Source organism: Toxotes jaculatrix, chromosome 14 (genome assembly GCF_017976425.1).
Source record: "Toxotes jaculatrix isolate fToxJac2 chromosome 14, fToxJac2.pri, whole genome shotgun sequence".
NCBI lineage: Eukaryota > Metazoa > Chordata > Actinopteri > Toxotidae > Toxotes > Toxotes jaculatrix.
In genome coordinates, this window is record NC_054407.1 from 18,660,969 (window position 1) to 18,866,137 (window position 205,169).

General features: G+C 41.6%; 14 protein-coding genes and 3 non-coding genes across 18 annotated transcripts; 6 read left to right on the forward strand and 11 right to left on the reverse strand.

Annotated features, from left to right (window-relative positions):
• Window positions 1-29,681: 29,681 nt before the first annotated feature.
• Window positions 29,682-35,696, reverse strand: and2 (actinodin2). Its single transcript, XM_041055665.1, has 6 exons — window positions 35,591-35,696; window positions 34,921-35,012; window positions 33,948-33,989; window positions 32,192-32,355; window positions 30,725-31,621; window positions 29,682-30,495 (listed from the first exon to the last, which is right to left on the reverse strand). The coding sequence occupies exons 2-6, from the start codon at window positions 34,991-34,993 to the stop codon at window positions 30,079-30,081; spliced, it is 1,593 nt and encodes a 530-aa protein (XP_040911599.1). The 5' UTR covers window positions 34,994-35,012; window positions 35,591-35,696; the 3' UTR covers window positions 29,682-30,078.
• A 4,491-nt stretch (window positions 35,697-40,187) lies between these two features.
• Window positions 40,188-45,863, reverse strand: LOC121193174 (COP9 signalosome complex subunit 9). The gene is made up of 3 exons (XM_041055365.1): window positions 45,650-45,863; window positions 44,628-44,700; window positions 40,188-40,830 (listed from the first exon to the last, which is right to left on the reverse strand). The coding sequence occupies exons 1-3, from the start codon at window positions 45,743-45,745 to the stop codon at window positions 40,793-40,795; spliced, it is 207 nt and encodes a 68-aa protein (XP_040911299.1). The 5' UTR covers window positions 45,746-45,863; the 3' UTR covers window positions 40,188-40,792.
• Window positions 45,864-46,242: 379 nt separating this feature from the next.
• On the reverse strand, window positions 46,243-48,766 carry apoda.1 (apolipoprotein Da, duplicate 1). Its single transcript, XM_041055532.1, has 5 exons — window positions 48,690-48,766; window positions 48,238-48,375; window positions 47,219-47,340; window positions 47,021-47,106; window positions 46,243-46,886 (listed from the first exon to the last, which is right to left on the reverse strand). The coding sequence occupies exons 2-5, from the start codon at window positions 48,352-48,354 to the stop codon at window positions 46,651-46,653; spliced, it is 561 nt and encodes a 186-aa protein (XP_040911466.1). The 5' UTR covers window positions 48,355-48,375; window positions 48,690-48,766; the 3' UTR covers window positions 46,243-46,650.
• Window positions 48,767-55,762: 6,996 nt separating this feature from the next.
• apoda.2 (apolipoprotein Da, duplicate 2) lies at window positions 55,763-57,146 on the forward strand. Its single transcript, XM_041055611.1, has 5 exons — window positions 55,763-55,787; window positions 55,949-56,082; window positions 56,223-56,344; window positions 56,695-56,783; window positions 56,905-57,146. Exons 2-5 carry the CDS (start codon window positions 55,963-55,965, stop codon window positions 57,144-57,146), a joined length of 573 nt encoding a protein of 190 aa, XP_040911545.1. The 5' UTR covers window positions 55,763-55,787; window positions 55,949-55,962.
• Window positions 57,147-58,493: 1,347 nt separating this feature from the next.
• LOC121193542 (apolipoprotein D-like) lies at window positions 58,494-71,476 on the reverse strand. The gene is made up of 6 exons (XM_041055895.1): window positions 71,050-71,476; window positions 60,158-69,448; window positions 59,879-60,012; window positions 59,543-59,664; window positions 59,270-59,358; window positions 58,494-59,099 (listed from the first exon to the last, which is right to left on the reverse strand). The coding sequence occupies exons 3-6, from the start codon at window positions 59,996-59,998 to the stop codon at window positions 58,858-58,860; spliced, it is 573 nt and encodes a 190-aa protein (XP_040911829.1). The 5' UTR covers window positions 59,999-60,012; window positions 60,158-69,448; window positions 71,050-71,476; the 3' UTR covers window positions 58,494-58,857.
• Window positions 69,352-72,661, forward strand: samd7 (sterile alpha motif domain containing 7). Its single transcript, XM_041055896.1, has 8 exons — window positions 69,352-69,454; window positions 69,776-69,899; window positions 70,477-70,601; window positions 70,689-70,770; window positions 70,962-71,638; window positions 71,730-71,845; window positions 71,930-72,040; window positions 72,425-72,661. Exons 1-8 carry the CDS (start codon window positions 69,352-69,354, stop codon window positions 72,659-72,661), a joined length of 1,575 nt encoding a protein of 524 aa, XP_040911830.1.
• Window positions 72,662-74,100: 1,439 nt separating this feature from the next.
• Window positions 74,101-83,999, forward strand: sec62 (SEC62 homolog, preprotein translocation factor). The gene is made up of 8 exons (XM_041055892.1): window positions 74,101-74,196; window positions 77,560-77,668; window positions 78,354-78,459; window positions 78,880-79,093; window positions 80,077-80,172; window positions 80,268-80,328; window positions 80,432-80,551; window positions 81,359-83,999. Exons 1-8 carry the CDS (start codon window positions 74,161-74,163, stop codon window positions 81,880-81,882), a joined length of 1,266 nt encoding a protein of 421 aa, XP_040911826.1. The 5' UTR covers window positions 74,101-74,160; the 3' UTR covers window positions 81,883-83,999.
• An 820-nt stretch (window positions 84,000-84,819) lies between these two features.
• On the reverse strand, window positions 84,820-95,458 carry nadkb (NAD kinase b). Its single transcript, XM_041055891.1, has 12 exons — window positions 95,233-95,458; window positions 93,778-94,071; window positions 93,588-93,671; window positions 92,753-92,882; window positions 91,797-91,905; window positions 90,946-91,031; window positions 90,319-90,421; window positions 90,034-90,212; window positions 87,282-87,381; window positions 86,956-87,113; window positions 86,526-86,608; window positions 84,820-86,416 (listed from the first exon to the last, which is right to left on the reverse strand). The coding sequence occupies exons 2-12, from the start codon at window positions 94,068-94,070 to the stop codon at window positions 86,257-86,259; spliced, it is 1,485 nt and encodes a 494-aa protein (XP_040911825.1). The 5' UTR covers window position 94,071; window positions 95,233-95,458; the 3' UTR covers window positions 84,820-86,256.
• A 625-nt stretch (window positions 95,459-96,083) lies between these two features.
• gpr160 (G protein-coupled receptor 160) lies at window positions 96,084-98,788 on the forward strand. The gene is made up of 2 exons (XM_041055893.1): window positions 96,084-96,350; window positions 97,452-98,788. The coding sequence occupies exon 2, from the start codon at window positions 97,556-97,558 to the stop codon at window positions 98,450-98,452; it is 897 nt and encodes a 298-aa protein (XP_040911827.1). The 5' UTR covers window positions 96,084-96,350; window positions 97,452-97,555; the 3' UTR covers window positions 98,453-98,788.
• Window positions 98,789-101,776: 2,988 nt separating this feature from the next.
• skila (SKI-like proto-oncogene a) lies at window positions 101,777-133,152 on the reverse strand. Of its 2 annotated transcripts, none has more exons than XM_041054700.1 (7): window positions 131,870-133,152; window positions 113,237-113,329; window positions 112,442-112,530; window positions 110,494-110,636; window positions 107,246-107,607; window positions 106,308-106,538; window positions 101,777-104,894 (listed from the first exon to the last, which is right to left on the reverse strand). In XM_041054700.1, the coding sequence occupies exons 1-7, from the start codon at window positions 132,989-132,991 to the stop codon at window positions 104,634-104,636; spliced, it is 2,301 nt and encodes a 766-aa protein (XP_040910634.1). In that variant the 5' UTR covers window positions 132,992-133,152; the 3' UTR covers window positions 101,777-104,633. The 2 variants fall into 2 exon arrangements, with proteins under 2 accessions (XP_040910634.1, XP_040910633.1); XM_041054699.1 differs by having other exon boundaries at window positions 113,237-113,332.
• Window positions 133,153-141,602: 8,450 nt separating this feature from the next.
• Window positions 141,603-167,721, reverse strand: prkci (protein kinase C, iota). Its single transcript, XM_041055207.1, has 18 exons — window positions 167,397-167,721; window positions 159,685-159,806; window positions 157,129-157,218; window positions 155,311-155,361; window positions 154,710-154,795; window positions 154,363-154,500; window positions 154,165-154,219; window positions 153,236-153,291; window positions 152,044-152,220; window positions 150,558-150,655; window positions 149,407-149,493; window positions 149,183-149,318; window positions 148,959-149,046; window positions 147,768-147,893; window positions 147,207-147,286; window positions 146,754-146,843; window positions 143,577-143,692; window positions 141,603-143,495 (listed from the first exon to the last, which is right to left on the reverse strand). The coding sequence occupies exons 1-18, from the start codon at window positions 167,477-167,479 to the stop codon at window positions 143,408-143,410; spliced, it is 1,767 nt and encodes a 588-aa protein (XP_040911141.1). The 5' UTR covers window positions 167,480-167,721; the 3' UTR covers window positions 141,603-143,407.
• Window positions 167,722-169,439: 1,718 nt separating this feature from the next.
• phc3 (polyhomeotic homolog 3 (Drosophila)) lies at window positions 169,440-178,916 on the forward strand. Its single transcript, XM_041055587.1, is given in 16 exon segments — window positions 169,440-169,483; window positions 171,056-171,069; window positions 171,072-171,262; window positions 172,055-172,210; window positions 172,325-172,402; window positions 172,499-172,657; window positions 172,758-172,847; window positions 173,099-173,312; window positions 173,555-174,204; window positions 174,289-174,412; window positions 174,555-174,836; window positions 175,615-175,782; window positions 175,868-175,985; window positions 177,377-177,506; window positions 177,754-178,021; window positions 178,762-178,916. Coding segments are annotated over 16 exon segments (2,841 nt in total).
• Window positions 178,917-180,363: 1,447 nt separating this feature from the next.
• Window positions 180,364-187,617, reverse strand: dapk3 (death-associated protein kinase 3). Its single transcript, XM_041055886.1, has 9 exons — window positions 187,546-187,617; window positions 186,613-186,704; window positions 185,126-185,486; window positions 183,485-183,614; window positions 183,261-183,309; window positions 183,140-183,166; window positions 182,881-183,033; window positions 182,720-182,765; window positions 180,364-182,405 (listed from the first exon to the last, which is right to left on the reverse strand). Exons 2-9 carry the CDS (start codon window positions 186,672-186,674, stop codon window positions 181,869-181,871), a joined length of 1,365 nt encoding a protein of 454 aa, XP_040911820.1. The 5' UTR covers window positions 186,675-186,704; window positions 187,546-187,617; the 3' UTR covers window positions 180,364-181,868.
• A 1,199-nt stretch (window positions 187,618-188,816) lies between these two features.
• trnae-cuc lies at window positions 188,817-188,888 on the reverse strand. Its single transcript has one exon. It is a non-coding gene; the product is annotated as a tRNA-Glu (tRNA).
• A 212-nt stretch (window positions 188,889-189,100) lies between these two features.
• Window positions 189,101-189,172, reverse strand: trnae-cuc. Its single transcript has one exon. It is a non-coding gene; the product is annotated as a tRNA-Glu (tRNA).
• A 517-nt stretch (window positions 189,173-189,689) lies between these two features.
• Window positions 189,690-189,761, reverse strand: trnae-cuc. The gene has a single exon. It is a non-coding gene; the product is annotated as a tRNA-Glu (tRNA).
• A 648-nt stretch (window positions 189,762-190,409) lies between these two features.
• Window positions 190,410-202,012, forward strand: sppl2 (signal peptide peptidase-like 2). The gene is made up of 15 exons (XM_041055885.1): window positions 190,410-190,538; window positions 191,388-191,504; window positions 192,020-192,202; window positions 192,339-192,428; window positions 193,178-193,317; window positions 194,348-194,490; window positions 195,749-195,845; window positions 196,147-196,263; window positions 196,475-196,556; window positions 196,715-196,789; window positions 196,885-196,947; window positions 197,116-197,215; window positions 197,652-197,729; window positions 198,526-198,686; window positions 199,971-202,012. The coding sequence occupies exons 1-15, from the start codon at window positions 190,491-190,493 to the stop codon at window positions 200,151-200,153; spliced, it is 1,677 nt and encodes a 558-aa protein (XP_040911819.1). The 5' UTR covers window positions 190,410-190,490; the 3' UTR covers window positions 200,154-202,012.
• The last annotated feature ends 3,157 nt before the right edge of the window (window positions 202,013-205,169 follow it).

Sequence of the window (205,169 nt, forward strand, 5' to 3'; positions counted from 1 at the left end):
CATCCTACCTCTTCTTTACTTCCATCCTTTGCCTCCACCCACACATAATCCATCTAAATCTCCTCTGCTCTTCTTTCAAAAGAAAAAAAAAAATCTCCTCTTGCACATCAAAGAATGGAAGATAATTTAACACTGCTGCGAGTCCCATAATGTGGCAAAGCCATCATCGAGTTTTCAGGAGTTGATTAACTTAATTATCAACAGAGCGGGGGACTAAAAAGCCACCAGTCAGGCCAATCAAATCGCATCCGACTCACTCCGTTTCTCTAACTCTGAACGGCCTCACAGCGCCAGCACCTAACCCAGCCCACTAAGTGACTGATGGATGTGAAGTGCATTAAATGGCCTCTTTAAGGCAAGTGTACAGAGGTGAGGCCATTAGATGGTTGATTAAGCAAGCAAGAGCATATTTTTAAACAGATTTAATGAGAGAAAATGCGAGTTCGCAAATTTAAGCCCATGCTGAGTTGGGATATTGTGCCAAATGAAAGCTTTGGCCTTTGCTAATTAAGTACGACCTGAAATGTTAGAATGGAAGGTGTGTGGCTATAAAGTCAGCAATAATCAGGAAGAAGTTAACTAAAGAAAGTGAGGAAGTGTAGCCCATACGTATAGTAGAACCACTTGTTTCCTGTATGGGATTTTAAAGAGCAAGAGTGTGGGTGTAAAAGAAATAACAAATGCTCAAAAGAGGCACTCAGCTGGTTACTAAACCGAGCCTGTGTTTATCAAACTTCTAAGAACTACACTTAGGAGCACAAAGAGCTGAGAGTTTTTTTAAAAAAAGTTCGTCTGTGAAAATGAAGAAAAGGACACATTTATCAAGAAACTCACTTGTGTACCTTTAAGTGTAATTCTCAAGTGATCGCATGAACAGCCAATCAGAGGCAATAATTAACTCATTTACATTTACTGTGCTGCAGTGACCTAGGATTTACTCCAAACCAACTTCATCAACTAAAAGAGCAATTCTATGTCACACAAAATTTGAATTACCTTTACTCTTATACTCATGGGTAAATAAAAATGAAGATATCTTTCTAGCCACACTAACAGCTCCTAGCTCCAGGGTTGACAGTGTTGGCTTGTCGATTCTTTCACCACTTGGGTCTAAACTGAAATATCTCAACAACCACTGGGTCAACAACCACTGGAACTTTTTTCCTCTAGTGACACCATGAGGTTAACATTTCTGGTTTGAATGAAACGTCTCAACATCTATCAGATGGATTGCCATGACATTTGGTTTAGACAGTCATGTCCCCCTCAAGATGGAGGTCTTGCTCGCTGAAGTCCAGAATTCGATAAATACAGACTCTGACTCATCGTGGTCTTTAAGAGTTAGAGCAAAACAAAACTTTCTTGATTTAAACAACCTTCTCCAAACCCTGAAGACACAGTATCATAACAAACAAAGCAGCTATGGACCAGAAATGAACAGAAAATTGCTTCTTAAGTGTTTGTGTGTCTGTTTTTGAATTTTAAGCCCGATGCAAACGTGTTCACGGACACAAGACATTTACTCGACTAATGGTTTGTAGTTTCCTACTAAATCTGTAAACTTGTCAAACTTCTATCAGCAGCTGGCAGCATCAAATGGTCACTGAGCAACCACTGAACTCTAAATAACTGCAGCAGGTACAAAAATACAACTACAGGCAATCCACAGCCCGTTAAGGGGAGACAGTTGTGAGTTTTCAGTTTCTCTTTCTCCAAACGCAAAACCTTATATTATCACCCCAGAGATGCTCAAGCATCATTTTGTCAATTGCCCTCAATGACATGTTTTTAATGACAATGATCACAGGGAAAAGAGTTTTACATTATTCCTCTAGCTCATTCAAAATGGAAAAAAGACACTTCAAAGACGATTCTCTTACAATATTCATGAGCCTCTAAGATCCTCAAAGCCTTTTAAGACGAAGCATGTGATATAACTGCTGGCAAACGCCAGTGGAAACATCCCAGGCCAGAAAACACACTCACACTGAATCCGAAGCAGCCTGATCATCAAAACGGGAAGAGAGTGAGGGGTCTGGATTTAACATGGCACACTTGACGTCAGTGAAGCTGTGAACTCATCCCAACTCATCACTGGCATGTTTTTCCAGGCAAAGACTTTTTGTTTGTCTCCAAAAAGTCTTTCCTACAACAGAGTAGTGAGTTCTTGACAGTGATGTTTTTTCTTCGGGGCTTCTACAGCATCCTCCCGTGTTGAAGAGGTTCCAAGTGTAAGTATTTCATAGATCCTCTTTGGTCCTTTCACACCGACTGTCAGGGGCTTCAGAGTCTGAATTCTCTGGAGATAAAGAAGCGAGGAACTGGTGAAAGTAATCATTTTAGCACTTCCTCTCCCCCTGATCTCTCCTCACTGACTCGTGCTCCTGTCTGAGTAGAAAAGATGAAAACTCCTCATCCGATCTGACAAACACATATGGGATGTGAAGGATGCATTCAGGCCACACTCTCTGCTGCTTGAATGTTGCATTGCAGCATTTTATCTTTAGCGGGTTGACAGTGTACAACCGAAAGCGACTACGCTCAACTGTCATCAACAGGGGAAAATAAGGCTGAGTTTAATTTGGAGACGTCTTCATAGCCTGCCTGCAGACTCAGGAGACAGACATTTTTTTTAAACCAAGTCTCAACTTTTTTTCCCCTGGAAAAAATGTGTCTGTGTAACAGAAGGAAATATGGGTCTATAATAAGGCTTTTTTTTTTTTGCCTCATTCTTTTGAATGACAACCAAACGCATTACAAGGGAATAAATGTGGACTGAAATCTAATTACATTTTTACACAGTCTAAATTTACGAACTACACTGCACTGCAGGTATGGGTTATTTTTCCTCTTTCTGCTGGTATGTGAGAACATATGCAGCATAAAATGTGAGGAAAATACTCCTGTGGATAGTATAAAAGCTGGCCACAGTGCTAAAATACAGTCAGTGACAGAGCCACTGGGAGATTTTATGTCAAGGATAATGATTGTAAGTGACATGGCCGTTTCTAATTGTCAGTTGGAGACAAAGAAACATCACTGCAAATGTAGAACTTCCACAAAGAGAAAAATATTATACACATATATAAAAAATGGAGACTCAAATGGCATTATGGCTTAATGATATTAAATCACAGAACATAATGAATTAATGGTGAAATGGTGAAAATATGATACAGATTTTGGAAAGTTTCCATAAAGGTGGTTGTGTAATAATTTGCTTTTGTTGTCCCAGTGTTTTACAGCCAGGATACTGTTAGCTTTACTAATCATACTGGAAACAGTAGCTCTGTCCAAAAGTAAAACATCCACCTACCACCACCTCTAAAGCTCAATGATCGACGCCTTATATCCCCTTCCTTTAATGAAAAACCAAAGTGTTTATTGTATTATAATCTTCATAAGAAGCAAGTTTCTTTTGAATGACAACCAAACACAATACAAGGGAGTAACTACACACTGAAATCTAATTACACAAAAAACTACACTGCAATGCAGTGCACCGCAATGTATGGAATATTTTCCCTCTTAAAGCTGTGAGCATTTATCAAAATGCTGCTGAAAATAGTGCTCGCAATCAGTCAGTGACAGACTTCCACAAAGACAAAATACTATGCTGAATCAAAAAATATTCAATTAAAACTGCATGCCAAGTGGAGAGTCAGATTGCATTACGCCTAATGATATTTAATCATGGGACATAATGAATTTAACTCAGACAAATGGTGAAAATCAGTCATAAAGAAAAAGCACAGTACAGATTTTGGAGAGTTAACACAAGGTGGCTGTGTAATAACAACGCTGTGCGGGCACCAGCGTCCTTTTTAATAACACTTTCTCGCCCTCATTCATTTTTTCCCTGATCCCTCGCAGCCATAAATTACTCAGCTAATGTCCCAACAGCAGCAGCTATTGCTGAATCATTCAAAGACCTCAATTAGCAATTAAAGGCTTAATGAATAGAGGTCCTTGCTGGGCCATTTTGCTCCAGGCCCAGAGGAGCCCAGTGGAATCTAATCTCTCCTGCAGGACTTGTACAGTAAATACTGGCTAACGGTGCAGAGAAGATAGAGAATAGCTTGTTATTGCCCACATGTAATGAGCAACTTGCCTTGCAGTTTTGAGCCCTGTTTACAATGTACCTGGAATTTCTTTGAAACAGTTTTGCTGTGGAGCTTAACAAGGAAGGATGACTGTCAAGCACTATTCTTATTTTTTCTTCCGTTCCTACACCCCATTACCTCCTGCATAATACCTGTCTTGAGTTTGAATTGTAGAGGGAGAGGGGAAAAATGGCAACAAAAGCAGAGAGAGATATAGAAGCAGAGAGCGGGAAATAAAAGGAGGTGAGATGGAAGGAGAGAATGAGAGATGTTCAAAAAAAAGAAGGGGGAAAAGGCATTTGCAATGCCAATCATCTTCAAGGAGCTTAGAACTGGGCCTCGGACCAGAACATCTAAGATTGAAAATGTAGGCATACATCATGCGGTAGGTAGGTTGTGCTAGCTTATAAATTATGACTGTGACTCTATCCCTTTTATATTACCACTCTATCTGCCTTTTATCATTTACATATTTTTCATACCTTTAATGAACTGACTTTTTGAACTGTAAGGATACGCTTCGCCGTGTGAGAGCCCACAGCTATAGGACTACACAGAGCCCCTGTAAAGAAAATATATTCCAATTTCCATCAGCTTTATCTCCTCTTCCTCCTCTACGTGAATTTATGGAGGCTCTCTGAAGCATGAAAACTGAGGGCAGACGACCGTGCCCCTAAAATGAGTTGTACCATAATCTGATTTGAGCAACCTATAGCCTCGACCAGCGATGACAGCAGCGAGATAAAAGCTCAATGTGACCTATACTGTGAGATGGGATGAAGCCATATCTCTGGAAGAGATTTTATCATGCATCTTGTAATAATAACAGGGCTGATTATCTCTGAAATCAGGGCATTTGTGTGTGCTTTTATTACATATCACAACCCTGATCTTTGAGGTCAGTGTGTATCATCTGGAGAACTTCAGGCTGTTTGCAGTGTTAGCTTTTGTAAATAGCTTTGAAAGTGATACACAGAGAAAGTTTCGGATGACTTTGATGGCAAAAAGCTCCTTAGATGTTGCATCACTGATTCCACAGGGACTTAACTGTTTTAAGGGAATATTTTTTTTAACCCTTTTAACCCCATGTTTTGCTTTACCAGCAGCCTTTGCTACCTATTTTGCTTCAGAAAAAGTTTAAAAGTTTTTTTTTTTTTTTTTTGGAGGCTTCCCCAGTCTCACATTCAAAACGAAGGATTACTCCTACATGACTCCACCTGCTGTTGCAGCGGGGGAATCCACAGCCCTGCTCGAGGGCATGTTAACATATGCCATGCCTTCCCATATCTCTTTCACAGACATATTTCACCATTTCCTTAATTCTCCTCTTGTGTGACTGCCAAATATAGCTTCCGCTCCACCAGGCTAAAGTAACTGGGTCACTAGAGCTGTGAGTAATTAGCTGATAACAAAATATGTTTCCACTTTTTGGCTCCAGAAGCAGACCGAGACTGAGGTGCAAACGTCATTTTGAGGTAATGGCGTGGGGCAGGAGTCAACGGTGAGGGTGAAAGGTCAAAGGTGAAAGTGGGCATAGAAGCCACAAATGTGTGGAGGAGCATACGCGCAATCTGCAGGTTTAATCAAATGAATCAAAAATATGCATGAGGCCGGGGTGGACGCGTATGACATCGAGTTTCCACTCTGTGAATACTAAAAACAACATGACTAAGAGCTAATTATAATTTCATTTCAGGAACAATTTGCAATTTAAATGGAAAAATGGGCCCTTCTTTGGTATTATACAATACAAGCTGTTAATGTTTTCAGCTTATGCTACAGTGAATTTTTCAGGAACACTGACAGTAGGGTGAATACACGCTACATCAAAAGCATTAAACAATAAATATTACTCATTTGAATGTATATAAACATCCTCTGTGATGGGTCCAGGAAAGATACAGAAGAAAAAAGAAGAAAAACACAAAACAGGCACCAGTTTCCTCTCTTTGGCTTCCTAGTTTCTATATTTGTTCAAAAACACTTCATGATATAATAAACCGACACTGTATAATGCAATTCGGTACAATATTTGTGCAACAGATGCTACATTTTTTTCAGCTCATTGAATTGAATTTTTCTTGGGGCTATGTAAGACGCATGTTCCTGCAACCCTTTGATAAATTTAGGACCGAATGTTTGTTCATTGCTGATAAAAACTTAGATACCTGCTGTATATCTCACAATATAAAGCAATTGCAGTTTTGGTTTGAAGAGCGATAAAAGATAAGCATGAGAAATTCTAGGTTTTTGTTCTTGTCAAATAAATCTCATTAAAAGACCAACACTTTGGGACTTCCCCAGCCTACATATCTGTGGACCTGAGCCCTAACGGCTCCTTCCTCTTTCTGTAGCCATAAGTCTTTAATAACAGGTCACAACTTATAGTTTTATTTTTTAAAACAGGCTTAATAAAATTCCTTTAAAAACTGGGCTTTGTAGTTTTCAGCAAATATTACTCAAACAGGAGGAAATGGTACATTTGTTTGGAACTACTTTCAGTGACGGATTGATACACAGTTGGTTCTCTCATGAGTATTTACAGCAGCAGAACTGTGCATGTGGCATCAACTCCAAATGAACTACAGTGCCTATGTTCACTGTAATAAAGGATCATGTCATCCAGTGCAACAGTGTGGCTCATTTACAGTGTGTGTTGTTAACAGACTTTGGACAATGGAGCTCTGTGACAGTGGTTTCCAACCTTTGTGCTCTGATACACCCCCCACAGACTCACGCTTCACTTCATCAGCATCATCATGTTCCAAATATGATCTTCTGAATGGATTTTTAAACTGGGTGTCATTTAACACTATTAATTATATTATATGTACAGTATTTTATTTCATACAAGACATAATGGCCCGGGAACTATTGATGCTTAGGTTTAGTCAAGTTCATACTACTACACTGTAGCACTTAAAATAGCAAAAGCCATTTCAATGATCAATACATCACTTTTTGAGCTATCCAATGCGACCTCTCTGCTCGTTTGTTAGCCAACTGTCATGACCTCAGTCGCAGCAGGCACAGTTCAGGTGTTACAACTGGCTCACATTAGTGGGAAACTGAGGCGTGCTCTGTGCAGCTGGCCTGTTGCAGCTGACTTTTTTTTCGTTTGTTTGTTTTCAAATTAGAATTTCATTTTTTTCAAATTACCTGAGTTTCTCCACAAACTTTCCACATACCACCTCGGGTAAAAGCACTCCTGCTCTAAGGAACAGAAGAATGAGTTATATCACTCTTTGCATTCACAGGCAATACTTGTAGTGGGATCAATGCATGGTTGGTTTTAGTCTTTTAAAGAGATTAGTTAAAGAATGTCATTGTTTTGTTTCTAAGGTGAAACCTCCACTTTGGCTTTTGAAAGAGGGAACGTCATAACAGGAGCACCTGACAATATAACGCAGTACAATACAATATCCATGCAATAAATGCTACATTTGTAAGCTCATAAAGTTTAATTTTGCTGAGGCAATGTCTGAGAGGTGCAACTTCAACCCTGTGGTAAATTTAGGGCCACAATTTGCTGTGATGGTGCACTGGTACTGACAAAAAAAAAAAAAAGAACAAATGTATGTCCTAAATATGCATCCTTAAAATATAAGCCATTTTCCAGTTTTGGTTTGAAAAAGATTAAAGATTAATTTAAATTTTTTTTTGTTTTCAGTATTTCTAAAGCATTAAGGAACCTATTCTGCAAAAGTGTTATCATTTGTGTTTCTTATCTGGGGCGAAACCTCTCTTTTAGCCTTTTGAACATGGGGTGCAGAGCTTGAAATAGCTCAGAATGAGACGTGTGCGGTGGAGAGGGCAGGGGTTAGTGAGTAGAGACACTCCAGACTTCCAGGCAGGAATCAGCTCGCTCCAGCTGCCAGAGTAATAAAGAGTTGGCAGTTCTCCATGGTGCTGAAATCAACCGCTATCTCTTTGAATGGAGAATAAAAGGAGCTGGCCGTGGTGCTGAGTTACTGATGCTGCTAGGCTAATGGCACGTCTCGCAAAACACAACCGAGCATCAGGTGCATGCGTATACAGTGGCTGCTGTTCATTCAAGCGGCTGCTTTCCAGTGGCTGAAAAGACATACTCTGTCCTAAAAAAAAATGTGTTGAATGTGACTGATGCAGGTGTCGAACATAGTATACAGGTCCATGAATAGGAGATCTAATGGGTAGCAGTGGGTATTGCCGCATGCATAATGTAACACAGAACTATTCTTTGTGGAGAGGATGTCATACGTGTGTGTGCTTGAAATTTTTAAAGAGCAACACACTTTTCCACAGACCAGGCCATCATCCTTCTTTCTGTTCGTCTGACTCCCTCATCTGTTCTTTCTCTTTAGTTCTTGTTCACATGCAGGGGTATAGAAGGAGACAGGGAGAAGCAGCTCCCCTAATCTGTTCTTTGACCTATACTCTGAAAGATGGAGCAGCTCTAAAATGTTTTTCATCCGTATGGTGCAGAAGATGGACTCTGTGGTGCGTGGCTTTGAGGCATGCCCACGTCGTACACCTGCTAAGGGTCAATGATCATCCCAGCCCACGGGTGCAGTAACCGCTGGACACAGACAGATTACTGACTGGTCCAGAAATGCCTGACTAAACTTTATTCCTTCCCTCTCCTCTCTGGGCTCATAGTGATTCTGTGCATGCGTGTATGGGCTGGCTATTCCAGAGCCATCCTCCCACCTCATCCCTAGTGAGAGATAAGTATTGTTTGTGTAGCAGCACATTTCATGCTCGGCTTCCCCCACCTGTTCCCTGACCTGCAGAGTCTGAAGACTAGAATAACTGTCAAACGCTTTCACCCATATCTTTCAAGGATGATTGAAAGGAGGTTTTGTCTTGAGCTGTGAAAGTTTTGAAAGCTCGTCTTTTAGACGGAGCATAAAAACAAACTTTAGTCAAGGATTTTGAAAAGGTGATCTCAGTGGTCATTTTAAAGGGCAACACCGCATTTTTCCTGTCTGTTAATTGCAGGAGTTTAGCATGTTTTTGAATATGTCGCCTGCAGGTTTGTGGCTGCACGTCAAGGTCACACTATTAATCATATCTATCAGCCTGATTTGCATAATGAACCCCCACCCCACCCCCACAACCCGCATCATTGTCTCACTGAGCCAATTTAAGTTTCCAGCCTTCCCTGTGTGATGTCTGACCGTGTCCGCCACTTATCAGTCTCAAACGCAATGAGGTTTGCGTGTGCAGCGAGAGAACCAGGGCGGAGGAGCACAGCTGTGTCTGGTTCAGTTGGCAGGAGTCTGTTTTATTTTGCACTGCACTGATTTGCAATCATACACTTGTTTGAAATGTTCCAAATTGCGATCACCGGGAGGCAAAAGGGCAAAAAAAAAAATCCTGCATTCTGTGACATTTTCATCACTTTTCATTAGTCCCCTCAAAAGAAAGAGGATCTAAGGTAGAAATATCTAATTGTGGCATGCTGTTTGATGTGTTTCTTTTGAGTTTTGAAGGCAAATTTACTTTCGAAAGATCTGAAACTATTTGACACCTCGATACGAATCCAGCTCTGTCCGAGATATTTAGTGGAAAAAAAAAAACTAGAATTAAGGAAAAAAGTTATAATTTCCTCTTTACGGCTGTGTAAAAGAAGCACAAAGAAAATTCAAAGACAAACTCCAGCAAAGTTAAATTTCTCACCTATAAGAAAAGCAAAATCCTCAAGGATGAAAATCAAAACAGTTATTTTTGCGCGCTCGGGGACGGACTGCCTCCAACACCACAGAAACACTGCAAGATCAGAGAAAAGCACCAAAACCAAAATCACACCAAAACAAGCCATGATAAAGAAAAAAAAAGAAAAAGAAAAAGAAAAAAAAAGAGAAACAGCCAGAAAATAAGCAAAAGGTTGGGATTATAACAAGTGAGCTCGCAAAGAAGCTGCTCCGGGAAGAGAAGAGGAAGAGAGAGAGGAGGTTTAAAAAAAAAAAAAAAAAAAAAATTATCAAGAGCGTCCGCAAGCACGTAGGGCTATTTCTCAGTGGATGTCGCCGGAGCACCAACACTCAGCATCCAAGATTTAAATCATTGCATGCAGAAAACGAGAAAACATTTTCCCCCGTGTCGGAACACCAAGACAAGGAAGGAAGAAAAAAAATGCTTAAGAAAAATGGCAGTGGAAAATGTACTCACCGAGCGGGAGTAAAAGGTTTCAGTTTAAAAAGAAATTGGGCGTATAGCGGTGGTGGGTTGGTGGTGTGCAGGATTGTGTACACCGAGCCTCTGCGTCCCTTTTGCGCTCTCTATCGCTGCCGGTTGTTGAGTCACGTGACTCGGGATTGGCCAGAGTTTTTGAATCAGTCCGAGCTTTTCTCTGGTAGCTACACACGAAGGGATTCAGTGCTGTGAAGGATAGGAGCTTTTCGTGTAATGTCATTAATTTCTCTTCCTGGCGCCATTCGAGTTTCTCAAAATAGGATCTGGGCACTAGCAGGGGTCACTGGCTGTGTCCCTGGAGGGTCCATATGGGAAAGGGAAGCTAATTTCTGCCAGTTACTCCAGTGAATAAAGGAATATAAGCAGTTTCTAATGCATTTCCCCATTTCCTCTCCACATAGCTGTTTTCCCTCCAGGTAGACATAGAAAATTATATAACTGAATAAAAATATAACAGCAAACATCTCCTCAGATGACTCCCGCCTCTGTATGTATTCTTATTAAAGGAGATATATGATGTGTTAAACCTGAACTGGCCCAAGGAATAGATGCAAATAAGCTGTCAATTGTAGTGTAAAGGCTCTGCAGGTATGAAGACATTTAACAGTGAGTCCCAACCTGGAGAAGAAGACATTGTGTCTGAAGTCACCATGAACTTGACCAAATGCTATGAGTGCCCAAACATAACAACAAATTTTAACAATGCTGCAGTCACTAAAAGTAGATATTGTACTGAAATATCAGATACTTTGTGTGAACATTTTACTGCTGTGTTCAGGATCTACATATTTGCAACTTTCCAAATACATGAATTAACAAGATATCTCCACTGTGTCAACAGAAAACATAACTCTGATGCAGCTGTGCTTCCTGAAAAACATATTTGCTGTTGCAGATCAGTTGTCTATAAATGCAATTTCTTGGAGACAGGCTTGCACAGGAAGACTATGTGCACACCACTACAAAAAGCACAGCAGGTCAAAGCTTTTTCTTTTCTCTTACAAATAACTTTGGCTAACGTAGTGGTTTGTTTAAAACCCTGTCTGACTGCTACAGATTCTTCCCATCTGATACACCAGTCACATATTTCAGCAATTCATTTGCTGAGTAAAATGGAATGAAAACAATGGCCAGAAATTCAACCAAATTAACATGTATAATAAATTGGAATTATCTTTTAAATCACCACATCTGTAACATAAAAGGAAATGTATCGCCACGGCAACATCAGTCATTTTTCATTGCATTAACTTTTTGCAGCCTGTTATTTTATTTACAAAGATTTGGTTCCCCATTTCTAATTATCATCTTTGCTGAAGGCTGTTATCACGCACTGAATGGCTAAAAAAGGTTTCCACATATCATCAGTTTAACAACTCCAACCTCTTGGTGCTCTCTCATTAAAAACTACTTAAAGGATTAATCAACTGAGTTTCTATTGAGCCCATGAGAATATTGATCATCAGCGAGGACGTCAACACTCTGGTAAGTTCTCTAACAGGGTTTAAAGCTCAGTTAACATGAGGCAATGAGTTCACCTGCAGCCCGCAGGTGAGAGGCAACACTGACTGAGCAGCTTCCAAAACATTAAGGTCACTCCAGGACATAAAAGGTGCAGTGTATTTCGGGTTTGGAAAGCTTAGACTGCAGCCTGGCTTCTCATCATGTCTTATTTGATCCCGCTCTGTAAGGTTGACAGCTCCAGGGTTCCTACCCCTTCTTGACGGAAACATGAGCGGTCATGCTGTCAAGGAGGAACAGAAGTCTTGTTGCTGCAGCATCTACTGGCAAATGAGCAAAGGGTCTGTATGGATCAATGACTTCTCATGGGACTGATAGGCAGAGACGGACAGATGCAAGGGCAGCACGCTTCCTCCCAGGGCCTCTTTGTTTTCTTTTACAAGGATGGATTGCATGATAGATTTTGGCAAACATCACAGGAGCAGCATTTATCAGACATGTTTCTGAGGTCTTGTGTTATGAGGTGTGATTTAGGAAGGTGTAAAAATTTCATAATGTGTTAAAATGCTGTTGTAAAAGTAAAAGGAGCAAAACCCCACTGTGGAAATTGAAAACAAAAGAAAAGATGCTGAAGCAGATTTCAGCATTGCATAGTGGCATCATTAGCTCTGTAATGGGAATGGGTTTTGTTGAAATGAAGTCCCAGAGCATTCAGATGTGTTGCTGTAGGAAAACCAGCAACATACAGTATTCTTCAGTATGGCACTCAAACCTCAGAGCAGATACCACGCCAGCACATTGTAACCAAGGACTTCTGTATCTATTCATCTCAAGCCACCTTCTTCCACCCCAATACACATGGTAATTCTCTGGCTGGGATCCCGAGTTCCGTGTGGACAGTCCAACCGTATCTGGCATGAAACTCGTCTTCAGCCGATAGTCCCAGCTCCGAGTCATGTGTCTGCAAGAGACGGAGGCAATCGCAGACCAGGTGTGGGTTCTGTGTGTAGGCCAAGTCTGTTCCTCATAACACCTGATATGCTGGATTTATTCTGAGCATCAGGTCGAGTCATGAGTCTGCACTCTGGCAGAGCAAGAGCTGTAATTATTGTGGATAACAGGACATGCGATGCAACGTTAATGGCAAAGGGACTGATGCTTCGCCCACAACGTCCCCCTTTTCAAACACGAATAGTGCATTAGCAGCAGGGATTCACTATCCCCACACTGATTGGGGCTATTAAATACAATTTAGGATATGTGGAAAGGGAAGTGAAAGCTGGTGGCTGAGTGGTGTATATATGTAGGCCAAATAAGCTTTGTCCTGGTATAATGCTGCCAGTATTATTCAAGGTCCTTTGAAGAAAAGAAAAAATAGAAAAAGGAAAAAAAATACTGCATTTTAATGGTGTCTAAATTACAGCTCTGAGGAAATTTTGAGTGCTTGTCCTCTCCTGCCTATTTTTTCCCTCTGCTGCTAATCTGCTGTTCTGCAAGATTCATGAAAACATCATTTGTGTTGCTTACTCAAAGATAACGATTAGACAAAAGGTCATTTACAGATTTTGTGTTCATTTTAATTTTTTATTTATTTATTTTTTTGCTTGCATGTCTGAGCATGAGAGTCTGTGCATGTGCCGATCGTGAGTTTATCCATGCACCTGCCAGCATGCACGTGACTGATCAAGCATAACCTTTTAATGTGTTTACACACTGACATTTCCCAAGATCTGTCGTGTTCCTCTGTGAAATAAAAAACCCTTGACATTCTTTAAGCTCACATTTCCCTGAGCTGCTGGCTGTGTCAGCTCTCATACCGTGCAAAGCCAGCATCAACAACATAATTACATCAGCCTCACCATCTCATCTGCCCCCTGTCATAAATGAATTCAAGTTAATGTTTTTGCTTTAAAACAAAGTGTTCCACCCGCTGTCTGGGTGCGATGCAATTTGGACATCTCATGATCTTGGTCCGTGGGTGGACTATTTGATATCCCGGTCATGACTTTGTAAAGACACACTTTCCAAAGCACTATAAATTTCACAATTTACAAAACTGTGTATATTTGAAGGCACATCTTTCCAAACAAACCCGATGATTCACTCTTCTGTGTCCATCAAACTTCACTTGACTGAATGTCACTAAAATTATAAAGCAACAGTGACTTTTTAAAAAAAATTAAAACACCTAGCCTATGATACAGACTCTTAAATGAGCCCTGACACCAAAATGACAATGTGGGTTTTAGTCCATCTGCTCATTTGGCTTCTCAGTATGCCCACCCATATGTTGTGGGTCTCTGTATCATAGTGTGAATTAACCTGGCAAACTCACCGATTTGGCCTCTAATATTTTTGCCTGTCTGAAAATAAGCAAAGTGCTCCTCCTTACATGCACACTAAGCCTGTACAGATTTTGAACTTCGATGTTTCACTAATCAATGTTTTTTATCGTAACAGTGGATCAAACCTCTAGACATAATGTTAGAGGTGTTGGTTGTAGTGATGAGCGTACTGAAATTCAAATCCCTAAGCAGTGTTTTTGTTTTAAAGCCTGTAACATATGGTATTGATTCACTCTCACTGCTCCCATCAGTATCATTTCCAGTAGCAGCAGGAAGACGTGCTCAGCTAAAGAGATTGAAAAACCAACTATGCTACCTGCCCATCACCAAAAGGCAGACAGAAAAAGTTAGTGTCACAACTGGAGCAAGCAGGGAAATGGGAACACAGGGAACAGGACCCAAATGTAGATGCAGAGTAAGGGATTACAAAGTTCAGGGAGTTATTAAACAAGTGGAACAAAGGCTTACCAGATGGTGAGGCAGGTGAGGGTCAAAACCAGAGAAGCAGTCCAAATAGAGCACGCAAGTCCAGCAAAGCACAGGCAGGAATCCAATATCCAATTAACAGGCAAAAGATCAAAACACAGGTAAAGCTGGCAGATCCAGGGAACCAAGACATGGAGCACACGGTAACACAACATACTGCTCTGGCAACTGAAAACGGGAAAGAGGAAAGACAAGGCTATATATACACACCCGGAAGACTCATTAACTAATGAGACACAGGTGACGCCGAAATCTGGCGGGAAAAACACAAAGAAAGGAAGTAAAGTAACAAAAGACACACGAGGTAAGTAATTTCAAAATAAAACAGGAAGTTATTCCACAGAGCTCGAGCAGGAAGACACACAGAGGGCAGATCGTGACAGCAGCTAAAGAGCCAGATAAAAGGGGAGTTACATGCAGGAGGTTGCCTGACATGTACAAATGATTAATAATGTTTTGTACTTGCTCAATGTTTAAATAGGAAGTATATAGGGAAAATGTTAGCTATAAATTACTGCAAAAAAGGTGATAAAATGTTTGTGTTATGTTTACCACTTGGTGTGCTGCTTTTAAGTGCCTCTTGTGCATTCCAAACCTTTTTAATTGCTTTAAATATGTGTTCACTGTTGTTGTACATCTCCAAACTTAAACATGCATACAGTGAGTGCCCATCTTTACTGACCACACAATCAGGGTCAGTAGAATTTGTTTTTGTTAACTGACCTGAGTTCACACCATCAACATCATAATTTCACCACATAATGAAAGATCAAAACATTTTTATTTTCAAAGAGCAATATAACGGTTACAGGCTTGCCACAAGCCTTTTGACACAATAGTGGCTTCTGTTTTATCTACATAAACACACCTTAAATTATCCTTAAAGCATGAAAACATGCTTTGTTCAAAGTGACCACTGCCTGTAAATGAATGAGGCAAAAGTAGCCAAGTCAGCCTTCTTCACTGGCATTCAATCCAAGCATCAGTGTTTACCTTCCCAGCTGTCTGTGTGAGGAGCGAAGTGTCCCTTGTGTTTCCAATATGGAAAACATGCTTACTTTCATTTGAACCCAAATGCTCTTGTCAATGTAAATCAGGTAGGACTCTCTGGCCAATCGATACAGACGTGAGAAAGGATTCACTCTGGACACCCCAGGGACTCATCAATGACAGGAGTCTATTACTCTAAAGAGTGAACAAACGCGTGGGGGGGATCTGCTATGAATTGCAAATGTGAAACTCCTGATTTGCCTGCTATGCAAACTCCATGATGTATTATAGCACACTTGGGAATGTGTGCCTATTGCACAAAGCAAGGTGTTACTGCACAATGAGTACTTGTTCCCAGAAAATGCCAATTCAGTAAGAACAGACTCAAAACATTGAATCTGCTCTAAAAACAGAGACATGAAGTGCAGACGCTGAGGATTCGTCATGACTCTCATTGTAGTGGAAATCTGTATTTGCACCTTTAACCCTGTTGGGAATTTGTCTCTGTGTATCCCACCATGACTTCAGCCTGAACTTTCATTCTGCTATGTAATGAGTACGCAGTATTATTTTTGTCCCCCTCTCTCCTTGTCTTTCTCGAGTGTTTAAAGTTCAATTAGGGACACACTGTGCTTCGACTCGGAGTCATTAGACGTGATGCTAGCCTGCGCTCTGAAGAGTACTCTCAGACTCCTGATTAATTCAGCCAGTGGAGAAGTTTGATGCTCTTGCTCATTTTCCTCCTCTCTTCATTTAAGCTCAAGGGGTGATTATTAAGCTTCCTGTGGGGATTTAAAATGTTCAGAAGTTTGTCAAGACCTTTCAGTGCATCCTCGTGCTCACTCATAGTAACTGTTGCCAGTAAAGGGTTTGACTTCATGTGTTAAGAGAATTTCCTCAGCTGTAGTTTGGGTATGATGCTTGCTTACGTTAAGTCATCTATGTAAATGCAACAACAGCAAACAGCAGTTGAATTAGAGGGATGGTACAACATTTTGGGAAATAAGGCTAATCATTTAATACACTGAAAACAGTCTCACATCTGTACAGTAGATATGAAACTGCAGTCTGCAGCCGGTTACCTTTGCTTAGCTTAAAGACTGGAATCAGGAGTGAACCACTAGACCCTGTCTGAAGGTAACAAAATATTCCTACCATCACCTCTAAAGTTCATTAATTAACACTATATATCTCACTTGTTTACCGAAGGGTAAAAAAGAACAATTTACCCCTTTACAGGTGGTTATGTGCTGGACTACAGGGTTGCAAAAGTGGGTGGTGCTATTTTGCACACCCCTGGCTCCGGCAGTGAAAGTCCCACTCACGTTTTCCAAAGACAGTGTTAGGTGACTCACAGTTGGAGCATTTCTCTGCCTTGGATCAGCATGAAAATCTCCTGGCCAGTGAATGGCCAGTCCACTAGATTATCATGTGTGTTAGAAGATATTTGGCTCTTTGATAAAAAGCCAAAGGTACATTGGCACATGTACATTAAAATTTCCATGCAAAATGACAACTCACATGGAGCATTTCTTTAATAATCATCCAAACATCAAGCTTAACATTTGTCACATGCATTGCTAAGAATAAGTGAGAGGCTTTGCGTTTTGTTTACAACGGTGACAACAAAGCGTGTTGAGTTCACTGCAACTCTAACTGCTCTGCCTCTGACTGGCTTCTTTTCCATGGTAACAGAGGCCGAAGCTCATGGGCATTACAGTATTTAGCCCTGTCCGCTGTGCCAAGATGACAGAGAAAACATGACTTCTCTGAAATGAAGCTGAAATAATTAAAAACGCTGGTCATAACATAAACCTACTGTCTGTGATGGTTTACATCATCTGTTTCCATGCTCTGTAACATTATAACAGAGAGAAAAATCTAAATGGGAACACATAATGTCAAACATTTCCTTTAAATTATGAAGTCCCACCACATTTAATTTATCCCTCTCTCTGTTCATGTCAGGTCATTTAGGTTCATTACCCGTTGGCAGCTGATGATGAGCTGTGAGTGCCTGGCTGGAGTTTAGTGTCATGTGCTTCCTCATTGTGTGTGACATGTGGGTCCCAGCCCTCCAGTCCAGTGCTTTAATTATTGAACAGGTTCTGTTGGACTGACCTGACGGTGACCTGGAGCAGCGGAGCAGTGTGAGAGGTGGACAGAGCGTGACTGCGGTTCATAAGATACAGGGCATGATTGGGGGATATTAGTGAGAACATATTAATAAATCATCAGTTACAACTAGTAGCAGAGCAGGGTTGGCTGAGGATAAGAATTGAGAGTGATTGCACACATTGTGCACTCAAGAGGCACACGTTTCTATGGTGCTTGTTTCCCATTCTGATTGTTGCTGCAGCTGATTATCAAATAGCAAAAGAGCAAAGCAATCCCCTGTGTGAGTGGCGTGTTCAGCAAGCATCAGGTGGGTAATTTTGCAGTATCATGCCCACTCATGCTTCTTTGCAACAAAGACACAGCCTTGTCAATTCTCAGAGAGTTGGCTTGTATCTGTGCAAGGATCAATGTCAAGCAACTCACAGGAAAATAATAAATATATAAAAACTAAAATAAGTCGACCTACACAAAGACATGAGGTGGGAACGTGAACAGAAATGCGAGGCCACAGCCCACTCTTTGCCAAATGAGCTCTAAAGACCACTTTGTGCATGTAAGGATAGCTGAGAAGTCATGGGAGTCCTAATGGGATTTTTCTGCTGAGGAGTTGTTACTGTCACAGATGAAAAAGTAGCTGAAGCCTTCACGGTGCCATAAATCTGAAAATGTCACTCACAGCAACTTTGCAAAGAGACAATTTACACCAGACACATTTTGTTTCCATGTGATTACACAGAATATTGATCAGTCTCCTTTTAATTTACCTCTTTTTTTTTTAAATAAAAGTTACAAATATCAGTAAATATGTTCAGTGTGCATCAAACTTTTGGAGCAAAAACACCAGGGAGAGAACAACATTCCTAAAATAAGTCCACATGATTTCCTTGTAGCACTGACAGCTTTAGACAAGAGATCTACCTTTTCTTCATTCCCTGTTGGTGCTTCTCTCCCACATGTTGCCTGTTAAAAGATGAGCGCTGGCCTTTTATATGTTTCAAAAGGCAGCAGGGCTCCGTCTTGAGTTGAATGTTTTAAATGATCATCATGGATGGTAGCTGCCTTCAGTCTGAACTAGATAGAGAGAGAGAGAGAGAGAGAGAGAGAGAGAGAGAGAGAGAGAGAGAGAGAGAGAGAGAGAGAGAGAGAGGGAGAGAGGGAGAGAGAGAGCAGTGAGTGTCATCTCAATTCATGATTCTTTGTACTCTGTCACCGTTCCCTTGAGACCAGGGTTTTTCTTTTCTCATCTGACGTCAAAACCCGAAGAAAAATGTAGGAATTTGATTGCAAACACATACACAGAAAGGCCCAGAGTGCCGTACACCTTCTTAGGCATGTTCACATTCTCAAAATCAGCTCAAAAAACACATATACCCTGCTTCACACACATACACGGCAGTTTTTCACTTCCTTCCACCATGAGGCATGCTCTCAACAGCCTGTTAAACAGAAAGTGAATTCCTCCAAGCACATTTTAACCTTGACATCTGCCAAGCATCTGTTTCATTACGTCTGTCTCCGAGCTGCAGGCTGGTCAGCTCCATGCTTCAGAGACGGCCCAAATTAAAAGCATGTGAACTCCAAGATTACACAAAAACAAAAACTCCACTATAGTGATAATGATCAGTTCTGCAATTTTCCAGGGTTTTTCACATCGCTGTATACCCCAAGACGCTACAGTGAATCGATTTTTTTTAAAGTAAATAATAAGCAACCTGGAAAGAGATAAAAATGAGTGTGCAAGAGAAAAAGTGTACAACCATCAGCACAGAGAGTACATTAAGAAAGCTGTCAAGGTGTTTCTGTGCATGGAGAATAAAAGTATAGTTGTGGGGCTGTTCCCAGTGGATTGTTAAAGGAATCGTTTGACATTTTAGGAAATTTTCTTTCTCTTTCTCACCCAAAGTTAGATGAAAAGATCAATATCACTCTATTTATTTGCTCAGTATGAGGCTACAGCCAGCAGCCAGTTAGCTTAGCTTAGCATGAAGACTGTAAATTTGGGAGGGGGGGGGGGGGGGGGGGGGCAGCTAGCCTGGCTCTGTCAGAAGGTAATAAAATCAGCCTGCCATCACCTGAGAAAATTTCATTTTCCCTACTTCAATAATTCTTTATTTAATAAAACAGTGTGCAATCATGAGAACAAAAAGTGAGAGGGGCAGAAAACAGCCCTGTACAGATAAATTGGAAAGAATCTTGGAAAGCTGTTGTGGCTATCATGTTAGCAGTTCACACTTGGTTTTGTGTTGAACAAGCAGCTTTTCCCAAAATGTTGAACTATTCCTTTAAGACCCAGACACACTCACGGTCAGCTAAAAGTAATTGTGTAGTTTTGTCGTCCTTCTTGCATCTGAAATAGATCTGATCAGTCCCATGTGAAGGGAAAAAAAGCTAATCCTGCAGTTGTGCAGTTTGTGATACTGAAGACAATATTGGTGTGATACTGAAACCTTTCATCAGAAGAACAAAAGGCAAGATACATAATGCATATGCACCTCAGGGGCATTGAATATCATCCTGCTGTGAGTGAACAGAAAAAAATACACTGGGAGTCTATTTTTCCGAGCTTGCTGCCATAGAATTGAAGATGACAAAACAAGATGGCTTTGCCAGTTATCCTTGCCTCACAAAGACGATAGTGAGTTGCTTGCACAGACAAAGGATATGTCATCTTGTCTCTGCTCTCCTTTCTCTTCTACACTGCAGCAGAAAGCTACTGACCTTCAGTAAATGTGTTGTGAACTTCAAAAGGCAGGAGAGAAGGACATTGGACCACAGTACATGAGTTATCTACTTTCTGCTTGTACTGACTGTAATCCTTCAGTGAAAACACATTTTATTCCCTGCCGACTCTTTTCACTTTTTTTTTTTTTTGGTTTTGTTTTGTTTTCTTATATAAGAGCAAATCCCAAGGCAAATGCTCCTACAGCATGTTTTGTTCCTCACATAGAATAATCTATGTCTGAGACTATGAGAGGTTTGTTGCTACCAGATGAAGTCTTGAAAGCCCTGAAGATGGTTTCACAACACAAGTTTGTGTTCAGCATAAACGTGCAATGTGTCTGACAGCAATCTAAGAGTATTTGGGTCAAAGAGATGTAAAGAGTCTGACCTGTGAAGTCTGCTTCCATCCAACATCAAGAGCACAAGAATTAAAGATGTGAAATTCAAAGTGAGAGGAATATTCTGGGCAGCAGATGCTTCAAAGCATATGCTCAGTAGTGTGTGCGAGTGTGTGTGCTTTTCCATCTGTAATATGGTCAATACCACTGAACTCCACAGGGCACTGAGTCTACAGGGGTCCTCGCGTGCTTTTAAAATACTTTAAGCACAAAAAGGAAATGGGAGAAATTGCCTTAAAACAAGCTTTAAAAGGCAGAAAAACACCTTCACCCTTAAATATGTGGTGCAATAAAGTTGTTAAATTGCAGATTATTTCCTGCACTCCACTTCAAATTATGTTTTTATCAAAAGTCAGTAGCCTCTATGAGTTTGTTAGGTATGAGAATTCTGAAAAGTAGCATTAAAATGGTTTTGGTGAGGCCCAGTCCCATTCCTTTATAAAATAGTAGAAAAATTTTAAATTAAATATAAACCCCGAGGCAGAGAGGCACTTTGACAGCATCACTGCCTTTGAACACAAAAAATATTTGTATCAAAAGGATGGGGGAAAAAAATGTAGTCTACACAAAGAAGTGTGCCATATTTCCATTAAATGTTTTAAAGATGCCATCCGATTTACTTTGTTTCAAATTTTAAAGGACTGGTTTCATGTCTTTGTGCTGCTAAGGGAATATTTCCTACAGAGCCTCCTAAAAACAGCTCTCCGGAGGCTAGAAACATTTCTGAATAGCTCTTTATTGTACTTTCAATTGTGTAAATTTAGTTGCATACAATAAGAGCAACTTTGTGTGTTTACAAGCTGCAATAAATCTACTTTTTCCCAATACAACATTGACAGAAACCAAGCTCTCTGTTGTTGACTGTGGCCCGCTCAACAAGCAAATGCAACAGTAATACATAGCAAAGACGGTGTTTGCTGTCTTTGGTGAACGTCTTATGGTCTATATTTGCAGATATTATCAATTGGGATCCTCATCCAAACTGTGTAAAATATAGCTAGTTCCCTAAGTTACATAGAGTGAATATCTGAAAACTTAACTTTGAAAAAGCAGTTCTTGTACTGAAGCTTTTCATTTTAAACTTTTGATGAAACAGACTGCAGACGGCCTCCGTGTACTGAATCCAAAATGCGCCATACACACTCGGGCAGTGCAACAGTGTGGCACTGCTGTGACGAGAGTGTAATGAATGTACAGAGGAGCTAATTTCTGTTAGCTTATTCACCAGCTGTTTTTTTTTCCCCTCATTGCCATTCATAGATTGCAGGTTTGATTGGAGGTAATGATATTCCCCTGCTCTCTGGAGGTGCGGGGGGCTGAGGCCTCTCTGAGCTACAGTCAGCACAAACCTAGGCCGTGCTGACTCAAGCAGCAGAGAAAACTCCCACAGCGTATGGGTCTCCCTCGTAGCCTCCAAGGCCAAGACTTAGCGAGGAGCTGTGTTTGTAGCAAGTCAGCTAAAAATGTTGTCAACGAGATAAGAAGTGCCAGCTGAATAACAATAATGGAGTTCAGTGTTTTTTTGATTATTGCTATTCACCAACACCCCAGGGCTGCCACTGACTTCTTCACCCCCCACTCCCACTGTTTGTTTGTCTGTACATCTGTCAATTTCCTTCCCTCATTTTCTCTTTCACTCCCCGTCAGTCTCTTTCTAAGTCTCCATCTGTCCATGTGTGTTTGTCTGTCTCTGTCTCTCCATCTCTGGCCTCCTCTCCCTCTGCCCACTGTATCTTTGTGTAAATATCCAACATAAACCACAGCTTTCCCTCGTCTCCGTCTCCTTCGCCATCCTCATCCTCGTTCATCTTGGTGTGAGTCAGCGCTGACGAACGGCAGGCGTCTCCAGGTTTACCCATGGGTCTGATCTCTGCTGGCAGAGCCGCCGAGCTGCGACAGATCGATGACAAAGCCTGTCAGGGCAGATCACTGTTATTCAAGGCTAGATTGCATCTGAAAGACCATGCGCCATGCAGTTAATGAATTAAAGCAGTGGCCAGCCAACATTGATCAGATCAGCTGACAACCATCAATATCTTCCTTTTTTTATGGGGGTTTATGCGAGGAAAGACTGATTGTTGAGAGATGTAACCAATTCCTGTTTTGTAATTCTGCTGGTCTGGCAACTCCAGAGCTGAAACATGGAAAACAAATGCAAAGAGAGACTATATACCATTGGAGACTGGAGATTCATTCTTGACCTTTGAAACAGCAGCTTGACAAAAAAAAAAATTCAAAAAAAAAAAAATCATTTAACCGCATCTCAAGCCTTCCAAAATGCTCCTCAAAAGCCCAGCCACACCAGGTTTTACCTTAACTTTTGACTATGTAACTAATTTTAATTGATGCGTTCACAAAGGTGAAGTCAAAGGTGACCTGCAAACTGTCTTGATAGGGTTGACCTTTGAGAGCTGGAGAATCAAAAAGAAAAAGACCCTATCACATCATCTATGCACCATCCTATTTAACATATCCCTGCTTTGCCAAAGTATGAACTGTTTCACAAATGAGGAATGGTGGTGCAGTTGTGATACAGGAATCTATGGGAAAAAAAGATCTCTTGAAGAAACTGTGTTCACATATTGTCTGTTAAGTGATCAAGCTAGACAGCTGGCCAACTAGCAGCTAGCCACGTGTTTTGGGTTATGAAAATCCACAGTCACATTAGTAGCATCACTGGGTTGCCTTTTAATACATGCAAGGTCGGATGTTTTTGATCCCTGACTGGTTCTGAGGAGCACATGGAAATGCTTGTTGCAAGCAGGCTGGATTATTGCAATTCTTCATGGGCTTCAGTAACAGCCAACTATCTAGTCCAGCAGGCTATTGTGACTAGCTAGCATTAGTAATTAGTAATGTTTCCAGCTCTTCACTTTCTCTTATTTTTTTTCAGAGCTGAGTGGCAATTTCATTGGATTGCAGAGGCTACTGAAGCAAAGGCAGGCCTTGAAATTATGACTTTTGTTCTGTATGGTCTCCCTGCAACTCTCCGAACTGGATTCTGACCAATCAGATTTCAAAGTTACTCAAAAATCTGTCCAAATGTGGTACAGTACAGCTGCCAACAGTGTCAGTCTTGTCCTTACCTCACTGAGAGCTCTCCCTCTGGTTCCCCAAATATGGCAAAACAGTAGCAACTTCATAATAAACTTTAATTTATCTGATTAAAAAAAAATTACCTCTGTTTTATAATTCAGAAATAAAACAGGCTCATACAGCCTTGGCAGGGGAAGAAATAGCTCCTAAAATGTTTTTGGTGCAATTACTCCCCTACGAAGCTGCAGGCTTTTTTTTTCAGTGAAAAAAATATAGAAGGCTAGATTTATTAGAGGGAATGTTTATGCAGGAAAATAGATTTTGGGAACAGAAGCAGTACTGTTCAACAGCTAACAGTCTCTGTGGGGTTTCTCTTCATGTTTGTGGTCTTGCTGTGGCCTACTGCTGACTTGAAATACAATGAATGTTGATAGGAGGAGGTGATAACAGAGGTGCTGTTATGGTTCACACTTGTTCATTAACAGCACTGCAGCAAAAGACCAGCATTAATGCCAAATAAAATTATAAATTGAGAACATAATCAGCTTAATTTTACCAAAATAAATTGGGAATTACATGAATAAAGCAAACTAGGCCGTTTCTCTCCAACAAGCAACACCAGCACAAACTAAATAACTCTTAAGTAACCTCTGCTTTGAATCACAGCAGAAAACACATCTATATGCAAAAAGTTCATTAGATTATTTAATTCAAAATGCACTGAGAGCTTATACAGTGCTGACCTTTCAAATGACTCACTCTGTCTGTCACACTCACTTTCACACACAACTTTTAGTCTCCCACACATTGAATCATTTGCATTTTCCATCATCTTTCTGAAATAGCAAAATAATGCAGAGAGCAGAGAGCAGTCTACAAAACATAATTATCATCTGTAGCACAAGTGCAGAGGTCCCCTCAGATTGCTACGATACAAGCCCCTGTCAATTTATGGCTATAGTGTACCTTTTCACTTTATTGCCTCGCTCATATAAAAAGCAATACAGAGGACAAGGCAAAGAAATTGAAATCCTATTCTTCATATTGCTACTTTAGACGCTGTCAGTCCACTGGTGGAGAGAGAAGAAGGCCACCAACCTCGGCCAGCTGGCAGGACAGCAAACCACGCTCATCTCTAGCTCAGAGATCCATTTCTGTACCACTTCAATTCTATTCAGCTGAAAAATGTATTTCCCAGTGAGTTACTAATACATGTTGCGTGCATTAGTTTTGTCAGTTTGCCTCTATATAAAGGAGAGACTCAGGCTGTAAATGGTTGCTGGGGCAGAGCTGTGACTGAGGACAAACCACATACTTGTTTATGACAAGAAAACCTCAACTAGAGATTTTTTTTTCTCCAACTGAAGTCCCCCCAAAGCAGAACCTGACCATGGACTCTTCATGCATAATGTATGCATGTAGGTCTGTTGCACACGGATATAAATGTTCTGATGTGAATAATTCAGGAAAAATTGCCAAGGGAATATAGACACATTTGGTTTCAGCAATACAGGAATATTTGCTTGAAGTGGTAAAAACAAAACTAGGAAAAAAACTATCTATCCATCTATATATTTATCTGTCTGTCTGCCTATCTATCTTCATGAGTCTATCTCTATGAGCTTTTAAAATCACATTAGTAACATCACAAATGTGACCAACTCTCTGAGAAATATTGCTAATTTGTCACTCAGCTATAAATCCAGATGTTTGATCCTGGAATGGCAGCTGTCAAAACTGCTCCAAAGTGCTCCATTAAAAACACTGAAGGCTTTGTGTGACCTGCTGAGTCACAAAATCTATAAAAACAGCATTAGTTTCCATTTCAGTTACACAACAGCAACCGTGAGCGAAGCAGGAAAGCAGTTGTTTTGTATCTGTGATATTTTGCAGGTGAACACACCTCCGCAGTGTTGCTGTTGGTTTGGCATTTTGTTTGTTGTTCCTATCCAGATCTCCCTGCTATAAGGTCAGGACAGCCATGAGTGACAGTCTCACATTAATAACACCTGCTCCTCAGTACAAAGATGACAGAGACACAGACAGTGATGAACAGTAAAAAAAAAAACAGCGTCAGAATGAGCCGTCTGTAACGCGCTGATGTCGCCGTGGAGTTGACTCACGTGGGGGTGAAAACAGCGGTCAAAAACAGTAAAAGTGGTAAATTCTCTCGGTAGATAGAAGAGACGCCATTTCAGCAGTAAAAACTCCACATGTGGCGAGCAATGCTTATGAACAGTCCGTATGTCTCCACACCACAAGTTGTTAATAAACACACGAACACCCCCTTTGGCCTTACCTGAGGCTGCAGTCCGGTCTCCTCGGTGTACGGATTGAGTCTGTAGCAGAACGGCTAGTTCTGGGACTTTGTCTGAAAGCCGGGTCTCTGTGAAAATTAGAGCGCAGCACTCTCTTATTTCCCGTTGTGTTGTGATCCTGGCTCTTAGCTCGTCCAGTTTGTTTTCCTGGGACCGCGCGTTAGCTAGCAAGAGGTTGGGCTGCGGTGGTCTGCTAGCGCGAGCTGTTAGCCTAGCATGGAGAACTCCCCTCTTGTCCCGCTTGCATCTACATTCGCGACGCGCTCTCCTGGGGTCAGCTTGCTCACTCACGGTCGGGGCCGTGTGGGTTGGCGATATCCAGCAGTGTCTGTATGTTGTATGTTAGTAGTGCGTGGCATTTATGCACTGCAGAAAGAGCAAAAAGCACACAAAAAAGAAGAAAAAGCCGGCATTCGAGAGCGGACCAAGCAACACTGCCGCCACGAAGGGCGACATGTTGCCATAACACATTCTGAATCACAACACTTGCATTAAGGTCACAGTGGACCTTTGACCTCTGACCTCCACAATCTAATCAGTTCACCCTTGAGTCAACATTTGTGCAAAGTTTGAAGACCATCCAGACATAAAATGAACATAAGGTCACAGCGACCTTGATCTTTGACCTCTGACCTCCAAAATCTACTCAAGTTCATCCTTGAGGCACAGTTGACATTTATGCAAAGTTTGAAAGCCATCCCTCAGACGGTTCTTACGACATCTATGTAACAGCAAAACTATGTAACAGCTGATCTGGGACTTGCACCTACACTGCAGGCAACCTTAAGACATGTATTTAGTTTAGCACACTCATAAGATAATGGGATGTATTTGTATATTTGTGTATTATTGTTTGTATGGATTCATTTTTGCATCTGATGTTTTTAGTGATTTTCCTTCATTTTTGTTTCTGTATGCTTCTCTTTTTCATTATAAGCTTGGACTGTCTATCTATCTGTCTATCCACTGTATCTATGTCACACACAGAAGCAAGAGAGAAATAGTTTTTTTACGCCAGATAAACTTATCAGTTATTTAGTAATTAACACAAAACAGGCAGCCGTGATAAACCAGTAGACTAAATGTGTTCCGGTGTGACAAGCTGAAAGGCGCTTATCTTAATATCATAATGTTTAAAATCCACAGCAATTATTCTTCACAGAGGCGTGAAATTGATTCCAAACATTTTCTTTTTCTCCTCCTCACACTGTTTGATCTCTGCTCCCCCGAGACGACCTTTGATGAAATTCAATTTTCAACAACGACACTTTATGCAGCTTTTACATATCTCACCTACGGATATCTAATTTTCATCTTTGATAAATCGTTCTGTATAGTTTTGATTAAGACATGTTTTTAATTGTATGAGAGAGGAGGTAGTCTAACTGAAACAATCAACATATGATAGATTGCTTAATTAAGAGACAGACCTCTATTGACTATGAACAGTGTGGTGTTTTACATGCTAAAATGTTTTCTCTAAAATTAACTCTTCTGTTAGCTGTCTTGCCAGACTTTGACTTTATTAAAGCAGCTGTGACAGTCAGGCTGTGATGGAGATAGAGATTCACGTAGTCAGACAGTTATGACAGCAGGTGTATACAGATGGCAGACCTGCACTGACTGATGCCGTGACAGCCTCACAATTTTCGAGCGCCACCTGCTGGGTGCTGCATGTCAACATGAAGTCTCGCTCCAAAATAAAGTGGAATCAGCTCTGCAGTGATGTACTATATCTTATCTCCAATGCAGTTTTACTTGGTTAAAGAGATTTTCAAGAAATTAATTTACTGAATTGAGGCAGAGAGAGAGAGAAACCAATATAAATGTATAGATATGTTTCAGTTGTAACACTGATAACGCATTACCACTTTAGAAACGATCCTTTTTACTAATTCTCAAAACATTAAAAGAAATCACCATATAAATTTATACTGTGCAGTACAACACTTCATTTGAGACTAAGCGTCCCTTCATAAATCAGGACAGTTAAATGTCTGAGGAACTGTGTCACAAATGACCCTCATAATTTGCATTTCTTATTGTAATTTTTCAGAGACTTCCAACACCTCAGTAGCCATCACTCAACACTCCTGTCTATCAGGTCACTGCAGTTTTTTAACTATAACAATATGTAATGAATTGTGCTAAAATGTGAGGACTAAACAGAGAGAGTCTGAGAACACCAGAACCGTCAGTATAAAATGCACTGAAGCACTCTCCTGACTTTGTGTTGCTTCAGACAGTTTTAATTCCAGCACAGCAGGAGAATGAAACACAAGTCCAAACTTTACAGGACAACAGCTACAATTAGGAACATACTTCCGTGGGGCTTTCTTGTGTGCATGTTGTGTTCAGGTGGTCATTACTGGGCCTGACTGTGTGTTATCTGCCTTTAAAACTGTCAGTAGCAGCAACAGCAGCAGCGTTCGTCTCTTTGAGGTGACGGCTGTGTGCTGGAGCTGTTGAAAAGTTCATTTTGAAAAGCAGACCTGCAGTCCTTGCAGCCCATGGCTGCAGTTAATTTGACGTTTTGGCTTTGGAAGAGAAAATAGCACAGTTTGACATTCTGTAATTCTTAAATAAAGATACTCTACACTGTAAAAATTCTTTCATTCATCAACCAAACTGTGATTCAGGCTTAGCAAGGAAGTGAACTGCACTTGCTCAGTAGGTATCTGCTACACTGAATACATAACACACAAATGTTAATTGTTCTGCTCATACAGCAACGCACACACCACCCAGTTCTCCAGTTTTAGCGGAGTTTTCCAAATATAGTCTGAAATTAAGTTCCATCTACCTCTGTTGTACTAGAGCAAGCAATGAGCTCAAAACCAAATTTGTCTGCCTATGCAAAAATATTGGGCAGAGCAATATTGGTGGCAATATAACTGCACCGTACCAAGTTCTTCTCCAGCAAGGGACCCATGTTACATGTTGTTCTCCTCTCTCCTTGCAGTTCCTGTTTGTGTATTGTTATGTATTTTGGTTTTACCCTAAAAAACTTAATGCATCTCTAATTCATCAGGGGTTTAGCAGTGTGATGTACTATCACGCAAAGCACATATTTTTGGTGATTATGTATGAATATATAATGTGCCAATATAGCAACAACAAGCTATTCTCTTAATGGCGGAGCATAAATTGGTGCAACATGCCAGCTGGTGCACTGAAACTTAAATACATGCTGCATGTTAACTGCACCAGCTGGGGATTAATGTGCTGAAATACTGTGTGCATTTAAATAATAGGCTTCCTCTAATATGGTTAACAACATTCAAAACATTTGTTGTATACTTCAGAGTTAAGTAGTGGTGTTTTGCCGCTACTATCACTTTAGCTACTAAGCAGATGTGTCTGTGGCCTCAGTGTGTGGATTGTTAAACCTTTAGAAAGAACCATCATTTGCTAGGTTTTCAGATTTTTTTTTTTTATTCAGAACTTCATAAAAACTAAACAGGTGAGGCCTTATGAGGTTTGGAGTAACAGAAAACTGTGAAAAGCAACATTAAATACGCTCAGGATAACTCAAATGGAAACAGAGAATGTACAACAGAGAGAAATTCTTGCCTGCTGACAAATGATCAAACTACCCCTACTCTATCACACATCTATACAAATGACTCTTTTCTACAAACATACAAACACAAGGTATTTAGTCCACAAGTTTCACATAATGTTCTATGTTGCTTGGCCCTTTTTAATTGTCCCCCCTTTATAAAAACAGACCAAAACTAGGAAAACCTTCAGATTAAAAAAGCTGCAATATTTTCTGAGTGATTGGATAAGTTTGTAATGAACTGGTGACTTGTAGAAGGTTGTGGTCCATGAAGTCCATCAAACTTAGGGACTTCTGTTAGGCCCATTTTCCATTATTATCTAGATGAAGCTGTTAATTCTGTTATCATGTTACATCTGAAATCTACTTGTACTGGCTCATAACGCCCCTGAGGAAATCTTCAAAGCGAGGAACTGGAGACTGTGGGGCGGCGGCGTCCTTTGCAGGCTCATCAGCGGCTTTCTCCTCAGCCGCGACGGGATCATCAGCAGCAGCAGCGGGCTCAGCACGACGCAGGCGGCAGTTGTAGTCGTACTCTGGGTCGCAGTCGGGGTCAGGCAGGATAATGCCATCCTTGCTGGGTTTTGGGGCCTCAACAGCGGATGGTGAGACAATTTTGCCGCAGTTGGGGTCAAATGGATGGCAGAGGGGCTTGGATGGAGCCTTGATGTCAGCCTTGGCTTCAGAGCCAGGCTTCACCGGGGTGCAGTCTTTGTCATAGTGCACATAGCAGTCGTGGCCCTCCTTGGTCTTGCCACGGACGCCGAGCTTGTAGCGGACCTGGTTGATTGAGCGATTGATTCGTGTTTTCGGTTCAAAACAGATAAAAAGCAGATCGAAGATAGCAAATGAAAGTATTATGAAACACCCATTTCATTTCACTATATCATTTAATAAACCAAATGTAAAGAAGGAGACAGTTAATAGAATCACTAAGCAAGCAAGATTACGCTAGGTTAGTCAAAACATTGAACTATTCAATCCTAGTAGCAGGACTTCAAATTCAGACCTGGTGCTCGGGGATCTGTGGGGGGGGCTTGCGTAGGGCAGCGGCGGCTGCCAGTATGCAGAAGGGATCAGAGCGGGGGTCGCAGGACAGAGGAGCAGCAGGAGGTGCAGGCTCATCCCTGGGGGCGTACTCCAGGACGGGCTTGGTGAGGCCGGACAGCTTGGTGGCAGTCAGGGGGTTGCAGCCGGCATCAAACAGAGGGTTGCAGTGTTGCTCTTTAGGAGCCTCCTCAGCAGAGAGGGGAGCAGGAGCAGCGACGCTGGCCACACACAGAGGATCAACTGCTGGGTCACAGTTGGGGTAGAGCAGGTGGTAGAAGCCGGTGGGGGCCTTCTGGACCAGGATGGGCTTACAGTAGGGGTCCTTGGGGTCACATTTGAGGGCAGCATAGGATGGGGCTGGGCCAGGAGCTGGGCGGTAGCCATATGCTGCCCTCAGGTGGTACTGCAGACACTCCACATCTTCATGGTTGCAGATCCTCAGCAGCTCAGCCTTCTGCTCGGCACTCAGGAAGGGCTCCAGGACAGGGGCATAGTAGTAGAAGCCAGTGGGGCTCTTCAGAGGCATGGGCAGCAGGGGGGTGAGGATGGGAGCTGGTACCTTGGCTGGAGCTGGCTCAGGCTCTGGGGCTGCGGCCTTGGGTAAGAGGGGGAAGAGGCAGTAGGGGTCAATGTAAGGGTTGCACAGCATGGCGGCAGCGGACTTGATGGGGGCAGGCATCACCACTGCAGCCTTTGGCTTGCTGGTGGACTCTGCAATGCACTCTGGATCATCGGAATCGGCACAGGTTTTGTAGATTTCACTGAGGTGCTTGAGGTAGTGGTTGAAGGTTGGCCCCTCCTCTGACCTGTGCTTGTTCTGCAGGTAGGCCATGTACAGACGATCCAGATCCTCAACCTGAAGAGCAGGATGAAGAGGAGACAAAGTGAACAAATCTTCTCTGATGTAAAAATGATTCACATGCCACAGAGAATAAAACTAAAAGAATTCAAATGAAGCCGTTGATAGATGAACACTTTCAGACAAATCCTCTGTGAAGGAATACATGTACTTTTTCAGCTCACTGCCTTATTACTCAAACCATACAGCCTGACTCTTAAACCACAGAGCTCTGACTGGTGTTACAAATACATGCTGGAACATGAGCTGCATTAGAAAGTATCTATCTCTTTAGCATTTTAAGAGGGTAATGGCACATTAATATGTTTATATTCACATGGTCTCAGCAATAAAGAATTATTGCTATGAAAAATAAGGAGCCTGGTAAATCTATATCAAAACGCTATTTAAATCTTTTCCCAGCATGAAATGTTGAGTCCATCTATGATCTCTGAAACCTTCAGAGAGTAACTCCATAAATGCAAACTATAGTGACGCAAATTGTTGCCTCAGTTTTAAAAGAAGAAACTGTTTCATAATCCTGACTGGGAGAAAATGAATAATTAATGTGAAACAAACTCCACTCACTCCCTCCTGGTTGTGGGTGTCCATGAAGTATTTGTACCATCCCCAGAAGTCCGGCAGGCGTTTGAGCTGGGGCACAGCAAAGATGGGGACATTCCTCCTGTTACGCACGAGTCTCTTCAAGTTGGCCATGGCCTCGGCTTTCACATCATGAGACACTGCAGTCACTGATGGGAAAAAACAGGGAGAAAGTGAACTAAATTAAGCGTGCTGGTGCCAGAATTCATACTCTTATGAATGAGTATAGAAAACAGGGATTCTAGTTATAGGCACAGACCAGAGAGTGTTATTGACTTCCTTGCCAGTTGATAGCATTCTCATATCTGGAAAGTAAATATGTAGCCGGAGCCAGCAGTGGGTCAGCTTAATTTAGCATAAGGACTGGAAATGGAGGGGGAGCTAGCCTGGCTCTGTCCAGAGGTAATAAAGTCTGCCTACCAGGACCTCCAGAGCTCACTAATTATATGTGTTTTGTTTAATCTGTACAAAAAATAAAGTGTAAAAAGGTTAATCTGCTGTTTTATGGGAGGTTATGCTGTAATAGCTTGTAGCTGTTTCCCCCTATTTCAAAGTCTCTGAGTTTAGCTAAGCTAACCGGCTGCTGGCTTCATATTTACCATGCAGCCAGAAGTGCAGTATCAGTCTTAACATCAAAAACGAATATGTTTATTTCTGTTTTGTTTGTATGTGTGTTTAAAATGAGTTTCTAGCAGTTTTTGTTCTGTTCCCCGAATGAGTTTTTTTGTGGATAAGATGTGCAAGATGCTATTTGGTATTTGATTGAAATAGATGGACTTCATGTTGTTTGGTGCTCCTGTTATTTTATCTCCCCAGGAACAACCTAGAATTCATACAAAGCAGCCCAATACAACATCATCACAAAGCATGGCCTCAAAAATTTCAATAGAGCTGAACTTCTCTGAGACACTTCCAACAAAAGCTGAAAATTATAACATTCACAAAGTTATTTCTGGCAGGTTTATTGGGCTGCAAAAAACAGTCCTCCAACTCAGACTGTTTAGGTTGTTTGTCTCTACCCTCTGATACATGATCATTATGAGTGTCTACTGAAATAATCCGTGCCTTCATCATCATAGTTGCAATAATAAATATGCAGTTACAGTTACAGTAACAACGCTGACTTTTGGTTTTGCATATAAACATCCTGAGTCAGAGTCCTGTGTTTTGGACTTTGTCACTCTTTATACTATGTCACCTGACTTCCTCCTTCTTTCCCTTTGTAAGTACTATGGCCACTAGTGTTCACCTAACAATAAAATGTAACTTTCTATACTTTCTTCAGTTTGGTCTATTAGATAACAGTATAAAGTAAATCGTAAAAATGTCCAACACGAGCTCACAGATGACAAAGATGACTTGATGGTTTAGCATCAAGTAAAAACAATGTAGGAAATCTTCACATTTGAGAGATTAGAACCACTAAATTTTATGGATTTTTTTCCAAGTAAAATTACTTGTACAGTGAGGTTAATCAATTAAATAGTTTTCAGTTAATTATCTGCAATGTATTGTTTCAGCTCTAGACTGGATTTCAGCAGATTTCAGCAGATTGTATGGGTGTGTAATTGTGACCACCACCTGTGAGCATTAATCTCACCGAATGAATTAATCTTGTGCTTACTGCCTGAACAGAAGAAAGTTGGATGATGCAGATTTGCAGCATATATCTTTTTTTATGTCTGTGATTTAAATGACTAAAAAGCATATGTGTCCTACATGCCATGTCATTGGTGCTCACCTTCCTCCTTGTGCTGCTCCACTGGAACCGCCCCCAGAAACTCTGTAAAACACAAGCGGCAGCCACATTAGCAGCAGCAGGAACATTAGTTGACTAGGACCAGATGTTGAGCTTTCCCTCAACATCAGGGAAAACGCTGACTTGCTAATAAGCCCCTGGATGAAACACGGCAGGTGCTGGGGGTTCTGGCGCCCCAGCACAGGCTGCAAACTGCAGATTAAACACCCCCACCCGACTCCTCCTCCTCGCCCAAACCCCCACCCAGCCCCATACATGCTCAGTTAAGCTTTGAAAACCAGACTGGCTGAGTTTATGCAGCTAATGGGGGGCCTCCTTAAAGTTAACCTGTAAAACTACAAAGAGTGGGCCCTCACACAAACCAATTACCAATACACTGTAAAAGTAGAAGATGGGAAGGAGGGGACATGTCTGTGTGCATCCCCGTTTCCACATGTGGAGTATCTTTTGCTCCACCAGGGGGTTACTTCAGACGTTTATGGGCTATAACAAGGAGTTTAGAAATACTGAGGTCATTAAAACAAATTCCTCTCATCTATCCCCATCCCTCATGGTATTTTCTTTTTTAACCAAAAACCAGGGGAGGAAGAAGTTCATAGCTCTTCTATTTCAGTAAAAGCAGCAATACAGTGATGTAAAAATAAAATTATTATCATCCAAATTTACTTAAAGTATCAAAAGTATTTCTTATGCGGACAAAGAGCCCATGTTTGTGAAAGGAGCAATTTATAGTTGTACATGGTCATAGTGAAGATTATTTAACTACATTGACTCCATATACTGCTTTAATCTGAGTAGGAGTAGAAAGTCACATGATATGGAAGCACTCAAGTGAAGTAAAAGTAACTCAAAAATGTCTCCTCTCCATCTTTCTGCAAACTATCTAGACGCAACAAAGATCACATAAAATCAAAGATACATTTTAAATAGATTAAATTTGCAATTAAAGTCTTACCTGGTAATAGAACAACCGCTAACAGGAATCCTGTGTGGATCAGGGAAAGCGAGGGTCGTCCAACACGTGCCATCTTCTGTTTTTTGTGCTTCCTGGGGGAAAAGGCAGAAACAGTATCCAGTGATAATGTTGTAACAAAACTGTGGTTGCAGGATGAACTTCTGGCATTATACTGAAATATGAAAATGCAACTAGACTTTGATTGACACCTGCGACTTTTTGGTTTTCTGTGTGAGTTTTTTCAGCAAACTGTTAGATACAGAGGAGAGGACAATGCACTTGGCACAAAAAGTCAGATTTTATTTAAGTGGCTGATGCCAAGACAATGGAGAGGATTGGGGACATGCTGTAATAGAGCTTTTCAAGGATTAGTGAGAAAATCTAGACTTCAGTTCTGAATAACAGAAATATCAAATAGGCTGGAGAACGATTGAACTGAACAATCAAACAGGCAAAAGCTTGAAATGTACTTCTCTATTACCACATGGGTGGATGTTGAATTACACCAGCTGTGCTCAAGAAGAAAAACTGTCTTCCATAGTTTCAATCAGGCTTATAAAGCTGAGCAATTTCTCCCTTTTAATCCAAAAAAGTTGCAGACAGTCGCTGGGGCTATATTAACTGACAATATATAAACTTTAGCACAAGTAGCACTCACATCTGTCCTTACCTGCAAAGGTGATGAAGTTGTGGCCTCCTGAGATCACCTCTGGATCCAGCGGCTCTCTGGAACAAGCTTCTTGAAGGGGGGGCTGGGCTTGCTGCACTGTGGTCTACACTGTCTAAACCCTCTACCTCTCTGCTCCCCTGTATGGGACAGACAGGCAGAGAAACATTTTTAAGGAGCCCCCTTGATCATTAAAAACAAAAAGGCATGTCATAGGGCTCTGGCGTGCTGTTAGGCACTCCAGGATTGGCTCCTGCACTGCCGTCTGTCCAACCAATAGGGGTCCTGTAATTAGGAGAGGTGAGCAGCACGACTGCTCTCAGTGGAGAAGCAATAACAAGGTGCCATTTAACACGGGGTTTCTTTCCTCACAAGTTTGGAATTTGGGATCATCGTGCGAGATGACACTATGTCTAAGCCACTAGTTGATTTTCAGATTTGAAATTTACACAAATTGCTCAGTGGGTGTGAACTTAAAAACTGTAACATATCAAATCCACACAGCTGGAGGCCTATGTTACAGGAGCACAGATTTATAATGAAGCGCTTGCGGCTATCGCAGAGGTGGCGCTGATAAAACATTCAGTGGAAACAGTAGAGTAAGAGCTAGTCCTGATATTCATGGTGCTTTCCTTCTGCTAAACAAGAAAAAGCATACATAAACACAATCTAGTGAGAAATAAGTACAACTAAATAACAATGTCCTCTTCTACTGTAAAGGAATCAGTCTTTTGTGTTTTATGCTGGTGCTGCTTCATCTCTATAAGAAATAAGTCATTAAACTGACTGCAAAGAATAAAAACTACTTCTGAAATAATAATTGTGTTGCAACCGTGTAATGACAAATGTGAGAGTGATATGGTCTAGGATGACAGGAGTGTTACTCATTTCACTGCAATGATGCAACACTACATCCAAGCAGCAGTTGCTCCAGCCTGTTTAACAATGCTCCTGAACTTGGTGCCAGTCGTAATGTCAGAAGTCTGTGGAGGTAGCCAGCTGCTCTTTTGACTGTTGCTCAGTTGTTTGGACACTGAGAGTTTGACTTATTCAGATTATTCAAATCTTTCAGACCAATACATTTATTGAAAACGTTTGAAAAACACACAAGTACGAAAATAAACAATCCTAAAAATAAAGTTTACACATGCATGTTTTTTATTCAACAACATGGAGCCATTAGGAGAACCAGGCCTCATACAGCGGGGCCACTAATGAAGCAAACTGCTGCTGCTGTAGAAGCCAGAGCCATTAGGACCTGCATGCCAACACCACTGTTTGTTTGGTACAACATCCTGATGCCTGGATTGTGCCACGTAGCCTGCACAGCCTGCAGCCTGTGTCAGTGGAATATACAGCACATGTCTATGTAAGAGCTGTGGAAACCACAAACAACTGTATGTATTTACATAAAGATGAAGCCTGCCATCCTTTTATATATATATAAACTGGAAGTTATTTACACTACTTATTGTAAACAATAGTTTTTCATACAACTGAACTGTCAGTGTTTAGGTTTGTTTGGTGAAGTTTGTTTTTGTACTATGAGCAGCAAAAACTGAATGTATCAACCAGCTAAATTAAAAACTAAACTAAATCTAGTTATTCTGCCTTAAGCATCATCTCAGTTTCTAAATGCTGCTTTTCTGTGCTCATACAGTTTGTCTCCCAGGACTGTGTCTCCCTTGCATGACTGATAATGACTCAGCCTTAGCTATCATTCCTGCAATTTACTCATTTAAGAATAACAGTCACAGAAGGAGACAAAAGGTTGTCTTCTTCAGTTTGAAGCAGAACATCCATCAGGGGAGATGTCCGTATCTTTCATCGCATGGAAAATTCACGGCAACAAAACAGAAATCTGGGCTAAGAAAAATCCATTATGCCTCTCATGGTACTTGTGAAAGAAAAGCTCATTAAAAACAAAGACCCTTGTTAAGCGACGAAGCCTGTCAAATGCTTGTGGTTCAAGTTGGATGTCACACACAAATAAATCAACAGCAACTCACTCTGTGATTATTAATGATTAAAAGTTGTTTTGTCAAGTTAGAGAAGGAGGAAAAGTTTGATTGAGCTAAGAAAGAGAGAACTTCTGAACATAATTTATTTGTACTTACAAAGAAAGAAAGGCAAAACAATGGATGCTATGAGAGTAGCTCAGATATTCAGCTTTAAGTGTATTTTCGAGCTCAGAGCTATCAGCGTTAACATCAAATAAAGTTAACGTAATGTCTAATGACGTTTAGTGTTTGTAATGTTTGTAATGTAATGTAATGTAATGTAATGTAGTGTGTAATGTTTATGTTGCAATCAGTTTCTGCAGAGAACTGTCAGAATAACAGATCATGTTATCTTCACTTATTCTAGCAGCATTGATCTATGGAATCTCAACAACTGGAGGAAAGGTTGCCATGAAATTTTTGTACATTCATGGTCCCCAGATGATTAACCCTACTCCTTTAAGGTGATCCCCTGACTTTTCAGCCCCATCATCAGATCAAGATTTGTCGGGTACTTTGGTTCATAACCAAACCCCTGCAAAAATGACACCCTCATCATCCTCAAGCTCAACTTCTTGCTTAGCGCTAATTAGCAAAAGTTAGCATGCTAACAGTACACAAAGATGGTGAACAGGGTCAACATTATACCTGCTAAACATCTGCATATTAGCATTGTGAACATGCAAAGTTAGCATCTCACTCAAAGCATAGTCCTGCACATCCAGAATTGGTGAGTCTTACTAAATTATTTACATAAAGCATGTTGGGATTTCGTTCTCCTGAGTTATTTCTGTTCTTTCAGAGATTACAAGTCATTTTGTTCCTTGTCTGGACAGGCTAATCATGACTTTCTAAAAACCTAATAAAGCTGATTATTTCCTGCTATTTCAGCCACCTCTGTTAATCATCCCTGAATCTTGAGCCTGTGCTTCTCATTGCAAACCCCGGTCAGACAGGACTTTGTGGGTACTGCTGGTTAATGCACTATCAAGAGTTTTTTAGTGTAATTAATACCATTGTCTTGTACATAACTTTTGGACATTTCTGTGCTGACAGCACAGCTCTCTGTTTTGCTGAATCTGCACAGTGGGCGTTTAAAAACCTGCAGTTTGCATTTTGTGTTCTTCAGAAGCCTCTTATCAGTCTCCAACTTGTGCTGAATAGTAATAAAACCCCAATATGCTCTCGCCCAAAACTGGAAATATTACTGACCTTCAGATCAGCACTCTTGTTGGGGCTGATATTGAAGGACTCTCTCATCGCACAGCAAATACTTATGTTTGGGATTTGATTAAAACTACCTTACTGACAAACTGAGAAGGAAAAATACTACGTATTGCAAAGCAAAAGCTAGGCTGCTCTCACACGTGTTCTGTAGACAACATTTTTGAAGCAGTCTTTTTAGACAGTGGTGATTTAATCTCCAGACACACAGCAGTCTGTGTGCTGTTTACATATAGGCTGATAGCTGCGAATGGCACCTGCATTTATTGCAAACTGCTGGCTTTCTCATATACGAGGTAAGTATTGGTTTCTCTTTAAAATGGTCTCCTCTGAAAGTTACCATATCTTATTTTGTGTATTGGCTGCAGTTTATCACACTCAGGCTGAGTGTTGCCTGATGCTGTAGGTTTCTCAGATTAGCTTTCACCTTCTGTACTTCATCTTCCTGGAATAAACTGTGAGACATCCTGCAGTCTTGAGATTTGGCTGTGATGTACCAACGCAATAGTCTTATAATTAACCTTATTATCAGCTCTGTAAAGGGCTGCACGGTATGGACGAAATAAAAAAAACAGTTATTGCAAAATATAAATAATTTTCTGAGTTTAAACGCTCGTTCTTCGACCAACACTTTTCAGGAACTTTTGATTAAGGACATAACTATCCAGTTTTATGTTTTAAAATGTCTTTCTTTGTCCAAACAACAGTCTACAACCCAAGAATTTTCAGCTTCCATTCCCTTAAGACAAAGAAAAGCAACAAATGTTTTTTGTTTTTTTTTAAGAGTCCAGAACTACATCATTTTTGGCATTTTTGCATAGAAAATTACAAATTATTTATTGATTATTAAAATAGTTGCAAATGAGTTTACTGTTCAAGCTGCACATGATCTTCCTCACAAGATGGAGTCTGCACAGTTGTCATGAATGTTCAAATTTCCAATTTTTTTTCTGAGCACCTTAAGGACTCCTGAAAAAAAGAACATTTGTCATCATAGCCATCATGTCATGTGACTCAAACGATAAAACCAGAACAGCTACTGTAAATGGACCCACACAACATGATCAAACTGGTCTTCAGAGCAAAAAACTGTGAAGCACTAAATAACATAAATAATAAATAATTGAGATTTAACAGATAGTGTTATCTCCCATTTTTCCCTGAATTAAGTTTGTACAATTTGCTTTCAAAGCATTAAATATAATAATAATAAAAACATGTATATGAAAACATCATAGCAATATTCACAGCGGCAACTTCTATCTTCATCTTATTATTTGTGTAAAGCACTTTTGAGAATCTAGAAAAGCACCCTAAAAATAAGATTATTAAAATTATTATAAAGTGAATTAAGAAAATCCACACACACTTAAAGCTCCATATATACAAAGTGCTTTTTTTACTGAATTTCAACCAGTTACATATAGACTACCATCACAAAAATACAAGTGTGGTTGCATAACTACTGTACATATATGTACAAATTTAAGATGTAACAGGAGACGCGGTTATAAAAAACAAACACAGAACGTATGTGACTATCATACACTGTCGTGCAAATAATTCAAGCAATTTTAGCAGACCATCATTTATCATATACCATCTGCAGCATGTTTAAGGGCGACAGCATATGGAGCCTCTGCCCATCAAAAGTATAATTACGTACCTAACAGGTGTTCTCCAGCACACTGAAACCTGCAATCCAGTTTAGAAGCAGTCAAAGACATGAGCACGATACAAGCTCATAATTTCAACATACCATATATGAAGGAATCCTTGGGATCTTAAGAATTTCACAACATCTGGAGCCGGTGACAACTTTTTAAGGATGTTTTAAAAAGCCTGAAACTAGAACAACTATGAAAGGAAATTGTATATCATTAGACTGTAAATGGCTGGTTTGCTTTCCACAAAAAAAAAAAAAAGTGGTGTGGAGTTGTGTGAATATCATCCATCATTCCTCTGAAGACAGGTTAGTCTCTCACTGGATGTCGTCGTCATCAAACAGATCTTCAAAGTCTGTGGAAGGAAAACAAAAACATAAGTATTACACTACAGTTATGTAACAGCTGCACAACAAAACTATAGCTGTATTTCAGAAGTTTCTGCAAGCCAGGCATTTTCCCATAAAGAGGTCTTATAGGTTGGTGGGTCGAAGGGGTGAAGGGTGATAAAAGTAAAAGGATCTGGGAACGCACTTGGTGAGGAGTCTGCAGAGTGGCCTTCCTGTGGTTCTGGCAGTTTGTGAGGTCAGAGGTCAGCAGGAGAACTGTACGAACATGCATGATAATATGTGCCACATCGCCTGTTGCAGGTAAGCTACATTTAACGCTCACTAAATCAAGGTTAAAGGAAAATTCGCTTTTGTTAGTGACGTTTATACCATTCAGTAGATCCTGCATCTCCTACTCACCCGATCCCTGTCATGTGCCATGTACGCCTGTTTGCTGAAACTACTGCTCTTTTCAGTGACAGTGCTTTTTAAGATATGGCTCTTTTTATACTCTGCGTGTTTTCATGAGCTGCATCAATTAGTTATTTGACTCAAAATTGTCATCACTTTGATAATCTTTTCTTCAGCATATATGATAGTAAGCCGAATATCTTTGGGTTTTAAACTGCTGGTCAAATAAAACAAGTAATTTGAAGACATCACCCTGGGTGGACATTTTTCACTATGGAACTATTGAGCTGAAAAATGAATTAATAAATTACTTATCTGAGAATTAATGGAGACAGATTAATGAAAATCATCATCAGTTTGCAGCCCTGGTGTTTTCCTGGTAAAATAAAAACTAGGGCTACAACTAACAATTATTTACACTAATTAATCTGGATTTTTTTTTTCATCAATTAACCCACTGATCTATGAAATGTCAAAGGATACTGAAAAATACCCATCATAAATCTCTAAAGCCCACAGTAATCTCTTCAAATGTTTTCTCTGACCCGCTGTCCTAAACCCACAAGGAACAAATTTGTGTAAGTGGACTGCTGCTAAAGGCTCAAAAATTTAATGAGTGATCGTCCTAAACTTCTATGTAAACTTCAAATGGTGTTCTGTTGTGCAGTATAAATAAAGTTTACCACTTGCTATTGAACAGTCTGGTTTCAGTCTACATACTATGTGTGCCGCCTGCATGCAGGAATTTGACTGTGTCCTAACTGTGCACAAGGTGCTGTTTTCAAACATGTCATCAAAAATACAAAACACAGAAATCTTAGACACAGACAACACAAACAACGCATGATGGAAAACAATATTTTGAGCCTAATTAGAGCCCATTCACACAAAAACAAAACACAGTACATACAAAGAAAAACAGGTACTTTCAGGTGACACAACTCCTTATGCCATGTTGCAACTGCTGGGACAGTGTTTTTCTTCTAAGAGTCGTATGTCAAGACCTTTGGAAGTTCAGGGCAATGTTACAAATCTAGGAGCAGGACTGCTTCGGGGCGCCATTTGTCAAAAGATTTTCCAGAAAATTATTCAATCATGATGTATATCAATATCACAAAATAAAATTACATATAATGTGAGAGAGGATTTTATCAGTATCACCTACACCTACAGGAAACCATGCAGGAAATATGAATGAATGTGAGCCGGGACTGAACACACCGAATGAATGATTCCAACCAACCTGATACCACATAACATTTCTTACACAACATTTCCAAAAGGCAAAGCTTATGATTTACTTATAGACCCACCTTAGTGACACTGCAATTTGAAATCAGTCTAGCAGGTAAAGGCTTTGTAAAATGTCATTTAAAATTAAGACTAAACATTGTAAAGTCACTTTCCCACTGAACAGCTGAAGCCTGAATATTTCTCAGCAGTGCAGATTAACACAAATTAGCAAAAAAAATAAAAAAAAACCCTGCCACAGCAGTTTTACTTTTGTGACAGTGAAAGAATTAAGCAAGTGTGACACTGATTGTTTAAATGAATGAACGAACGTTTAAAATCCCTTTACAAATGTAGGCCAGCGGATTGGGAGCTGCTTTCAATGAGCCTAGAGACAGTTAGGTGGTACACATCTCTATCAGAGGGGGAATAAAGGCTGCCACCCTAAATGAGCCTCATACAAAGCACATCCACAGGGCTCCTGCTGAGAAGTCTGCGTGGAATCTGTGTCGCATATGGAAAGAAGTCGTGGCTGTTTGATGTAGCAGCGCCTCGGGACAGAGATCACACTACATTATAAAACGCAGTTTGTAAAAGGGGGGCGGGATACAAGGAATGTTTTGGGGCCCAGTAAAGATGTTTCCTGCTGTGGAAACAGCAGCACACTGACGCCCAGGGGTGAAAAAACATAATGTGCTAATAGATTCAATCTGCCTTGACTGACAAAGTTCTATTTGAAGATGGCAGACTCCTTAGTTAACTTTAAACAACCTGGCAGACAAAAATAACTTGCACTGATACTTTTATTTGTAAAATGCTTTAAGTGGATCGTTACAGATCAGAGTGCTGAAAGGCTCTGTCTAGGGGTATAAGACTTAATCGACCATTAAAAAAAAAAAAAAAAAAATCAATACTGAAGTCAGAGATACAGCCTCTATATGTTGATTCAAATTCTACAAGAATAACATAAAAAAAATCTACACAGCTTCCAGGACCTGAACTCGAAGAAAATTTAAAGTAACTAACTAGTGCCTGTGCCCAAAGTTTGGAAGTTCAAAAATAAGTGAACCCTTGCACTTTGGGAATTATGTGTTAAAAGGTCTGTATCTCGCACACAGTTCTTTCAATATTGATGTAAACCTACTCAAATTAAAGCAGAGAATTGGCACTGTAATGTGGTATCCTTTATTTTAGTTCACACTGATTGAGCTGAAGCACAGGGCCTTACAAACAAAAAATGTCTCACTGTGGGGGCTTGTGCATTTTTGTGTGACACACCTCTGCCAACTCCCTCCAATCACATACCTACTTCAAGACATCTACTTACTGAAAAAAAAAATAGGATTTCAGACCCGGCCAGTTTAGAAGTGTTTGGATTTTTTAAAAAAAAACAACACAGGAAAACAAATGCTGTGTCCAAAATGTGTCAGATAGTTGAAAATGGTGATCTGTATGGTATTAAAAGAGAAGAACAGAGTGGTGTTCTTGTTACCAGCAGGAGCAGTCAAAACAAGGCAAGTAACAGTAACACCAGCTTTAGCAACACTAATCCCAAACTCCTCCTGGTGGAAGGTAATGACTGAAGCAGTAAACTAATATATATTTGCGAGAACGTCCGCTCATATAGTCTTGTTGAAACCCTGGATTTTGACAGACGAAGCTGATGCAGTCGGCAGCATTTTGATTAAAATTTATCTTAAACATGCCACATAAGAAAAATGTTGCTCTGTAAATCACTGCTTTATTGCTGTTGGCGTGGCGGTAAACATCCTTTTATTGGCATTTGGCTCCCAATATTCAATATAAATGTTGCTTTAAGAAACTAAAATGTTTTTCATTTTGCTATCAGTGGCTATTCAACTGAAATTATGTATTAAAAAAAATATAATCCCAGTAAATATAAGATGAATGTTGATTATATCACAGTGTATCATTTCAAGTGAATGATTACAAATCTATATACATTTTTGCATCAGACTGTGAATTCAAAAATGGGTATATTATCCCTTTAAACACAGATACATGGGTAAGTGCAATGTGAGCAACATTTGCACATAATCCTGACTTAACATTGTCTTAACTCAGCATTTTAATGCGTGGTTCAAACCAGTTCAGTCACTTTTGAGAATCTCAGTTTGCCAGGTGTGAAGGTAGCACATAACGTATGTGAAGAACTCCTTACCATTGAAGAAGTCTGCATGAACTGCCTTTTCATTGGCAGCCAGGTCCATCAGCAGTCCTGTGCTTCCCCCAGCCTGCCGGAGAACAAACATGCAGCTCAGAGGCACATATTTAACCCAAGAAAGTCAGCCCACAGCTCACTAGATGGAAAACTACAGAAACCTACACAGAGTCTGTTTTGATAAATTACTTATAATACTTTTGCTGTGGCCAAACAAAAATCTGCAAAGATCCTATTTTCAAATCCCTACCTTTTATTTTTGATGCTACAACTCCCTGTTTTCAGCCCAACCAGCAAACAGCCTGAATTGTAGTTGTTGGAGTATTTTTAACATAACATACATTTTACTCGTACCTGAGTCGTTTTTTTTTAGGAAAAACCAATACCTTTACTCCATTACATCTGGATGCATTCATCATCCTATTTTTTTGTATTTATTATTCCTGTGGTTTGCTGATCCCAGGTCTGCTGTTATCCTACCACTGTGCTCATGGAAAAATAATGTCTGAAGCTGCAGCGGGGGAGTCAGATTAAATAAAACATCATTGGCCTCACTTTTTCCCTTTTCCCAATGTCAGAGTACAGCTTTCAGACAGTGCTAGCAGCAAATATTAACAGACCACAGACTCCAGCGAGCTTCGGCTTTAAGAATGTGTCTGCTATGTGAGTGTTTATAGGTTTAATACTGTTTACACACAGTATTTCATGCTTCAAAATTACTCCTCCCCCTGCTTTCTATCATAATGTATATATTGGAGATGATGGAGAATATCTGCATTAACCATTTATCAAGTCATTCATGCACCCTGATGAAGAGAGACCAAAGCAAATGATAATGCACTATGTCATAAAGCAAAAGTTGCCTCAAACTAACCGTAACTTCCAGCCAAGCTAACATTAAATAGCTAATGAACAATGAAAGTGTCAGGCTGTAAAAAGGGTTAGAACAAAGGCAGAAAGGTGGTTGTTACAGCTACCGAGTTCATTGCTGATCACATGAATTAGCTAGTGAGCTAACAGACCTCATCCAGATCCACGTACGGTCCGGCGCCTTCAGGAAACATCTCGTCCACTGCTGGTTTCATGGCGGTTGAGTTTGACTGATCCTTTAGTGGCATAGGTGAACAGAAACGCGATGTATTTATTTAAAAAAAATTTGTTTAATTTTTTGACAGATTTTGATCCCGTTCTCTCAGCTATAAAAGCTGCAGCAGGAGCCACACGGATAATCTGGTGTGAAAATAAATCCGATGTGAAACTCACGTCAAGAGACAAAGGTTCCGCCGCTGTCATGGATCAAATAGTTTCATCATTCATATAAAACAAGGGGTGGAAAGTAACTACATTTTCTAAAGAACAGTATTTTAGTGCAGATTCGAGGTTCTTGTACTTGTACTTAATACAATTTTAACTACAAACCTCTACTTAATAACTCATTGTAGCTTGAATCCCAGTGTCTGTAGAAAGTTTGAGTGATAAAAGATTGCACAAAGGAATCACGGAAGATCACGAGGTAAGTTTAACTGACTTTTATTTACTCTAATTAGATGTTTTGTGTTTCCAATTTATGCTATAAACATCAGATTTACTCAGTATTACTGGATTCCATGACGTTATACTGCAAATGAAAGAACAAACATTTTTTCATTGTGACAAAATGAACATGCTGAACTGACAAATCTGTGCAGAACATTACTCTCAACTCATTATATCACAAACAGTGCTGATGTGTTAAATAAAAAGGTGGGTAAACTATGACTTAGTATTCAGTTACTGTTAAACTTAACCTCACATCAAACTACTTACTAAAATATACAGTATAGGCATGCAGTTATTTTGTTCTGCAAACATTTATATTGTCTTAAAAGGACGCTTTATGTTCCACACATAAACAAACTGAGTAACAGAGTTGAGTCGACCCTCCTGGTCACAACTTCCACAAAATACTAATCAAAGTTGGACTCGTCTTCTCCCTCCTTGTCACTAACAGCGCCATCTTGTGTTGCATTTCCACTGATGCTGCTCAGAGAGTTTTGTCACAGCCCTGCTGCCTGCTGGCAATCATCCTGCTCACGTCAATGTTGTTGTTGGCGAAGGTCTCCTTGGCTTTCTCGATGGTGGAGTCCGGCAGGGTTCGTGTTCGGCCCAAGATCCAGGCGAAGTCGACATGGAAGAGCCTCAGGACATCCGTGCAGGAGTACACAAGGGCTGAGTTCACATAGTCAGTGGACAGGATCCAGTAAGGGGAGTAGGGCAGGACTGTGGGGAAGGCATAGGCATTAAGGAGCACAAAACAAGATCAAAAGAAGATCCACTGGAATGTTTTCTCCTTGAGAAGAAGACACAGCATCAGCAGTTATTTTCAGAACTATAGCAAATGTGATCACACTCACCATAGGAATAACTTATTCCCAGCTTGGCTGGATTCTTCATATCCTCTATGACTCCAGTCCCTTCGATTTTCCTCAGCTCTCCTTTGCTGTTTTATTCCAGACAGTCAAATTTCATGTTGGATTAAAGGCAAATACACACCATGTAAATATTACCTCCTAACTCCACATTTGCACAAAGCAATTGCAGATAGGACTCACAGTATTTCAGAGCTGACCACTCGAATGGAGTTGTCTGTCCTCAAAGTGAAATTGGTTTCAATGCATCGGCCCTTCTCAAACTGTGCCGGCAGTTTGGCGATTTCAAACCATCTTCCCATAAACTGTGAGGGCAAAAACACACAGGCGTTCAAAGGCAATTTAGATCACTCAGTGGAGAGTATGAATAAATCTACATGCTTTAGTGAATTCAGTAAAACATATGGTGGGTGTCTTATCAAACCTATTCTTTACCGGTGGCGGAGTAATTATATTCACTCAAGTACTGTTGTTTTGAGGTCACATTATTCTACTGCTCCACCACATTTCATTTAGTTAACAGCTTTAGTTTCTAGTTACTTTGCAGGTTTGGATTTAACATAAAAAATGTCATTATGTTATAAGACATGATGTGTCCTTAAATTCTCACCAGTATGTAAAACAGTTTATATTATGTCCATGGTGACAAACTACAATAGTAAAATTTACTTTCAGCTCATAGTATTTCTGTATTTTTACTTAAAGCAACACTGTGCAACTTTGCTGAACAGCGGCAACAGCGACCTCTGCAGCCACAAGTGGTAATCTACAGGATGATGGTGCATTAAACAGCGTACAACTAAAAGCTAACAGCTCATGTACAGAAAACACTGCCCATCAATCCCTCAGGCAACAAACACAAAACCATCATCTCAATACAAACCAGTGATCATTCTGTCCAGTCATGTTAAGCATCTGGCTAATCTGATGAACTGAAAACATCTGAACTCATAGCAGTTGTGTCCTAAAATGTAGATGCGAGGAGTTTGTCCAGTGGTGTACTGGGGAAGAAATTCAGCCCCAGCAACTTCCTCCACTATTGGTCTTCAAGACTGTCACTAAACAATGTTAAGATGACTTGCTATTTTTCTGCTGCTATAAAATGGCCACCTCTTATTGACTAAAAATCAAATACAACAGTATTGACATATGTTATCCACACCCTAAACTATTTTCTGTACAAAGAGGTTTTCTGTTTGTACCTGTTTGAGGTTGAACCCAGGTTGAACAGCTGGTTCTGGACACGGTCCCCAGTGGGGCACCTGAGCCCTGATGAGCGGGACAACAAATGCAAAAACCAGAGCCAAAGATAGCTTCATAGTGAGACAGGCCTTTGTTACCTGCAAAAAAGCATAAATAGGTCACAAAATGAAAGTTGCAGAGTGAAAACATCAAATCTATGTGTAAATGAGGCATAAAAAGTCAAGACAGAAGAAGGGTAATCACTGACAATCAGAGCTATACATTCACAATATTATCAAAAGTAAAAAGTCATTAAATATATCAGTTTACCTAAAATCTTCAAGTACAAAAGAACACAACCTCAGTTCAGGCAAACAAACATTATTTGTCCCTGTCACAATGTGCTAATGATCCACAGTGATCTGTTTTATTGTTTTATTATATATATACATCACTAAACGACTTGTCTTACCTCTGTGGCCTGGTGGTTCAGATACGTGTTCTCTCCCTTGGACAAATCCTGGTGTTTGAATTGGAGATGTTGCTCTCTGCGAGGTTTTGCAGTAATGCGACTCTATGTCATCAATGGGTGTCTTTGTGTGGAGTCAACCTTATTTCAGACATGAAGTAAACTATTAGCTAATTGGAGTCATGGGTGACATGTCAGTAGAAATGTTATAAAACAATCTGGATGCTCTCCTGCCTCAGATGGGAAGGAATGTGGATTTTTTTTTTTAACCTTTCCATTTAATAATTGAGGATTTCTTGAAGAAGTTTGCTGATTGCAAAGCTGGACAATGTTTTTTTTTTTTTTAAGACACAACAGCTTCTAAGTAAATAAAATCCATTTTAAAGTTGAGGAAAGCAAGTGATCCAGTCTATTTTCAAACCTAAGAAATAACATGTCCTACTTGGTTATACAAAGGAATTAACTAAATGAATTAGATTTGATCTAATTCAATAATATATTGTCATGTTCAGATCACGTTAGCTTACTGCCCCATTTGATAGATCAGGACTGTAACTCTTATCCCTGATAGCTGTGTGGTTCTAGAGGTGGCAATGTTGATTGCTCCTCCACTTTGGTCCAGACTGCAATTCCCAGGCTTTTCTGTTCAGGAGGAACTATAAAAGCTTTGGTGATCCTCTGACTTTGAGTCTGACAAGCGCCACCAACAGGTTATTTGTGGTTCAGGGTGATATATCTCTTCTGCCTCTACCCCTGCAGATATTTTTGGTGATCTCCTGACTTTCCATCTGTTTAGGGGCCACTCGGGGTCAGACTGTGGTTGCACTGGATGGCTTCCAAGTGTGAATGTGTGTAACTGTGTGAGTGTGATGAAGGTAAAAAAAAAATTGCTCTCTGTGAAATTACCCAAATTTGACCAGTACTGGTTTATCTATCAGTGTTTAATATTTTTACACAGAGCATCATGTCCTCACCGAGCCACATCTTTCGTAATTACACACATCAAGTAGCATTGGTCACTTATGACTCAGAGACATCCAGGGCTCCTGATTCCTCATATTTCAACCCTTTTCTGACGTCTCAGAACAGAGTCACTGCTCTGTGCAGTTCACCCACACCTACAGCTGTAGACAGTCACTTTAATATAACAGGCACACAGAAAGGGTTGTACGGGCCAATTATTGCTGCTGTTGGTCTATTAAAATGATATACTACATACTGGTTAAAGTAAGGTAAATTGGCACAGTAATCCTTTAAGCGTTGACCCAGTGCCAACCTAATCAATTTATTAAAAAAAAAATCATTACTATCCATTTTAAAATTGGGCAGTGCTTCTGGTCACGACCCTAATGCTGCAAAATACACACAGACAAAGAAAACCAAAAGAAATGTTTAAAAGTGCAAGTCTGCTCAAGCTGTTTCCACACTCAAAACAGTTTAAACCAAACAGTGTCAATTAAATCCAAATACCATTAAATCCTGTCTGCTTCCAGACAAAGCCCCGTGGCTACAAACAAGGTTAAATTAAAGAAGAAAAAGATCAGAAGGTTCAATTTCCAGCTAATACACTTCAGAGAGGAATGACTTCTCAGCTGCACCCGCATACATCAAAGCCTAGTTAAAGCACAGGCACTGTTTCCTTTTTTTTCCATGGATGGAGGCTGCGAGCTCCACTGGTCAGTGGATGATCAAGGAAAGAACCAACCACACTGGCATATTTTTACTTGGAAAAAGAAAAAATATCAAAAGGGTAAGGAATATTAAAGAAGGGGAATGTATAGAGAGTTAGAGTGGAGCATTTTAGCAAAAAAATAAAAAATAAAAAAAATAAAAAATTGGACCATATACTTGTTTTGTAATAGTTTTTGTTTCCATATTTTATCACATGGAGACTTTTTTCTATTTTGGGCTCTACGTGAGGTGCTTCACTTCATTTCCCACAGTTGTTTAGTGCTGAGATGTTTTTGTTATTTGATATATGGTCATAAAGTTTGAGTTTCAGTAGATGGCGCTCATTACTGGTGTTAACTACCCAGCCTTAAACTTAACCAGCCAATCCAAGCCATGCTGTCGGAAAGCCCTCCTCCCCACATAACTCTTTGTGTGGACACACCCATTCTCTTCTGAGGAAACACCCAGCTCCACCTCCATATTTCATTGATCAACAAACCCAAACCTGATTTTTTTTCTACAAGAATAAAAGCCAAACTCACTGGGCTGCTAGCCATCCTAGCAGCCTGTATAAACCTGCATCAGTTGAGTATTTGACCACTTTGGGGCCCTGGCTGCCTTAAAACTGAGCCCTTGTTAATGTTATCAGTAACATCTGTACTTTTCTTCTTGTAAGTCTAAATGTATGCTGAGCTGTTAAACTGTACAGATTTTGACCTAAAAATGAAAATAATCCATCGCTAAAATCAGGCTTCTCATGTTTGTCAAATGTTTACAACTGATCAAAAAAGTCATATAGTCTCTTTAAATGAAAAACAAACAAACATCATATTTGGAAACATAGATTAACACACTTGACTGAAGCATTACGTGACAGCCGCAGTATGGACTCACATGCCGCTACACATGGAGTCACGCAGGGGGCTCCTGACACCTGTGTACACACACACGCTCTGTAGGTTAAAGTGAAAATGTCTTCACATGTGCTGCAACACACATACAGAGCTTGAGAATATTTCCTGCTGCTGAGGGACAACAGAGGTCACAACATCATCTGTGGCCTTTCACCTCAATTGAAAGGACTGACAGCTTTTCAGATAACTGGTGCAGTATCATAGTATTTTTTTTTAAGAGTTGTCAAAAAAAATAAAGGGAAAATCAAAGGAACTACTTTGTCAGTGAAAAAAAGTAATTTGATTAACTATTAAACAAGTTACAAGGAAATTTGAGCAGAAATCTGATTTGAGACGAAATCTGTCAAGTAAAAATATTAACGTTCAATTTGTTTGCTGCGCTCACATGTTCATGTGGACAAAAACATGGCGTGGGTGTTTTGTGTGGACTGTGATAGGCCACATCTAGGATTTTGGACAACATCCAAACTGACTGAGGATTAAAATGAGCTGACTTAGTTTGTCCAATAGACAAAAAATATATACAGAGATAGTCACATTCGGTACACACAGAACTGATGTATGTCTTCAGTAAAATTTGGAGAGTTGTATCAAGGTTAATATTTAACAATTGGCGTAAATATGGTATATTACATCATGCTTTTGTGCAGAAGTTGTGGAAAGTAGAGACTGGGTGGTTGTGCTTTCAGAAATGCTTGACAGCTTCCAATACTACAGAACAAAACAAGACCACAAATAATATTCACAAGAACCGTTCTGACAGTTATAACTAACATGTATTTTATGTTTTAAAGGAAGGTCATCAGGACATATTTATTGTTGCGCTAAATTAATGACTTTTTAAAAAAAAAAAAAAGATCTTACATTTGTTTGCCCTCTTTGCATTCATGAAACAAGGAATAAGTGATTGATGGTGTAAGCTGGTTGGTGTTATCACCAGATGACTGAGGTGAACCTTTGGTTAAGCTGATACAGTATGTAGTTATCCTTTAACAAAGATAAGACGCCCATTGCTTTATTTTTATGGTTTTGGTCAAACATGCCTGAGAATGGGTCACATTGGAAGGTCAGGGGTCACATAGCAGGTGAAATTCCACTTTGTCATGGCTAGAACTTGAATCTGTGACATTCCATTCATGCACTATAATACAATTCAATTGTTGTAAATTAGGCTGAATGGAAGTGGTTTTGATTAAAATCAAACGAATGAAGGTGAACTGGGAAATTAAAATTAAGCTTTGATTTTGATATGTTTTCAGCCACTCTAGTGTTGTGCACCCAAGGGGGCAGGATAACCCCCAGAGGGTTTATCCTTTCTGACTCGACACAGACATGTCAATAAACTGTTTGCAGAATGGCTGCAAATGCACCACTGCATGTAACATCAAAATACAACACAACAATGACACTAATACAATCAATTCAGTTCATTTTTGGGGAACTACACATTGTTTGTACCTGGTAACAAATACAAAGCACTGTTTATCTGGTGCGACTTCAAGGTTAGTACTAGAGCTAACCACCTTTGAATAATGCGTGAACACTCTCAGGTCGCAATAAGGGATGTTTTTCCTGTTCAAGTCTGACAACACTGCATGAATGCAGCATCAGTACAGCCTCACAGAGCAGATAGTACGGCTGTGGACTCTCAGTCTTGTTATATAACAAGTGGAGATAAACTAAAAAAAAAAAACATTTGCTAGAATAACAAAAAATAAATGCCCTAGAATTTGATCTTTTCATCTCTGACAAACTAAAACATTGGCTTTGAATCAAAGAACATCTCTGCCTCTGAATGTTCTGGAGTAAGCTTTGAAAAACAATTTCAAAGCTTACTTAAAGGAGGTAAACACATTTTTTGCTGTATGAAAACAGTTTTATTCTCTTACACATTACTAGACCAACCGTTACCAAACTGAGAATGCAGATAACACACCAAACAGCAATAATTAATGGATAAATATTCAAGGTTAGAAACAGTTGTGTACACTACCATTTCGCTTTTAATGATTCTTGTACTGCTTATGATGATGTTTTTAATGAGCGTTTTGTGTCCTGAAGGTCTTTGTCTCTGTTGGTAAACAGAGGAGCAGTTCAGCCACTTCACTGTCAGCCTATTTCCAGTACAAGTGCTTTTCGAGAGCCTTAAAGCTCTCTGTAAAAGCAAGGCAGAGATTAAAAGTGAGACCAGAGGCAGAGAGAGTTGCAGTGGTGTGGGAGCAGTGCATCAGGAAAAGTCACAAGCACCTGTGCTCAATTAATCTTTTTTTTTTTTTTTTTTACACCTGTGTGCTCTCCTAAACACTGAGAGGACAACCTGAGATCTGTAAAAGCAGAGAGGAGCAGTAAGTGTTCCCCTGAGACTGCACTTATGTCTGAAGATGGAAAGACTGATGCTGGCAGCAGTGGAGCCGATTTTGTATTTTGTTTGTTGTGGTAAATAATAACATAAATGCCCTCTCTCGGTACATTTACTGCTCTCGTACATCAACTCTGGTTCTTTGAAAATAGCTTCTTTAGAGCAATAGCTGATTATTATCATTGTTATTTATATTTTCAACGTAGCTCCTTACAAAATTCCCAAGAAAAATATTCTTCCACTGTAGTGAAAGTGGGTGGCTAATTCACATATTCGATTTCTTGGCAAGGTTTTGTTGAGAAGATCAATAAAACTTTTGTTTTTAAATTAAACTACGATTAGCAGCTAACTAGCTAACTAGCTAGCTAACTAGCTCGGCACATAGTAGGCAAATGTCTACCCCAAAGACTGTATAAGACATGGACGTAGCACCCGTGACGTCCCCACTGGTTTCGGGGAGTCGGTTTTATCACCAAACTATGGGCATTTGAGCTGCGCCATTTTGGATTTTAGTGAGAGTGTACTGTCCATATTTGGCGGAGAGGCGGTTACTCTACGGTCAGCCGGGGTTAGCCGGCGGAGAACCCGGCCACTTAGCTCGGAGCAATAGTTAACATTTACCGGCTTTCACCGCTGCCTCCATCCACTATCCGCTTACAGTTACAGCAGCACACAAACAACAGCAGCGGCTTACTGACAGAGCTACTCTGTCCATGCAATGTCGGACTTTTTAAACAGAAAAATGAGACGAAATAAAATTGTAGCCAAGTATTCCCGCTCTGAGAGCACGGAACACACCGCAACAAAGTTCCTAACATTAGCTGCTCCGGTCCTCTATCTGTATCAGCAGCGATCATAAATCGGCAATTAAGTCATAAGCCAGCGGCAAAATATGCTAACACATGCTAATTAGTGCAAACATCCAGGTAAAATTGTGAGAAATTGACTTACCGAAAAAACTGCGAGACAGACTCCTTCGACGGTCGGTTAGTCCAGTCAACAAGCCCTACATGTCACAAAAACCTATCCGAACATTGGCAAACAAACACGGACACTGCAGCCCATGTCAACCGCCGGAGCTAGCCGCCTAGCCCAGCCGATGATTTAGCAAAGGGCTAACTGCCAGTGCCTGTCTGTGGAGCTGTCAGTCAACCTAACTACGTCCTAATTTATGTAAGAATTTTAATCCTAAATAACACTAAAACGGTTGTGGTACAAAAAAAATTCACCCGCCCCACAGTGTTCACGGAGGTGGAAATTATCAATAGAGACCAAAAACAAAAAATGTACCAGGCTGTAAATATGTTTATTTTTAGGCTGTAAAGTTGGCTATTTAAACATGGGGGTCAATGGAGAATTGCTCACTTCTGGAGCCTGCCCCCAGCGGCGGCCGAGGAACTGCAGCTTTTTGAACGCGGAAGTGATCCTCACTGCTGAAACCTACAACTCCCCCCGTGGTCTACCCTGGCTCTGACCAAAGATAAAATCTGTCTACCTACGACTCTAAAGCTCTTTAATTAACATTTTTCATATTGTTTGTTTGATATATTCAAAACCAAATGTGTAAAAACGGCAATTTTAAGGGAAAAGATTAAAATATTTAAGCTATGCAAACAAGCAGTTGCTAATTTTAAAATCAAGCAGACCTAAGGAGGGGAAAGGCTGCCTCTGAAGTCAACAAAATTTTAAATTCACAGAATATCAGTTTGCCAGCATGACTGCTGCTTTGATGCTACTGTCTATTAGAATATTGATTTTTGTTTTTTAATCTTTTATGTAACTTTAGATCTTTCTTGTGTTTATTATATACTGTATCTTGGCTGTAATTTTGACATATTTATCTTTTGGCTGAAATTCCTTTGGAAAAATAATATCAGTGAAATGAATGGACGGTGGTTCATGAACGAAATGCATTCATTACTACAAAGACCTGATAACATCACTGACCTGTCGTTGGAGTGAGGCCTGTTTGAACAGTGACTTCATTTGAACAGGTGCCAGCTCTCACACTCACTCATCACCACAGCCTTTCATGAAAACACAGAGGAGGGGCCAAAAAATGCGATCAATGATGAAGCTACGGGTTCTTAGATCTATAAAAGACCCACACAAACTCAAAGTCCTGCACACAGGTAGTAGCTGATTACATACAGGTGAGCAGGCTGCAGCCATCACTCTGCCCCTTCGTACATCAGTTTCTATGCATGTCCCCCGTTCTTTCCTTTTGTAGCAGATTTTCAAAAATGTGTGTTTTGTTCACTGAGCTCTGGAGCAGCAGATTGCCTCAGTAAATGTGCTGTCTGTTTTATTCTCTGCAGGTCGTGCTGGTAAGATGAAGGCCATGCAGGTGATTTCCTTGACTCTGCTGTCTGTTCTAGCAGCCAGCGCTCAGATCTTGAAGTTCGGCAAATGTCCCAAGCCTGCTGTTCAGGCTAACTTTGATGCAACCAGGGTGAATACTAATCTCTTTGTTTATTCTTCATCTTTCCTGCTCTACAGCATGTGACGTGCAGCCCACACTTTCAGACATCTGTGCTATGTATATTTGGTAGAGGTTTGTGCAGTGTGTGAAATCTTATACTTTCTCTGCAGTACATTGGTAAGTGGTATGAGATCCAGAAGCTCCCAACAACCTTCCAGAAAGGTGAGTGCGGCACTGCCACCTACAGCCCGAAGAGTCCTGGAGTCATCGGGGTCCTCAACAGGGAGCTGCTGTGAGTACATGTTGTCTAAACGCATACACTTAAGATTTTTTACAGATACAATTACTGGTCTTTGTCTCACAGCATTTGAAGTCTTTTTTATCCACTCTATTGCTATTGCCGTTCCAGAGCCACACTGTACATTTTTTTTTACCTTTCTGCATCAGGTGTATTGACTATTCCTTTCTCATGAACACACAGGATCACAGACTGATCTGTTGTACTTTGTCTAATCTATGAAATGAGAAAATGCAGTGAAAAGGGGGGGATATACAATCAATTTCAACTTTCATTTTCAATGTTTTCAAAACATGGAAATTCTTGACTCGAATGTCTTTCATGTTTTATTTACATTTCTTCAGGGACGATGGAACCACTAATTCTATCGTCGGCTCTGCCAAGGCTAAGAACCCTGCTGAGCCTGCCAAGCTGGAGGTCTCCTTCTTTGAAAGTAAAGATGTCTAATTCATTAGAAATATATTTTAACCTTCAAGTTCAGTCAGTTATCATAAGTAATTACTTGTGTACTGAATGTTCCAGCAGTTGTGAAAGTTTTAACTTGTTTCCTGTAGCATCTCCCCCTGGTCCCTACTGGGTGCTCTCCACTGATTATGAGGGTCACTCTCTGGTCTACGGCTGCACTGACTTCGGCCTGTTCCGCATGGAGCTGTCCTGGATCCTGAGCAGGGAGCCCACCCTGTCTGAGGAGACCATCGAGGAGCTGCACGGCATCCTGTCCTCCATCGGCGTCAATGTGGACAAGATGGTCCCCACCAACCAGGATGCAGATTACTGCAGCGCCATGACCCAGTAAACAGAGATACTCCTGTTTCAGCCTACAGGACTGTGAGATACAGGACGACATGGACTTATGGCATGACTCACCATAAGTAGTGTGTGGTATGCCTCGCCCTGTCGACGTCATGCAAAGTCATTGCAATAAACCTGTAGAAGAGATATGCATGCGTGTGTGTTTTGTCTTGAGACCTTGAACTCATTCTGAACAACAAAAACATCTAGTAGGATTTAAAGTACCAGAATGTCAGTACTACAATTCACATTTCAGAAAACTTTAAAAAATCATTATGCAATACCCCAATCCTAACCCAAATACACAAACCCTCCTTGTCCAGTTGTTGAGTCCAAAAAACTGTGATTTCAACCCCTTAAGGACTTACAACACTGAAATGATTCCATTGAAATTTCTATGACTATATTAGAAAAATTTTGATCCCAAACTGACTCTTTATCAGGTACAGATGAATGTTTTTTTCTAATGTAAATTTGAACTTAACAGTGTTGTGAGTTGAATTGAAATGCTAAATAATACATGCCCAACCATGTTATAGTCTAACTGTAAAGCAGCAATGCTTTATTCTCACATATCTCCTCATAAGCTTTGCTGAGCTTCTTTATTAAAAATGTAGATTTTCTTTTTGGTTTCATTTCAGAATTTTAATATAACAGTAATATTAGGTTTGTAATTCATATTTCAATGGTCACGTGAAGGCATCAACATTTGCGTTTTTAACAACGGGTCTCATATATAAAAAATACAGTAGTTTCCTATTTTTACAGATAATTTTGTGGCATTTTTGCATTTTTACCTTTTCATTTGATGATAACTGTATAAATGCAGAAAAACATGTATGACATATTAATCACTTGGCCACCAGGATTCTCCAGCAAGAAAATTTGAATGTAATGTGAAGCTACATGGACACTGAAGTCTTTGATAGTGTGACACATTTTTCTACTTTCTATTTTTAAGGTTGGTGACAATGTGGGAGGTTAATGAATGACTTGACAGCCAAAAAATATTTTTTCACCAATGACAAAAAAAAACCAAACAGGCCACTAAAAGTACCATTTAGTATTTGTTTACAACTGTAATTGGACAATTAAAAGTAATAGTTTACTGCTCAATAAAGGAGGGAAATAATTGCTACTATTGTACAGTCCAATTAAAACTGGTTGTTAAAAACCAGTTTTAATTGTACCAGTAGCATGTACTACTGAGAACCAGTAGTACATACTTCTGGTTCTCAGCCTTTTAGGCTTGTGACCCTACGTCTTCTTGGTACCCCTTGTGATCAGCTCATCCAAAGAGTGATTATTCATACACTTTATTTGACATCAGAAGATGCAGTATTATCCAGTAAGTAATAAATAAATGAAAAATTATAAGAAAAAAAAAAAAAACAATTTTGCGCACCAGAAATGTTTTTTTTTTGCCACTTTACTATTCTTTTAACCATGTTGTGACCCTATCAAGCAGCCATTTGGGTTCCACACCCCCAAGTTGGGAACAACTGATTTAAACAAGTCATTTCACGAGACCACCACAGAGGTCCACAGAACAGGCACCAAAACCTGCACCTTTGTTTAAATAAGTTTATTGCATTGACTTTGCATGAGACAGACAAATGTCCCCCAGTGAGAGAACATTCCTAAGTACCATAATGCACAACAAACAGCGGTATGTAGGTCTGCAGGATGAATCAGGATTATCTCTCTCAGTCTGTTTACTGCTGCATGGAGCTGCAGTAAGCTGCATCCTGGTTGGTGGTGAGGAGTTTGTCCACACTGACTCCGATGGAGGACAGGGTGCTGTGCAGTTCCTCAATGGTCTCCTCAGGCAAGGTGGGCTCCCTGCTCATGATCCAGGCAAACTCCACATGGAGCACGCCCAGATCAGTGCAGCTGTAGACCAGAGAGTAGTTGTCATAGTCGGTGGACAGAACCCAGTAAGGAGCAGGAGGAGAGTCTGGTGGTGTAAAGGGAGCACAGTCAAGTACACAATTATCTCTGAAAATTGCAAGTTTTCAAACCCAACCCAATATCCTACATCTGCACAGACGTCTTTAAAGACAACCTTCTCTGGAATAATCTGTCACTTGTCCCAGAGAAGGTTTGTAATAACTTAGGGATCCTCACTCTCAAAGAAGGAGACAAGCAGCTTGGCAGGCTCAGAGGGGTTCTTGGCCATGGCAGAGCCACTGATGGAGTCAATGGTCCCATCAGCACTAAAAGAGACGAACATTAAAATGTCAAAAGGTATTTCCGTTACGCTGACATAAACAGTAGAAACAACTTAATGTCTTAGTTACAGCTCCAAAAGGCATAGCAGAGTCTTTATAAAGTCTTCCTATACTACTACTTCTTCCACCACTTCCAGCAATCCATTAAAGATGTAGACACAGAACTCACAGCAGCTCCCTGTTGAGAACACCAACCACTCCAGGGCTTTTCAGGCTGTAGGTGGCAGTGCTGCACTCACCCTTCTGGAAGGTATGTGGCAGTCTCTGGATTTCATACCATGTACCAAGATACTGCACAGGGAATACAACAGCATTACATCAAGCTTGACAAGTTCATTACTAAGGAGGAGAGACGTATCTTTAGATATCAAGAGCCAAATTTTTATCCAGTGCCAAAATTTCACCCTGAGAGGCCCATTTTGTTCAATTATGGAATTTAAAGACAAGAAAAGGCAGAAAAATTCAGGCTTGCATATAGTGAAGTGTAAATTGGTTTGGTATTCACCCTGGCAGCATCAAAGTTCTCCTGAACAGCAGGCTTGGGGCATCTTCCTGGCATGATGACCTGAGCATTGGCTGCCAGGACGGACAGCAGAGTGAGGGAAATCACCTGGATGGCATTCATTTTTTCTCCACAGCCTGTAGAGAGCAAAACAAAAAAACAAAAACAGGCAGTTCAGTTATTCAGTTTTTAGAATAAAAAATACAAAGCATTTTTGTAAAGTATTCACAAGAACAGACACCAGTAGACAGTATGAGAGAATCATAGCTGCAACTTGCTTACCTGTATTACCGGGTAGCAGTGATTGTCTGGGTTTTGATGGGTTTTTATAGCTGAGGGACCTTCATCTTCTGCAGCCCCTCCTTAATATTTACATGTGAGGCGACACTGAGAAAGTTGTGGAGTGTGTGTGGAAACTGGCACCTGTTCACATAAGTATTTTGTGTTTAAACTGGCCTCTGGCAGAAAAAGAGATGATTGACAGATTAGTGTAAAAGTCACATTAGCGTAGTACACAGACCTTGACTTCTGTTAATAATAGCTTCCTAGAATTTAAGCAAATAATTAGTTAGTTAGGTAATGTATAGTGATGTTGCGTAACATCATGAAGAACTGGTCTGCAGTAGGTTATTAAAGTCTCGATTAAAGTTGGCCGGTCCATCACTTTAGTTCAGATCGAAATAACTATCAGTTGGATTGGCATCAAAATTTTGTGCAGACATTAATGTCCTAATCCTAATGACTTTGGTCATTACGATTAGTATCATTGAAACTGGCATTCGTGGTTCTGAGTGAAATTTCTCAACACTTTGACAGTACAAAGTACATTGACAGTAGCCATACAGAACCACTAACATGACTGTAGACTCTTTCTCTTGTTACCAACAAAGAAACATTTGGCAAAAATAACTTAAACCTACTGATGTTTTCATGATCACCTGTCTTCAATTAGAAGCACAATAATGTATTTTTAGCATTTACTGGTTATGATAAAATGCATAAAAACATCATATTTGCACAGAATTTGTCCTCGTACAAAATGGTCACTGTGTCAGTAGGTATTTTCTGAATGTACTATAAAAAGGATCCAAGGCTTTTCCCGTTATTTCAGGGATTCTTGATCCTACGGAATCCTACGGTAATCAAGACCTAAACAAGATCTCAATCAGGCGCAAAAGACGTAATGCTTCCACCTTAGAGGGATTACAGCTTAAGTACAGTTGTCATTTGGTGGGAAAGAATACAGGAAATGGAGGCAATCCGGACACCAGGCGGTTACTGTAATTAGAAGATGTATGGTGTCCACGTCCACACTGACCCAGTGAATTTATAGCTGAGCCTGTTTCTCTCGAGGTTAAACCTGCTCTGATCCTTTCGCCTCACTGTGACTCTGTAATGCTGGGTGCAAACAAGATGGACAGAAAATCCCTTATAAAAAGCTTACACCTAGGAGATTCCTAAATTAGCGGTTTACATGTCCTAATGCTCTGTTCACTTAATTCTTAAGTCCTTTATTAGTGTTTCTTTCTCTTTTCAGTAAAATTATCAGCCTCACTTGTCGCCTGGACAGCTGCAGAAACATACAATGTTCTTCTCCTGTCTACGTCTAATTACTACTAATTACATTTGCTGTTATTCTGTATTCTGTCTGAAATATCGGCATGGTGGCATGGATGCTAATTTTAGATAGTGAACCTGGTAAGTATACCTGTTAAATATCAGCATGTTGACCTTGTGAGCACGTTAGCATTTAACCAACAGCTGTCCCCACGGCTCAGAATGGCACCTCTCTACACACAACTCACGCATGCTAAAGGGATGAGGCTATTGTGGATACTTGATCAACACACCTGGATCACAGAAGAGCAAAGAAACACCACCCTGTCCAACACATTTCTGGATCTGCACATCTTTTGTAATATGCTGAGAGTAGAGTCTAAATGCCCCGTGTCAAAGGCACATTGATGGTGCAATGTGTAATGTAATGTGCTATAATGGTGTAGTTAGTGATTTCCTGGCACACATCAAGCCCCTTAGTACCAAATGAGTCTCATTTGAGTGTCACAGTGCACCAGTGAGCATTGCTGATGACCAGGTGCACATCCTCTTGTCAGAGGGATAGCTTCAGCAGGATAATGAGCCACAAAGTATCTGAAAACTGTCCCTGCGGCAGCCTGGACCATCTCCAGGGGAAAACCCAGCACGGCTCCTTTTTGTATGAGGGGTAGTAGACTTGTAGCTGAATAATTGATGGAAAAATAATAGATAAAAAGTCGACTATCAGCATGACATAGGACAAGTCAGGCGAACCCAAAAATGCAATATTGAGAACAAACTAGAAAATGTGTCAAATTCTATCATTCAAAAAGAATGAAGAACGGTGCTATTTCAAGAGACGCTCCTGTGGTTCATATTACAGGGTAGGAACACACAACTTATGTGTAAGCTACAAGGCTAAAAAAAAGCTTGAGTAAATGATGAAATATTTTTGGAAGTCGGGAAGTCAATATATTGTTGCATAATATTCCCAAAGATAGCTATATTGGAGACCAGTGGCTAAAGTGTTTCTTTTCTGAAGGTCTGTGCGGCTCTTTTCTGTGCTGACTGACCATCACCATTTGTATTTACTGGTGAGTTTTACCAAGCCAGAGTTATAGGTTCCAGTACATTACCTATGGTTGGTCTGGTCATGTGTCACTCAGAAAACAGCCAGCCAATCTGAAGCAAGGCTCAGAGTCCAACACAAAATGCCTTGTTCTCTATGAAGAACAGGAGAGAAAGGAGGTGTGAAACTATATTGAGACAGTTTTTGGTAATTAAAACCAAATATCTTCTTATGTATATCAAAACTTCAAAGAAAAGACTAGAAAAGTGTAAAACATGGGGCCTTTAACACTTTGATGTGATGGCACCAGAGAAAGGGATTTTCATGAAAATCAATGAAATAGCTTTCCAGACATTTAACTCAAAACCAAAACAGTCATTCTGCTTTTATTTTAGAGGTTTAGATGAAAAGTCAGACTATCACCAAAGTCATTAGTATTCATCTTCTATGAAACAGTGGATGTCTGCACAAAATGTCATGGTAATCCACCTAAAAGCTGTTGAATCTTTTTCAGTCTGGACTGACCAACCAGATCAATGCCACCTCTCCACAATCTTTAATCAGCCATCGTTGCCAAGTGATAATATAATAATCATTATCATAAAGTTTATTTATAAAGAGCTCATCAAAACCAGAGATACTGTACCAACAGCGAAGTCCAGTTGCCGTTGATTCCACTCTTCATGGATAACCATGACCCAGATGACTGAGAATCTTCACCGACATGGACCATTTGCATTTTTTCCTGGGAATCTGGAAGATTTAGAAACCTGATGTGAGCTTCCAAATTGCACATGATTGATATTTCATAGACTGATACTAGTATTTTTAGGTGAAATATATTTAATTCTAACTCAGGGGGCCAAAAACGAAGTAAAATAAGAAATAAACTTCCACCTGATTCAACATGAATTTTATTCCCTAGCAGTATGAAGAACAGTCTTCATGAAGGGAGGAATTATTGCAGGACTGTCATATTAAACTGCATTAGTTTTATCTGGGTTCACCTAATAAACTGCCATCTGAGAGTATATGTACATGTATAAGGTAAACAACACAGCAGTGTCCTGATCATAGACTGTGTATAAAATCACCACCCAGTCCACCAGTTGTGTACACCTAGCTGCCACCAGGCATAATTCAAAGAAGAAGTGCAGGTCCATGCTGTAAGCGGCTGGTGAGCACAAACTGTCAGATTAAGAGGTCTGAGAGGATGATCCTGCCAACATTTAGCCGGATTTCTACCAAATTACCACCAAGCATGTTTGGGTCAACCATTTGGCACCCTGAGGAGCACAATACTTCTGACACCCAAACTAGACGTGAAGAAAAACAAAAACAAGACTGATCTCTACGGTTTATAAAGTCTACAAGCCGCATCACGTAGCTTCTCTGCATGTGGTCGTGGGGCAGTTGACGAGGGGTTGGTCATTTTGCCACTGGAAAAGGAAGCCGAGCATTTAGGTGTCTTAACTATGGCCTAAAGTGCTAACAAGGGATTAGTGAGGTAAATGTTGAAAGAGGTTTAGCACTCCATGCTTAGGACCAGTGCTGCTTCAGTAATTACACATCAGTTGCAAGGTGCGGCAAGCAGTTGGATGGGAGATCACAGTGATGTCAGGACAGGGAGGGCTTACCACAGGAGATAAGGCCAGCTAATGGAGATGAAATGAATTGGTATTTAAAAGGTCTTTTTTAGTTAAGGCAGCTAGCTGGCAGACTGCACCGTGACCAGTTGGCTGGTTAGTGGGAGGCCATTAAGTTGTCAGTGAAAGAGGGACAGTAGAGAGGCAAGTTCTGTGAGCTCTCCAAAGGCTTTTCATTTAAATTTCTGACTTATTTCTTTATTGGAATTGGGACAAAACCAGTTCCAAGATCTGCTTACTGGCGTGAACTTAAAGGTAAGTCAATTAAAACTTACTCTTTCACTACTTCCCACTCTCCTCTTCAATATTTCTTACGTTTCTTTTTGTGACTAATTTGGTTTTGGTTTGAATTTACATTTTTTAAGTAACATTTACTCTGCAGTTATTCTTGTAAAAGCACAAAATCGACATATTCTATTTTGTAGAGTATACAATATAATATTAATATGTGATCAGAAATTACAGGAACAAACCTAACATTCATGCACATAGATAAAATTTTACATCACGCAATGCAAATTTTTTTCACATTGTCATGCAAATGTAGGCAGTAAACAGTGTAAAACGCTACTGATCCCCCAGTAAGTAATTAATCTAAAGGCCAATGCGATTAGAGGAACAACCTTGAAATCTGTATAATTAACCTAATAATTAGCCCAGATTCTGTAAATAACACTTGAAAATAATGAAAAAAATGCTAAAATATATGGTGAATCGGCCTCTTGTTTTTAATCAGCTGCATTGACATGTGCCTACATTCTATATTTCTATATATTCATTTTTATTTAATTTTATCCTTTCAACCACCATCTTTTTTCATGTGATCTTATGAAACCAAAAGTAATTAAAACCAATAAGAAAAACCTGCCACTCACCACTTACTGTACAAGTCTCATAACATCTCACCTGCTTTGTGCAACTGAATATGCATGGTTTTAGAGTGTGTGTGTGTGTGTGTGTGTTGTGTGTGAAGGGATTAGGGAGGACTAGACAATACTTCTGTCTTGTCTGATATGACCTCCTCAGGGCTCCATCTAAGTCGTCAGCAATTTTTCCCTTTAATTCATTCTTGTAATGAGATTAACCAGGCAACAGCAAATCCAAGGAGTCCAATCCCCGGATTTGGCAGCTGCGGTGTGGCCTCTGCTTGTTAAGGAAATATGACAAAAGTTTGTCAAGCTCACCTTTGACAAACAGTTTCACTCACAAAATGCTGATGCCACTTAAAGTTTACCTGTGAGGTTCTGTCACCAACAAAGAAGATGGAGCAAGGTCAGGTTTGAACATGTGTTACAGCAGTATACTTCAAGTCTCAGGTTACAACTTCACTTAAGAGACTTAAAACCCAATCAACGTGTTAGCTATGATCGATCAGGCCTTGTAAAGGATTCCTCCAAATGGCTCAAGTTCACACAAGCTTAGCACCCGTTTGTGCACTGCATGTATTACTATTACATTCGAGTCACAGAGCTATTTTCCTCAAAAAAAATAATTACTCTGCAATCTTTGAAAAACCCATAATTTTGTTTCTTAATGATTACTGTTATACTGTAGGGATTTCCAGAGTCCTCAGAGAGTCTTTTAACTGTTCAGAAGAAAAAAATGTGCTGTCTGCTGCACAGTAAATAGGATGTTTACCCTGTTTCCTAAGTTGCAATACAAACAAAGATGGTAGCAGGAGATGACATATGATTTGCATTTTAAATGTGAACCACAATTAAAAATGTTTACATCTGTTACATTATCAGCAAATCTCACACTTTAAAGTATATTGTTTTGAGCTAATCTCTTATGGTTCATACTTTTATTATGTTCTTATGTATATGATGGTTTTATTTTGAGTATGTTGTGTTAAATATTGTCCCATTTGTCCTCTTGCACTGTAGGTTTATCACAGTGGTGGAAAGTAACAAAGTACATTTACTCAAGTATATTTTTAAGGTAAAGTTACTGCATTGTAAGCCTGTTACTAGTTAAAGATTAAGATGTTACATGTAAACATATGATCAGTTCTCTACATTACAGTACATATATATGTTAAAATGTAGTGTCACTTTGACAAAATTAAAATTATGCTTGTACATCAACAAATCAGTAATAATATTTCAATAGTATATAAGACAACTGCTCTAAATGGTGCTATTTTGCATAATGAGCACTTTTACTTGTTACATCTATTTTGCTGAAAGTACTTTCACGTAAGCAAAATGTTCAATGTTCAACTTTATGATTTAGTATTTTCATACTGTGGTACCTCAACTTACACTTAGGTAAAAGATCTTAATACTTCTTCCGAATTGAAGAAGCAATGTAATGTAAGAAGAAGTAATGTAAGTTTTCTTGCAGAGTTAACTCTCACAAAATGCTGCATGGAAATTTTAAGAGCAAGGACATCATTTTGGGCTACCTGGATAGAAAAAAAAATTCACAACAACTCACAAGAAACAGTTTTAAAGTATTTGTTATTCTGAAACAGACAGAATAGTTTTTCCATCCAGATGGTTAGAAGAATCTTTGAGGATTCAGCATACACCTTCAGAGGTGCCTTTCAAAAATCACTAAGTATTTATTTTTTGGGAAACTGGAGGTTTATGTAATGGTAAAACATGAAAAGCACAAAGTGGGACTAACGCAGGCCCCTAATTTTCCGAGGCAATAGCCTGTCACAGTTTGTGGTACTATTTCATCTGAACACAGGTTTATTTGATGCGTCAGGGATCAAATTTCTATTCCTTAGTTTACATTTTGATTGTTTTATTTTCAAGATGTAATCAAATGTGTGAGCTGCTCAACCGCACAAACTTCAAGACTAAACAAGCCTAATTATCTTGAAATATGTGCAGTTGTCTACAGTATCTCAGTATCATCAATTCCCAGTGGCGAGTATGTAAAGGCGATAATACATTACATGAGGCCCTGAGGCTCAGAGCTTAGTTCCCACTTGGGAATTACAGACATAAACGTAGAATATATTTCTCCTCATTTGCTGATGCTAGCTGTTGTGACATTGGCAGAGGAGGAGGAGGAGGCAGGGTGCATGTGTTCGCACCACATAGCTCCACATAAACCGATTGCATCCCCAGATTTATCCCCAAGGTGTTTTTAGGACATCCTGGGAGCTAATGGAGGCTAATAGGCTTAGCACTTAGGGTGTATTGTCCGGGATGCTTACAGGCAAGGTTTGCTGAGGGTAAAACTCTAAACGTGCGGATTACCTCCAACACATCCCTTTAAAGTGCTGTATAGCCAGGACTTAGCTAATAGGATCCTGGGGGTAGCAGGGGCCTGGGAAGGTGGGGATGGGGGGGTGGACAGCCAGCAGGGCGGGCTGCAGGCAGGTCAGCAGATGTAGCTAGCAGACTGTTGCAGGACTAACAAGGGGATTACAGCCCTCAGATTAGATGGACTTCAGAGGGAACTTGAGGGACTGTGGATAATGCACAAGTCCGCAGGGCAAATCTTATGGCATCATTTGTCTGGGGGAGGGGACAGCAGAAATAATATGGCTAAATCCACGTGCACAGTTTACACATGTCCCATATACAGGTGAACAATTTAGTAAAATGCAATGATAATCAGCGTAACCTGACATCATCTACAGAGGTGGTTGGTTGGTGAAGTTTTGTGTGACAGATTCATTTTTATCTATCCAGAAACATATTGCACACTGGCCTGCTGGATTAGCAGAACTGGATTATTGTGCTGTCGTTTACAGTATCATATTTTGTAATGGGATTTCTGCAGTGTAGAAGGCTAATTGGAGGTGTCTAAGTCGATTGTGCTTGTGTGCACAAGCTGCTGCCTCAGCCAAGAACAATGTGGCCATTTGGGGTGAGTGTGTATGTGTGTATCCTTTTATTACTATACTTAAGAGAACCAACTGCACCAAGGATGGTAAAATAAGAAAAGAAATCCTCCAGTAAGGGATTGTTTTTGCTGGTCTTCACACCTTTAAGCGGTAAGGTAAGGATTTGGATTTAGGGATTAAACTTAAATTTAGAATTAGGTTTACGTTACAGTGAGTGTTAACGTTGGTTTAAGATTAATACTTAATGCTAGGGCTGAGGTAAGACGTGAGAGGAAGGGTCAAAGGTTAGGGAATGAACTTGGCCAGTGTTTGCGTGTGTGAGTGATTCCCATACTCATTCTACAGTTTTAGAAAGTCCCTGTTTTGTTCATTTATTTATTCATGTAGCATTTATTTGTATAGGGACAAGTCTATAGTATGAACCAATGCAAAATATAACACCATTAATATAGCTAGCTAAGCTAGTTTGCAAAGCTCATCCATAGATGGGCCTTTAAAATCCATAAAGCTCCACAATACCTAGATACACACAAAACACAACAACAAAACAATGATACCATACTATAAACTGACCAGCACAAGATCATTCATGACTACATGACTGATCCCTCTTTAAAATTGTTTTCAATTAGAGCCTAAAATGATGCCAGTCATGATCCAGTTTGACTTCAGTGGGTGAAAAGCTCCTCATGTTGATTCTCTGAATAGAAAATAGGTCTAAATGAGGATGTGCAAAAGGGCATCTTCCCTTTTCCCAATGGACAGCCCGTAGGTGACTGAGGCAGAAAACATTATTTATATTACAATTATGTATGAGTTTAAGGTTAGAAAATTTAATGAAATGATCAAATCTTAACAGAATATTTTCCTTAAGTATTTTGAACTGAACTATTTTGAATTGGTCCGATAACCTGGCACATGACATTTTCTGCAACAACAAGAAGAAATTTGCTTTGCTGCTGAAATAAACTTTGCTTAGCAGAATGAAAAAATGTATGATATCACTCATGTTTACATTTGTACATTAAATGACAATAGTGGACGATAAGAATTACCAGATCTGGCAACATTTCAGTCAACATTGTCATTCATGACCAGCAGTTATCTTAAATGAAGTGGATAACTGCTGCACTCTAGTGGTAGTGACAGAAAATTACCAAAAAAATACAGCACTGACCCAGATGGTGAAGCATTTAACTGTTCAGTAAATTACTTTAATTTAATGTACTTATAAAATATGCAACTCTTAATTCATATCCTATTACACACAATGTTATAGGACTCCTTTGTCAGATTGGTTCTCACATGTTCTAATTTATAGGAATGCAACTGACTGACCTTGAGTTGACCTTCTTCTTTTTTTTTTTTTTTACTTGAACTTCAGCAGTATTCACGAGGAGGTCAAACATTGTGTGTCATGACCCCACGGGAGCAGCTGAGGAAGATGACAGCGCTGGGAGAGCAGGGGGCTTTGGATGAGAAGCACTGGTACCGTCTGGTCAACGGGATGTCAGCTGGAGGTGAGAAAGGAAAACAGAGGAGACTAAACAACATCTTGGCAAAAAATGTGACAAAAGTCCAAGAAAACTTGAAAAACAAAATTAAGTAGTACAGCTACAAATAGATTCAGAAGATATTTTAATTTACAAATTTTCTTGACTCCATCTCAACTGGCAGAATTTGGTGCAAACTTGCGGCTCCAAACAGGTTAACCAACTTTGTGACCTTATCTGCTAAGTATTCATTTTAGTGGATTGTTAGCGGCAGTATCCAGCTTTCACAGTCAGAGCATGTGATGATGATTTGTGGCTAAATCTGTGGTGCTTTCTCTTTTCTTGCAGAGCTGAGGCAGCGGCAGGAGTTGATAATGAGGAACCAGATGGCCATGGCTCCACAGATCCTCGCCCAGGGGCAGCAGAGGTTGCAAGGGGTCCCAGCACAGTTTGAACCTCACTTCATGGAGAGGTCTGCACCTGAACTCGCTCTTAAATCTCAAATAGTAGTTCTATGGAAAGGGGCACCTCTGAGAGCTGAGAGTTCCAGGTGTATGAGGGAATAAGAAATGGCTACTTGGCAAGCCTGAATTACCAAAAAGCCCTCTGCTTTGGGTCTGCACAATTTAATTAATCACACATTTGTTAGAAATTTGAAACTACATTGGGCCCAACTATTTGAATTGAAGAAGATGGGCCATTTCCAAAATTACTTCAAACACTTAATCAGTGATTAAAATTGTTTTCAAATAATTTTCTGTCAATCATCATTTAATAATTAGTGGGTTTCTGGGTGCTTGCCAAATAATGAAACTAACATGTTCAGTGGGGGAGCCAAACAACAAATTTCCCCCAACCCTCTTAAGAAGTTAATCCAGCCATACTACATGAGAAAAAAATCTGATGCACTTTTCTATCTTTTCTGTAAAAAAACAAAAAGTATACTTTAGTCAATAACAGCAGTTATTAATCAAGCAAACAGCAGCTTATCTCTCTATATATGTTTAGTCCTTTAATATCGTGTTAAATGACAGATTTTCTCTCATCAGGGAGTTGGTTCCCCCAACAGAGATGGTAGCTTCTGAGGCCAGACAGATCCATATGGGTCCTCACCTAGGTCCACCTCTGCCCCCACATGCCAATGTCCTACCTGGGAGAGCTTTCCCCGGAGCAGGTGAGTATGGATGGGCAATCACACATTTGTGTGGTTTACAGGAATGTGAACAAGTATTAACAGCCAGTCTCCCTTTCTTTCTCTCAGCCGGCTATGGCTTCTTGCCCTCAGAGCCGATGGAAACAGTTGCCCGGCGACAGGAGCTCATTCACAAGCAAAATATAGCCAGGTAATGTGTGCAGAATATCATCATCATCTCACAAAACATTCCACCTACACAGCAGTCTGCACCACATTTTGCTGGATAAAACAGACATTTTGTGCATTCGCAGACTTCATTCAGTGCCTTCTGACAAAGTGTGATAATGTGTTTCCATCATTACTGCTGCATAAATATGTCTAAAATGTGCTCTCATTCAGAATGGAGATGAACGCCATCCTGCATCAGAAGGAGCTGGAAAATGCACACCAGAAGGGACTGATGGGAATCGACAATCCCATGCCTTACCCTTCCAACCCCATGGCCTTTAGAGGTCGTCAGCGCATGCCAGACGGCCACGACGTCTTCATTCACCGTCCCACCCTGGACGAACTTCACTCTAACAGCATTCTCATGTCAGCCAGCCCTTACCCACCAATCAGCACGCTGCACAGAGAGAGGGGACGCAGGGCTGGCAGGAGACCGACCGCTCACAAGAGCGCAGAAAGCAACGTGGCTAACCTGAAGGGCCAAACTGAAGATAAAAGTGTAGAGCAGAGCCCAGGAGCCACATCAGGGGAGGAGAAAGAGGTGGAGGCAAAGGGGGACATGGGAGAGGAGTGTGCTGCCAGCAAAACACATCATCAAGCAAAAATAGACTCTGAGCTTGCCACAGTAAGCAGGAAGAACTACAAAGAGGGAGAGACAGCTTTGCGTAAAGCCTGTGTGAACAGTCAAGACAGTTGTTCTGAAGTGGCCAACAGCGGTGCAAATGACAAGGATATATCCAGCCAATGTTCAGCTTTCCAGGAGAAATTCATGTATCCCACAGCAGGTGGAGCTCTCACTGGGATGCCTTACATGTTCCCTGTTCCTGGAAATGGTTTTCTTCCACCTGGTGAGTTTGGGAAATAAATATAAATGCCTAAAATTGTGAAATGATTCTTTTAGCAATGATTTAACTTGTATGTACTCTTTTTTTTTTCCAGGTCCACCGAATCTCTTTCTTAATGGTGCTGAGGTATCTGAGGACATCAGCAAGTGGACAGTGAATGATGTTTACAACTTTATCAACAGTATACCCACATGTTCTGAATACGCTCAGGTTGGTACTTCTCTTTAATTAACTAGTCCATACTCTTTCTGTTGTGTCTTTGTTGTGCTAATGCATGGTGATTGCACTCTGCAGACATTCAAGGACCACATGATTGATGGGGAGACACTGCCCCTTCTCTCAGAGGAGCATCTACTAGACACACTGGGGCTCAAGCTGGGACCGGCTCTTAAGATTCGTTCACAGGTAAAGAAACACAAACTCTGACTGAACCCTGGAAATTCACAATCAAGTCATAAAAGAAAGGCCCTGATAACTGAAATATGGGCATGTGTGGCAGCTTTTTTCATAAAGCGTGTCATGACCACTCTTTATTGAGATGTTTACGTATGTGAGCCTGTAATCGAATCAGAGCCACAATGGCTCTGTTTTGTTGAAGTGCCCCCATAAGCGTGTACAATACCAGCTGAAGAAACTCAATGGAGTTCAGCCATCATTCATTTTTATAATTTACACCTGTGCTCTGCAATGCATAATTCCTTTAGAGACTGACATATAGACATGCAGCAATAAGAAATTAATTTAGCACTGTGGATCTAATATATGTCACCTCTCTTTATTCCTTCACAGGTGTCCAAGCGCCTGGGCAGCATGTTGTACATGATGAACCTGCCGCTGCCCACCACCACCCTGCACGCCACTCCTGAGAAGCCCGGGGACCGCTCCTCAGAGATCGGCTCCCCTGTTAACTGCAACAGTGAGGAGATGATGGCGAGTCCAAGAGACCCTGATGTCCTCAAAGCCACAGAGCACCTTCACGAAACAGAAAATAATTCCCCTCCATCTGCCAGTAGTGAGACAGCCTGATCAGAACTGATATGTGGACAGATATGAACCGAACCAGGCCCAGTCTGTACCTACAGCAAGGCTCTGCCTGATGAACTGCTGCTGTCACAGCGGTGGTTTTGTTTACATGATGATTAACTGGATTGAAGATGCTTTTTTACTATTTGCTACCAGGGCTTTTGATACACAGGTCCATACTAGGCCCAGGTGTATGCTAAATCTTTATATTTTACATACACATCTACATATATTTCTAACAACAACAGTGTTTGATTTTGAGTTATGAGACGCTAAGAAGTTCCTAACTTTCTTTTCTTTTCTTTATCTTCATTACAGGCCTTAGTCTCTAAATGTCTGATTGTAGCTTCAAACTTCTGTCTTTTTTTCAGCTGCTACATGTCATTTCTCCAGTAGGCTGGCATTAAGACCATAGAAATCATATGGGAATGGTTTTGTAATCAAACAATGAAATATCAAAGGATTTTGGATTTGGATGTTTGATACCTTTTGTGTTTGTTGGATTGTGAATAAAGTGTTTTTCTACATGGATTTGCAGTAGTGTCCACCAGGCAGACTTAAGGAATATGATTTTGTTTAGTAATGAAAAGTCACTGGTAAAAAAGTCTTTAAGCCAGGAAGCAAACTTCAGGGATAACTCAGAGTGTCCGCATGGAGGGGGGAGAAAAATATAAAAACATAAAGTTGGAGGGAGTTCAGGACTCTTACATACCTCAAAACAGTCACTGGTAGATCCACAGAAGTGCCAGGAACAGGGAAGCAACCAGGTACAAACACAGAGATGTCCACAGGTATGGAGCTCAGGCAAAATCAACATTAATAAACTGAGCCAAGAACAGACACAACCCTGGGCAGAACAACAGGAGCAGATTGGCAGAAACACAGACTAGGGCTAACAAAGGGCTGGGGGAGCATCAAGGCTTATATACACAGAGGTAATAGACAACAGGTGAAAAACATAAGGGCGGGGCAGACAATCAATAAAGGTGGGAAATGAGACAAAGACAGATAACAATGACCAGGGCTCCAACAAAACAACAAATACCGATCAAAACATTCAAGAACCAAAGCAAGAGAAACATGTTTTCAATATAAACCAGGAATTACTGAACAAACCTGGAACTGGTATCTATTAAACAGGATTTCACACTAAACAGGAAATACAGAACATACTCAAGAAACAGTCCTAAAACAGGCCGTTAAGATTTAACAACAATGCAAAAAGAACTCCAAAACTCACCCAGAGGCTGATCATGATGATAGGTCCAAATACAGTCCATTAAATTTCAAGGATTAAATGGAACACACAAAGAATAAACACAGGAACACAGAAAAGACTAATACAAAAAACAATAACATTATCCGTTTAACGTTTAACCTATGCTTTCAACTTATGAACGAAATTACCTTTTTCCTCCAACTAATCGGGTAGTCTCGCGAGACTAGACAGTCAATGCGCGTGCGCCGCCTCACGCACGTCGGAGGAGCTGAGTTGGAGGATCATGGCGGAACGCAGGAGACACAAGAAACGGATCCAGGTAACATCACTCAATTCATAAAAATTACTGTCCATGCCAAGTGAAGGGCAACAAATAAAAACCAGGCGCAGATCTACGACCTGTTGCGGGACGATCGATAACGGCAGCATCCCCGTGGGACGCCGTTAACAGGCGGCAGAGGAAGCCAAATGATGGCTAAATGTAGCTAGCATTAGCTGGCTAGCGAAAACAAATAGTATTTCTGTTTGGAAGAGACATTTCCGAGCTAGTTACTGCCTTCAGTACTAGTGGCTTTCACAGGCTGATTTACCCAGTATAACAACGTTATTATACGATAATGAACTGCCGAGAGACAACAGTTTTCATTGTGACTGAACTGGCTATAAAGGTTTCCTGGCTAAGCTGCGTCAGCTTTAACCAGACGTGTTTACATAACGTGGGGCGAATGTGTGCGAATTTTAATTATGTAAATATATAGAATGAGATATAATGAGCCAACACAATGCATCACAATGTAACTTAACTTGCACGGAGCAGCAAGGAAGTGTAACGACCACATGACTGATTTCAGTTAAGGCAACAGTTTATAGAGTGGTTACAAGTTCATTCAACTTGAACATCACTCGTATACATGTAGAGTAAAAACAATACACATTTTCTGATCTGTTTGTACCATCATAGCCAGACACTGGTGGTCAAAAGTTCACAGTAAGTCACCTGGAAAGTACAGTTGAAGAAGACATGATCAGACGACGCTGATTACCTTCTCATTCAGCATTCAGTCATGGGAAACTTAAACGACCCTTTAAAAAATATTAAAAGTGAATGCACATATTGTTGTGCAGTGGTGTTAAAGCCCACTCACAGATCAGTAAAACCTTTCTTTAATTTATGAAAGGAAAAAAAAAATCATTCAGACAGTATCGGTAGATGAGATTTTACTTAAAAAGTAAAAGACTGTTTATAACACAGTTTTAGATTTTGTGAAACCTTTGTTCTATTTGTGAAAACACAAAAAGGGGCAGTTTCACTGCTTTTCCCCCACTAGACCATGTCAGACCAGGTGCAGATCAGAAACCACTACATTAGTCAAATCTGAACTAGATTAACCCAGAGAAGCAAAAGACTGTTTATAACACAGTTTTAGATTTGTGAAACCTTTAGTCTGTTTGTCAGAATTTCACTGCCTTTTCCCGATCCAGACCATATACCAAGCCTAGATCAAAGGCCACTATACTTTTGCCAAAGTATAGTATAGTGACTTGCCAAATCTGGATTTTTAAAAAGAATATAAAATATGGCAGATATGGGGTCAGTCTATATGATCAGTTACTCTAGCTCTGAGCATACATGTCATCAATCATGTGATCCCTTAAAAGTTAGGCTTACGCTCTGCTGTAAGTAGAAGTAAGTCCCTTGATAAACGTGTCTTGGTACACGCTTACTCTCACTTTAGAGGCTTCTTAAGTGTAATTCTCTAGAGCCAGCACAGTTTCTGAATTGTAGCTTCACTTATGCCCAACGGCGCAAGGTTAGTTCTGCAGTAAATCCTGCCTCCATGATGATTATAGTTTTCAGTTTTTTCAGAGAGGCAATTTCATAGCCTGTAGTTTGTGATTCTGTTAAACTGTACTGTGTTATATTATATATAAATTCTGTACTGTAAATAGTGTCTCTAATATTGTGTCATCCCATTTCAGTGATAGTAGACTTCATAGTCTGCTGTCACTGTTCCCTCCGTGTGTTTCAGTTATAGAAAATTGAATATGTTAAATTTTCCTATTGTGGGCAGAGTATCGGGTCGACATTATAATATACCTCTCCTGCTGGTCGAGTTCAGCTGCATTACACACCTACCGTTATCTCATTTATGAGCGTACTGCAACTAAAAGAGGCTTGTTCATTATCAACATCATCACCCTGCATTACACAACAGTTATCTCCTGTTTTGACACAATTCCTCTTTATTTTTCAAATGCTGTTCAATTGTGCTTTACATCAAAACATTCAAGAATTGAAATGGGTTTGAATCCACAGTTATTATGTGGATGTATACTTGGCTGCCAGCTATTTGATACATGTAGATAACAAGTGCTCTAATTCAACAGGAAAACATGCAAAAAAGAAATACCTCCATGAAAGATTATAATGTTCAGATTTTGAAACAGTTTTAAGATGTTTGTACACTAAAATTAAACCAATAAATGGCTGACTAGATTACATTAGTTTTAGGTGTTTCTGATATACCACGCAACCAAGTGTAGGTCTCAGTGTTCAAGTTCAGTTGCATAACAACACATACTGTTATCTCCTTTATGAGTAGACCACAACTAAAGAAGATTCCCAAGATCACCACCAATCTACATTACTCAACAGTTACCTCCCCCTTTTAACATAATTTACTCTTGATTTTTTATATTCCATTTATCATCTTACTTCACAGCATCCAGCGGTCGAAATGGCCTACATCTCTAGCAAAAACTGTAACTTGGAAATAGATTTTAAAAGACCAGAACTCTGGTTTTGGTGTGGAGCGTTAGCAGTCAGTCTTCAGCATACTGTGACCAAGACCTGAGAGCTGCTAGCTTTGTGGGAATACGGTTAGAAGAGACCAGCTAATCCCATGCAATCAAGCCAGGTAGATCATACAGATGGTGACGAGGGCTTTCCGTGTAGGGGTCTCGTGTAACTGAGCTGTGTGACTGATACCTGCTCCTTTAAACAAAGGCTTGTTTGATGGCCTCGTCTTCCATGTGTTGCGGGACGGAGCCAGCTGGACTGGATATAGCAGCTCTGCATCTCATTCTGCTGATGCTCTCGTTCCCCTCAGTGTTGGCATGTGGCTCAGTGCTGCTGGGAGAATAACAGACAGTGCAGATGTTGTTAGAAAGGAGGAGGTGGCCGCTCGAAAATTAGTCTGTCAGAAACAAAAATCGACATATCTAACTGTATGTGTGTACCTGCCCAACCTAGATCACTTACTTTTACAGGTATTCTCACTTAATAAATAAATATGTTTCTTTCTCTTGTTATAAACTTCCAAATGTTACAAAAACTCAAGTTCTCTGTTTTATACACAGCCCCTCTAAAGTTTCAGGTTCAACTTTCAGTTGTTTTTTGAGTATACAGTTTCACAGAGCCCAAGTTGTCACTTCAGATCGATTATCAAAATAACTACTGGCTCTTTTTCTTTCAGTTGACTAATCGATTAATCAACTAATTTCAGAGTTTCAACTCTGTATTCCACTCTAGGTGTAGCTGTAAGATTCAGTTCAGTTCCAGAATGAGAAGGCAGCATCATTTTACCTGATGGGAGGACTAATTACAGCCGTGCTTTTGTTTCTGTATGTGTGTGTTTGTATATCTGTGTGTTAATCGGTGTGTGTTTTTCTGGCCCTGCAGGAGGTGAGCGAGCCCACCAAGGAGGAGAAGGCGGTGGCCAAGTACCTCCGATTCAACTGCCCCACCAAGTCCACAAACATGATGGGCCACCGAGTCGATTACTTCATTGGTTAGTGCTTGTTTGTGAACTGTGAGACAACAGGCAAAGATGGCAACACACAGCCTCAGCAGAGGCTGTTGGCAAACACACAGACTGATGTCTTTACTCAACAGAGTCAGTTGCATTTAACTTTGTCACAGTAAATGACGCTGTGCCGCGTGTTACGTTCATATTTTTTTTGGTCAAAGTCCATACCACGTTGCAAGAGTTGTCAAATTCTTAAACAAATGTTTCCGCTGCAGTTTCCTCCCCTTTCCGTGGTACGTAAGAATCCCATCAGTCAGTTTTGGGAAATACTGTTTGCTCTGGGGTTGTGGGTGGAATAAGGTGTGACTGCTGAGGCCAGTTACTCCGGTCATCATCATCATCATCATCACATGACCTCTGCAGTGCTTACCTTAGCTGAGGGCTGCTCTGTTTCTACAGCTGTCTGCAGCCTGTAACCACTACTCTAGTTTCATTTGTTACCCCTGTTGTCAAATAAAGGGACGAGTAGACATTCTTAAAGCTGCTAGAATCTATGTTTTTATAATAACAATGAAATAAAAGACAATGTGAAAAGGGTCGTATGTTCAGCCACTGTTGAAATGCTACTAACATTTAGAAGATAATCACCACATGATATTTTCAGGCCTAGTATGACCTTTTTTTTTTTCTTTTTTTAAATGTCCATATTTAATGTCTTTACATTTAGCCTCGAAGGCAGTGGATTGTCTGCTGGACTCCAAGTGGGCCAAGGCTAAGAAGGGAGAGGAGGCGCTGTTCACCACCAGGGAGTCTGTGTTGGAGTACTGCAACAGGTTGGCTGTACACACACTGCTATGCTTCTGACATTAATGAATAATAATTTGTTTAAGCCTTTGTTACACTTGCAGTATGGTTTCAGGCATGTACTTTTCAATTAATGGTCATTATCATTATCGATTGATTTACTTACTATTTTCTTGATTTCTCGATTGTTTGGTATAAAATCCAGAAAATAGTAAAAACTGTCCATCACAATTTCCCAAAATGCAAGGTGATACCTTCAGAAGATGAGGAAACCAGCAAATATTCACATGTGAGAAGCTGGAACCCATAATTTTGCTTTGCTTGAAACAGTAACTTAACTAAAACTATCAAACGATTATCAAAAAATGAAATCCCTTTGAACAGCACTGCTCTAAAATAAATACGTTTTTAGCCTGTAATAATCAGATGTTCTGTCCCTTCCTCTGTAGACTTCTAAAGAAACAGTTCTTCCACCGGGCTCTCAAAGTGATGAAGAAAAAACCTGAGAAAGACGCCAAGAAAGAGAAGGAGAAAGAGAAGGCCAAGGGCGACAGCAGCAAAGAGGAGGAGAAAAAAGGGAAGAAGGAGAAAGAGAAGGAGAAAGAGAAGGAGAAAGAGAAGAAGAAAGAGTCTGAGGCTGCTGAAACCAAAAAAGAGAAGAGCGTACGTGATCCAGCCCTCTTACCTTCTGTTAAAAGACAAACCACTGACTTTATCTTTCCTAACGAGATAGTTTTACAACTGCTGGAAACTTTTATGTTCAGGCTTGACAAACAAATCTTAGAAATCAGTTATATGGCAAAATAAGAAATGCGACAAATACAGTTGGTTCAAATTTAGTGGATGATCACAGCATACCAGTTTGCTTGAAAATGTTTTAGCTTTACCATCAAACACCAGTGACGTTTGATGGATCATTTTTACTGCTTCGACAGTGGGATCCATTTGACGCAGGGGTATCGGTGCTGCACGGTGCACAGACTTTCCCCAGACTGATCTCACTTTTGTATGTTTGCTTTATGGCTGGTCACCGTTGCCTTGACACAGCCCATCTGATCGGCCTCCTAACCTGACAGTAAATGGGTGGATGTTGACTTTGCTGTACAGGTTTAAAGTACAGAGGGTGACAGATCTTTTTCTGTGGGTCAGTGAAAAGAGAAATTAACACTGAGTGGGAAATTTAACAGGTTCGATTTCTGTGCCAGATGGCTGTTTGCAGTTTTTGATTGTGTGATCAGCTTCTGGCCCAACATTTGAAATGCTGCTTTTAAAACAGACTTTCTTCTAACTGCTACACTTACTGTAAAACTCTACAGCAAGCATTAGCTATATCAATGTTAATCATGTGAATACAGAAAAGGTTAAAGACGACAAAGTTATTTATGTCTTCTTAACTTTGCTTCCTTCCAAACCCTGACCCTCGCTGGGCTGCCTTGGGTTGCCATTTGGGAACATCTCTGTTTGTCCTGTACACACTGAAATACCAAGCCAGTGTTTTCAGTTTTTCACACTTGATGCCTTCAAACCTTTAAACACATTAATCTGTTACCCAAACTAGACTTCCTGGATCATATTTCACTGTCTCACCATCACCTGAAACATTGGACTAGAATTCATATTTATAACGTGCTCATTTGAATTAACAGGATGACAGTCCTGGAACACCCAAGAAGAAGAAAGAAGTGAAGAAGAAGTTTAAACTGGAGCCTCATGAGGATCAGCTGTTCCTGGATGGAAATGAGGTGAGTGCACAGAGGATAAAGAAATGTAGAGGAAGACCATGAATTATCAAAACCTCTGTGTCAATGAAAACACAAAACGCATCTCTTTACTTCAGGTTTACGTGTGGATTTACGATCCTGTCCATTTCAAGACATTTGCCATGGGACTGATCCTGGGTGAGTCACTGGGTGGAAATCCTAAACGTTCCTCTGAATTTGTGTTTCTGACTGCAGCTGGTTTTACTCACACCCCTCTGTCTGTGTGTGTTCTGTGTTTCAGTAATTGCAGTGATCGCGGCGACGCTGTTCCCACTGTGGCCAGCAGAAATGCGTGTAGGAGTTTACTATCTAAGTGTAGCAGCAGGCTGCTTCGTGGCCAGTATATTACTTCTAGCTGTTGGTAAGTACATATGTACAAAGTAAAATCGTTGTATACTGGGCCCCTTAAAATTCTCTAAGACTACTGCAAGACCTCTACTGCCATTTGCCTAAACCAATCGACAGTTTTATTTTTTTTTCTAGTTTTCAGTTTTCTGCATAGCAACTATTCTAATCCTTATTTTACGAGGTGAGCAAATGTGAGTAAGATTCAGCAAACAATAGGTTTATTTACTCACTGTCTAGAGCAGTGGTTCCCAGGTTTTTTTTTCTTGCAACCCCTAATTTTACTTATTTATCCTTTTATATATCATTGTATAATTTAATGGAATAATTTCTAAAGACATAAAGAACTTAAATCATGCTGAAATTGTAGCTAAAAGATTTTTTTTCTGTTCTCTTACTATCTTGTAATGCCTCAGATTTATCTTGTAGCATGCTGTGGGGCCCCCGGCCCCCCGATTGGGAACCACTAGCAATAATAATAATTACAACTAAAACTGGGCAGTAAAATTAGACATTTAAAATAAAATAAAAGTGAATAGAAATACAAGTCATTTGGTTGGCACAGTCAGTATTTAGCTTTGAAGTGACTCACACAGTGAACAGACGTCAGCAGGAAAAAACTATGAAAGATCCACATTTACACAACCATCCATTCCATTAGCTGCACTACAGCTTGTAAGTATCCTAATACTAATCAATCACAGACACAGAGGTTTTGATTTACAGTTGAATTCCACTGAAGGTAAAGAGAGACATCTGACTGACAAATTTAAATTGCTGTAGTTTAAAATTGAATCTCACCGATCGTTCCCTCTCTCCTCAGCCCGCTGCATCCTCTTCCTGATCATCTGGCTGGTGACCGGTGGGCGCCATCACTTCTGGTTCCTCCCCAACCTGACGGCAGACGTCGGTTTCATCGACTCGTTCAGGCCGCTCTACACTCACGAGTACAAAGGACCACGAGCCAACAACAAGAAGGGCTCAGACAAGGCCGACGAGAAGGACAGCGCCGCCTCCACCAAGGCTCAGAAATCGGACAGCGACGAGAAGTCAGACAGCGAAAAGAAGGACGGCTATGATGAAGAGGAAGAGGAAGAGGAGGAGAGCAAAGAGGCGGGGCAAGATGAAAGTAAAGAAGCAGAGGAGGAAGGAACCGGGGCGGACCGCCACTCAGACACAGACAGCGACCGGCGTGAGGACGAAGGCTCACAGCACAGCAATGGAAACGACTTTGAGATGATAACCAGAGAAGAGCTGGAGCAGCACACGGAGGAGGACGAGGAGGAGGAGGAAGACGAGGAGACACAAGAAAGGAAAGAAGAGGGTGGGAGTGAGACTAAACCCTAGACTTCTGAAACATAAACTTCTTACAGTCCCATCACTCTTTACTTTTCTCTCTCTGTCCTTCCCTTCCTCCTTCCTGTGATCCAGGACCTGATAGTCCGGTCTCTCTGAGGCCACGGAGAGCCTCCATCTCTTCTTGTTGAGATCTTCCACTTAAGAATACCGATAGACCAGAACCAGGATAGACGCAACACTGAAAAGTTAACGGCTATGACAATGTGAAAAAAAAAGAAGCCTTATGGTGGATCTGATTCCTCCCACCCAAATGTTATTTATGTTAATATGAAAACTGCCACCGGACATGTTTGCCTGAGGAAGTTGTCAACAGAAACCCATCAGACCAACAACAGCTATTTTTTTTTTCCTCTTCTTTCTTGGTTTCTCATGTCATGAAGTTGCTTTTTACTTTGTGTCATTTCAACTCAGAGTGTTTTATTTATGTCCTATCTTTGGTTTCATTTGGATGTTTTGTAAGCAAGGTCAAATCCAGATCGAAGCGCTGTCACGTGAAACTGACCAGTAACAGAAGACATGCTAGTTTATCTGCCCGTTTTTTTTTTTGTTTTGCTTTCATTGTCGTCTTTCAGCTCCATGTCGTCGGCACAATCACGGTAGCTCTGGAGATAGCCAGACAGCCCCTTTTCTTTTGTTTTTTTTTTTGGTGATCATAGTATTGCAGGAGCACGCTTTACATCCTGTTGAACGCCAGCGAGTCTGATAGCTTTCTCAGGCAGCACTTAAAGCAAACTGACCAGTGTGTCTGCTTTGAATCTAAGCCGGATGGACCAAATCCTGTAGTTTACTACAAAGAAAAGAAAATTGACCATATTGTGGCTGGATAGAGTATTTGGAGAGCAGAGTAGTGGGGCTCTTTGAGGTACTTGCCAGTATCATTAAGAAACTTTATTTTTGTTTTTTTTTTGTTTTAAATAAATGGCTGATAATAATAGTGCAATCCTCTCAGTCTGAAATACTTCTAGTTTATGGTTAATAACGTGGGACTCATCTTTAAGAGTAAATGTGAGCAACTGGGACACAGCTGGCGCACTTAATTTTCTTTTTTAAAAAAAGATTGCAGCATTTGTTGTACAACTAAAGCTAGAATAATATACAACGTTGACTGATTTATTTGCAAACAGAAACTAGTGCCAAACACAACTCATCATGATGTTATGCATGCTGATTTAATATGTGAGTGGGAGAGCAAGTGGTACACTTTGCTAAATTGGTGCGTTTTGTAACTGCGGTGTCAAACTCCTCAAACCTTTCACACCTTTGACAAAATAAAGAGGACAAAAAAAAGCACAGCCCAAGGTTGTTAGTGTGTAGCTAAACAAAGATTTTTGGTCTCAATGAAACCATTTAAAGACGTTCGCACTAGACTCATATCCAAACTAATCCTGTCTAGTCTTGCACAAGCCATCATGCGTGATAATAGTGGGCGTTCTTCGTGAATCCAGCTCCACCGACTGGTACGAGCTCAACAGTTTCGTTCCCAGTCAGAGTCCAGTGCCAGGCGGCCGTGGTCCAAACTGTTCCTTCACATTATCTTCTGGCTAGAAAATGTCTTAGATGCTCCTTTTAGTCATAGTGAGGATTATATTTAAGTATAAAAAAAATAGAAATGTATCATTTATATATGGATTCTATTGAGATATCAAATATATACATACTATACTTAGTCTAAGAAACTATAAATCAGCTTTTTTCCCTCCTTTTATTTTGTATCGGGAATAATAATTATACCTCTTAAGTGTTTATAATGCTCATTTTTTGTTTTTGTATGATCATCATGAGTGTACTCGTTATTTAAAGGTAACATCTGGAATTAGAAAACCATGGGAATTTATTAGATATCGGCGTCTCTGTTTATTTTGTTTTTTTTTTACACTTGCCACAGTAACATTGAATGTGCGATCTGGCTGGTTTGTTGTGCGCTGCCACATCTGTATTTCTCTCACTAACAATGGTCAGTCATTAACCCGAGGTTATAAAACCAGAGGCTTGTGTAACACAGAGAGCGACCTGCCATTTCCCACATGATCTGACGTGGCAAAAACAATATTTTAATATATTCCAGACACTTTCTGTACAGTTGTCCTTTTGTTCTGCCTGAAAATGAACTCACCTCGACTGTATTTAGTAGTTTGTTCTCCTGTCTCCTGTAATCCCACTGAGGTTTGTAGCTCTTTCACTTTCCAACTCGCACACCATGTTGTTGCTCGTTTGTTTTCTATTATCTTTACTATCGTCTTTTTTTTTTCCCCTTCTCCAAATGGGCAAAGTGCATCTCTGTGTCCTCTGAGTTGCCAGTCGCTCAACATTGGCAAAACCATTTCACAAAAGAGAGAAAATAAATAATTCTCCCAATTGCTCTTGACTGTTGCACAGTATCGGTCTGTTGTATATTGTAGTATTATTACTCTCTATGCTGCTGCTTCTCATCGCACATTTTTGGGGGAAATAAAAGTGAAATTGTAAAACATCAATGTTTTATCTCTGGTCAAAAAAATGTGTCTTTTGATCACCTAATTGTCCACATCTGGATCAATGCCATTCTGAAGACTGTCTCATGCAATATTGGATTATAATTTAATAAAAACTGGATGTCTGGAAATATATCTGTATCTTATCATTGCAATAAAAATATAGAAAGCACATGAGTATTGTGATATTTTCTCTACGATAAAAACACCACAACCAGTTTCCCCCTCAGTGCAACACTGTACCTTTCCTGTCCTGCCGTCTGTCCCAGTCAGTCAACTCGTCTGTAGTTAGAAACCAGGATGTCCACAGGTCCTGAAAGAATCTTAACGTTTGTGACTGAAGATTCAGATTTTAAAGTTTCATATGAGACATTTTTTCAGTTCAATTTTAGAACTCCATAGTTACTGGAAAAAAAAAACACATTGGCCCACTCATGCAGATTTTATTCTGGCTTTTTTATTTTTATATTGTCAAGTGAGAATTTGTTAGTTGATTCATCTACTAGTCAATCAGAAGAAACCAACTATTTTGATAATTTATTAATCATTTCAGTCATTTTTAAAACAAATTCCCTAAAGAATTTTATCGTTCCAGCTTCTCACATTTTAGGATTTTCTATTTTTCTCTGTCTTACCATATAATTAAGCGAATATTTTTGGGCTTTTGACTTTTGGTCAGACACAACAAGACATTTAATGATATAACCTCGTACTGTAGAATATAGTGAGGGGCATTTATCAATATTTGCTGACATTTTATAGACCAAAAAAAAATGAATCAAGAAAATATTCCGCAAATGAATCAAAGATAGTAATTTTTGGCTGCAGCCCTCCACTGAATGACTGCATGGAGGGATCACTCAGAAGGTTTGGGTTCATGCGGAGACCAGACTAAACAAAAAAAGCTGGAAAGTTTTTAGCGTTTTATTGTCACATTACTGTCCTCTGCTCCAGACTCTGACAATCTGACTGTTTAACAATCGTGAAAAAAATGATGACTGGTTTATGATTCTCCGACTCATTCCGTGTTGTGTCACCACCTTTTTGTAGAATTTAAAATGGGGCCCAAAAGTTGTTTCAAAACAACTAAAAAATGTGTTTAACAACAGGACACCAAGAGAGTAGATTCAGAACGATGGAAAAGACTGTACAATATGATTGCACAGTGGACAACAATAACATACTGTAGTCTTTGGTTGATTCAGTATTAGAAATAAATTTCCAGTGAGTTAACCTTTACAATCTCCCATCTTGAAAATATATAAATATCACATAAATATGACATTAAATAAATTCATCCTAGAATCCTGTATGTACAAATTTACATTAAAGTTCAGAAGAAACTGTCCTTTTGCTTAATTTTAGTGTTAACCGTCTATTTCTACCTATAATCGCTCAAAGTCGTGCCAGTAACATCCACAACTTAAACACTGATCAATCCATCAGATCAGTCCAAAGAAAACAGCTCTCAGAATATTCATGAAGAGGTTCAGATGATCTTCATCGTTCACATCACAGAATTATTTGTCATTTATGTAACTGGTTTTTTTTCATTTCTAAATGAGAAACATGCTTTCTCCCTGTAAGCTACAGATAAAACCGCAGTGTTTATGTACTGGAATGTAAGGGGGCGATGACTTGACGTATGAAATACTGTATGCACAGTATGCTTATTGTACATGATATTCATAGGATTAATGTAACACTGCTTTGGCTGTAGACACGAGTACTCTCACTGTCACAGTCCAGTGTTTCTGTCATAAAAATGTTTGCACAGTGACCTTGTGGTCGTCTCACAACAAACTTGATCGCCTCATTCTCACTCACTCAGCTGCTGTGGAGAGCGTCGGCTGAAAGTCTTTAACTCAGGCCGGTAAAAGCCCCCGCTGACTCAGTTTTCGGTGTCTGATGAGTCGGACACGTCTGCCAGTCGCGCCTGCCTCTTGCGTACGTTCCAGTGCAAACACTGAGCCAGGCTTTCGAACCAGTCGTACACCAGGTCATGACAACAGATAGACGGCACCGGGTAACAAGATGTGGTGATCTTGATGCTGTTGGGAGAGAAACAGACAGCGAATGAATCCTAAATTGAGGATCATCTGTATAATCATCGTCTGTATAATGATATGCTAACAGATAATGACGGTGAATGAACTTTACCAGTCTCCATGCTGGATCTCCTGTCTCTTCCTGCCATCAAACGACACCCAGGCAGTGTTTCTGGCATCTGGAGACAAAGTGATCTGTTTTAGGAGAGAAGAGAACAAACTGTCAGTTTCCACGATGCTCGCGTCTCTGTGAGGCCCTGCTTTGGCACAGTGGTGTTTTGAGCTAAATGCAAACTTCAGAATGTTAATATGGTCACAGTGGCAACACTAACATGCTATTGTTTAGCAAGTGTCATGGTTACCATGTTTACCGTGGGGCCTTGAATGCTATTGTACCTCTGAAGAATAACCACGTATGGCACCGATGAACAACGTGCTTGATAACTAACCTTTTTAGATTTTTTATTAGTGAACAAGTCAACAAAAAAAACTGTTAGCTTATGCCTGGTTTGTGTGAAGGGACTGTTAAAGTGAGATATTACCATGAGCTCCACCCCGGCAGGGACAACAATAGGCCTGAAGGACAGCGAGTGTGGGCAGATGGGGGTGACCATGATGGCGGGTACATTGGGGTGGATCATTGAGGCTCCTGCTGCAGCTGCATATGCTGTGCTGCCTGTAGGCGTGGACACAATCACACCTGGGGGACAGAGACAGGGAGGCAGTTTACCATATCAGTTTAACATATATATTCATATACTGTGAGCCCATTCTTTAAGAAAGTACAAGCAGAAAAAAATGTGCTTTAACAAGTAAAGGCAAAAGTGTGACATCAAATAGTGGGGGACAAGTGTGTGTCTGTCTTTACCGTCTCCCTGCACTGAGGTGATGAGTCGTCCATCGAGGTACAAGTCGACGTTGGACAGGTAAGAAGATGGGCCTCGATCCACCACCACCTCATTCAACACCTGTATAGCACGCAAGACCACACAAAGACCACGATGGACTAAAGTCTTCCAAAGTGATGTTTCAATAGCTTTTAATCTGGATCAAAATCAAAATGGTGGATATATGATTATGTTGATTTTGGAGGAAACCTAAATCCTGTTGAATTTTAAGAGAAGAGATTTTGTTGAATCAAAATCAAATTCATGTTCACTGATTTATGACCACATAAATCAAATATGTTACTGCAGTGCCATCTATAGGCCAAATGTCAGAAATGTCTTGATGTGTTTTTTTGTATATGTACAGTATAATGTGAGCAATAAATGTACATTTAGACTCCTTAATACTACGTACATAAAAAATAAACAAATGGCTTTTGTTCAGGGTTCATAAAATATGTTTTGTGCCAAATATGACAAAGGCTGGATGAAAAGTATGGAAGGAGTGCTACGAGAGTTAAGAATGGTGAACAATCTTGTCATCTAAAAAATAAGTAGTGTAATACTGATCTTGAAATCAGTATAAGCCCGAAAAACAAATTTAAAAAATGTAAAGCTTATAGCCAGTGTAAAGTGTTTGATAAATACCCACATGGTGGTGCAATCTACATCAAAATCAATCAGTTTGTGGCCTAAATTTGCTCCAAAATTTTAAGGAAATCTCTTAAGTACTTTTTGAGACATCTAGCTAACAAACAAACAAACAAGAAACATTATTGAAAACAAAACCTGTGCGGTGGGAGGTTATTAGACAAAATAAGTTTACTGACTTTAATGTGTAATGTGAAATAAGCCTGCATAACTCTACAGCCACCGAACACCGCAAATAACTAGACTCTGATGCATATCCCCATATTCTCTGGAGTACAAAAGGGGCAATCGTCAATATGTAATTTCCTTTCACAGACAGTAAATATTGGAGTAAACTGAATCGATGCAATTCAATAAAAACAATAAGTCAGCCAGCAGCAGACAGACAGAGTTACAGGCCAATACAAAATCCCACATTACACCAGGGAAACTACAAGCAGAGAAAAATGCTGGTGTGCAGACAGGCAGCACACAGATCGTGTTCCACACTTCAGTCAGTCACATAAACTACTGCAGCGCTGAGCACTGATGTCTGGCAGATGTACTGACGTCAGCCGAGCACAACGCAAACATCCTGCTGGACACAGCAGACATGATGTAATGTGAGGTCAAACTCTGGCTCAGAGACCACAGCAATACATCACTGTCTTTTATCGATCGATTATCGAGACAAAAAAAAACCCAGGGAGAGAGGAAAGAGGAGAGAGCTGCACTGAAAATGACAAACTACAGCACTCTGTGTGTGTGTGTGTGTGTGTGTGTGTGTGTGTGTGTGTGTGTGTGTGTGTGTGTGTGTGTGTGTGTGTGTGACTGCAGCAGTGTGGCATGTTGTTTAGTTACAGAGTGTGTCAGACTGAGAACTCATTAAATATTGACTGCACTGTTGACGCCATGGTCTCCATGGCAACTGGTTCAACAGAACTTCACAACATCCGACTCTCTCTCGCATATCAGCTTTATTATGACTGTCGCCATGGCAACACAGCTGATGCTTGCTCTGGCTGAGCTGCACACATGTACGCACACACAAACACACCCGGGATGAAAATAAAAAAAAGATGCGCACACACTCACTCACTCACGCACACACAGTCAGCCTCCATCATCTTTCATCATCATTTGAAGGACGTGATGAATCGGGATTTAACACAGAGGACAAAATGCAGAGACACCAGCCCTCTTTGGCCAAACCAGAGGACCTAAACTAAAGGGAACTAAAATTTCCCTTTAACATTCCCGTTTGTGTTTCCACCGCCTCTGCAGAACAGTCAGGCAAATCAGTCCGATAAATAATTAAAGAACGAGACGCAGTTTTCACACATTGCTGTTGTTTATGTTTACTGTTGTGTGGCGCCGATGTCTGAGTGGATGCAATGAATGAATGTAGAGGAAACATGCAGAGTTAGAAAAGTAGACTGTCTGATATGAAGTGGACGATCTGCTGAGGGACTTCATCTCCTTTAGTACATAACAGTTATAACTTTTCAACTACTAGCATTTTTTGCTTTTTAAATGAATTTTCAGCTACTGTCACTACTTCCCCAGCTCCTGACATTTTGACTGCTTCCATTTCTTTGTCTTCAACTAACATTTGAACTAATTTCAGAGCTTAAACGTCAACTGACACTTCAAACTCTTTCAGATCTCAGGTCTTCACCTCTGAACAACCAAAAAAAAAAAAGTTTTCCAGCTCTTCTAACTTTCACTGTTCATACACACTTTAAACAATTGCTTTCATTCAACACTTTAACTGACATAATATTTCAGTTTACATCTTAGACCTCTTTTAGGGCTTCCACTTCAACTGATCTTTCAACTCAATTTATCACCTGCTCCTGCAGTGGAAACAGATTGAAATTTGCATCTTTAGTCTGCGTTGTGGATTTTTTAGCTTAAGAAACACCCGAATTATCAGCAAATGACCGTTAGTACACTTCAACAACATAGAAGTGAACTCTCAAGGACTTTTTAATGGAAACATCGACACCGCCAAGCTCATCTGATGTAAGTAATCAGTCCAGTAGCTCACTGGCTCACTGATCTCTTCAATAAACTTGTCCCCGTGGATATCTTCGTCCTCACCTGTAGCTGCAGGGTGACCTTGCCGGCCTCACTGTTAGTGTGTCCGTGAAGAAGGAGTCCATTGTGCTCCTGTTGCTGCTGCGGTGGCTCTCGGTTGTACGGCTGCTGGCCTGTTCTCTGAAGCATGTCCTTCACTACCTTCACCTTCAGACGACTGCGCAGAGTGATGGCTGCGTTGCCTGAAAACCCACATGCAGAAATACAAGGATTTAGTATTTACATTTACATACGAATGACTACAATAGTTAACATTAGACCAGTAAGTGATTTAAAACCGCACTCGACCTTCAAATACTTTGGCCACTTCAGTCTTGTACGACTCAAACTTGAAAGGCGTCAGGAAACCCAGAGAACCAAGATGAAATGCCATAACCGGAGGAACGCTGCCCTACAGAAAAGAAAAACCACAGTCTGACCTGCTCTGCTGGATTCATCCTTCTCACCCCCGTCAGGACAAACTAAATACAGTACATGACACTGTCCATATATATTTGCTGTTACTGAAAGACCGTATTTTCAGCAGGTTTCACAGAAATTTCACAGAAATACCTCCACCTGAGACCAGGGTTTTTGTTAAATTAAGAATAGGAAAGTAAGAAATACAATTTAGTTTTTAAAAAAGAAAAAAGGAAAAATCAAGAACATAAACCTAGAGAAGGGATAAAACAAAGTAAAGATAAAATATAATTATACCACATCAAAATCACATATTTATAGATTGGACAGTATTAAATCCAAAGAAGGCTGAAAAGGTTTTGATTTAAGAAGGCAATTTTCTTTCAACTGGTAAAGGAATAAATACAGAGACATAATGTGGTCTCCCTTTAAATTAATTTTATCTAGTATAAAATGTTTTCAAAAAAATCTGCGATCAGCTGGGACACAGAGATGAGCGAATAAAAGTGTGACTACCTGGAAGAGAGAGGAGGCGTAGAGCAGAGTCCCATCTCCCCCCAGACAGATGATCAGGTCTATACAGTCGGAGATATCGTCATAACCTGCAGGTGGACGAGAGCACAGCTATTACAACACTTACAAAATAAAAAGATATATATCTTAATCCGAACTGTAGCAGTAAAATAGTCACAGTTTTCCGGTTTCAGGAGGCTAAAAGGGAGGAAATGTCCTAAAAGCTCTCCATGGGAGCACATGATGACTTGGCCAACTTTGAAGATTTTTTAGAAACCATCCACCATATGTGCCCAGTAATTCATCCAAAAAGATCACATTTACCAGGACACAGAAAAACAGTTTTAGAAGAAACTTGTTCTCTCTCCAGGAGCATCTTTCTGTTCCATCCTTCCAGCTATTATTTGAAAACAACTTCAAATACAGTTTTCTTACACAGAAATGGATATAAGACAACAAAGGACCACCACCATATTTTCTGTAGTGTTAATGTCATCTAAGCTGAACATTGGCTGCAGAAATGAAAAATAATTAAGTACATTTATCTCAAGACAAGCACAAGACTGTACTGGTATCTTTCTTAATCATTTCCTTTTTGTGAGACTTTAATTCCAATTCATTTTTTGTGGAGACTGAACTTTACTGAACTTCTCGTGACACTACATTCCCCCTACAGTTTTTCTCGCTGGTTATTTGGCAAATTAAGAGTATACAGGTAAAACTATAAGATCATTAAGTACAGCAGAGTGTTGCTGTTGTTTGCTGACAAATCACCATATCGATTTATAAAATGATATGTCACTGTTACTGTGTCTTTAGTGTGTGAGAGGTGGTAGGACACACAAGAGTCTCACCCTCCCTGAAGGTGCAGAGTTGATTGCGTATGGAGCCGAAGGCCTCGTCCTGTGACAGCGTAGCATCATCTGCGACCCTGCGCTCCACATACACCATCATCTGCTTCTCCTGATACACAAAGACATGCCTTAGTGACAACAGCCAAAACACCCACAAACATTTCTCAAAAGAGTGCTTTCCAAAATAAAGTTGAGCATATGCCAAACATGTGCAGTTTAATATGACAGTGTCTTTATGGAATGTAAATATATGAGTTCACTGGCCAACTCTGAGTCTCGTAACACAGACCACAGCTTGTTTCGGAAACATTGGGCCACGTGTGGCTGTTATAACTTCATGCAACCAGAATGTAACTTTGACCTAAATGTCTGGACCATTTCCTGTATTCTACCACAAAGTGTAGAGTGTACACTCTGTTCTTTGACACTAAATAAGGTGTATTATGAAAGGTACGAACTGTTTACCAACTGTTACCCTGATAAAATGAAACACCAAAATTGCAGCCTGGTATTGCTCCCAAATTGACTGAGAGGTATTAACACAGAAGACTACCACAGGAAAACCACAAAATCTAAAGCTGTAATGTTTTCTGATGCTGTAAAAATGTATGTGACAACACCTCATATTTATAGTGTCAGAAATCAGATTTAGATCAGACTTGGCCTTTAAGTGGAAAACTGTAAGTGATGTTTCATTAGACTGAACTGAAAAGTCTGCACTGCATGGCCTAGTGCAGACATTTCATCAACAAGTTTCCTGTGCCATAACAACCAACGGGAGCAGGAAAATGCCCTAAAAATTTCACAATAACAGCTCAGATCCACAATTAGGCTGACCTGCTGACCACCTTAATGTCTGTAAATCTGGGTTGGCTAACATCATGTTTATAGTAATTAAAATGCAGAACAACTACAAATTTGATGATATCAACCATATAGTAAATCAAAGACTGTACCTCCACTAGGAATCTGCAGAGCTCTTTGAAAGGCTCAACCAAGCTCTCATCTCTGATTTTCCTAATGACGAGCACATTGACCGGGGGTTTATTCCAGGTGAGCCGCTGGCTGGCCGGGTCCTGGATGTGCCTGGAAGACAGAAAGAGATACGGACACAAACACAAGTAAGTAAACACATATACCATCACTGTCTGAAAAAGACATGTTATATACACAGAAATACAGATACAGAAAACAGAATAGGTCAAAAATTTGAAATAGACATTATGAAGAATATAGAGAGAACTTACATTACCACAATGTCTCGAGACTTTGGTTTAGTTTGTTGAATCCTGACAGTGACCAAATAAAGTCAAATGCCACCATGATACCGTGTCTTCTCAATTCAGTGAAGCTTACTGTACACTGGACTAACATTTAAAGTCATTAATTAGCTGTTATGACACTTTCATGTAACATCTGTATAGAGTGAGGTCCAAATTCGAAACATCAGAATAGAAAAAAAAAACCCAAAACTTTTTCTGTCTGTACTTTACCATTTGAATCTCTCCTCCTTCGCGTAGTGGATGACAGGCATTTTGCAAATAGTTTTGTCTGTGTGTGTGTTTTCAGATCAAGTTCAAGGAAAAACTCTGAGATTAGCTGACATCTGTGGTCTGTTCAGCGAGTCATCCCATTGCATGTAACATCCAATCACAGCATTCATATTTTATCTTATCTCAAGCAGTTACACAAGCTTATTCTGTGTCAATGTCCCCAACAAGCAGAGTATACTCTCATCAGTTTGTACACACAAAGTTCGACTCATTCAGCACCCTCATGCCTCATGCTTACATGACTGAAGTTGGGTTGGGAAGAATACAGGCTTTGGGTCCGAAGTGAGTGGCTGGATATGGTCCATGTAGAAAGTGGGCTCTCCTGTGAGGAGGGAAAAAAAGAGGAGTCAAGAGACTATCACCTCATGTCCCAGGCAGCAGAGTTGTGGCAGTGGCACGACAGACCAGCTGGCAACCTGCGTACAAACCTCTTAGGTGAGCTTTCCGCTGTGTCGCTCGCTGACCCGGAGGGCTCCAAGTGCTCGTGTTGGCCTGGCAACTTCCGTCGCTCGATCTCCCAGAGCAGCTGGTCATGACCATCCCCCCGTCGCTGTGACCTCTTCCCGTCCCGCCGTCTCCTTGGTGATTTGGATGGGTGCTCCCTGTGCTTGGAGTGCCTGGCTGACTCTGACAGCTGACCAGGGGGGCCTGGGGGTCGTGCCATACCTCTGTCCGGCGCTGCTGGTGGCCCCGAAGATGGACTGGTCTCTGAATTCTCCATTCTGCAAGGAAACAACGCAGAAACATCTAGTAAAGAGTGTTTAAGGAAAAGAAACAATATAAAGGATGATTTTATGAATAACAAAAAATGTCAGTCGATTATTTCAGTAGTCGATTGTCAAAAAATTGAGTACCAACTATTATACTTAATATATATCATAATAATCAATTAAATACCAAATATTCTCTGGTTCCAGAATCACAAATATGAGGATTAGCAGCTGATAAATGACATAATAAAGTAGAAATAAAGAAAACTGGCCTTTATCTATTTCAAACAAATATAAACCAATGTGATTCAGGCTCGTCGTTAGAAAGTTTAAAACACTGCTAAAGGTTTAGGATGGGGTGTATATTTGTCATCTTTGTGTTTAATACATTAAATATTCAACCTAGAAAAATAATTAATTTATTAGTCACTAAAGTCAAGTTGTCAGAATATTCCATTTACTATCGCAGAGAATTAAAGAAACCAGAAATGATTAAAACCAGAGAATCTTTCAAATCAAAATTTTCACAGAATATGATAAACTATCTCAATAGTGGCTGATTAACTTTCTGTCCATCAACTAATCATTGCAGCTGGTCACTGTTATGTTATAATGTTCAGTTTTAATGAAGCTGAGTTAAAGTTAATTGTTAGACTTTATGGTCAAGTTGGAGGATGCACTTTGTGGTGCTGTTAAATTGCACGTTTCTGTTATTTAGCCAACCCTCACTGATTTGAATGTGGTGGGAAATAAAAAAACATATAAACACCGGTTAGTGTAACACAATGCAATTGAACAGAATCCAAAAAAAATCCAAAAAGACCATTAAGTTATAACCTTCTCAAAAGCAGGATTGATTGCAGGGTTAGGGTTAGTATTATATTGCTTTACATTTACAGCAGTGGGCTAAAAACTTACAAAATTAATGTCAAATTGATTGTTTCTTCATTCTAATGTTTATCAGTGACCTTGAAACAGATGACAGTCTTTGTATAACACATTACTCAGAGATAACAAGCAGCTATTTGACAAACAGAAGTCAGAAAGTGAGTTTATCTGTCAGTCGAGATCTCAGCTGTGAAAACCGTTTGTTGACAGCTAACGTTACCTAGCAATAGCTAAGCAGCTAACCGCTCTGAATTCTCTGTGAAACTGAACGAAACGAAGCCTTACTGTGTCACAGAGACTCAAGCAAGCTCGTGTCAATACCAGACGGTGTCAAACATGTATTTAAAGACACACGCAACCGTCAAAGTCTGAAAGCTGAACTATTACAAAACCGTACATGACCGGGTGAGGCGATGTTTCCGCTGAGACGCTTCAGGGACGTCACCGTGAGCGCATCTCTGCGCAGGATTGGTGGGCAGATAAAGGCACAGCGCCACGTTTGACCCCGGTGGCCAGACACGGAATTACATCAGGTGTGCCCAGCAGGGTCGAGAGACATGAAAGCAGAGCAACACTTTAGTTTTCCTCTATGAATAAGGTGCTGAAGAAATACTAACCAAGACTCTGGTTACCTAAGGCCTGTTCACAAAAACATTTACCTAGAGTGTAAAACAAAAAGTGTATTTTGGTCCATCTTGGTGTGATAGCATCACATAGTTGCTGCACATTCATCGCCATTTCAGTAAAGTGAACTCACTGTCATGTTCAAGAAACCAGTTTGAGACGTTATGCTGCTGGAAGCAGCCATCAGAAGTGGTCATAAAGGGATGGACATGGTCAGCAACAATGATCTTCTATTGTCCAATTATGGTGAGCGAATCATAGTCTCAGTTTCCTCTTAGCTGACTGGACTGGCACCTGATGTGGTCTTCTGCTGCTGTAGCCCAGCTGCTCAGGGTTTGACGTTTTAGCTGTGTGCACCTAATAAACTGCCAACTGAGTCTATGCTTCAACTACAATTGCTGCATTCTGATGGGCTTCAAGATACATTTGCATTTAAGCTAAATATCAAGAATGTAAACTAACCTGAACAAAATTGTGTTAGTTTTTTCCATAGCCATACCTTGAAACTGCAGCTCATTTGTGTGATTTATCTCATGCAAACAAACTCCAGGCTGAAATCAAATAAATCCTGATCAAGCAAATCTCAACTTCCTTGTTTCAGAGCTAACACGTGTTACTTTACAGGCTTCCCTGCGTTCAAACCACGCCTTTTAAGCTTTTTTATAGTATGTGTTGACTGAAGCAGGATCCCGGATATTTGTTAACCTCCAACGGGAAACAGATAGAGACACTGCATTTAATATCAGATGACTGCATTCACATGGATAATAAATCCAAAGGTAACTGTGTCGTTGCATGTGTTTTCTTAACACAGCCTGTCTTGACTTGCTGAGTGTTGCAAAGGTCTTTGGTCAATGAATCTTCTGGTGTTTCTGAGCAGCACTGAAACATATTCTTAATTAATCTTCTTTATAAGTAACTGTATAGGAAAATATAGGAAAAATGCAATGCACCTCTGCTTAAAGAATACTTGCATTTTAATGTTTTGCTCAGTTCTCTCTGTGATGACTCCACTTTGACCGTTTGAAATCTGAAACTTGGTGTTCTTGTGTTAATATTTGGTGAGTGTCGACTTCCTGTTAAGCTATAACTGCCTCTGTCACTTCAGCAGCAGCAGAGGCAGAAGTATAGCGCAGAACGGCTGTAGCATTAATCCAGAAGCAGGTACCAAATAGGACTATAAAAAAAGTGTAACTTTTCAATTACAAACTGCACTTCAAAGCTCAGTTTACCAAGAATAAAATACTAAGGACATGAACTACATGTCCTGACAGCCCCAAGACCGCATCTTGTACAAGTAGAAGCAAACTCCCCACCACTGTAAAATGCATTTAACATCCCCTGTGGATACAATGAGTTCATAGTAACTGTTTATTTCCCTGTGTATCACTATCACTGCACTGACCTGCGAATCATTGAACTAAGGCGAGCCAAAACATTGTGGAGGTTTGAGCTGCCTGGACCGAAGGCGCTCCCAAATACTCAGCTCACCTTTTGGTTCAGTTTGGTTGTTTCAGCTGCCTTGACCTTTTCTGTTTCCAGCATTGTCTAGAAAAAGGATTTTTTTTTTTTTTTTTTAAAGGAAAAGAAGAGCCTGGTTACTATGGGATACTGTCTCCATGCAGGCACAAGAAATGTTTAAATAAGGTTGAGCAGAAGAAAAAAAAAGTGGTTTTTATTTTAGGTCAATTCCACTGTGAGTTTTTGTTTGTAATTATTTTCATACAGTTTCAGCTGTGGAAACCTGATTGCATTGAAACTCACTGAGGCAGAAGGGTTTAGACTATTGATCATTTCACATGAGAAGATTATTTTCTTTATCTCTGTTTTCTCACTAGTTTGAAGCAGACAGGGCTCATTTGTTTCTCATTTGTTTTTAGGTGGCTATAAAACTTGGTTCCCCGCAGCAGCAGCAGCAGGGTCTCCATAATGGTCCACAGTGGTTTGTGCCCTTCTGGTTAAAAACTCCTCCAGAAAACCCACCATGAACATCTCCATCCCATCTATCCTGCTCAGTCTGGGAGGGAAATGTCTGCTCAACTGGGCTCTGGTGTTTCTGCAGAGGAAGCACATCTGGAGAAGCTTTGTGGGGGTTTTCAGTGTGTCCCTGGCTATCGTGGACACAGCCCTGACCCTTATCTTCACCACCATTCACTTCCACATTGGCGGACACTTGTTCCTCTTGGACTTGCAGCTGACCAGATACCATATATGTTTGGTGGTTCAAATCCTTGGACAAGTCTACAGTGCTCTGCAGTGGCCTGTGGTGGTCATAGCTAGTTTCGACTATTTCTACACCATTTTTCTGCAGCCTGCTGCCTCCAAGGCAAAATGGATTGGCCGCTCATTTGTAACGATTCTGCTGTGGTGCCTCGCCTCTTTCTACATTTTCCTGCTGTCTGAATTCGTCCCCGTCTTGGAGGATGTGTCTCACCACCAGATACACCAGTGCTGGGTCTTCCACACCACTCAGATCTTGCAGGTTGTCACACTGCTCTCCTTGACTCTGAGCTGTGCAGCATTGCATGCTGTTTGCACCACACCATCAATACAAAATCCTCAGCTGAAGGACCAAATTACAGACCAAAGCAAAACTCACTCCAGAAGAAGCGTTGTTTGCCAAGTCCTGCATATATTTCTGAACACTTGGGCCCTGCTCCTGATTTTTCTGGCTGTGCTCCTCCTGCTACCCGTGGGAATACCCTCATACCTGGGTCTGAATGTTGCCTGGCTCTGCTTCCTCAACAGCTTTGTGATAGCAGTGGTTTTATGTGTAGTCTGTCCAACCTTGCAGTTAGCGCAGGGCTTGGCAGCAGTTCCTCCTGACAGCTTCTGTGAGTGGAAGTTTAAATTTAACTTGGCTGCAGAGGACAGAACATGACTGCACGAAGCAATTTAATGTAGGGCACACGTTAGAAGAAATTAAATTAGATGATTAAACCTGAATGTCTTGTAGTGAGAGAACAATTTGTACTTCTGGAACAGTAGTCATGATAGCAGTGTGGCTGCTTGGATGGCAGTGTGGGTCCGTCAGTCCACCACTTGTGCCAAGAGTGAAATAAATTTTGGGCAAAATTTGTGATACTAACAGAATGAACCCCTCTGACTCTGGTGATCTCCTGATGTTTCATAAGGCTGACATTTGTGGTTTTGAGTCAAATGTACCAATGGCTACTGAATGGATTAATTGAAGAGTTAATTGTAATAAATATGGTGATCAATTAAGTTGTCTCCATCATCAGGTTTTTCAGTTTCAGATTCATTTTTGACTCAAGGCCAGAGTACAAACAAAACATACAATATAATCACGACTGAATGATGGAATTCAGCAGAAATGACCCTCACCATAAATTACTTTAGGTAATTCTTGGTAAAACACACAACAGGAAGGCACATGGGAAACAGCTTGTCTCTCTCAGGTCGGTTTCCCCTAAAAAACAACTGACCAGCGATGTCTGAAAACCCAGAAGGTCGTTTAAAACACTTTCTGCTGTTTTCGCAGTATTTTAAAAATCACGAGAGACTCTTCAAATCATCTGAAACTGGAGATATAATACTGCCATAGACTCAGTGAATTAAGGGCCACAAATTGATCGCCGCTTTATTTAGCATATATTTGTTTACATTTTGGAAAGGTAAGTACGCCGAATTTGCTATTAACACTTCCTCTTTGCTATGCAACACTGGATGTCCTAAAACTATCACTGGATTTATTTGATACTGAAGTAAAGATAAAAACGTGATGATTTTCAGGCAGGTTCTGCAATTATAGAGTTTTAACCCCGACTTTTGACTTAAAGTGAAGCAATCTGGCGCTACAAGCGTGAAGGTAGCTTACCGTACCGGCCTCCATGAGCTGTGTCATTGTCGTTGCTGCAACTGCAACTGTCGACGTGTTGATCAACGAGTCAAACAACAACAACTTATTTCCTGTTGTTTTTAGGATACCTGCATACGCCTGTCCCTTTCACCACACAGTAGCTACCTTTTCCTCTACGCTCCAGGTGAACCTCTCTTTCAGGTTCAGATGGAGTCGTTTTGGTGCCAGGTGTGCTGACGGACTTAGTTTAACGTTGCACACTGAGGTGCAGCTTGGTACATGTTAAATGTGAACTAAAAAAAAGAAAGACACATTTTATGCAAGGATTTTGTAGCCTTCCCAGAGGATTAACAGAAAACATTGGTGGAGGGAAAAAAAATGTATTTTGAAGAGTAGATACATTTGAAAGACGGAGGGTTTTATATAGACGCATGTGTATGGCTGCAACTAACGATCATTCTTATTGTCGTTATTGATTAATCTTTTGGTCTGCAGCATGTCAGAAATTGTTAAAAAATGGCTGACACAAGTTCCCAGATAACTTCAAAAAATCTTTGTTTTGTGAAGACAATTAAAAACCCAGAAATATTCAGTTGACCACTATGTAAGATAGAGAAATATTGGGCATTTTCCCTTGAAAATTTTATAGTTTTATAATCAAAATTATTGCTGATTAATTTGTCAATCAACGAATCGTCTCAGTTCTACACATATTCATGCTGCTCAAGTGACCTGGCTCTCCAGGTGTTGTTTTTACCCCTGTCCCTGTAACGTCTGTGATTTCATGTCACTTATCTCAGCCATAGGACACCACTGCTGCTTCCTCTTGAAAAACTCGTCCAAACGTGTGAAGAAGGATTTTATAAGAACAATATTAGCATCACAAGCAGATGATAAAGGCAAGAGACAGCACTGGTTTGACACTACAGAACTTTACTTGAATTTGATCCAAGTTCATTGTCTATACAGGGCATATTTACAAGATCTGAAATCAGGGAAGGGCAAAAACAGAAAAAAACAAACACTAGAACTGAGGTATTAGCTAAAAGCATTTACAGGTATGTCATTTACTAGTAAATATCAATGATGATAAACAGTTAGAGATGCAGTGTCTTCTGCTTAAAAAACATCTTTTTATATCACAACATGAGGTAGGAGAACAGTGTCTCGATTCATGCAAGAAGAAAAGTCTCATCACACTGTAGTATTGGCAACGTAGTATGCAATGGTCATACACAGACACTGCGTTTCATGTTCCAGAACAGCATCGAGGGAGAAGAGGGGTTCTTTTTCAGCAAAGCCATAAATATTTTTTTCATCTCTAACAGGATGTGTAGAAATCAAAACATTATATTCTTAATAACCAGTGTGATCAATCACCGTCGCAGTCCTACTTCTGACTTCTCCCACACTGGCATAGAATAATTACTGGCTGGAAATCATACACCCAACTACAAAGCAAACCACCTGCAACAGTTCAAAGGTCACCTTGGATTTGTTTACTAGTTTTCTTCACGCATGGCTGAATCCTGTGTTGAAATGCGTTTGTGGGGTAAAGCCCGGCTCCTTTCACCTTGTTTTACTTGGTTGGTCAAACTCCACACCTGTAAAAATTCTGCACAAAGCATATCCAAGTTCTCATAACACTGCAAAATGCAAAAAGGCCCAGCACGCCATGTTACAAAGGATTTTCTCTCTCCTATCATCGAGTCCTTTTTTTTCATTATTGGAACACAATAAAAGAAGCTGAACATCGCCCCCTTGTGTATAAAATGCAAATTACACAGAAAGTAGAATTACATATTTTCATTGGGTATCGGCTAAGGTGATGAGTTAAAATGATGGTTTAATTTTTTTTTTGTTCTGCTGAAGAGGTAATTAAGTCAATAAAAACTAATACTGATTATGTTTGATTGATGTTAACACATCCAGACGAGGATATATGCTCTCAAATCAGAAAAAAAAACATAACTACACATCCAGAGCTACATGAGCAGGTTTTTCTCTTTCCCTTTTTCAAAGCTGCTGTGCTTCAGTCAGACGTAGGAGGTCAACACACTCTCTCTGTCTCGCTCACGCTCAAACACACACACACACACACACACACACACACACACACACACACACACACACACACACGCTCACGCCCACATTATTTCCAAATCAAATTAGGCTACATTTAATGTTCTTCAGAATCTGACTCTGACTTTATATTTAGCCTCTGAACCAATAATGACATAAAACTTGCACATGTTCAATGTTCATGCATATGAGCCATCTCAATAGTTTGTGTGTTACATGGGGGGAAACTTTTTTTTTCTCTTCACAATAAACTGATTGGTAGAGTGGCCCGGTGACACTAAACGTAAGGGGCAGCAAACATGCAAAAAAATCGTATTTTCTTTCCTTTTTTTTTTTTTTGTTTTCTTTTTTTTCCAAAATGCATTTTCTTAAACAAAGGTTTTCAATTTAGCTCAGGGGAGGGGGTTTAACAAAGAGGAAAAAAGCTCATTACATTACAAGTTAAACAGTCCGTCAAGATGAAATCCACAAAAAACAAATGCATCAGTTCAGAAAGGGGGGAAAGTGTGTAACCAAGTATCATTTTTCCTATTTTGCCTTTGTCCTGCATCATGTCTCAGTAAACCATGCATTTCACTCCCCCACATCCATTCCACAAAAGTCAAGTTCTGATATCTGCAAAGATCACTTTTAAAAGAAAGCAAAAACATTTAGGCCATCTGAAGCCTTAGTTCTGGTCCAATTTATATAACCTTTTGAAGATTATTAATATAAGAACAGTTAATATATTAATGACTACTGTATTTACAAAGTGAATATAAATCTTTAGTTAATACGTTAAATATTTTCTTTCATAATTTCAATAAAGGTTTAAATGGAACAACAGTAGAGTGTACATTTGCGGCATGGGTTTGATTTAACTGGCTTGCAACCTCACCTGCTTTTATGACCATCAACAAACCACAACTGTACCCTGCCCTGTCTTTAAGGTCTGTTATTGTAAAGGGAAGCTGTGTAAGAAAATCTGCATTGAACAGGATGGAGCACAGTGGAATGTCTATCAATTTGCATTTAGAGCAGATGCATAAAAAAAGCTCAGAGTTTAGCCGAGGCCGATCCCCTTCTCTTTTTAAACAATTATTTACACACATACACTCGCTTACAGGGATCTCCTTAGTGGCAATAAAAAGCGCTTTTGCCTGGCAACTGACACAATAAAAGTCCTCTCTTCCTCTGGCTGGACGTCTGCTCGCTCTCCTGGGCATCTACAAAACACTGCACACCCCCAGCTGATCTGGCACTGGAGATGGATGGACGGGTATGTGAGAGTGAGTGAGTGACGGCGGTTCTGTGGGAGAGGAGGGAGGTTCTGTGTTGAGAGCTGGGGGGATCCTGTACAGTCTCACCCGAGGGCGGGCAGAGGCCCCCAGACAACAACAGCTGCCCCCATTCTGATGGTGCAAAACAAAAAGGGCTCCCTCTGTACCCCCGGAGCCCGGGCCACCCAGCCTGCCGAGGGGGAGAGTGCACCAGTCCCCTGAACGCTCCCCTCAATCCTCCCTTCTCTTCCTCTCCCTGCCCGGTGCTGTTTGTTCAGCCAGGCAGAATAACGTGAAGCAGGGCCCAAAACACCCTGGACTAACTGCTTTCACCTGCGACCCACATTCTTAGACGACGCTCTGACAAACAGGGTGGGGATAAAACCATCTGCTAACAATAAAGTCAAATGATACAAAAAGAAGAAGCTGCCCAGAAAACAGGGACAGACTGGAGCTTTGATCATCTGCTGGGAACGCTGGGGCCATTGTTCTGCCTGAATGCCTGCACTGCACCGACACACTCGAGTATGTGCGGGCATGTGAGGATGTCGTATGTATTATGGTAATACAGCACAGCTACTGCACATGTGAGACTCTGCCTTTCTTCTTTCTTAGAGGAGCTACACCGGCTCAACCGGCCCCCGTGTCCAGACACATTCCTTTCCCAGGAGATTCTGGGGGAGGAGAGCACATTAAGTGCATAACACTGCTCGTGAGCTTCTTCATGCCAAGCCTGAAAAGAGCACAGTGTTTCCTGTCTAGCCCAAAGTGGGTGAAAACCACAGTGTTAAGGAGTTTCCCAGCAGAGGGAAATGGCCCGTACAGCAATGGTAGGTGTAAGGTCTCCAGTGGGTGGTGGTTGGGGGTGGGAGGGGGAGGGGGGGGGCACGAGACACTGGGCAGCTGGTGGATCAACCGACAGACTGTTTGGTCTACAACAGGAGAGTCCAGGTGCTGCCCAGCCGAGTAAAGAGGAAGTTAGTCTGTGTCAGGAGCAGCTGGGGTCCAGGCCAGACAGTTTGATAGCTAGCTACCTTGTGGGGGTCACACTCAAAACACTCATTTCAAGTTCAGCGTCACTATTGGCATATTTTCGTGAGGTTTTACGACATCTGCTAAATGTCTTTTTTTTTTGTACAGTAAAGGTTTTTCTCCTCCATATAGACTTGATGTTTTAACACATTATATTTTTCTTTCTCTGTATTTTCATAAGGAGCAAAAAAAACTGTTTTGAAATGTCCATGCAGTTTCCTGCATTCGCTGGTACTTGAGCATCTGGGTTGTAGGTACAGAAAGACGGAGAGGAGGCACACAACCAGGCGCCATAACGTGTCCGTGGGCTCCGGCAGCTGTGCCAGGTAGTAGCATGAAGTGACGTCCGTGAGGAGCTAAGACAAGCGTCTATGTGTCTGAGCTGAAGTCTGAAATCTCAAAGTCATTGGCTCCAGAATCCAGAGGGAGCAAGAAGGGAAGGGAGAGGAGGGTGACAATTGTGAGGAAGGGGGAAAAAAAAAACATAGTGATGGGTTAAGTTGGTCTCTACTTGACCAAACTCCTGTCTGTGAAGCAGCTGTTTGTTCAGTAAAAACTATAAATTAAATCATACATGCCCCAAAAAAAATCTTTAAATACTGTTTAAAGAGAGGAGAAGGAGCAAAAGAAAGAATAAAAATAAAAAACATACCATAAAACTTTTCTTTTAAGTGATGTTAAATTACAAAAACAAAAGTCAGTCCTACACTGAAATAAGGGAGGAGGGTGAGATGCACAACTTAAAAACAGCCTGAGGAGACGTGAAGCTCCTTTCTGCCTCAGGCTGATTTGTTTGTGTCTGTAGAGTTGGCGGGTGATGGGGAGAGGAATAAGGGAGGGTGGGAGGGAGGCGCCTGGAGGGGTGGCAGTTACTTTTGGCCAGCCGCTGGGGCCTCTGAGATGGAGGAAGAGCAGGAGGAGGGCGGGGAGTGGGCGTTAGGGGGTCCGGTGGAAGGGGTAGGAGGAGGAGAGGGGCTGCCTCCCACCGTGCCAGACTGGGACATCTGCTGCTTGAGTTGGGTGATTGTGCGCTCCAGCTTCTCCCGCGCCTCCCGCTCCCTGCGCAGCTCCTCCTGCAGCTCCTGTCGGTCCGCCTCCGCCCGCTCAAGCCTCTGACGGAGCTCTGACAACTGGGAGAGACAGAGACAGACGTTAAGCTGAGTTGAGACTATAGCACATCAGAAGACATTTAGTCTGACACATTATCACATATAACAACAAGTAAGTCATGGTGTTTGTTTTCACACATTAAATACACATAAGATTCAGTCAAGACCGGGGCCAGGAAATTTCAACGATCTTCAGTTTATGATCACATAAGACAACGAAAAGCTGCAAATCCTCACGTTTAAAAAGCTGCAAACACCAACTGTCAGAGGTTGTAGCTGAAAAGTAGTTTGTAGTTAGCCACCAAGCTATCAAAACAGACTGTGCAAAGTACAGCAGATAAGCTAATCTACTTGTTTTGCACTCTGTGACTGTCAAAATGCAGGAAGAACCTGGCTGAAAAGACCCTGTCTCTCATTGCTTGCTGCTCTTTTAGTAACAAGTGGTCACTTTTTGATGCTCAGACATGGACAGCGTACCATCACAGCCACTATGTGGGTGCTAAACAAGTTATTGGCCATTACAGTAAAGATTTATAAATTAATGGTCAATTATAAACCTTTTAAGGCAAGACTATAAAATCCCCTTGATAATAACCTGGTGTGAATTTCACAACAACAAAGACAAAACAAAACAAAACAGTAAAGTCATCTGTGATTCTAACACAAACAGGGTGCCATGAATTTACTACCCGTTACAAAAACATGCAAAAAAATTGCAAAATTACTTCAGACAATGTTTAGTGTAAAGCGAGCATTAGTCTCATAACCACACAAACACATGCACAGCCCCTCACATAACTGGCAGACAGCCCAAATTCGATGCCAAGGGGAGCGGGGCAGGAGGAGCCGGAGCTTCGATAACAGACAGGAGGGGGATACTGCAGCCCTGAGCCCCGGCCAACATAACACAATCTATCTCAAGATTAAGTCTAGTGGAAACCCAAACAAAGGGCCCGAATGTTCGTGTGTGTGTGTTTTCTCGCTCTTCAGCAGTATAGTGACTCACACGGGACACGAATGCGCACAAAATTCAGACAGGAAACTCTCAGAGGAACTGCCTGTCCACGTCTCTGGTCTCGAGGTTTTGGTGGAACATGTGGGTGACGACTCTGTGATCTTACAATGATTTGCCACTCACTGGTGGGCACATTTAAAAGAGAGAGCTCAGAGAGTGCTGGCCTGCGATTCAGGGAACCCGAGCGAGGGTCAAAGATTCCAGAGACCAAAAGATGTATGAATATGTAGAGTGCTACAGCTGCACTGATGCTTCCTTGGTTTGAATTTGATTCCCACCGGAGCACAGCACTATAATATCTGAGATGAAAATGGCTTGTGCTAAGCAAAGGAGGTCAGTGTGCCATACATATCACTCAGGTCGTTTCTGATGCCAGGATCAGCTCTCTGCATGCATGGGTTTCCCTATAAGCCCCGTACCTGTGCAGTGTAGTGGGCCTCTTGTTGGCGTTGCGCCCCCGTTTCGCAGGCGCAGGCCTGCTGTCGGAGCTGCTCCAGACGGGTCTCGAGCTCCAGCTGTTCCTGGCGGGCCTGGCTGAGCTGCCGCGCCTGCTCGCTGTGCACCGCCTCCAGCTCGCTGCGGAGCTCCCGCTGCTCTGCGCTCAGCTCCCGTAGCCTGGCAGCCTCGCCCCCGCGCAATGCCTCCAGCTCCTGCAAACACAAAGACTAAGTCAAGGGATATAATAATAATGTGATACTTTACTGACCTCTGTAGGGGAAAATGCTTTACATGTCAGCCTCTTCGCAGGGAGTCAGATGTCTGATAACACATGGGGCTTGAATGCAGGCTTCTGCTGCCCCATCTCAGATAAAATCAAAACTTGTATGTTTACCCTTTGACCTTTGACATTACATATTCAGTCAAATTATGGATATAGTCAAGGGCAAAAAAAAGGAAAAAGTTCCGTGTATATACATTTAACTTATCTGGTATTTTTTAAAAGACATTTTGTAACGATGGATTTCTCATTTTACAATACAAACGCAGTTCTCTCCAAATCTCACTAGAGGGTTTAAACACAGGGACATATTTCCACAGAAAGTGTGAACGTCAGTATAATGTAGGTCAAGTCTATTTCCATTTATCCAAACTGAAATTAAAGCGTTTTAATAATTATACAATATGTCATATACTAATGAAATGCTGTGATTCAGATGAACTGTGGTGCTGATTTGTTTTAACAATGGCGGAACCACACGTTTCATGTGGTGGGAGGGAGAGATGAAGGGGTCGGTGGGAGGTGAACATCACCTCCACGTCTACATCAAGGACACTTTTAATAGGCGAGGACAGTTATGGTCTAGTTTATCTTGGGCTCATTTATCTTGGTCTTTGTTCTTTCCAACCACCGACTCACCATCTCCAGCTGCAGCTGCTTGTGCAGGGTGGAGTTGAGCTTCTCCTGCTGTCTGCTGTACATCTGCATGATCTCCACAACAATCCTGTCCTTGTCGTCCTCCAGCCCCCCCACCACCACTGCAGCGCCGCTTGTGGCAGAGCCTGTGTCCTTAGCCGCTACTTCCGTTACCGGCGACAACAACGACGCAGGAGAAGGAGGGGTGTGGGTGGGGATGTGGGTGGCTTTCTTGCAGCTCGGGCTGCTTGTCTCCATGGAAACTGCCTGGGTTTGGCATTCCCGCTCGGTGGCCGAGGCAGCAGCGGCACGTTGGGATTTGGCCTCCTCGGCGCCAGCATTGACGGGAGGCGACGCATGAAGATCTGAGGAGGGAGGAAGAGGAGGATGAAGGAAGGAGTTTAAAAAAAAGGAAAGGAAAAAAAGAATAGGAGGTGGTTGAAAGACAGGAAGTGTGAGCCGAGCTGGTGCACACTCCCGCCTACGCTTAGTAACACCCTCGCACAACCTCATAGAAGCTCACACCTCTTTCTCAGCGTGAGCGCACACGCAGGCACAAGCATGGCATGGCAACAGCCGAGGAACCAAACACTCGCCCACAAATTCTGTGTGTGTGTGCCCTCAGACACACAGAGAGAAAGGAGAGGAATAAAGGGTCTTGTGTGGGAGCTGAGCTGCTCTGTGTGGGCTCCTTCAAACTCTGGCTTGTTCCCTCTCCGTGGCCTTTAAGGTGTACACCGTGGGAAAGAGATCAAAGAGACGGTGTCACACCCTCACACGCAAAGACACATGTGCACACATGCTGCAGCGGGGCATGTGTCCGCTAGCAGTCACAGTGTGTTTGCAGGTATGAGCTCAGAGACAGACAGAGAGGAGAGGAGAAGAAGAAACAGTGACAGAGGGAGCATGAGAACAGTGGGTTGTTTACCTGAATAATGTATTCATACAGTATGTGTGTGACAGGAAACAGCATGCTCTGTACACAGCCTGTCTGGCACTGGAGAGAGGACACTCATTTACTGACTCAAGCTGGCTTGCGCATGTGTATACACACACCAACATACATACTGCGCAGCACACAAGATAGTAGAGGCACACAAATAACAGGAGTGAGTCATTTGGTGGTGGATCAAAAGGAAATAAGCAGGGGAGAGAGAAAGAGAGAGAGAGAGAAGGCTACAGCAGAAAAAGTGAAGGAGGGGGTGACAGCAGACTGAGAGGGAGGCAGAGATGAAGGGATCCAGAGAAGACAGAGGGGAAGATGGATGGATGGAAGAGGAAGTGCGGGAGCAGACAGAGGACAGACTCAGAGAGGGGATGTGGAAGATAGCAGCCAGGAAAGGAAGGAGGGGGAGACGGAGGGAAGAGAGACAGATTGGTTGGAGAAGAGAAAGGAGAGCAGAACGCCTGAGAGATATGAGGGAGACAGCCTGGCAGTCAGATGTGGCGTAATAATGGCAGACGGAAACTACTGCTGTGATTCACCCGCTCTCTGTCTCGCTCTCCCTTTCTCTCCTTCCCCTTCTCTCTCTCTCTCTCTCTCTCTCTATACAAATACTATATATATATGTATATACACACACACACACACACACACACACACACACTCCAAACCACCCACCCACACACACACAAGTCCCTCTTATTAATGCAGGCTTAATATACACACTTTAATGTGCACATAAAAACACACACACAGTACAGAGAGGAGGTCAAAGCCATTTCCACCCCTCTTGCTCATCAATAGTCAGGTGCCCCCAGAGTCTTTATGTGAAGGTCAATGCATGATTATGTGTGTCGCTGCAGGCTGCAATGTATAGTGTGTGTGCAGGAATGTGTGTGTGTGTGTGTTGGATGGTAGTTTACTGTAGGTTGTATGTTTACAGTAAGCACGTGTCTGCTCTTTGAGCGTGCTACATGTACATGATCTGCATGTCTCTTCTGCTTATATCGTATGTATGTAAACTGCTCATGCATATGTGCATATGTATGTGCGTGACACGTTTGTAGTAGTCAGCCGTGTTTGTGTGTCTAATGTACATACAGCATACACAAGAGGGGGTATTTATTAAATAATAATTCACATTTAACAGTGACAGCGCTGTCTGCCTCTGACTGTTTGTGTAAATCATTTAACCTGAAACTGGCTCTAATACAAAGTTCAGACGAGAGACTAAGCATGTGATTACAGAATCTTAAACAACGGTACGTGGACCTTAAGCTGAGATTTTTTTGTCAAGCTGCTGTCTCCAAAGTCAAAAACTAACACCCTTAAAATAAATAAATAAATAAATAAAAATAAATATGTATGAATATATATATATATATATATATATATATATATATATATAATTAATGGTTAAATCATCCTTTTTAATCAAGTGTCTGTTAATGCATGTATTCATCTTAATATCCCATTTCTGAACATGGAATCTGACTTTACCTGCCATCGCACACTGGGTAATGTAGCTACATACTGTGGAACTAAAGCCAATAATTTAATGGATAAATTGGAGGCAATTTCCCACCCTTTCATCTATTTTTAGCTCTGTTGTTTTCAGTTTCTAACATGAAAGAAACGTAATTGTACAGTGTAGGTTGTTGTCTTTGCTTCCACAAGAAGGTCAAGTAAGAAAGGGTATGATTTTATGTGTTATTCTGTTTAAGCATTATTAGACTTGAGCGCAATGTTTAATTATAACATGCGAATTGAAATGGTTGAGGAATGAGTAGGACTTCCTCGCTCATTACTTTCCTGATTTGTATGCTGATGTCTAAAACGATGACAACTTTATACATATCCTGGGAGCTTTAAGTCCCCAGTGAATGCTGAAACCAAATGCGATCACTTTTTATTTCTTGTATATAAAGCCCACACAGCCTTGTGCCTTTCCGACCTGCTTATCCAATATCAGACCTCTGAGGTCATGTGGTTCAGGCGTTCTGGTTGTTCCTCGGATTAAAGTTGGTGATGGGGCTTTTGGTTTTTAATAGTTCTAGTCCCCGGAACACCAGATTATGTTCTAACCTTAACTCTGTTCAAAAGCAGGCTGAAAACATTCCCTCTCCTCGGAGATAAATGAAGGTTTGTGTGATTGCTACACAAAAAACACAGCGACAAATGTGTTTGTAATCTCAAATTAGAGTCTGGATTTGTGCTTTGAAGTGGTATATGTTTGTAATTTGGCACGACAGTCTTTGTGTGTGTGTGTCTCTGTGTATCGTGTGTTAACATGTGTATCATTACTGACCCATGGGCGGCTCGTCGTGGCCCAGCACTCTGCGGCTGTAGTGGTGTTTGAGCAGCGCTGCGAGCATCTCTGGGCTCATCTCCGCCTCCCTCCGCAGAGACACGTTGGGAGCCACCATTTTATCGTATGTGTACAGGTAGTAACTGGGAGAGAGAAACAGATAAAGAAAAGACATTTAAACACTGAACTGGCCTCATATGTAGATAAATCCTTACTATTTTTTACACATAGCATTGAAAAGTAGTTAACCTTGATCTGGTGTATTGCCAACAATGTACATATTGAATCAAGTATCTGTTTTGTCCTTGTTTTTGTTATTGTATTCATAATAGCAGCAGTGTCCCCTTTCACACACTTCTCTGTCTTTACAGTAAAGACCATAAAGTGCTACGAGCTGTAGACTTTGCAATGCTGATATACATTAAGCAACATCTGCGCCTGCAATAATTTATATGACCCCTTTACCTCTGCAACAGTAAAACACAGCTGAATCAAAGCAATAAAACAGAAGTCATTCGGTGACTGTTTTAGCCACTGTTTTAGTAACCAGCTCCGTCTGAAGACAGGAGCAGAAAACACGGTGTGGAATATGGAAATTTCTTATCATGTGTTTACAGGATCTCAGTCCAAACAGGCCTTCAGCTTATCGCAAATGTCCAGGTAGTGGGTACAACTGAGAGAGAGATAGTGCCTGGAGATGCACTGAAGCCACTGAGCCAACACTATCTGTCTATTCCTGGCTGCTCGGTGGGAAGGGAGGGAAGGAGCAGTGAAAAACAGAAAGAGACAGAGAAAAGAAGAGAAGAGAAGAGAAGAGAAGAGAAGAGAAGAGAAGAGAAGAGAAGAGAAGAGTTGAACCCCTCCCCCACCAACAGTCCCCTCCAGACAGAGCTGAGGCTGGAGCTGTGAACTAGGTTAAGCATGACAGCTCAGCAGGGCTCTGCCTGAAAAACTACAGCACTACCAACCCAGCCTTGCTTCCTCTGCTCTGGATGGAAATGAAGCACTGCCTGCTCGCCTGCACGAGAATCTGAAACTTCTTCACATGAAACGCCAAGGATGTGATTGAATAATGTAAGCCCGGCTCGTATTTGACAAGTGTACCGCTAATGGATGTTGGTAGTAACCCAAACATGACGTTAAGTGCTGTGGATGTCTCTCACGACGTTTGGCTGTGGCACAGCATTTCATTATTACTAACGCTGCAATGCAAACGACATGCTCCAAACTGGTCTGTGCAAGTCCCGACTGGTTTGGGAGTGTAGCACTCATGTGATGCTGGTAGGTGACCAGACCTCTAATCCTGGCAGTTAGTCTGGCCTGACGTCTGCGAGCCTCAACACAGTCAGTATGTCAAGGTGGTCACGTGTAGCTGTGGCGCCATAAACCATCTAATTCCATCTTTTAATCTGGGTCAGATTACTGTGTGAGTGATCACAGCACCATATCCAAACACAGGCTGGTATGCCATGGGGAGGGATGGAGGGAGGAAAAAAAACGAACCAGAAGAGAAAAAACGAGGGCTTTGGAAAGAAAAAAGGAGTGAGGGGGGGAGGGAGGCAGGGGAGAGTCTCATGTGATGAAGGATAGAGGACAAAAAGAGAACTGAACAGAAGAGGGAGTACAGCACTAACAAATTAGGGTTGGGAATTTCATTTACTCAGAAAGAAACTGAAGTCAAACTGAAACTTAACCTTCCAGGGTCATTTCTGAGCGCTAAAGCAGAAGGGCAAACAACACAAACACACCTACACTATCTGGCACAAAGCTGACCTCAACTAGTGCTTTTAATGTTTTCTAAGAAAACAAACCAGTGTAGACTGGAAAACAGCTTTCAACAACAGACTCATACAACTTAGAAGCATGCAGTCTGTTGAAAAACCCCATTCCTACAACAAAATCAGTCATCAGTATTGGTGCTGTTCAACCAAGGTCAATGATGTAGTACCTGGGATGGACCAGGGTGGGGTGTCCTGGCTCCTCCTTGATGTCCGAGAAAAGACGGTTGAACACCAGAGAGGGTGGAGATGTTTTCCCCTGTGGTAAACGAAAAACACACACACATATAAATACGACACACCACAGCAACATATTGTCTTTTTCGGCTGTTGTGTTACAGCTACAAGGGGACACAATGGCAGCTCTTCCATCTACATTTATTGATCTTTGCATACAGTTTTGCAGTTGAATAGACGAATTATCACAATGGCAATCAGATGCATGCCCACGCACGCACACACGAATACATGTAGAGACACAGCAGGAGGAGAAGGGAATGTGCTGTACTGCACATGGCGCTCTTGGTGCCATAATCTAATAAAGCTAATATATGCATGCATACATGTGGATGAGGGATCATCCATCAGGCATCAGCAGAGAGAGAGAGAGAGTGTGTGTGTGCATGTGTGTGTGTGTGTATCGGAGACAAAAAGACAATCATGATGAAGAGCTTCTTCCCTGTGTGTGCATGTAAAGTCAGTGTGTGTGCAGTGATAAGGTGGAGGTGGAGAGCAGAGCCTTTCAGCAGCTGCATGAGTATATTCCTGACAGGTCAGAGGGAGGAAGCGTGCCGCTATGAATGGGTGAACAGGGGGTGTGTCTATCAGCGGGGGTGGGGGTGGTGACCCTGAGAGCTGACCTGTGTGTAGAGGAGGGGGAGGGGAAAGCGAGGAGGGGATGCTGAAGCGGTAGGAGGCGATGGAGAGATGGGTGGATGGATGCGGGGAGGGAACCGACGACTGACCTTTCTCGCAGGGTCGGCATCGGTCAACTTGCCGCTGGGCGAGCAGAGGTCTGCTGAGGATTTCCTCACCTGGCTCTCCTTCTCCTCCACCGCCTTCTGAAACACAAGGAGAGAGAAGTGTCAGTTAAACAGACAACACACCAAGGTCAAGCAGACAACAGAGAGCACAAAGGTAGAACAGAAAACATTTGTTAGGATACTCCTAAGAATTAAAATGATGCACACGCTTGTCAGGGAGCGTGAGAACGAGAGGAAGAAAGAGGAGAGAAAAAAAAATTACAACTGGCACCGCGGTGACAGAGGGGAAAGATAGAGACAAATGGCATATAAATGATAGAAAATAGAGACAAATGGCATCCAAGAGATAGAAAATGGAGACAAATGGCATTAAAAGTGAACAGCATGAGTGAGCTACGGCCCGAGCCGCCCGTGATACAGTGTCGGAGAGAAACAAGGCGGCAGGGAAATGGATAAGCTAGGAGTAGAGACTGAATGAGCCCGCTGAGGAAAGCCTATGAATAAAACACAAGAAAAGCCACGCTGATAGTTAACATGGCTACAACACGGCCTGTCATTATGTGCTTCTGTGCATGTGATTCACTGTTACACATGGAACGCGACTGGAGCCAGCCTCTCTTGTGAAGATGTATACGTGTGTGTTGAATGTTTATGATTCACTGTGTCAGCTTCGTACCCTCTGAGCAATGTGCGTTCAAATAAATACTGCTGGCACTGCCTGTAGTTGTGCGTCTGTGAGTGTGTGTGTATGTTTTTTTCAGCAAATCCAGGACACACTCAGTGAGAGGCCACAAGCTGATGGAGTTGATGCTTATCTGTGGCAGACAGGCCTGACACTGCACACAGGCTGCCTGCTGTTCACACACACACTCAGCCGAACTGACATGTAGCACAGGCACCAGAGGAACAAGCATCGCAGTATGAACCACTAGGTAGACCACAGAAACAGACAGAGGATGGAGAAAGGAGGCGTAGAGACGAGAGGAGGAGGAGGTGGGAGGAGAAGACAAAAGAAAAGAGGATAAAGGAAGAGTGAGAATCCAATGAGGAGAAAAGTGCAAAGGTGGAGAGCAGGAGGAAGGGAGAAAGAGAGATGGAGGTTGTAGAAAGCATCAATAATTGACTTACTAGCCTTTTAAAGCTAGTAAGAATGCGAGCACACATGCACACACACAGTGGGACACAGTGAATAATAAACAGACAGCCTTTCATCAGCTGGACGAAAGGATTTTCCTCCGTCCTATCTGCTAAGAGACACTCATTACCAGAGCTAAACAGCCTCAGAACAATGAGGCCAAATTACTGTGACAGCCAGTTATTACCCACCTAACATTCATGTCAGATACTAGTCCAGCTTTACAGCAGCTCTGGTCATTATTATTTTTCATAAATCATAATTAGCCACTTGTTATAGCTGATAAGCTTTTATTTGGTTTTTAAAATGTATTTATTTAATTATCTAATTTCAAAATCACTTTCTCTCTCACGTACTGTACACTGCATAGCGAACCATGCACACACTGCTCCTTCACACAAACTCAAAGTTTCTATACTTTTTACAAAATAGTTCAACATTTTCGGAAAATTGTGATTAAGTCATTCATAAAGCTAAAATAAAGCTAAAGCTAAATAAAGCTAATATTCACTGGTTCCAGCCTTCAAAATGTAAGGGTTTGTTGGTTTCCTCTGTTTTATATCGTTCAACTTGGGCATTTTTTATTCTTTTGTGACATTTTAAGAGAGTGAAAGATTGTCTGCATCTACTCAATATTTCAGGAACCCTTTCTGCCCTGTCACCAAAAAAGAAACCATGAAAAAAACTACGACTACTACTTGTACTTATTTGTGAGCGTGTGAATTCAAGTGAACTGTATGTAGGGGATAGTCCCTTATTTACAAGGGCACGGGTGAATGAGCATGTGCATGCAAATGTAAAAGGCTGGAGCCATATGCGTAGCCAGGTGTGTCTCTGTGTGTGCATACACAAGGGGGCTTGTCCGTTTATGTGAGCTTGTGGTTGGTGTTTTTTCCTTTTTTTTTTTTCTCCAGAAGGCAGCACTGCAGCACTGAGGGGGAGGGAAGGAGGGAGGGAGGGAGAGAGAGAGAGAGAGAGAGAGAGTGGGATGATGGGACAGGCCAGAGATAGAGGGAAGGAGGGGACAGAGGGAGGAGAACTGACAGAAACAACATTAAACCCACTGCAGTGGTGTGGAGGTGAGCTGTCCTCGTCAGCTGGATTTCCTCCAATATCAAGGTTGTCTGAGTGTGTGTGTACGTGTATTTGTGTGTTTTGGAGCCCTTGCTACTATTTGCCCCTAATCTCAAATCTGTCACTCCCCTTGCACAAGCGTGTGTGTGTGTGTGCGTGTGTGTGTGTGTGAAGCAAACACAGACAGAGGGAGAGCACGGGGCCAAACTGACATTAACACCAGGTCATTCAGTGGTCTTTCATCCGCCTGAACCCCACGACAGCAGACGTTGTGCTGATGAGACGACTGACAGCTCATTAAAAAGGTGGTACTGTGTGTGCGTTTGTGAACTAGAAAGAGATTGTGTTTGGACGCGTGCGCTTGAGTTCAAAATACACTTAGAGAAAGAGGGAAAGAGGCTATTTATACATGGGTGTGTATGTGTGTCCACACATAGACCATTCATGTATGTGTGTTCCACTAATGGTTGCCTGTGTCTCTCCCTGTAATTCCTGCTTACCTGACAGTTGACAGCTGAACGCCCACCACCCACACACCCCTGCTCGTTATTCCTGCTGCTCTGCTCTCTCTATTCCTTAATGAATGTGTGCGGGTGCAAACGTTTGCACATTTCAACACAACTGTTTTCCTCTCCTCCTGTTGACCATCTCTCTCTCTCTCTCTCTCTCTCTCTCTCTCTCTCTCTCTCTCTCTCTCTCTCTCTCTCTCTCTCTCTCTCTCTCTCTCTCTCTCTCTCTCTCTCTCTCTCTCTCGCCCATTCCACCCTTCCCACCCCCCAATGTGCTTTATTAACACACACCATGCTGCGACTCGGGCCTAATCTGCAGTAATGAAGCACCTCTCTTTATGTGGGTTGCTTCTGCGACACACAAAAACACACGTGCGCACACACACACACACACACACACACAAAAAGCCCCCCCAACCCTACGACGTCTCCAGTCCTTTGTCAGGCTGAAGCTCGCCTTATGACAATGTGGATTAGCATTCCACACACTCGCTCAGCTGAACTCTGCCCTGTTGTTCCTAATCACCAGCAGGCTGCCTGCCGCTGCAGCCACACACACACACGCACAAACACACATCTCACCGCACCACTATATACAGCTACATGAAACATGCAGCTCTAGACACACACGGCCGTGCCCATGTGAACTTTGTGACCCATTTCTACAGCCTCAGTTTAGTCCCCCGACCATTAGCACACATGACATTTCTCCAACAGACGCATTAATGGAGCAGAAAGTGTTTTTTTTTTTCTGTGTCTGTGTAGCCTGAGTGCTGCTAAATCCAACAATAACAAGCGCCACTCTACTACACAGACATCCATGACCGCACATTACCATACACAGTCTGGAGAACGCAGGCGGAGACTAAATGCACTTCAGCGGCAGCCGTGTATTTCTACCGTGAGCTTCATCTGTGCCTGCCACTGCAGAGCACTAACATCTGATTTAAACCAGAAATACTTGCTGCCTCCATTCTGTTTTTAGCTGGAAATCTGCAACAAAGCAACATTTTGAACTGGAGGCAGTAAGCATGTGTGAACAGTAATCTGAAAAAAAAAATTTTAAGCTTGTGCACTCTGCAATTAGATGAGGTTTTTTTTTTTTTTTCCCCAATTCTAAGCTAGAAATTAAACTCTGCTCGGAGCGTTAGATTTCATAATTGGCTGTGCTAGCGAAAGCATCAGCGTATCATTCATGAGTTGATTTCTGACTGGGGTGAAGGCTTTCAACTTTACAAAAACTTGACAGCAACCCAATTTCTTTTCTAGCAGAAAACTTCAGAGGATGTAAGTGAGTCTCTTTCAGCTCTTGCCAGGCTCTGCTCATCCTAACAGACAACAAGAGGAATTTTCTATCATAAGTCTACTCTTGGTGTAATTTACATGTATCTAAGGTAAAGGTAGACACATAAACACACATACACACACAGACACACACACAGACTGACACACTGCCACGCAGAGCACACACAAGTCTGAGGTCAAGCTCACTGTCTCCTCCCCTCTTCGTCTCTCCACTCAAGTCACGTGGACACTCCAGATGACTGTCGTCTCAGTGTGCACACACACAAACGCACACACACACACAGTAACTCTTGGCTATAAATACACATGCTGTCTCCATACATGTATAATAAAACACACCCCCCCCCCACCACCACCACCACACACACTAAAGTGATGCATTTTCCATGCAGCAAATCTTACTTTTAAAAATTTAGGAGCAAAAAGAAATACATTTAGCTGGGTGATCTGTGAACATAGTCTTCCTAACATTAACCCATAAACTGAACATGTCACTCTTGTCAAGTGAAAATCTCACAAATCAAATTTAAATTGTGGCAAAGATCCAGTTGAATGAATGAGGACACGATCCTGTGAAGGCTGAGAAAATACTGGAGATACAAGTAGAGCTGAATCAATTTGTATATACTGAGTCACTTTTTATGCGAAAGAGCCAAACATTTTTCTTGTACTCGCTTCAGTATTTTCTGCTTTTCTGTTTTGCTTTATATGATTGTAAACTGAACATCTCTGGATTTTGGACCGTTGATCAAACAAAACAGGATGTTTCAACACGCCACCTAGAACTTACGAAGTTGTGATGACAGGCATTCTTCACTATTTTCTGACATCTCAAAAACACAAAAATTAGCCGATAATTGTTTTTAATTGGTTGCATGAATTGATTCTTCAGTGAATACGCAACGGAAATAATACAACTGTAAAACCCTGCCCAGGATATATATTTTTAAAAAGAAACCACGCTCACAGTCACACACATACAAACACAACTAGTCTCAACAAGCCTAATGGAAAATCTTATCTAGGGCACAATAAAGAGTGCGCAAGCGTTAGTCTGACCTTTCATCCCAGAGCAGCAGGCCTGTGTGTTTCTGTCTGAACGTGTGTGTGTGTGTGTGTGTGTGTGTGTGTGTGTGTGTGTGTGTTATTAAAATCTATTTAAAATCCCTTCTGTGCCCTAAAACATAAACACTGTTGGGCCCAATTGTCTTCACATCTGCTGAAACCCAGGCACCAGTGATCATGTATGAAAACTGAAACAAACCCCGGGTGGCCGCCACAATCTCGCTCATGGGGCAGAAACAGGGGGGTTCACAAAACATAACTGTGCCACCCATCCTCCCTCTTCCTCCCTCATCCTCCCTCATCCTCCCTCCTCCTCCCCCATCTGAGCCATTCATGTGCCTGGCATTCAAGAAGGGGAGGGAGAGGGCAAAGGATAGCGGCAGGCAGCAGATGAGGATGGAGTGATGCAGCTCATTCTCCTTTTTCCTCTCTCAGGAGGAAGTAAAACAGCCTTTATTTGGGTGCCTTTTCATTCTGCCTCAGACAGCGAGGGAGGAAAATAGGAACACACATACACAGACACTCACAGAGACAGTCAGTCACGCCCTGTCTGTTTCTAAACCACATCCTGTTCTGCTGCAGTCATCAACTGTGTCAAAGATCAAGCTACGGATACGTAGATATATATATATTTCCTGGCCAAGCCATGCGAGAACGAGATATTGAAGCTTCTTGGTTGCCTGGCTGTGTGTCGCAGAAATCCATTTATGCCTCCTGTCTTCAAATTAAACTCATCATTTTGTCCCCAAAAGCTGATGTATGTGGTTTAGTCTTTTGCTCGCAGTTAAGATCTGACACATAAACCTTCTGTGTCTGTCTTTGGGATCTGGTTTTACATCTGTTTCACTGGGGCACCGTGATCTGGTGGTCGCACCTGGCCCCCCAACCTGTCGCCCACACACACAGACACTAGAGGCCTTTATACGGAGGTCTTAATCCAATAAGCCGCACTTTGTTTCAGCAGCCAAATCAATAACAGCCCACAAGGGAACCAGGCAGCAAAGTGGGGCATTTAAAGGAATATACTTTTTTTTGGTAGAGACTCTCTCATTAGCTCAACACTGAAATGAGAGTGTACATGTTTAGTTTTTGACTTGTTATCTGCTGTGAATACTTAAGCTTTCAGTTACACTTTTATGTTATGGAACAATAGTAAAAAGTCAAGTATATTTGCCAAGAAGAGAGCTTAGTATTCAATTGTTTCAAGTCAAGAGGCGACAATCGTCTCTTGTCTTCTGCTCAGGCTGTTCAAAGTGTTAGACACTTCACTCAGTGCTTAAAGGAAGAAGAAATGTATTTCTTACTGTATGCACTGAGGAGATTACTCAACTTACTTCTCTTGCGCTTTAGCCTTGGACAAATAGATAATGTGATAGTAAAACAGCAGGGTACAGATGAGGACAGGTCTGACAGGTGGATGGTTAGACAAACAGGTGACACAGGGAAACAGGAAAGAGGAAAAAAAAAAAAACGGCAGACAGCCAAGACAGACGAGGAGGCAAAGAGACAACATGTGCCTGTCTGTCTGTGCCTCCCGTCAGACACACATACACACACCTGTTCCTCCCTCTTTCCAAACACAAAGAGAAACAGCAGAGCTAGACAAGCACAATGATAAGCATCAGCCAGACTAGTCATGCCAGAGTCACAAACACACACAGGCAGATAAGGACAGGTTCATTCCCGACTTGCTTTGGCTTCGGGCCTCGGGCACATTTTTGCGTCACATGGGCACCCTGTCTAGACAGTCATCACACACACACAAACACACGCAGCCTTTCCCCTCCCTGCCAACGTGTTGAGCTCTTTCCTCCATAGCTACAGCTCCAGTCAGCCATTTTACAATCCACACACCACAGCCTTGAAAGCTGGAGCCAATGGGACCCAGCAGAGAAACGGTTAATGGGAGTCTATAAGGAGAGTTATTAAAGTGATGTGAGTGAGGAATCTCCCCTTAATAAATGCACTCACAATCTACTGTCCACCCACTGTAGCTTTACCACAGACAGGAGTTTAATTTGGAAACCAGCTACAGTATTTCTCTATGATCCTCCACATAAAAAGCAGCCTCTTTAAGCCTCTCTCGATCAATTTTTCTATTCATCTCCCCTGTCTCTCTCTCTCCCCACTCTGTTTCTCATGTTTCACAGTCAAATCCCAGGCGGAGGTCTCCAGTCTATATCCACAGCAGTGCATGAGGCGGGTTGTAATAATGTTACCTCATGAATGGACAAATTGTCTGACTGGAATACACTAGGTCACACAGGCTAAGGTGACTCCAGCCGCCACCCCACCCACAGGCACCCTCTACAGCGCAGTACATATTAAAGCAGTTAAAGAAAAATACTATGGGACTGAGACCAACAATTAATTTATCCATTAATCTGCCTGTTACTTTCTGGAATAAACGATTGTTTGGGCTATGAAACATCACAAATAGTTCAATATGAAATCCCCTGATGCCTTGTATTGTCTGACTAACAGTCAAAAACCCAACAATATTCAATTTTCTATCGAAGGGGATTAAGAAAACTTACAAATACTGACATCTGAACAACTGGGTCCAGTGCATTCCTCAGTCTTTTTCCTTAATAAATGAAATCTATTAATGTTCACTAATTGCTTCAGCTCTAACAAAAAAAAAAACATAAAATCCTTCCACCATGATTCAGTCCCTGTCAACTAATTTTCCTTTAGCTGCCTAACCTTGTTTCAGCTACATGTCTGAGTAACATTATGCTTCTAGTTGCCGTAATGATTATGGAGACGATTAGTGCATATCGATTAGCTGGTCAGAAAATTAATCTGTTACAACTCTGGTCATTAATCATTTAAGTCATTTATCACAACACTGGTTTTTGTAGAAGAAAATGCTGGCGACTACATGTGGAAATTTGACATATATTACATGATTAACTTATTAGTAATCCCAAATATAACTGTTGTAGCCCTAGTAGCAATACAAGGACACAACACAAAGGCATTGATTATTTTAGCCATACCCACGTAGCTACGTGGGAAAGGAAACACAATTCAGCCTTGTGAAAGATATGTATGAAGGGAGAGAGATTTGTGATATCTGAAATTTCCTGTTTGCCCTCTCAGCTGCTCTATCACAGGGCAAATGTAGATACGTGTACACATCTCTTTTCACTTCATAATCAAAGAAATATTTGGAGGGCATAATGGTTCTGATTCTTAAAATTATATCTGACCCTCATCTCCTCTTCCACCAAGATGTGTTATTAGGTTCAACGTGAACTATTACAGGCCTGTTTCAAAATGTGGCCGGTGACGTTCATCCTGTCTACACACAAAAACACACACACACACACTTATACGCACAAGGAAATTGGAGTGTGTTTGAGTCAGTGAAGGGCATTTAAAACAATCATCCATGTGCAAGAGAGCATACTATCTGTATATATACACACATGTGCAGCTCAGTCACAGCAGCTCAATGAGTGTGTGTGCTGTACCCCCCTCCAATTACCAAAGCTGTCAGGGCTCACCTATGTGAGTCAACCAGGCCAGGAGACACACACACACACAGATGCACATGCAAGTAAACGAACGTCTCATCAAACAACAGCTCCATCAAACAGCCGTGTAGGAGGATGAGGAGAATGACGTAGTTTACCGCAAGCAAACTGTCGTGCACAAATGCGCACACAAACACAAGCAGACACACTTCATGCTCCCAGGAGGACACATCGACTGAGAATGAGGCCAGTGGGCCCTTGTCTTGTCTGAGGATGACTGTACTCATCATCTGAGCTTCATCTGGGCCAGTGTGCGTGTGCATTAACATCTCTAAAAACCAAAGAGAAAATCTATAGAGTAGCTTGCCGCCATGGGACACTGTTTGGAGGTGGGCTACTGGTTCAAATCCACAATTAGGGATACACATGCTGCCACCACTAAAACACAAATGAGCTGCGTGGTTTTCTATATAAGGGAACTCGGCTTACTATTCAGATGGATGAAACAACTCAGAGTGCTAGGAGACAGAGGGGAGTGAGAGAGCTGCAGCGAGGACGAGCGTTGCTAAGCAGACTGAAAGCCGAGAGAGGCTGTCAGCAAGCCAGCAATGCACTGCTATCACTAGAGAGAGAAAGAAAACACAAAATGGAGACACTGCCCGACCCTCTGTCTTTGCAATAAATTACACAGCATCAACTAAAATGCCTCAAAATACATGCTGAACCCTGCTTCTAGCAGCTATTCGGCAACTAAATAAGATCCAGCAACAGTAAACCCGTCATAATTTGGCCTTATTGCCATTTTAAGACTAGTCTTAAAGCAATTAGATACTAAAATTAGTTAATGTTTGTTGGTGAACGGTGCAAATAAAAATTCAAATTCTTGTGCCGCACTTCAATAGCAAGTCCAAAGAAAAATTAGCTTCACATTCACACTTAAATAAGTGAGTGTTTAAATGCTTTAATGCAAGAGCTGGAGTTGCCCCTGACTAAAATCCCCCCTTCACTAGCCCTAGTATGCAGTCATATATCGATCTGCGGTTTGTTTACTTCTGCCTCGGCACAGGAGGCTGCTCTGCTGTAATGTGGAATACTGCAGTAAATGTCAATGCTCGGCTGGTCGTAGCTGTCTGCGACGGTGGGGGTGAAAGAAGTAGGGAAGGATGGAGAAAGAGAGTAAAGGAGGCTGACCCGTGATACAGTCCCAGCGCTACAAAGAGAAAGCTCCACCTGGCTAAAATGCCCTGGAGGTTAAAATCTATCACAGACACATGGAAAGAGAGACAGTTAAATCCAAACAGGCCCTGGGTCCTCTGACTGTTCTGCAGGGAGCTCCGGTCTCATCCATATTACATGCAGGAGCATGTTTGAAGCTTCTACTGCTCATCGCTGCATGGGCAGCTTGGCTTTGCCGTCCAGGCCCCTCAGGCTCGCCTGTCTCTCCCACAAACACACACACACACACACACACACACACAGAGCTCCTGTAATGCAAATCCATCAGCTATCATGACTTTCCCTCTATCACTCTCTCTTTCTCTCTGTCACAAGCTCTGGTTTTCAAAATAAGTCTTTGAAGACCATTCTCTCTACTTTCACAGTGGCTCGTGGACTGTAAAACTCACTAGAGAGACTTTACTTTTGATTGGGCAAAACCTGAATTATTAAAAAAAAAAAAAAAAAAGAACGTCAACACTGAACACACACACACAGAAATCAACCAGCATTTGGCCTGAGGCTGCTATTCATTTCCTCCCTGCACTGATATTAATTTACCCGACGACAGGTGAACCCACAGTCCACACACTTGATCACCAGTCTTCCTTCATTAAAACAGTCACTGTCTGACGCAAGCTTGGCAACAGCCTAAGCAAAGCTCGGCTGGGTTTGGTAAATGTCATTACGGTTGAGTCAGAGCTCTAAGTGAACACACCTGGGCGTAGATCAAACAGACTGAGTGAGAGACCCGGACGGTGATAAATCTTTGTCCTGGCTCCACAGTGACGCTGATGAGTGGAGAGCAGACCACAGCGCCGTGACTCACGCTGTAGGATAGGGTTGGCGTGGTGACTGGAGGAAGTGGCTGATGGCGGTGGTTGCGTTTCTGTGTGTCTCTAGCTGTGTTTGACCCTTTGACTTCCTTTAATCATGAACTGCGGACTCTGTCATCTGAATTGCACCTCGTGCTACTGTGTGGATTTGTGTATGTGTCATCTGTCTGATAAGAGGTGTCATCGTATGGACACATTCAAAGCTCACGTCATGGTCAAGTCACAAGTCTGGTTTCCTGGCTTTCACCCCTGATGACACAAAGACTTTGACTTTTGGTTTTAAAATTTCAACACTAACTTTCATTCTGGTGCACGGCACACTGCTTTTCAGAATAGAAAATGAGGCTGTCGTCCAAAGCAGCCAACAGAAGAGGCAACCTTGCCAAAATTTACCATCATCTGGCTGCAGGCAAAATTTTTTCCCCTTAACGTGAATCATTTTTCTCAGGAGCTACTGTACATATGGCCTCATCGGGGATCAGGATGCGTCTCCGCCAGCTCATTCTGAAAGTGATGACAAAGAAAATGTCTGGCATAACAAACCCCACTTGTCACAGGAACTGGCTAAAATGTAGCCAGACTGTAAACCGCAAGGCAATGCTTCACCCTTCAAAGGATAAAGTCGAGGGTAATAAGGCTCCATGCTGGCCATGTCACCCCAGCAGCAAGGCTGTTTTAATATGAGCAACAGTGAAGCCAGAAAAAGAGCTGTACACGCAAAGAATCAGTACCACATGCTCGACAAGAGTAGCACACAGGAGCACACACCGCTCTGTCGCTCGGGCACAGCTAAGGAGGACTTGACTACTGGCTTGCATGCAAGGATGATGAAGTGCACTCACCAACTTCAACATATGCAACCCTTAATTAGGCTTCCATAGCTGAAGTATACTCAAATGAAAATACAGATATGATTTACAAAAGCTATTGTGTAATTAATTGCATCTGGAGGTCAATGACCTTGAGGATTGTCTACTACTTAGCGTATGATGTAAAGAAGTACAGTGGGACTGTTGAGGATCCAGAGGGAAACAGTTCTCTATTTACAGGATCTGGATGAGCTGGTATGGACCCCTGAGGGATATGAGGCAAAGAAGACTGTATGTTTGCATGTGTGCGTCTGGCCTAAGAAATATCAGAGAGACAGACGATGATTCCCATGAGCGGCATCACTGCAGGTGGGAATAGCGGCGAGATAAACACATTCAGCATTCGGCAAGGCAGAGTCAGAAAAAGATGGAGGTCTGGGCACCAAAAAATGTCACTTGTTTCACCTTCACTAATGTAGTCTGTTTCCCAGTTGCTAACTTTACAGCCTTGACCTGAGCAACACACCAGTCAGGCCCCTGGTGAGATAAGGATTTACAGGGTATAAGGGCAGCCAGCAGTGGAAGGGAAAGAAACAGCTGGAGTTTGATGTTAGTGGAGCAAAGGTGAGCCTGGAAAATAAAGGACTTAGAGAAGAAGCAACCACCTATCCAAGTATGGCAAGTTGGGGTCTCGCAGTGGTTTGCTGTGCTTTCCACTTTCAACTGAAGCGTAGGCAAAAGGTCGAAACTAGCATGAGCCACGGCAGCATTTAACTTGCCTGCCATTGTTGTGTGCAATTAAGCACGTGGGACCATTTGAAAGAAGACCGTGGACACTTAATCAAGCATTGCACGCAGAATCGCTTCCATATGGAAATGACGAGCCATTACCAAACACGCAAAAACATTACTGGCAAAGTGGAGAGATGGGGATTCCTTTAATCGCACAGACCGACTATTTTCTCTTGAATTCCCTGTGTTTGCAACATGCATAATTGATCAGTGTAGTGACTGAGCTTAATGTGTTGTGGATGTGCCGGGTGGCAGCCCAGCGGGACTCATGACACGCCTTTGATATCCTGTGTTTATCTTCCTGTCTGGGAGAATAGGGCTGTGGGAGAAAATATGAGAGGGGGAGCCTAAGTGCCTATATGGTGTGTATGTGTGTGTGTGTGTGTGTGTGTGTGTGTGTGTGTGTGTGTGTGTCTGCTGTGTATACGGTGCTCCTATGGAAAGCACCGTCTCTGGGTCTCTTCATTTATATCTTCATTAATCACCGTTCCCACCGGGACGGCAGCACAGAAGAGTCTTTCAAATGCAAACGCGATCTCTGTGCTTGCACACAACGTGCACAGGCTGGCAGTCTCCCACAGTCCTTTTACAGTATACCTCCCTCGCCTTCGACTCCCTGCTCGCAACGCACACACGACCTGCTCGTCTGACTGTCTCCCAGGGAGACCAGACAGTGGGCAGTTAATCTTCTCATCAACACATCGATTAATTAATACCAAGACTCCTCATTATTCCGGTCTCATGCTAAACAACTCAGACAAGCTAGTCAGACATGTTACGATCCAAGCAACTTTCTCTTCTTACAGTCTTGTTTGAACTCTTAGTCCATTATATTCCCCTCTCTTTCACTTGCTCTCGCTTTCATTTTCCTTACAAGCTACAAACCGGTCTGATACCCTGAGGGGAGGGGGGGCCGAGCACAGTGAACATGCAAACAGGCTGTCAGTCCAGGGCCCTTTTAAAACCCACAGGGCATTAGGCTGGGAGGGGCCAGTTTGTTTAGTCTATGAGACTGTTGGCAGATGTGGCGCAGGCTCCACTGTATCTGCAATGACCTATCTCTGCTGTCTGCTGCTGTGTCTAGCTCACATCGGTCCCATAGCAGCACATTATCATCTTCTTCTGGCGGTGAGGTGGGAAAAAAGCCCAAGCTGAAGAAACGGTCAAAAATAACAAGCTGCAGATGGGGTGGGAAATTACCACCAGCCAACCAATGACAGACTTGTTTTAACTGTGGGGTTGCAGAGCAAAGGAAAAGCTGTGAGCTGGTGAACAACCCATTTCAGTGGTGGACTGAGCTGTGGCTGAAGGCCTGTGAACAAATGTTGGTTCCAAAACCAAAAACTTAACAAGATTCTTCTCCATTCAAGAAAAAGACTGAGAAGTAATGGCTTTGGCGTTCTTCCAGTGATCTGTAATGCTGTTATGGAGCTGTGATACTGGCACTGACCTGATGGTGACATACCAGAGGCCCCTCGGCTCAGCCCCTCCTACCTTGTGGGGCCCCATTTAGCCTTTTACAACAGACAGCAAACACTGGCCAAGGCACAGCTTGTTGTGCACAGGAAACATGGACAGTCTTCCACGCCAAACTACATACAGACTGCACAGACTGAGTGACCAACAGATAGACTGTAGGTTACTCTGGGCCAGCGTTCAAAGAAGCTGCTGTGTATTCAGCATAAGTGGATTATTGTTCTTTGGAAAATGCACAAACAGACATAGAAATATGCGTATGGGTGTCTTGGGGTGGGGTGGGGGGCCAAAGGAGAGCGTGTTAGCTGGGGAAACGCGAGCTAGTCGGCATGTGATTGGCCAACCAAGAGGGCTGTTCCACTCTAGATTTGTGGTTCAGCTCAGGTCTCGGAGAGGTTAATTTTCAACTCGGTGGAAAGAAGAGCTGGGGCCCAGGCCCTCAGTAACAGCCTGGCTGACACAACGCAGTTCATGGGAGATGACCCAAGTGTAGAGCAGCTTGTAACTGAAACAACAACCAGACCCACCTGTCCTGGCCTTACCCTCTCATCGTCTTACTTCAACACCCTTTACTTCTCTTAGCTCAGTTTCTCACGTGCCTCCCTTGGGGGTGGTATGTTTTCTGACCATACACACCCTTTTTTGTATCTGCCTGACGCTACTTCTGTCTGGCAGCCTGTCTGAGTTACAAAAATGAAGGCAGGCAACAGCAGAGGCAGAGGTGAGGTAAACTTGGGAGACTGGGGCACGTGTCTTAACACAGACGGGAACTTATGCAACACCAGCTGCGGCCCCTGTAACTCCGTCTCTTCATTTCACTCTTCTTCCATTTCCTCCTGCCTCCCTGCCTTGGTCCATCTCCTCCTCTATTCAGTGTCCGTGTCACCCAGCAACTCGCCACATCCATCAAGGTCGGAGACCCGATCAATAGCCACTGGCTTTCCTCTCATCCGCCTCACAGACGCACACAAGTGGTCTTATTGCTTATGTAACGATCGACTTATCGGGTCATTTGGCTGCTTATTTTGTTACTGTCCGCTGATTGGGGCCCTGGGGGTATTGACTGTTTACAGACATGTGGGCAACAGCAGAACTATCTGGGTTCAAAAGAAAGGGATGATGATGAGCGAAGGATGACAGAGCGAGGAGCAGACTGAAGGCCATAAGTCAAGATGCGTGAGGACATGAACCCAAGAGGAGAGGGCAGATGGAAGATTGACGTCAAGTTAGAGGAAGAGGTAGAGGAAGGAGAAAGAGATAGCAAAGGCAGCACAGTGAACGATTAGCATGCCTGCCAAAATCCAATTAGATACAGCCCAAGAGAATGACTGACAAGCAGACAGACAGACAGAGCAGACAGCCCAGGAGACAGCCAGAGAGTGCAGCTGCACTGGTCTGCGGTAATGAAGTCACTGGTTTCCAAATAGCAAACAGAGGAAGCCAGAGAGATGCAGCTGTCTGCCGTCTGTGCCGCAGCCACTGTGTCAGCCCAGCCAGGGAGACAGACAGAGGAAGGCTGTTCTCTCCGTCTGACACTTCTGACTCTGGGCCAGCACAACGCCACAAACAAGGCTGAAGCAAACAGGCAGCACACAGCTATGTTCCCGATGCTCCTCTACCACGGGGTTAAGCTCGCTAGGGTTTGCAAACATGACTAAAATATCAGTTTGTAATGTTTTTTCTCATTTGGAAACAGCTATTTTTTTCTACATAGACAGGCAAATTAAGATTACGCAAATTGAGTTTAAGACTGTGGTCAATCAAACCAAAAGGCGCCACCAGTTATACAGTAGTATAATTGTTTACATTTTAAACAGTAAAAATGACCATTGTCTATTTCTGTATCTCTGTATCTTGAAACATGACCTGACGTAATATGAGTACTTCTGGGGATTTTGTCATTCGGATGTTTGGTAATACACTAGTTCTCTGTCTGACGACATGCCATGTAAACACGCAACCCAAATAAACAAAATGTCCCTCCAGCTAGACAGATATTTCACAAGGTGGTGGGGATGATCATCAAATTGGAATTTTTGTTACTTCCTGTCTTGTCACGAAAAAAGAAAAAAATCACCCAGTAAAAATGACAACACATGATCCTGTCTCAGCGGAAAGTACAAATGTCCGTCACTAACCCCTGGCAAAACGAACTTATTGTCTGTCAGACACTAAAGTGACTCTTGAGATAAGGCTTCAGCCTGTTGCTGTCTGTTGGTGGCGTCTGTCTAGCAAACTCTATTTACACAGCAGGGATCAGTAGCAGTGCCTCGGGGCACAAAGCGCCGTTTATAGCGAGCAAGTCCTGGAGTTTTTAACTGCACCTTCTCAAACCAAACACTCCTAACAGGATATAGGACTAGTAGCCATTGGAGAAAGTGGGGGAAAAAAACTTTCAGAAGGCTCCCCTTGTTTGTGTCTCTTCTCTTCTAGAGGTCCCAGAGCTCTCCGGTAAAACTATGAACGGCCTGTAAATGTGCACATTGACACTGTGTGTAAATAAGGGCCACTGGGAAAAGGGTCTGCACTCGGGGTTAGACCAACACACCGAGGCGAGCCATCTTTCTAAAAAGCATGTGTGACTATAAGCCGCCTGGCTGGCCTTCCACTAACATCCACTGGGATGTGGAAAGTATGAGTCACACAGCCAGTGCAGTGGAGGCGGCTGGATAGAGTCTGGAGGATGTTCAGGGTGAGAGACATGTCCGTCTGCCTCACTTCCTGTTCAGTTAAAAACACACTTTCATTACACAAATGCACACACATAAACAGAGAGTGGCAGGACTTGGAAGGGAACCCCTGTGTCCTGACTGAGCGAAGCGGGACACTGCCAGGTCACCTTGTTCTCTGGCCACTGACCTTTCGCACACCCATACATCCGCTCCAGTGGAGGGGTGGAGTGGTATCCTCTTTTAATGCCAAAAATCACCTGCTTCCTGTAGGCTCACAAGCAACTGTCTTTCCAGGAATTTGTCCATTTGTGCCTGTTTATGTCTGTCCACACAGGACTTAACTGTTGCATAAAAATTCGCTTCCACACTTAGTTTTACAACACCATCTCTGATCAAGTCAAACCCTCACAAATAACAGCACAAGTCTAGACACAACCGCCAAACAATAGTGGTAAGATAAAAACAGAAACAACAACAAGGGAAAAAAAACGGGGACTGAGAAATCACCCCACAGAGAGAGGACAGCACCTGAAACTGTGGGGAGACAGAGGCTCCAAAGAGCCTGGTGAAGTGTGAGACAGAGAGAGATGACGATGTGTCATACTAGCCACCAGTTAGCAGCTCTTTGCACACACTGAGGTTGGCTATGTCTCGCACATAAAAAAAAAAAAAAAAAAAAACGCACACAACAAAGATTGTAGGACTCATCATCGAGCTTGAGTACACATGTGTACACGTGTTTCTTCTGTGGTATTAAAATGTCTACGTCTTTGAGAGAGAATGTCCACGTCTTTCAAGGTGCATACCTCAAACCACGGCAGTAGGAAGAGGAGGAGGACATTTGGGAAGAGGTGGGACAGGAATGCGGTCGGGACGCTAGACGAGACAGCAGACGGTATTTCCGGCATATTCGCACACCAAGTTAACCAGACAGGGAAAAAAAAGGAAAGCATCTCCCTGTCTAAAGGTACACAAACAGTTCTAAATGTGCTCTTACACACCTGCACACACGACGAACGCTCTGCAACCTCTCTACTCCACAGTCTCTCACTTAACCTTAAGGTTGTAGGAAAGCCACTGCCCGTTTAAAATGAGGGTTTGCTGGTTAAAGTGTGCCTTTTTTTCCCACTTCACTAAAAATCCGAGTTGGTGAGTTGAGCATGAACAAACCACACCAAACAAGACAAAAACACAACCACAACTTTACCTACAAAACAATACAAAAAGGGCGGTCCTCAGTGGTCAGACAGAGGTCATGAGACATAAACCGGTCAATGGCTGGGAAACAATCTAGAGCTTTTCTCCCCACTGAATGCTGACTTTTCAATGGGCCTGCTGCCCTTGTGGCTTAGATACTGCATTGACATGATTTTTTTTTTGCACAGCAAGAATAAGAAGATTCTGCAAAATCATTCTCTTTAGAAGACTCTGCAGTATTCTGGCTTTTGGTGATAAACACTAGTAATGCAATGAAGTCATTTCACTTTCAGGTTTGCCTGGAAGTAAGAGGCTCACTAGCAATGTCCAAATTCCAATCCTGGAGCTGTGGCTCATCCTACATCAAGATATTTTATTTCAAGAAGCACCTGTATTTTGTCCAAGTTGCTAGGAAACTCATAACAGAATTTATAAAATAATTCTCTAACAGATGTCATATAATGTCTAACCAGCCAAAAACAGCTTTAGTTTTGGTATGCACCAGATTTGCTTTCCATTTTCTCAAACTGTGTGGGAATGTGCAAAAAGACTAGAATACATTTTAATTTTTCTGTCAAAAAGCTCTAACTCATACATGAGTTCAACGGTCTCTTCCTGAACCTCACTGGCCTTTTGTTCAGTGGCATTCCCAGTGACCTCCAGGTGACCTCGGGGGACAAATGATGCACTTCCCCTTCAGCTGTGGCCAGCTGGCCTAACCTCGTCTCATCAGACCTGGCCAGGCAAATGTCACCACCTGTCCTTTGTTACACACACTAGGTCAACGGTGGTTTAAGAAAACACCAGCCGTACAGTAAGCTCGTCAGACCTGCTGAACAGACAGAAAACTAGGGACTGGGACTGGGCCATTTCAAAAAAAGAAGAAGGGTCAACTAGCCAACCAGATTTGGAGAATTTAAAAGTACATTACACAACTTATAAAAGGTTTAACTGGCTTCCTTAGCAGAATGATGAAGAATGACATTTCATAACATGCAAACAAGCAAAGACAAACAAAGACACAGATATCATTCTTAAGTGCACTCACTTTGTCTAGCGACCTCTTAAGCTGGTAGTGGAACTTCTCTTTGACCTCGTCCAGGAGGTGCTTGAGCTTGGGCTCCTCAGGCGTGCCCTGATACTTTCGTGCAAGCTGCAGGTAGCAGGGCCACTTGGCTGAGTCAAAGCCCCAGTGGCAGGTCCTCTTATCAGGTGACTTGTGTGAATGCATGACAAACTTCTGTGGCGAAAAGAGCAACTGGCACTCAACACACTGGATGCAGGGCGCCTCAGGCTGGGTGTAGAACTGGGGCACAAAGAGACCCTGGCACTTCCCCAGACACTGGTGCTCCACCTGGAAGCTGGCTTCGCTCTCCTTCAGCAAGCCCTGGGCTGACAGCTTACCGCTGGGGTCGGCAGGCAAGGCCGCCCCAGGGCGCAGCAGAGCATTGCACAACCGTTGTGCATCCGTCAATGTAATGAGGCCACAAGAAGGTGCGTTGAACGGCAGAATGCCCAGCACTTTGAGGATGTGCAGCTGCTCAGCGTCGCAACGTGAGCAGTAGACGTAGAGCTCGTCGCACACAGTGTTGATCTGCTGCAGCGAGAAGTCGCGGAGTACGGAGTTGAGCACCTGGGGCAGGCAGAGCCGCTTTTCTCCCCCAACAACGAAGCAAGAGATGGACTCTCCTTCCAGCAGCGAGTGGGTGAGTTCAGTGGAGCTGTCACAGGGAACCAGCAGAGGGCCCCCTCCCAGAACAGGAGGGGAGGGAAGGGGGGGCAACCCGGCTGGGGAATGCTCATGGCCGGTGCGGGCTGAGAAAGCAGCTGGGCCCCCAAGGGAGCTCTGGCTGCTGAGGGTGAACTGGGCCAGTGTGTGTTTGAGCCCAGGGCTCAGGTCCAGGGCTTTAGCAGAGCCCACCACATGTAATTCAGCCCGAGCTGCCACATCCATGTCAGAGTCGTGGTGCAGATCATCGATCTGCTCCCTCTTCACCTTGGGAGTTTTGGGGAGGGAATCCAAGGTGCGACGCTTCAGGTTGATCTCTGCCATCACTCTCTTCTTGATGGGTGCGTCTTCCAGTCGCTCTCTGTACAGACGTTTCATGTTGCCCTTGAATGAGGTCAAGTCTTTGAAAGGGGTTTTCAAACTGGTCTGGGTGCTGGCCATGTCTAAGCACTGGGTTACTGTTGTTTCTGTCTGCTGACTGAGTTCTTTTATTCCTCTGAGTCTTTTTTTTTTCCTCCTTAAGTCTTTTCAAATGACACAAATCTTCTGGTACTTAGACACATGCATGATGGTGACTGAAGTCTTCTAGGTTCTGATCCGATGCCTGAGCATGAAAAAAAACAGCAATTTAGAAAACAATGAAGAGGCGGGGTGAAAAAATCATTCAGTCATTATATAAACTACAGGTAATCAATTCATTTCCTGTAGAGGAACAAAAGAACTGAAAATTATAACATCAGTGTTGTGGAGCATGAAATATCCATAAGGAGTTTAAATGTTTTACGGCTATTGTCCCGGCTGGGGGCTGAAGAGGTCAATGGCTGTTTGCATGGACCACTAAACCAAATGGCCATTACCATACTTCACACAAACACAAGGCTTTTTCAGCCCTTGTAATTGAACCCCAGGGGAAATCTACATCAAGGTTTTCACCAAAGGTTTGGAAACAAACTTTCTTCCACAAAGTGAGAATTTTAACAAGCGAAACCAGTTGACCAGACATAACAACCTGAGCGAAATTCCCCACCACCCTGCCCCTCTCCCATTACATTGCATTGCTAATGTAAGGCTGATACACAATGGTGAAAAACATTTCACTTTGCAAATGAAAGTGCCCTTCCCAACCATACTGTGCCTTCCCCTAGGTCTGCTTACCCCACGCTGACCCCATCAGCTCCGCGAAAAACAATTGATAAAAGCGTTAACAGCAGTCGTCCCCTTCTCTCAGTCCTTTCACAGCTTGACATAGAGCAGCGTGGAAAGCGGTGTTTCCCCCCTTTTTACTATCAGGCTTTACTGCGGAATTACCAAGTCTACCATAACGAGGTAAACAACACTTAGCCCCGGTATCCCCAATTTAAAACACCGTGTTAGCTGATAATGGCCACTGCTGCAGTATGACACTGAGGAGAAGGCAGACTGAATGCACTTCAGCTTGCAAATGCAACATTTACTGTGCTTTTTGCGCATTTGATAAATAATAATCTGCACTAAATGGACACTTCGGCCGATTAAAAAGGCAAAAAAGAAAAAAAGAAAAGAAAAGACGCACATTGGGTTAATAGACCACGGTGACTAAATTTGCAAATTTCAGCATCCCATCGTTTTTTCCACCGACAGAAATGCCGCTGCTGCGGTGCGAACCTCGAGCTCGATTCCGAAACGGGTTGATGTTTGTGGGCGTTTTAATGGCAAATATCACCGTGGGCCGATTGAGAGAAGGAGAAAATAAAAAATAAAAAAAACACAGCAAAATCAGATCAGCGACCAATAAATGAGGATGTACGGGGAGACAGCTTCTCCCCCAGCCTGCTCCGTGCATTACAGGACTCCGCTTTGGCTGCTAAAACCTCCGGCCGGCTCGTTTCAATTCTCACAGAAATCACTGAATAACAACACTCATAAACAACCTCACAGCCATACATTTCGATTAGACGTATTTATTAATGTCACCCCCCGACTTCTAGTATCCTTTTTGCTGCAAGGACACCGCGTATAATACTGCTCCTGCTCCGCTCCGTCCCCAGCGACCCCCTCCTCCTCCTCCCCTACCTCCTCTCCAGTCTGCAAACTGTACCTCGCCTCCTCTGCTGGCTCGCCACGACGGCACTGGTATGCAGACAGCGCTGATAATGACATTCACTGTCTACACTACAGTCTGGTCTGGGAAGGCACCGTGGTCGAGCGTTACGCACACACCGATTTGGCGAGGGCACGGCGGGGTTCACTACCGCGGCTCGCCCGTGTGTCAGACACACAGGTAGTAGAGTGCATGTCCGACATACGCAACGTTCAAATCGCTTGAAACAAGACATTAAATGTCACGCATTTGTGTGTGTGTGTGTGTCTGTGTGTGTTTATTTTAAAACGTCAACAAGACCATGTTTTGACTACAAACATATACACAAACGTAACGTAAAGAGAAAGTGGACAAATATGCGCAACTGTGTGTGTGTGTGTGTGTGTGAATCAAATGAGAAACATCTATCTTGTCTTTCAACGGGTAACGTTCAATACTAATCGCGCTAGCTAGCTTAGCTACTCCAGCTTAACCCCGGTACGATCGACTATAAAGCAGTCTAACTAACGTAGTGGGCTATGAGGCAGGCTAACCCAGCTCTCAGGGGCACAGGCTAACTTAACCTGGTTCGTCCCAGCGATGAGAGCGATAGTAAAGCAGACTGACTCGCCTGGGCTCACCAAGCACACAGACGAGTGATAACCGAGCAGCGCCGTCCGCTGCGACGGAGCAGGATGACCCGCTCCAACACTAAGGCAGGCTAACCCTAGCCCAGAACAGTGACCGATAAAGCGGGCTAACCCAGCGGACCGAAAGCGCTAACATTACGGCAGGCTAACCCCGGACAGAGAGCGATACAGCAGGCTAAACCTGGTTAGCTTCTACCCCCCTCCTCCTCCTCTCTGTCCGTCCACTGCGACTCAACAATTCAAACTCGCTCGTTAATCGTCTCAGGCTGGGATCAACAATCAACAGCCGCATCCGCAAACCGTTAACATACATCAGTTTAAAACCTCCGTCTTTATTTGGAAACACTTGCCTGAACGCTGCGTGTGTCTCTGCGTGTGCCGTCCTCACTCGCCCGGGGTCTTCTCGGTACTGGAAAAGCTTGGCGGACCGTCAACAAGATGCAGCTAGAGGCTCCACTACAGCCCCGTAACGTCACGCTGCACACGGGCTGAGAGGCGGAGACGTCACCCGGCTGACGGAAACTATGCGGGGGTGTCTCTCGTCTGTCTGCCTGCCTGCCTGCCTGCCTGTCTGTCTGTCTGTCTCACACAGTCTGGGACATTTGTTTCCTCCAGCAGTAGGTAAAGCTGCGAGCAGAGAGAGACAGGGAAATAATGGAGACCAAAAAACTGGGGATCCGGGGACTTTAAAAAGGTCTTTAAAAGCATGGCCTACTTAACCTCTTAAGGGCCCCTCTTGACTCCAACTATACGTGGCGGTTTCACTCCAAAACTTGATTAATTTTAATTTTAATTCACTGGTACCAGCTTCTTCGATGTGAATATTTGCTGGATTCAAGAAATAATAATGGGCCTTTTTTTCACTATTTTTTGAAAATGTATATGCTGAGCAATTAATCAGTTCTTTGAGAAAATAACTCAGACATATTGATGATTAAAAAAAAAAGTGTATGATCAGTACAGTGCATAATGCTACATAACCTAGTTTCAAAAATTCTGACAAATTTGTGATTAATCAAATTATGTAGACCCAAATGATGTGGGGTGAACCTGGAGCTTTTGGGGCCCCCTAGAAGTCTGAAGCCCCTGGCCAGTTGCCTGCTTTGCCTGGCTGGCAGTACAGACTTACTTAAAATGGTCCAGCAGCATTGGGTTCTCAACAGAGTAGCTCTTAAATCTGAGGGGTCATGAGATAAAAATGAAAAAAATGTGGGATAATTGTACCAATTTGTACCTCACACTATTATTTAAATGAAACCTGATAAGTTTAAAGGGGAAATCACTCTTATTTTTAGCTTGTATCACCCTAAAAATTCACTTACTTTCTTTTTTAGTCCAAACCTGTATTCAGCTCAGTGTCTCTGTTATTTTTGGCTTGAATCACATTGTAGGTCACTTTTATTGATGTGGCCTTGGATGACATTTGCCAGCTTGAACTGACATGACAGTAGCTGTATCTATCTTGTTGGCTTCCCATCAAGTTTGCAAAAAAAAAAAAGAAAAAGAGGATAAGAGAGGACAAACTGGGCAAAAGGGTGATCTTCTTCTCCCATAGTTCCCCTCCCCCCTCTTTTTATGGACCTATCCTCTGCTAAAGGTCAAGAGGTCATTCAGGCTATTGTCCCTTTAGTGATGATGGGAGTTAATAAAATCTGAGTATGAGGAGGTCAGGAATTAGATGTTCTGAAATATAGATCGCATATTTTCATTTGAGGGAGGTTGAACACACTTTGCAACTTTTATTCTTGAGCATGACTGTACACTATCATTAATAATTCCTGTCAAATCTTAATCTATAAAGGTTATCATGCTCTGTCTACATGTGCTGTTTTTTTTTTTTTTCAGCTGGAGTACACCCTGGCTGTCTGACTGACCCACAGTCTGATGTCACACGTCTGTGAGAGCACAGAGGCTTGATAAAGCTTTGATAAACAACACCGTCGGCCGTTTCGCCTCAGCCTCTCTCTGGCTCAGTCTCTGACAGCAAGGTCAGCAGTTGTATTATGAGAGCAGATGTGCGTACACCCCATCCAGCCCCGCAGAACAACAAGAGGCACATTGATTTTCCTGTAATAACATCACTCTGTGCACTGCGGGGAGTAAATTAATCTCATATGTGCAATAATGTGACCAGCGCTGATTGTTCATTACGGGTATAAAGCCAAAAGCTGAAGGATGAGGTAGCGTGGACTGTGATGGGGGAGTTGGGATTCACAGAGAGTAACAGACCAGCACATTGATAAGCCTCTCCATTAGTCAAGACTCTGCCTAACTGTTATTGGACTTAGTACTAAGTGGACCCTGGGGGCGGACACCTCACAGTCGTTTTCATACATCCTGTCTGGAATCAATGGTGGATATTGAAATATGTCCTGAGTTGTTCAGTGGATGTATCTGTAATGACGCCTGCTGAAGTGGTGGTCTGAGGTCTGAGGTGAGAGTGTAGGGCAGCCATCCAGAAAAGTTTTTGCTCTCTGATGTGTGTCAGCAGGTTGTGTCAGGTGTCATCTCGCAGCCACATTAAAACTACGCGTTGTACTTTCAGTAAGTGGTTCAAAAGTATTTGGTTTGTCACTTATTTGAAGCAGTATAGTCAACATTTGGTTCAGGAGAGAGATATAATAATGGAAATTCAGAAAGTCGAACATGGTCTGAAATCAAGACACAACTGCACACCGACTCTAGTGCTTTCTTCTTCCCACATTTATAAACATGGATTTCTGCGGTGCTGAGTAAGCAGCCCGCAGTGACTGACTGAATGTAACTGATAGCAGACACATCGAATTTTACTGTATAGTAACACTGGCAGAAGAAACTGTAATATGGATCAGCGTCATAGCTCATGTATTGCAAATTAACTGTCAAAAAATGCAAAAAGAATAGGTTCACGTTCTTTCATGTCTGTAGTAATAAAATATTCACTTGCCCCCATGTAAAAGGCTAATTGGTACTCGGGGGTAGGATGAATAACCTGATCAGGGACAGGATGAATGCTGGAGGCAATGTGGTTGAAAAAAAAAAGACTGACCATTTTCATATTTTTTGGCCTTACTCCTCAAATTTTCATAATGGGACGGGATTAATCAAAACGCTGATTGCTCTTTTATCACATTATACCTGGGAAAAAGCCCAGCCATCACATGGAAATGGCTGCAACAAAACCCTCCAACAAAGAACGACAGGACTGCATCGAGAACGTGACCTTTACCTTAAGACTCAGACATAATCAGTATGTATGGTTATCAACCAAAGGTTACAGTCTTTATTTGTACAGAACTCCCTACTTTTGTGTTGCAGCTCAATACGAAAACACTGCCCAGGGAAACACGATGATGGAATTTCATATGACTGTTAGTTTGGAAAACACCTACGTGATTTGTCTGATTCAGACTGCTGAAGCCTCGTATTAGCGTCAGCAGAACTTTAAAATGCATTCTTGCACAGAGGCGCAGACTGTGGATTTTGTCCCCCGTCTCTTACATCGCAGTCATGCTAGGAAGGGTTTGCTTTTTGGGAAGCACCAATCTGATCTGCTGGTTTGGTATTGGCTTGATATTGACCATATTAAAGGGATCCGGTCTGGTCTCGCTAGACTTGGCGGCTTCACCAATGTCATTATAAAATTCAGTGTTTCTGTTACATTAATTCAGTTGCAGTGGGCCACTGACCCCGATGCATAATACTGCTTTTTTATCCTCATGAGTTTGGAACAGTAAGACAGTTGTTATACTGGTTTAGAAAAAGAGAGCACTGGTATTGGATCGGCACTCTGTCTCACCAGATAGAGTTTAGGTGTAAGCATTGGTCTAAAAACAGTGAATCCATAATTGCTTCACTGATCCAGTATGTGGATCAGAAATGATTAATGCAACAAGTAACTCTTGCTACACACATGCAGTATGTGAGTAAGAAAGACTTGAAAAGTCTCAAAAACACAACATTAAAAACAAAAACTAAACTGACAAACAGCAGCGCACCTGAAACCACACCATCTGACCGAAATGACAAACATGTACCTTCATACTGGGGATTTCCAAATGCTGCCGCTTGACATTCAATAAGGACCATGTTATTACCTGTATGTTTGCTAATTTGAGCTCCTTGCTCTTGAAGTTTTTATTTTGTATAATTTGTGCCACAAACAGCAGTGATGGGAAGTAACTAAGTACTTTTACTCAAGCACTGTGCTTAAGTTCAACTTTGAGGTACTCATACTTTACTGTACTTTTTACTCCACCACAGTCATTTGACAGTTGTAGTTACTTGCTACTTTGCAAATGCAGTGAATGATTTCTCCTCTACACTCAGACGGTGCTGTTCAAATCAAGGCTCAGAGAGAAGTTCAAAGTAGTTGAAACTAACTCCACCTCCAGGGGCTACAACAGTAAAATGTCAGTATCAGTATTAACAATCTAATAATGGCATATGTAATAATATATCAGTAACAAAGAACATCTTACTGCAGAATGAGTACTTTTACCTTTGATACTTTAAGTACATTCTGAGGATAACGCTTCCATATTTTTACTTAAATAACTTTTACTTTGGGAAAGGACACTTCTTCCACCACTGACATACAGGTTTTTACTTTCATTTTTAGCTCCCAGTCTGAGATCTTTCTTTTATAAATCCCTCTGGTTTATGCTTGAGCAAGTCTGTGTTTCTCTCCTTTTCCCATCAATGTATTTTACTGGAGCAGGTCTCCTCCATTACTCTCTTTGTGAGTCCCACTCGTTTATATTCAGTACAGTGTTTCTGAAGTGGTGGTCATGAAGAATCATCTCAAGTGTCTGCTGATGAAACAAACGTTTTTATTACTCAAGATGCTGCCGCTATATTATTACAATCACTGATGTAGCACTCACCAATTTGTAGCTGCCTTACAGGGAGGGTGGAACAAGTATGTTTAGCTACTGAAGCTGGAAATCACTCAGAACAACTCATTACCTCAGTTCTACAGTCAAGAGCTCCAGTAAATGTAGTGTGATCGCGTGCAGACCGTGTCAACCTTAAATTGCTGTGTGTGTTTTACTAAGGGATTGCATTTAGCACCACGAATGATTCTTCTGCTGCCTAATTAATCCCTTCAGGGACGGAATAAAACATCCAACAAGATAACAGCAATTAAAACAGGATGTTTTTTCAGATCCTCCTCCGTTTTACATCATTAATTATACAAGGTTAGTCTTCCCAGTGTCTTCCACAGGGTGATGTGGAGCCACAGTGCCTCGGGAGGCGTACTCCCATTCTCTTGCAGAGAGGGCACAGGAACAGTGTCAAACATGCCACCATGGGAATATGTTATTATGCAAAGGCATTTGTCCTCGTCCTGCGTGCGGCAACGCTGTGTTTGTCTCGGGCAGTCGTACGAGGGGAGTAAATTTCCACAAAATCTGGTTCAATTGAGATAATACGCAGTGGTTTAGTGGAGCCGGATGTGGAATAAGCCTCACACAATGGGTTTATATCCACCATTGTGCGAGTTATTGCAGCACACAAATCAATCCTTTTTATTATTTTTGATACATCATCATTTCCATGACCCTTTTTTTTCCCCCACCTCACAACGCTCAGCACTGTGTGAGGGCAGAGTGGAGAGCTATGGTGTCAGTGACCTTTTCACCCCTGGGGACGCAGAGGGCCTTTCTAAAAGCCGGGCGGGAGTCATGTGACCAGTGGAGACACAGGCAGCTGGAGTGGAAAAGCTCAAGCTTAACGACTCAAGCCTAATTCCCTTCTCTCCAGACGCCCATGTGGGTTTGAGAGCTCAGGTCTGTGTCTCAGCAGTAAAGCTATCACAGACTGAAGTTAGTACAGACAAACATGTGTTTGCATGAGTCCACCAGTGCAGCTTTAAATTTTTAGTAGGACTGGCAGGTAAAACAGTTCCAGTGTGGTGTGTCACAGTTCACTTGTTTCACTTCACATTACACACATTTTATTTTTTTTTACTTTGGTTACGAATCTTAGAGGGCAGGATTCTAGCTGTGTGTCTATAGATTGCCCACCATGTTACTGGTCCACAGTGTTAAAATTAAATCAACTCAGTGGTTTTTATACAGCCCCAAAACATAACAGACACGATCACAGGGTATTTTTCTCGCAGGTCCAGACCATACTCTTTATAATATTATTTACAGAGACCCATTCATTCATTCATTTTCTACCGCTTAATCCTGTGTCAGGGTCGCGGGGGAGCTGGAGCCTATCCCAGCTGACTATGGGCGAGAGACGTTACAGAGGCCCAACATTCCCAAATTATGTTAATGACTGTAAAAGGGAAACTGACGTTTGTGTTGGACTTCTCCTTTAAGTTAATGACACAATCACATATTATCACAAGGAGAGAAATAAAACGTTTATTTTTACCGTCTGTGTTTTTTCTTCCTTTGAACACTAATAATAAAATTCAGCAGAGTCCTGTGGGTGGTAAACAACCCCAAAACACAACAAATACCACAAATAGTGTTTCCATTGGGTTCACCCAGTAACATTTTGGAATCAATGTAGTGATAAAAAAAAAAAAAAAAAAAAAAAAATTCAAATGAAATCACAAAAAAAGTAACAATAAAGCAGAAGTAACGTGTAACGTGTAACAGATGAATGAGTTCGTCCGGTCACCACGTGAGCCCAAAAGTATTTTCCAAGCAGACAGAAGCTTCGACTGGACGAGAGTCTGGAAGTTCATGTTACAGTTCGGGTGGTGGGGGGTGTAGAAAGTGGCTCTTCTGAGCTTTTATATGCTTTAAAGCAGTTTTACAAAATATCTAATGAACTGTGGGTTATACATGGTAAAAATGGAGCACAGCAGACACAGATTACAGTTTTCAAGCCACACTTTAGGACCACAGCTGCACTGTGTCACGGCTTTCAAACTGAGCTCTCGTTTCAACTATCACTTAGTATTTTGACTTAAAACAAAACAAAAAAAAAAAAGACATACATGGAATGGAGAAAGTACAAAAAAGATAACATGACCATAACTTTCAGAAAGGCATAGTATTAAAAATGAGCAAAATAATCTGATAAATTCTGTGACTTAGGACAGCACATCTTTTGTATATATACTGTACCATCTAATGCGTACCAGCAAGATATCTTTTTAGAAAAATGTTTTTTTTGTTGGGTTTTTTTTTTTTTGGTCCTGTGTGAATGTATATTTCATGGATGGTCTTACAGCAAAATTAAACCTGTGCTCCAGCGTTCAGGTATCATGTGCTACTCTTCCAACCCATTTCCTGGCATAGCGAGCTCTTTCATTCACAGTTTTGAGAGCATTAACTCATTATTAGTGTTAATTGGACACCTGCTGTTAAAGTTCCTTCATTCTAGGAGAAGGGACTTGAAGCAGACTCCCTCCATTTTCCAGGTGTTGAGTATTCATCTAAACAAAGCCTGAACCTTTCTTTTTGGTTCTGTTAACACTCAGAACAACATATATAACGACTGCTATGTTGTTAAATAAAACATGAGAAAAATATATAGATTTTTTATCTTTTTCTTTCTTTTTTTTTTAAATGCTAGTGTTATGATCCTCTGTTTCCTCTACAGAAGGGGTTTTGGGACAAAGCTAAATCCCAAATGACTTTATGACGGTTACGTTGTCAGTATTGTCCGACTGGCTTGAAGCTAAAAAAAGGCCTTGTCTAACATTTATCCTCAATAGTAGTTCCATATATATATATACACAAATAAAATACGCATTGAAAACACCCCACCAGCTGGAAGGAGAGGATGCTCAGTTCGTCTGTCAGGGGCCGTGCCTCATCCCTCCTGCCCCAGTGTACAGCAACCTTGGAAGAACTCTGTAGCCTCGTTGGCTACTGATAAAGAGGCCCCGATGAGAAAATTGATATCAGTGCAGATTTACATGATATAAAAATAATTAAGAAAGAAGGTAGGCTTAAGGGCAAGTGGTTATAAATGGCAGAGTGTGAGACTGGTTTTGGCAAATAAGCGTTCTACTGTGCATGTGCGGCCCTCGAACAGAAGGTTGATGTCGTCGGGTTGTCTCATAACCATGCAGCTTGAAGACACTGAGACACCATGTAACACGTGCATGAGTGTGTGTATGTGTGTGTGTGTGTGTGTGAGTGAGTGTGTGTGCACATATGTGGGTGGTGTGTATGAGCACAGACGTCACGTCCCTCACACACACTCCTCCGCCGACATCAGGAGCGGGTTGATGTATTCAAAGCCTTCAAACTCCGACTGGTCGATCTTTTTGACCACATCACTGCAATGAACAAAAGAGATGAGTTAATATACAAACGTTCATGACAGGAGGAAAGAGGGAGCGGATGAAATGGGAACTCACTCGTCATCAGGCGTGAGCTGGATGGGCTCGTTGGTGAACTGGGCGTCAAAGTTGTCCAGTCCGAATTCCCCTGAGATGTTGGGCTTGAACGGAGGAACCACCTGCTTCTGCTCCAGCTGAAATAACAAAACAGGCATCAGTCTTTACTGTCACTGAAAACGCATGTGATCAGTCTAAGTATTGACACTTAAGAGTAACAACGACTGTGGATAAGCGATTAGTCGATTCATAGAAAATGAATCTGTAATCTGTAAGTGTTTTGATAGCCAGACTGTTATCTGGTCTGGAGCCTGTTCTATCATTTATTTAAAATGCACTGAAAAGGACAAGAACATAAAAACACTACAATCTTCAAGAAGAAGGGAAAGAAAAGCAAACATAGCAATAATAATATTTTATAAGCTACAAAAGTTTATGTGTGAGAATCCTGTTTCTATAAATAAACACAGCTGAGTGACCAGAACCATGTCTCATTACATTTCAACACTTTACTCCTCAAGCAGGCCAACAACTGCTCCCCCTGCAGGTCAAGAGTCACACTGCAGGGCAAACTTTCAGGCCAGTGTGTGTGTGTGTGTGTCCATGTGCTGGGAGAGGGTGAGTGGGGGTGGGGGAGGTGTAAGCTGATCCCTCCAGACACTGACCGACTGCTGGGTCCCTGCTCCAGACCAAACAGGGAAAAAGAGGTCATGGTGATCCCTGGCGAGCTGCCCTGTCTGTCTGAAGGTCTGTCTGTCTGTCTCTCTGTCGGTGCATTTGTTAAGGTCATGTCTGACTACCTTCAGAGATGAAACGTGCCGGATCATTTACACGTGTACAGAGTTTCATAAGCACACTCCCTTTTCTCTGCCCCTCTTCATACAAAGCAGTTTAAACTTTGGAACTTAAGTTTATAACATATATATATATATAATATCAACAATGAAAAAAAAAAAAAACAGTAGAGATAATAAGACCAGGAATTATTTACAAAGTATAATGTGAAAAAAAATTGTTTACATATATTCATTACTTCCTGGAATATTCCTAATAATACAATGAATGAATCAATAAATATGACCTGGACTTGTGAAAACCTGAATCAATGTTTTTTTAAGACTTTTCAAGAAACCTCACATGTACATGAAGGAACAGTATGATTTATTTTATATTTTCTGTTTAGTAATATATATATTTTTTATATTAAGTAAAATATATATATATTATTAAACAGAGCAAATATACACTGCTAGATTAGGCTCAACTGGAGTCAGTTAGGCAATCAACACAGACATAAAATTGCCCGCTATTTTTATAATTGATTACGTTTGCATCACCTTTCAAGCTAAAATGCCCAGTATTTGCTGGTTCCAGCTTCTCAAATGTAATTTGCTGCCTTTCTGTGATACATTTTTGTAGACTGAACATCCCTTGAAATGTGTTACAGATTAATCAATACTGAAAATAATTGCCAGTTGCAACCTTAAAAGAAATTCTATCTAGATCAGCCTGTCAGTCTTTTGCATGTGTTGACAACCCACCACGACTACTAAGAAAAACTGTAAGACGTTAGTTTCATTTTACAGTTCAGGGTGTCTCATTCACTCTCAAATGATCATGTTTACTCATCTCTGAAACTGAGAACAGGAAGCGTCATAAATAACTGACTGTTTTTAGTCCTAGCTTGTCTTTCAGTGGGGCTCCAATAAGTGATACTTGCTTAATATAGTTAGGTCACTTTTATTTTTAATACCACTTGGGGCAAATCCCCAAAACGCCTAGATGTTCATTTCCAACACCCTGCTCCACGTTCATAACAACACTCTCATAGCTTTAAAGCATTAAAAATACAAATAGTTACACGCGAATTTATTTCAGTGCATTGGAAATTTTCTGGTATCATCCACCTGACCGGTACTTCTGTAATGTTTTTACAGGATATTGGCTCACAAATTCACTGGCTGTTGATGATTTCAGTGCGTCACAGAAACAGTCAGGATTCTGTAGAATCTGTACAAATTTGACATGTTACTGTTCCCAGTTTTTCTTCTTTCCATTTTTGTCCCCTGCAGGATTTTCCAATGTACAGTGAAGAGCCAAAACATTAGGATGAGCATGTGCACTCTGACTGCTCTGCACAGCCCCATACACGGCAAGGTGAGATGGACTGTGTGTTGTGACACATTCCTACTATAAACCATCATTAAAGTTTTCTGCGAACTGCGCCACAGTAGCCATGCTGTCGATTCAGACCAGAGGGGAAAGCCTGCGGTGCATGTTTGTCCCTCCTGGGACCACTGTCGGCAGGAAGCAGGAGCAGCCCACAAGACTTGGTGTTTCAGAGATACTCTGACCCAGGCGTCTGATCATTACGACAGACACTCACGTCTTTAGACGTGCCCAACTGTTCACTTAATGTCTAATATGTCCCACACATTTATATGTGCCATTGTTCTGCATCATTCACTTCCCCTGTGAGTGGTTGTAATGTTTTGGCTCATTGGTGTATACACAGGAAAGAAAGTACTCAAGTGTGCTGTGAGAAATACCAGTAACCAAGGCTACAAACCACAGCCTCAGAAATAGTAACACAAACCTCAGAGATTACTGGAACTTCACAGAAGCTTACTGTCGTTCATTTTACAAAATAATCAGATAAGTTCCTTAACAATGAAGTGGAAATTAGACTTATTAACAGCTTCCTCGCGAACATGAATTGTTCTTTCACCATCTGATCGCTCAAATTACTTCCCTGTGAGACATAAGAACATAAAATGTTGACGCAGACTTTCAGCACAGTATGCTTTTCTGCCTCTGTGACCGTCAGTCAGTCAGTGATCTGCCTCCACTCATTTCCTTTCCATCTTTGGCTTCCCGTCTCAGTTAGTCTGTTCGTCAGCCAATCTGCTGTTGTCAGTCTTCTGCCTAGTCTGTTTGTTCCTATCTGTCTGTCTGCTTTGCACAAGGACATGAAACTCATTCCAACGCTAATAACCCTTAGCTTTGACAGAGCTTCTGATCCTGATACTGATTTCCTTCCTTATAACTTGTGCTGAAAATCACAATTAAGGTGATGAATGAGGTAATTCAAGAAAAGGAGAAGGTGGAGAGAGAGAGAGAGAGAGAGAGAGAGAGAGAGAGAGAGAGAGAGAGAGAGAGAGAGAGAGAGAGAGAGAGAGAGAGAAGTGAATGACTCACAAGGTCCCAGTCGACGTTTCGGAAGAATGGATGGCCCATGATGTCGGCAAAGCCTGTCTGAGGGTGGCAGCCTAGACGCTCCTTGGGATCCTGTGGGAGAGAGGGTGAGAGGAGGTTGAGAGACAGTGCGTGATGGAGACAGACAACAAGTCAGACGACAGGCACGGAAAGGTGGAGAAGGTGAGAAAGGAGAGAATTTGCAAGAGAGGTGGAAAAGAGGAGAGGAGTTTGGTGAGCGAAAAGATGAAAAAAAATGTTTTTAGTAAGGATAGGTGGAAAGGGGCAAGAGCCACGTTGAGACACAGAGAGGGAGGAGGGTAGAGAAAAGGAGGATGCAAGAAAGTGAGAGATGGCACTCTGACTCTAACCGAGGCCATAATAATGTCATTCTCAGGGGCAAGCAGGAGCCAACACTGTTTAAGATTGATCCAGGCCTGTCTGACCCCTTCTTACCTTGTTGAGAAATCCCTTGAGGACGCTGGCGGCCTTGACTGACAACGAGCGAGGGATTCTGATCTGTTTTTCCAATATTACTGCAGGAGGTGAGAGAAGGGGGGTGGGGGTCGGGGGTGTACAGGAAGAGGAGAGGGTGAGACAGACAGTCCCCTGAGGCTAAAATGACAGAGGATGGCACCGACACTGCTGCAGTTATGAGTTCCATCCTGTCGGGTATCCTCATGTTGAACATACACAGAAGAGCCTTTCAATGGAGCGTCTACACTGTCTTGAAAGGTGACTTAGTCTGTCAAGTGGTAATTTTCAATTCCCATCTATCCAACACTTGAAGGCAGTCATGAGAAAACAGGCACATACTGAGACTGTATTTACGACAGACAAAAACACACGTGCATTCACACATTTCCCTCTAACAGATGGTATGTGCCTGGAACTGAGAGAAGTGGCCATCAGAAAGGTGTCAATACAAAGGTGTTACATGCTTCCACAGAGCTGTTTTTTTTCCCCTCCAGCTATAAATCTCAGCAGTGTGTGTGTGTGTGTGTGTGTGTGTGTTACCTTGGAAGAGGTAGTCTTCTGTGTTCTGGTCCGGGTTGTCAGAGCTCCCGACGATGTCGAAGGGCGACCGGCCCGCCATCATCTCAAACATCAGCACGCCCAGCGCCCACCAGTCCACGCTGAACCCTGAAGACGCACACATTGTACGTTACAGATTTTATTGCTGACAAGAAGGCAGCACAGACAGACGATGGATGTTTGGAACAGCAGGATGAGGAGCAGTGTGTTCAAAACTGCCATTTAATCTCTTTAACAGAGAACACCAAACTAGATACACAACCACCTAATGGCTTGACGTTGGCTGCATAATATATGATAAAGGTTTGATGAGATATTTGTTAGTGTCAGAGCTTCATTATTCTGAGTATTTTCCTGTCCAGGAAATGGATCCAAAATGGAGCCCACTATCTGAACTCACTTCTAAAAGAACACACAGAAGATCATTTGCACATGCCGATACTGCTTTTCATGACAGCGTGACAGTGAGCCAGCATGTACAATAGATTGTTTGTGGAAAAGGCCTATTGTTCTCACATGTGAAAAATGAGCTTAACATGCAAAACCATACTGGTATGATCCCTGAACAGTGGAACTTGTTGCTATGATACCACTTTTGGTAACCAGGGAGGTCTTTTTTCTATTTTTATTGTGTTGTGTTTATAGAGAAGTGTGCATGTGCAGGACTCAGTTATGATGAAGAAACTGATGTTTCACTGAATATTTGTAACTACACATAACTCATTAACAGCTGTAAGATATTAAACTCAGTCACACTAACATCCATTTGTCTGAGTAATAAAATGAGTTTACTATAATGAGTTAAGATAAAAGCAGCACTAACAATTGCTTCAATTATTATTTTATTGCGTCTTCAAATATATTTGCTCATTTGCAACTTTTATTTTATTGCTTTTTTAGTTCACTTGCTAATTTTAAGCTCTTTTAACCTCATTTTCTATTTCTTTTTTTCTTGTTAAGTTTCATCGTTTTCCTTACTTCTTTTTGTTTTTATGGTCTGTCTATTTATTCGAATAAGACGTTTCAAATAAGTGTAGATAACCCAGGTACCGCACCACTGTACATCCACTACCATAACTGCAAGCAGCATCTCAGATATTCCTGCATATTCTGTATCACAGAAAATAAATTAGAAAGCATTCCTGGAAGGTGCTTTCATGTTGTAATCCTCACCGTAATCCTCTCCTCTGAGAATTTCTGGGGCGATATAATTGGGGGTACCACAGAAAGTGCTCGTTGTATCGCCTGGTCTCAAGCCCTCCTACAAAAACAAGAAGATCATCAGCTGTGAGATCATCTCAGACGGCTGTAAGCTGACACTTCTGCAGCTTTGCAGGTGCTTTTATCCAGAGTCCATTATGATATCATTAGAGCCTCCGGTAAACTGCAAACTGCACCTTGCACATGCCGTAGTCTGTAAGTTTGATGTGCCCCTCTGAGTCCAGCAGCACATTGTCCAGTTTCAGATCTCTGTAGATGATTCCCCGCTCGTGGAGGTAGTTGAGAGCAAGACTTATCTCTGCTGAGTAGAATCTGAAAAGGGGAATGAACAGTTTTTCAAAATCACATATGACTACAAAGAGAAACTAAATGACATCTGTCTATTCTCTATTGACTCTACCTGGCGTGTTCTTCGGGGAGTTTCCTTTGTCTCTGCATGTGGAACATAAGATCTCCACCGTTCACATATTCAATAACAAAGAAGAGTCTGTGAAAGAAGGAAATGTAATACTGAGTTGTTGTTGTTTTTTTTTTGCTTGAATACATGATTAGCTATTTGTTTAATCATCCATACGAGGTCTGTCAGGGTAGCTAGATGTGTTTAAAAAGCATGAGACATATGAGACCCAGCATCCTGTTTTCACTGAAATGTCAATTCTGCTTTTCTATTAAGCACCGGAAAACTGTTTTTTTCCTGGTCTTTAATTTGCTTAGTAAGTCTTGAATGTTTAATGTCACAAAGAAATGCCTGAGATTTGAAATCACGTTTTCAGGGGCTTTCACTGTGATGGGGATCTTCCTACAACCTTAACTGTAACCACACTTTTCCCTGACCTTAACGAAGTGTTCTGTTCTGTAAACCACAGAAGAAGTAGGTGAAGAAAACACTCATAAGTAATTTTGATCTACTCATACGTATTGACTGTAATATACAGTACCTATTTTGACATGTGGTTATAACAATGTCACATATAAGAAGTTAACCACCACAGTCAAATGAAAAATACATTATGCAAGTTCTAATCCTGCAGCTCTGTGTGTTTATTTATCTCTTGTTACATAAAAGTATGTGTCAAAAAAATCATCTTTTAGTATTATTATATCAAAATTCTTTTTCTCTTCCTGTAAAACAACATATTTTTGGTGCCTCTCTAGCAGAGAAATACTGTAGTAGGATGTGAATGTTTAAGATTTCAGCTGGCATTTTTTTTTTCCATTACAAAAGAATGTGGTTGAGGTATAACTGATTAATTAAAACCATTAACCTACCCCTGATCTACAAATGTGGGAGAAGGAGGTGTGGGTAGAGATGAACAGTCCTATAGCTGTTTCTCACTCCCACTTTTTTGCATCCAGTCACATCTAAATAATCATGACTAAAACCCAAAAACATTACATTACTGACGCTAAAGGCGCTCTAACTTCCGCTTTGTTTTGTTCCATTTTAGATCATTTTTAAGACGTCAAACTCTGGTTGTTTTTCCACATTCTTGCCATCTTTCAAAAGCCTTGAAGAAAACATGTGACTTGCTTGGGGGAAAATGCTTTCACCTGCTTTCTGTCTGGAAACAGGAGTGGAGGCCCACCAAGAAGGGATGATTAGAGGCCTGCTCAAAGACGTGTTTTTCTGTTTGGACCCAGTCGATGTCCTGGAAGAGAAACACACAAAGACACACCCAGATGTCAAATCAGAGATTATTCTGACATAATACCACTGAACTTATAAAAGCTGAATAAGCACAAAGTTCAATTGAACACTACAAAAGCGTGAAGTTTGCTCATGTGTACGGGGGGCAGCGGCAGGAGAAAAGGGCTGAGCCAGTAGAAGCAGCAGAAACAGCAGCGTCTATCGATGGCTGGATGATAATATGTCTGGACACGGATGCTGCTCACGCTGACAGGGCAGGGACAGCACAACACTTCACCATTGATCAACAGGCACTTGTCAATTTGTCAATCACGCTAAGTGCGTCTAATCAAGGCTAACTACTCCCGTTGCCGCTGGCTGTGTTGCTACATGTGTTCACCCAGATCAATTTTTGATGACATGATGGTTTATCTACACCTTCTTAGAAAGACTGATGGCTCTGAAGAGGTCTGTCAACTTAACTCAGGAAGCTTCAGACAAGACACACAATCACAAGACAAACGTTCACTGCGCTCTGAATAAGGGCTCCCAATTGATTGTGCTAATTACATTAATTATACAAAGACGTGACATGGGACTGATGGCTACACCATTAACTAACCCTCTCACATCTTAATAGATGAAGTGGTGTGTTACTGTCACACTGTACAGACTTACACAGACAGTTTCTTAAGTGGATGTACACTTTTAAACCTCTCAAGAGGAGATGGCTGGTCTAACTAAATTACAAGGGGTAATGTACCAATTCACTTGTTTTGCTATTAATAAAGTAAAATAATATGAAACGTCTAAAGCTGAACTTGTCAATTAATTGACAAGTCACTCAATAGAAAATTAATATTTAGATTGTTATTATTCGTTGAAGCCAATTTTTTTTTTCAGGGAGAAACTAATTATGTTCTGGTCCAAGCTTCTCTAGTGGTGAATATGTTTGCTGCTTTTCTCTGTTTCACAGTAAATTGAAAATTGGAAAATCTGACGTGAAGATGTCACATTCTGACATTTAATTAAACAATTAACTGAGTAATTAGGAAAATAATGGGGAGATTAATTGATAATAAAAACAGTCACTAGCTGCAGGCCTAGAGCTGTCGGCTACAACGCCCACAAAATATTCTCAAACCTCAGCAGTGGAGAAGACCATTGGGTGGATTTCTGTCTTTGATCTAGACCCACATATTGCTAGTTTCACCCTTTAAAAACACCTTCAGACTACAACTACAGATGAAAGAAATGAAAACAGTCGAAAGTGGATTTTTGCCTTTACTTTCACAAGGGAGCGAACTGCTTTCCACTGGACCACCATGGACCATGTATGTATAAAATTTGAAAAACAAAAATTGTGAGGTCAGGCTTCAGCATTTTTTTTTTACTACTCTTCTGGTTTACCTCATCGTCATTGACCAGCTCCTTCTTGACCACCTTCATGGCGTAGATGCGCTCGGTCTTCTTTAGCTGCACCAGCAGCACCTTGGCGTAGCTGCCTCTGCCGATCACCCTCAGCAGATCGAAGTCGGCCAGACCCAGGCTGGAAGGCGATTTGCCCGTGTCTCTACTGCTCCGCGCCTGGGGGGGGGGGGCAGTTACGGAGCGAAAAGCAAGAGAGACCATCATACAAACAGTAAACCACATAATCTGATAAAGACAAAGTGAACTCAGACAGTTTGTCATGCAACATTTAAGCCTATCAGCCTATTTAAAGATAATTCTCTCTTTGAACATTGACGGAACTGGTTATTTGGTTTGGGCAAGAGGAGGATTTCCTTAAGTGATTTTGTCAATTACAGTTAAACTGCTCCCAGCTTCACTTTTTGAAAGTTAACCTAGTGTTTAACAAAGAATTTCCTCATGTTTTTATAAAGATTTTCTTGTTTTTACGAAAGACATAGCTTATGCTGCCTCCATTTCGTGAGGCACTCGCTGTATTACCAGCCTACTTCTCTGTAAACCTGACAAACACCTTCACCATTTCCTCACCTATCTTCTTCCCTCCTCTCCTGTAATCAGTTCTGTAGTGAACCGTTTCCACTAGCTATCCATCTAATCTCTCTTCATGTGACAACCCGCCTTCCCCAGAGTCAGACATGGAACCGTAGGTGAGATCATTTGGCTTGCTCTCTTCTATCTCTATCTCTATCTGTGTCCAACTCGAGCCATTCTTTATCCATCTCCAGCTCCTCTGCTCCGTTAAACAAAGCCCCAACCCAAACCCAAACTACATCCTGGGCCATTAATCAACCTCTGGTGTTAAGAGCTGTGATAAAAGGTTACTTTATTAGCTCCACCAAAGGAAATCAATATCCACAGCACTGCAAAAGTGCCTGTGTCTGTATGCTTGCTGTATCACACAGCCACAGCAGGTGGAGGGACGATCACCCAAATGTATGTCCTAGCAGAATAAGTAGACAAAAACTTGCTTCCAATTACAGGTGATTATTATTCTCTCCCCGTCTCAAATGAAGAGCGATCTTCTCTCTGTCTAAATATACATATACACACACATATCCATCCATCCAACATGACAGGTTGACAGACTGTGAGTCATACATCAACAGTGTTTGAAAAGATCTTTCTCTCTCACCTCTTTCTCTTCTCCATCGTAAGTCAAGCTTTCTCTGGAGTCTTTATTCTGAGGGCCTGAGAGAGGAGAGGAGGAAGTGACAGACAGAGTGACAGACAGACAGAAGGAGAGGGGGAGGCAGGGGAGAGAAAAAATAGGAGAGATGAGAGAAGAAGGAGAGAAAGTAGGTGAGAGACAGTCAGACGCTTTGTTCACAGCCCCGCAGTGCCAAAGTAATTTCTCTCTGCTTGGTTAGGCAAGAAAATACCCCTTTGTATCCAGCCAATAACAAAACCAGAATATTCAAAATAACAAATAATGTACAGTAACTCCATTTTGCAGATACATACACAGAAGAATGCTTGTTCATGTATTTCCATTCAATTATTATTTAATGATTATTTTTGCATAAATGCATTTAAAAACTTAAAAAAAAAAAAAGACATTTCCATCCCAGTGTTTCCATGGTTGCACCCCACAACTACCCAGGTGGCCTGTGAGCATCCTGAAGGAGCTTCAGCTGCCTCACTAACAATAGCAACAACGATCCTAAGCTCTCTCATTCCAGTCACCCTCTCAGCCACCTGACTGGACTTAAGTCTGGTGCTGTACGTAAACCCCAAATGCAGCTGAACAACTTGTAGTCTGGGTGGAACAAAGCTACACAGATGCCAACGATGTCTTGAGTTTCGTTTATCGTATCTTATAGTCGATAAAAGCATTATCTGTGTCCGGAAAAGTCTCATGTTCCAGTGCCACAGAGCTCCACTGTTGTCCAAAAACTATTAAGAACACATCAGTGAGCCTCTCCTTGTGTAAATTATCAGAGGCTCACAGTTCAGAACAGGAGACAGTTTGTTTCTGAACCATCAATACATCTCAACGTGTCTGACTTCTTTTTTCCATTATCAGCAGTACACATACCATGAATGTGTGTGTGTGTGTGTTACCTGGCTGTTCAGTTTGGTCTAATTGACCCGATGGTGGGCCTGACATGATTGGTTCCTGGACAAAAACATTCACTGTTAAGTGCAATCAGCACACAAACAGAACACAGTCTTGCAGTGCATGCACAAGTCACAGATGGTAACGATCCACTTCATGCCATCAAGCTAACTAATGAGCACGACATTTGTAACAGCCCTCACCTGGATCATTGGTCTGCCGCACTCCACCGTCACCAGTTTATGGCATTTCTTGTGCACCAGAAGTTTGCAGTTGATGCATTTGTAGCCTTGTCTTCCCAAACCCCAGATTCGGTCTGTACAGATGGCACAATGCGCTCGCTGCTCAGGAGGGCAGACAGACAAAAATCATCAGCACAAACACAGCAAGCACACATTATATTCATGAAAGACGCTACGAGAGACTGTGATGCCTCTGAAATATGCACTCCTTTAAAAATACAAAATGAAAATATTTTACGGCAAGAAGGCACATGGGTGAGGGAACAGTGCAAAAATACAGTGGAACAAAATCCAGTGTCATGTCTCACCCTGTTAAAGCGTTTGGCTTGAAAAGCGTGACCACTGGCATAGTAAAGCTTCCTCCAGCGCCGGGCTCCGCGCCGATATATGGACTCTGTGGAGAGAGGAAAAAGAGAGCTTCACCTGTGTGTATGCACAATCAATCAGGAACGTCAATTTTGTGCTGGAATGTTTTAGTAAACTGAAAATTAACCTCTTTTTCAAGATTAGGCATTTAGCTCATGGTATGAAGTAAAACTAAGGTGCATGTTCTGTAATGTGTAAACGACTTAAAGGTTTCATTGTGAAAAAAAGCTTTTTCTGAAGTGCTGTCACCACTTTTGACATTACACAGATCTGAATGGGATATACATGAAATCTGTAAATTTTTCAGTCTCTGTGTAACTTTACCATTGATTTTATTTGTGTACACATTTTATTTAGACATTCTCAAACTTTTTCTACAATATTTGGGCCTGTAAGATTGAACTATTGAAATATTTTAAATTCTTCTAGATAAAGAAATTTGTTTAAGTTGCTCAAATTTAAACTGTAGGGTAAACATAGGTTTCTCTAGGACTACAGCTATTAAAATTAGGTAAAACTAAACAAGTAAAATATTAAACTTACTGTCTTCTCCTGGACAGGGCATGCCAGGTTTCTCTGGTACACATGGGAACACTGAAAAGACAGAGAGAGAGGAAAAATAAGACACAGCTACATTTAGAAAGCCTTTAAATCTTCTTTATTTCATCTGAGGCTGGCAGGTCTGACAGCATTCATGTGAGAGTGTTTGTATGCTGCTCAGTACATTTCACTTCTTCTTATCATGACAGCAGTTAAGACTACCTGTAGCAAACCTGTCGCCTCGAGGGATTCATGATGAAATTCACTCGTGTTGTTTTTTTTAATGACGGTGCAAACATGTTTAAGTGTGTCACATACAAACAAAATGGGGAAAAAGACACAAATCTTAAAGAAGCCAGCAAAGATTATGTATGTGCGTAAAAGACAGAGACACATCCAAGCTGTGCTGGGGGCAGTGTGAGTCAGAGGCGAGGCGTGGGCTCCAGCCGACGAGCTCGTTAACGAGCAGACCTGGCGACCCCCCTGCAGCACCGTCACATCCTCTCCTCCAACCCCGCACCACCCCTCCTCCATTCATCCTCTGCTATCACACTGGCATCCAGCATCCACTGTACTCTTGACCCCTCACCTCTGATTTGATTAAAACTTTACATTAACCACACAGCCCCTGTCCTCGCTACCCCCACGTAACATGCTTGTACACACATGGCCTGTCAATCAAATGTTCCATATACGCCACACAACCCCCACCCCCCAACTACACACCGAGCATCTGAGTTAGCCCTGACCTCTAGATTCATGAAACTATTTGTCAAATAGGAAAAGCTTAGACAGGGAAGTGCACTAGCTCGAGGGCACACAGACAGACGTCATCAGAGGAAGTAATGTTGTTTTCACGGATCAGTGCAACATTAAACATATGTTTCGATGCTTCTTTGTTGTGTACAGCATCCAGCCGTCTGGGTTCAGACGCCGATGCAGACAGAAATGAAAAAGGTAAAGAACGCAAAAGCAAGCAGCACAGGCTCGTCACTGTGCCCAGAGATTTTCAGATGATGGTGATAATGGTGAACCAAATCTAAATGTGTAATTTGCATTTCTGTGGCCTGACATAAGGCCAGATACAGAGAAGAAAAATCCCATTGAAATGATTTTCAGACAGATAAACAGTTACAGACTCCAAGTAAACCAAGTCTAAATGGCTGTTTCGAATTATTGTTGCACTGTCCTGATCAGGTTCCTGTACTTACACTGTACTGTAATACTTACATCCGGAAAGACTCACTGCTTTATTTGGATGGCATTTGTTTCAAATTAGGCCCAATTTCTTATTGTTTTTAATATTATTTATCAGTTTAAACTGTGGTAGTGACTCCTTAGAGGAATCACCTATATTTCTGTGTAAATTTGCAAGCCCTGTTAAAGATCTGTTTACACTAACAATGTCTGTACACTCAGGAGTAATACAAAAATATCTGCATGATACATAACTGCCTGAGTGATTACTTCTAATATCACTAGACGCTAAATACTAGCACTGGCATGCAGTTAACTATTAAAAAGTCAAGTTGCGTGTCTGGCACGACTGCCTGGATGATCTGTGTTGGCACTGTTCACCAGCAGTGATCCTGGGCCTGAGGTCTGGTGTACTGTAGTTCAGTGACCACAGAACAAACACGCAGTACTGCCTCCAACTTGACTCCTCATAACAGGAGCAGCAGTTCTCATCTGGACCTCTAACTGTCCGAGCACCCGGACTGAATCGACATCTCCTGTGAGTCAAACCCTGAAACTTTACGTGTTATAAATGATGTCTGTGTATGTTATAAATAAAGTCTGTGTGAAAGTAGTGACGCTCACCGTGGATAATGAGCTCTGAGTCTTTGTTGAGTTCGTAGAGACGCAGCGCTTCCTCCAGCTCCAGCTGAGACGACACTGTGCAGGGGTCACCTAACAGCGAAGGATGGACCAGATGTCATTCAACACATTTACATACATACACACATCCATACAAGAAACCAGGTTACTGGGAGAAATCAGGTGAAGGAAGAATATCAGAGAATGTTTTTACATCCTCTGCGCTAACCTTGTCCCTACAAAACCTGCAATCACTTGAATTTGATGTTTTTGTGTTCAGAAGACAGTATTTTCCTTTTTCATGTCTGAGCATTTTCACTGACAGCGCACTGAAAGGACAGACTCTGTAGCAAGAGCCTTTTTTTTTTATTGTGTGTGAGAAAAAATTTTTTTTGTAGATCTATCATTTAGGACTGTGGGTCAGAAAAAACACATTTTATGGACAACAAAATATTCAAGAAAATAATCAGGAAATTGATCCATAATGAAAGATAACTGGCAGTAAAAGCCAAGACGTTTTGGTTTTATTTTAATCAATATTTTGTCGGAACAGATACTCATCAAAGCCTTTAGTTGCTTTTATTTGCACACATATTTGGCATTTTACATTTTCTCACTTCTTTGCTTTTGACGGCTCCCTTCCTTTTATCTTCTTTCCTCATGTTTTTTTTAATGTATTACCAAGTTTTCATCTTTCTCGTGCCAATATGCTAAAACCCTGTTAAAAGCTCAGTAAGGGAAACCAGGCTTCTCATCTACATGATATTTAAGAGATCAGGTTACTGTAGGAAGGCAACAATGGCCAGGTTTCTTTTAAATGCACAGAATGACGAGACAAGCAATAACAAAGACAATTAGGTCGTATAAAAACTGTAATTTCCAGTTCACAGAGCGAAGCGCGGTGAGTGTAAAAGGTGAGTTATACAGTAGTGCAGCCTGACATTTAAAAACACTTCTGTCTAACCACTGCAGGTGCGATATGAATTGCATTACGTGAACTTTAAGTAAACACTGAAAAAAGTGCGTGGGTGTGCGTGAAAGCGTAGGAGACTGCAGTAGTCAATGCTGCCATTTCAAATAGTTTCCCTTTAATTGCCCGGCTACATTTGTACAGTGATCAACCTAAGTCAATAATTAAAATATCACTCGGATGCAGATCTAATTATTTCCTTATCATTAACAGGAGGAGTCAGATCCAGCGTAACACACATGGAGAGGCAGTGTGAGCCGACGCTGAGTCCAGAGATTCTATTCTTAGTGCTTTATCTAACTAATCACAAGAACAAACAACTAACTTTATAAATAGCATGAGAACAGAAACTATGACACACAGTTTATATTTAAAATGATACTAACTGCTGGAGGTTGATACTGAACTTGTGGGTGGACTGTGATAATGATCACATCAAATGTGTCATTATGTGTGTGAGTGCAAAAAGAGAAAATGACCAGGAGCGGAGACACACAAATTATCATATAAAACATCATATAAAACACACACGCGCATCGAAAGATCAGATTTAAAGCAAAAAGATAATAGGGGTAGGAAATGTTTTTACTAAAGGATTATTGTCATTATCAATGAATCTGAATTTTTCAATTAATCAGTGAATCATTGTTAGAAAATGTCCATCTCTGTTTCCCAGAATCATAAGTAAAGTCTTCAAATGTTTACATTTATCCACAGTCCAAAACACAAATGTTCAATTTGCTGTGACAGAAAACTAATATTCACAATTCATCATCTTTTTTTTAAACAAAAATGTACTTATAATGATGTTTACAACTAAAACTAAGGATTATTTTCATTATCAATTAATCTGCTGACTACTTTTTTAAAAAAATTTTTACTAGCCAAGTATTTGTTTGTCTAATCGGATTCAGAGGTCAGCAGATTACATGTAACACATCCTTGCTGGTGGCAACTGGTACTTTTTAACTAAGGTTACATAAGGAATTAATTAATTCCAGGTACATTTTGTAATTACTTTGATAATGACCTGAGTTTACATTACACAGCTGTATGCATGTGGTTTCCACAGACAGGGCAGTAGGGGAGACAGCTCCCACTGACAGAGTACTTCATTACAACCATCAAGCAGCTTTTCTTTCTCAGACAGACTAATGACTGCAGTGATTGTATGTGGGTGGCAACCAGTGGGAGCTGATCTGAGTCTAATGAGTTTGGGCAGGCTGACCTTATCCTGAGCAGAGCAATCTGACGGCTCCATCTTTCCTATGACACTATTACTGCTGCCTGACTAACTGGCTGACAACGAGGAATTGGGTGGGGGGCCTGTTCACTTTCTTGACTGACAAGAAAAGACTGAGCCGTACAGTCCAGTGAGACGCCGACAAATTCAGCCAGTGGCTTCACTGTTCTCGTTTCATGTCCTTGATGATGGATGTAATCTTCACCTTGATTTTTGTTTACGATGCACATTTTTCACGTAAGGTGAATTTTGTAAAAATACCAGCATCTCTGGCTGGTCTCTCCTGCGTCCTCCAGACGTACAGGTGGAGAGTGACAGTGGAGGGTGGAGGGTAAGGGAGTCGTACCTTCCTCGTCGATCCACTTCATGGTGAAAAGCTGGTCGTTGTCCATGGAGCACATATCCCTCACTTCCCCGTACAGACCCTCATATGAGATGGATGGCTCAAAATGGGTAATCATGATGTCCCTGCAGAAAACACAAAAAAAAATATTTATCTTTATTCAGAACTAAGTGCTGATCAATCACTCTCAACAAAAAAACACACACACAACAATTACTTGAAGAGCAACAACTCAGTAGTCAAATTTTCCATCAAGTGATTAATTTAAACAATTTAATAAAAAACAAACACACACACAGAAACAATCTTTCCCATGTTTGAATCTTACAACATTTTTCTACAACAGAATTCGATAGAAACAGAAAACAGAACGAAAACAATATTTGAAATCTTTTTGTTGGAAATTTTACTAGTGAATTCCTAAAGACACATTCCTAAAACTACATAATACTTCAACTGATAATTATTTTTTATTATCTATTTGTTCATTATTTTTAATAAACTGATCAGTCTATAAAATATCAGAGGATAGTGAAAATTACTATCATAGTTTCCCAAAGTCCAGATGATGTCTTCAAAATTGCTGGTTTTGTCCGACCAACGTCCGAAAATGATCATATTAAACAGAGAAAAGAAGCGAAATCCTCACATTTGAGAAGCTGGAACCAAAAAAAGTTTGGTATATTTATTTGATAACTGACTGCCGGACTGATCTAATCATGCCATTCTTTTAGATATTTTAGATAAACATTTCGAGACAGACTCTGGTGAATGCCACACTTTCGATGGAGAAAAGAAAAAAAAAGGTGAGTGTCATTTTTTTCCCCCCAAACACTGCTGTGTGTGAGTCACAGTCTCGCAGTCTGTCACATTCGTGTGTGCATTCATCTGTACAGTACAATTGTGGGTGTGAGAAAGAGAGCAAACACAAGAGCGAAAAAGACTGAAAACGAGTGAAGGAGGCAGAGAGATGGAGAGAGAGAGAGAGAGACTCAAACTAAAAGAGAATGAATCATAAGCGATTGTGACCGCTGTGGTTAAGGTTCACTGTCCACCACTGCACTCCATTACTTCCCTGAAAAGCAGGAAAAAAAAACTTAAACACTTGGCTTACTGCCCTTAATCAACAAGTACATCGCTCTCTGCCTCTCTAGTTCACACAAACATATAAACACAAACGCTCAAATATTATGGTGAGACATGGCATAAGTAGAAAAGCATAGAGGATCTATCCCTGTGGACAGGATCATCTGTCCATCATCGTTTCACGGCAGCGTTAGGATTGATGTCGCCTGCTCCCAGTCCTGCGGCCAGCCTCAACAGTGTTTACGACCCAAGGTGGGGGATGGAGATTGTACACATGAGCTTTTTACAGGTCTGCAGGCGACAGGAGTCTGAGCTCAGGCGTCAGGAAGAGGAGCGAGTGCGGGGAGGCAAAAAAAAAAATGAGGAGAATACGGCAAATGGACGGGAGTAAAAATGGAAATAAAAAGGGGGTGATGTGTAAAAGCCGTCCCACCAGCCGGGGAGTGACCTGCAAGGACAAATCCCTCTTAGTTCCTTTACTGCCACTGTCAAAGGTGGACCCAGATTTTCATCAACTTGAGAGCTTGATAGCAGGATGATAAAATCCTAACACATGGTGTAAACAAAGCACACTTTCAAGGACATCTACTGTACAAGGACAGTGTGTAAGGTCACTGTAGGGTCGGTCCTTGCCAGGAGCAAACACACATAAATATACACTAGACTGTGATTTATTGGCTGATGTTCCAGATTCACATTAATGCTGAGCATCTAAAGAGCGCAGCTTCCTCGCGGCCAGTATTAAACTGTCTGAAAAATCACACAACAAGAGTGAATAAAGCTTTCAGAGCAAGAATAAACTGACACAAAGCTCAGACTGATGCCTACTCCTCCTTCCTCCCTCTATTTTCTCACCCTCTTCCTCCATCCTGCTGGTGTTAATCATTGCCTGTGGAGGGGGAGGTGGGGGGGGGGGGGGGGGGGGGGGGGGGGGGGGCTGGCAACAACACTCCTTTCAGTCTCCTCTAGAACCAGCGTGGCAGCTCAACTTCCTCCTAAAGCACCGATAACATCAGAGGAAAGAGGGTGCATGAAAATACACCCACACAGTGACTGTTGGCGATCCAGGCAGCGTATTAACGGCAGCAGGTGACTTTAACTGTGTCACGTGTAACTGGACCTGAGCTGTGGGTGATCATTAAACTCTGTGTGTCTACGCGGTAGTTAAAGTTAAGCCACGTCTCAGGTGCCTCCAACAACATCCACTGTGACACAGATACAGGCTCAGTTAACAGCTACGACAGTTGCAGGAAACTGGGACTACAAAGTCATGTCAACATACTGAGAGCAGGGACACAAAATACTTTCACCCAAGATTGTTTGACTTTTGTTGAAACTTCAGATTTATAGGTTTTTAAACTGCTGCATAGTAGAGCTTAAACAATTTGCAGAACAACAAAAATCCACTTGAAAACATTTTATATGTCTTCAGATTTTTTTTCACTATTTACTGAAAAAAAAATTTTTAATATAAATTGACAGATAAATAAAAATAATTATTTGTCGCACGCTTAATATTGGCTGAACTGAGCTGAACTTAAGTGAATTGAAAGTGACAGTATTTCTCCTCCTCTGGTGTTTGATGACTTCTGTGCTGCTTCCTTTGATTTGGAAAAGGCGTTAGTCAGAGCTACCTTTTTAACCCACATTAATAACGCAGCATTAACCAATAGATTCAGCTGAAAGGGAACTTAAAAATATGATTAAAATGTAGTGACCTGTGTTACACAAAGGGAAGCGAACTGTGGGATTCCTCAGGGTGACTAAGGCAGAAGGACTGAGCAGTAAATGACTGGGAGCTCATCACTGTTGAGTAACAGGGAGGAAGTGGCCTTCCTCCGGTCTGTACCGTCCTACAGTACAGCTAAATTAAAGGAAGAGGAGGCGGAAGAAGTGGAGGGGAGTTTTGGCCTGCGCCCCTGGTGTCTTAACTGCCGTGAGTGGGGCTCTGCAGCCCCATCTGCCCAGCATGAAGCCATTCGTCACTCGTGAGCGCTCAAGCAGAAAGAAGGGTCAGGGTGCCTCTCTGGGCTTCCATGAGCACCTAGGACCATCCATCTCTCTGTCAGCGCTGCTGCCACGCATGGGTATGCCCCCCTGCAACACCTTCACACGCTCTGAGAACAAGAATCTCATGCTAGCACAGACACACGCTGTTGGAAAAACAGAAATCCACAGGCTGGAGTTGAAGTTACCAAAACAGCCACAACCAATCCCCTAAAATAAATAAATAAATAAAAACTTCAGCTCATCCACTACTGTCCCAGTAAGGTCAGGATGAATGAAATACAGCTGTACTGGTCCAGACTGTAGGATGTTGTGGTCTCCTGGCAACACAGCCAACCTGTGGTGCTAAGCAGGAGGGAGCCTCAAGCCTCGCAGCACAATAGCGCCAACCAAACGCACCCCTGCTGAGCCTGGGGACAAGGTCACTCGTAACGACAGACAGACACGTGTACACAAACACTTGAGCTGTATTACACATAATGTGCAGGATGTGTAGACGCTGCAACACAGACAACACATTACATGCATATGAGCAGCAACTGAGAGTCAGTGATACTAAAATACTAGGACTCGGTAACTACAATCATGAGTGGAAATGTGTGTCGGTGGATGGGTGGGGGTGAATGACTTTGTGGTTCAGTACCTGAGGGGCTTTCAGAGGAAAAGTAAACAGCAAGACAAGGAATACTTCCTGCATTTTAAACAAAGCCGAGCCTTCAAGCCCCGATGCAGATGGCAGAGTCTTTGAAAAAGAAGAGCAATTCCTTTCAAAAAGAGGAAAATAACCAAACTGCTCCGTTGAGCCGGTGTAATCCCATTTTCCTGCCAAACAACATGCATTACACAGGAATCCTGAAGTTGATCTGGCACATCAGAAGCCTTGTGTTAGTGAATGTTGGCAACTCTGCAAAGCAAGTTTTTTTCCGGGCTGACACAGTGACACACTGGTAGCGACAGAAGTAAGATATGTAAGATATAATTTTGGGCTAAATTTATCTTAGCCTATTTCTATCTCTAGAAAAAGGCTCACAAAAAAAGTTTTACATTTTTGTGAGAGCACTGTCATTACAGGGCTACAGTCAGTTGACTAGTAAACACAGAAAGAGCAAAGCGTCACAAGATTATTCAAAAGGGAAAAATATTTGGTTAAAAACCTGACCAAACTCATCAACGAAAACAACGAGAACACGGACTCTGTAAAACTTCTTAGTTTTACAGAAGTATGACCCATTCTGACAAAACATAATCCATTATACAACATACGAAAGTTAGAACAACCTTTAAAAATGCGTAACTACTACTTGCTTAGTTTTAATTACTTTTAGCTATATAAAGTCTTATCCATTTTCACTCTATTTACTCTATTTGACAGCTCTCAGAAACACTTCACTGTGCTCTATTAAAAAAACTACATACAAAACACTACAGAGCTATTAAACGTTCCGGGATATTAGTTGCTTTAATAACTGTAATCCATATCTACAGGAGTATAAGTTGGTATTGTGCATCTATATTAAGTGGGAAAAATATAATTTTAAAATATCAAATTGAACAAATATTTGACCTACACATCGCTGCTACGCTCTAGAGATGAAACAATTAACTGATAAGCTGGTCAACAGAACATTAATTGGAAACTATTCTGATAGATCAATCATCAATTTTCAAGCCAAAGGAAAAAAAAAAAAAAATTGTTAGTACTGGCTTGTAAAATGTGATGATTTGCTGTTCTATGTTTTACTGTAATCACTGAATATCTTATGAGTTCTGAACTACTGGGTGGCAAAAAAAACACTTTACCTAAAGGCATCATCTGTATCCCTGAGAAGCATATAACAAATGACAAATTACTACAATCGTACTACACTCTGTACTTTTATGTTTCAGCCCATATACTACCACAGTGCAGTATCAGTATCACAGTTTCTGAACATGTGGTCAGTGCATTTGCAGCCATCAGTGTGAATGAGAGCAACATGAAGACGAGCCAGTGACAGGCCGAGACTGCTACAGGCTGACACCGGTCTGCTGACGCTGGTGTCAGCATCAGCAGAGAAGAATGGACTCAGAAGAAACACTGTACTGAAAATAGATACGCTGAGATGTTATCGCAGAGTAAAGTCATTGAAAGAGTCCGACTGAATTAGGTATTTGCCTATTTTTCAGATTTAAAAGATGTTTTAAAATATCGAACTGGTCCTCTATCTTCTTTTATCAAGAATCTAAACAGTCAAACATATCACTCCATCAGATGGTGCCACTGATTACCACTCTGAAACACAGAAATGGAACTAAGGGTATGACATGTTTCCTAGGACTGCAACTAACTAATCATTTTCATTATGGATTTATTTGACATTTATTTTTTTGATAGTCAAATCAAAACATGACAATAGTACCTTTGCAGATCCCAAGGTGAAATCTTCAGATCTTTTGTTTTGGCTAACAGAAAGTCCAAAATAACAGCATTCATTTTTTTATATGCAACAAAGAGAAGGGGCAAACCAGGGAACATCTAGTGCCCTTCTTCACCATCTTCCCTTGAAAAATGACATAGTTAATCAATTTTCTAAACAGTGGCCGATTAGTTTGACAACCAACTAATTGGGTAATCTCCTAATAAATTGATTTGGAGCATTACCAACCATTCCCACTTCTAACATCTACAGGGAAACAAGAACAACTTCAATGGCGTCCTGGCTTAAGGCCAGGTTATGCTTCTATGTAGGATCGACGCCTAGGTATGGCATAGCCACTTACTCTATGCTGTACACTGACATGAACATTCCTAGAAATTTAACTACACGTCACAGTGAAGCAGACCACAACAACTACGATTGGTCTGCTTGGTAACATGTCTCTCAGTGGCTGGACAAGAAAATAAATTCACCGTCCTCCTGCCTCAATAGGTTCAATGGTCGTACACAGCAACTGCTCTGATGTATTGTCTCTTTTCTGCATTGCACTAATTTCAGTAAAAGTAACTGTTAGTCAACATTTACTAGCTCCAACTCTAACATACCAGCACACAAGTATAAATGCTCACAAAAGTGTAGGTTGTGCATCGATCCTACGCAGACTTATAAACCAGCCTGTAATGCATCCTGATAAGCAAACGATGAGACCACTTTACTGCACTTCCTCTTTGCCAACATAGCTGAGATTCCTTAGCAGCAACCTCATAAATACTTCACATGCTTTGTTCTACAAGATGACATCTAATGATCAACACACATTACAGAGCTCCTGAGGTGTGTCACAGAGCCAGTGAGAACTATAACAGGTCTGGCTGAGGTGACTTGCACTACACGTTTTTCGAGTCTTGGCCGCGCTCCAATCACCAGCTCCATCAAACAGAGACAGTGGGGCAGGGAGTGTCATAGAAACAACTGGGTGACCAATGATTTCCATCACCACATCCAAGTGTGAAACTTAACCAGCCGAAGTGCCTCTGTCAGTGCTGGAGGTTAGTCACTGACTCTTGTTTGGTATGACAAAAACTCAAAGCACTGGCAATTCCATATCCAAAGCACGATGAGGGACAGACAGCACACTGATATTTATAGTTTATGATATTTATTGCTCATAATTTCATGTTGGTCTTGTGTCAAAGTGTTTTTCCCTTCAAATACTGTTTCTTTATGTAAACATTAAATTACGGTTATGTGTCGCAGAGATGGTTTAATAGCCCAAAACAATTAAATTGTTATTTCAAGCTGAGAGCTGAGACAACTTTGGAGATTTCATCTTGAGCTTTTAGAACTTGTCATAAACATTTCCATTACTTATCTGACACTGAATAGACTTCATGAATCAGCTTTAAATTATTTCCAAAGAAAAAGATCTCCTTGGGCTTAGGTCCACACCACATTAGACATTTTTTCCACAATTTTCTAATAATTCTGTAGAATGTACAATGTAAAATGAAAGACTGACAAAGTAGCTAATGAAAATAATGGTTAGTTGCAGTAGTTAAGTCTGGTAAACAGTTTTGTTGTGTAAATCTAACATTACAGTAGTTCTGATACTCTTGAGAAAACCATAATAACGACAGTGGAGCAGCACAACTTCTGTACTGCTGTTACTGTGGTAGTATCGATAGCAATACTCTGATTGATGCTCTAGCTGCCTTGATTTCCTCCCCTTCCCTAAACAGCACATTAGTCATTAAACCCATGTTAACTTCCCAAAACTTCCAGCTATGTTGTGTTGTGTGTAAATGTTAGTCAATCAATAACAACATGTAAGGCCAGTTCTAAACCTTAGTAAACTGAGTTAGTTACTGACAGATACTGGAACTAACAGCCGCTGCTAGCAACTGTTAGCTGGCTCAACAACTAATTTTGACTGAGTTTGATCCACTTGACAAGTTTGCTGTCTAGGTGACACAATTCTTAAGTACCACAGTGAGGCTGGCTTTAAACTGGCTTCGTGTCAGGACAATTTCACCTGCCTGTCTGCCTGGTCAAGTTTACCTAAACCTGGTACCCAAAATTAGCAAGCCATTAGCTGAGTTAGCTAATGTTAGCCAACTGGTTAGCCGCCGTTCCAAGTCTAAAACAGCTACTAGCTGGCTCATTAACAGCATCGATTACATGCTGGGAGAAACATTGATTTCTTACCCTTTATAATAGGCTTTCACCCGGACTTGGTGGGAATTCTCGCCGGGGTGGGACATGGTGCTGTCCCGCAACGTCGGCATCATAAGCTCAGCCGCGGTCAGTCCGACTCACCGATGCCTTCCTTCCTTCCCTCTAAGGCTGTGTAGTTGTGTACCACGCCCAAAACACTTTGTTTTTTACAGTCCGTCGACACACCGAGTAAACAACGTGGCAAGTGATGCTAAGAATTAAGAATCTACCCTTTTTTAAACAAAGAAAAATAACATGTAAAGTAAAGGAAAACTTGCGAGGTCCGCCAAACAACTCCCTACTGCAAAGGCCTATCGACGGACGAGTCCACTGTCGGAATGCTTGGGGTGGCGCATAACTTGGCATCTCTCAGACATGTACACTAACGTTAAAAAAATATTACGTTATAACATTAATAGCCACAATTTCACAAAGATTTGTGGCTCGCAAAATATAATAAACCAATATGGCATGATTTACATTTCATTAAAGGTAAACATGTTCTTTCCAGCTTCCGACTGTACCATCTTGAGATTTTAAGCGTGTGTATTTGCTGCATTCAAGTCCAAATATCTGAGCTCGGACATCGGAAAAACCCCTCAAGACATTTTGCGCATTCAAGTTCTCTGGTTCGGAAATAACAACAAAATTGACCAGTAACAAAAGCAAAAGGCATTTGTTTTGTTTTGTTTCTCATTTAATTTTAGAAACGGGCGAGCTATTATATTCTGCGAAGAAAGGGGTATGTGATTAATATGAATCTACCTACACACTGTAGTGGGCAAACTGCTTACACAGATTACAAGACAGCATTTATCAGTAGTTTTAAATATTGATTGAATTAATTTAACTTGATTCATTTAATTTGATGCAACACCAGGCTGCATTAACAATACACAGCAAACTAAAATAAAATAAAATAAAATAAAATAAAATAAAATAAATCTATTTTGTACGCTGTATCTTGTGATATGTTGAAACCACAGATCGTGTATTATATTATGCATATTGTTTACAATCTATGGTTCAAACTTATTGCTGAGTGGTTCATGCAGGTTTATCTAGTAGGCTACTTAACCTGACAGGTCATGATGACCAGTACTAGTGAAAACTTTTGACAAAAATAACCTCTATGTTGGCAGCATAAATGCAATAATTTGATTTTTCTCTTTATTTCTTTTTGTCCATCCCAGAGACAGAGACAAGGAAGCTATAGATTAAAGTAGTTAAAATTACTCACTCCCCCTAAAACAGCTGTGATGTTAAAATGTGCATCAGTAATAATACTACAACAATATGATGCCATGATATAATAGTATAACACTCTCAAAGAGGTTACTTTACCCAACCACTACTTTTACTGACGCTGACACTAGATTTTGAAATCCTGACTTCAAACAGTATTTTAGAGTGGTATTGCCATGTTTACTTAAGTAAACGAAATCAGTATTTCTTCCACCACTGTACGTGAAATGGCTATTCTTCTCGTTTCATATCATCATAAAGTAAAACTAACTTCAAAGTGTTCTTTTAGAAATCACACCCACGGGACTATGGTAACTTAATTTCATTGAAATCAGTCTCCAGTTGTTTGAGTTTCGCGTGTTTCTTTTTTTTTTTTTTTTTTTTTTTTGTCTTTTTTTGTCTGACGTATCATTGTTTAGACAGCCTTAGGGATTTCCCTCACAAAGCTTACTCTATGTTCATTCAATTAAATATTTACAGCCCCTTTTACAAGAACCATCGTTATAATACAAGGTGCAGGTTAAGTTAACTAAATAAAATCAATTCAAAACGAATGAAAACACTCGTAAGACCGTCAGACATCTCCGGGATTCTCCATCCAGTGAGCGCAGCGGCGGACTCCCCGGCTGTGGAAGGTCCTCCCGCACTGCGAGCGGTGCTGTATCAATGCTTTTTTATTGCCTGCTGGCTGTGCACCGTCTGATTTTTTAAAATCTCCATTTTAGACAGTACTGACGCATCAGTGGGCTTCATGACTGGGACAATGTGCCGGGGTATGGTCAGCTCCTGATGGCCCGTGTCTTTCAATACCAGGCAGGTACCGCCGACAAGAGGTGAATGATTGTGCATGCATAAAGCGCTGTCTGAGCCGTGAGAGACAGACCGACAGGGAATGACATCCTGATTTGTTCAATTTATTATCCGTAGGGTCCTAAATTATGGACAGTCCATTTAAGATCAGGCTGATTTTGTGATCGTTGAGGGTTTATCGGAAATATAATGCCTGCTTTCAATTGGACAGAACCGGCTCTGCAGCAGAAAAACAATCAATATTCAACGTGTAAAGCCATCAGTGCTTATCCTTATGAAAGACGGCAATATCCATATTCAAAGGCCAGCTCTTTGATATTATTTAATTATTATTATGCAAATATTTTACTCAGAAATAGCTGGCTTTACCAGCTATTGAACGAGAAAAAAAAAACTTCCAGCATTGTAGCATCTTTGTCTGATGTTTGTCTCTTCACAGATGTGTGAGAGGCACAAAATGACCTTAACACCCATCAATCAATCAATCCTGTGAATTATTCACATTTCTTTTCATACATATTCATTAGGCCTTCATCACAATGTTTTCACGGGGTTACATGTAACAAATCTGTCTGTTTTCTTCATGTCATTGTGTTACCGTTTGTTTCTAACCTGTGTACAGAGTTAAAATTTGATGATTATGATTGTTATATTCAAATGACCAAACAAAAATTTAAGATGCGCCGAAAACCACAAAGTTTGGTTTGTTTAATGATTTTTTTTTAAAAATGTCTCTTTTACACAGATATAAAACAAATGAGAATAATATACACACATATACATATAATCATAATTACAGAGATCTACTTCTGACACATTACTGTGAACCTGGAGCGATTTGTTTGTTTCAGTGCAGCACGAGGTGGAATTTATGTTATTATTATTCTATTATTCATTTAATTTGCATGCTTTTTGGGTGCATTTGGCTGTAAAACTGACCTGAAATGAAATGTCATAACGTCTCTCTCCATTTATAATGAACGAATTATATGATGATTTGTTCCACGCTGTTTATTTTGGTCAAACGTCCTTTTCAGAAAAAAAATCTTTTTTTTTTTACCACAGCAATACCTCGAATAGACGATCCGTAAATCGAAGCAGATCAGAATGGGCCGAACTTTTACGCTGCACATCAAATTATTTATGCATATATTTTTTAACAATAGCAGAATGATATCTTTAATTTATTACCGAATTATAAATTATAACGGGTTGAGTTTAGACAAGGTTCCTGGAAACCGAGAGTCCTCGAAATCTGATGGAGTGTATTTTATTTAAAGTTCCAAGTGTAGGTGATCTGATTTTAGGTAAACCACATCCCCGGTCAACCCTTTATTAAAGTAACACAGTTTAACGTTTTACAGAATGAGCACTGGATGTTTTGTTTTGTATTAGGCTGACAGCCATTCACTCAAAGCACTGACATCTCTTACATCTCCTTTCTAGACTCAGTTCACTAGAAGCTTTTGGAGCAGAGCGAGAGAAAAGTGTTAAGCAGCACAAGATCCAAACGTTATTCACATGAATCTCATTCAGATGAAGTTGGTATTTAACTTCCTCCCCTTAAATAATTAACGTGTCTTTTACCTGCACAGGTTTCCTGTCACTGAATCTGTGTGACCTGGGAGATGGAGAGGCAGAGCCCAGGAGAGAGGCAGGCGGACACTAATAGGACTGTAGCCACCACCCCCACCACATCAGCTGCCGTCACCATGGCAACAGTCAGCTCCGGCAGCACCACGTGCACCCAGGCGCCCTCCGCTTCCCTCAGCATCACCCCATCAGACAGACAGGCAGTCCAGGTAATAGACAGTACCTGAGACCTCTGACAAGAATATGGCACGCGACCGGTTAGCGGTCCAGGAAATAGACTGTACCTAGTTTAATTTGACAGGTAGACAGTACCAGCAACATCTGCATGCATTGTTTTACTTGGCTGTCAGGCAGTCCAGGTAACAAACAGTACGTTTGGACTTCTGTATACATGACTTCATTTGACAAGCAAACAGGCCAGGCGATAAACTGGTCTCAGGTAATAGACATTATCTGAGACCTCTGCATTAGAGGTTTTCACTTGATTGACAAGCAGACCAGGCAACAGGCAGTACACTGGATCTCTGCAGTGCATGCACTGTGTAATCTGACAGGAAGATCGTCCAGGTAATAGACAGTACCCGGGACCTTTGCATGCATTGCTTTGTTTCATCGGCAGGCAATTCAGATAATAGACAGCACCTGGGACCTCTGCGTGAAAAAAAATATTTAAAAAAATATAGGCTGTTTAGATATAGTATCAAACTGACACACTCTGCGACTTGTGTTCTGATTGCACTTAAATTAAATAAAATTACCTGTAATTTATTTAAAAATAACTGTCCATCAAAATAAAAGTGTCTTTTATAAATTACTTCTTAGTTTATACTGCATACCCAACATCTGATAATGATTAAAATCTAATATAAAGTGTCTAAATAGTGGATTTCTTTTCACTGGTCAGTGCAATAAGGGCAAACAAGACATTGCAGAAGACAATAGCATTGTGGTGCATAGAGAGTTTGTAAAACGTATGATGTTTGTATCATATGATCCAATAGGTGATCCAGCACGCCATCCACAGGCCTCAGAGCATGGCGGCCCAGTACCTGCATCAGATGTATGCAGCCCAGCAGCAGCATCTCATGCTGCAGACAGCAGCCCTGCAGCAGCACCAGCACACCCCCCATCTGCAGAGTCTGGCCACCATACAGCAGGTCAGTGTGTATATGTGTTTGTTGTGTGTTAGTGCAAGCATGAAGAGTCATTTTTACATGAATGGCAGTGTGTGAGAGAGGGGGAAGGTTCATTGTGTTGCCAATACTTTTCAGGCTTCAGTCTGTCAGAGGCAGTCTCCGTCTTCATCCACTGGCAGTTTGGTTCATCCTGCTGGCATTTCCCAAAACTCAGTAAGCATCTGTGTTATCACTCTCATCAACCTGACCACAGATATTAACCTCAGACCATGTCTTTTTACATTCTTCATCATGCCTCTCTGAATCCAGATCACTTTACCAGCATCTCCAGTGACGGCCCAGCTGATTGGCCGTACCCAAACATCCAACTCCACTGCTGCTTCAACCACCATATCCCAGCAGGCCATGCTCCTGGGAAACCGGCCAGCCAATTGTAACCAAGCTCAGATGTACCTTCGAACTCAGATGGTACAAACCTTTTCAAATATCTCAAGCACTTGGTCATACTGGCACTTTAAAACTGCATGACTCAACTCTATTTTTACTGAATGTGATTTTCCTCCATCAGCTTATTCTAACTCCTGCAGCCCCTGTGGCTGCAGTTCAATCAGACCTCCCTGCCGTCACCTCCTGTTCCTCTTTACCTACCTCCTCTCAGGTAAAAACTTTGCCAGGCACAGAATTAGAATGAGCCATGCATGCCACAAGACTGCAGTATTATAGTCTTCAAGATGTTACAAACCTTGAGCATGAGCCACATTGCAGAGTTAAAGGATATTTCAGAAATATTTTCAGAAATACTAAACCATTAATAAAGTCACACAAAAGGACAATGTAGTATGGGGGCTGTTAACATCACACCCACTGACTTTAAAAAGTGTAAAAGTGACCATTTTTCCATATATTCAGGTTCAGAATCTGGCTCTGCGTGCCCACTTGCCTGGAGCTCTGGCTACAGCCCACAGTGTCATCTTAAAACCATCCGCCCAGTCCCCAGCCCAGTCCCCAGCCCTGTCTCCAGCCACCTCTTTGTCCAAGACATCAGTCTGTGCGGTAAAGATGAACCAGTTGACTGATGCCTCAGGTGAAACAGGTCACCATGGACCGCAGGTTATAACCCCAGGTGAGTCAATGCATTGAGATTCTGAGGCTAAAAGGAAGGTTTACCCACGAGCCCATGTGTTTCAGGCTTAAATGATGAGTCAGTAATGAAGATTAACTCCTGCATGCTCCCTTTATAAGCTGAAAACTGATGCTACTTGTCAGTACATGTGTTGCTTTTGTTATTACATTTTCTTTATTAACTCTGCACCAGGTAAAGTCAATAATATTTTCTCATTTCTTTCTGTTCATGACTTCCTGCAGCCTTCTCCCCAGTGCAGACCCACGCTCTAGCCAAGCAGCAGGTGTCCTGTGCATCAGGCCAGCGGGTGGCTCACCACCAGCTTATCCTGCAGCAGGCCACAGCCGGCACTCTCAACCACAGACAGCTCCAGCCCATCGCCCTCAGAGTAGCACCCCAAGAAACCAACTCCAACCCTCTTCCTCTTTCAGTTAAACGACTGACTACTCACAGCACCCAGTTACAAACCAACAGCGAGCCCCAAGCCCCCTCTTCTTCTTCTTCTTCTTCGTCTTCTCCATCTGTTACCAGTGTGTTAGCATCATCAGCTCAGACCTCAGTCCCTGCTACGACCATTCAGCCTCAGCCTCCTCCTCTGGTGGCCGCTCCGCAGCGTCGGACATCATTCCCACAAGTGCAGAATCAGCCTCCGCCTCCTCCTCCACCTCTGGTTCTCCCCAGGCTGCCCCAGAACCCCCCAGCGTCCCTCCAGAGGCTGTCTGTGCATTCAGTCCAGGCCTTGGCCGTCCAGTCAGGGCAGGTGCTGCTCACAGAACAGGAGCTGCCTGTTGCAGAGGCCCTGGTCCAGATGCCCTACCACAACCTGCCTCCTCCTCAAACGGTGGCTGTTGATCTTAAAGTGCAACCGGTCAGACGCAATGAAACTCCATCGGTGAGTCACCATGTGCTGTTTGTAGATCCCCTGTTCTCGGTGTGTGTTAGTTTGACTGAGGTTTTGCTGTGGTTTGAATTTCAGTCGGGGCAAACATGTAATGTGAATGGACTGAGCCCAGAGGAGAGGAAAGATGAATGTTCCCCAAATCGACAGAGAGACAGGACCCCTACACCTCTCATTGTGTCTCCTAAGCAGAATGCTGCAGGTAAAATATGATCTAAACCTAAGATAAAGTAGAGATGAACCATGACATTGTGGGCTCAAAGGTATTTTTCAGAAACCTGTTCTCTATCAGTTGGATAAAGTGACATGTTTTCTTACCTTTTATGCCTTTTATTGTCCAGCAGTGAAGGGTTCATTACCTGTCATATCCAGTCACTCAGTGATCAGGTCACCACAGGTGGAGGAGCCCTCCCAGCTCACCGCCACCATCAGCAGCAGCAGCAGCAGCACCGGCAGCAACCCTCCTCCTCCATCTCCTCCTCTACCCCTTCCCATCCTTCCTAATGCAGTAAGAGGTCCCAGTCAGCCTCCCTCTGCCCCAACCAGCCCAGACAGAATACTTACAACGCCCGTCCTCACACACCTCATAGAGGGCTTCGTCATCAGAGAGGGCCTGGAGCCATTCCCGGTATGTCTCCTGGAGATGAAGTAAAAGTAGTCATTCAGGGGCCGGTGATAATGGCCTCAGTAAACCACAATGAAGTGCAATCAAACCACATGGTGAAGTAACTTGATGGGAAAATATAACATGCATTATTAACTGGAAACACAAATTTATTCTGGTGGTTAATGAAGACAAAACTTAGTAAAACTGATATCATCAGTGAAAAATACTGAATACAGAAAAATAAATTCCCAGCAGTGTTTAATTTCAGTGTAGCAGCTGAAAGCTGTTCAGTAACACAGACTGATGATGAAGCATGAAAATGTATTTTAGTATCATCTTCAAAGGCTTAATACTAGTGAGATTCTGTATTTTCTTTATTAACAAATCCCATGAAATGACCATAACCAGCAATGTGTAAATTATAGTGTGTGTTCATTGTAATCTAGGAACATGTCACAACATTGTGGGTCATTGATATGTTTTTAATGGAGCTCTATGACACAGAGCAATAAGATGTATCAGGTTTTAGATACACAGGTAATACGTCAACTCATTCTTGGCTTTGGTCTTTTTAGGGGATTTGTTGATAAGATAAATGCAGAATATCACCAGCATTATCCTCTGACCACCACTATTTCTTCATCTCTTCCAGACCAATAAAGTGCCACAATGAGTGATATAACATAATATAATATAATATAGTAATCCAGGGATATTTGAAATCTATCTATATCTACACATTGCTCATGTCTTTCCGTATCAATATGTAAGGTTTTCCTTTTTTAAAACGCCTCTCTCATTGCAGGTGGGTCCTTCCTCACTCTTAGCTGAGCAGCAGGCTTCACTTCCAGAGTCCCAAGAGATACACACTAATGTGGATGCAGCAGCAGAGGACAGTCCTCTGGATGCTGACCAGTCAGATTCAACAGACTCGGAGATGGAAAACGATGGCCCTACAGCAGATGGTGAGGGCGTGTGTATGTGGGTGGTTGTGTGTATGTGTGTCTGTGTGTGTGTGTGCATGTGTGACTAACAGCTGGTCCTCTGAAGTTGCAGAGCTGAGGGAGAGCGTGGCAGGTGTGCTGCAGTGTGAATACTGCGGAGGCAGAGGTTATGCTCAGACATTTCTGCGCTCCAAACGCTTCTGCTCCATGACGTGTGTCAGAAGGTAAATAAATCACATACACACACACACACCAAGATGCAATTAACACATTTCTCAGTTCTGAGGTTGTGCACTAACAACAAGCTAACAAGAACAAGTGACATCAAGCATCAGTGCTGTTCTCTAAAAGAATGTCAGTCCAGTCCTGAAAATATACAAGTATATCATTAAAAAAAAGTAGAATTACATTTCCTTCTCTTGGGTTGATTAAAACCTTCATCACCACTGTCTTACAATTAAAGGAGAAAAGTCCAGTCCTGTTGTACTGATGTTTATTTGATGACAAATACTGTGTGTAGATCCAAAGTCTGATATATCTTATTCCTCTGTGCCACAGAGTTCAGCTTTTGTCTAAACTGATCCACACTGTTGCAGTGGGTAAAACCATGAAAACAAACAACCAAACAAACACCATCCTTCTGCCAGAAATACTCACAAGGGTATATCACTAAATGTGTCTTAATCCACTGCTGAAAGTAGTCCCCAATAAATAGGCTACTTACCTCTGTTTGAGTAAAGTTGTTATGGCAACTGCTGCCTATCCAGGAACACGAGGGGAGAGGACCCAAATGCAGACACCACCAGGCAGACTTAAGGAATATGATATTCTTTAGTAACAAAAAGTCAATGGTTAGAAAATCCTTGAGCCAGGAAACAAACTTTAGGAATAACTCAGAGTGTCCTCATGAAACAGGGAGAAACTTGGAGGGAGTTCAGGACTCTTATGTACCTCAAAACAGTCACAGGGTAGATCCAGTGCCAGAGGGAAGAGGGAAGCAACCAGGTACAAACAATAAACGGAGATGTCCACAGGTACTGAGCTCAGGTGAAATCAACATGAATAAACTGCTGCAAGAACAGATACTTGGGCAGAACAGCAGGAACAGACTAGCAGAAACACAGCAGCACTCCAGGACAAGAACAGACAAACCGAGACACAAGGGTAAAAGGAGGGAAAAAGACAAAGACAGGAAGTGAACTAGGAACAGGTACACAAGGACCAGGGCTACAAAATAAAACAGGAAATGCAGAACCAAACCAGGAACAGAAACACAAGTAACAAGACTTCCAACAAAACAAGACATACTGAACAAAACACTCATTAACCAAAACAGGTGTAACTTGACTTTATTTCATCTGCCACACAAAACATGTACAAGTGTAGCCTGTTCCTGTGGTGGTGAGACACATCAGTCCACTGAGCTCCATAAGAAAAAGTCTCAAGTGTATAATTACTCCCAGGCTTCCCTCTGAGTCTCCATCCATCAAAGAGAGGACAGCTCTGGGTCCAGATGCAGACCAGCAGCTCAGGGCCCGGTGGCTAATCCCTGTTAAACTGTCTGCACATATTACAAATCTAATCTAATATTTTATGACTGACTCTCTGTGTTTAGGTTCAGTGTGAGCTGCACCAAGCGTATCACCATGTTGAGAGCAGGCCGCTGGGGTTACAGGCCAGTGGGCAGGAGAGGACGACCCCCCAGCAGAGTCAATGGAGCCTCCAGAGAGCATTTCCTGAGACAGGTCAGTTAATATCATTGACCTGATGCACACAGGAAAATACTGCAGGGATCACTGGTCCTAAAGACAAGCTGCTCTCTGGGGAACAGCCACACAAAATAAATCAATAAAACATTAAAATACCAAAGGAAATTTTAAAAGTAAAAGCAAAATATGGAGGAAGAGAGTTAAAATGGCCGAAGTTAGAACAAGATAAAAAGTTATCAGAGAGATACTGTCAAATAGGAGATATTGTCATTGTGCTCCACAGGGTCATGGGTCATATGGCTCAGAGGAGACCCATCAGAGCTCACTGAGAGAGGAGGAAGAGGAGGTGCAGGAGGAGGAAGATGAGCCTCCCATCCCCATGAAGACCAGACTCCGGAAACAGGCTGAGAGGGAGCGAGAGAGGGCGAGAGAGCAGGAGAGAGAGCAGAGGATGTCAGAAACAATCAGTGTTTCTGACGGAGACGGAGACGTCGGCTGTCCGTCCCAGTGGACCGTGGACCAAGTGTTTGCCTTTATCAACTCCCTGCCAGGTACTGATGTGACTTCAGCACCACTTTGCCTCTGAAGATATTTAAAATATAGTCACACTCGGTGTCTCAGTGTAGAAAGTTAGTCAGGAATGTTATCGCCCATACTGTACAAACTGTGTACTGTGTCACCATATAGTACTGACAACAATAAAAGACAACTGACGGTACGAGACAGCTGATGAGGACACAGCATCAACAAACAACATGACAAACAACGATGTTTGTGAAATCAGGAGGAATACATTCAATACTGAACTTATAACTTATAAAACTTATAATCTAGAAAGCTTTATTCTTTATATTTAATTCATATTCAATTCTATAACTCTACAAGCTATGTACTATTCACTCCTGTCGCACTTTCTTCCTAAAGTCCTCCAGATTTACATGCCACCACAGTGAAAAGAGTTTTTAACTAATTATAAAAAATTAAATGTGAAGTGACAAAATGTGTAGAATCTAAAGAAGAAATACAGCTCATTTTAACAGCTGTGCCACATTAAATTGGTCATTTGCATTCACATCACAGAGTAGACATTTAGCAATCAATCAGTGCTCAGTGCTCTGACACCTCTCAGTGTGTTTTATTTTAGATGAGAACGTTCCAAAAATCAAAGGAATTTTTGATGAAAAAGACCCGTAAATTCAGGATCAGGTCCTTACTCAGACCTGTCGGTATCAAAATGAAAAGGGGGACACACACTCTATTTAGTCCACTCTCTATTTTCTCTTTTCTCAAGGTGGTCAAGATATAGCTGAACAGTTTCGCTCCCAGGAAATAGACGGACAGGCTCTGCTGCTTCTCACAGAGGATCACCTGGTCAGCACCATGAACCTTAAACTGGGACCTGCACTGAAACTCTGCGCCCACATTAACTCGCTGAAAGATGCGTAAACAGTTAACATTCCTACTCTCCGAGAATTAATTTATGTTGCTCTGGACCAGGATGAAGAAAAACAGGACTTTTTTTAAACTGTCCACCTCCGCAGAGACGACAAGGAAGCGCCACTTATCTTTAAGTTGTCTGGCTCATCGGTTTTGAACCGAAATCGTGAACGCACAAACCAGAGTTTTCCTGAGACCACTGCCAAGGATTTCACTCCTGACACCTCCGTCTGTTCCAGCTGTTCAGTCTGTCACACGGCGGAGGTTTCAGACTGAAGTCCACTCACTCTCACAGCAGACGAGCAGTTCTTTCTATTACCTCTGCTTATTCCATTGTGGCGATTGTAGCAGTTTGGCTCCAGTTATCCATTTGTTTCAAAATGGTTTTAAAAGTTCTTTGTATCGTTTGTAAACAAAGAGAACAACTTAACATTTACACCATTGCATATAAAGGAGGCTGTACAATTTCAAAGTTTACAAAAACAGATTATACTCCTACCGTCTGAGGGGTGGAATTTGATACATTTATCTTCAGCAAACAGTTGTAATGAGTTATGAAGGCAAATTGACTACAAGGTTATTTATTGTTATTTATTATTGTATTATTGCCATAATTAATATACAAATAAAAAACACTTAGAAAACATTGTTTTATTATGTTGTCAATAGTAAAATTATTTTTACAGTGTGAAGAGAGCTTCACTAGCTCAGTCACACATTTATCTTATTTTTATATTAAGCATACTTTTGAGTACATTTTGCTGATCATACCTCTGCACTTTTAATTAAGGAAGATTTTAAAGGCAGTACTTTTACTTGTGATAGAGTATTTTTCCATCATGGTATTACTACTTTTAATTAAAGAAAGGACATGAATAATTCCTTCAACACTGCAGCTACAGAGAAGCAAATAGATTTTGAAACAGAAGCTACAGGGAAAATCTCACATCATCTCACCTCAGTTCTTACCTTTATGAGATAAATGTACGTATATTTATAGATTTGTCATGCTCTTTTGGTGGTCAGTGAGAGATTCAAACTACAGGCGTCTTTTAAATATCTCATGTATTTTGTTATATCACCACCAGAGGGCCTTCTTGATACTTTTACTGGGGAATTAAATGATGAAAAGCTCAATACAAGGACACATAATCAGAATTTTGAGCTGTGGTTGTGACAGGCTGCTTTTACACTTTGTGTAGTGGAACAATATCTCAATTGAAACAACCAGGGGAGTAACTTTGGCAGAAGAGCTCCAAGGATATACATTTTGTCCTTCCTGTATACATGTAAACATCATTCTCACAAAGATATAAAGAGAAAGAAATAAATGGTAAATCAAAAATCAAAAAAGAAGGTAATATAAAAATAATGAGCCTATTACATAGAGTAAAAACAGAATTAAGCTGAGGTGAAATTAGTTCCCATTCACACAATAACAACACATAAGTAAGACTTAAATGATAACTTTGTTTATTTGAAACAAACACAGCTCTTTCTTACACCTTAGAGATTAAAATGCATTTGGGACACTGCTATGATCATATAAGTGCAAATGAGTACATTTCTCTACTGAAAAATACTACTGACTACATCATATACTTTCTGTGCTATACATAGGGAATGTGTTACCTGGATGTGAAACTTATCGATGGAATGTTTCAAGTGTGCAGGGATGGCCTGAATGAAGACAGAAAAAGTAACAGAGAAACACAGCATATAGAGAAAGTTTCCATGCACGCTATTTGGTTTACAAGGCTACTGTGCAAACGTTGTTGCGTATAAGACATTGAGCGATATCAATGTGATAGAGATGTCCTTAACTCGGTAACAGATGAGTGCTCGCGTTGGCAATAAGGCCGATCAGTTTACAGGCACTGCAGAGATGAGTTTATACATTCTAAAATCTGGTAACGTTTTATTTTACAGTTCCAAAAATTCTGATTCTTTTCCAAACAATTTCCTGGAAAGTTTCCTGGAAAGAACGATGTTATTTGGTACTAATTATAGGTAGAATAGAGAGTGATCAGTTGGTACAGTCCAAGTTAATTTCCAGTGCTAAGCTAGGGCAAACTTGAGACTTTTAGTCCAAGGACAGCAGATGGACAAAGAGAATGTGTCTACAAATAAATACACAATTCAGCAAATGTTAAAGGATAAAGTTTCCAAAAATAAGTGAATGATAAATGATAATATTTACTGGGGTTTGAATGGAGCAATATCTTTCATGGAAATTCACAACTAATTGAAGTAACTGAAACGACAGCGTCAGAATGTGTCTATATTTTCCTGTAATTATTATCAAACTACAAAGTGTTTTCCAGGAAACTTTCAAGATATTCGGAAATAACCGACTTATAAAATAAAGCATAACCTTAAATCTTCTATGCTGAGGATTTATGTTTATTGCGTCCTTTGTCAGCTGCAGTCAAATCTAAAATGCACATAACCGGATAAACAAATACCCCTGAAATCTGTGCAAACCTGACACTCTTAAGTTGTGTGTTGTGAAGCTTTCTCATGTAACTGGCCAATAACCTGAGGCTGGAGGAAATAAGCAGACGTCTATGACTTTTAAAGCACGAGACAATTCAGACGCAATTTAGTTTCTAAAAAGATAAACGGTAAGAAAAACGAACAAATGAATGCACCATCTGCAAAAGATGCATGACAGCTGAATTACAGTACGTAAAATCTCTAAAATTATAAATTAATTTATAAAACACAGGAATGAGCCTCTTCATGGTGGAATGGGTTCAGTACATTGCCTCTCTGCTTCTTGCTGGTTTTCTCAAGCATGACATAAAAAGGGGTGGAACATTTTTTCCGACAGACAGCAGCAGCATAGCTTATGTAGACAACTGACCCACTCAGACTCTGCTGTGCAGCACACATGCAGAGAAGACAGGCAGGAGGAGGATACTTTAGAATGAAAATGTCACCTTTGGATGTCAGCCCAGTTCAGGGCATGCTGCCAGAGCTGAGCCCGTCCTTCTCTGCAGATATGGACTTGACCAGCTCCTCCACCCAGCGGACCTCAGAGGCCACCTGCTCAGCCAGGACCTCGTAGCGATTTTCCAGGCGCCCAAACTTGCGCTTGAGGATGTTGGCGGCCTGCATGGTGGCCCGGGCTTCCTCCTGGCACTTCTTGCGTTGGGCCTGAGAGCGCTGCAGCTCTTGGCGGATGTCGCTCAGGTTGCTGGAGATGCTCTGGTTCTCCTCCTTGTACCAACCCTCCTTCTCCTCGTAGATGGACAGCAGCGCCGCCACGTCCTCCTGGCACGAGCGCTGATTGCGTTCCAGATCCTTCAGGCCTTCCTCTGCCGCTGCGATCTCTTCGAGCACCTGCGAGAAGCGCTCAAAGTTGACGTAGGTGTTGTTGGGTGGCATGCTGGAGTGGGATTTGATGGTGTACTCCTTCAGACGAGTGGTCTTCAGGCGCCGGCGCTCAGGCTTGTGGTCTCTCTCCTCTGGACGCACATTCCGCCTCTTAATCACCTGCAGAGGAAAAAAATGCAAAGGTTTGAAATAAGGATGGTAACTTGATAACATGACCTGACTGACACGGGATTTATGACGCCAACATCAATACTGAGATTTGGGAGTTTTTTTAAAAATCAGACAATATATTAGCCAATATTCATATTGTTAAATAAACACACAATATAAACAAACATTTTTGATAGTGAGTTCTTAAATTTGCTTTAAATAACTGTGACCAAAGTAGGTACTGACGTGCTAGGGTTAACTGCAAATGTGACTGTGGTTGTTGTACTGTAAGAACCGATATAAATGCTAAATAAAACACCCACCTTAATCCAGGGGTGCTCAAGACTGTCATCAATTGTCATTCTCTTCCTGGAAAAGAAAATAATCCACCAGTAAGAAGATGACAGAGTTTATATTTCCTTGTGTTTACAGAACAGAGATTTCTCTCCTTTTCTTGTGGTATTAAATTAGAAGATCTTCTTACTTTGGATCCTTGACCAACAGACGGCGTATGAAGTCCTTGGCCAGCTCACTGGTGTTGCTGAAATACTCCTCATCGAAGTCATAATTGACAGCTGAGATGTTAGTCAGGGTCTCCTGCTTGGTCTCACCCAGAAACGGTGAAGCACCACTCAACCTAACACAGACAGAAGCTTTGCTTTAGACCACATATGGAGGAGGAGTGAAGTGATTTCTGTTCCTACAAGTGACAACGGCCAGTCATCATGTGAAACATTACTCACAGAATGTATGTGATTACTCCGATGCTCCTGCGGAGAAGAGAAGAACCAAACATGAATGGAAACTGTTGCATGTGTTAGCTATACAGCTTCAGATGGGAAAAAAAAAATGTTGACATCTTACCACATGTCCGCCTCCAGCCCAAGTGGCTCATAGTTGACTATTTCTGGCGCTGTAAAGCACAGAGGAATGGACGCTTTAACTCAAACCAGATGTGGAGATCTGAAACACACTTAACTCTCTTGCCACCGTGGGCACAAACTAGCACAAAAAACAATTTGGGATTTTCAAAGTGGAACATTTTAGCTGTGTGAGTAAAATATGTAGGAGGGGAAAAAGGATCTCACCAACAAACTCTGGCGTTCCAAAGATGTTCTTGAACTCGTTTCCTGCTTTAATCTGATGAGCAATCCCAAAGTCAATCAGTTTGATCCTGGGATTGGGGACATTCTTATCCAGCAGCATGATATTCTCAGGCTGAAAAATAAAACAGCAGGAAGAAGAAGAAGTGTTTTCATTTAGTGCTCATATACACTGAGTGCTAAGAAAGTAGAAAATGTTCCTTGATTAAAGCTCCATTCTTGGATATTTTGGGCCATTTGGGTGAGAGGAACAAACTGAAAACACCCACTAACACATGTGGTGGTGAGCATGTTAGCTAAGATATATCCATACATTAAACAGACACAGAGAAACATTTGTGTTGCTTTGGAGTCACATGCTTGTTCACCTGATGAATTTGTGTCCAATATTTAAATCTATTTGAGGATCACCAGCTCCTGAGGGAAATATTTGGACCTTTAACTGTTAAACGCTCCACTATGTTCATGCTAACTTTGTCTGACTGCTGTTTGGTGCTGGGCAGGTAGCATACAGTGGGTTTATCAGAGATTTTTTTTTTACTGTAAATAGTTGGCTGTGTCTGGAAACGAGGCTGGTGAGAGCAGAGTTTGTAGTTTGTGAGCTAAACACTCTATAGAGCTGAGAACAGCTGCAGAGTTGGGTAATAATTCTTTGTGGGTTTGTCACTATGAGTGACCACTTTAACATCACACACAGTCATTTGATCCATTGTTGATGTAAAAATATTGATCAGTGCAGCTTTAAAGGATAACCCTTTCACACTCAACTTTTCTAGCTAGTGTGTAATCTAACCATTAAGATACATTTCCAGCTTTGTTTGTCAGTGTGCTCATCTGTCAAAGCCATTTCATCTGACACTGGGTTGCATCCAGGCAATTTAAGGTACAACTATAGAAACTACAAGCAGCGTAATGCTCTGAATCAGAATTTTCTGAATCACAATCAAATGATGCAATTTTCCTGGAATAACTGAACTGCTGTAGCTGACTGGGAAGAACAGTGCTACTCATCTGTTTGCTCATCACGTCCATAAGACTAGTTATTTTTCATTTTTTCTGTATCTTACAGAACAACATGGGAGCATTCATCCCCACAATATCATCACATTACTCAAAAATCTAGGGCTGCAGCCAACCACTATTTTCCTTATTGTTGCTGATTATTTTCTCATAGGTCCCATTCAAACTCCCCACAGCCCAAGGTAACATCTTAAAATTACTTAATTTGTCTGTTCATTAGTTCAAATTCTCACATTTGACAAGCTAAAATCAGGAAATCTTTAACATGTTAGCTTAAAAGAGTAGTTGAAATAATAAATAATCGAAATAGTTGCTGATTCATTTTCTTTTGATCAACTGACTGATCGACTCGATATCATCAGCTGAAGATATCTTTCAGTATTGCCTTGCCCGTATACTGTACACATTTTTCCCCACAGGCAGCAGGGCAGCCACTGTCCTGTGTTACAGATGGAAAAACCTGTCAGAACACAGACGTGCCAGATACTTACAGTACAACATAAACTTCTTCTAACACCTGAACTGAACTTTGTCGTCAACGTGTCATTTACGACTGTTGGCCCAGAGCCTCACAAACAAGCCGTCTTAACCACACAGACTGCTGACCTTGAGGTCAAAGTGAGCGATGCGTTTGGAGTGGAGATACTGAACGCCGTCCAGGATCTGTTTGAGGAACTGGGTGGCCTCCTCCTCCGTCAGAGATTCCTTCTCAGCCAGGAAGTCGAACAGCTCTCCTCCGGACACCAGCTCCAGGATCAGGATCACGTCCGTCTTGTTTTCAAAGATGTCGTGCAGGGTGATGATGTTGCTGTGCTGAATCTCCCGCAGGATGTTGACCTCGCGCTCAATCTCTTCGCGGCTCACCCCTCGCCGGCTAGACGACAGCCGCCGCTTCTTTATGAACTTGGCCGCATACTCAACACCTGTGCTCTTCTCTTTACACTTACGGACGATGGCAAACTGTCCGCTGCAGGAAGGAGAGAACAGAAAGGTGTGAAATACTAAAAATATATATCATTTTATTACATGCAAAAGTATGCAGGACTTGATCACTGCAGTCAGAAGTTTTCTCACTGCAATGACAAAGTTTTTCCAAGATAGTTTTAAAAAGTAAATGTGGTGCTAAATAATATAGAATATATGTACATGTGATGTATGTAATCCATGGTTTTGTTATGAAATGGCCAAACAGCAACCAACAGAATTGAAAATGCAAAGAATGAAAAACATTCACATTAACAACATTAACACAAACAGTAAGAACAATGTGCAGGTTAGAAGACAGCATTTCACAATGGATGCCTGTGCAGAAAATATAATTTTCACCCATTTATTGTCCGCATACCTTCCTATCTGAGCACACACACACACACAGTGCCCTCTCCTTTAGAGACACTACACCACAGCAGAGGTGGAAAGGCACACTGAGAGGCAGTGATGTCATGCTTTTGCTGCATTACTGCAGAAAAAAATGGCTAAGGTAGAAAGTTGAGTTACCTACTAAAACCTGATGACTCATTCACAAACTATCAAACACAGTGTAAAAGGATCTAAAAGGATATTTAATATTTTGCTGACACATACTTATATTTTGGCCCTGGTCAAGTTTTGGATGGACTGCAGTTCACACTTGGCATTAAAATGCACCTTGAGTATATCTCCAGTAAACACGTGTGATTTGATTTTACACTTAAAACTTACATTGGTCTTTTACTTATGGAAAACTACAAGCAGTAGTAATCAGGAAAAATATGCATATGTGCACTGCCTTAGAGCTAGAAAAGATAACTGAGGAGGCTGTTCGGTACTTTGTTTTACAAACTTGTCTGATTTGTTCCAGGTACGAAAATTAACGGTCATGCTATGCGCACATTACCTACTAGAAACACACTCTTCCAATGCCATCAGGCGGGAATTTGTATTCAAACAACACCACAGACACAGTGTGGACACATGACTCTCTGTTAACCTTCAAAAATAAAGAATCATTAATATGTTTTGTGCGCATTAAATTGTATTTAGAGCTGTCGTCCAGCAACTTGGGCACCCAAGATAGGTGCAAAGGCCAAGTATGAGCAGTGTACATAACATACCTGCCCAGCTCCTCTCCCATCTCATAATACAATTCGACATCCTCTTGCCTGAAGCCGGCCATGGTGTGACGAGAGTGACGCCTTGAGATTCACTGCAGTGAAAAAGATAAAGGTATAAGCCCAGTGGAGACCAACAGTGACTGGAGTGAAAATAAAGCACAGACAGCACAATGACCAAAACAATGCCATGAGAGTAGGTCTAGCCTGTGGTAAAGGTCTTAGTGCTAAGCCACAATTACAATTTTCCACCTACAGGGCAATTCGGTTCATATTACCTGGATTTCTTTCCTCCTTATTTGGCCCGAGTCAACACAGCTTTAGTTTTCAGAGACTTTCTGGCTGATGTCAGACCACTGCATACCAGTCCTACTTACATCATCTCCTCCCTAGACCAGCTATCTCTGACTCAGTTAAAGGGACTGGGTTTTTAGCTACACTCCGGAATATGTGTCGTTTTACTCCTTTAAACCGTATTTACTGTGACTGATCCCTTTATAAAACACGGGATTAGAATGAAACATTTTTCTGATTCTAGCTGATAACTCGCTGGTGAGCGATCTAAAAGATGCTGAGTAGCGACTCTGCTGCCTGTGTTACAAGCAGGCAGCAGAGACGGTTTTTTTTTTTTCCCGTGGTTTATCGTCGGCAAAAGCAGCACAAAGATCGAACTTATTGTTACAAACACAAAACGAAACGCATGCCAGAGGTACAGCCTATTAGCTCTTTCAAGATTAAAGGAATACGAACTGTTTTGAAGGAAAAAAATAAAGAAACGCTAATGCTAGCCTAGCTAACATACTGAAAAAAAACACCGGCTCTCGCTGTTTCTGACTTCGGTTAGTTAAAACACACAATTTGAACTCTGAAATACTGTCAGTAAGGAACATGTGTAACCAAATAAAATGTAAAGGCAATACTACAACTGCTACTTACAGTGTTGTTGGCTACGAGAGCTGCATTCCTCTGTTGTGTCTGAAGACTGAACAGTGTCGAGTAGCCACAGTGAGAGACAGAACTTCCGGTCTTGCGATTCAAAATAAAAGCCGCACAATTTTTTAAATACCAGGCGTACACACATTTGTTGTACATCTTTTGGTAAAACACTTGAACTGCTTACTGCAGCAGTGGTGAAAAAATGCAGTTTTATCCACCACCAGTACTTCTGAGGCAACACCAAAACCATACCTTAAAGTCCACGTTAAAAGCGTTTTGCTTATTGTTACTTCACATGAATGATGCATGTGTAGAGTTTGATCAGGTCATCCTCACTTTAAAACGAGGATATACCGGCAGGATTTGTGACATCTCAGCTAGTAAACAACCAAATACCAGTTTTTACCCCTTGACTTTTTACCACATTTGATGCACTGTTGCATGCAGCCATTCACAGGTGACTGTTCTACCATCCAGTGTAATGAGGAAAAGGATGCAAAGCACACCTGTTTGGATGCCCAGTCCTCTGCTGCTGGAAGTTGACAGTCAATCAGCAATCAGATTCTCAGCCAAACCGGACAGAATTCCCGTAATCTCATCACACCGACCACAAATTGGCAGCAAACTATTAAGTGGAAACGCGTTTTCTTCACGTACAACATCACGATATTTTCCAGCAGCAAAGTACAGCGCATGTAAGCTCACTCTGAAACTGGCGTTTTTTGCTGTGAGGGCGGAAATCGTTTAAGTTCCGGTGCTGATGCGCCGCTTGCTGCAGGTAAACATCCAGCAGAAGGACGGACATATGGGATGACATCATGCTAAGTGAATCAAGCCGCTGCAGGACGTCAATGAAGAACAAGATCCAGCACGCAACAGCAAAGATTAAAGGGGGTCCGAGGTAAAACAGACCACAACAAAACAAAGGACTCTGACTGCTGTAGCTGACTCTTTGTTGATGAAGAGGATACTCAGAAGCAGCATAAGTGTCCTAATTTTATCTGTTTAGATTTTTAAGTGAGTTGATGATTAGATGTAGGCCAATTAAAAGTTCGCCATATTAAAAGAAATGTGATCACCAGGACAAATGAAAACACGGTTAACACGCACAAAATTTCAAGAACGTCCGCGATCCAACCTGAACTTTAGCAATTAACAGGATAATCTTGGAGAAGTTAAATCTTCACTACCCTTTCACAATATATTTCGCTAGTTCGATTCTATGCAGTGAGGTTGTTTACAGCAGATGACGTGTTGGTCCTTAAAACGAGTTCCCTGACCGGGAATCGAACCCGGGCCGCGGCGGTGAGAGCGCCGAATCCTAACCACTAGACCACCAGGGACTGCACGCATATTAATTACTGTGTTAAAACGACGATCACTAGGACAAATAAAAACACGGTTAACACGCACAAAATTTCAAGAACGTCCGAGATCCGACCAGAATTTTAATAATTAACGGGAAAATCCCAGAGAAGAAGTTAAATCTTCATTATCCTTTTACATCTAAGTTCGAGTCTATTGAGTGAAGTTGGTTACAGCAGATTAAAACGAGTTCCCTGACCGGGAATCGAACCCGGGCCGCGGCGGTGAGAGCGCCGAATCCTAACCACTAGACCACCAGGGACTACGAAAACGTTTCGTATTTCCAAATTGCTGCATGCAGACTATAGCGAACTTGTTAGCGAGACTACGGCGATATATTTAACTCCTACATTAAATGTATTTCCTGCTTGCAAAATATGCAGTTGAAAAAACAAAAAGATGCATTGATTAGAGGTTATCCTGTGTGTGTGGAGGGCGAAAAATTACTGACACACAATTCAATAAAAGAATTATTTTTGCACATCTGATTATTTGATTTTACTGAACCAGGTGTATGGATTCTGTTTTAAGAGTGAATGTTATTCAGGAGTTTTAATGATCGACTCTTAGTGTTTTTAACATGGAAATTAATGAGGGGGAATCAATGAGAAAATGTCAAGCAGCCAAAAAATTCTCTTCCCAAAATCTGAAAGAGCTTTTGTTTTGTTGAAACTTTTGGAGGAAGCAGAGATTACCGAAGTCCAAATGTGTTTGGTATGCGTATGAATTGAGTGTGGAGTGGAGTGTGAAGAACCGAATCCAAATGACCCTAAAACGAGTTCCCTGACCGGGAATCGAACCCGGGCCGCGGCGGTGAGAGCGCCGAATCCTAACCACTAGACCACCAGGGACTACGAATAATGTAAAGTTCATCTGCAGCTTCACGAGACAGAGGCATAAAATTGCAAAGTATTCGGTATTAGCTGACCCATACACTATATACGGTCAGTTATTGCCTGCGTAAATAGTTTATGGTTGAAAAAGCAAAAGGTTGCATTGATTAGAGGTCAAACTGAAGATTTAATTTAATGAAGAATCTCTGTAATGTGAAACGTAATTCTGGAGCTTTAAAGAGTTTTGGCAGACGTTTATCAGTGACTACGTGTAGCATTTACCAAACTGCTTTCTAAAGAACTGGAAAAGACCAAAATCACCTCAGTGAAGCAAAAATCAAGAAAGAAAATAACATAAAAGCAGAAATTACCCAAAATTGTGTCATTTCACATTCCTAGCATTTTTAAAAGTTCAACATGATTCTGCTACTTAAAAGTAAACTGCCAATCCCCGGTTGAAGCAGGCAAAAAGATGTAATAAAAGGGATCTAAATGTTTTAGTTCTGTCACAGTGTAGATCAGGACCGGCTAAACTACTTTTATTTTGTCATCTTTTTTGACTGATTTTGATTTTAACCAATCGGAGATGTACTTACCCACTATGTCACTACAACAGCCAATCAAATCACCCGCTTTCCAACATGGGCATGTCCTGTTAGAACAGCTGGTGAAGGCTCGTGCGAGGTGGGGGTAGACCGGAGCCGTTGGTCGGTGGTTGATGGGGGAAACAACAACTAGCTAGGCATCATGAGGGTCCCTCAAACACTGATTTGGGCCGCTTTTCTCGTCCAAAAGGTGAGAGAGACTGCCTCTGTTTCGCCGAAAACTGTTTGGCTGTGTATGCGTGTTGCGTAACGGCACGTGGTCGACAGTACCAGATTGTTTTTTTCCCTAGCCGTGTTTCGGGAAGAGTAGCTTGGATGCTATGACGGTTAGCTTGCGGAGATCACCGTGGGCCCTAGAAACCCACACATCACTCACCTTTAGATGCAGCATTAACGGAGCACGATTATCGCTGATTCACCGCATCACCGAGGCACCACAATGTTTATGACAAACTGTATTTCAGTATCGGACAACAGACAGAAGATCGAGAAATATTAACCAACAGCTCACGTTAGGCTACAGTTAAAGAGGAACTGGTAACGCGGCTGAAATTTGAGGGTTAAATATTTCACTGCTGATTATAATGTCTGCGTAACATAGTGAAACCAACTGTACTTTGAGCTGCTGAATCAAAGTATAACTAATATTTGACTGGTAGTCATTTATCTCTGGTCTGCATAGCGTCAGACACTTTGTTGTTATAAATAGAAAAGTCTTTAAGGTGCCAATTTCTGTAGTGTGCAGGTTTAAATAGGCCTTCGTTAACGCATATTACTACAACTAATCATACTAAACATACAGTTGCAGGTAAACGTTTTACAAAATACAAGCTCTTAAAAGGATTTCTCATGGATTGATGTGTTTTATGGACCCATGAAGTAATGAAATCAATCAAATGTAGGGCCGTACCCTGTTCTGCCAGATGTCAGATGAAAAAGCAACAACAGTTCAAGCGCTGCTGGAAATCCAAAAATCAGATTTACAAACATCCCATTGACCTGTGGAGTGATACTAACTAACTTACGGTCATGTTGACAGGTGGTGGGAGAGTACGGCATGGCCCATTTCAGTGACAAGGGCAAGAGTAAAGGAAAGGATTACTGCATATTCTTCAACTCACAGTGGGCACGTCTACCTCAGGACCTTAATAAGGCAGTAAGTGGCTTGTGAATAACAAGAGTTAATTATAAACACTGTAATCATGACACTTTAAGAAGTACTTCAGGGTCACATGCAACAGTGGAGATAAACAACAGCATGCACTGGATCCAGGTGATCAATAAAATATGTTTCAGAAAGCCTCATAGAAGATGCTGAAATTTCATCTCCTCTCATAGCACCTGTGTGGCAGCTGCTTTCTGAACCAGCTGCAAATGTTAAAAGATCTTTATGACTGATAATACTGATAATCAATGTAATGAGCTACAGTAAGCCGGGAGGAAATAAAAGCACAAATTTTAATGTAAACAGTGTAACACTTAAAACTTGAATATAATTGTATCTGCTTGACAGGGATGGTTCAACTCATTTTCCACTGATTCAAGCATTTGTGAAAGAATAATTATATCCAGTCATTAGCAAGAAATTTGTTTTTTATTCATTTTAAGAGTTGAACCACAATAGAATTTCCTCTATCTCTGTTTAACATTGGAAACCTTTTTGTCCTCTAGGCACGTCTCCAGATCTATGACCTGACAACATCGGTCCTGTGCTCACCCTCTGACGTCCCAGAGGGAGGTTTCCCAAATTTCATCCCCATGGTGATGCGGGGCAACTGCACTTTCTATGAAAAGGTCCGTTTGGCCCAGATTAACGGCGCCAAGGGCCTGCTCATTGTCAGCAAGGACAGTCTGGTAACCTGGAATTAACCTTTTACATTTTAAGGCTCTTGCTTGTACTCATTGTGCATCAAGATTAAACTGACTCAGGCAGCTCAGAAAACAAAAAAATGCATGTTTTTTGTTTGTGTGTGTTTTTTTTTTTTTTCAGACACCACCAGCAGGAAACAAGGTGCAGTATGAAGAGATTGACATTCCTGTAGCATTGCTGAGCTACTCTGACATGCTGGAGATAAGCAAGGTGAGAGGTGGGCTAATTGACAGACAAACTTCTGGTTACCAGAGTGATACTACTGATGTATGACTTCCTCTCTTCATAATAGCTCATCACTGTTAATTAACTCAAAAAATTTACAGTCTGACAGAAGAGTCACACAGGGTGTAGTGGCAAAGACTCTCAGAACTGAGAATGTCTTTTCTGAGCTATAAACGAGTCATGCGCAACACAGTCAACACAGTCGCACTGTCATCGTGCAGAGATTCAAAAAGCGAGCTCTGCTCCTCTCCAGTTATACTTGTTATTCCCAAAGGGCAACAGTCAAATGAGTCTGTCATGGTCATGTTATGACTACACAGCATAAGTTATTGTGTCTAACCGATACAAGGTTAGTTCAAAACTCGAAATCCATTGCTCTTAGAGGGACATCCACACTATCAATCTTCTCCAACTCTCTGTAACAACAGGAAGATCAATACATCAAACATGAGTCAGACATAGAAGAACACATGTACCGTATGTACTTGGAATGTACATCCTGTACCTTACATTTACCCACGTAGAAGAAAACTACATTGTATTTTTTCATTACACATGTATAACTCCCCATGGTTTATCATGTAGCAGACAAACAAAAATACAAAATGGATCATTGCCGACAGCTGAATGATTCCTGCTCGATGGCTGTGTGTGCTCCATTTTTTTTTCTTATGAACTGATTTAACAAAATCTGTAGGCCTGGCCCAACCTAATGCTGTTTCTGACTCCTACAGACTTTTGGTAAAGGACAACTTGTTGCCATGTATGCACCCAATGAGCCTGTGTTGGACTACAACATGGTGATCATCTTCTTGATGGCAGTAGGAACGGTTGCCATTGGAGGCTACTGGGCCGGCAGCAGAGACAGCAAGAAGTAAGCAGACACAAGTTGGGAACTGTTTGAACGTATAGAAATAACTGTCCCTAACTGCACCGAATTACAGTATTAGTGATGTCCTAGAAGTGAAACTCATTTAATCTCAGTTTTTATTGTTCTTTTTTATTTTCAGTCCCAATTGCATAATAAGTGGCATAAAAGTAGTGCTATATTAATTAAGATCTTTGTTTTCGTTTTTTTAAGGGCCATGATAATTGCTTGTCTAAAAATTATGTTGAATTTTGATTATTATGCTAGGTGTTTTGTCATTTGTGTAGGTTATTTCACACATTTTTAGCTCAGTGTTTTCTACTGTATAATCAGTAAAAATATTTTATGACAGGACACAAAGTTCTCTCTGTCTGTGCGTACCATGCTGTTAGTCCTGAGCGCTAAATTTAAATCAAAGTTAATTCATCAGGGGACTCATCTCGGGGGAAAATTAGTCATAGTTTTCTTGGCAAAGTACTACAAGTGCATGATTGCTCAGTGTTTCCTTTGAAGAGTGTGTGTGCGTCTCTTCTTTTCAAACCAAGCAGTCTGCATTGTACGTCCGCAGTTCCTCTAAAGGGCAGTGTTGTTTGTTTGAGGCCGAATGAGTGACTCACTGGCTTAAGCCAATCCGAGTCCGTCCTTCCTGACGGAGTTGCCAAGGTGACTGAGGGCACAGTCAGATGGGGTCTCTGACGCACAGGACCACAGGCAAAAAACATTTTGGAATATGAGTGTGTTTTGAACTCAGGAATGAAGTGAATGCCAGCCAGTTAGCTGAATGATGGTAAATATTGACTGTGGATGCTAGGATGGTCATCCTGGCTGCCTTGGCAAGACACCAACCATCAGTGAATAATGTTTAATAAAACAAATGAAAGACAAACCCCAAGAGGCTGGCAAACTGCATTCTTCTCAAACTGCTTTATAAGGTTGGCACAAGAAGATGAGTCTTTATAGGTGCTGATCATTGGGCTTTAGAGTTACGAACATACTTCCAGTGTCCTAAAAGCTGAGGTTAATTCTCCTCCTGCAGGCGCTACATGAAGCACAAGCGGGACGACGGCACAGAGAAACAGGATGAGGAGACGGTAGACGTCACCCCGATCATGATCTGCGTGTTCGTGGTCATGTGCTGCAGCTTGCTGGTGTTACTCTACTTTTTCTACGACCACCTGGGTACGACACACAGTACATACACGCACTCCCTGTTTAAATAAAGGTTATAATAATAAAATTACATCTTTGATCTTAACACACACATTATAACGTAAAATATCCTGGTCCTCCTCAAAGATACTGGTTCACACTTAGGGGGTAAATGCTTTTTGGCCAGATTTACTTCCACGTGACTATTAATGGTTATTTGAGTCAAGTATGTCCAGTAGTTATTACTGTTGGGGATGGTTAACCTCGTAAAGTCAGTCTTTTTTTTTTTTTCTTCACTGGTCTGGTATGGTATTCTCTGGCAGCAGGCTTGGGATACAGGCTGTGCAGCAGATGACCCAAAGTGTTTTCCTCGTGTGCCAGATCTCAACTCAAGGTCCATTTGCTTTCAGACACGTCTTGCAGACATCCTTGGCTTCCTTGACTTAGACAAGGCTGAATGGATAAATGCACCACTTAGCAGGCTGCCATTTGTCTTTTCTAATTTTTAAACAGAATAAATATAGTGGCTGATTTGGAAACACTGACAAACTTTTCCTCAGAACTCATCCAATGATACTAAAATATATTTAAAGTAAAAAGGTAGTTGCAGCAGCGACATCTGATTTAAATCATAACTGACATACTGTAGACTTAGGTTTCTTGAGGGTTAGTCTGTCATCAGGGTTTGTTGGTTGTTCCTCGCTCCAGGCGCAAGACAAAAGGAGACTGAGGTTGTAGCTCCTAAATTTTGGAAATCTCTCCTACTGGACTTAAGATCTGTGGATACTGTGGACACTTTTAGAAAGCTGCTAAAGATCTATTTGTTTAATTTGCTCTGTTTTTTTGTTATTTCTTTTTTATTCTTTTATTGTGAAGCACCTTGTGACATCTGTTCTTGCAAGGTGCTATGTAAACAAAACTTGACTTACTTACAGTATGTGTAATATGGTTCTTAGCAGCTAAAATTCCTCTGAGATTGATCGTTTATGCTCATTTCCTCAAGCAGAGCTGCTCAGTCTCCAGCTGTACATGCTGTTTGCAGAAGTGAATATGTGAAACTCATGAGTGTAAAGACTGTCAGCACTAAAAAGAGCTTAATGGCTCAGATAACATTTCACTGATACATATATTAAACTGACAGCTGCTACTAGACTACTTAGTGCCTTAAGGAGGCACTGAAAGATCAAATTCACCAAAGAAGTGTATTTCCTTAGGAGAATATAAGTGGATATCATGCAATAATATGTTCTAATCTCCTACCTTCCTCCACTGTGTCCTCACTGTTTAGCCATCTGGGTCATCGCCATCTTCTGTGTGGCCTCCTCTGTCGGGCTCCACAGCTGTCTGTGGCCTTTCGTCAGGAGACTTCCTTTCTGCAAGTGCAGGTGAGATTGTTCACATCAGGATGGTTTCACAATGCGAACTGCCTAAAAGTCTGTCATCAGCACCTACCATATTTTTTCTAAATCTCCATATACTTGCACTAGCCTAGTTTTGTAAGTCTTGTCTACAAATGTACCTACTCTCAAACATAAACAAACTGCTCTTAAACTGTTGCAATCAAGCCTGTTTTTCATATCAACAATCAGCCCAAAAAAAGCCTGTGCACTGGTGATAGGATATGTTATGTGGTGACTAACAGACTGAGATTTATTAACCGATTTGTGGGGCATCTTGTGATCACAGGATCCCAGAGAACAACCTGCCATACTTGCATAAGCGTCCACAGATCCGCATGTTGCTGCTGTCGGCCTTCTGCATCGGAGTCAGCATCACCTGGATGGTATTTCGCAATGAAGATCAGTAAGTGCAAACAGAAAAAGTGTCAAATTCACTCTTTTACAAATGCACACAGTCACATACCTGAAAAAGTGTTCTCCACTGTGGTGTTGTTTGTTGTATGTTGGGTGACATAATGGTGTCTTTTTTTCCCGTCAGTGTGTGATAACATGTTTGAGGTACACTATATGATGATGGTGTTGGCTGACTCACAGTCCTGTTATGTGTCCTCCAGGTGGGCGTGGGTGTTACAGGACGCCCTGGGGATTGCCTTCTGTCTCTACATGCTCAAAACAGTCAGACTGCCCACATTTAAGGTGGGCTGACTTTCTCATACACATAAACCATGATAGATATAAACTGCAACAATGTGGAAAGTGTTTGTAAAGGATTTGACAGTGTTGTACTGATTAATAAATGTTTGGCCTTTGTACTGTATTAGTATTTAATGTATTTTTCTGTCTTTCCTCTGCAGGCTTGCACTTTACTACTGACAGTCCTGTTTGTCTATGATGTTTTCTTCGTATTTATTACACCCTTATTTACTAAGGTATGTCAAGACATTTTTTTTCTCAAACCTATTCAAGCGTCTACAGTTTGTGTTACCGCATCATACTTCTGTTACCCATGGCCTTTTGTCCACAGAGTGGGGAAAGTATAATGGTGGAGGTAGCGGCTGGTCCCTCTGACTCTTCCACACATGAAAAGGTGAGCTTGCTTTCAAATTCCACAACTCCCTTTGGGTGGGGTGGGGTGGGGGTTTAGTCTAGTAACTGAAACATTAAACACATTTACTACTGCACCTCCAGCTCCAGCTGTCTCTCAGCTCAGAGGAAAAGTAGTTCATAATAACACTAATGGTTGTGTTTTCTCCAGCTTCCCATGGTGCTCAAAGTGCCACGGTTAAACTTTTCTCCCCTGGCTCTTTGTGACCGGCCCTTCTCTCTCCTGGGCTTTGGCGACATCTTAGTACCAGGTAATTAAATGTGTCATCGCACCACAAACCACTCAAACAGCCTAAAGCTCATCATGTGGTCACCAGAAAATGATTTAACCATAATTGACCACAGTCACTCTATTTGGTCTTTTCTTGGAGCATAACACTTTGACGTGGTTGTCAGCTATTTAAGCGCAGAACTTGTCAACACCCATAATAGCTGCACATTTAATGTTACATAACTGCACATTCAGATTTAGTTCCCATAAATTAATAACTGCACAATAATCTCATTTAGTTTATCTGCTATATCAGACAATATCCAGTGATAATATCAAATAATGTAAAGTACAGTAAAAGACTTTAGTTCCTCTAATAATCAAGATTGTGTCTGATGTCTGAGTGTAATGATATGGGGCTGAATACAGTAGCCGCACTTGTACTGAATGATCTCCTTGCTTTTTTTCCCTGTCAGGTCTGCTGGTGGCGTACTGCCACAGGTTTGACATTTTAACACAATCCTCCAGGATCTACTTTGTGGCCTGTACGATCGGTATGTACATGGGCAGGGGTCTTGTGAGCACTGTAATTGGTGAAATGTTTGCCATACTGTTATGATAAGCCCTTTTTGGACAGGATAAACATTTAAAGGGGCGATGTGTAACAAATGGTCAACTGTCAAATTCACACTCCAAACAAAAAGGGGGCAGCATAATACAAAAGAAAGTTGGGGTGTCCACCTTTATCCTAAGAAAGAAGGAAATTAAATTTTTAGTCCCTCCTCCTCCCTCCCTGGATGCTACGTTGACTCACTATTGCCTCTTGAAAAGTGGTATTACAAAACAGGCTGGGGCTGGCTGATTAGCATGCTAGCTTCAGAAGATATCGCTGACAAAATGTCAAAACTGTTGTTTTTAAGTTTAGTTAATTTTGTAATGTTTTAAACTAAAATACTTTGATATTGCCCCTGTAAAAGGGGAGGCAGTGAATAACATATTCACTGTACTCCTCAGTAATTCAATTTATCATTTGGACAACATTTTAACCATGTTACAAAATTACAGGTCTGTAATAGATAGGACAAGCTGTAGGACTAGCAAACAGATTACTCCAGCAATGTAATTGTGGCTGTAATTATAATTGGGGTGGGGTGAAATTATTCTCACATAAACACTTTGGACAGCATTAAAATCACTAACCAAGCACAGGGCAGAGAAATAAATTTAGTCTGAACGGGACTTTTGAGTGAAAACCAGCATCTTAAGTGATGACTGGACTTTAAATGACTGGACTGAATTTTAAAATGTTGACCTTCTGTGTGCTGTCTCACTTTGTCTCTCTCCTGTTAGCTTATGGCATCGGTCTGCTGATCACCTTTGTGGCTCTGGCCTTGATGCAGATGGGTCAGCCGGCCTTGCTGTACCTGGTGCCTTGCACTCTGCTCACCAGCCTCACTGTAGCGCTGTGGCGCAGGGAGTTGCCCCAGTTCTGGACCGGAAGTGGATTTGTGGTGAATACCAGTTTGATATGACTGCCTACAGCCGAAGAACAAAAAGACTTAAAAAGGCAACAAAAGAAAACAAACAAACAAAAAATCTAGTGTTAAATAACATGCAGAGTAAAGTGAATTTCAAGTTGAGTAACCCCTTTCAGTAACTCCATTCATTCCAACTGCCTCTTTCTGTTGTATTGTCCCCCGCTTCCTTCCCATCGCTGCTCCATGCCCTTCATTTTACTGTCGGTGTGCTCTAGTCTGCTGCTGAGGGCTCAGCTGTCTGTGAATGTCACTGCAGGTATTCTATCTTGGCTTGCTATTTTACACTCTACCATTAAAACATCCTGATCCTAATTAGGGTTGAATAGGGCCTGAGCACCGATGGTGCCAGGGCCAGAATGAAGGTGCCAAGGCCGGTTTGAATGGTGTTCACATGCTGAATGGTAGCCCAGGCCTCGACACATCAGTCAGTATCGAGTCATAGTCCCACTGCCACCTACTGACAGCAGGAAGTCAGCCTAATGTGACAAACGTCATATGTTTTACATTAAGTTTACAAGGTATAGTGTTCATGCGTATACAGCATGACATATAGTTGGTGGGAGTTTTCTGGTGCCACAGCAGACGCAGGAAGTGGCACCGAACTCCTTGATGTAGTTTACAAAACACATGAAAAGTCAGAACCATGTCCCTGGCACCATAGGTGCAGCAAACCTATTGTTTTTGTAGGGAGTCTTTTTCTTCTTCTTATTATTCCTCTGCTGAATTGCATATTTAAGGGGCTTGGGATCCTGGAAAGCTCACTACAAATGGTACATGTCAGAACTGGCCAAAATTTCCCTGCATTAACACCTTGGCTGCCACTTGCCCTACAGACTCAAAGTGCAAGGTCCTGTTAATTCTTGTGAGATGTATTTTTGTGTGTGTGTGTGTGTGTACATCCACATCTGTGATAGACTAGTGATTATTTAGCAAAGTGGCATTGGTTAGCATGTGTGTTGTGTCTAGTTTCATGGGCCTGAAACCTCCTGTGGATTTTTCTGGATAGGTTTTCCTTTCCATGATGCATATCTGGGACTGTTCTATTTCTGACTACAGGAATACCTCTGACAACAACATTAAGCACATAAATTTCCTTTAATTTGGTTAAACTGTTAAAGCGAGATGTGGACAGAGGAATGACTGTATATCTTTGGCTTTGTCTTATCTTGAGCTCCTCTGTATTTACCATTAGATCTAAGTTTTTAGCCAGATACACTTCAGTCATCTCATACAGGCTCTGTTCTTTGTCCCTTGCAGTCTGCCATAGTGCTCACACCGATCAATTGTACACAAACTGCAGCGCCACAGACAGAGGGGGCCTCGACTACACCGGAGCCACAAACCACAGAAGCTGCCAATCAGAGCGAAGACTTGCCCCAGCACCCGCCTCAGGAAACACCCCCGGCTGAGAAAGACGAAGACAAAGACAAATCTAACTGAAAGGACCTCTAGTGCAGCATATTTTCATTTCACTACATGTTTTATTTTGAGTTTTTTTTCTACATTGTGTCTCAGTCAAATGACATTTTAAGTGTGGACGTTTATTTTGCACTTGGTGAGAAGGGACGAGCAGAGGAGATCTGCGTTTTTCTGAATGGCTGGCTCAGCAGGGCAACGGGATTGGACACACAAGATCGGGGCATTGAAACTGACAAATTAAGTATAAAACCACCTTCCTCTACTAACATATTGTACAGTCTGTATCACCTGTACATGGAATGAAAAGCCAAATCTGGAAGCAACTCAAGCTTTTGAACTCTAAATACTCCCATGATGCTTTGCTGACCCTAAAGACCCAGTCACACCAGTGTTCGAAACGCCAAAATCTTTCAGCAAAAACAAATCAGTGCAATTGCTGAACTGAATATGTTTGGGTTTGGACTGTTGATCGGCAGAACAAATAAAATAGGAGAGATCAATGGTGAATGACTAATAATAACATGCTTTGGGGTGGATAGCGTGTTAGCAGTTAGCTTGCTAGCTTCAAAAGTTTTTCTGATAACACCGCTAGTAGCCACTGGCACTGAGCCTCTAGAACCAAGAATTTTACTGTTCCACTGTCTGGTGTGACTGGGCTTTAAAGGTCTCACTCTGCTTGAAATTAACTTTTGAACGAGATGCAGTCCCCTCAAATCTGAGGGCTGAAAAATTAAGCTTTCAAGCACTTAATTTGTAGCATACTAAAGCTTTAAGCATACTCCAAAAACTGTTTGGTACACAGACATCCTCCCACAGCTGCACATACACCTTCTGATGACGAAATTTACGTCATTCTGACCCTCTGGTATTCGCAAATGCAGAAGGTATAGCATTAGACTAAGGCCCTTATTTTCAAATGCACACAAAGACACACTACATAATCCATTTCAGCTGTCTTTATCCTTCCAATACATCATAAACTACACCAGTGTCAGAATATAAAGAACTGCAGTGATGGCTAAAGAGTTTCATAAACTTTAAAATGTGGTGCTATCATGGTTATTGACGGAGCCAAAGCTATTAGATATATTTTTTTTCAACTGAAGCATTTGTTGATATTTTTTCTTTTTACTTTTTGTTATATTTTCTTTTGCATGCTATGATTTTGATTTTGCCCTTTATATAAAAACTGGTATATAATCTACAGTGACTTTATATACATTATTGGTGCCCTGACTTTTTAAAAACATTGGCTACCACAGTTTTGTTCCCTGAGTAGTTATTCACATTATCTTAAGAACTGGTCTTGGCCTTTTGGGGTGCATGGTGGGAGGTACAGTAGAATGTGTCATGTGTATAAGGTACTTAAAAGTGACGCGCTGCAGTTTAATGTGTGAGCTGAGGAACGAGTGACGGGTTGTGTTACCAATGTTCCTAGAGAAGTTTATACGAAGCATTTGCAGAATATTTTTTTAATTTGTGTGCTGACGGAAGTTGTTGGGTCATATATTAATGTGTATTCATAATGGTTTAAAGAAACTGAAACCAAGGTGTCAGGATATCCAGTATTCATCCTGTTGGTGTCATGTTAAACACCAGAGTCCAACAGTCACTTTACTCTGTATACCATATAAACATATTTCTGATTCGTATTCATTGTCGATGCCTGTTAACCAAGTTCTGTGTAATAGTAAAAGTAACTTGGTCCGAGGTCAGATGAGAGCAGCTTAGTCGTCTGGATGTGTGCCCTCGCTGATTCAATTGAGCGGTGTTTTCTAGGACATGAGATTATTCATCCACCAGTATAATTTGTTGTCACCAAGTGGTTTTTAATGCCTCTGTTGAGGAATACATATATAATAAACAAACATTGTATTTGATATTTTGGTGTGTTTTGTTTTTGTTGCACAATATTACACAGAATTAAAAGTGTAGTTTGTAGGTTTTTAGAGGGATTTGATATGTTTGACTAGCTTAGAAAAATTTCCACAGCTTCACCCAGGATGCTGTTTGTGCTGCAACTTGGATATGTTGATATCCAACATAATTCAGCCTCTTGCAGTGATTTCTGAGTCTGAATGTGTCTTTTCATCGTGGCCTTCCAGCTGTGAAAAGGTCCTTTGCTGTTCAGGCTCTGCAGAGATGAACAGCAGTCTGACAAAGAGCCTCTTTGTTGCTTTGGGTTAGTCACTCAAAGTGGAGGACTGTGTGAGTTTCTATTTACTCTGAATCACTTATCTGATCAACTAACGTGTTTGTTGGACCAGTTTGCCCAAATTTTTGTTGCAGCGCCATGTGTGCCTGCATATGTTTTATCATTGGTAGCCTTGGTCACAATTAAACCTGGTGCCAGGTTGTACTTTTTAATGATTACAGTGCCCTGCTTGGATTCCCTGTGCTCCAGTCAAGTGACGTTATTAGACTAAAGTTAGCCCGACATAGATTTTGAGCTTAAGTTAGTGCAAGTTTTTGTAATGAAGATGACGAATGTTGATGCTTTCTTTTTGCTAATGTAGGAACCATAAAGGGGAAGTTTAATGTATCCGTCTCAAAGAGCGCCTAAAATCCAATAAGATACTAACTTGCAAGCACAAGATGATATTATGTGTGCAAAGGTTATTATCCTGCAGGAAAAGAATAAAAATATTTATAATTTGAGCAGCTTACATCCGAAACTGTCAGAGCGATGCTTCACATGATTTACCACTCTAAGACTGCCAAAGCCTCATATAGGTGTCAGATAAACTCTGGAATATCTTTTTTTTTTTTTTTCCACACATGGTCACCTGACTATTGTTTAAAGCCAGACCTTAAAAACAATTTCAGATTTTCTTCGGCCACATAGAATAGAATAGAATAGATCTTTATTGTCATTGTCACAGGTACAACGAAATTTAAAGTGCTCTCCAGTCAGTGCATTAAGAAAAATATTAAAAAGAATAAATAAATAAAACATATAGAACATATAGTAACACTAGCAGCATACACAACAGACATACACACGCAGTCATACACACCAAATCATTTCCTAAAAACAGAGTATTGCATATTATTTTTTTGCAGTATTGAGGGTTGTTATTGCGGTTGGATAAAAACTGTGTTTGAGTCTGTTTGTCCTTGCATTTATTGACCTGTACCTTCTGCCTGAAGGCAATAGTTCAAACAGGGAGTGACCGGGATGGTGGGTGTCCTTTATAATGTTCTGTGCTTTTTTCAAACAGCGAGAGCTGTGTAGTTCTTCCAGTGTGGGGAGAGGGCAGCCGACTATCTTTTGGGCAGTGTTGATGACCCTCTGGAGTGCTTTCCTCTGAGCCGCTGTGCAGCTGGTGTACCATACACACATGCAGTATGTTAGTATGCTCTCAATGGAGGCACGATAAAAGGACACCAGCAGTCTTTGTGTGATGTTATTCCTCCTGAGTATCCTCAGGAAGTACAGTCTCTGCTGGGCCTTTTTCAGCAGCTCAGAGGTGTTCACGCTCCAGGATAGACTCTCCTCTATGTGGACACCCAGGAAGCGGAAGTCTGCCACCCTCTCCACACAGTCCCCATTGATGGTTAAAGGTGTGATCTCCGTTTTCTTTCTCCTGAAGTCTATGATGAGCTCTTTGGTTTTTGAGGTGTTTAGGAGCAGGTTGTTTGCCCTGCTCCATGTTGACAGTCGCTCCACCTCATCTCTGTAGGCAGACTCCCCCCTACCCCCGGAGATGAGTCCCACCAATGTCGTGTCATCTGCAAATTTCACCATTTTGTTGCTGTGATGAACAGGGGAGCAGTCGTGTGTGTAGAGGGAGTAGAGCAAGGGACTCAGCACACAGCCCTGGGGAGAGCCAGTACTGAGGCTTAGGGCTGTGGATGTGTGGTGGCCCACTCTGACCCTCTGTCTGCGGTCAGAGAGGAAGCTGTCTATCCACATGCAGATTGAGTGTGGAAGCCCCAGGTCCCCTAGTTTGACCACTAGCTTGTGAGGGAGGATGGTGTTGAATGCAGAGCTGTAATCTACAAAGAGCATCCGCACATAGCTCCCTTGCTGCTCCAGGTGTGATAGTGCAGTGTGGAGTGCTGTGGCTATGGCGTCCTCTGTGGACCGGTTTGCTCTGTAGGCGAACTGGTGGGGGTCAAGGCTGTGGGGTAGGGCTGCTGTGATGTGACTACGGACCAGTTTTTCAAAGCACTTCATCACCACTGGAGTGAGTGCCACTGGTCGGTAGTCGTTGAGGCTAGAAATGTGGTGCTTCTTGGGCAGGGGGACTATAGTTGAGGATTTCAGGCAGGGTGGGACAGTGGATTGTGCCAGGGACTGGTTGAAGATCTTTGTGAGGATTCCAGCCAGCTGATCTGCACAGTCCTTCAGCACGCGTCCCGGGATGCCATCGGGACCAGCTGCCTTTCTCGGGTTGACGGCCCGTAGCGTACGCCTCACCTCATGCTCTTCGATTTTGAGATCTCTGCTACTGTGGGCCACGTGGTGCAGTGGTGCTGACTCTGGTGCTTTGACCTCGAAGCGGGCAAAGAAGATGTTCAGCTCCTCTGCCAGCGCGGGATCACCTCCAGCAGCTCCAAGGTTGGTCCTGTAGTTGGTCAGATGCTGAACTCCCTGCCACACCTGCCTGTTGTTGTTACTGCTCAAATTGTCCTCTATCCTCCTCCTGTAGTCTGCCTTAGCCTCTCTGATGCCCCTCTTCAGGTTGGCTCGGGCTGTGCTGTAGAGGCCTTTGTTGCCGGACCTCCATGCAGTATTCCTTTCTTTCAACAGCTGCTGGACACCCCGTGTCATCCAGGGCTTCTGGTTGGGGTAGATCCGGATGCGTTTGTCCACTGTGACAGTGTCTATGCAGTTCTTAATGTAACACAGAACACTATCTGTGAATACCTCCAGGTCCTGATGTTCAAAGACCCCCCAGTTGGTCCTCTCAAAGCAGTCCTGCAGCCTCTGGGAGGCACCCTCAGGCCATGTGGCAACAGTCTTTGTGATGGTGGGAGCAGTTTTTCTGAGGGGGGCATATGCGGGGATTAAAAACAAGGACAAGTGGTCGG

Bases quoted from the DNA above. Each gene is read 5' to 3' on its own strand.
- and2 (XM_041055665.1), bottom strand. From the start codon at position 34,993: ATGGCACGTGTTGGACGACCCTCGCTTTCCCTGATCCACACAGGATTC. The intron at 32,356-33,947 runs GTGAGCACCAAT...TTTTCCCATCAG, and splicing joins GGAGCAGCACAAGGAGGAAG to TGACTGCAGTGTCTCATGAT. The intron at 30,496-30,724 runs GTCTGAATTTGA...TCAATCAACCAG, and splicing joins CACAGATCCCCGAGCACCAG to GTCCGCTACAAGCTCGGCGT.
- LOC121193174 (XM_041055365.1), bottom strand. From the start codon at position 45,745: ATGCCACTAAAGGATCAGTCAAACTCAACCGCCATGAAACCAGCAGTG. The intron at 44,701-45,649 runs GTCTGTTAGCTC...GTTCTCCGGCAG, and splicing joins CGTACGTGGATCTGGATGAG to GCTGGGGGAAGCACAGGACT. The intron at 40,831-44,627 runs GTAAGGAGTTCT...TTCCTTCCACAG, and splicing joins TCATGCAGACTTCTTCAATG to ACTTTGAAGATCTGTTTGAT.
- apoda.1 (XM_041055532.1), bottom strand. From the start codon at position 48,354: ATGAAGCTATCTTTGGCTCTGGTTTTTGCATTTGTTGTCCCGCTCATC. The intron at 47,341-48,237 runs GTACAAACAGAA...TTGCCCTCACAG, and splicing joins CTGGGTTCAACCTCAAACAG to TTTATGGGAAGATGGTTTGA. The intron at 47,107-47,218 runs GTGAGTCCTATC...GGAATAAAACAG, and splicing joins GTGGTCAGCTCTGAAATACT to CAAAGGAGAGCTGAGGAAAA.
- apoda.2 (XM_041055611.1), top strand. From the start codon at position 55,963: ATGAAGGCCATGCAGGTGATTTCCTTGACTCTGCTGTCTGTTCTAGCA. The intron at 56,083-56,222 runs GTGAATACTAAT...CTTTCTCTGCAG, and splicing joins CTAACTTTGATGCAACCAGG to TACATTGGTAAGTGGTATGA. The intron at 56,784-56,904 runs GTAAAGATGTCT...TGTTTCCTGTAG, and splicing joins GGAGGTCTCCTTCTTTGAAA to CATCTCCCCCTGGTCCCTAC.
- LOC121193542 (XM_041055895.1), bottom strand. From the start codon at position 59,998: ATGAATGCCATCCAGGTGATTTCCCTCACTCTGCTGTCCGTCCTGGCA. The intron at 59,665-59,878 runs GTGAATACCAAA...TTCCCTGTGCAG, and splicing joins AGAACTTTGATGCTGCCAGG to TATCTTGGTACATGGTATGA. The intron at 59,100-59,269 runs GTGAGGATCCCT...TTACACCACCAG, and splicing joins GCTTGTCTCCTTCTTTGAGA to ACTCTCCTCCTGCTCCTTAC.
- samd7 (XM_041055896.1), top strand. From the start codon at position 69,352: ATGACCCCACGGGAGCAGCTGAGGAAGATGACAGCGCTGGGAGAGCAG. The intron at 69,455-69,775 runs GTGAGAAAGGAA...CTTTTCTTGCAG, and splicing joins CAACGGGATGTCAGCTGGAG to AGCTGAGGCAGCGGCAGGAG. The intron at 69,900-70,476 runs GTCTGCACCTGA...TTCTCTCATCAG, and splicing joins GAACCTCACTTCATGGAGAG to GGAGTTGGTTCCCCCAACAG.
- sec62 (XM_041055892.1), top strand. From the start codon at position 74,161: ATGGCGGAACGCAGGAGACACAAGAAACGGATCCAG. The intron at 80,173-80,267 runs GTGAGTGCACAG...TCTTTACTTCAG, and splicing joins TGTTCCTGGATGGAAATGAG to GTTTACGTGTGGATTTACGA. The intron at 80,552-81,358 runs GTAAGTACATAT...CTCTCTCCTCAG, and splicing joins TATATTACTTCTAGCTGTTG to CCCGCTGCATCCTCTTCCTG.
- nadkb (XM_041055891.1), bottom strand. From the start codon at position 94,070: ATGGAGAATTCAGAGACCAGTCCATCTTCGGGGCCACCAGCAGCGCCG. The intron at 93,672-93,777 runs GTTTGTACGCAG...CCCTCCTCACAG, and splicing joins GCGGAAAGCTCACCTAAGAG to GAGAGCCCACTTTCTACATG. The intron at 86,417-86,525 runs GTAAAGTTCATT...CTCTCCCAACAG, and splicing joins GAGATCCAGCATGGAGACTG to CATCAAGATCACCACATCTT.
- gpr160 (XM_041055893.1), top strand. From the start codon at position 97,556: ATGAACATCTCCATCCCATCTATCCTGCTCAGTCTGGGAGGGAAATGT.
- skila (XM_041054699.1), bottom strand. From the start codon at position 132,991: ATGGCCAGCACCCAGACCAGTTTGAAAACCCCTTTCAAAGACTTGACC. The intron at 113,333-131,869 runs GTGAGTGCACTT...CTTGTGTTTCAG, and splicing joins TTAAGAGGTCGCTAGACAAA to AAGGCGGTGGAGGAGAAGGA. The intron at 106,539-107,245 runs GTGAGTCGGTGG...TTGTGTTTGCAG, and splicing joins AGCAGCTGCAGCTGGAGATG to GAGCTGGAGGCATTGCGCGG.
- prkci (XM_041055207.1), bottom strand. From the start codon at position 167,479: ATGATGCCGACGTTGCGGGACAGCACCATGTCCCACCCCGGCGAGAAT. The intron at 154,501-154,709 runs GTGAGACATGAC...CCTCCTGAGCAG, and splicing joins AAGCCAAACGCTTTAACAGG to CGAGCGCATTGTGCCATCTG. The intron at 147,894-148,958 runs GTGAGGATTACA...GTGCGTCTTCAG, and splicing joins TCTCAGAGGAGAGGATTACG to GGTTCAGCGTGGACTGGTGG.
- dapk3 (XM_041055886.1), bottom strand. From the start codon at position 186,674: ATGGCCGGCTTCAGGCAAGAGGATGTCGAATTGTATTATGAGATGGGA. The intron at 183,034-183,139 runs GTGAGTAATGTT...TGTCTGTGTTAG, and splicing joins GGAGTAATCACATACATTCT to GTTGAGTGGTGCTTCACCGT. The intron at 182,406-182,719 runs GTGGGTGTTTTA...TTTCCTCTGCAG, and splicing joins TTGAGCACCCCTGGATTAAG to GTGATTAAGAGGCGGAATGT.
- sppl2 (XM_041055885.1), top strand. From the start codon at position 190,491: ATGAGGGTCCCTCAAACACTGATTTGGGCCGCTTTTCTCGTCCAAAAG. The intron at 195,846-196,146 runs GTGAGATTGTTC...TTGTGATCACAG, and splicing joins CTTCCTTTCTGCAAGTGCAG to GATCCCAGAGAACAACCTGC. The intron at 196,264-196,474 runs GTAAGTGCAAAC...TGTGTCCTCCAG, and splicing joins GTATTTCGCAATGAAGATCA to GTGGGCGTGGGTGTTACAGG.